The following is a 288,358-nucleotide window of genomic DNA, read 5'->3' as shown; positions in this document are numbered from 1 at the left end:
TGATTCAATTTTTTTCTGCATTATGAAATGATCCCCATGATAAATTTAGTTACTATTACCATACAAAGCTATTACAATATTAGAACTATATTTTTTATGGTCTAAATTGTATCCCATGAATTATTTATTTTGTAAGTGAAAGTTTGTACCTCTTAATCCCCTGCACCTATATCACCAGCCTTCCCAACCCCCTTCTCTTCTGGTAACCAACAGTATCTATGTTTGTGTATCTATGACTCTATTTCTGTTTTGATTTGTTTGTTCCTTAGTTTTTTAGATTCCACATATAAGTGAAGTCATATAGTATTTCTCTTTCTCTGATTTATTTCATTTAGCAAATACCTTCTAGGGCCATCCCTGGTACCACAAATGGCAAGATTTTCATTCTTTTTCATGGCTAATATTATATATGTATATCATATTTATCCATTTATCTATTAGTGGACACTTTTTCCATTTTTATTGGGTTATTTTCTTATTATTGAGTTTTGAGAGTTCCTTATATATTCTGGATATAAGTCCTCTACCAGATATGTGATTTGCAAATGTTACTACGAGACCATAGATTGTCTTTTCATTCTCTTAACAGTGCCCTTTGCAGGGCAGAGTTTTTAATTTTTATAAAATCCAATTTATCAACTTTTTAATTTTATGGATTATATTTTTGGTGTCCTATCCAAAAGATCTTTGCCAAATGCATAAAATTAATGGTTGGTTCTTTGAAAAGATCAATAAAATTGATAATCTTCTAACCAGATTTAAAGGAGATGAAAAGAGAAGATACAGTTACCAGTACAAAAGAATGAGAGGATATCATTACCAACCTTACTGAAAAGATAATAATATTACAAGAAATTTTATACTAATAAATTTGTCAACTTAAATATACAAATTTTTTTCAAAGATATGAACTATCAAAGCTACTTGAACAAGAAATAGAGAACACAATTAGTCATGTATCTATTAAAGAAATAATATTTGTACTTTAATACTTTCTCACAAAGAGAATTCAGGCCTACATGGTAAGTTTTACCAAATGTTTAAGAAATAATACAACTTCTACGCAATTCCAGAAACCGAAGAGAAGGGAACTCTTCCCAACTCAATTATATGAGACTAACATTACCGTGATCCTAAAACCAGACAAAAATATTGTAAGAAAATAAAACTACAGGCCAATATCCCTAACATAAATACAAAAATTCTTTTTAAAAATTTTTTTTTCTTACAAATAGTTTATTGTCAAGTTGGTTTCCATATAACACTCAGTGCTCATCCCCACAAGTGCCCTCCTCCATGCCCATCCCCCCCTCCCCCCCACATCTATCAGTCCTCAGTTTTTGTCAGCATTCAAGAGTCTCTCATGGTTTGCCTCTCTCCCTTTCCCCCACCATTTCTCCCCTTCTTCTCCCCCATGGTCCTCAGTTAAGTTCCTCCTAATCCTCCTATACGTGCAAACATATGATATTTGTCCTTCTCTGCCTGACTTATTTCGCTCAGCATAACACCCTCAAGGTCCATCCATGTTGCTACACATGGCCAGATTTCATTGTTTCTCATTGCCATGTAGTATTCCATGGTATAGATAAACCACATCTTCTTGATCCATTCATCTGTTGATGGACACTTAGGCTCTTTCCATGTTTTAGCTATTGTGGAGAGTGCTGCTATGAACATTGGGGTACATGTGCTCCTATGCCTCAGCATTTCTGTATCCCTTGGGTAAATTCCTAGCAGTGCTATTGCTGGGTCATAAGGGAGTTCTATTGTTAGTTTCCTGAGGAACCTCCACACTGTTTTCCAGAGGGGCTGTACCAGTTTACATTCCCACCAACAGTGTAGGAGGGTGCCCGTTTCTCCACATCCTCGCCAGCATCTAGAGTTCTCTGATTTGCTCATTTTAGCCACTCTGACTGGCGTGAGGTGGTATCTCAGTGTGGTTTTGATTTGTATTTCCCTGATGAGGAGGGATGCTGAGCATCGTTTCATGTGTCTGTTGGCCATCTGGATGTCCTCTTTGGAGAAGTGTCTGTTCATGTCTTCTGCCCATTTCTTCACTGGGTTGTTTGTTTTTCGGGCGTGTAGTTTGGTGAGTTCCTTATAGATTCTGGATATTAACCCTTTATCTGATATGTCATTTGCAACTATCTTTTCCCATTCCGTTGGTTGCCTATTAATTTTCTGGGTTGTTTCCTTGGCTGTGCAGAAGCTTTTAATCTTGATGAGGTCCCAACAGTTTATTTTTGCTCTTGATTCCCTTGCTTTTGGGGATGTGTCAAGTAAGAAGTTGCTGCGGTGGAGGTCAAGGAGGTTGTTTCCTGCTTTCTCCTCTAGGGTGTTGATAGTTTCCTGTCTCACGTTCAGGTCCTTTATCCATTTTGAGTTGATTTTTGTGCATGGTGTGAGAAAATGATCTAGTTTCATTCTTCTGCATGTTGCTGTCCAGTTCTCCCAACACCATCTGTTAAAAAGGCTGTCTTTTTTCCATTGGATATTCTTTCCTGCTTTGTCAAAGATCAGTTGGCTGTATACTTTTGGGTCCACTTCTGAGTTCTCAATTCTGTTCCATTGGTCTATGTGTCTGTTTTTGTGCCAATACCATACTGTCTTGAGGATGACAGCTTTGTAGTAGAGGCTGAAGTCTGGGATGGTGATACCTCCCGTTTTGGTTTTATTTTTCAGTATTACTTTGGCTATTCGGGGTCTTTTGTGGTTCCATACAAATTTTTGGATAGTTTGTTCTAGTTTTGAGAAGTATGCTGGTGCAATTTTGATTGGAATTGCATTGAATGTGTAGAGTGCTTTAGGTAGTAATGACATCTTAACTATATTTATTCTTCCTATCCATGAGCATGGAATGTTTTTCCATTTCTTTGTGTCTTCTTCAATTTCCTTCATAAGTTTTCTATAGTTTTCATCATACAGATCTCTTGTATCCTTGGTTAGGTTTATTCCGAGGTATTTTATGGTTTTTTGTGCAATTGTGAATGGGATCAGTTTCTTGATTTCTCTTTCTGTTGCTTCATTATTGGTGTATAAAAATGCAACCGATTTCTGTACGTTGATTTTGTACCCTGCAACTTGGCTGAATTCTTGGATCAGTTCTAGTAGGCTTCTGGTGGAGTCTGTCGGGTTTTCTATGTAGAGTATCATGTCATCTGCGAAGAGTGAAAGTTTGACTTCCTCTTTGCCAATTCTGATGCCTTTGATTTCCTTTTGTTGTCTGATGGCTGATGCTAGGACTTCCAGCACTATGTTAAACAACAGTGGTGAGAGTGGACATCCCTGCCGTGTTCCTGATCTCAGGGGGAAAGCTCTCAGTTTTTCCCCGTTGAGGATGATGTTAGCTGAAGGCTTCTCATAGGTGGCTTTGATGATGTTTAAGTAGGTTCCTTCTATCCCGACTTTCTCTAGAGTCTTTATTAAGAAGGGATGCTGTATTTTGTCAAATGCTTTTTCTGCATCTATTGACAGGATCCTATGGTTTTTATCTTTTCTTTTATTGATGTGATGTATCACATTGATTTGCGAATGTTGAACCAGCCCTGTAACCCAGGAATGAATCCCACTTGATCTTGGTGGATGATTCTTTTTATGTGCTGCTGGATTCGATCATAGATGCAAAAATTCTTAATGAAATTTTAACAAATTGCATCCAGCAATATATTAAAAATCACAACACACTCTGACCACTGGGGTTTATTCCAAGAATGCAAGGTTGGATCAATATTTAAAATCCAATCAGTGTAATTCACTATGTGGACGGAATGAAAAAGAAACGTGATTATCTCAGCAGAACAAGCTGACAGACTCTAACATCTATTCAATTTAGTAGTTCTATTTAATGTAACAAGGCTAGAAAAATAAAAAGCATGACAATTGGAAAGAGAAAAAAAAGTAAAACTGTCTATTCATAGGTGACATGTTTGTCCTAAACAATCTTTAATGAAAGAACTGATAGAACTAATTAGTGAGAACATCCAATTTGCAGGATACAAAAATCAACTTAAAAATGAGTCATATTTTACTGTATGGGCAGTGAATGGCAAGTAATTTACACTTATGAGATATTACCATATACATGACATCAAAAATATAAAATACTTATTTTTGACCTGTTAAAAATTTTTTGTTAAAAACTTTTTAGTGTTGAAAACTAAAAAACATTGCTGAGAGAAATTAAAGAAAATCTAAATAAATGGAAGTAATGAACCATAATATTGGATTAGGGTCAGTATCCTTAAGATGTCAGTTCTCCCCTAATCTACAGATTAAAGACAACTCCAGTTAAAATCTCTGTAAGCTTTTTTGTAGGAACTGACAAACTGATTTCTAAAATTTACAGATGTGAAGGGTCTGGTATGCAGAACAGCTGTGAAAAAGAGCAAAGTTGGGGGACTTATACTATCTAATTTCAGAACTTTTTATAAACCTACAGTAACAAGACAGTGTGGTATTGGTTTAAAGATATTATAGGGACAAATGGGACAGAATGGAGAGTCCAGAAAGAGACACACACATATACAGTTGATTTTCAACGAAGCCACCAAAGTGATTCGATAGAGAAAGGATAATTTTTCCAGCATACGTTCTGGAACATTGATTGTCCACATTTAAAAAGTGCTACTGGCTTGCTCAGTCAGTGGAACATGTGACTCTAGATCTTCGGGTCATGAGTTCAAGCCCCACATTGGGCATGGAACCTACTTAAAAAAAACAAAAATAAATAAATAAAAATAAATAAAAGGTGCGCCTACACCTTACTTCATACCCCCTATGAAGTTAACTCAAAATTAATTATACACTTAACTATAATAGATAAAACCATAAAACTTCTAGGGGAAAACTTCTTTTATATTTAATTTGTCAATTTTTCTTAAATATTAAAAATATAAACTATAAAATAACAAATTGGACTTCATCAAAATTAAGAAAGTTTTCTCTCCAAAATACAATGTTATAACAATGAAAAGGCAAGGCATAGGATAGGGGAAATATTTTCAAACATATGTCCAACAGATGACTTGTATCTAGAATATATGAGAACTCTCACAGCTCAACAATATCAAGACAAACTGATTTAAAAACTGGCAAAGAGGGGCGCCTGGGTGGCTTAGTCGGTTAAGCGTCCGACTTTCGCTTAGGTCATGATCTCGCGGTTCGTGGGTTCGAGCCCTGCGTCGGGCTCTGTGCTGACTGCCAGCTCAGAGCCTGGAGCCTGTTTCAGAGTCTGTGACTCCTCTCTCTGACCCTCTCCTGCTCACGCTGTCTCTCTCTCTCTCTCCTAGAAATAAATAAAACATTAAAAAAAATTTAAAAAAAAATTAAAAATGGGCAAAGATTTCAAATGTACTTTACCACAGAATATGTCAGTGGCAAATAAGCACATGGAAAGATGCTCAATATCATTAGTCGTTAATCTTTTTTTAATATTTATTTTTGTATCTTGAGAGAGAACACGCACACGGGTGAGGCAGAGAGAGAGAGGGAGAGAGATTATCCCAAGCAGGTTTTGTGCTGTCAGCACAGAGCCCATCATGGGGCTCTATCTGAAGAACTGCAAGATCATGACCTGAACAGAAATCAAGGGCACTTAACCAACTGGGCCACCCAGGTGCCCCCTTAGAGCAATCTTTGAAATAGGTACAAATTTGCCTCGATACCCCAGAGACGTTTGGCAATGTCTGAAGACATCTTTGATGATCACACCTGGGTTGGAGGGTATACGTTTCCTGTAATGCACAGTACAGGCCCCCACACAAAGAATTATTTGGTCTAAGATGGCAGTAGTAATAAGGTTGAGAAACTTTGCCTTAGAGACATACAAATAAAAAACTTGGTGATATACCAGTACGCATATAATAGAATAAGTAAACAAATGAATAAATGGTAAATTAGAAGACTGGACATACCAAGTATTGAATGTGGAGTAAGTGGAAGCTTATGCAGAGCTGGTTGGAATATAAAATACCACTTTGGAAACTAATTTGGCAGTTTCCTTGAAAGTTAATCATAAACCTATTCCAGCTATTCTATTCCTAGGTATTTCTCCAAAAGAAATGAAGGCATATGTTCACGTAACGACTTATCCATGAATGTACACAGCAGCTTTATTTGTAACAGCCAAGAATGGAAACAACCCAAATGTCCATCAATACATGAATGGATAAACAAATTGTGGTTTATTCATACAACGGAATACTATTCAGTAAAAAGAAGCAAGTACTGATCTATACATTAATAAATATATAAACATATATGGATGAATATCAGGAATAATTATCTTGAGTGAAAGAAGCCAGACACTCCCCTCCAAAAAAGGAAAGTCCAGTATAGTTCCATTTATAAAACTCTTTTTTTATAAATAACTGACCTACAGGAACAGAAAGCAGATCAGTGGTTGTCTGGGAATGAAGGTGAGAGGGGCAGGGAAGGGAAGAATTATAAAGGGGCATGAGGAGAAGTTGGAGGATGATGGATATGTTCATTACCTTAATTGCGGTGATGGTTTTAGTAGTGATTTATAAAAAATTTATCAAATCATACACTTTAAATATGTGCAGTTTAATGCATATCAATTATAACTCAGCAAAGCTGGGGCGGCAGGGAGGCTGTGACTCATGTTCTGTGTCTGTCAGTAAAATCACCCCTTTTGTCCTGGCCACTACGGACTGGACCACATCTTACTTTATAAGCCCAGTGCAGCTCTGCAATACGGGACTGAAAGGGAGTCGATGCCTCAGAGTATTTGTGACTTGAAACTCTGGCCAAGAGGAATGCCCCAGATTGGATGCTTCCAAAGGACCTGTGATATTATACAAGAAATTAGGAAACTTCCCTTCCTTGCTATATAAAGTTACCATTTATTTTTAGAATAAACTCTCATTACTAAGGCTAATCTGTGCATGTTAAGGAGCCAGAAAAGTACACCTACTCATATTCAGCCTCCATATGCTTGCTGAAGTGTTCTTCCAGAACTTCTAGACAATGCGGTAAGAAAATAAAAGATGAATTATACACATTGGAAAGGAAGAAATGAAATTGTATTATGTATACAGTTTGTATAGCTAGAAAATTCAGGGGAATCAAACTGAAGAATTATTAGAACTAAAAAAAATTGGTTTATGTGATATGGCAAGGTACAAAATTGATATACAGAATTCAGAATTTCCTAAATACCATTTAAAGAATAAACACCATATTACCGGGGAAAAATAACACCAATCAGAATGATAAGAAAATTCTCACTATCTTGGTCACTTCCCTCTGAACATTTTCTAGTTCTGTATTCTTCTCAAAGTGTTATCTTGGGAATCAACTGGAATTTATTTATGATCTTATAGCCTTTCTGGAGAAGCTATTGCTGTGATATCCAGAGTGTCATCATCTCCTCTTGATTCAGTACAATGCCTCTGTTTCTATTTCACTCAGCATATCAGTTGAAAACAATGTTTTGCATGCAATAGACATGCCACTGATCCTTCCTACCATTTGGTTGTCTAGGAGTTTACTAATGAGTTAATTTACATAAAATGATCTTTTTTCATACTAGGTAGTTTTCTGTATGATGATGGACTTATATAATTAAGGAGAGCTGTGTAGGTAAAACAGTATGTTTGTAATTATGGACTTAAAAAGACAACAACGAAGGTGCCTGTATGGCTCAATTGGTTAAGCATCCAACTTTGACTCAGGTCATGATCTCCTGGTTCGTGAGTTCGAGCCCCACATTGGCTTCTGTGCTGATAGTGAGGAGCCTGCATGGGATTCTCTCTCTCTCCCTCTCTCTCTGCCCCTCCCCTTGCCAAAGCAATAAATAAACTTAAAAAATATAAAAAGACAAAAACAAGGAAATATCTGTGTATTCACCAACTTGTATTAAAATAGTATTTAAAACTTTTGCTATATGGTATTTTAGAATGTATGTCAAAACAAAAGTATGAAATAATTGAACTATTCTAAATGATTTAAAGTCAAATAGTATTTTTATTTCTATTGCTTTTTGCTTTTATTTTTTAAGTTATAAAAAAATTCCAGCTAGTTAACATACAGTATAATAGTTTCAGATGTACAATATAGTGATTCAGTACTTCCATACAACACCCAGTGCTCATCACAAGTGTACTCCTTTTTTGTTTTTGAGGTTTATTCATTTTTGAGAGAGAGAGAGACACACACAGAATCTGAAGCAGGCTCCAGGCTCTGAGTTGTCAGCCCAGAGCCTGATGCAGGGCTTGAACTCATGAACTGTGAGATCCTTACCTGAGCTGAAGTCAGATGCTTAACCACTTAACTGACTGAACACACCCAGACACCCCACAAAAAGTATACTCCTTAATCCCTATAACCTATTTCACACATCTCCCCACTGACCTTCCCTCTGGTAACCATCAGTTTGTTCTCTATATTAAGAGTCTGTTTCTTGGTTTGCTTCTTTCTTTCTGTTTTCTCTTTGCTTGTTTGTTTTGTTTCTTAAATTCCATATATGAGTGAAATCATATGATATTTATTTTTTTGTCTTATTTTGCTTAGCATAATACTCTCTAGCTCCATCATAGTGGACACTTGAACCTGAGCTCTTTCCATACTTTGGCTGTTGAAGATAATGCTGCTATAAATATAGGGGTGCATGTATTCCTTTGAATGAGTATTTTTATATTCTTTGGGTAAATACTGAGTAGTGCAGTTGCTGGGTTGTAGGGTAGTTCTATTTTTAACTTTCTGAGGAATCTCCGTTCTGTTTTCCAAAGTGGCTCCACCTATTTGCATTCCCAATAACAGTACAAGAGAGTTCCTTTTTCTCCACATCCTTGCCAACACCTGTTGTTTCTTGTTTTGGGGTTTTGTTTTGTTTTTGGATATGATTCATGCCCAGTTAACAGCCCAACACAGGGCTTAAACTCACAACCCTGAGACTAAGACCTGAGCTGAGATCAAGAGTTGGACACTTAACTGACTAAGCCATCAGGCACCCCTCTTGTGTTTTTTATTTTAGCCATTCTGACAGGTATGAGGTGATATCTCACTGTAGTTTTGATTTGTGTTTCCCTGATGATCAGTGATATTGAGCATCTTTTAATGTGTCTGTTAGCCATCTGGATGTCTTCTTTGGAAAAATGTCTATTCATATCTCCTGCCCTTTTTTAAAAAAAATTTAATGTTTATTTAAAACTTTTGCTATATGGTATTTTAGAATGTACTTTTGAGAGACTGAGTGATCATGCAAGCGGGGAGGGGGATAGAGATAGGAGACACAGAGTCTGAAGCAGGCTCCAATCTCTGAGCTATCAGCACAGAGCCAGACACAGGGCTCGAACCCACGAACTGTGAGATTATGACCTGAGCCAAAGTCGGACGCTCAACCGACTGAACCACTCAAGTGCCCCTTCTCACATTTTTCATTTGGATTATTTGTTTTTTTGGCTGTTAAGTTTTATAAGTTCTTTGTATATTTTGGATACTAGCCCTTTATCAGGTATGTCATTTGCAAATATCTTCTCCCATTCCATAAGTTGTCTTTTAGTTCTGTTGTATTTATTATTAAAAACATCCCAACTATTCACTCTGGGACCCTGAGGCCTGAGGACACTGAATTCCCTCACTGTATGTAGATAAATAACTCAACCTCTATTGTTATGAGAGTCTCATATATAAAATGAATGAACTTGGAATTGGTCATCTTTAAGATCTCTTTATATAAACTTTGTTGTGATTCTGTAGTCTGTACATATCAAGTGTTTTCATCTCTGTTTTAAAAAGATATGCAGTAAACAGTGTTTCTCTTTAAAACAAAAAGGCCTGGAGGGTAAACATAAGTTTTGTGTTGCTATTGTTGAAAATGTTATTGTAATACCACTAGTCTTCTATGTATCCTATATTGAAAATATGACATGGGACATAGAGAATGTAAAAGGAACCATAATTCTGTCTATTGTCACTTAACTAGATTGGAATTTGACTCTCTACCAAATTTAATGTTGTTGGGGCGCCTGGGTGGCTCAGTTGGTTAAGCGTCCAACTTCGGCTCAGGTCATGATCTCACAGTTCGTGGGTTCGAGCCCCGTGTCTGGCTCTGTGCTGACAGCTCAGAGACTGGAGCCTGCTTCAGAGTCTGTGTCTCCCTCTCTCTCTGCCCCTCCCCCACTCCCTCTCTGTCTTTGTCTCTCAAAATAAAATAAAAGACATTAAAAAAATTTTTTTTAATTTTTAAAAAAATATTGCTAAGGCATACCTGGGTGGTTTGGTTGGTTAAGTGTGCAACTTTGGCTCAGGTCGTAATCTCACACTTTGTGGGTTTGAGCCCCGTATTGGGCTCAGTGCTAACAGCTGAGAACCTGGAGCCTGCTTCAGATTCTGCCTGTCTGTCTCTCAAAAATAAATAAAAATTTTAAAAAGAAATTAAAATTTTAAATTTAATATTGCTAAAATAAGAGGAATAAAGTTTATATACTTAAATACCAGGTCATCATCATACTGGCAATAAGTAATGAAATACCCAGTTATTAAAAGTTTTCTTTTTAAGTTTTTATTTTTATTTATTTGAGAGAGACAGAGACAGAGTACATGTGAGTGGAGAAGGGGAAGAGAGAGGGGAAGAAAGAGAATCCCAAGCAGTGTCTGCCCTGGCAGCATGGAGCCTCATGCAGGGCTCGATCTCACAAACCTTGAGATCATGACCTGAACCGAAATCAAGAGTCAGACACTTAACCAACCGAGCCACCCAGGCGCCCCTGAAATATCAATTACTGAACAATTATTCAGTTAAAATTTATTAGGTGCTCAAAGTTCTGGTACAGTCCTTATGGAAATGGAATAATCTACGGTGTGTGTACGCGCGCGCGCGCGCGCACACACACACACACACACACACACACACACACACACAGAAACAAAACAGGCCAAAACATTAAAAAAAGTTTTTTTAATGTTTATTTATTTTTGAGAGAGAGAGACAAAGACAGAGACAGACAGACAGCATGAGCAGGGCAGGGACAGAGAGAGAGGCAAATTGCAGGCTGCAGGCTCCGAGCTGTCAGCAGAGCCTGATATGGGGCTCAAACCCACAAACTGTGAGATCATGACTTCAGCTGAAGTCAGACGCTTAACTGACTGATCCACTTAAAATAATTTTCCATAATACCATGTGTATTACTCCTTTGGAGATTACTAGATATAAGAAGATAGCTCTGGTGTCTTAACATTCACATCAAATACTTCTGGACATACTCATTCATTTGACCAATATTTACTGAGTGCCCATTTTATGACTCATACTGTTCGAGGTGCTCCCAATCCAGCCACATATGTTTAAAAGTCCTTACTTTCATCAAGCTTACATTTCAGAGGGTATATATGACTTGTAGCCCAATTGTTACTTTTTTCTTAAAGAAATGTATCAACTTTATTTCACTGCATACCCTAGTTATAAAATATATAATTCTTGTATATTGGAAACAAACTACAATGATACAGAAAATGAAGATTCTTTTACAATCCTATCCACTGGTATAATTACTATGAATAGTTTGGTGTATTTATTTACAGGCTTCTAGAATAGTTTTTTTTTTTTTAATTTGCAAACTGAATCACTCTTTTATAAACTGTTTTCTCACTTGGCAACACCATATACCATTACCCTATATCATGAGTATGTTTGTGTAAAAAGGCATCTAGATGTAACTCTTTCTTTTTGTTGGTTGCATAATTCACAGTATACACAGACTGCAAGTTATTTTAGCCATTCTTTTATTAAGATCATTGAGGTTATTTCCAGTTTGCCCAATATGATTACTGTTTTGCTCAAGAAATCTTTGCCTATCCCAAGGTATTCTCAAATTCACCATGTGGCACCTAGAGTCAGAGAGAGGTCCGGCTTGTGTCTGGGTCACTAGACTAGGGAAACAGAAATTGGAGTTTAGGGATTGGGCAGCCAATATCGGAGGGCTTAAGAGCCCAGAGAGAAGAACAGAGAGCAGCCAGCCTGGTGCTTTGCATGCAATTTTCCTTCAAGGCTTTTGTTTGCAATTCCTAAGCCGTACATGCTGAGGGCAAAAGGATGAGAAACCCAGCAAAAAGCAGCTAGATGCTAAGAGTCTCAAAATCTAAGAAAAGGTTTTGAGAGTCTCTCCTATTTTTCTTTCTTCATTTCCTTTGTAGGGGTTGGAGAGAGGGGAAGCAGGAGGAAGAAGGCCTTGGAGCCAGGCTAAAGCCTAGGAGATAATAGAAAGTCACCAGAGGGTTTTGAGGGAAATGAGAGCCTGATTTGGAATCAGTTGCATAATACTGGCATCAAAAGGGCTCCTTCTGGGGGCGCCTGGGTGGCTCAGTCAGTTAAAGCATCCAACTTTGGCTGCAGGTCATGATCTCACAGTTCATGAGTTTGAGCTCCAGGTCCGGCTCTGTGCTGACAGCTCAGATGTCTGTGCCTGCTTCAGATTCTGTGTCTCCCTCTCTGTCTGACCCTCCCCCATTCACAGCCTGTCTGTCTGTCTCTCTCTCTCTCTCTCAAAAATAAAACATCAAAAAAATTTTAAAAGGGGGGGCCCCTTGTGACTGTCCGGTCAGTGAAGGGACTGCAGCACAGGGAGTTGTCCCACCCACAGTGACGTATCACCCGGAGCAGCACATTTAACTCTGACCCCCCAGTGCAGCTTTTCTTGAACTATGCAGGTTCCTCAAAGCCATGTTGCCGCCATGTGTGTAAGGGTGAGTCAAAGGCAAGGAGAGGTCTGGCCCAAAGTGGTGACATGGCGGGTTGAAGGATAAAAGGGTGTTGGAGGCCAGGAGATGGGGAGAGAGTGGGGAGAAAGAGCTCAAGGAAGAAAATGGAACCCCAGAATTTGTAAGGGTAGGATCTGGAAGAGAGAGGGCCTGGAACCAGGAAATTAGAATGCTAGAGGAGTCTAATGGGGGTGGGGGGCGGCTGGGAAAGAAGATCACTTTGGAAGCACTTGAGTTCCATGGACTGGCCAGTTGTAGGTGGAAATGACCAGCAGGCACTGAGAAATATAGGTCTGGGATTTGAAAGAGCACTTATGGTTTTTCCCTATTCCAATCTATGCCCTTTCTGTATTCCCTCCTCCTTTCCATCTCTCCTTTTATAAATTTGGGAATCAAAAACATGGTTGAAGTTGCAGAAATGAATGAGATCTTTAAGTGAAAACCTACATAAAGAAAAGATTTTTTTAAACCATGGTATAATAGAATTTTATAATTTAAAAAGCTCAATCTAGAGACATCTGGTTGGTTCAGTCAGAGGAGCATGTGACTGTTGATCTTGGGGTCATGAATTCGAGCCCCATGTTGGGTGGAGAGATTACTTAAATGAATAAAATTTTTAAAAATTTTATAAAGGAAAAGAATTAAAACTAAATTACTAAAAAACCCACAAACCATAAATCAAAACAACAACAAAAAACAACCAATATAGATAATCTGATTCATCATGAGAACTAGGGATCATGCCTCACATCCTAGGAAAAGGGTCATCTAGATTCTACTAGACCCTGCCCAAGGCCTTTAGGGTAAATGGTAGTTATAATGTAGTTCATTCACGGCACCTGAGTGGCTCAGTCGGTGGAGCAGGGAGACTTTGGCTCAGGTCATAATCTCACACTTTGTGGGGTTCTGATGGGTTTGAGCCCCACGTTGGGCTTTGCACTGACAACACAGATCCGGCTTTGTATCCTCGGTCTCCCTCTCTGTCTCTGCTCCTCTTGCTCCCTCCCTCTCTCTCAAAAATAAATAAAGATTTTTTAAAAATGCAGTCCATTCCATGGTTGGACATTGCAAATCCTGCAAAAAGCTTCTTATATTGAGTTCAAACTTGCTTCTCTATAAAATTTGTTTGCTAGTTCTTTAATATAAATACTCAAGCTTTCATCTACTTTGCAAAATAAAATGGTATAATTCAAAGAATACAGTAGGCCTCATTAATTGCCTACAATTGGCCAACTAATCATCAGCATGTAATTAGTTCTAAAGAAGAGCAATAGAATATTAAAACAACCTGATCACTTTTTTCACATACTAGATTAGAAAATTGAGGGGCACCTGGGTGGTTGAGTCCATTAAGTGTCCAACTTCGGCTCAGGTTATGATCTCACAGTTCGTGAGTTGGAGCCCTGCATCGGGCTTTGTGGTGACAGCTCAGAGCCTGGAGACTGCTTCGGATTCTGTGTCTCCCTCTCTCCCTCTGCCCCTCTCCCGCTCTCACACTCTGTCTCTTGCTGTCTCTCAAAAACAAACATTAAAAAATTAAAATAAATTAAAATAAATTTTAAAAAATTAATGCTATCTAGTGTTGGCAAGGGTGTTGGAAATGAACATTTGCATCCTCTGCTGATAAGGTATCACTTAGGATACCTTTTCTGGAGGACCCTTTTTCAGTAGGCACCCAAATTTAGAAATGTCCATTTTTGATCTAGCAAGTTCACTTCTAGGAATTTATCTTAATGGAACAATTAGAAAAATGTTCAAATATATACATTCTCCAAGTATAGGCATTGACTTTTTGTATTGCAAATGCTTTAATTGAGGTATAACATACATATAGTAAAATATACAAGATTTATACAGCTCCATGAATTTTTACAAAGCAAGCACTCCTGCGTATCTGCCATCAAGGTATATAACATTACTGGCACCCCACAAAGTCTCTCCCGTCCTTCTCCAGTCGCAGCCTCCCAAAGGTAACTACTACTCTCACTTAGATTCCCAGGGAGGTAGGCTCAGATATATTGTGAAGCTGGGACCAATAATTGTATGAGGGAAGAGAAGAGGAGGGGAGGGAAGGGAAGAGAGGGGAGAGGAAGGGAAGGGAAGAAACAGGACTGAGAAAGTTAGGTTAAATTGCAAGGTCAGCAAAGTCTTCCACTAACTCTACAGGAGCTCTGAAGCTCCGAGCCTCCAGGATTCGCAAAGTGATCTTCAATCAGCTGAGCCATTTCCTCCTGAGGAGGGATCCCAATGATGCTTTCCATTAGTTCTGCTTGGTTTTGAACATCCTATGAATGGTATCATGAATTGTATCATCCTATGAATAGTACATGCTTTTTTCTTTTGCTTCTTTCATTCAGCATAATGTATGTGAGATTAATCCGTATTGTTTCATTCTCTTTCAGTATACTGTGATATATTTATTTATTCTGTAGTTGAGCGTTGGCTTCATTTTCAGGGTTTGGCTACTTTGAATACTGTTGCTCTAGATATTCTTGTAAATGTCACTTGATGTATATTTACATGCATTTCTGTTGGGCATATACCTAGAAAAGGGTCATAGAACACACATGTTCAGCTTTATTAAATATTTTTCCAAAGTGGCTGTTCAAATATGTGTTAAATATTTTTCTAATGTAGTTGTACAAATTTATGCTCCCACGAGCAATGTAAGAGACTTGTTCCAAGTTGTCACTAATACATATTATTCTGATGGATGTAGTGGCATGTGTATGTGGTTTTTATTCTAAGTTTATTTTATGTACTTTATTTCTTTATTTTGAGAGAGAGAGAAAGAGGCAGAGAGCCAGGGATGGGCAGAGAAAGAGAGAGAGAGAGAGGGAGAATCTCAAGCACTGGGAGCCCCTCAGAGCTCAAACTTAGAAAACTGAATTTAGGAATCCTGAGACCAGACCCGTGACCTGAGCTGAAATCAAGAGTCAGAGGCTTAACTAACTGAGCAACCCGGGCGCCCAAGTCTTTGTGGTTTTAATGCATTTTCTTGGTGACTAGTGCTGTTGAGCACCCTTTCATATGCTTATTGGCCATGCTATAATTTGCCTTTGATATTACATGTAAATGCCTGCACAGATCTGCTGGAGACACCTGGTGGAGAGTGTCAGTAAGTTTTCAGCAAATGTACTTGAAACGTCACAGCATAAAAGGCCAGCTTACTTCCCAGATGAGAAATGAACACAACACATAGCTTGGTTTCCTTTATCATCTCAGTTTTGGGATAACTAAAAAGACTCTTCAACTCTCAGTTAGTGTTGACCTACCTCACCAGTGGGCTGGCTCCAGGAATGGCCAGGAAATATGACAAAAATTCAGATAGAGCAAAAGACAATGAGGTTAGAAGTGGAAATGAGACCAACTCAGGCCCGGCTACATAATTTGTGGCACCCGGTGCAAAATGAAAATGTGGGGCTTTTGTTCAAACAGCAGGAGAAAAGGCACTAAAACACACGACTAAAGTACTTAAGTACGTAAAGGTCCAAAATAAAAAGATTTTTCCTTTCTTCCAAGGCCTCTCTCTCAGCCCATCGTGATATTGTTTATCTGCTATTTAATGTCATTCTAGATAAAGAAAAATTTTAAACTTCACTTATTGGCATGAATTTTATTCATCTTTATATTATGTCATGCCAGTTTTAAATGCAGATAGAAGAGTATTTAACTCCTATGTGGAATCACCAAAATTGTATGATCCATATTCCATAGCTTGTATGTGAATACATATTTTATTCTTACCATAACAGTGGAAACAGTCTATGACACTAACTCAATTGTTTTTCTTTTCTTGGTACTCACATCTTCAGCTTACCGCAAGGAAGGACTAGAAAGAGAAGGAACTGCCTGTGGCCCTCTCTTTCCCTTTCCTTTCATGCCATGATTTTCAGCCTATGTGATTTGCTAATACAGGAAAAGAACACAGATAAGAAAGGTGATGATAAGTTTGTTGGGTTGTTCATTCAGGTTCCTCAGAACACCACTGCCTTCCTTTTTTATCAGAAGCAAGTCCTGGCTCACGGGGGCTGTCAGCGCCCCCCACTTATTCGCAAATGTAACAGGCTTGTACTCAATTTGAGCCTCATTGAGCTCCTGAACATCATGGGTCCATGGGAATTCTGTGCTCATTGGACACTTGTGAGCATTAGATGTGAATGGAATGGGGGCAGCAGGGAGAGAAGGACAGACACGCATTGTACGTTGTGTCCCTATTTATGGACCTGCTTCACTGTCCTTTGGCTTCAATTACAAGTTCAAAGGTAAATTTTTTTTGTAAGAAGAGGATTTCATTTTTTCCCTCCAGGTTTTTATTTAAATTCCAGTTAGTTAACATGCAGTGTAATATTGGTTTCTGGTGTAGAATTTAGTGATTCATCACTTACATATAATACCCGGTATGCATCACAAGTGCCCTCCTGAATCCCTACCACCTATTAAACCCATCTCCACACTGGCCGAGCCTCAGAGAAAAAGTTTTTAAGAATTTCAAGATGGCAGTAGCAGAACCAGGTACAGTGCCCTTCTGTGTGGAGCCTGCTACAGTTGCTAAGGTCATAAGGCCACGAAGCCAGCTCTGGAATGGTTCTGTCTTTTTTCTTTTTCTTTTGTTTTCTTTTCTTTTGTTTCCTTTCCTTTCCTTTCCTCCCCTCCCCTCCCCTCCCTCCTTTCCTCCCTTCCTCTCTTTCACTCTCTTTCTTTCTTTCTTTCTTTCTTTCTTTCTTTCTTTCTTTCTTTCTTTCTTTCTTTCTTTCTTTCTAATGGGTAAAGAAAGAAAACTCTTAATCCTGCACAGTCATGGCTCCTACAGGATCAGAAACATTGAAAATACAGCCTGGAAGAGAAAAATCATCATATTAAGAATTACAGGTGTTTTGTTATAGTGCCAGAATTTTGGCTAGGCTGATTATCAGACAGAAATAATAAACAAAACCTTTTGAGAAAGGACAGCGCTCAAAATAGCTACTTCCACTGGATCAGTTTCAAAGATTTACTTGTGTACATACCAGGCTTTAGTGGAGTTCCCTGCCACTCTAAGGGGACATTTGCTATTAGTTAGACTTGCTTTATGAATGTGTGTTTCAACCAATCTGTACCAAGCCAGACACAGTGACAGGTATTAACTCTGGATGTGAAGATTACAACTTAAATGTTTCTATTCTGTCTTTGCATTTCACACTTAGAGAAAAAATGAAAACAATGGAATACTACATGGCAATGAGAAACAATGAAATCTGGCCATGTGTAGCAACATGGATGGACCTTGAGGGTGTTATGCTGAGCGAAATAAGTCAGGCAGAGAAGGACAAATATCATACGTTTGCACATAAAGGAGGATTAGGAGGAACTTGACGGAGGAACAAGGGGGAGAAGAAGGGGGGAAATGGTGGGGGAAAGGGAGAGAGGCAAACCATGAGAGACTCTTGAATGCTGACAAAAACTGAGGACTGGTGGGGGGGGGGGGGGGGGGATGGGCATGGAGGAGGGCACTTGTGGGGATGAGCACTGAGTGTTATGTGGAAACTAATTTGACAAACTATTTGTAAAAAAAAAAAAAAAATGAAAACAAAACTGGGGAACGAGATGGAAACTATAACCTCTGCTTGCTTTTTACCCCTTGGGGGAAAGCAGCAAATGTGTGCATCTGCGGTTTGACTTTTTCTGCCATGGAATGGGCAGTGCTGATTTTGTGTGACAGCTGTGTAAGGCCAGCTGCAGCAACACACTCTGGGCTGTGGATGCAGAACAAGGAGTTACACCCAGCTTCTGTGGACTGGGCTAAGCAGACTCCTAAGAGGAATAGCTAAGCAGGGTATAGACTGGACACAAGCTTGTCTGCATATGCTGAGCGCTCAACAGAGGCAGGGGGTGTGGTTTGATAAGAGTAAAACTACCCACAGGGAAGTTGCTCAGAGATTTATCCCAGATCTTGGGAGATGAATAACTGCTTATGTTTGTCTTATATTTTCATCTGTGCTTTTACTGGCAGGAAGTTCACTTTATCATTTTCATAAATGCATATATTTATGGCACTTTTAATTCTTTGGGGGATGAAATAGATAAGTCCATCATAACTAGATAAGTGACTGTGGCTAAGGGTTGGAATAATTTGGCTACGAAGATCATGAGACATTAGTGATAAGAACAAGTGATGTGTGATCAGAGGTCAGACCACGACTGAAGCCTGGACAGCTCAGTTGGACTGACTGATAGAGATCGCTGGCTGCTCTCCAATGCCTGTTTCCTATCTTCTAGGATGATAAAATGCCTGGTTTTTGGCTGGGTACATGGCTTGGTGCATTCTCCAGCTTCTTATGTAAGTATAGTCATGGGACTAGGTTGTCCTCAATGAGCTGAAAACTCACCTACTCTTTCCTGTCTTTTCCTCTCTCTTGCTACCTAAATGCAGATCCTGTTGTCTTAGATTATGAGAAGGGCCATAGTCTAAGGATGGAAGGAGTCTGAGTCTCTGAGGACATTGGGGTACAGCTACCATTCAGCTTACCAAATCACTTCTATCTTATTTAAGCCATCGTTATTTTGTCTTTTTGCCACTCATAGTTAAGGCTAATGCCTTAACTTTTCTTGATATAAAGTATTCCTGCAGGCTTAGCTTGGCTGGACTTGTTCTGGTCAGAAGGGCCATCTTAAGGACTTTATACATAGGTGCAAAGGTCTGTTTTCATACTCATGTCATTATAACATAGCAGAAAGCCCATTACAGAATCTCTCTCTCTTGGTGTATTAAAAATCTCATGCAGGAAACTGGGGCAGATGATTGGTAAAGTGTATTAAAAGGCAATGGTCTTCAGGACCCTACTCATTGTGGGAGCCATTCCTTAAGAACAGCTGGGCTGAGTGAAGGCTGATGGTGGGAGCAAGGAAGTGGCTGCCATAGAGTAACAGGTGGGAGGCATCTGTAGAAAATGTTGTCAAAGGAAAATCTTGACAAATAATTAGTTGATTAATTTAGTTCTTTAAATGTAAACAAAATATCTAGTTAGGAAAAGACTGTTAGGCCATGGCATCTAGGGTCGCCCAGGTTTGCTTGTTATCTTAAATGAAAGAATGCAAGTAAATGTCTAACACAGCACTTGGAATCTAGTGATCAACGTGTTAACTGCTAATATAGTATTGTTACTGTGTTACAACAAAAGAGTTAAGCTGCCCAGAGACGGCTCTCACTACTGTGCAGTAAAGGAAGCCTTTTGTTATCACCATTCATCTAAGTGACCTGGCCCATTAGTCTCTATTCATTAACCAACTGAATTGCCAACTGAATAAAGTGAGGTCTCTCCTTTAACCTACCATTTAACTTTTAACTTTTGTCTTGTCTCCTGGTAATTTTTAGGTTGACTGCATTATATAGGAATGATAAAAGTATTAGTAGCTTGTCTTATTGAGCATCAATCAACTACGTTAGAGATGTATGTATGTTATTTCATTTCCTTTTCACAATATTCCTGAGAGATGGCACAATTCATTTTACCATAGGAAGAAACTGGGATTCAAAAAGGTTACATAGCTTAGTATTTAGCTTTAGATCACATTGTAAGTGGCAGTAAACCCAGCCCTGTTTAATTCTAAAACCCATGTTTTTTCCCTTGTACCAGTTTTTACTCTTTCTTTGGTAGCGAGATGTATGTCATGTTTCCTTTCTGGTTCACTTTGGCCTATTGAAACAAAATGGTGAACAAGAATTTCCCCTTAGTCATGTTATTTTTCTTCTATTAAAAAGTTTTTTAAGTTTATTTATTTAGGGGGGGCAGAGAAAGAGGGAAGAGAAAGAATCATAAGCTGGCTCTGCAACATCAGTGCAGAGCCCAGTGTGGGGCTCTAACCCACACACTGTGAGATCATGACCTGAGTTGAAACCAAGAGTTGGACGCTTAACTGACTAAGCCACCCAGGTGCCCCAGTCATGTTATTTTTAATAGAATTTAAATCAGTTAGTAAGATACAGTAACATATGATTTCACGAAAGAAAGAATAAGTTGGTAGTTACAACATAGGAAACGTGAGAACTAAAACCAAAAATGTGAATGAGTATCTTACAGATAGGCCCTAGAAAATAAAACCATTATTAAACACTTACTAATTGCTTTTAATAGTGAATTTAATGCCTTACTGAACTATTGCTTTGTTATAATATTCATTAAGTTGCAAGTTAGGTATTTTGGTCTAAAATTTAAAACTGTTGTCCTGGGGTGCCTGGGTAGCTCAGTCAGTTAAGTGTCTGACTCTTGATTTTAGCTCAGGTCATGACCTCACAGTCGTAGGATCGAGCTCTGCACTAGGCTTTGTGCTGGGTATGAAGCCTGCTTAAGATTCTCTCCTTCTTCCTTTCCCCTTTCTCTCTCTCTGGCAAAAATAAAAAAAAACAAAAAACATAAAATTGTTGTCCCTTTGCAAACAACTGTGTTATAATGAATTATGAATGTTTTACTTTCTTTCATAAAATCCAGTATGTATTTCCATTTATAGCATATCTCAATTCAGAGTAGACACATTTCAAGTGCTCAATGGCCACCTGAGGCTAATGGCTATCATTTGGGAAGTGAAAGTCTGGATTACCTATAGATTGGGTTATGATTCTCATAATAATCTGGATAATGAAATTATAATCCTTAGAATTTATTTTTAAAAGATAACATGTCACATGCTTCTGCTACATTGGTATGATAAATTGATAGAAATACCTGTCCTGGGGGAAAAATAATATCAAAGCTACCAATTTCCCACTATACTGGCACTCCATCCTATGTTCTAGGGATGAGAATACATGAACTCTCTCTGACTTTTCATTATTTTGCCCACTTCTATACTCGAAAGCCTTGATATATCAATTTACCTGTGTGATGAGTTTGCCCTGCAGCAAGCTGTGCTAATACACCATGGGCATAGTTGGGCTTGTTTGAAAGGGTTAACCCTCTCTTTCAAGGGAGGTTGGTTAACCCTCCAGGCATGGAACTCTGTGCTTTTAAAAATACTTGGCCTAAGGGAGAAGCACTTACATAGCATCCTATCTCAAGCTACTGATTTCCAAAACCATTTGAAAGGGCTTAGCTTTTACTGTAAGGAGAGGTGGCCAGTTTTCCTCAAATTCCAGCTACTGCAAACTCTCTTATTCCTTACCATCAAAAGGATATTAGAGAGAGAGGGAAAAAAATTACCATCAAAAGGATATTAGAGAGGGAAAAAAATTACCATCAAAAGGATATTGGGGGGTGGGGGGAAGACATTAGAGTGGAGGAAGTAACTTGGTTCCCAGAGACTGCTCTTCCTGCTATGCAGTGGAAGCTGTCTTTTTATCACCCTCCATCTAAGTGACTAGAATATTAGTCTCTCTCTCCAGTCTCCTGTTAAACACACTGGCCGATGCACTAGACACCTGACCTTCATGGCCAACGCACTACCTAGCATACTCCCTCTGTCACCACCCCCAATTCCCATTCCTGTCAGTTGAGTTCTGTGTTTGCCAAGAGTTGCTGACTACTTTCCAAATTGTATGTTCTTTTTTTTTTTAATTTTTAATGTTTACTTATTTTTTAGAGAGAAACAGAGTGCAAGTGGGAGAAGGTCAGAGAGAGAGGGAGACAAAGAATCTGAAGCAGTCTCCAGGCTCTGAGATGTCAGCACAGAGCCCGATATGGGGCTCGAACCCATAAACTGTGAGATCATGACCTGAGCCGAAGTCAGATGCTAAACTGACTGAACCAATCAGGTGCCCTCCCAAATTATATATTCTGATTGTACTTTTAATAGATTAAATATAAGTTAAAGTGATAGATCATGATTTGAAAATAAATAATTAAAGGCGTTAGAAAGGGTTGATAAAGGTGTCTTTTTTTTTTTTTTGAAGATATTATTTTTAAGTAATCTCCACACCCACTGTGGGGCTCAAACTCACAACCGCAATATCAAGAGTGACATCCTTCACCAATCAAGCCAGCCAAGTGCCCCAATAAAGGTGAGTCTTAAAAAAATTATAGAGTATGAAACTGTTGTAAAAATAGAGGGAAAAATTTTAAATCCAGAATATGTCCTCTGATCACTTTGTGAATATTTTTAAGGTTTTCTTCTAAGGAAATAAACACAAGAGGTGTAGTTTATGCAAGAAAAACTATAGACGTATCCGACAATTACATGCTTAATGAAGGGCCTTGGCTTTCCAGCAAATTGACAAGGAGTATGCAAAACAGAATAGATGTGATTTCCTGTCTTATCTAGCTTTTCTTCTCCAATAAATTAACAAACTGCTTGTTCAGATCACACTGAAGAGGACTGTTTTCACTGCATTTTGATAATTTACATATCCTAAAATGGTTCATGTGGACAATAAATGCTTTTCCTTTTTTTAAATTTATTTTTTATTTTTTTATTTTGAGAGGGAGAGAAAGAGGGAGTGATAGAGGGGCACAGATAGGAAGGCAGGGGATCCCAAGTGGGCTCTGTGCTGAACCATAAGATCATGACCTGAGCCAAAGTCAGATACTTAACTGACTGAGCCACCCAAGTGCCCCAATAAATGCTTTTTCTTGAACAATATTGTTTCTCCATTCAGGGAGAAGGACTAGTTCCTGGGTTTTCTTTGCTTTTTTCTTTTTAAGTTTATTTATTTTGAGAGAGACACAAAGAGAGAGAATCCCAAGCTGACTCTGCATTGTCAGTGCAGAGCCTGATTCAGGGCTCAAACTGACTAAGTGTGAGGTCATGACCTGAGCTGAAATCAAGAATTGCACACTCAACCAACTGAGCCACCAAGACACAACTCTGGGCTTTTATTTTTATTTATTTTATTTATTTTGATGTTTATTTATTTTTGAGAGACAGAGACAGACTACAAGTGGGAGAGGGGCAGAGAGAGAGAGGGAGAATCCTCTTCAATCAGAAGCAGGCTCCAGGCTCTGAGCTCTCAGCAGAGCCTGATATGGGGCTTGAACTCATGAGCCGTGAGATCATGACCTGAACCAAAGTCGGATGCTTAACTGACTAAGCCACCCAGCTGCCCCTCTGGGTTTTTATTTTTAATGTCGTTTATGAAGAATTGACTGTCTTTTAAAACAACACTGCAAGTGGTAAGAATATATAGCTTGACAGCCAATAGTCAATCACAAAGCACAAGGGTGGTTTTAAACAGTATAACAGTATAACTTGATTATCAGTAATTATTGAATCTGCTGTATGCAGCACAATACTATTAAAAAGAGTTTGACAGTTCTTTTCATTCATTTTGTAATTGTAAAGCTAAAATAGAAGATGCTGCAGAACTATCCTTTGGCCCCCAGAGGGCGCAAGGCAGAAAGAAGTCAGAGCTGAGAGCTGGGTTCCTCCAGGTGGGGGCCTTGGACCTTACCAATGCTGTTAAAGAGAATAGGAAGAGAGGTCCACATCCACCTCAGAGGACATTCAATATGGGATTCTAGTAGACACAAAGACTGTCTATATTTAACTGTAGCCCTCGTTTGAAGTGTTAAAAATTGCAAGAATTGCAGAAACCTCCTTTTCCCCTTCTGCCTTATAAATACAAATGGAGTATGTATGTGAGGATATTAGAGAATTAGAGAATATTCCAGAGTGTGCATGCACATGTGTGTGTGAGAGGGTGTGTGCACATGAGAAAGAGTGTGAGAAAGAGTAGGAGGGGGCACACCGTGTTCCAGGCTTTAATTCTCATAAGCAACATAAGAATACTGTTGAAAGTATGTGAATTTGGCTAAGTTATGCATAAAATTGACAGTTCTAAATGTTCTGTCAAAGGCTAGAGCTGCAGATTTTCCCTTCAAGACAGGAAACAAAACCCAAGCTCTCCCTACTATTTCAGTGACATTTTACTTATGCTTAGATGCTTGGAAGAGTGTTACTAATTGAGCGGGAACTCTTCCTCTTCAATATTTTATTGAAGTGTTTCAAGCAACGCTAGTAGCACAATATCCACTATTAAGAATTTTGCACATCGATGTAATGGCTACACGGATATCATTCATTTATTGAAATTATCATTATTATGAACACATAATGGAAAAATGCTCCTCAAAAGAGGAAGGAGAATGTTGACCATTAATAGGACAAAGCTGTCTTCAAAAGATTAAGAGATGTGGGAAATTGTTCACATTTGGGGTTTCAAGTACACGAGAATAGAGTTCATCTACGTGCGTGTATCCACAAGGTTTTGGATGAAGAGGCTCAGGAATGTCTCCAGTTGCTTCCTTGATCTGTAGGCAATCAGTCCTCCCTTGTTGGCCCATCGATCCACACCAGCAGCACCTTCATTTTCCATGTGGTACACCAGCTGTGGCAAATCAAGCCCCATCTCGGAATTTCTTTGCAGGCATTCTCTTAAGTCTACCATTCCCCCACCCATGGCCTTGAGTATGGCATGAGCAGCACAAGAGTCCCACTTGAACGTGGTATCCTCTGAAAAGATGTAAATGTCAACAAGGCCTTGAACAACACAAAGGCTCTTGTAACCAGCCCCAGCTGCCCGGAATATGCGCTCGCCACATACACGTGACAATGCGGCTTTGATAGTGTCCTTTTCACTTGTACTGATGACAGCTGAAAACTGGTGGGAGCACTCTGCCTCAGAGCTGGTTTTTTCAGTCATTTGGCTCCGTGCTTCACTGTTCTTTCCTTTAGAGTCAAGACGCTGAAGTGAATGGATGTTGGTACCCATGTAAGAAAGGCCCCAGTAGCACTGTCCTTTCCACCTGCGGAAGAGAACTTTCAGTTTGTGGCCATCAGCTGTCACATTTGTTTTATTACTTTTGTTGTTTTCCAACAGGGTGATATGAAAAAAGTAGATCAGGCAACAAATCCCAATGCCCTTAATGCTAGAAATAGGTATCAAGTAGCTAATTCGTGTGTAAAAGTAACTCCTTTGCCTGCACCTGCTCCTGTGGCTGTCAGTGTGGAATGTTGTCAGCATTATCACATCAAACTAGAACAATGCAAAACATCTGTGGGATTTCTGGCCTCCAGGACACGGCAGAATTTTATTGCCACTTTCAGTGTTTAAAGTAAAAGAAGGGAAAACACGAACAGATAAACCATCTCTCTGTTCAATTTGCAAATCTTTTCCCAGCCTTACAAGTCTGTCTTCATTTGGTGATTTCTTTTCATTTTCTTATTCACCAGCTCCACTTTGATATTAACACCAAGAAAGATGGACTCATTATTTTTGGCCACAACAACAGTAGTACCTGCTTCTCAATGTTTAACTTATGATATTATGTTGGGTAATTTACTCTATTTACAGAGGGGGGAACAGGGCCTTGGAGAATGTGGGTATAAGTGTGTTAGTCAGTGGTAGGATCCATGTGTAAACCCAGGAAGCCTCACTCTAGATTCGGCACCACAACTACTTTGTCAATCATTTCTAGGCCATGACTATGTCTGCATCTGGTCCCAATTCTTTTTAATTTCTTAATGACCCTTTAAAGAGAGAAGAAACACCTTTTTGGTTTGAAAGAAGGCGGGGTTAGGGGAAAAATGTCAAAACTGAAGAGGTGGTGTTTATGACCATTAAGGAACAAATAATTCTTAGTTGCGTGAAGCAACTCAAAGTTCAGTAAAAATATGTAGCCGTATACAAATGGGAAAATAGGGCCTATTTCAAGATGAAACTGAAACCACAGGAGAAAAGCTGCTTGCTTCTGTTTGGACACTGTCATGCCCTGGAGTCAGCCTAAGTACAGGCCGTATGCTGAGCCAACAGATGACGGCCTGGCCACTTCCATGCTCTGTGCAGAAGTCCATTGAAGGGGGAGTGGGGAACAGACCCACAGTCAGGGTCTAGTCCTGACCATACCTACCCATCTTGTCATTGTATAATTTTCATATTTGATTTGAATTTCTTCTAAAATTGCATAAATGTTTGACTTGGCTCTGTAGCAATAGCATCTATCTTGTTCCAAATGTAGTAGAAGACAGTGTTACCACTGTTCTATCAATCTGGTTTTGAATGGATTCTAGAAAATAGGAAACAGAGCGCCTGAGTGACTCAGTCAGTTGAGCGTCCGACTTCGGCTCAGGTCACGATCTCACAGTTCGTGGGTTCGAGCCCTGCATCAGGCTCTGTGCTGACAGCTAGCTCAGAGCCTGGCGCCTGTTTCAGATTCTGTGTCTTCCTCTCTCTCTGACCCTCCCTTGTTCATGCTGTCTCTCTCTCTCTCTCTCTCAGAAATAAATAAAACATAAAAAAAAATTTAGAAAACAGGAAACAAGATTGCTATATTCCAAGTGCAAAACTGTGATTTCTCCAAGATAGTATTCCTTTTAAAAGTTTCTATCAGCATCCACCGAACCCCCAATAAAATTATATTTAATCCAGGACTGAAAATAGGAGGAATTTTAATTCAAACCTGCAGACTTTAGTAGGAGCACCTTAGTGTATCAAGTCATGGTAATATCATGCGGAGTGGTAACCTTACCTGAGTGTGTTTAGATCTTGTGATACAAAAGGTTGGTTGATGACTCCCATTAGGGGCACCCCTGTCTGTAGGTCATAGACACCAATTAAAATGGTGACACACTGAAGTCCACTGGGGAAGATTCCTTGGTTGGATTTAATGTCTGCAGAACCTTTTATATACTGATAAGTTGAATCTGAAAAAAAATGAAGCAAATTTGTTTGGATTCAGATAATGATTATTTCAAAGATAATGATGGATATAACTATAAATTCTGTCCTGTATCATTTCTGTGTTCTACCAACTTGGTAGCTGCTATGGTCTGAATGTATTCTCCCCAAATTCTAACCCCATAAAGGCGATGGTAAGTTAGGCCATTGGGAAGCACATAAGTCATGAGGGTGAATCCCTCATTAATGCAATTAGTGCCTTATAGAAGAGGCTCCAGAGAGATCCTTAGTCCCTTGCACTCTATGAGGACAGGGTGAGAAGGTGCCAGCTATGAAGCAGGAAGAGGGCCCTCATCTCACTATGCTGGCATTTTTTTTTTAAATAGTTTATTGTCAAGTTGGTTTCCATACAACACTCAGTGCTCATCCCCATAAGTGCCCTCCTCCATGCCCATCTCCCCCCTCCCCCCCACATCCATCAGTCCTCAGTTTGTTCTCAGCATTCAAGAGTCTCTCATGGTTTGCCTCCCTCCCTCTCCCCCACTATTTCCCCCCTTCTTCTCCCCTACGATCCTCCGTTAAGTTCCTCCTAATCCTCCTATACGTGCAAACATATGGTAGCTGTCCTTCTCTGTCTGACTTATTTCGCTCAGCATAACACCCTCAGGTTCCATCCATGTTGCTACACGTGGCCAGATTTCGTTCTTTCTCATTGCCATGTAGTATTCCATCATAGAGCTAAACCATGTCCTCTTGATCCATTCGTCCACTGATGGACACTTAGGCTCTTTCCATGTTTTGGCTATTGTTGAGAGGGCTGCTATGAACATTGGGGTACAGGTGCCCCTGTGCATCAGCACTCCTGTATCCCTTGGGTAAATTCCTAGCAGTGCTGTTCATGCTGGTTTGATCTTGGACTTCGCAGCCTCCAGAACTTTGAGAAATAAGTTTCCATTGTTTATAAGCTACCTAGTCCATGGTATTTTGTTAGCGCAGCCTGACCAGACTAAGAGAGTAATCAGTCAAGTTTTGCTGTTGAGTGTCACTTGTTTCAAATTGTTATTTGACTTCTTGTGCTTCCATTTTTAAGCTGCTTGTGTTCCATTTTTCCCAACTCTGTGGGAACTCTTGAAGGGAGAGGACATGTCTATAGTTCATGTGGTATCTAGCATAGCACCTTGCAAATCATAAGCACTCAAATATTCATCATATATCAAAAGCATGTAAAAGCTAATGACTCAGGATAACTGTGGTGGGATTCCTTAGAGCTCTTACTAATCAGAGGACAAGTACAATGCGGATGGATGGGGAAATCTCCTTCCAGAAATCTCTCAGGGGTGGAATTACCTTTTCTTTCTTTCTTTTTTATTTCTTTGATCCCTCAGATTAGAAGAGGGAAAGAGACATAATGGTGGCACAAAGGAAAAAACTGATAGTCCTCCTGTGAGTGATGAGATGCCAGTAACCAGTAGTGTTTTCCTAGTAAGAACTTCCAACTCCACCCACCTTTCTTAATTAACATTAAACAGGCATTCTGTACCCTGTTAAATCCCACCATGTGCTGCTGAAGGGAAACAGAAGTGTTCAAATCATCCTGATTTCTACACTACAGGTTGTGTCTGGGTGCAGACCTAGAAGAGCCAGCACAAACTAGGTGGAGAGGACATACCCCTGACCTTCTAAATGTTCATGCGATTACAAAAGTAAGAAGTTTCCCCTTTGTTAATAAAAATTCATGTAAGGTCAGAGTAAGCACTGTTAGATTTAATTGCTTTCTTTAAAAAAAAAAAGAGGTTAATTACAAGTTAAAATGAAAGAAAAAGAAGACTTAATAATATTAAGCTTATGTGGAATAGAACGTTCCCTCACAGGCTGCTGTGGTTCATTCATTTGTAAGAGACAAGTCTCGATAAGTACTCCACAGCGACAGCCCTTTCTCACCCTGCCAGGAATGAATTTGGGGGGCTTCTAGAAGTTAGATTTCTGCTGGTAGAATGAGCCATCCCTAGCAAGATTTTAATCCAGTATGGAATTGTTTATAAAATGCTCTTATCTAATGTACTGTAGGTAGTGACCTTCTGTACATACTTCTATTTTGTGTGTCTATTCATTGTTGTGAATTCATGTATGTTAGTGAAACAAATTTTAAGCTTTCAAAAAAAAAAAAGCAAGATGGGAGTACGGCAGGGGGGTGGGGGGTGTTTGCCTGGGAAGTGGTACCAGTTGTGTTGGGTGGAATGTGCTAGGCAGGGGGGGACGAAGAAAAGGAGAGACTCTGCAAATTAATATCCTGGGCATTGTATTAATAGCATCAATGAAATAGACCTACACTGTTAGAACATAGAGCTATAAACTAGGGTTCCACTACAACCATGCCCCAAAATATAATAGGTTAAGATTTACACAGGGCTCACCACCTGGGAGTGAGTCACCTTCAGCTGTGTTTTGCTTGATCTGTTCAGTGGTTTTGACTGTTCTTTAATTGAGTTAGTAGTCAGTGGTTAAAAACTGGGAGATATCATTTAAAAACCTGGATTTTGGTTTCTCTTTAAAAACGTAAAGACCTAGACTGTACTCCTATATGGCAACAATCTGCTAGAGCTGAGTATTCTTTGAATGTCTTGTGTGCTCAATTAGTTATAGCTACTATCAGTTCATTATTCTCTCAGATTTACCAGTCTGGTCCCTGAAGTCTTTCAAAGATGAATTAATTCAGCTTTGTGTGTGTATGTGTAGATATAGATAATAGATAGACAGGTATCGATATGTTCAGCTTTGTATATATATGCACACACACATTGATGGCACACAAATACTTATACATATCCGTTGTAGAAATGTTACAAATATACATATAATAACACATCATCACACATATACCTCAACTCTTCATTATTCATTTTATAACTAAAATGTTAAAACCTTCTAGAAGAATTAAACTACACTCTCAATTTTCATTTTTCCAAGCCTCCGCCTACAAAAGGATTACTAATGAGAACAAATAAAAGCAAACATTCTCCTCTACTTACCTATGGGATCCACCCAGATTCCCAAAATGTCCCATGGAATGTCAATCTCTATCGAATCTAGAGTTGGGTCAGTAAAGGTGACATCCTGATGAACAACCTTGGCTAATGCTTCAGATACCAACTTGTTACCATTAAGGACTTTGCTAAGAAGCTCTACTGTTTCTTCCTCTGTGGGACATAGTCTCAAGATAATCTTTTCCCCTAGAATAAAGACAGATGAAAAGCCATTACATTTCAAGAGTTCGGGGGGGGGGGGCGGGGGGAGGCGAATGGGAGGGGGGTGGGGAACAACTGAGGGATGAGGAGGAGCCAAAGTTGTGCACTTAGATTAGGTGAGGGCAATATGTTCACAGTCGTAGTTCCTAACCTGGCCGACTGCCAGAATCACCCACTTCACAAGGTCACAGCTGCCCAGTAGTGGCCGAAATACCTAGTATGAAGTGAGGGGTAGAGTCCAGGTATCAAAGAAACTTCTTCCCAGGAAAATGTCCACAGGGAAACATGCGTACAATTTTGCATCTAGTTTAAGGGAGCTCATGAACCAGTTAAAAAGGCCCTGAACCTCGAGTCCTTGATAATATGTATGTGTTAATGCCTTTTGACTTCTAATATACACAGGTCACCTTGTTAGTGTTAGAATGTATTATTGAAAAAGGAGGTTTTTATCAGCACATGAAGTGCTTCTACTGCCCTCTATGACATTGCTTTTAACTAAAAGGTGTTTATGCTCAGTAAAGTACTATAAGTGGAAGTATAACGACTCTTTACGTGTGATAAACTATATGACTGTAAATGGCATACATAGAAATAGCCCTCCTCTGTAAAACCCGCTGGAAATCAGGATGTAAGCAAGGCTACTCATCCGAATGAAACCACAAATTACCAAATCCAGCTGCTTCACGATCACTTTAAACATATTTCTTAGACCTGTGGTTAATCTGCTTTCCAGCTCCCAACAAAAGTGAAGAAAGAGGCTGGCAAAAATAGGCAATTTAACAGCAACAAAATGGGGCAGCAATGGTGAATATAAACGTTTTAAAAGAAGACATGGCACTTTGGGGCTTTTTAGGTATATAGACAAGTACTCCTAGCGACCCTAGCCATTCCAAGGATGGCAGCAGCATCACCTGAGAGCCTGTTAGGAATTCAGAACTTCAGGCTGCATCCCACACCTGAGTTTTAAAGATCCCCAGGTGATTCATGTGATCATTAAAGCTTGGGAAGCACAGTATGAATCTATTACAATGATGACTCTGAATCAGCAAGAAACATTCAATTATATTTAGTTAAGTTAATTTCAAGTTAAATTAGACTACTGAAATTGGGGAATCATAATGCTAATCTCTGCCACTTAACCAAGCACCTATGACTGGGCTTAGTAAAAGTCATAGGATCAGGCCAAGAAGCAAATCATATCAATCATATCACTCTGGTGCTTAAAATTCTCCAGTGAGGGGCACCTGGGTGGTTCAGTCAGTTCTTGATTTCGGCTCAGAAGACAGGGCCTCTCTAGATTCTCAGCCAAGGTCTATGGACTCTCCAGGAGGTCCATGAATGGGTTTAAACCTTGGAACTAGGAGCATCTGGTCAGTCGATTGAGCGTCCGAATCTTGATTTCATTTCAGGTCATGATATCAGACTTAAGGCTCCATCGTGGGATGGAGCTGAGTCTGGAGCCTACTTAAGTCTGGCTCCAAGCTGTGCATGGAGCCTACTTAATATTGTTTCTCTCCCTCTGCCCCTTTCCCCCACTTGTGCTCTCACACACTCTCTCTCTCTCAATCTGTCTCTGTCTCTCAAAAAGCAAAACAAAACAAAAACTAAAACAAAAAACAAACATAAAATTTGAACCTAAAATTGTCTATCCAACTGTGTAAATGTGAATCTTTCTGAGAGTGTCTGTAACTTCCATTAGATTCTCAAAGGGCCATGTAAATTCCCCAAAGGTTGTCATATATTATTTAAATATTAAAGATTTATATATAAAATAATACATGCAGACTTGCTAAGTAATTACAAGGTACTACATCTCTCTAACTTGAATAGCATGGTATTCTGAGGTACTGAATAAAGCTTAACACTCGAGTATGTTATTTATATGAAAGGCTTCCAAACATTCCTTTATTTCTTGATGTCATTGAAAATTAGAATACCATATAATAATTAAGTTATAAAAATACATTAAGATTCTTATACTTACCCAAATCATTAGTAAACTCATTGGATTCTTCTCCCAAAATTTTTTTTCCCAAGCCTGGAAACTGAATGATTTAGAGTATGACAAAGAAACCAAAAAACAAAACAAAGGCAAAGCAAAAACCAAAAAGCCCCTAAATCCCACATACATGGTCAATTCTGAGCATATACTCATTCTATACTTCAAATTAAATAGTACAACTAGATCTGAAATTTAGAAATTTACAATTCCAGAAATCAATCTAGTATAAAAAGTAAAGTCAGGTTGATTCAGTACTTAGTTTTCTAATATTTTCCTGCTCCTTTGCTCCTCCAGGAAGTCCAAATCATGGTAGAAGTCTGGTTTCCTTATGTTGAGTCTGCAGAAGTACTTAGAAACTTCACCCCTTCCACTTAAGGACCATAGAACTAGAATATTTGCAAAGGAGACATTTTAACTGTTGCTCTTCAACAGCATCCTAGTGGCTTATGTGAGTGAATGGGACTGACCAAGTACCTAAGACTATGATTTGAGACTAGATAGTAGAATCAGAGGGTAACATTAGAGTTTGCTTTCATTTTCAGGTGTTTTCTGCACTTGTTGGAGGTATCATGAGACTTCAGGCAAGGAAGGGGATACAGAAAAAAAAAAGGGAAATATATTACTGACTGATAATGCATCAATATAGAATTTAAAAAAATAGAGCTAAGTAAGAATCTTCTCTCATCTCTGTATGACCAGGAAGCTTTCAGGGACACTTTGCTTCTGATCCTCTCTGTAGTAAAGATAATTTTCCTCAAAATATGTGCTGAATTATGATATGCATGATATTCTCAGGGAACAAAAGCAAGGAAATGCTTCAAATACTTGAACCCAGTCATTCACAGATGGCCAATAGCTTTAACAGTGCCTACAACCACTTGTTATTTTTTCCTCTTTTGAAGAACAGTCCAAGTCCACAGGAGCTGGAGTGAGCTCATTCATCCCTAGGCTACAGGATATGAGGGTCATGAAACAAAGAATCTTATATAGCCAGCAATGAATATCCTGTATTTGTTCATAAGTCCTGTCATATATTTATCAGTGAACAGTTACCTCAGCTTGTTATAATGCAACGGGGCAAATATTAGCCAATAAGAGTGCATGTTGATACATTTCTAATGCAGTTGCTCAACTTTCCCTTGCACCCAACTATCCTGATCAGTAACAAAAATAAACTGGCTTCACATATTGGAGCCAGCTATTATAGGGCATGAAAAAGTCTAATTGGCAGAGATTTCAAGGGGTCATTTATTCTCTCTTCCTGGCTGTGGTCAAGAATTCACTTAAATGGTTCCAAAAGATTCTGAATATTTTGAGAACTTCATAGAAACTATTCCAATATTTTGTAGTGCTTCCTGTAATAAAGTTCTATCCTCCCAAATCTTAAAAAATGTGTAATTATTAGATTATCATCTAAAGGCAACATAGTATTGTAAGGAGCGCAAACTCAAGCCAGTTGGCCTGTGTTCAAAAGCTTTCTGAACTATTTGCCTGCTGTGTAACTTTGGGCAATTTACTTAACTTCTCTGTACTTCCCTTTTCTCATCCATTACATTGGAATAATAGTTCTTACCTCATAAAATTATTATAATTTTAATATAAATATGATATATAGTATTTATAATTCATATAATTATATAATTATAACATTATAACAGTTGCATAAATTAATATACGTAAAGCCCTTAGAAGTGCCTGACACACAGTAAGGACTCATAATTGTCTGCTAGTGATATTGTTTGTTATAACTACTTACTAATAGTTTCTTTTCCCAGTCAGCTTAAGATACCTAGAATCACAATCATTGTTAGTTATTACAAACGTTTTTCTATTAGAATAAATGGGAATTTCCAGTATCCAGGACGTATAAGCCAATAACCGAGGCAACCATTAGATAAAAGATTACATCAAAAGGTGGGATATGATAGGTCAAGTTAAAAAAAGAACTCAATAAAACAGTATGTTCTCACTTCCACTGAGATCAGTTCTATGTGCCATGCAAATAACTACACATAGAAGGAAAATGTTCTTACAAGATTTGGTAAAACATACCACTCTAGTGGTAGGATTAAGGATTCTTATTTTTGCTTATTTTCCAGAGAAAATGTAGTATTTATTTAAAAAGAAACCCATTGATAAATAAAATGTTCCACGCCCAAATGTTTCTCTTTAGCTGTCAGAATTGTGACTTTTTTCCTTATTTGCTTTTCTGTATTTTAAATCTTTTTTGCAATGAACATTTCAGTAATTTTGTAGTCAAAACAAGGGGTCGGGGGAACCCAAGTTATTAGAATCCTAGGCGCTAGTATTCTGAGGTAGAAAGGAAAAGAAAAAGGAATGCTATTCCATCAGGGAAAAAACCACAGGGCAAATGTTTTGCAATTACTTTGGCTGTGACCTTTCTTACCTTGTTCTCCATATTCTGTTTTATAACTTCCTGTACCAGTACATCAGCCAGGGTCTTGAAATCAACTGCAAACTTCTTGTTCTTTTCTCCGTCTTTCTTTTCTTCTATCAGCAGCTGAAAGAGGGCTTCCTGCTGCCTGCACGCCCGGGCGATGTTGGCAGCTTTCTCAGACACCCGCAGCAGCTCCCGGAGGATATCTGCCATTCTGAATCTTGCTTTCCAGCTGCAGCTGCTGGTGGAACGGGCACCCACCCTCTGGGCCGTCAGCTGGAAAAGTACAAGAATGTGAGAGAGAGAAAGCAGTTCAGGGAATGATGTCAGGGTGCCCCTGGCGCTACTAAACAGCCCGTCTGGCAGTCAACCTGGTCAGCATGGCCAGACAGCTAGCATATGTCCTAGTCACATCCTCGGTGTGAAAGAGCAGACAGCATCTAAAATTTCAGTTATTTTCTTTAATGCTTCAAAATATACCTTCAGTCTCAAAAATCCATTATGCAAAGAATTGAATTCTCAGAGAAAGAAAGTCTTTGAGAATCCTCTACATTATATTTCCCTAGACAGACAGGCAGGTGGATACAGGCACAATGTTAAAAGGAAAGCAGAAGTCTTGGAATGACCTTAGAATGATCACACAGGCTTAGTGGCAATACTGACGTAGCACTTTCTTTCACCCTTTGGGAGAAGAAGACAGAAGTGGAAGAGGATTTATCCTTATCCGGTTTGCAGTAACTTTCTAAAGTACTAAGCACCACTCCAGAAGCATGGCCGTGTCCTACAAGGCTCTGAGGCCAGGTCCAGGCTAGCAGCTAAGCTATCTCCCAACTACCTTTTTTTTTTTTTTTTTTTTTTTTAATGGGGGAGGGAGGAAGTCCCACTATTTGTGCTGCTGTAAAAGTTTAAATAGAAAGTAAAACACACAGCTTGTTGGGACTTTAACAGTTCTGGCTTCTAAGAGGTATGCTGTCATACCTTGGGTCATAGGAAACAATGGGTCATCAGGAAACATTTCTCATTTTTCAGTAGTGGGTACGTTTCACAGAAAGCTTCAACAAGCTTAAAATGCGATGTCATTGTGAGAATTACCGTGAGGATTGTCAGTTTTGTTTTACAGTCAAGGAAACCAAAGCCTAGAAAGATTGGGTAACTTCTTCAGGGTTACAAAAGACTAAACGGCAGGGCTCTGAGTCAGTCTCACTCACAAGCCCAGACTCTTCATTATCATAATAAACACTCTTCTTTAAAAAAAAAAAAAAAAAGTCCTGAATGGGCAATCAGAGGCTGAGGATTAATATAACAAGGATGTCCTTGCAATGGAGTTAACTGTGGGTGGTCACAGTTGGTTTGTCTTAAGTTTGCCAAAAAAACAAAACAAAACAAAACAAAACCTATTTTCTTAAAATTATGAGTCAACCACCATGAGAAAATATGTCCAACCTCAACAGTAGTAGAAGTAAAGTGAATAAAAACAATTAGGCCTCTTCCTTTGCTATTAGGTAGACAAAGCTATTTCAAGTAAGCATTCATTCTTGCAGGTATGGTGAAACAGGTATAGATGCTCTGCTCATGGGCATGCAGACAAGCAGGTTTCCAGAGGGGTTTGAGAAAAATGTATCAAGATCCCTACAGATGTCACTATCTTTAGCCAATAATTCCATTTTGCCTTAATTTGTGTTAAAGTCCAAGTTGAGTTAAAATATTTTTGCAAAAGGATTAATATTATTTACAACAGCAAAAGTTTGAATATAATCTTAAATATTTGTAAAATGTCTACTATATGGTCCTTAAAATCACATTTTTAAAGAATATTTAATAATATGGAGATACATTAATGCTATAGTGTTAAATGGGAAAACCCTATAGCCATGGATATAGTATGATATGCTACCAATTCGTGTTTATATGCACACATAACACTCTCTAGGTACACACACACACACACACACACATATATACACACACACATAGAGAGAGAGAGAGAGAGAGAGGGATTGAAAGACCAGTAGGTGATGTTGTAATGGTAGTAAAACAGATATTTAATGGTAGTTATCATATGAGAATTATAAATGATTTTTTTCATTAGGCTTTTCTATAATTTTCAAATATTCTATAATAAGTATATACTATTTTTACAAGAAATGACATTTAAAAATATCTTGGAACAATTAAGCATGAAGGACAATAATTCCTCAATTTATGAAGACAGTTGTCCAAACAAAGTAGTACTATGGTAATAACACAAAAAGCTGTCAGGTGGTAGAGAAGATGGAGTTAAAAATTAAACAAAAACACCTGCCTACCTGAATGCACTATTTCCCCCAGCAGTGAATAATATTCAAAGATTCACCTTGGTTGACCTGAACCTAAACACTAAGAGCAACAGTTAACATTAATAAGCGGAGGCACTTAGACTTAGAAATAATTAATGGCACCTGTACACGATAAATTGTAAGTCACATAAAATGTATATACACACGGATACATACATCTCTTGGAATACACATGCCCCAAGGGTAAAAATTCAGTAACTTTGATAATATTACTTCATAAATGTTCTAAGTGATTGATTATAAGGGGAAAATAATCAGTGAACCAACAATATCCAAATAGCTTATCTTAAAAGCAGCATGAAGATTTTAAGGAGTCTAATTTGAAAGCTTTCTAAATAAACAGTATCAGTATTATCTATTTTCTTCAACTATGTTAAAACCAATTTTGCTTACAGAAACACTATACCACTGCATTGTTGTACAACTAAGAAACTTTCCCTATGACACCCTCAGAACACTCAGGTGAGCTACTCACAGAGGCTACACCACTACCCCTTCCCTCCCACAGAAAGCTTGCCAGCTAGCTCAGTGTTGATTAGGTTTCTGCATAGCTGCCCCAGGGATCTGGAGTTTCTCCACTTTGAACTTGACCTTTATTTCCTCAATAATGATCATTCTCCCATAACTTGAGCACAGCAGCTTGACCAGTAGGAAAGAAGTATCAACTATAAACTTCAGTCCTGCAATTAATATGTGTACAGATTTTATGAATTCATAACACAATAATCAGGTTTTTCAGTTCCAAAGTTATCCTAGAGTCCAATCTTAATCACTCCTTATTCTGACCCTGGGAAACACTATCATATTTTGTTAAGCTCCAAATTGAATGCCCAGTTTCAACTTCAGACTATGCTTTCTCCAGCCATTCTATAGAACCCAGCACTATTTACCTTTCTCCAGGATCCTAAAAAATATTGTTATCATTATCTACATGCAAAACTTTCTGATTAATTTGCACAACTAGCTTGCTACTTTCTGGCTGAATGAACCATTTCTACCTTACAACCTGAAACACCATTCTCTGTGCTTCTCTACAAACTACTTCCAAGTATCGCTCACCATCTACCCTCAACTCAGGTCACTTAGGCAATTAGCCTGAGGGGAGCACTGGACAATTCATCCTCACCTTGAGTGACTCAACTGGAATAACTCAAATTGTCTATGAAGAAACTGAAGTCTACACTAGTTGCTGAATTTCTTCAGGTTTATCAATAACTCTTGTTAACACTTGTGGTCATTCTCTTTCAGAGGATTTCTTAAATGTTTATTTTGAGAGAGAGAGCTTGGATGCAGGTTGGGAAGGGGCAGAGAGAGGGAGAGAGAAGAGAATTCAAAGCAGGCTCTGTGCTATCAGCACAGAACCCAACTTCGGCCTCAATCTCACAAGCTGTGAGACCATGACCTGAGCTGAAATCAAGAGTTGGCCGCCTAACCAAATGAGCTACCCAGGTGCCCCTCAGATGATTTTTAAAAACAAGTTTACATACTCATCTTTTACCTAAGTTAGTTTTATTTCAACATTTCAAATGCCTTAAATGAAAATTATTATAGACTCATGATTAGTAAGTTAAGACATTTACCATAATAGTCTCCAATAAAGAAGATGTTCTTTTTGATGAGTATCTCTTAATAGTTTTTCTGTGAACCACCTGTATCCGAATTCACCAAAGTGCCCGCTATAAAGACAGATTCCTGGGCTCCATCCCAACGTGGTGAATCAGAATCTCTGGGCAATCTGTATTTCTTTTTTTTTTTTTTTTTTTTTTTATTATTATTAATCACCATGGTCAATTTTATTTTTTTTTTAATTTATTTATTTCTAGGAGAGAGAGAGAGAGAGACAGCGTGGGCAGGGGAGGGTCAGAGAGAGAGGGAGTCACAGACTGAAACAGGCTCCAGGCTCTGAGCTGGCAGTCAGCACAGAGCCTGACGCGGGGCTCGAACCCACGAACCGCGAGATCATGACCCAAGCGAAAGTCGGACGCTTAACCGACTAAGCCACTCAGGCACCCCAAATCTGTATTTCTGTCAGCCTCCTAGATGATGTTAACCACTGAGATTTAATAGCTACTGTTCATCAGGACCAATTCTTCTTTAACACCATGCTGGCAAGGCCATGGGGGCCAGCTCCGGTGGCAGATATCTTGGTGGAACCATGTAGGTCCACTAATTCCTCTGTTGGTTATCCACATGCAGAGACTGGCCCAAGTTAAAATAATAGCTAACATGTACTGGGTGCTTACTCTAGGCCAGGTATCCTTCTAAGCACTTTATATATATTATTCACTTAATTTTCACACAACCTGATTAAGAAGGTGCTATTATCTGTATTTTACAGATAAAGAAACTGACCCAAAGGAGGTTAAGTAGTTCACCCCAAATCACACGGCTAGAAAGTGACTGTGACAAGATCCGAGTCCCAGGAAAATGGCAGAAACTATTAGCCAGAAACTATTAGCCTCACTATTAGCCAGCGCTGCAGCCAATAAAATTATTTCATAAATGTTTAGCTGTTTAGTCAAGGGAAAAGTAATTATTGAGTAAATAATCCTAAGTATATTATTATTATAAGGTATATTATATAGCAAAAAAAAAAATAGAGAAACACACCTACCTGATGGCTGTCACTAGTTTGACTATTAAAAGTCACTGACACTTGACTTCCTTTCTGCTCTTCGAAAAACCTTTTCCCACCTGATCCTGAATGTACACCACCTTTGCTGGATAGTAAAATCTCATCCATCATATTCTACTGATGTCTCTTTTAAATGGCTGTGTTGGCATCAGTGGAGAGGGCTTAGCTCATGCCAAATATCTAATCCCTCTTGCATTAGTTTGCTAGGGTTGCCATAACAAAATGCCATGGACTGTGCTACTTAAACAACAGAAATTTATTTTCTCAGAGTTCTGAAGTTCCAAGAACAAGGTGTCTACAGGTTTGGTTTCTCCTGAAGCCTCTCTCCTCGATGTGCAGATGGCCACTTCCTTGCTGTGTCCTCATACAGCCTTTCCTCTGTGCGTGAGCATCCCTGGTGTTTCTCCCTCTTTTTATAAAGACACCAGTTAGATTGGGTAAGGGCTCATCCTTATGATCTCATTAACCCTAATCATCTCTTCGAAGATCTTGTTTCCAAATACAGAGACATTATGAGATACTGGGGGTTGGGCTACGACATACACATTTGAAGGGAATACAACTTATCACCCAATACCTCTCCTGAAAGAGATACCTTAATAATCTAGCAAATGTCGACGAAATCTATTCCTTTGTCTTTTGTCTTCTGGCCAAATAGTAAAAATGGAGTAGGGTTCTTTGTCCCATCTATGTGGTCTATTAATTTAATTCTGTGAGTCACTCTTTCCTACTAGGAGGTACTCACTTTAACAGCCAAATTGTTAATGATACAGTGAACACTGAAATAACCTCCCCTAAGTCTTACTCTATGACAACTTACTTCAAGGAACATTTGAGCAGAAAAGCTTTAAAGAAGTTATATTCCTCACCATCTCAGATCAAATAAATGTATGTTAACATGAGAGTGTATCACAATGTCAGACAGAAATGGTTTCTTTAGCTTTGGGGGGATTTTTCATCTCCAGTTGGAGAAATATTGAATACACTGAAGTGGGTAAAAAAAAAAAAGTGTTCTTAAGATTTTCATGGAAGCCCAAACCTCTCTACACAGACAAAAACTCTGTTTTAATTCCTAACCATTCTGTCATTTCCTTAGCACACCAGTATCTTAAAAATCACATTTGAGGGGCGCCTGGGTGGCTCAGTCAGCTAAGTGTCTGACGTGGGCTCAGGTCATGATCTCACAGTCTTTGAGTTTAAGCCCCACATCAGGCTCTGTGCTGACAGCTCAGAGCCTAAAGCCTGCTTCAGATTCTGTGTCTCCCCCTCTCTCTGCCCCTCCCCAACTTGCTCACACGCTCTCTCTCGCTCTTGCTCTCTCTCCTTTTCTCTCTCAAAAATAAATAAACATTAAAAATTTTTTAAAAATTCACATTTGAATAACACACATTTTCAGATGTGATAAACAACACAGTGGGAAAGACACAGGCTTTGGAGACAAACCTGGGCTCAAAACCTGGCTTTGCCATTAACTAGCTGTGTGGCATCAGGTAATTTACTTACCCTGTCTGAACCTTTCTCCTCATCAGTAATATGAATATAATACTTAAAGTGCAGGGACCCTGTGGAGATCAAATGAGATATTTCTGGAAAAGTACCCAGCACAGAGCTTTGCATATAGCAGATAACAAAGCACAGCTATGACTATTAAATACAACTTCACAGAAATACAGTCACATGTCCTTCCTTGAGAAAATAAGAGGTGGGCAGCTTTATATGGGTCACCAAAATCTTTTCTGAAAATTTACTAGTCCATTAAATCCCAAAGGCTGGGAACTACTTGTGAGTCTCTGAATGACCCAGAATAAAGTTCCTTTATGCAGGCCAGATCTGATTGCTCCAGTTTCAGGGCGTCTGGGTGGAAACTTGGCTGCTAGAGGTCACATGACCACTCTGACATTTTGGTAGATCACCTACGGATGGTATCATTATGCTATCAGGGGAACATTCCGTGAGGATATTATTTTATGGGGATTCTAGGGCCCAGGGGTATTCCTTTTTGTGTGAAGAGCCTGGTTGTCCCAAGAAATGGCCATGCCCTTTAGCTGTTTACAGTGGCAGAAGTGTGACAACATAGCTAAGGGGCCTCAGCAAAACAGAACTGCTCCTGAGTAAGCAAGTCAGTCACAGCATTTCTGTTGACATTAATTTCTTCCTGCAGATAATACAAAACTTCTATGAAACCTATATTTTTGCTCAATATACAGGGACTCCACCCCACTGCCACCATTCATATCCTGAATTCAGTTTTTCACTCATCCTCTGGAGGGTGACAGTGAAGCTATCGTGTGGTGGCCCTGCCTGACAGCTATTGCTTTGGGGGGAAAACGCCCGACTTCCATGAAATACCTGGGTGTTTTACAGAAATGTGTTTGTGGTGACCTCTCTCAATGGGGTGCAAATGTCCAGGAGTTTCCCTAGGTAGCCACATGCAGAGGGGCTGGCCCAGGCTTCACGTGGGGCATAGTTCTAGGGGGAACACAGACCTGGTTCCCTATTTCTTTCTTAGGGCTGCTTTTGGGACTAGTTTAAAGAATGGTGGCATGGCGCCTGAGTGGCTCAGTCGGCTGAGCGTCCAACTTTGGCTCAGGTCATGATCTCACGGTTCGTGGGTTCAAGCCCCGTGTCAGGCTCTGTGCTGTATGCTTGCTCAGAGCCTGGAGCCTGTTTCGGATTCTGTGTCTCCTCTCTCTGCCCCTCCCCTGCACACGCTCTGTCTCATTCTGTCTCTCAAAAATAAATAAATGTAAAAAAAAAATGGTGGCTGCCAGGGCAGAAGAGATAGGGAACAGAAGTGGACCTACACAAAGCCTGGCAGAGTCTCAGCTGGCTCAGTTGGAGCAACCAGTGAGGGCTAAAGAGCAACCTGGTGAAAATAGCCTCTCCTGATACCACTATGAATCTTTCGTCTGACCAGCTGGTTACCTAGGTCACAGGGGAACTGTGTCATAAGCATTACTAGATATTTAAATACTACCTTTTAGCTAACTGGAAATTAAATTATCTTTCCAGTGGATAAGCTGTGATTGACTTTCAGGTATTTGACTGTCAAACATTCCTCAGAATCCATTAAGAAGTAGAGTATGGAACCACCTGTGTTTTTTTTTTTTTTTTTACTTTGAACTGTGTGATTTTACTTTGTACTCTGTCATATTGCTATCATCAATTCATAGGTTCTAAGTTTAGCATTTTCATAATTGATTTCTCACTATCTGTTCATTTATTCCTATGCTCTGGGCAGATTATTAATTTGTAAATGCTGTTCCCTCTGTTTGATGATGCCCTTCCACCTGCCTTCTATGCCTAATGTTTACTTACTTTCTCACAATCAGTTCATGGGGAAAAAAAAAACCTTGAACTGATACTTCATAAAAGAGGATATTTAAATGGTCAATAAACATATGGAAAGATATTCTATCTCATTAGTAATCAGGAAAATACAACTTAAAATCACAACAGGACAGCACTGCCTATCCAATGGAATAGCTCAAAAGAAAGACTAAAACTTGCCAGTTTTGGTGAGGATGTGGAGAAATGAGACTCTTACACACTGGGGTTAATGAAATTGGTAAAGCCAATGTTGGAAATTACTTGTAAGTTGTTAAATATGAGCATAGTCTATGATCCAGCCATTTCTTGTGTAGACATATACCCTACAAAAATTCACGCATGTATGAATATGAAAGACATGCATGAGAATATTTATGATAGTATAATTTGTGACAACTTAACACAAGAAATAACCCAAACAACCATCAATAATAAGATAGAATAAACTGTGGCATGTTCACATAAATACATACTACATAGCAGTAAGAATGAATGAATTATTGCTCTTTGCAACAATGTGGATGCATCTCACAGAAACACACTGTTGAAGTCAGCCACAAAATATATATACTGTGCAACTTAATTTATTTGAAGTTTGAAAATAGGCAAAACTAACTAATGGTATTAGAAGTCACAATGGTGGTTCCTCCTGGAGAAGAAGAGGTTACTGATGGGGGGATATGATGGGGACTTTTAGGCACTGGTACCAGTTCTGGATCTGAGTGACAGTTGCATGAGTAGGTTGACTTTGTGTAAATTCATCAAGCTGTGCACTTAGAACCTGCATACTTTTCTGCATGTGTTTCTAATTCAATAAAAAGTATTTTTTTAAAAGGGGAGGGCGAGGAGAGAGAGACAGAACAGTCAGTTCAGCAGTTGGCCTGTCTAGGAACCGTGCCCAACTCTCCTTCATCTTGTGCACTGGGAGCACAGAGGCAGGCCAAGTCTCTATGCCATCTCACCAACACTGGTACCTTGGTTTGCTTATCTAGGCTCTATCTGTCAGGAGATTTAAAGGTGTGTGGTTTCTGGGGTATTTGGCTGCCTCAGCCAGTAGAGCATGTAACTCTTGATCTTGGGGTCATGAGTTTGAGCCCCACGTTGAATGCACAGATTATATAAAAATAAATCTTTTAAAAAACCAAAACTCTGGGACACCTGGGTGGCTCAGTCAGTGGAACATCCAACTTCAGCTCAGGTCACAATCTCATGGTTCATTGGTTCCAGTCCTGTGAAACTGCTGCCAGCAAGGATCCTGCTTGGGATCCGCTCTCTCTCTCTCTCTCTCTCTCTCTCTCTGCACCTCCCCCACTCACGTGCGCACACTCTCTCTCTTAAAAATAAACATTTTTAAAAATCCAAAGTTAAAAAAAATTTTTTTTCAATACCAAAGTTTTAAAGGTATGTGGTTTCTTACAACTCTTAGCACATACCTCAGAGGCATTTAATAAAGTCATCTGATGAATTTTCTCTTAGCTTTGTAAATACAGAATTCATCCTTGTAATATTGTTTATTGTGCTTGGATTTTATCAGCATTACGTAGGCATGTGGTCTATATTTATAATCTGCATATATTCTCTATTCATTTACAAAAACAAACCAAAGCTGTAGCTGAATGACTAGCAACTGAACCACATTTGTGCCCCATCAGGATCTGGGGTTATGCTTTGTTATCTAGAGGTGACCTATCTTGACAAGATTAATTTAGTTGATTAAAAGACCAAAATGCTAAGTTTAATTGGTTATGTTAGAAATCACATTAAGCATGGGATATGTAAATCCATCTATTTAACCTTAACATTTCTCCCTCCCTCCTACATTACCTTCAGATAGTGTTTACATACATACTGCTTATGAGCTGGTCAGTCTACCTCACCCTAGCTGTTAAGGCTACTATTGGACCATACTAGTCCACATTTTTCTCACTGATGCTACTTACAGCAATAGACCACAAAAATGTCCTCCAATTCCAATGTTCTGGTAGCTTATAAATGGGATCTTGTGCTGAAGCAGTGCTTTCCAGATTAGTAAGATCAGACTAAATGGGATGCTTATTTAAAAATACAGACTTTTGGACTTTGCGCCTGGATATATTGATTCAGGAGATCTAGGTTGAGGACAGGGAATGCTGCTCAGTTGATTTTTATCAGACAATTTAAGGAAACCTGAAGTGCACCAGTCAACTCTGTGTCTTACTGTTTACTTAGAAGCAGAACGGGAAATCCTATAGCTACTGCAGCCAAGAATGATGGGCCTTGGTTGGCTAAAGGGTCAGTTTACATTGCCTTTTTTGTAATGGAATATTAAGTGCTGGGGGGAAAGATGCAACTTGATCTACCTAATAAGTATTTCATATTAGCATAATACTTGAATAAAATATGCATTCAAAGACTTCCCAGAATTCATTTGAAAACTATGAAAAAGTATTCCATTCAGAAATAATTTTAGGGGCGCCTGGGTGGCTCAGTCAGTTAAGCGTCCGACTTCGGCTCAGGTCATGATCTCACGGGTTCGTGGGTTCGAGCCCCGCGTTGGGCTCTGTGCTGACAGCTAGCTCAGAGCCTGGAGCCTGTTTCAGATTCTGTGTCTCCCTCTCTCTCTGCCCCTCCCCCACTTATGTTGTGTCTTTCTCTGTCTCAAAAATAAACACTAAAATTTTTTTTAAAAAAGAATTTTAAATTTGATAGTGATTTCTTTTTTTTTTTTTAGCCTCTTCACAATAGTTAGGAACATTTTCACTAAAAGAAACCCTATTCATTTGGATGGTTTTCTTCCTTCTAAGTTTCAACTGTATGTTTAAACTTTTATATGGTCACGGATGTGTTTAGAACAACCAAAGTGTCACAAATGAAACCTGAAATCCCACAGAATATGAAAAATAGAAACAGCAGATTCAGTGTAACTATCTTAACTGTAGGAAAGAATAAATATATTTTTAGTGTTTTCTTTATTTTGAGAGAGTGCACGAGAGTGGGGGAGGGGTACAGAGAGAGAGAGAGAGAGAGAGAGAGAGGATCACAAGCAGGCTGTGTGCTGTTAGCACAGAGTCCGACACAGAGCTCAACCTCACAAACCAAATCATGAGATCAGGACCCGAGCTGAAAACGAGTCAGACGCTTAACTGGCTGAGCCACCCAGGTGCCCCAAAAATAAATGTTTTTAAGAATACAAATGTAACGTATAATTCAAAGCAGAAAGAAAAGAGACAAGATGTATGAAAGAGTCTTTTCCAGTAGAATATTATTTAGAGTTATGATAAGTGTTACTCAGAATCCAGTCTTACTAATCTTCAAATCGATTCCAATATTTGCATTCAAAGTTAACATTTTTCAATTATTTTACCTTTCTTTCTGAATACCTGCAACACTCACTATTGGCACAACTCATTTATTTAAAAAAAATTTTTTTTAATGTTTTATTTATTTCTGAGAGAGAGAGAGAGAGACAGCATGAGCAGGGTCAGAGAGGGAGACACAGAATCTGAAGCAGGCATCAGGCTCTGAGCTAGTTGTCAGCACAGAACCTGACGCAGGGCTCGAACCCACGAACCATGAGATCATGACCTGAGCCAAAGTCAGACACTTAACTGACTGAGCCAACCAGTCGCCCCTGACACCAACTCATTTAACACTTACTTTTTATTTACCACTTGGGCTTCCTGGGCGTTTAAGAGAAAGAGCTTTTGTTTAGGCCACAGGAGAGCCGGTCCTTAGGCTCTACCTTGGCTTTAACCAACCAGGTGTGAAAACTGAGCCACGTGACTCAAGCTCAGGGACTTGTTTTCCTTATTTTTGTAAATATAAAAAAATGAAAGGAGGGACAGAGAGCTTAAAGGAGATGATTTATATGGTGTGTTCTAGTTCAAAACGTCCCTGTTTTTTGTATCTATTTTCCGGATCAAAATAGATTGGGGAATATTATCTAGCCTTACAAGTAATGAAATTCTGGTACATCCTACAACATGGATGAACCTTGCTAACGTTATGCTAAGTGAACTAAACCAGACTCAAAAGAACAAATACTGTATGATCCCACTAATATGAGGTACCCAGAGTAGTCAAATTCATAGAGACAGGAAGTGAAATGGTGGTTACAGAGGCTGGAGGGAGAGGAGAATGGGGAGTTCTTGTTCAGTGGATCCAGGGTTTCAGTTTGGGATGAGGAGAAAGTTCTGCAGGTGGATAGTGGTGATGGTTGGATAACAATGTGAACACGCTTAATGCCAGGGGGTTATACTCTCAAAAATGGTTATGATGGCAAATGTTATGTTATTACAACTTTTAAAGAGTAAAAAACAAAATTATAGATTCAAAAAATGCACATTTTAAAAGCTGTTGCTATTTATCATCTACCTAATGAGGGCATAATAAATATTTGTTGAATGAAAAAAAATGCAGTTGGGAGAGGGGCACGAAAATTAGGTTGAAAGAATGGGACTAGACTACTTGTCCTGATGTTGGTTTTTTACAGGAATCATACTGGTTTTTAATGCTTAGATTATATTTTTATATGCAATGGTCTGGATGTGGGTAGAGAGGCTAATGAATGTTAGGAGGAGGGCCTACGGCCCCTCCAAGCCAGCCTTTCGGGGGCTCCATTGTTCTGTCTCTAATGGGCTATAAATTCCTTGAGAGTAGGATACACATTTTTTTCCATCTCCTTTATAACACACAGGGGGAGTGTTGTAAGTTAATTGATTTTCATTCCACTGGAGATAAACATGTTTAAAAGGATTTTCTTCCACCAAAATTAATCTGTCAAGGATTATTCATTATGTACATTTTCAAATTATAACTCAGGAGAAATGTGATTCAAAGGAGTTCTTTACTGATCTTTTTAGAAAATGGCTATTATTTTTTATTTCTGTGATGATAAGTAACATGACCCAAATATATTCTCTGAATAGTACAGTAGGAAAGGAAGATCCTAGGTCACGTTATATATCATTTTTTTGCAGGCTGGGTTTAGCAGCATACCTGTTTGTCATTCTACTTTCACTTTATAGAGGCAAAAGTTGATTTTTAACAGATATTGACAGATGTTGAATAAATCAATACCAAATACTGAATGTAACATTTGCCTTTAAAGGAACACAAACTAGGGGCACCTGGGTGGCTCAGTCAGTTGGGTGTCCTGCATCGGCTCAGGTCAGGATCTCATGGTTTGTGGGTTCGAGCCCCGCATCAGGCTCTGTGCTGACAGCTCAGAGCCTGGAACCTGCTTCAGATTCTGTGTCTCCCTCTCTCTCTGACCCTCCCTCACCCACACTGTCTCCCCTTCAAAGACAAATTTAAAAAATAAATAAAAAATAAAGGCACACAAACTAATAAAAGAATATAGTCCTTGTACTTGAAAAGTTCAAAATAGTAAAAAGACATAAATGGTTCATTAAAGCCAATATTGTAAAAATTATCTTTTATGCTTGCTAATCCTACGACCATAGATAAATGTCTAAGCTGATTAATATTTATCTTCTTGATCTGATTCTTTATCTCCTCCATTCTTTGCTTTTAATGATGCTTACCATCAGCCAATTTTTTGAAACAGAGCTTTCTTATTCCCAGATCAAACTGGGATTGTATGTTATTATAGGTGATTCTTACAAATTCCCAGAAAAAAAAAAACTGAGACATATTCTAAAATTTGGAAGATCAGGTCCTATTTAAAAAGCAACTGATAATGATAAATTATGACATCACTATAACTTAGATTCTCCTTAAGCAATCAATATTAAAAGAACAGTTTCTGGGGCACCTAGGTGGCTCAGTCAGTTAAGTGTCTGATTCTTGATTTTGGCTCCGGTCATGATCTCATGGTTCTTGGGGATCAAGCCTCTCTCGGGGCTCTGCACTGTCAGCGTGGAGCCTCCTTGCAATTTTCTCCCCCACCCCCCTGCCTCTGCTCATGCACACACACTCTCTCTAAATAAATAAATAAACATTTTAAAAAAGAGAACAGTTTCCTTTGATCATCTGAATTCAACAACTTTGCTATTTTTTGGAAAAATTTTTAAATGTTTATTTTTGAGAGAGAGACAGACAGAATGTGAGTTGGGGAGGAGCAGAGAGATAGAGAGGGAGAATCCAAAACAGGCTGGGAAACAGGCTTCGAAACAGAATCTGAAACAGGCTCCAAGCTCTGAGCTGTCAGCACAGAGCCTAACGCAGGGCTGGAACTCTGACAGCGAGATCATGACATAGGCCAAAGCTGCATGCTCAACCGGCTGAGCCACCCAGGTGCCCCAAACTCCTTTGCTACTAATTCTGACTCTCATTAGCATTGCAGGAAGCTTACCATGATCACTCTGTAAAGAAAAGGGTAAGTTTAAGTATCTATTGATAAAGTTAGCAAATATTTACATTAATTTAAACATGGATAATAGATTTTAAATATTCAGTTGATTAAAAATAAAAATAAGCTAGCAAACAAATCTCCTCCTCCCCTCAAAAAACAAAACACAAGAGAAATAAAGAAAAGGAATTGAGAAGCAAAGGAAAGAATACTCTGACACTTTCCATGGAGGTAATTCATCTTAAAGAATTCGTTTATAGATTAATACTCTATGTTGTTAATTTGTTTTTATATACAATTGACCATGTTTTATGTCCAGGTAAAGTTTTGGTTTTTTTTTTTTTTTTTTTTTTTTGGATGAGGTTAGGTCATTTTAATAAAAGCTACAAGTTAGTTATTAAAATGTGTGTTTATCTTCCATATTTAGGAACACAAAAGGGGCAGCAAATATACCTGTTACATGAAAGAGAAATGACCTAGCACAAGAATTTGCTGTAGATTACTAGCTACAGTAATCTACATTTTTAAAAAAAATTTTTAACATTTATTCATTTTTGAGAGAGACCGAGCACATGGAGGAGGGGCAGAGAGAGAGAGAAGGAGACACAGAATACGAAGCAGGCTCCAGGCTCTGAGCTGTCAGAACAGAGCCTGACACAGGGCTTGAATTCACAAGCTGTGAGATCATGACCTGAGCTGAAGTTGGACGTTTAACCAACTGAGCCACCCAGGCGCCCCTACAGTAATCTATATTAAAAGACCATGAATAAAATGTTCCTATAACATTAAAGGTTTTTTTTAGTGTTTTACTTATTTCTGACAGAGAGAGAGAGAGAGTGAGCAGGGGAGGGTCAGAGAGAGAGGGAGACACAGAATCTGAAAAGAGGCTCCAGGCTGAGCTGGCTGTCAGCACAGAGCCCCGACACGGGGCTCGAACCCCCGAACCGTGAGATCATGACCTGACCTGAGCTTAAGTCGGATGCTTAACCAACTGAGCCACCCAGGTGCCCCTAAAATGTTTCTATAACATTAAAGGACTTGAATTAACATTGCATACCACAGAAAAGAGACTAAACATGCAAAAATGTTTGCTAGATTCAATCATCAGGCTTGACTACAAAAGGATATAAAAGCTTCAGATTTCCCAAGTGGGTGACATCATCACATTAATAAAACCATAGCTTCCATTTAAGAACATTTTATGTACAGGAATGAAGATAGGTTATGTCAGCTACTCATTCCAGCAACAGTTACTTTCCATGTGTGTTTCCCAACCTTGCCTTTTGTGTTTGTCTTTTTAAAATTTTGTCATTTTGACCTATATGAAGTATCTTCTTTCCCTGAAAGATTCTGATTCAAGCTGCAACGTGGGAATCTTTTTAAACCACTTTTGTTGCCCCCTCCCTTCTCTGCCTGAGGTAATTTTTTTTAATTAAGCAAATTTAGGAAACACTAATCATGAGATGCGACAAAAAATGCTGTCAACTCTGCTTTTATTTCTAAACTCTAAACCAAACAAAAACATCAGTGTACAGAGTTTTACCACCTTCATTACAAGATTCAAAGATTTTAATAAGGACATTACAGACACATCCAGAAAAAGTTCTCATATACACCATCCTCACCTTTAATAAATGTTTTTATTAATCACTTTATATAATGTAATTTCCTTAAAATTTTTTAGACATTTATTTATTTTAGAGACAGAGAGACACAGAGTGTGAGCAGGAGAGGTATAGAGAGACAGGGAGACACAGAATCAGAAGCAGGCTCCAGGCTCTGAGCTGTCAGCACAGAGTCCTACATAGGGCTCAAACCCACGAACCGTGAGATCATGACCTGAGCCAAAGTCAGACGCTTAACCGACGGAGCCACCCAGGTGCCCTAATGTAAATATCTTTTACACAATTCATCTACAAGATAAAATAGAATAAAACATTTTCTAATTGTTATCAGAGACAAATAAAAGGAGTAAAACATAGATAATAGCTTTATAACTTTTGTTTCACAATCCTTATATGCCCAATAAGACATATTTTCTTTCTTTCCTTTTTTTTCAGTAGTACAAGTACAGTCATAATTTAAATCTGTAATGAGATATTTCACATCAAAGGGCAAGTCCAGGCTGCAATTTCCAAACATGCAATTTCCAAGCATGGTTTAGTCCAAAAGCATGAAAAGAAATGGTAGCTTATTCCATGCAAAAAGTGTAACTTTATGCATCTTACATAATCCTCTTTATGACCAAGAACTAACTTAAAAGAGTAGTATAAAAATCCACAAAAGCTTAAAAATAAAGTTGGCTCTAAATAATTCAAAAAATATGTTTTGAAAACATGAACTTTTCCACTGCCTTTATTTTTTCTTTAGATTCTCTATTTTTAAAGTTAAAAATGAGGTCACTTCGCTAATTCATCACTCAATAGTAGTTCAGTGGATTATTTTCACCATTAGACTGTTATCGGGCTGAGCAAGGCCGATCCCTATCAACTTCTATGGTTTCAAAGTTAGGAATCACAGGAAAAGGGCCAAAAAATGTTTTATTTTCAATATGTGGGATTCACTTAAGTGGTCTGTCCATATAGCCTTAACCCACTGTTCTTTTGAAGTCAATGCCATTCAAACAGTGGGCAAATTTCTGCTTATTCAACCCCTTAAAATTAGTTTTACAACTGGAAGTCTCCAAAATACACATCCTAATTGTTTGTGTGTATTTTTTAATGGATGTAGTAAATTATCTAGGGATTTTTTTTCATGCTTTTTGTATCCAATAGCGTATAGGATTCCGCCAAACCCACGTTAAATTTTTCCCACCTACTATTGTGGCCACACCAACTATCTATGCGCATTTCACAAAACCGCCCTTCCAAATGCAGAGAATTAAATGCAAAGAAATAAAGACTTTTCTAAATATAGCCCCATCATGTTTATTTTACACTCATCTAGTAGGTCACCAGCGACGGCCAGCAGCAATGGACACTTAGAAGCATCTCCCAAAGCAAAACCAAGGGGCGCTTGACAGCTACGCCATCTACCTGTTGAACCTGGGCCACTGCTTTCCACAACTGTCAGGTCAGCTTCTTCCATCTAGAAAAGCTCAAGATGGATTTTTCTTTTTTTTTTAAACAAAGTTGTTTGCTAACCTTTCTTCCCACCCTGTTTCCCTCGGGTCAGTTCTGCGGAGGGCAGGGAGCCGCGGGGTCCGCGAGCCGCTCGGCCCGGCGGGCTGCAGCCGCGATGCGGGGCGGGCCGTGCCGGGTGGCAGCCCGGCCGCCGCGGACGGAGGGCGTCACAGGCCGGGCGGAGAAGCACGCAGCCTCCTGGCCCCGATTTACTCACCTACCGTCCGCAGGGGCGGTGGGGCGCGTGCCTTCCGCCCAGCCGGGGGGCCCAGATCCGAGGAGCGGGGAGGCGGCGAGGCGAGGGGCACGCAAGAAGGAAACCGTGTTACCTAAGCCGGGGATGCGGAGCGAAGGAGGCTGCAGCCTTTCCCTCCAGAAACGGAAGAGGCGGGGGAGGAGGAGGAGGAAAATGAGGCGGCGGCGGCGGCGGCGGCGGGCGGAGGGGCTGCAGGCGGCTGCCCGCAGGCTCAGCCGGAGGGCGCGGGGTCCGCGGCACCGCGGTGGGCGCCCGAGGGGAAGGCGAAGGGCGCCGTCGTGCTCGCCGCCCCGCTGGGCCCCGCTCGCAGACCCTCAGCATCCGCGGGGCCGCCGCCCCCCTCGGCCCCCGCGGGACCGCGGCGTGGAAACGCGGTGACGCCTGGAGGCTCCCGGGGCGGGCGAAGGCATCCCACGCCCGCCAGGGCCGAGCGTCCGCGACGTCACAAGTAGAGGGTGATGATTCAGGGAGCGGGGGTGCCGGGAAGGAAAGGGCTCCCGGGTCACCTAATCCGCTGTTCTTGTTCTGTCCCGTGGACGCTCACAGATTTCGTTTTTGAAATCTTCCTGCTCCGTTTTTCTGTGCCCTTTTGGAGATTCAGGGTTTGACAGACGGGTTGGCAACTCTGAAGATAGACTTTCTGCCAGTGCAATCGGGTCCCACTATTCTAATAGAAATGTCCACTGTGCTGGTTTTTTTTTTTTTAATATTTTTATTTATTTCTAGGAGAGAGAGAGAGAGAGAGAGAGAGAGACAGCGTGAGGAGGGGAGGGTCAGAGAGAGAGGGAGTCACGGACTCTGAAATAGGCTCCAGGCTCTGAGCTGGCAGTCAGCACAGAGCCCGACGCGGGGCCCGAACTCACGAACCGCGAGATCATGACCTAAGCGAAAGTCGGACGCTTAACCGACTAAGCCACCCAGGCGCCCCCTACTGTGCTGGTTTTTATTTAAACCACAGCGGTGTCTCCCAGGGCGCTCGCCTTACAAGGTGTGGGCCTGGGGCCACCTTGACAGGAAGCACATCATAAGGAGGGAAACCCTCTCTCTAAAAACTCCTTAAACTGTGGTTTTCAGTATGCCTTAACAATTGTGTTGAGGGGCGCCTGGGTGGCTCCGTCAGTTAAGCATCCTACTTCGGCTCAGGTCCTGATCTCAGGGTTGGTGGGTTCAAACCCCTCGTCCTAGCTCTGTGCTGACAGCTCAGAGCCTGGAACCTGCTTCAGATTCTGTGTCTCCCTCCCTCCCCCCCTCCGCCCCTCCCCTGCCCATTCTCTCTCTCTCTCTCAAAGATAAATAACATTAAAATTTTTTTTGTAATGGTTTTGAATTGGGGAAGAAGTCAGAATTTTTAAAAAGCAACATAAAATTTTGGGGCGCCTGGGTGGCTTAGTTGGTTAAGTGACCGACTTTCGCTTACGTCATGATCTCGCGGTTCGTGGGTTCGAGCCCCGTGTCGGGCTCTGTGCTGACTGCCACCTCGGAGCCTGGAGCCTGTTTCAGAGTCTGTGACTCCCTCTCTCTCTCTCTGACCCTCCCCTGCTCATGCTGTCTCTCTCTCTCCTAGAAATAAATAAAATATTTAAATAAAAAAAAAAAAGCAACATAAAATTTTGAGTAGAAGGTGGCCTGGCAGCTGGCCCAGCGGGCTGAATGTTGTCTGTGAGCGCATTGGGCCTTCTGCCCTTTCCTTGCACTTCTTGGCACACCTAGGAAATGATACAGCCCAAAATAGGGTGAACAAAAGAGGCTGCTTCTGCAGGCATACCTGGGCCCTTCCTCCTGGAGGACCAAGGAGACCAATATCTACATACCTGTAACTCACTCCATGGCTAGAAATTTAGAAGCTCTGTTTTAAAGTTCCAGCTGGCAGGTCTTCTTAACGATGTTTGCCAAAACCACCCAAGACTGCCTCCTGAGTTGTCGATGCCTGGCCCCAGGCAGTGAGGAACCATCAAGACAGGATGCCGCAGCAACAGTGGACTTGTCATAAAAATCCAGGAAATGGACCTTACAACTCTCCATCTCCAAGCTGAGCGCATCTTTCTGTTCCCAGCCTGCGTCTGTGGTCTCTAGCTTGAGACAACTCAAGTTCTTCTGGGGCTCCTGGGTGGCTCAGTCGGTTAAGCGTCCGACTTCGGCTCAGGTAATGATCTCATGGTTAATGGGTTCAAACCCAATTTAGGGCTCAGTGCTGACAGCTCAGAGCCTGGAGCCTGCTTCAGATTCTGTGTCTCCTCTCTCTGCCCCTTCCCTGCTCATGCTCTGTGTCTCAAAAATAAATAAGCGCTAAAAAAAATTTTTTTTTAAGTTCTTTTGTGGGGAGGATTCTCTAGCTGCTATGATAATAGCTAATGGCACTATGCTAAATGCTTTTTGTGTTGTATAGCTGTTCATTCTTACCTCAGTCCCGGGGTAGGTGTTACTGTTATCTCCACTTAATAAAGTGGAGAAATCTGTCCCTGAGAGGTTAGGTCATTTACTTAAACATGTAGTATGTAGTGAGGCCGACTTTGAACCCAGCAATGTGACTCACATTCTATTACCTATTCATGTTTTAAATACCTTCCTCAGACACTAAATTTGAGGAGGATTAAAAGATTAAAGTTTTTCAGAAGTCTTAAAAGTGTAAGGAGAAAATACAAGTGAATTGCTTTTAATCTGAATGTAAGCTTAGAGCAAAGGGCGAAATTACAAAGGAAAAGTGACAGACTTGATTATAGACTTTTTAATTTCTTTCATCAAAAAGAAAGAAATTTTTACACATAAAAGTAAAAGACAAGTAAAAATTATCAAAAAATGTGCAATATACAGGGCGCCAAGGTGGCTCAGTTGGTTAAGCATCTGACTCTTGGTTTCGGCTCAGGTCATGATCTCACTGTTAGTGAGTTCAAGCCCCTCATTGGGCTCTATGCTGACAGCATGGAGCCTGCTTCAGATTCTCTGTCTCCCTCTCTCTCTGCCCCTTCACCCCCATCTCTCTCACAAAAATAAATAAATAAATAAACTTTTTTAAAACTTTGCAATATACATAAAAAAGTAACATTTAAAAAAAATAGAGTCTTACAAAGAAAATACAAACTTCCTATTAAAAATGGACAAAAATGTAAATTTATTAAGTCATGAAAGAAAAATGTAAATGGCCAAACATATTTTTAAGGGAAGTGAAAACTTAAAAACAAGCTAGTGGTTTGGGCCAGGGCCCCTTGAGGCAAAATGGGAGGCCAATGACCAAATTCAGTACTGAGAAGTACATAAATTGCTTCAGTGTTTCTAGAGGGCAAGTTGGCTGAACGCAGTAAAAGCCTCAAAAATGTTCACACCCTTTGCCTTAAAAAGTGCATTTCTGGAAATTCATAATGCAGGAATTGACAGATATTTTCTCTAAGAGCCCAGGTAGTAAATACTTTAGGCTTTGCAAGCCACATGTGTTTCTGTTGCTTTTCTTCTTTGTGTGTGTGTGCTTTTGTTTTTTAAGCCCTTGAAAAATATGAGAGCTATTAGCTTGAGGGCTGTAGAAAAATGGGCTGTGGACTAAAATTGGCATGAAGGCAGTAATGTGTACAAAGAGTAGACTACAAGAAAGTTCATCCTAGTGCATTGGGTAATACAAAGAAGAAAGCACACTAAATGTCTGAGGAGAGAAATTAGTCACAGATATAAGGAAACAAGTATTTTATAAGTTTTAAATATTTTAAAAAGTTGCACAATGATATTTGTTGCATGAAATAGTATTTGTGATTTATTACATGAGTATGTAATAGGAATATGATAGGAAAACCATATCTTTGTTATCATCTCAAATACGACATAGTCATGTGTATGTACTCATAGAAATGATCTGGAAAGCTATAAACACACTGAGATATTGATAGTCGTCTTGAGGTAGAGGTGAGACTGTAGTATTTGGTTTTCTGTTATGTGTGTGCTTTCTGTAGTGAATATGTGTTGCTTTTGTAATATGCAAACATATAAGAAACTTTATTTAGGCAACAACAAAGCACTTTAGCTTAGATTTTTGAGAAAATCTGCCCTGAATTCACTCTCCCAGATGGAGTTGTTTGCTGTCTCTTCCGTGCTCCTTGAATTCATAATGGTCTTTTGAATACCATTATTTACTTAATTAGAGAATTAGTCCCAATATTTCACTATTTTCAGTATGCTGGTTACTTTCTACCAGCTCTCTGCCAAATCCACTTTCCACCCTTCTCTGCTAGACTCTGTGCCTCTGAAAAAAGCTTTCAGAAACTGTTTTCTCTGGGGTCTCTTGCCAGCTGGCTTCCAGGTAGGATTGGCCAATGGGTTATACCAACAATAGGTTGGAGGGTGGAAAAGGAGAGAAGTTGGGGTATTTATTCTCACCACTTTTCCTGGTTTGGACCTCTAAGGCAAGGCAGCTCCCCCTTCGCTCCTCTGCTAATTTGATCTCCTCCCCTTATCCCTTCAGTCCTAGCCATGGTCAACGGCTTCTGGCTTCTTATGTTGTCAGAGCCTGCGTACCTCCACATTTCTTACCATCTCTGTGTCATGTTATATCCTTTCGCCCTACCCTAAACCTAACCAAAACTTCTGTAAATAGTCCCTTCAATAAAATCTCGTCTGTTGAAACATCTGAATGGAAGTTGGTTGTTGTTAGGACAGACTGATATATTAAAGAACACTGGTGAATATCATGGAACTCCAATCTTTTATTTCTTAAGTGACAGGCCTGGATATTCTCAGACTTTATATCTGAGATTTTGGCTATTTACAAGGTAATTATAGAATGATTTACAAGTTTCCTAAAGCAGGAATTTAAAGTACCATGAGTCCAGTGTTTGGGAATGTAACATTCTGACTATTGTTCTCTACTTCTCCAATAGTTTTTGAGAAATAACACTCAATTGCATTTTATTGAAGAAATTAAAGAGTACAGTATAGTGGTGTTCAAACTGTTTTCAGTGGAATCTTTAAGAAAGTAAGTAATTTATAGGCATCTACCATATAAATAAAAGTTACATGCAGAGTTAAAGGAACCTTCTTCCTCATCTTTAAGACATACTCTGCCCCCCTCCTCACCACCACAGAACCCCAGAGCTCTTTGGAACACAGTCTGAAAACACAGATTTAATGAGTCCAAGTCTAGAAGATATATCCTTTTTTTTTTTTTTTTTTTTTTTTTTTACACTTTACATTACTTTTTATTTATTTTTTTTTTTTACAAACAGTTTATTGTCAAATTAGTTTTTACATAACACTCAGTGCTCATCCCCAAAGTGCCCTCCTTCATGCCCATCCCCCCCTCCCCCCCACATCCATCAGTCCTCAGTTTTTGTCAGCATTCAAGAGTCTCTCATGGTTTGCCTCTCTCCCTTTCCCCCACCATTTCCGCCCTTCTTCTCCCCCTTGGTCCTCCGTCAAGTTCCTCCTAATCCTCCTATACGTGCAAACATATGGTATTTGTCCTAGAAGATATATCCTTAATAAATATCCAGCGTATTATATTTCTTTATGTTAGATGCCTAGAATTACATAGTCTACAATATGACTACACTATGACAATTGCCCTTCAAAAACACTCCTCACTGTCAATGATGTTGCCTATCATTACTGTGTCTATTATCAAATACACACAAACAAATCTTTCCTAATTTCACATCACAGTTAATTGCATTTTTATCACTGAGAGAGTTTTTTTCATGTCTGTTTGCCATTTGTACTTCCTTTTCTCTTCTGCCTGCCCCTCTTTAGCCACCTTTGCATCCTTGACCATCTCTCTATTCATTCAGTATGGATTGATTAATTCCTCGTATCGTATCTGAGCATAATACTAATGGTATAAACGGTAACAATACAGTTATGCTTCTGCTCTCACAGAGCTCACAGGCCAGCAATATTGTAGTCTTAGTGTTTATCTTGCTTGATTCAATTGATAATATGTTAAGAACGGCAATCTTTTGTCACATTTGTTATGAATAATTTTCTTAGCTTACCTGTTAATTGTATTGAAGTTTTTATTATTTACAAAATTAAAATATTTTTATGTAGTCAAGCCTATGTATCTTTGTATGCCTAGAAATGCCTTTTTAAACCAAAGATTAGACCAATATTCACTTGTATTTCTCCTAATATTTTTTACTATTTGATTTTTAGGATTTACATTTTTCATAATCTGGAAATTATTTTGAGAGGCTCCAAGTTGATTTCCCTTCAAATATCTAGCCAACTTTCCTGACATTGTTAGTGAGCAAAGATCCCACTAATGTGTAATGACCAATGTATCACACATTAAGCTGTTTTATGCATAGGCCATATTTCTGAGCCCTCTATTTCCTTTCATCCATCCTCTTTTGGATCATACTGTGCCAATGGCATAGATTTTTAATTTTCATAAGGTAACTCTGTGCCAAAATTCACTTTTTCAAATATTGTCAATATTTTGAAAAATACGCTAAGTATTCTAAGTATGTGCTTTCAGATGATATTGTTGACTTTTTTCTTGTTATAAAATTAATACATCATGAAGAAAAGTTTGTGGAAACTCAAAAAATGTAAAAAAAATTATGAAGAAGGAAACAAAACCCATCCCTAATCCTGTAACCATTAACATTTTAGAGTATAAGTTTCCATCTTCTCTCTCTGTTTGTATTATTTTTACAAATGTTACTAAACATACTGTTTTGTGAGCTGTTGTCTAATCACATATGAGCATTTCACCATATCATTAAATGTGATTTATATATTTTTTTGAAATAGGACTTAAAATTTTTTTTAAAGTGTAATTATTTTTGAGGGGGGAAAGGGGCAGAGAGAGAGGAACACACAGAATCTGAAGCAGGCTCCAGGCTCTGAGCTGTCAGCACAGAGCCAGATGTGAGGATGGAACCCATGAACTGTGAGATCATGACCTAAGCTGAAGTTGTTTGCTCAGCCGACTGAGCCACCGAAAATATGACTTTTAATGACACATTAGCCAAGGGCTCTAGAATCAGGGTCACTGGTAGCAGTGGCAGCAGGCAGTCTTACAGCCTTTCTAGACTCAGTCATACCCTTTACTCTGTCATATTAAACTGGCTCAAAGTCACCAGTTGTTCTGACATAGATCAGCATTGCACACCTGCCACCGCCACACCTCATAACCGGAAATCAGCTGTTAGAGACATGAAGTTGGTTTTGACAGTAGTTGGCTGGATTTTAATGATTTTTGCAGCATTTTCCACCTATACATTTTCTGTTAGGTGTATGTAAAGGTGACTTAACCATAGGATATTAGGTAGTTAACAAATAAGGAAAATATAGGTTACCCACACAAGGACTAGATTTGAATTAATTTAGTTCTATGAGATTCCTAGCAGCATATTGCACAACCTTATGTATTCTTTTTAAATCATTAACTAGTGCAAATCATTTATACTTGTCTTAGAAAAGATAGAACAACCCCCATGAAAACAAAGCAGAGCTGTGATTTCTTTTAAAGATTTGAGGGAGAAATCATTAACATTTGTGATAGTATATTACAACATTTTGAGTTTTTCTTAAGTTACAGTGCAAATTTATTGAACTATAGAATCTAGGGGTAATTGGATATGGTATTGAGGGCTACAAGTAGCTAAGGTATCAAAAGCAAAGGATAGGTTTTTAGAACAAGTCATGCAGGTATATTTATAGGTGTTTTCCAATTCCTGGGCTTGTAGGCTTCTGTCTAACAAAGTTTTATTGGGTTTAGATATTTAACGTTGTTCTATCACACTACACACACGTGCACGTGCACACACACACATACGGTGTATATGTGTTGTTTCATTAAATGAGAATTATAGACTTTTTCACTTACTTTTCCATGTTCCTAGATGGAAAATATAGTAAATACCAAAGCCTTGAAGTATATAGATCCTTAGGATCTGAGCTCCCCTCTGTCTCAATTAATGCTGGATTAAATTAAATTAAACACTGAAGGGGGGAGGGGGGATGGGCATGGAGGAGGGCACTTTGGGGATGAGCACTGAGTGTTATGTAGAAACTAATTTGACAATAAACTATTTGTAAAAAAATAAAAATAAAAATAAACACTGAAATCTGAGAGCAAAAAGTTCAGGGAAGGGACACTGGATTGCCTTCCCCTGTGTTTCATTTGAACATTCCTTACTAAACTGCCCAGCCCAGCCCCTGCTGATTAGTGTAGAGTGTTCTTGTGGTTCAGTACAAAGGTTATCCGCTGGCGCCCGCATATTATCAATTGAGTCATTTCCTCCAATTCTTAAACTTTCCTGCATATTTTCTTGTTTACTTTAGCTATCCAGAAAGACCCTAAAATCAGCTTATTGTTGTATTCTCCCTGATACTCTTTAGTTTGTAAAATCATTTTATTGCGTACTTTGTAATCTCAGAATATTTACATCCTGATTGATTATTCCTTTGATGTGTTTTGCTTTGGAATAAGTTGGCCTACCTTTACAACAATTTTACAAATTGTTAACAATTTTGTAATCTTTCTTTTGGATATTGCATGACAAGTATGATTATGAAACTCATTTCATAGGGAATAGAACATCAAATATCTCTTAATTTCTTAGCTGTTCAGTAATAGAACTTTAACAGGCTTCTTTAAATATCTAACACACAAAATCAAGTTCTTTTCCTAAACCACACCCATATTATCTCCATTAGACATCATATCACCAAATCATCTGGTAAAAACTTAAGCCAACAAGAGACTGGAAAGGCAAGAAAAGACAAGTAGATCTCTCACATGCTGATTTTACTAGTTTTTCCAATTTGTTAAGTAACTTCTTTCTCTGGTATTTAAGTGCCTTTGGAGACATATATTTGTGCGCATGAGCTGTGCAATTACTCCTAATACCTTACAACTTAAAAATAATGCTAGATTTTAAAATGCCTTCACAAATATTAAATCTGACCCTAAATGATCATCACAAATATTTCTATAGAATGTACTGACACTGAAATATTTGCTTATTGTGACTAATCTCAGGTTTCCACAAAAGAAATGTTATAAATGGAAAGAAAACCTTTGAAAATTAGGCAGAACATACACTTGTTTCCTCTTTTGGTACTTATTTCAGTGTCTTTCGTCATATAGATTTTCCCCCTCCTTTTCCACAAGAAAAGTTAAATATATTGCCTGAAAAATACAGTTAAATTTTATCTTGGAAATAATAGTAAATGGAGTTCAACAGGTGCTTCTGTGAGGACCAGTGAGTTACATGAAACGTGCAGACCATTGCTTGATACATTGAGGAAAAGGCAGTGAATTTCCAGTCACCATCACTCTCCACACCATTTCTGGCCACCTGCTCTCCATCCTCTTACATAGTCTTGTGTTCTCAGCCAGTGTGGAGGTTCTGTCCTTAATAAACTCCAGAGTCTAGGAAGAGGTCAGCATACAGCAGCAGCTATCTACTGTTGAAGTCACAAGTTAAAACTTGTGTTACCATTTACCATAAATGTTTCATTAGCTGCAGGTTACTTCCTACTTTATCCACTATGAATCTTACAAACATACCAAACATTCTTGCCTTGAATGTTTTGGTATCTTTTGGCTCTAAGTTACTCTTTTGATCCTAAGTATAGGTAGAAATTACACAAATTTCAATTGTTTTTACTACTAATATCATGGGATGAGTTATTTTTGTTTTTAATTTAGAATTTGGAGGTAAGAGTCGAAGGAGGGTTTTTGAGCATTGTAGTTCAGGGAATACCAAGAATTACAATTTTATTTCCTTAGCTTGCAGGGAAAGTAAGTATAGTATTAAGAGCTTAGAAAGTCTCACCAATTGAGCACAACATAAAAGTGACTCTGAAAAGGACTCAAAAACTTTTCCCATATAGAATGCAAACTGGTACAGCCACTTGGAAAACAGTGTGGAGTTTCTTCAAAAAATTAAAAATAGAACTACCTTAAGACCCAGCAATAGCACTACTAGGAATTTATCCAAGGGATACAGGAGTGCTGATGCATGGGGGCACATGTACCCCAATGTTTATAGCAGCGCTTTTAACGATAGCCAAATTATGGAAAGAGGCTAAATGTCCACCAACTAATGAGTGGATAAAGAAGATGTGATTTATATATAGAATGGAATACTACTTGGCAATGAGAAAGAATGAAATCATGCCATTTGCAGCAACGTGGATGGAACTGGAAGGTATTATGCTGAGTGAAATAAGTCAGTCAGAGAAAGACAGATGTCATATGTTTTCACTCATATATGGAATTTGAGAAACTTAACAGAAGACCATTGCGGGGAAGGGAAGGGCAAAAATAGTTACAGAGAGGGAGGGAGGCAAACCATAAGAAACTCTTAAATATAGAGAACAAACTGAGGGTGGTTGGGGGGTGGGGTGGGGGAGAGGGGAAAATGGGTGATGGGCACTGAGGAGGGCACTTGTTGGGATGAGCACTGGGTGTTGTATATAAGTGATGAACCACAGAAATCTATCCCTAAAACCAAGAGCATACTTTACACACTGTACATTAGCCAATTTGACAATAAATTATATTCAAAAATTAAACTACATCAAAAAATTATTTTTTTTATTTTTATTTTTTAAAATGTTTTTTATTTATTTCTAGGAGAGAGAGAGAGAGACAGTGTGAGCAGGGGAGGGTCAGAGAGAGAGGGAGTCACAGACTCAGAAACAGGCTCCGGGCTCCGAGCTGGCAGTCAGCACAGAGCCCGACGCGGGGCTCAAACCCATGAACCGCGAGATCATGACCTAAGCAAAAGTCGGACACTTAACCGACTAAGCCACCCAGGCGCCCCTACTACATTAAAAAATTAAACATGCTCCCCCACACAAATAAATGTTTAAAAAAATCTCTTTCCCATATGAGTAGAAAAGCATATTATTTCAACATTCATTTGATTTTATTTCTCCTTCCTAAAAGAGATACCAATATTAAAGAATTTAATGTTCATCAGAGGAAGGTATATATACATGCATACTTTAAAACAAATGTTAATCTACTTACATTTTTGTATTTATTATTATTACTATGTATACATACATACAAACAGTTCTAGAGAAACCCAGAAGAGCTTAAAGGCCGTAATTATTGCAAAAGATCTTCCTGATTACACAGTTCCCTGTGGCACTTGCTAATGTCATAGAATTTGTAATCCAACTTACCGAACTTGGTAGGACAGATCAGTTTACTGATTTACTCATTCAGAATTGTTTAGTGGTTACTTTAAATATGCATTGCTAAACTAAGGTCCTCAAGACTGTGCCTATATAATATGTATATTTTTAAATAATGACATTTCATATTAGAAATATGCCAATTATTAGAAATATACAGACTCTGTGCTGTTACTATGTATAAGGGATTATGTTTTTTGAAGTCTTTACAATGTTAGTAATACATCTTATGTTGTGTATGTGTTATGCATGTATTTTTAATTATTAGATCTATAACCTGACATGCAATATATCAAAATCAAGAAATGCATTAAAGACTCTTTTTTTCTTCTTTTTTCTTAGTGAAGTGCAATAGTGATAAAGGGGAAGAGTAGAACAAGGAGTTCAACCTGTAACCAACTGTGAACAATCAATTTAGATAACTCACTACCTTTGGACCAGCCATATTAAGGCCTTTCTAAGAATGTTATCTGGAGAGACTATTTTCTGGGAAAAACATAAGCCTTTCAATCTTCTTTGATGTGGTACATTCACCACCTGGTGGCAACTCACTAGAATCCAGTGCTATAATAAAGAGAAAATTTGTCCAAAAAGTATTTTCAGAATTACTTATAAAGAAAATAGTATGGTAGATTTTGTGCAATATTTGTCATTGCCTTAAAACCACTTTTGTGTTTTTTTAATAAAACAACTATTCTCACGAGAAACAAGAAAAAAATATAAATAACTGTAGAGAAGTACTGAGTTAACCATACTTTTTGCCACCACCTATGTGCTGTTAAAATTTTGGGTAGATATTCTTCTAGAATGTTTCTGTGCACATTTTTTTCCCTAACAGAAACCATTTTTTTTTTAATTTTCTATTTTATTAATGCTCCTATTTTTATCAGTTGCTATTTGAATCATTACTCTGGGCATGGATACTGGTTGGTGACCTGGGAAATAAGTCGCCCTTCCCTGCAAAACCCACTAAATCTTGGAAGCCGTGGACATCTCCAGTATCCAAATAGATGGTGAAACCCCATGGCCTCTTGATCCAAGCTGTCACAGTCATAGCTCAGAAAAGTTAAGGGAGTCTAATCAGACTGCTTGGCTGAGTTCAGAAAATGAGAACCTGATTGGCTAGATGGCAAATATGATAAAAGCAAAAGGAATATGTAGATAAATAGCTATTTAAAAGCCAAATTGTGGGATGATGTCATGAAGTACAATTGGGATCAGACAAGCCAGGGCATATCAAAACTTCTTGCAAGTCAAGGAAGTATGAAAGTGCAGAGAAGATATGGTGATGAGTGTGGGGAGCCAGACATGTTCCTTCTGACCCACCCGCCTTACTTCAAAGTGATATGTATGAAACTAAAATCTGATTATGTCATATTTCTGCTTAAATACTCTTTAAGGTTGGCTTCATGGGCTCTTTGTGATCTGATGCCATCCTAGTGCCACCATCAGAATGCTGCAGTTGTAAGCTTTGTTCTATATGTGCTGAGTTCTCATATGTCTAAAACAGTCACTTCTGAGAAGCCTTCTCTGATCTCTGGTTTATGACAGGTGGCCTTACTATGTGCTTCGACAGCACCATGTAACCTCCAAGGCTGCAGGGCCCAACACCTCCCATAGTTCCTGGATTATAATGGGCCCTGGATGACTAGACAAAGCACCAGGAGAGAAGCAGACATCCCACAAGTTTGCATGAGATTGCATGCGGCCAAGAAAAAAGGGAGAGAGAGAAAAAATGGCACCCAGATGTGGTGCTACTTGAGATTTTTTGGATCCAGTTTTGGTGTGTGATCCTTTTGATAACTGCACTATTATGCATATCCTGTTCGTTGGTTTGCACACAGTGATTAGCATAAACATCCAAAAGGGCAAGGGTGATATTCAAAATATTGAACAGCTATGGTACACTGCAGTGTTGTGAGGGCAACTCTGGGGTTAGCCTGCAGCAGGCAGTCTCAAACAAGGGAGGAGCAGCCTGATAGGCACCAGGCACATGCCTTCAGGTACACAAGCACTATTGCCAGAAGTGTTATCTTCCCTAAAAGGGCTTGGCCTACATTGAGCACATGGCATTGTGGTCTAGTGTAAACAGCTGTGGCCTGCTGGCTGGCAGATACTAGGTTGGTTTCCTTACAGTGCCCACCTGAGGTCCTTGGAGCCAGATTGACCATATTAGCTGACATGGACAGTGGGTACTTATTAACTGGTTTGGAAGCATTTCAATATCTTAACAAGCATGTAGTCATACTGATGCTTATTTACTGAATATTAGCTTTTGCAGAAGGGCTTATTTAACTTCCATTGGGCACTGAACAAGAACAAAGGGAAGGGATCAGATTTCATTACTTAACCTTGGGCTTCTCCAGAACTCTGGTCCATAAAGTCACTCATCCATGACTGTAGTACAAAGAAAAAAATGGTAAATGCCTTGAAAGAAGAGCTTTTTGGTCACAGGTTCAACAGTATCCCATGCTGCTCACCTAAGAGAGAAAAAGATCCCTTTGGGAATGAATAAATTGAGATTAACATTATCATTGGATTAAGGTCTGTTTTCTGCACTGCTTGTTGGTAATAACTGAGCAATGTCTTACTTTTTGGCCTCCACTGTATGACCCAATTCCTTATGTTTGGGAAGACACCTGGGACTCTGTGCAGGTAGTCCTATGCTATATACATCCTGTGGTTGGTGCTGGCCAAAGGAATACACTGAGACCATTACACTTACAGCTTTGGGTTGGGACCAATGAGATTGTTCTAGGTCAGGCTTTTCCCCTGGGGTTTGGCATGAAACAAAACAAAACAACAACAACAAAACATTCACACATACGCTCACGCACAAACAAAAACATTGGCTCAAGACACTTCCCACAAAAGGCCACTTTGCAAAATTTTGGGAAATGCAGGTATGAAAAGAAGGTGAAATGAATGGGTTGCAGCACCCTTCCAAGAAGTCTGATCGAAGGGAATGGAGAAATGAGCCTTAAGACTTCCTAGCCAACTAACTCATGGGCAAGGGAGCAGGGTGGAACTGACCAGGTAGCACAGCCTCCGGCTGGTTAGAGTTGAGAAAAGGCACAATCGCAGAGGTTCTTCCAGAAATGGGTTATTGGGACAGAGTAAGCAGCTCACTTCTGGCACTGAAGAGATCCTTGTTTGGTGGTGGAGCTCAGGGATAATGGGTGGGGCTAGGTGTGCTAAACCCAACAGTTGTGATCTTTTGGCAAGCTTTTCAGAGCCTTTCGTTTATGTCCAATCATTGATTTCTAACAGAGAGGAGCAGTAGGGAGCCACTTTCCTGCCATCTAGTCCTGGTGTTGGCTTCTGGTTAATCTTTCACATGTTGTGTGTACTTAATTCAAGGAGCATCTGTGTTTTGACAAATAAATTCTACAACCTTATTTTTCCATACCAATGCCAGGTTTACAGTGATTAAGATTCACACAGTTATTTGTATGCAAAATCTCTTTCCTATTTAGTTAATTAGTATATCAGATACATATGCCTGTTTATCATGTTCCCAACACTAGGTTTTGGAAAAATTCAGACAACATATAAGTTACAGTTTCTATCCTCAAGGAATATGTAATTCAAGAGAGAAGATTATCATTCAACAAACAATTGAGAAAGAAATGGGTGATTAACTAGGATGCTGATGAGAAGTGTAATTCAAATGCAGGAAAAAGAGTCTAGTACAGGTTAGAATAAGAGACTATTGCAGGAAAATAAGACTCAAGATAGGCCCTCAGGATGGAAGACTTTTAGAAGAGGATAAAAGAACAGCTTTCCAGGGCGCCTGGGTGGCTTAGTCGGTTAAGCGTCCGGCTTTCGCTTAGGTCATGATCTCGCGGTTCGTGGGTTCAAGGCCCACGTCAGGCTCTGTGCTGACTGCCAGCTCGGAGCCTGGAGCCTGTTTCAGAGTCTGTGTCTCCCTCTCTCTCTGACCCTCCCCTGCTCACGCTGTCTCTCTCTCTCTCTCCCCCCTAGAAATAAATAAAAATATTTAAAAAAACAAACAAACAGCTTTCCTCATGTAAGAAATCACCTGAGCCAAGGACAGAGGCAGGACATGAACATTAGGTACTCAGGGACAACCAGGAGAGATGTGTGATGGAAATGAGGGAAGGCACATGGGAAATACATTTGGGTAGGTAAGGCAGAGCCCTGTTTCTGTCACCTCAAAAGTCAGTGAGTTTGAACTCAACATTACAGAGCAGTGCTATTCAATAATAATGCCACATGTGTAACTTAAAACTTTCTATGCCACACTAAAAAAAAATAAAAAGAAACAGGTGAAGTTCATTTTAGTAACAATATATTTTCCCTAATCCAATATGTCCAAAATACTACCATTTTAACATGTAATCAATATTAAAATATTTTTACACTGCTTCAGTTGTTAAAGAAAAATTCAGGTCCTCACTTTCACGAGCCACATGTCAAATGCTCAGTAGCCACACGTGTCTAGTATCAGGCAACATAACTATAGACAATTATGAGATTATTTAGCAGCTGAATAATGAGCCAAAGTTGAATAGTATCTTTGGAGGATTTGTTGTCAGTGAAATGTAGAGTTCATTGAAGGGTGTGATGATTGCGGTTGAAGAGAGAAGTTAGATTTGGAATGAATTACATGTAGGTACTGAAATGGTTGCCGTGGGCTGTTAAGAGGATAGGGCAAATTTGAGAGATGCTTCAAAGAAATAATCGGTGTGCCTTGATGAACTATGGGTAATGAGAAAAGGAAAACAAAATTCAAGAGTGGTAGCCAGCCTCCACACAGCCCTCATTGATCCTTGCCTCCAGCTATGTTATGTGTGACCAATAGAATAAGGCGGTAGCAATGGTATGTTATGTCCAAGATTAGGTTATAAAAGATATTCTGGCTTCTGTTTTGGTGGTTTTCTGTCTTGGCTCATTCACTCTGGAGAAATGGAGCCGCTGCACTGTGAGCAGCCCTGCGGAAAGGCCCAGGTAGCACGGAACTGAGGCTAGCCAAAGAGCCCATGAGTGAGTTTGAAAAGGTGTCCTTCTGCCCCAAATGAGCATTCGGATGACTGTAATCCTAGCCAACACTGTGACTGCAACCTCAGGAGAGACCCTGAGCCAGAACTACCTCTCATCCTCTCTCTGATTCCTAAGCCTCAGAATCTGACAGAGATGACAAATATTTGTTATTTTAAGATGTTAAATTTGGGGGCAAATTGTAACAGCAACACACCATGATTACATCAAGCAATAATAAAAAGATAACCTAGTTTAAAATGGGCAAGAGAATTGAACAGCCACTTTACAAAAGAAGATAAACAAAGGAAAAAAAGTGCTCAATTATCATGAGATGCCAGGGAAATGCAAATCGAAACCACAATGAGTTAACACTACCCACACATCAGCAGGCTAAAATTAAAGACTGTAAGCATAAAATGTTGATGATGATGTGAGCAACCAGAATTCTTTTATTTTAAAATTAAGATATAATTCACGTACCATACAGTTCACCCATTTAAAGTATACAATTCAATGGCTTTTAGTATAGTTCAACCATCACCACAATAAATTTTTGATATATGTTTATTACTCCAAAAGAAACCCAGTACTGAACCCTAGTCTACTTTTTGTCTTTGTACATTTGTTTATTCTGGACACTCATATTAATGAAATTACACAATATTCGGTCTTTCATGCTTGTTTTTTTCACTTGATGTAGTGTTTTCAAGGTTCATCTATGTTGTAGCATGTAGCAGTACTTCATTTTTTTCATTGTCAAATAATATTTCATTGTATCAATATATCACTTTTTTTTTTAACCCATCCAATTGATACACATTTGAGTTATTTCAAGCTTTCTGGTTATTATGAGTAGTTATAAATATTTGTGTGGACTATACTTTTATTTCTTTGGGGTATATACATAGGAGTGGAATTACTAGGTCTTATGGTGGTCTTTAGTTAACCAATTGAGGGATTCTCAATTGTTTTCAAAATGGCCATATAATTTTACATGCCTACCATCAGTATGTGAAGATTATTATTTATATATTCATCAACAATTATTTGTCTTTTTGATTATAACCATCTTAGTGGGTATGAAGTCATCTCTCATTGTGGTTTTGATTTGTACTTTCTTGATGGCTAATTATGTTGAATATCTTTTCATAAGATTATCCATCACTTGTAGATCTTCTTTGGAGAACTGTCTATTCAGATCCCTTGCTCATTTTTAAATAGAATGATGTGTGTGTGTGTGTGTGTGTGTGTGTGTATGTGTTTAAATTAAGTTGTAATAGTTCTTTACGTGTTCTAGGTACAAAATCTTTATCAAATATATCATTTGCAAAACTTTTTTCCTATTCTGTGGGTTGTCTGCAACCAGGATTCTTATTTTTTTAAGATTTATTTTTAGAGAGAGAGTACAAGTGGGGGAGAGGGGCAGAGAGAGAGAGAGGGAGAGAGAGAGAGAGAATCTTAAGCAGGCTCCATGCTCAGCACTGAGCCTGATGTGGGGCTTGATCCCATGACTCTGGGATCATGACCTGAGCCAAAATCATGCTCAACAGACAGAGCTACTGGGCGACCCTAGAATTCTTAATCCAAAATGATATGAATACTTTTGGAAAACATCTTGGATTACAGAATTTGCCCAGGGTTACTAAACTCTTAGCATGCTAGGGACAAGACAGGACTGACTACATAATTTGTAGGACCTGCCTGTATCAAAATGAAAATGTGGGGCACTTTGTTAAAAAATTGTTACAAGTAGAACTTTAAACCAAATGCAGGGCCTTTCTAAGCATGAGGCCTGGTGAGACACAGGTTGCATGCACATGAAGCTAAGGGAAAGGGAAAATTAGAATCTTGGGCTATTTAACAGGAAAGCCCATGCTCTTTCCAATAGCCACACTGGGTTAAGGGGATCATACTTTTGGTGCACACTGAATGAGACGTGAGGGCAATATCAGATGGTGGTATCAAATATTGATGTAAATCCTAATGGATAAGGTAAATCTTGACTTTATTTTGAGTAAGCTACTTTCTGAAAAGACTTAGGGTTTCGTTGATAACAGTAACTTTCAGTTTTGTTGGTGAAGATGTATCTAACACCTCTTAATAGGACAGATTTTTGTCTGCCATTGAGGAAGAGTGGGGGATCAATAACTTTTCCAAAAAACTTGAAATATACCAATCCTAATGTAAAAGAAGTTCTGCTGTGGTAAGGTTAGGATTAAACTACATCAGTGTCCTTTTATCAAGTTTATTTCATCTGATCCTCTAACAAGAGAATACTAAATTTATATTTTTATTTTAAAAAATCCTCAAATTCAAGCAAAGTCTTTCACGTCAATCCTTGCTAGTCAAATGACGCCGGTCAAGCCTAGCCGAAGAGAGCCTCTAAGTAACCACAGTCTTCCAGTTAGGGCGTCTTTCGGCGCCGGCTGCTCCTTCAGCCCTGCCCCACCTCGCCTTCCGCCTTCGCCTCGGCCCCGCCCCCAACCAAGCCCCGCCCCGTCTCCTGGCGCTCTCCACCCATTTCCTCCCGCAGCCGCTTTCGCCCTGCCCTCCACGCCCTCCCGTAGCGGAAGAGCCCGCTGTGGGCCCCTCTGGCCGCCTGGAGGACTTGTCATCTGTGTCCGGAGGCGTCTGGCGGCAGTGGGCGGGTCTAACGTAGGCGAAACAAGCTCTTCCTGTGCGCCTGCTCTGACTACTTTAGGTTTGTGGGAGCTTTTCGCAATGGGGCTGCCGGAGGTGTGGAGCCTCGTACACAGGTGAGAGAACAAGCGAGCTGCCTAACGCTGGCTCCTGGGCTGCTCTCGCCGAGGTGGCAGAGGTTTGCAGGTGGCGACTGCCTGACCTCGAAGTTTCTAGTCACCGTTGGAGGCTCAGTTCTTAGACCTGAGTCTGGGCCCTTTTCTGTAACTCACTCTGAGTGTGTTTAGGCGCCTTCTTCGCAGCATCACTTTCGTTTTCTGCCACCCTGGTTCTTATTCACCCTTGACCCTATGGTGTCTGAATGGGGTGTCTCCGCATTGGAGGCGGGCCCCCAAATGTGGGGCAACGATCAGGTGGAAGGGGCGGGAGGTGTAAGAATTCACCTGAGGCAGAACGAAGAAGATAGAAGTTTATTGAGTACATAGTGAGGGAGCAGCGAGCAGGACAGCACCGAAGAGACTGCATGGAAGCAGTGCACGGGTCCTGTATTTAACGGGAAAAGTTCAGGAGGTGTGGCCACGTATGGAATTCTTTTTTTGGCAACTGTACCTAGTGGTAAGTAGCCCATTGGTCAGTTAGGGCCACTAAATATCTTGAGGTGGGTCGCCTGATGGGCCGATATGTAATCTAAATTCCGTTGCTCAAGCCTGTTTGCCTAAAACCGGTTTCCACAGAGCCCACACGACTTTCTTTACTTTCTTCAAAGCTGAGTACAGTTTGGGGGACACGTGGGGTTTCAACTTGCAGGAATTTCGTGGCGTGTTTTGTGCAGCTAACCAGCGCGCATGCTTTGGCAGCTGTTACACCTGCGCTCGTGGTGACTTTCTCGTTCTGTTCTGTTGGCTGCTTCAGCATTAATACAGGTGTACTGAACATCCAGGTTAGTGTTGTGGACACACAATGTGGCCTGGTGGAGTATGTGTGCAACCATGGTGTTCAGCATTTGAAAGTGCTGCTGAATGCAGCTGGAGCTCAGCTAAGGAAATCTAGTCGTAATGAGTTTAGGAAAATAGGCTGCATTAGTCTTGAGCCTTACCCGCCTGCCTTTGTGCATTCAGGTAGCAGCTGTGACAGCTTGAAGGGAGAGCCGTTTTATTGACTCCCTAAGTTCAATTGCTGGGTTCTTTAGCTTTTGAGTTTGTTTTGGGGGAAAGGGATTGGAGCATTTCTTTGGTTTAAGAACAATAGTTACTGCTTTAGGGGAAGGTGTCTGGTTGTTCAACATTGTATCCACAGACCTGGACCTCAATAAAAGAAAAGTAGAAGAGTTGTTTCTTTTTGTTTTGTGTTTTTACTTAAGTCATCTGTACCTCCCATGTGGGGTTAGGCTCACAACCACGAGATCGAGTTGCATGCTTTTCTGGGGTACCTGGGTGGCTTAGTTAAGTGTCCCCCTTTGGCTCAGGTTTTGATCTCCCGGTTCTTGAGTTGGAGCCCCATTGGTGGCTCTGTGCTGACAGTTCAGAGCCTGAAGCCTGCTTTTGTTACTGTTTTTAATACCTTGAAATTAGTTGCCCCCGTGTCTCTGAACATGGCACATATTAAGAAAATCAGCACATCATTATTGCTGCTGCATTTCGTAGTTGTGAGCAAATACCCGATTATGTGAGAAACGAATAGGAAGACATATTGGTTAACAAAATTAACTGACTTGGGAAAGAATCTGACATCCCTAGAGTTCAAGTTAGTTTTATTCCACCCCTAATCTCAAGGTACAGACTGGTTAGGTGAGTCCTGGACCAGTTTGGAGGCTTTAATCAGAGAGGTCTTTTCCAGATCCTTGGAGTGGGTATTGCCCTAGTAAAGCAGAGACCGGAGGCCAGTGCCACCTAGTCTACAGTAATCTAACCCACAAATATATTAAGGAATAGGGTACCACAGAGTGCTTTGGTGGAGGAAGTAAGTCGTCACAGCTGTGGTAGACAGTGTTGGGCAGTTCCTCTTGAACTCTAGTTTCCCTTGGCTTTCCTGGCCCTGTCTTTCCCTCTAACCTCTTCACTACTTCTTTTCTTGTCCTAGTGCCATTATAGTCCTTGGGTGTTTTGGGGGGAAGGTTCCCTAGAAAAGTACTGATCTCTGAAGAAAACTCTCACATTTGTGTGTCTAATCTTAATTTATCCTAAGTGCTAGTGCTAGCTAGCCACACTCTTCTGAATGTCTCATTTGTACCTCAACTGTAATTTGCATGTAAGTGTTACCCTTACTCCTCATCTGCACTTTCAATTTCTTGGAACTGTTACTATTCTTCTAGGCTTTTAAAGTTATGTAAATTCTCCCACATTTCCAAATCCTTATCTCTTCCTGCTGATTCAAATTTAAACAGTCCTCTCAAATTTTTCACTTGTTCCTTTTGTAGAAACTTGTTGGTGGACTTCTTCCCAATTTGAATAGCTTCTGCATTGGACTGCCAGGTTAATCTTGATAAAGTTCACCTCAGTGTCTGCCATTCTTCTGCTAAGAAGTTCTTAAAGGTGTCCTCCTACCTATGGAATTAAATAAACATTTTCCAGCCCGATTTCAAAGATTTGGGCCCAATTTACTCATGAATTCTACCACGCTTACTGTTATATTCTAGCTTCTGGGAGTTCTAGGCACTTTTGTTACCCTGTAGCCAATCTGGACTACTTGATATTGTTCCTTATTAAGGCCTTTGAAGTCCCAAAGGAAAGCAGATAAGAAATAAGTGTTTAAATTTAAGTAGTAGTTACAAACTCTGGTAGTGTCTTAAAGGAAAAGTATAAGTATGAGAGAATGGGATTTAGAAAGGAAAGAGAGTCAGGGAGGCTCTTCAAACAGGCTGGTCTCTTAAGTTGTTAATATCCTCCGTGCCTTCTCCATCTGCTGTGTACTCCTTTGAACTACATTATTTTGGTCCTTCTTGAGCTGCCTCTTTTTTACTTAGTCATAGTTGTTTCTGAATACTCAATATTTGATTCTGTTATATTTTTTCTGTGTTAGGAGTCACAGACCCAAATGCAGAGGCTAGGAAGGAAGCATTGAGTGATGCTGGCTAGATGACAGCAGTGGGGACTAGTATAGGGAACTATTGAGCTGGAGAAAGTGTTCTGTCTCAAGGAGCCAGCTTCTCAGCCCCCGACATTGTTGCCATTGTAGAATGTAGGCCCACGGTTTCCATAACTACATATTTTTCTGGGAAACTGCATTTTTAGGTGGAAACTTTTGATTTTAAATGTAGTTTTAAAACACTGTTGACCAGATGAAACACATTTGTAGACCCAGCATTCAGGCCACTAATTTTCAACTGCAGATTTTTCATTTACTCCTCATAGAGAGCTGACAGGTTCTTATGCCTCAGTGATTATCTATGCATGTGACTTTGTGACCTGTCTTCAGTTCTAACTTTTCTTTCAAAATCTAGTCTACTTGCTCTTGAATGTTTGTACTTATGTCAGTACAGTCTCAAGAAACTGAAAATGGAATTCATATTTTGTTCTACAAACCTGTTAGATTCCTTGCAAACCTTTTCAGTGCCTATATTCTTGTAGCTATCCTAGCTTGAAATCTTGGAATTGTTACTGACAAAGTTCTTTCCTTTTCCATTGAATTTTAACTTCATAGTAGTTCCTAACAGATCATTCCTTTGTTTCTACAGCTGCTGTTTGTCAGTTTAGGCCTGAATTACCTGGTCTTGGGTTTGATTTTCTGTTTTATTCACCTTCTCCTTTGTCTACTTCTGCTGTAATCTTTATTAAGCACTATTTTCATTACCTTAAAAAGTTTCATGAAAAGTCGTTTAACTTTGTAAACCCCTGAGTGCTTTATTGGATAATTGCAAAACTCTCCTAACTGATAATGTTTTCATTCTTCTAAGTCCATTGTTTTTACCTTTAGCATTTATCAGAATCACTTGGGGGTTTGTTAAACACAGATTTCTGGGCTCACTCCACAGTTTCTAATTCAGTGGGTCTGAGGTGGGGCCAATAATTTGCATTTCAACATGTGTCCCAGGATGCTAATAGTGCTCATTCAGGAACTACATTTTGAGAACAGCTGCCCTAAGCAGGCTAGTTGACCATCACCTGAAGGAAGAAAGTCTGATTAAGTGATTTAGTAAATTAGCAGTAGCTAGAATCTGCATGTTCCCTTCCCTCCACCAGATGGCAGTTTGGGAGCCAATAGAAGGCAAGAAGATCATAAATTCAGATTCTATTTGGGGACTCTGAACACTCAAATACATTTTTGAGAGGTAAAAGATAATAGCAGATTTTAAATAATGGTTGAGTATAAATTGGAACAAATACAGTTAAGGACTATATGGAGTCTGGTAAGGAACTCTTTAGCTTTTTGTGCTTTGTAGCAATTGCTCCAGAGATTGTTGTGACCTTTAAAGGCTGTGCACAGTGCTTTGCACTTGCATTTGGTAGGTATGCATTAACACTCTTCGAGCTAAAATTGTGTCTCCTAGGTAAAACCAGGATTTGAAGCCAGGCCTGTGTTTCTCTATGCAGCCGGTAGTACTTAAACTATTACATGAGACTTGCCAGTCTGGCAGCATCATGTTTAACCTTGAACTGGCATTTGGGTACTGGTCTTATTAAGGAATTCAGGGTTATTCTGGATCTAAAGAAATTAGTGCTTAAATCTTCGATAATTCAACTTTATTTTTTTGGAATTTTTTAAGTTCAAAAAGTTTTAAAAATGATGCTTCAGGATAACTGTAGTTCAGATTTTAAAAGTCTGTATGAAATTCCCTATTTAGAAAATACCCCTAAACAAGCAATAAGCAACTGTCTGTCACTTCAGTTTAATTTTTACAAAGTTGATTTTAATGACAACTTGTCTGCACTTTGGAATCACTTGGAGGAGCTCCAAACAAAATACCTATGCCTGTGTCTGACCTCCAGAGTTTGGTTTCATTGTTCTTGGCTGTGAGCTGGGCTTTGGAACATTTACTGGGGTTTTCAGGTGATTCTAATGTGCAGACAAGTTGTGGAATTACTGAGCTAGAATGAATATTTTACTTGTGGTAAGACGTTCAAAACATGCTAGTCCAGGAATGTGAAGTGGTTCCCCCTTTTTTGTTTTTTTGTGGTATTATTCAATTTAAATGTAATGTAAAAGAAAAAATTCTGGAAAAGTTGGATTACAAATATTTTTATAAATTCAGTCAGCTGAATTTATAATTTAGGGGGCTCAAACTCATAAACCGTGCAATCATGACCTGAACTGAAGTCAGCCACTTAACCAGCTGAGCCACCCAGGTGCCCTGTGTTTTTCTTTTCTTTTTTTTTTTTTTTAATGTTTTATTTATTTCTAGGAGAAAGAGAGAGAGAGAGCGTGAGCAGGGGAGGGCCAGAGAGAGAGGGAGTCACAGACTGAAACAGGCTCCAGGCTCTGAGCTGGCGGTCAGCACAGAGCCCAACGCAGGGCTCGAACCCACTAACCGCGAGATCATGACCTAAGCGAAAGTCGAACACTTAACCGACTAAGCCACCCAGGCGCCCCATGTGGTTTTCTTTTTTTAAACAAGAAAATAGATACGCATTGATAAATGCTAACTGTCCATATTCACACAGAAACAGTGTATTCTCGAAGCTAAATATACAGAGAAAGGAGGAGGAAAACTAAAATTCTGTGTACTACACAGGGGTCCAGCAGCCTCCAGCTTCCAGCAGAGCTAAAGGCACAAAAGGTTGTTCTTTTTTCCTCCACGGAACACTGTGGTGTTGATTTCATGAAGGTTTTTTAAGACCAGAAAGGATGAAAATGAATTTGGAACAAAAAGGGGATAGAGATTCTTTACCCACTGTATTCTTCTCAAGATATTTCCTCCTAAAGGAAGTTGAGAACCATAGTACAAATGAGAAGGGACTTGGAACAAAAAAAATCAGAGTGAACACAATTGGTGGGGGAGATGTGAAAATTGCAAGTTGCACCTGGGACCTGGAGAAAATTTAAAAAGGTTAGAATCCATTAGTGTTCTACTAGTTATCTTCTCCATATCCTCCTCTCTTTGCTCCCACTCATCCTCATCATCCCCTTTCCCCCTTCATCATCATGTCAAGAACCGTGTAGTACTGTAATGGATTTGGCCAAATATCATATTTGATGATCTCCCCTAAACTCCTCTGCACCTGCATCAGAATCATCAGTAAGCCAGAGAAAGAGCTCCGTGGGCTCCTCATGCTCTCTCTTCCTGCCGGCTTTATTCTGCGTTTCACTTGAACATGCTGTCATTCTTTCTGGATTTCCATCTGATTTCAGTGTACTTTGAAGATGGATCATACTCTCATTTGAATGAAATTCTTTGAGGAGAACTTTATTTTCAATTTTTTTTTAATCACAATTCTGTAGCGTGACTTAATATCTTTAAATTCTGTCACTTCAACTCCCGTCCAGTAATGCAGTGCAGACACTTGTGGACAAGTGCAAATGTTAACCCAAAAATCTGGGATTTGGGCAATCAATTCCAACCTCTTCTGAGAAAAAGTGGTCAGAGGTGTTTGTTATAGGCTCGTTGCACTTTCAAAACCTCATTGGCTTACTCATTAATTCATTAAGTCTATTGCATTCCCTACTTCATTAATATATTCAACTGCTCCTTGCCGTTCTTTTTCTGAGGTCTCAAGAGCTCCATTGTGGTTGGCGTTGAGTTTCTCTTTACTGACCTGGGTGGGGATGGTGGAGGCAGCAACTTGGTCCAGCTGCCTCTAGTAATATTTTAACAACTGTCATCTATACAAAACCATTACCAATAAAAATATACTTAAAATATTTAAATAATGCTTATGACATAGAAAAATAGTCACAATAGAATTAAAGAATTGCTTTCTTTAAAGCAAGCTTTACAGTAAACATAAAAGGGGCACCTGGGTGGCTCATTCAGTTGAGCACATCTGACTTCAGCTCAGGTCATGATCTCATGGTTTGTGAGTTCAGGCCCCAAGTTGGGCTCTGTGCTGATAGCTCAGGTCCTGGAGCCTGTTTTGGATTCTGTGTTTCCGTCTCTCTCTGCTTCTCCTCCACTTGTTCTCTCCCCCTCTCCTGTTCTCCCACCCTCAAAAAAAAAAAAAAAAAATTAAGATAAACCTCAAAATGGGGTTAGAGAAGGTCAGCAAAGGGTGGTTTGAGATGTTTGGGTGAGTTAAGTGGGGATTTTGACAGCATGGCTGCTTCTTTGGCATGTTTGTGATGTTTAATAGACATCCTTACAGTTTAAGATGATACTTTTAAAATAAAATTGTCTCCTAATGATCACTTGAGCTCTGCCACTTGATAGGAAAATTAGAAGAACCTGTAGGATCTTATTTGGAATTGGCATTCTCTATTATAATTTTATTTTCAATTTTGTTTTACTGGAAAGGAAAGATGATGCTCAGTTTTATGTTTTTAATTTATTTCTATTATGTTTTTTAGAGAGTGAGAGCACAAGCAGGCGATGGGACAGGGAGAAAGGCAGAGAGAGAATGCCAAGCAGACTCTATACTCAGTGCAGAGCCCAATGCAGGGCTCAATCCCATGACTTGATCATGACTTGAGCCAAAGTAAAGTTGGATGCTCAACTGACTGAGCCACTCAGGTGCCCCAAGATGATGTTCACTTTTAAATATTGAAAGTGTTTAAGTTGCTTTGTTGTAGGAAAACTAAATACACACACACACACACACACAAAATTGTTTCCACTGTTTCCACTGTTTCCACTTATGTAAATAACCATGAATATCTTTATAAAATCAAATTTAGATCATATGTCTGTGATTTCCTAAATACAAATGCTTGTGAAATTACTAGGTGTAAGAGTATGATCATTTTAAAGGTTGTAGAACTATACTTCCAGATTGCCTGCTGGAAAGGTAGTACCAATTTATATATTTCACAGCAATTATCTGAGAATACTTGTTGCATCTTTACCAAACTCTTTTTTAGGTTTATTAAAATATTATTCAATAGGCTGAGTAGAAAATTGACAAATTTGTGACATGTCTCTACATTATAATCCTATAGACTAATTTCATTGCCTAAAACATTCCATGTACTCTACCTATTCTCCTTTCTCTCCCACCCCCAAACCCCTGGTAACCACTGATCTCTTTACTGTCTCCATAGTTTGTCCTTTGTCAGAATGTCCTATAGTTAGAATCATACCATATATAACCTTTTCAGATTGGCTTCTTTTGCTTAGCAGTGTGTATTTAAGATTTCTGTATGTCTTATTGTGGAAAGACTGATAATTTCTTTTTATTGCTAAGTAATATTCCATTGTATAGATATACCACAATTCATTCATCCATTCACCTATTGGAGGACCTCTTGATTATTTCTACATTTTGGCTATTCTGAGTAAAGCTACCATAAACATGCTTGTGCAGGGGTGTGTGTATGTGTGTGTGTGTGTATGCGTACATAAGTTTTCACTTCATTTGGGTAAATAGCAAGCAGTGTAGTTGCTGGATTCTGTGGTAAGGTATGTTTGGTTTTGTAAGAAACTGCCAAATTGTCTTTCAAAGTACCTGTACCATTTTGTGTTCTTACCAAGAAGAATGAGAGTTAACCTTAAAAAAAAAACAAAAACAAAAACATTTTTTTCTAATACTGTTTAGAAGAGGCTAAAACAAAAGGAAATATGGTATTTATACATTGAGACATGACTACTCACATTACTGTGTTCATTGTATTCTACATTTGTTTCAGGTTTAATTCATTCAAAAGGACTAATATCATACTGCAACATTTGGTAAGTTTGGATTTTGTTTTGTTGGCATTACTAGATTATGTGTAATATAAAACATCATTATTAGGGAAGTAGAAAATACTCGCAGATTTTGTTGACCTCTATGCCCCATGGTTCCCAATTTTTTAAGTATCAAGACTTGACATATACAACTTGTATGAGATGGTAGAAGGTTTTGAATAAGAGTGTAGATCTTCAAGTCAGAATAATTGGGTTTATTTTTATTTTTTAATGTTTATTTTTGAGAGAGAGAAAGAGAACATGAATGTAAGCCGAGGAGGAGCAGAGGTTGGGGGATTGGGGGAGGTAAGGATGGAAGGAAAGGGAGACACAGAATCCAAAGCAAGCTCCTGGCTCTGAGCTGTCAGCACAGAGCCTGACACGGGGCTCAAACTAACCAGATTCCACTTGGGATGTTTTTTATAGTATTAATATGTATTGTGTTACCTTTCCAAAATCTAGAAAATTTTCTGAATTTTGAAACACATGTGGACCCAAGGGTTTTTGGTTAAGGGATTACGGTCTTAACCCTATTTAATGGATCAGAAATTGAGGGGCAGAGAGGCTATGTAATATGGCTCAATATCAGTCAGCTGGCAAACAGGAGATGAAATTTTAATCCAGTCAGTCTGGCTCCATAGACACTCCTCTTGCACTTTACAGCCTGAGGCAGAGTGGGCATTAAATAATTATTACAAAATCTGTTTCAGTTAAGCCTAAGTGGAGATGGGCAAATTAAGACTGGAATGTTCCATCCTACCCGTAATTATTTTAGTCAGCATATATACATGGGAGCTGAGGAGTTTCCTAGAAAAAGAACTTAATGTTACAGATTCACATTTATACGCATGCACCCAGGTAGAATGGAAAGACATGATAGAATCCAGATCACCTGGACTATAGTGACCTGAGGCATAAATCACGTTGTGGGAAGGAAGTTAAACTGAACTTTCAGCAGGGCCTGAAGACTGAATCATTCTCATCCCACTGTTGGCTTTTATATGGGTCTCAGAGATCGGCTGTATCCCAAGCAGTCCTTCCGTGACCCTTCTAAGAAAGCCAATAGAGCAAGAGCCCTTTTTATTTCATAATGGAGTGATGAAAACATGACACTGATGGCAGTATTATTGGCAGAGTTATGAGAGGTGGACATGACTAATTTGTGGTAATAGTATGACATTCTTACCCTTCAAAGACTGTAAAGGAAGACCTGAACCTGGAAAGGAGGGCAAGGTTTATCAAGCTAATGCAAGCAAGTGGAACCTATTAATGATGTTTCATTTGTATCCATAGGCTGATGTGGACATATTTTTGCAAAACTATTCATGGAAAGATTTCTTTCTTTCTCCATAACATTCTATTAAAATTTTTTTTAAATGTTTTTTTTTTTAATATTTATTTCTAGAAGAGAGAGAGAGACAGCGTGAGGAGGGGAGGGTCAGAGAGAGAGGGAGACACAGACTCTGAAATAGGCTCCAGGCTCTGAGCTGGCAGTCAGCACAGAGCCCGACGCGGGGCTCAAACCCACGAACCGCGAGATCATGACCTAAGCGAAAGTCGGACGCTTAACGACTAAGCCACCCAGGCGCCCCGTAAATTTTTTAAATGTTTATTTATATTTGAGAGAGAGAGAGAGACAGAGTGTGAACAGGAGTGGGGCAGAGAGCAAAGGGGACAGAATCCAAAGCAGGCTCCAGGCTCTGAGCTGTCAGCACAGAGCCTGACCTGGGGGTTGAACCCACAAACTGTGAGATCATGACCTGAGCCAAAGTTGGATGCTTAACTGACTGAGACACCGAGGTGCCCCTCCATAATATTCTTTTTAAAACTTACACAGCAGTTAATGTGCAGAAGCTCATTTATTCCATATATTTCTATCTCAACACAGAGAAAACTGTAGTTTTATTTCTGAAAGTAATTCTTTTCCATGTGAAGGTACATTGGTTGGACTGCATGAAATGACACTGTACATACCATTTTCAGGACACCAGTCAAATTTTGTTCTGTATATCTAGATAATGATCTAGAATCTGTGTCAACCAATTTATAATCTATGGTTTTTGAACCGATATACATTTAGGTGCTTGCTTTGTATGCAATGAACTAACTACTTTGAGATTCTATTATTAAAGACAATTCCTGACCTCAAGAAATGAACAGTCTAATAAAAAGATAGAAATATGTACTAACATAAAAAGCTTCTGTACAACGAAAGAAACCACCAACAAAACTAAAAGGCAACCAATGGAATGGGAAAAAATGTTTGCAAATGACATATTGGATAAAGGGTTAGTATCCAAAGTCTACAAAGAACTTGCCAAACTCAACACCTGAAAAACATAATCCAGTGAAGAAATGGGCAGAAGACATGAATAGACACTTCTCTAAAGAAGACATCCAGATGGGCAACAAACACATGAAATGAAGCTCAACATCATTCATCATCAGGGAAATACAAATCAAAACTACAGTGAGACACCACCTCACACCTGTCAGAATGGCTAAAATTAACAACTCAGGAAACAACAGATGTTGGTGAGGATGCCAAGAAACGGGACCACTTTTGCACTGCTGGTGGGAATGCAAACTGGTGCAGCCATTCTGGAAAACAGTGTGGAGGTTCCTCAGAAAATTAAAAATAGAACTATGCTATGACCCAGCAATTGCAGCACAAGGTATGTATCCAAAGGATATGAAAGTGCTGATTCAAAGGGACACATACACCCCAATGTTTGTAGTAGCACTATCAACAATCGCCAAATTATGGAAAGAGACCAAATACCTATCAACTGATGAATGGATAATGAAGAGTGGTGTATATATACACAATAGGTTACTACTTAGTGATGAAAAGGAATGAAATTTTGCCATTTACAGCAATGTGGATGGAAGTAGAGTGTATTATGCTAAGCAAAATAAGTCAGAGAAAGACAGATGTCATATGATTTCACTCATATGTGGAATTTGAGAAATTCAACCGATTAACATAGGGGAAGGGAGGGAAAAATAAGATAAAAACAGAGAGGGAGGCAAACCATAAGAGACTCTTTTTTTTTTTTTTAATATTTTATTTATTTCTAGGAGAGAGAGAGAGACAGTGTGAGCAGGGGAGGGTCAGAGAGAGAGGGATTCACAGACTGAAACAGGCTCCAGGCTCTGAGCTGGCAGTCAGCACAGAGCCCGACGCGGGGCTCGAACCCACGAACCGCGAGATCATGACCTAAGCGAAAGTCGGACGCTTAACCGACTAAGCCACCCAGGCGCCCCGAGACTCTTAAATACAGAGAACAAACTGAGGGTTGTTGGAGGAGGGGTAGGTGGGAGGGATGGGTTAAACAGGTGCTGGGCATTAAGGAGGGCACTTTTTGGGATGAGAACTGGGTGTTGTATTAAGAGATGAATCACTGGTTCTACTCCTGAAGCCAAGAATCCACTCTATGTTAACTAACTTTAAATGAAAAAAAGGATATTTACTAACAAAGTGTGGTAAAGAGGCCAAATAAAATTAAAGGTGTGAACAAAGGTGGGATAGAGTGATGTCGACTTTGTAATCAATGAAAGCTTACTGGAGGAAAATCATTTGATCTGGGCCTTGATGAACAATTATGGTTTCAACATGTAAAGATGGGAATAAGTGGAAGTTCATATAGTAATCCTAAAGTGATTCTATTATCTCCGTTTTACAAATGCAGAAACTGAGGCCCTGAGAATAACTTCCCTGAGAGTGTACAGTAGTGAGTGGCTAAACTAAGTCTGAGTTTGCGTCTCTAAGACTCTAAAATCTGGTTTCTTTCTGTTACACAATATGCTTGTTCTTGGTGGTGAGAATGGTGTGATAGGAGAATAGAGGTTACATTTAGGGCTTTCTGAGAATCGGTTATAAGGAGTGCTACGCAGTGGTGGGCTTGGAGAATTTACCCAGGATCAGATGTAGAGAGACTTGAAGGTCATGTGAACTAACTTGGATGTTTTTGAAGGTAACAGGGAGTCATTGACCATTTTTGAATGGCAGGAACAAGATTAAGATTGTGTTCTAGCAAAATTTCCCTGGTGGCAGTGTGAAGTATAGAACATCAGCCAAAGCTTCTGGAAATCTGCCAGAAAGGAAAGTTATAACAATCCTGCATGGCTTACAACAATGGGAATAGAATAGAAGAGAGAGCTGTTTTAGAACTAGATTCTCTGGTACGTGGTTACTGCCTCAAATTGTTGGCAGAGACGAGAAAACAAGTTTGGTTGAAAAAATGGTGATGCCATAACCTGTTCTAGGGAACAGAGGAGGAGAGACAGATTTGTTGGGAAGAAATTTGTTGGTAAATTTGGTTACCCAGTTGAGTATGGGGCACCATGTATTTACTCCTGTAATTCTAGCAGGCATTTGGAAATAGGGGCCAGGGTCTCTGGAGAAGTAAAGAAATAGATGCAAGTTTGAGTCAGCTGCCTAAAGGTAATAATTGAAGATATAAAGTAGATTATCACAAAAAGTTGAGAGAATAGAACACAGCTAAAGACCATCTGAGAGACTCTGAAGTATTGTGGAGGAATTTACTGATCCAGTTTGAAGTCAGGAAGGATTGAGTCAAGGTTGAGTAATCAACATTTAATAAATGTTGTTAGATGCTAAGAACCTTACTTGTATTGTGCTTTGGTGTCCTATTTGGGTTATAGTAATTTAAATTTAACAGCATACAACAGTTGCTAGAAACTGGTGAAAATCTTAGGAGTGAGAAGGATATGTCATTGGATAGAGACGAAAGTCACATGTCACAAGAAATCATGTTCCAGTAGGCTGTTTTCCTGGGTGTGTTTGTGGTTTGCAACCCTATTCAGTGGCAGTAGATGTTACATATAATGGAAGGTGTATGCTTACGATTGGGATTTGGGTATCCACAGCGCGATGCTTGCCCTAGGCTTGTGTTACAGCATAACTGAGTCACTAGAATGATGGATTTAAACATTTTTGAGATACCTGTATACTAAGTACTGGAAAGAAAGGTTCGTTTCTCACAATGTTTATGAAGGCTCTAAAGTATTTTCCAAAATGTAGCCTGCAAAGTACAAGTCCAAAGAAGTAAATATTCCATGAAAAAAATTTTTAAGAAGAAAAACTTCTCATTGTTTTAAACATTTTATTTAATATTTGCATATTAAGGACTAAAACGTCTTACTGATATTTAAGTTTTTTTCCCCAAACTAATTTGCCCATGGGCCATTTTATCCTTCCACATAGTGGCACTGATCATCCTTTTGCACACTTTGGGAAATGTTGCTACTCTGGATTTTGCCAGAATAGTTCTATATTCTAGCAGAGTAGACATCCTAAAGTTTTGTGTGTCTTAGGGGTGTTATTTTGGCAGACTTCATGCATTTAGTTCAGCACAGAGCTGTGTGTTGATGGTGCTTATACATTTCATCAAGCTTCCTTCACATCTTCTTGGAATAGATGTAAATAATGGGTCACCCAGGCCTTATGGGAATAGAAAAAGTTCTGTGGAGTGAGTTAAAGTGGGTGAGATGATATCATTTGAAGAAGATGATTGGGACAGTCCATTTAGGGAATGGTTAGAGCAATAGTTCTAGAATGAGATAAACCTAGGTTTGAATCTTGGTCCTGTCCCAAAGCTGTATGACTCTATGCAAGTGATCTAATGTCTCTGGGCCTCAGTTTCCTTATCTGCGGAAAGGAGTTCCTGGTATATTACACATTTGATGCGTTTTGAGGATTAAGTGAAGAGTTTAGTCAAATGTTTTACCATAGTGTCCATGGAAAAGTCTTAAAATGGTAAGTTAAAAATAGGGAACAGCTTTTGCTGATGGCCTAAGAAAATATTTGAAAATAAAAGTAAATGTGAACCCATTGTCTTTCCTGGATGTATAATAAAGATTTAATAAACTTCTAATTTCCTTCCACCTTACATCTCTTTTCCTCCTTAATCATTGTTCTGACTAGAAGCATTTCTTCTTTCCCTTCTCTGTTGTCCTTTATCCTTTCTGCCCTTACCCCTTCCCTGCCCAACTTTGGATTGCATGAGAATTCCATTTCTGACTCTATAGTCTGTAATTTTTCGTAACATGGTAAATTTTTCTTTATAGAAAACTTTTCTAGGCTTTGTTAAAAATTTGTGATATTTTCAGAAAAGAGATTTGTTTATTTCTGCATAATTAACGTATACATAAATTATGCAAATACTGGAAACTTTATCTCTTTTTCTTCTACCCTTTGGCTTGAATGATTTTGGTTAATGAACTAATAGTTGTTTTTAAGTTTTGAAAAGGCCATGAATTTTTAAGGTAAGAAAAAATCCTATTTGTCCTTTCATTTACACCATTCTAATGGCATTAACAGGAGATTCTGTAATATTCTTTGCTCAAAATCTGTTCCTCTTTAAAGGTCCTGTCGAAATCCTTCGCCTAAGTGTGTGGAGATCCATGCTTAAAAGTATTCGTGCATCATTGAAATAATAAAAATTGAAAATTACTCAATGTTTATCAATAGGGAACTGATTAAATTGACATGTAAGAATGGACAGTTGTTAAAAATAAGTATGTAGCATGCATGTGAAATCAGCAAACCCTGGGAAATTTTACAGGGTAATTGGCCTGTTATTTTCAACAAATTGTAAGGAAAACAAAGGGATGAAAGGAGAACTTCTATAATAAAAGACTTGAAAAATATATCCACTTAAAAAAATGATATTTTTGGATTTACACTTTGTATTTACTACTATACAAATTAAGACAGTTATATTTTGATGTAGAAGTAGAGGGCTGTGATTGGGTGGGGGCAGGCAGAGGCCTGGCTGGACAACATTGGGCTTGGGATTTGATTTTTACTCCAGTTACAATCTAATAGTTAGCCTTTTCTTCATGGATGCTGCCAGAGGATATGACGCTCTTATTGGTGGCACTTTGAGCAGCCTTGAGCATCATGTTTGTATTGGTTTCCCTTGCTCCCCAAGTTCTATGGGGTGACATAGAAGGTCCAGATGAATGTCTGAATATGCAGTGGGTTGCATTCAGGACAGCAAAATTGAGTTTGAGGAACCTGCTGGTTTGTAGTAAGCTGTAAGCAAGCCTGCTCCCCTGTCCCAGAGAGAGACATTACCTTTTCTTTAAAGTTGCTCACAGCAAATACAACCCTGAAAATGACCAGGCAAAGAGAGAAGTCAGGCACTTGGGTTCGTGACATATATAGCATTAAAGTGCAAGAAAACCTCAGGGCCCATGGCAGATAGCTTCTTCTAATAGCCAAGTTGGAAATCGGGTCATTGCAGACATAAATAGTTAAGATGAGGTCATACAGGAGGAAAGATTACTGGAACAATCCAAAATGACTCTTGCCCTTATGTAAAGGGAAAATTTGGAGACAAGCATACTGGGAGAAGCCACGTGAAGATTGTAATTGGGCTGATTTAAGCCAAGAACTATCAGAAGCTGGGAGAGAGGCCTGGAACAGATCCTTCCCCTAGCCATCTTTAGGGGGAGTATGGTCTTCCCACTGACACCTCGATCTCTGGCTTCTAGCCTCCAGAGCTTTGAGACCGTAACTTTCTGTTGTTTAAGCCACTTAGTTTGTGATAATTTGAGTTGACAGCCCTAGCAAATGAATGCATTTCCCATGGTACATTTGTCAAAATTAAGAACATTAGGTATGTTACTATTAACTTTAAAATTTATTTGGATTTCATGGTTTCCCATTAGTTTTCTGTTCCAGGATCCAATCCAGGATACCATATTGCATTTCCTTGTCATGTCTCTTTAGTCTCTTCTGGTCTGTGACAGTTTCTGCATCTTAGTTTTTGTGACCTTGAAAGTTTGGAGAAGTATTGGCAAGGTAGCCTGTAATCTGGGCTTGGGTCGGGTGTTTTTGTTTTTAATAAGTAAACTGTAGTTAAAAGGTTTTTGGAGAGAATATCACAAGGAAAAGTGGCCTTCTCATCACATTGTAACAGAGTATCTGGGTTTTGATCTAGGCATCAGGGATACATGACATTCACACAACATAGCTGGTGATACTGACCTTTATTACTTGGTTAAAGTGGTGTGTGTTTGGTTTCTCCCCTCTAAAGTTACCATTTTCCCCTTTTCATATTCTGTTTTTGAGAAGTAAGTAAGTTCAGCCCCTACTCAGAAGGTGAGACGACTAAGTTCTGCCTACTGAATTTTTACATATGTTATTTAGAAATCTTCTGTAGGGAAGATCAGCTATTCTCTATTTCCTTATTCAGTTTTTGATATCTGTGTGGACTCACTGATACTTATTCTTTGGGTTATAATTTTCTATCACATTATTGTGTTACTCAATTTATTCTAGCTTTGGCTCTTAGGAATTCCTTCATTTTGGATTTTGTGTCCTTTTGATATGATCCCATTCTTTTAATATATATTTTTTAATGCCTCCTTACTTTTTCATACCAGAGGTGAACTCTGGGCTCCTCATGTTTTCCTTTTTGCAGCTCTGGAATCAGCCATTTCTCTAAGGAGTCCTAGTTGGAGCTCTTTATTGGAGATTGGCATTTAGAAATCAAGATCTGAGCTCTGTGAGTGCTCTTTGATACTGGGGAATGGGGAATGATGACTTTCTCCAGGGAGAGAGAGCTAGGGTCATCTATGTTTTATAGCAGAATACACACACACACTGTATACTAATCTGTGTGAATATACATGTCTGTAGTTGTATCTTTATCCTGTATATCCTTTATATGTATACATATAAGCTAAGCATGAGTTCATTCTGACGGCATCTCTGACTTTAATCCAGAACCACAGGGCAGCGTTCATTATAGCTTCCCTTCTTGCTTATATATAACTTTCCTCTGTTACTTGTTTCACCCTAGTATACATGCAAAGCAGTCTCAGAATTGTTAACCATGCCCCATGAAAAACAAATTTACCAACTAGAATGCAGTGTTGATATACAGTTCCTTTTGTATTTATCTTTACACTTTCCAATCAGATGACTGTTTTCTGAAGTTAGTTAGGTCAGCTCCCCTGAAGCCACCACCAGGATTACTTCAGCGATGATATGTCATACATGTGTAAATTTAATTAGATTTGTCACAGTCTGCATTCCATGTTAGAATCCTGTGACATCTTTGCTGTCTTTTTTTTTTTTAGCATAGTTTCTATATATTGAAGTTTACTTTTTGTGATGTACATTTCTATGCATTTTGACAAATGCATCACTTATACATCCACCACCCCATGACCACACCAGAGCAGTTCCATCATTTTAAAACTTCCCTTGTGCTTTCCCTTAGTAGTCAACCTCTCCCACCCTCAACCACTGACGTGTGTTATGCCCCCATAGTTGTGTCCTTTACAGAATGTCTTATGAATGGAATAATACAATCTATAGGCTTTGGGGTTTGGCTCCTTTCACTTGGTGAAATGCATCTAAGATTCATCTGTGTTGCATGAACTGATAACTTGGTCCTTTTATATCACTGAATGATATTCCATTTTTTAAAAATGTTTTATTTATTTCTGAGAGACAGAGAAAGAGAGACAGCATGAGCAGGGGAAGGTCAGAGAAAGATGGAGACACAGAATCTGAAACAGGCTCCAGGCTCTGAGCTGGCTGTCAGCACAGAGCCTCACGCGGGGCTCGAACCCATGAACCGTAAGATCATGACCTGAGCCGAAGTCGGACACTTAACTGACTGAGTCACCCAGGTGCCCCATGATATTCCATTTTGGATGTACCAGTTTGTCCATTTCCTTGTTGAAGAGCATTTTGGTTGCTTCCAGTTTTTATCAATTATAAGTAAAGCTGCTAACAAGTTTTTCTGTGAACATAAGTTTTTAATTCACTTCAATAAATACATAATGGTGCAACAGCTGTGTAGTATGGTAAATCTGTGTGTAACTTTATAAGAATTTGCCAAATTGTCTCCCAAAGTGGTCGCACCATTTTGCATTCTCACTAACAGAGTGAGAGTGCCTGTTGTACTGTACCTTTGGCAGCATGTTATTGTCTGGTTTTGGATTTCAGCCATTTTAATGTGTGTAGTGGTAGCTTGTTACATTTTTTTTTTTAAGTTTATTTATTTGAGAGAGTGCACGGGAGGGGTAGAGAGGGAGAGAGAGAATCCCAAGCAGGCTCCACACTGGCAGTGCCAAGCTTGATGTGGAGCTCGAACCTATAAAACGTGAGCCAAAACCAGCCAAAATTTCAGCCAAAACCAGCCGAAACTGAGTTGGTTGCCCAACCGACTAAGCCACCGCGGCACCCCCTGGGGTTACGGTTTTAATTTGCATTTTCCTAATGATCTTCAGATGATTTTGAGCATATTGTATGTTTGTTTGCCATCCCCATATCTTTGGTGAAGATCTTTAGGGGTTTTTTTGCCCATTTTAATGTTGGGTTTTTCTTACTGAGTTTTAAGAATTGATATATTCTGGATGCAAGTCATTTATCAAGATATATGATGTTGAGATATTTTCTTCCAGTTTTTGGCTTGTCTTTCATTGGCTTAATAGTATCTTGTGCAGAATGGGAAGTTTTTAATGGTGATGAAATGCAGTTTATCACTGTTTTCCTTTTATGGATCATGCTTTTGGTGTTGTATCTCGTTAAGCCTTAATGTTTGGAAGGCACTGTGAACCAGAGTTTCAGGGATGTGAAAGCGTTCCAGTCCCTCCTCCGTGGATAGGCTGCTTTTTTCTCCTTTTCCTTTGCCCTTCATTTCTTTTCCCCAGTTATGGTTGATAAACCCTGAAGTCTTTGGCAATGGTTTTGAGGTTCTTCTCCCAAGAGAGATTAAGGCTTTTATTTTGTAGGCCTCCCTTTCCTTCCCCCACTGTAGTGAGGTTCCACCAGAACCCAGGGCTACAGACTTTGAAGTCCTTCCTCCCTCCCCTGTGGAGTTAGCCTTTTGTTTTATATGGGAGATGAGGGAAAGGATTTTGCTGTACCTGTTGTTTCCCTGCTCAGCCAGCACCTCGCAGGGAGCTTTCTCCACTTTTCCCTGGGAGCTCCTGGTTGGGTTTCAGGAGGAAAAGCCAGCCAGGGTGGAAACCCCTGCATGACTGTGACCCCCCAGGAGCTTCATGCGATCGCATTTGCCCATATTTGGCCTCCAGCCGGTCGTCAAAAATCCTAATTAAACTTCCTGAAAGCTTTTGCCTGAAGTAAGCAAATATTTTGGTCCTGTGTCTCCTTGAAGGCACCTGTCGCTCTTCAGATTTTATTACAGCCATTTACCCTGTGACCTCTGTTCTCTGATTGAGCTTATGAGAAGCCGTTAATTTGCAGTCTATTCAGCTTTTTTTCTATAAGGTCAGGATGAGCATCTTTTCAGCTCTCAACATCTCTGAGCTGAAACCAAATAATAAGTTTTTAAGGATTCCTTCCATATTTGTGGTAATTTATATAAACTGTTCAAAAACCATGAGTTTTTTTTCTGACAAATTTGACTTGGGTTCAAACAAGTTTGGTTAGTATGGAGAGAGATGAAAGTTTATTAATACTTGTATTTAACATGTTTGTATGATAGGAAAACTTTTATCTGTATTTTAAGATCTAGAATAATGTGGGTATCTGAAAAAATATAGCTTTTTTAGTCTGTCATCTGTCTTTTCATATGAGTAAGGGTTTAATCAAGGAAGTAGAACCACTGTGGGTATTGAAATGGGGCAGAATATGCCATCCCTAAAACATGCCACTTTGGCATGTGAATTATTTTGAGCTGAAGTCAGTCAACATCCAGCAGATTTGGGAAAAGCTTTTTATCTCCCTCGCAACTGCCTGAAAGAAATTAGAAAGGAGGGTTGTGCTAGGAAGGGAGCTTTTTTATATTTGACAATATAAAAGGGACGACTTTTTATATTTGAGAGACTTATCTGCATGACAGGGCAAACGTTTACCAAACGTTTGCTCTTCTTACCTCCTGGTGAATTGCTTTCCTCTCCTTTGAAGCCTCAGACTCTATTTCTTTTCTTGGCTTGGGATGGCATATGAACATCAGTTGCCTTGCTACCTTTGAGTTTCACACCTTTGTGAGCCCCCTTTCTTAAGAAATAAAAATTTTCACCAGTTAATCTGTCTTTCTTACAATGGGGGAAGGGTTTAGCCAAGAACCTGGAAGGATAGGGGGAAATTATTTTTTCTCCCCTACAGTATTATGGAATAAAAGATTTATTATGGGAATAAGATCTTCCACAGTACTGACAGAAGCTATGAGAGGGTGAAGAGAAGGAGTCGGAGGGTCAGAAAACTTCCCATCCTTCCTACTCATCTAACACAAGTGAGTCAGTAGGAACCTGGAAGGAAATCAGAGAAGCTAGGTACTTTAGCTGCTAGAGTCGGCCTGCAAAGCAGGTGATAGACGAAATCTGGAGAAGGCTGTGTCTTCTGGGGGACTTGGTGTCCCTTTTGGTCTGGTTTCTTTTGTGATTTTTGTGTATAACTTGCTTTTACCACAAATGTTTTTAGTACCAGTAAGGTAAGAAATGAAAAATACAGTTTACTAAGTCATATGTTTACTTGGTTTTTTTTTTTTTTTTTAGGAGATGAAAAAATAGATTTATCGCTATTTCTAAAAGTCAGAACTAGAGGAAGATTAAACATAACAGATGTTATAAGAACATAAGTAGAAACAACTATTTTACAATAACATGTACTTGAAACACATTTTTTTTTTGTACTGGAAACTATGAAAAATAACTCTTCAAATGATTTTAACATTTGCTCTTCCTTATATACAGTTGAATTTCCAGTGGGATAACAAAGATTCCCACAGCTCTCTGGGCCTTGCTTTGTTAAAACCCTTCCTTAAAACCTTCTGGAATACTCCATGAATCCAGTGTATGGTTTAGCAGGAAATTGGCACTGCCGCCCGTGCACACATGTTTGCCTGTTGTCCTGTCTTCCCAGCTCCCCCACACATGTGGGATCATTACCAGAGTTCAGGGGACCTCATGGACAGTCAAACAAGAAAGCCCTCTGGGACAAAGCCTTTTAATGAAGTTCCCTTTTGGAGATTGCTTAGTACTTTTAAACTTAATCTATTACTCTTATTAAAAAAAATTTTTTTAAAAAAATACTGGTTTGAATAGGCAGTAAATACATATGCCACAAAATTCAAAAAGTTCAAAGGGGTCATATACTAAAAAGTCTACCCACCCCTCTCTGCTATGTCCAGTTTTCTTTCCTGGAGGCAACCATTTTAGCAATGTCTTCTGATCTGTCTAGAAATACCTTCTTGTGTCCATATACAGAGTGGGTGAGTAGCATTGTAAACACACTGTCTGGTTGTTCCACAACAGTGTATGGAGCATTAGCTGCCTTTCTTTTATTTTTTTAATGTTTATTTTTGAGAGAGGGTGAGTGGGAGAGAGGAAAAGAGAGTAAGAGAGAATCCCAAAAAGGCTCTGTGCCATTTGCACAGAGCCCGATGTGGAGCTCGAACTCATTAACCGTGAGATCATGACTCAAGCTGAAACCAAGAGTTGGACACTTAACCTACTGGGCCACATAGGTGCCCCTGCCTCATTCCTTTTAAAGCCTCTTAAGGTATGCATTTTTTTTAATGAATGGCTATAATTCATTTAACCAGACTCCCACTGGTAACATTTAGGTCATTTCAAATGTTTTGCCATTACAAATGACACTGCAGTGATTACTCTTGTGTATTCATTTTCCCCATATGTAAATATGTCTATAGGATAAATTTCTGGAACAAGAATCACTGTGTCAATGTGTATGCTTTAAAAAACATGTTGTCAGATTGTTTTTCCTAGGCTCTATAATAGTTTTTGCTCCTACAGTATGTCTGCTTCCTCACCCTCTAGATATCATAGGATACCAAACTTTTTGCCAAGTTTGTTAAAAAATATATTTTACTATAGTTAGGTTTTAAATTTAAATTTAATTTTTAAGAGATGCTTGGGGAAATTTTTATTAGCTGATATAAAGTCAGTATGAATAACAAACTCTTTCCCCATACACAAATAATAAATAAAAATTAGTTGATGCCTCTTAAAATGTTAAAAATAAATTGAAATAAAAACAGTTAATTGGAATAAATCCAGTGAAAGATGTGGAAAATCTCCACTCAGGGAAATATAAAATTTTGAAATTTTGAATTATATATAAAACACTTCATATTACAAAAGTGTCAGTCCCACTAAATAGGTCTTTAAATTCATGGCCATCTTAATCATACTCCCTGCAGAAGTTTGTTGTAGATACTGACAAGCTGACTTTAAAATCCATAAGAAAACACAAAAGATCAAGAAAACTTAGTGTTGAAGGAGAACAACATTGGAAGACTTTGGTATGCTATCTACAATGATTAAAATTGTAATAAAAACAATGTGGTAATGAGACACGTTAAGAAACCAATATAGGGACGCCTGGGTAGCTTAGTCGGTTAAGCGTCCAACTTTCGCTTAGGTCATGATCTCGCGGTTCGTGGGTTTGAGCCCCACGTCGGACTCTGTGCTGACTGCCAGCTCAGAGCCTGGAGCCTGTTTCAGAGTCTGTGACTCCCTCTCTCTCTGACCCTCCCCTGCCCACGCTCGCTCGTGCTCTCTCTCTCTCTGTCTCCCCCTCTCTCCCCCCCCAGAAAGAAATAAAGCATTAAAAAATTAAAAAAAAAAAAAAGAAACCAATATAATCATTGGTACAAAATAGACCCACTTAGATATGGAAATAAGAATTACAATAAAAATGTTATTTCAGAGCAGTGAAGAAAGGATGGTTTTATCACTAAATGGCACTAGGTCATCTGGATAGCCATATAGATGACTAGACATGGGAAAATCCCTTTAATCAGTCAGTGTGCAGCTCAAACAGGTCATAATTTGGATGACCTTCAAGAATGGACAGTTTGGGCCTGCCCTGGCCACACATGGCATCAGGTACCCGGAGTCCAATGGTATTCTCCTCTCTAATACTTATTTACTTATATATAATTTATTGTCAAGTTAGCTAACCTACAGAGTATACAGTGTGCTCTTGGCTTTGGGAGTAGATTCCCATGCTTCATCACTTACATACAACACCCAGAGCTCATTCCAACAAGCGCCCTCCTCAATGCCCATCACCCATTTTCTTCCCAACTCCCCTCACCCCCCATCAACCCTCACTTCTCTGTATTTAAGAATCTCTTATGGTTTGTAACTAGTTTTTTCCCTTCCCTTCCCCCATGGTCTTCTGTTAAGTTCCTCAAATTCCACATATGAGTGAAAACATATGATATCTGTCTTTCTCTGACTGACTTATTTCACTTAGCATAATACCCTTCGGTTCCATCCAGTTTGTTGCAAATTGCAGGATTTCATTCTTTCTCATTGCCAAGTAGTATTCCATTGTATATATAAACCACATCTTTATCCATTCATAAGTTGATGGACATTTGGGCTCTTTCCATAATTTGGCTATTATTGATACCTCTGCTATCAACATTGGGGTACATGTGTTCCTGTGTTTCAACACTCCTGTATCTTTGGATAAATTTCTAGTAGTGCTATTGCTGGGTTATAGGGTAATTCTATTTTTAATTTTTTGAGGAAACTCCACACTGTTTTCTAGAGAGGCTGACCCAGTTTGCATTCCCGCCAACAGTGCAAAAGTGTTCCCTTTTCTCTACATCCTCACCAACATCTGTTGTTTCCTGAGTTGTTAATTTAGCCACTCTGATCAGGTGAGGTGGTATCTCAGTGTGGTTTTGAGTTGTATTTCCCTGATGATGAGTGATGTTGAGCATCTTTCCATGTGTCTGTTGGCCATCTGGATGTCTTCTTTAGAAAAGTGTCTATTCATGTCTTCTGCCCATTTCTTCACTGGATTATTTTTTTGGGTGTTGAGTTTGGTAAGTTCTTTATAGACTTTGGATACTAACCTTTTATCTGATTTAGGTTTTAATTTTAATTGACATAATGCAGACTTTCTGTTTTTAATAGCCTTTTCTATAACCCTTTTAAGTGAATATAAATTATTTTTATCTGATAATTTTAATAAAAACTAACCTGATATTAAATGTGAAGCAGGATTTTATAAAAAACTTAAACATTGTGTAAAGATTTTGCTTAATGCTATTAAATATGGACTTCTGTGTTTTACTAGATTTCAGTTAATAACTGTGCCATTGCTTTTAATTAGCATTCTCTAGTTAAAGTTTTCCAATTTAAACTTTCAGTTTTATCTTGCATACTGTTCTTATGTGAAGCTTGAAGCATTGTTTTTAGTTAAAGGGATGTATGAAGTATAATTGTGTCATTAGTCTTAACAGCTGTGTATCGCAGCGTCCTGGGAGATTGCTATGTTGCTTACAGGTGTTATATTAATACTATATATTACATGAGCAATGAGATCTGATGATTAAGTTATGGTGTATGAGTTACTAAGTAAGCATATAGGCTAGTTCATCATAGCCATAAGCCAAGACAGACTTATAAGTCTGTCATTTTATGATCTGGCCTCACCTGCTTCTTCTGCTTACTTTCCTTTCCCTCATTTTCTCGTGTTTAACGTCTTAATATTTCTGGGGTGCCTGGGTGGCTCAGTTGGTTAGGTGCCCCACACTTGGTTTCACCCAGATCATTATCTTAAGGTTTGTGAGATAGAGCACTGCATTCGGCTCTACACTGATGGTGCACAGCCTGCTTGGGACTCGCTCTCCACCTTTCTCTTTGTCCCTGTCCCTCCCCTTCTCATGCTCTCTCAAGCAAAATAAGTAAACATTAAAAATATCTTTCCAAATATTCATGGTTTGTTTTAGCATGTGCTATTCTCTAGGATTCTTGCACTCCTTTTTCTTGGCATACATCAAGACCCAGCTCAAATACCTCCACCCCCCATTTTTTCCCCAAATTGTCAGTAGCTACTGTAGTCAGAGTTATTTGCTATCTCTATTCATCTTTTCTTTGCAAGCACCTAACATATTATTTGGTATATAGTAATAAATTAAAAGATTTGAGAGTATTTCATAGTCCAAGTAATTCTAGGACTAGGTTCTAAATCAGTTGACTCTCTTCATTCAGAAACAAAAAAAAATTTAATTACTATGTGTATACTTTGTATATACTATGTATATACTTTTGCTTTTGGTATGTATATTTTGCTTTTCTACAGAATTTAAATAATTTTAGAACCTTTGTCAGGGGCACCTGGGTGGCTCAGTTGGTTAAGCCTCTGACTGTTGATTTCAGCTCAGGTCATGATCTCCTGTGGAATCAACACCTGCGTTGAGCTCCATACTGTGTGTAGCCTGCTTGGGATTCTCTCCCTCCCTCTTTGCCCCTCCCCTCATCGTGTGCGTGTTCTCAAAATAAATAAGCACTTAAAAGAAACCTTTATTAGACATACCTAGTTGCCCATTTGATTAGTTACCATTAACACTATGAAAGATTTCCATTTGATGTCCAGGCATACCTTGTATCATTGTGGTTTGCAGATCCTGCTGTTTTGTTTTGTTTTGTACAAATTGAAGGTTTGTGGCAACCCTGCATCAAGCAGAGCAAATCTGTTGGTGGTATTTTTCCAACAGCATTTGCTCACTTTGTCTATGTGTCAAATTTTTGTAATTCTCACAATATTTCTAATTTTTTCACTATTGTTTTGGTGAACAGTGATCAGTGATCTTTGATGTTAGTGTAATTGTTTACACCAAAACTGTAATTGTTTTGGTGGCACCATGTAAGATGGTGAATTTAATAAATCTTGTGTTCCTTCTTACTGCTTCACCAATCTGCTGCTGTTTCATGTCCTTCTCCTTAGGCCTCCCTATTCCCTGAGACACAACGGCATAGAAATTAGGCCAGTTAATATCCCTGCAGTACCTCCAAGTGTACAAACGAAAGGAAGAGTCAGATGTCTCTCACTTTAAATCAAAAGCTAAAAATGATTAAGCTTAGTGAGGAGGGCATAGCAAACGCTCAGATAGGTCAAAAGCTAGGCCTTTTGGACCAGTTAGCCAAGTTGTGAATGCAACAGAAAAGTTCTTGAAGGAAGTGAAAAGTGCTACTTCAGTGAACAAATGAATAAGAATGTGAAACACCCTTATTGCTGATAATGAGAAAGTTTTAGTTGGGATAGATCAGACCAGCTACAACATTTCCTTAGGTCAGACCTAATCCAGAATAAGGCCTTAATTCTGTTCAGTTCTATGAAGGCTGAGAGAGGTGAGGAAGCTACAGAAGAAAAGTTTGAAGTTAGCAAAAGTTAGTAATGGGGTTTAAAGAATGCCATCTCTGTAATGTAAAGATGCAAGGTGAAGCAGAAATTGCAGATGGCAAAGATGCAGCCAGTTATCTAGAAGGTCTAGCTAAGATAATGAAGGTGAGTATAATAAACAAGGTCTTCAATATAGATGAAACAGCTTATTATTGGAAGAAGAGGTCATCTAGGACTTGCATAGTTAGAGAGAAGTCACTGGCTGGCTTCAGAGCTTCAAAGGATAGGCTGACTTTCTTGTTAGGGGCTAATGCAGCTGTTGACTTTAAGTTGAAGCTAATATTCATTGATCATTCTGAAAATCCTAGGGCCCTTAAGAATCCTGCTAAATCTATTCTTCTATGCTTTATAAATGGAAAAACAAACCCTGGATGACAGCACAGCTGTTTACGACATAGTTAACTGAATACACATACACATACATACACACACACATAAAATGTAATATATTTTAATGTTTGTTTTTGAGAGAGCACAAGCATGAGAGGGACAGAGAGAGGGGAACAGAGGATCTGAAGCAGGCTCTGCTCTGGCAGCAGTGAGCCTGATGTGAGGCTTGAACTCAAGAACCAAGATCATAACCTGAGCTGAAGTTGGACACTCAACCAACTGAGCCATCCAGGTGTCCCCTGAATATTTTAAGTCTACTGTTGAAACCCACTGCTCAGAAGAAAAGATGCCTTTCAAAATACTGCTCATTGACAATGCACCTGGTTGCCCAAGAGCTCTGATGGAGCTTGCTAACACAGCATCTATCCTGCAGCCTTGGGTCAAGGGGTAATTTCGAATGTTCAAGTCTTACTGTTTAAGAAATACATTTCAAATATAAGGCTATAGCTGCCATAGAGATGGATTCCTTTCATGGATCTGGGCAGAGTAAATTGAAAACCTTCTGGAAAGGATTCACCATTCTAGATGTCATTAAGAACATCGTGATTCTTAAGAGGCCAAAAACTATCAACATTCATAGGAGTGAGAAGTTTATTCTAACCCTCATGGATGACTTTGATGGGTTCAAGACATCCGTGGAGGAAGTAACTGCAGATGTGATGGAAACAGAAGGAGACCTAGAATTAAAAGTGGAGCCTGAAGATGTGACTGAATTGCTGCACTCTTGTGGTCAAACTATGAAGGAGTTGCTTCTTATGGATAAGCAAAGAAAGTGGTTTCTTGAGATGGACTCTATTCCTGGTGAAAATATTGTGAAGATCGTTAGAACCACAACAAAGGATCAAGACTATTACATAAACATAGTAGATAAAGTAGCACCTTGAAGTTTGAGAGGATTGACTCTAATTTTGGACGTTCTGCTTTGGGCCCACTGCTATCAAACAGCATTGCATGCTACAGAGAAATTGTGAAAGGAAGAGTCATTCAATACAGCAAACTTGACTGTTGTCTTATTTTAAGAAATTGCCACATCCTCCCCAACCTTCACAACTTCCACCCTGATCAGTCAGCAGCCATCAATGTTGAGACAAAACTCTCCACCAGCAAAGATTCTGACTCAAAGTACAGGTAATCATTAGTATTTATTAGCAAATTTTTTTTTCCCTTTGCACAGTGTCAGCTTTATTCAGTCATAAAGCAAGGTTAACCTAACTATCAAGCAGGTTCAGGCTTCCAAAAGTCAGAACTACGTGTTTAACTTGGCTTCTACAGTGTGGCCTCGTCTCTCTCTTTAGTTGTAGAGTTTGTTCTCTCAGCCTTCAGGTTGATTTCTGGGGTATATGGGATGAATTGATAATTTTCTAGTTGTGTTCATGGGACAAGATGAGCCTAGGGTCCTCCTATTCCACCACCATCTTTCTCTCAATAAATTACTTTTTAATTAAAGTGTGTACATTGTTTTTTCAGACATAATGCTATTCCACATGTAATAGACTACAGTATAGTATAAGTGTAACTGTTATATGCACCAAGACAAAAATCACTTGACTTTATTGCAGTAGTTGCTGTATTGTGGTGGTCTGGAGCTGAACTCACAGCATCTCTGAGGTATACCTGTCTATGGTTCGATATTGACTTGTGACAAAACCTTAATGAATTTCATCCTAAACTTAATCTTTTTTTTTACACAGAGAATGTCTAACCACACAGATGCAGCAGGAGAAGTACTATTGGAAAGAAGAGGGTGTGCAGGAGTGATAACACTAAACAGACCAAAGTCCCTAAATGCACTGAATCTTAATATGATTCGGCAGATTTATCCACAACTAAAGGTTTGTAATTTCCTTAAAAAAATTATATGGACCCTTTAAAAAATGTATCGTAGGGGTACCTTGGTGGCTCAGTCAGTTGCGTGGCTAACTTCGGCTTAGGTCATGATCTTGGGCCCCATGAGTTCAAGCCCCATGTCAGGTTCTGTGCTGACTGCTTGGCCAGCCGATTCTTTTTTTAAAATTTCTTTCATAGTTTATTGTCAAGTTGGTTTCCATATAACACCCAGTGCTCATCCCAACAAGTGTCCCCCTCCGTGCCCATCTCCCCCCTCCCCTGTCCCTCACCCCTACCAGCCTCAGTTTGTTCTCAGTATTCAAGAGTCTCTTCATGTTTTGCCTCCCTCTCCCCAGCTAGTTCCCCCCTTCTCCTCCCCCATAGTCCTCCGTCAACTTCCTCCTAATCCTCCTATAAGTGAAAACATACGGTATCTGTCCTTCTCTGCCTGACTTATTTCGCTCAGCATAACACCCTCAAGGTCCATCCATGGTGCTACACATGGCCAGATTTCACTGTTTCTCATTGCCATGTAGTATTCCATGGTATAGATAAACCACATCTTCTTGATCCAGTCATCAGTTGATGGACACTTAGGCTCTTTCCATTATTTGGCTATTGTTGAGAGTGCTGCTGTGAACATTGGGGTCCATGTGCCCCTATACTGGCCAGCCTATTCTTAGAGAAGACCATAAGCTTTTCTATTCTAAGTGAACTGCATGGTACAATGGAAAAGCATGACTTCTAGTTGGACTACTTTGTTTGAAACTTGGATTTCTGTTTATTAACTGTTTAGCTTGGGAGTGTTCATCTCTCCGTCCTCCATTTATCTCAGCTATGAAGTGGGGATTATAATATCTCACAGGATTATTATGAAGATGTAGTGAAATGATGTACCTAATATGGGCAGCCACAAAGACCAATTCTATCCTGGTTACTAGTTTCTTAATTTTTCATTTGATGAGTCTGTCTTCCATTTTCTTGTGTCCATTTGGGGCACCTTATAATATGTCTTTAAATGTAATAAAAAGAAATAAACTAAGTATTTCAGGTTGGAGTGGTCCAGAGTGGAAGAAAGTAGAAACTTCCATGTTAGGCTACCATATTTCTATTAATGTAGTCTAATATTGCACTAGGCTTTTGAACAACCCCATCCATCCAGCTACATCTCTTCCTTGTGTGTTTATATTGTTATTCTCAAATGTAGAATTTATAGAGCTCCTATTAATTTTTGTCTCTGGTTAACTAATGATTTAGTGTATTTAGTCTTTTGAATTTCCATTGGCTCTTGATTCTTTCATCCTGCTTATTACTTGCCCCTACCGACCTCAAATCACTTCAAGATTTGATTAGTATAAGTAGTTTTACTCTATTGCTTATAAATTTGTCAGTAGGTTGGAGCCCTATTGTGATATCACCACGATAGAAAAGTTCTTGTTTTTTTTTTATCAACAGTCTTTGGACTGATTTGTTCACCAGATTTATAAGCTTCTGGAGTGTATATTTAAGCCCATGTTTTTTCATCTTGGTCTCAAAGTTGTCATGGCAAAGATTTCCTCAGATAATATCGTACAATTTGGATCACAAAGTGTATTCATCTAGCAAGTTGGTTGGAATAGTCTTCAATTTCTGATTTATGTCAGAAAAGAAAATGAAATTGGGATCTATTCTTTTGGATATACTTTATAAAGCTTTTATTTTATATGTATTGACATCTATCTATCTATACACATATACCTATGTATGTATATGTGTATATATATGCATATAGATTTTTTAAATGAGTTTGCATTTATAATATACTTTTTCCATCTTCTTTTACATTTAAACAGAATTGGGAACAAGATCCTGAAACTTTCCTGATCATTATAAAAGGAGCTGGCGGAAAGGCTTTCTGTTCTGGGGGTGATATCAGAGGTAAAAATTTTTTCCTCCACTTAACCTAAATGCTTTTTGCCCCACATAGAACTGATAAAACAGGGGCGCCTGGGTGGCTTAGTCGGTTAAGCGTCCGACTTTCGCTTAGGTCATGATCTCGCGGTTCGTGGGTTCGGGCTCCGCGTCGGGCTCTGTGCTGACTGCCAGCTCAGAGCCTGGAGCCTGTTTCAGTCTGTGACTCCCTCTCTCTCTGACCCTCTCCTGCTCATGCTGTCTCTCTCTCTCTCCTAGAAATAAATAAAAACATTTAAAAAAAAAAAAAAGAACTGATAAAACAAAGGAAAATTTTGTATTACTTCATAATTTGCTTTACTTAGAATTTTTTTTTATAATGACTTAGCTTTTGTAGTTAATATTAGAAAAATGAGAATAGCATTTTTTAAACTATATATGTCCCCTTCATATCCAGTCTCTCCCTAAATCATCCTAAACAAAATGTACAGTTATGGTATGTGTTTCCACTTTTTATTTTAGATTAGCTAATATTCAGCAGTTCAATTTGTTCTATAACCTGACAATCTGGCCACGTTGAGTGAATTGTCATTATCCAAATATGACATTCTTTCACATATTTCCTTGACTATGCCTGTGCTTTTCCCCAGTTCATGGTCCCAAAGCAGGAATGTACTTAATTATAGAATTTATTCTATTGTCAATATATTTTTATAGATGTTTAAACATGTTGAGATGAGATAAAAAGATTAATTCTCCTTTCTAATTCCCTAGGTCAGTCTGTCTGTATACATTTAACTATTAAAGGCAAAAGAACGAAGAAATGTTTATTCTCAGGATCAAAGTCATGTACTTATTATCACTACTGGTTGTCAGTAATTCATATATACTGAAAACTGTTTTTACGTTTTGTAATGAAATTGGTAGAGTTCATGGATAGTATTTTTTTTTCCCTTGAGTTTTTATCTTGTGTGTGTGTGTGTGTGTGTTGTGTATTTTATTTATTTATTTATTTTTGTATTCTGTTAAGGCAGTACTGTTTGGGTTGACCTATTTACCAAAGTTACAAGTTGATGTAGACTATTATATTTGGAATAGGAAGAAACAAGCTTGATTTAGGACATAATTTTAGAAACCTATCAAATTTAAAGTAACTTGAATCTTAAAATTTCAGTTGCTTAGATAGATTTGTTAACTGAATTGTGTTTGAATTTATTGTTTTACCCACAACATGAATATATTTAAAATATTGTTTGTCAGCATGGAGCTAACCTTTATTCTGGAGTTGGGGCTATGATCTTGTTAGTTTACAGATGGGTAGAGCCTTATGTATTGTTTTTTGCTTCTTCTGACGGTGAGCTATTTTTACATACAGGTCAAACTTTATATTGATATTTGGAACTACAGTAACAAATTACAAATTTAGTTTATGTGTATAATGAAGTGGTCTTTAATTCAAGGAAATTTAGTTGCTTTAAAGATATTTATTTAGTCCAAGGTCGTAAGTGGGCACTCAGAAAAATAATTTTTTTTAATGCTATTCTTTAAGTTTAACTTCTGTGGAATTAATTGATTAGAATAAGATAAAGAGGAAATCAAAGATTTTTGATGTAAAAGAGCTTCATTCCACAGACAATATAATTTGTACTTTTGTCCTTTTAGAATTGCTAAATAATGGTAAGAACTGAAAAGAAACCATAGATGAGGGTTTAGGGGGCATGCATATATCAGTGAAACCCTATTAATAACAAAAATAGAGACCAATGCTTTCTTTTAAAAACGAGGAAAAGAAGTCAATATGTGAAACATTTTGAAAGAAAATATATCAGTTTTCGAGAATTAGTCTAAATGTCTGTAATCAACAATTTTTATGTAACTCTTTCCCATAGAGGAAATACGTTTATATTTTAATTTGTATTTTAATAGATAATTCTCATAAGGGGTACCTAGGTGGCTCACTCGTTTGAGCGTCTGACTTCATCTCAATGAGTGTTTCATGGTGAAATGAATGTGGCAGAAATATTTAACTAGACAGAATATATTGTACTGTGTGTGTGTGAGTACACACATGCACACATATGCTTATATTTCTCTGTGTGTATAGTGTACTTTGTGTTAAGATATATTACCATTGGAGATACATATCCAACAAATGTTTATTTGGGTGCTATAGAAAATAGAAGAAAATGGTAGCAATATATAAGCTCTAAATTAGGTATAGCACTTTGTAAGAAATTCTGAAGAATTTTTGCCTTGACTTTTGACTTTAGAATATGAATCTGGGGCTAACTGTCTGTGGCAAGGACACTTCCAAACTTTAACAAACCATTCTAGAGTTTCCCCTGGTACTTAATGTCACAATATTTTTTTAAAAATTATTTTTATTGTTTATTTTTGAGAGAGACAGAGTGTGAGCAGAAGAGGGGCAGAGGAAGAGAGGGAGACACAGAATCTGAAGCAGGCTCCAGGTTCTGAGCCGTCAGCATAGAGCCTGACTCGGGGTTCGAACTCACGAGCTGTGAGTTCATGACCCGAGCCGAAGTTGGATGCTTAACTGACTGAACCACCCAGGCACCCCAATATCACAATATTTTAAGTTTATTTTCTTTGACTACGTTAACTAGAAAGCACTTTTTAAAAAAAGTTGTAATCCTTTTTCCCTTCCTTCTTTCCTTTTTTGTTTTTTTTTTTGGTAGAGCTCTCAGAAGCCAGAAACGCAAACCAGAAGGTGACTCAAGATCTCTTTAGAGAAGAATATACCCTGAACTATGCCATTGGTATGTATACTCCTCTGAGAGCTTTATAAACAGAATCAACAAATGAGCTACAGTGTCACTTGTTAAAGATATAATCAGTAGACATTGTTATTGCTCTTTTATAGACTATATATCAGGCATAAATAAAGCTGATTAAACTATTCTGACTGCTCATTCCAGAATAATTCATACTTTAATATTAGTAAGCTATACTTAATTATTGAATGTCCTACAATCAATATGAAAACATGGATTCTGATTGTATGGCCGGCTTTCTTAGAAAACAAAAAACTTGGGCCTCGGTTTTCTCTGTAAAATTAAGTACCATTTCCTAATTCTTCAGGAACTCTGGGACGAAAATACCTTTATAAAGTTGATGTTCCAGGTTTCATTGTAAGTGAAGCAGTACTTTCATCACACATGGGTTTCAAATGTTAAGCTGCAGGGAATAATATAATAAATCGTTGTGTACCCACCAGCCAGAATGAACAGACATTAATATTTTATTTTTGCTTGATGTTTTAAGATTTATTTAAAAGAAATAAAATACTACGTGTTTTAAACTTCTGCTTTAGTTGGCTTTGTTGCTTTCCTCAGTGTCATTTTTTTCTCTCCCCAGAAGCAACCATTGTTTCTCCTCAATAAGCAACCATTGTCATTAATTTTTGGTGTATCCTACTAGACCATACTTAATATTTATACTCTATGAACAAAAGCAGTATTACTTTGTGGGTTTGAAATTTATACAAGTAACATCTTACTATGTATACCACTGTATCGGTTGTTTTTAATAACATGGATTGAAACGGTTCCATAGTGGTCTGTATTATGAAGGTATCCCGCATTGCTTTCCTGTTCTACATTAATTGATATTTTAGGTTATTCCAAATTTTTACTAATATAGATTGTTACATATGTCCCCTTAGTGTCTATATACAAAAGTTTCTATAGGAATAATAGAAGCACAATGGATGGATCATAGTTTATAGGTCTTCAGTTGTTTCCAGACTCTTCTCTACAGTACTTTATTTTTCTGCATGTCCTTTCCATCATTTTTTGTGTTAAACTTTGCATGTCTAATATCTTACTGTGGCTTTAATTTGTATTTCATTGCATATTGGTGAGATAGAAGGTGTTTTCTTATGCTAAGTAATCATTTAGATTTTCTTTTCAGTGTCATCCTTTGTTCATCTTTCTGTTAGATTGTCTTTTTCCTACTGATTGTGTAGGTCTTTATGTGTTCTGGATTCCTCATTTTTGTAGAGTATACGTACCACAAGAATACTTCTTTCTGTCGGCTACTTTAGGTCATTTTTTGGTATACCCAAGTTTTTATTTGGTTAGTTGAAATGTATCTATTCTTTTCCTATATGATTTATACTTTTTTTGCATAAAAATGTAATAACACTGAGGTTATTAAGATGTTCTCATATTTTCTTCTAATAGTTTCAATATTTCGTTTCTTTATACTGTAAGTCTTTAATGTACTTGGAATAGTTCTTTGCATGTTACATCATTTAACTTTTAATTTTCACCTAGAAAGCCAGATGTTGTAATGCCTTTTATTTGTAACGTCCATGCCTTTTTCACTGATGTTAAGATACCTCTGTCATGTATCAAGTTCTTATATGTGACCTGGTCTGTTTCTGGACTACTTTGTTCAGTGGCCTGTTTGTAAGTATGATGAAACTACAATGTCACGATTATCACAGCTGTAAGATATGTTTATATCTAGTAGTATAAATTGCCTTTGTTTTCTTTTAGAACTGTCCTGGCTACACTTAGTCTTTTGATCTTCCATATGAATTGTCGAATTTTATTTTGTCTGGCTCTGCAGAAGATTCCATTGAGGTTTTGATATTGGGATGACAATTATAGATTAGGGTGAATTGACATCTTTCGTGTTAAGTCTTCCCATCTATGCACATGGCATATCTCTCTATGCACACATAAAAACTTGTGGAGTTACAGTATATATACCATGAATCTCACCCATTTCAAAATAATTCAGTAACTTTTAGTGAACTTGCGTAACTATCACCTTAAACCAATTTGGAACTCTTCATCAGATTTGACTTTTTATATCCTTGAATAATGTTTTGTAACTTGATTCATAAAGATTTTCCTACCCTTTTTTCTTTAAGTTTTATTCTTAGGTAGCTTACCTTTTTGTTGCTACATTTAGTTGTAATTTTACTGTTAAATTTTGTAATATATTATCTTTGGCATATTGAAGTGATTTGGATTTTTAATTCGGTTCTTATATCCAGCAACCTTGCTGAAATTTGTTATTCTAATGATATTTCTATAGATTCTCTTGGCTTTTCTACATAGACAGTTATACCATCTGCACATAATTTTTTTTTTATCTCTGTCTTTACAGTTTTTATATTATGACTTCTCCTATATTTTGGGGTAGGACCTCTGTTATAATGTTGAATGATTGTATGTTGTCTTATTTCTGATGTCCATGGGAAGGCTTCTATAATTTTAATTTTCAGTATTATCTTTTTGTAGATAACTTTTTTACCAGGTTATAGATGTTACTTCTATTGCAAATTTGTTAGGGGTGTTTTGATTTTTTGTGCAGCTGTAGTGGTGGTACTTATTATCTGGTGTTTGAGCATCCTTTCTTTGGCTTTTTCTCTTCCTCTCCTGGAAGGAATTGACTTCTGGCATAGCAGATGGTTTTTCTAGTCATGTTTGGCAAATCTAATAGCTCTTCCTAGCATGAGCTTTTATGCGGGTAGTCCATTTCATAGGCCATTTGGCCTAGAGTTTATTTCTTTAATTTTTTTTTAATGTTTGTTTATTTTTGAGACACAGAGTATGAGTGGGGGAGGGGCAGAGAGAGAGGGAAACACAAAATCCACAGCAGGCTCTAGACTCTGAGCTGTCAGCACATATCCTGACATGGGACTCAAACCCACAAACTGTGAAATCATGACCTGAGCCAGAGTCGGACATTTAACTAAGCCACCCAAGCACCCTTTGAATTTCTTTCTGACTCAGAATAAATACATGTTCATTCACAATTATTAGCTGTAGCTTCTCCTCAGCTGTTGATTTTGAGTTTGTTCTGACACTGATGGATTTCCTTTGTTTGGCTACGAACTCAGATGTACATTAAAAAATGTTTTTCCTTGAATTTTCTGTATCTTTGAAGTAGGAGTGGGGAAAAGAGGCTATTTCTTGATTTAGCTCCATGAGCCAGATTTAATGGACATATCTCACTTCCTTAAGGCTAAAATTCTATATGTCATATTTACTTAGAATAGCTTACTCATTTTGAAAATTTATACCAATGATATCCAATAGGACTTTTCTGCAGTGATGAAAATATTCTGTGTCTGTGTTGTCCAGTGTGATTGCGACTAACCAACTGTGGCTAATGAGAACTTGAAATGGGACTAGTGTCAGCAAGAAACTGAATTTTAAATTTTACTTAACTGTAATTAAGTTTAATTTCAATAGCTACATTTGGCTAGTGGCTACTATATTAGAGCAGTTCTGTACTAAATAAAAGGAGATGGGAGAAAGCTTTGAAGAAATTTGGTAAAAAAAAAAAATATACAGGAAGAAAGCCTTCAAGTTTTAATTTCTATACATTATAGTGACCTATTTTAGTTAATAAGGAATTTGACAGATTTTGGCTTTATGCATTGCATCAATTAGCTTCTAATTTTTTGTATCTGAAATACATATATCTGTAGCTGAAATGGGAGAGATCATGTATCTCCATCTCAATAGAGACATTTCTTTCCATAGTTTCTAGGGAATTATAGTTTCCTAGGGAAGTACAGTTCAAGATTGAAGGGAATTTTAGCTTAAGACAAGGCTATGGAAGTCCTTGCAAATATAAAACTAGAATGTAACTGATTCTAGAATTGTGCTTTGGTGGTTCATTTCGCAGATTGGAAATATTTACAGAACTGCTAGATGTGTTAAAACTGTAGTTTTATCCTGCTACATTACATGGAATATTACTCAGCCATAAAAAAGAATGAGATCTTGCTATCTGTGACAATATGGATATGGTATTAGAAGGTATTTTGCTAGAAGAAAAAAGAGAAAGATATATCCATATGATTTCACTTCTGTGTGGAATCTAAAAAACAAATGAATAAACAAGCAGCAGAAACAGACCCATAAATACAGAGAACAAACTGATGGTTGCCAGAGGTAAAGAGGGTGGAGGCATGGGTAAAATGGGTGAAGTAGGGAGCGAGTGATAACAGCCTTCCAGTTATGGAATGAATAAGTCACAAGAATAAAAGGTACATAGGGAATATAGTCAATGATATTGTAGTGGCATTGCATGATGAGAAGTGGTAGCTACAATTGTGGTGACCATAGTATAATATATATAAACTTGTTGAATCACTATGTATTACACATGGAAATAATGTAATATTGTATGTTGACTATCCTTCCATCAAAAAGAAAAAAATAAAGTCCAAAACAGAAACCAAAATAACTGAAGTTTTTTTCATGGTAATATTGGCAACAAGCTGTATCAGAAGCTCAGTGATTTGCATTTTTGTTATTTTATAAGTAACTCCCCCTCTCAGAGGAAAAAGAAAAAAGGGAAAGGAATAGAGTAAAATTTTGCAGAATTTTTGAACTAAAAGGAACTTCTGAGGGCATGTATTCTCATTGTTTAATTTTTTTTTAACATTTTATTTCTGAGAGAGAGAGACAGCATGAGCAGGAGACAGTCAGAGAGAGAGAGGGAGAACAGAATCCGAAACAGGCTCCAGGCTCTGAGCTGTCAGCACAGAGTCTGACGCAGAGATCGAACCCACGAACTGTGAGATCATGACCTGAGCTGAAGTTGGACGCTTAACTGACTGAGCCACGCAAGCGCCTCACTCATTGTTTAATAGATGAGGAAACTTACCTGTGTATCACATACACATATATGATATGCACATATATATTAATTTGTGTGTTTGTGTATATATATGTGTATATATACCTAATGCTATATATATGTTGAATTGCCAAGATGTATGTATGACATCTAATGCCAGTATATATATTGAATATAGTTGAATATAGTTAATGACAAAGCTGAAACCTGAATCTGAGTCTTCTAACTCCCAGTCCTTGTTTTTTGACAGTATGCTGCACCTCTCTTTGTATCCAAATACTTTAGGTGTATTGAAAACAAATTATATTCCTTCAAATATGACTGTGTACATAAGCAGCCATGGTTTAGAAAGTAAATCTTAATTAAATTTTTCAGTGGCTGAGCTATAAAAGGCTTTCATTTTGTTTCAAATTGAAGTGTTGAGTTGCTAAATGACAATAGAGGATCAGGATTGTGTAGAAATTGACATTTTGAAAACATATTTTATAAGCCATATATTTAGCTCCTTTGGTATTTCTTGTAAAACTTTCCTAGGAAAATATTCAGAGTTAATGCAACCTGAGATTTTTGAAAAAGAGAATGTGTTTTATTTTTATTTATTTATTTATTCATTTTTTTAAATGTTTATTTATTTCTAGGAGACAGAGAGAGAGACAGTGTGAGCAGGGGAGGGTCAGAGAGAGAGGGAGTCACAGACTGAAACAGGCTCCAGGCTCTGAGCTGGCAGTCAGCACAGAGCCTGACGCGGGGCTCGAACCCACGAACCGTGAGATCATGACCTAAGCGAAAGTCGGACGCTTAACCAACTAAGCCACCCAGGCACCCCATATTTTTATTTATTTTTTAAAATAGTTTATTGTCAAGTTGGTTTCCATATAAAGTGAATGTGTTTTAAACATTGTAACTAATTATAGCTTCCTTTCTTTTAGGTTCTTGCCAGAAACCATATGTTGCACTTATTCATGGAATTACAATGGGTGGGGTGAGTAGATGATTTTACACTCATCATTGATCTGTGATTTTATTAAAAATAAGTTAATCATTAATAATCAGAAGTGAGATGCAGAATTCATTGAAACAAAATCATGTTTAGATTTTGGAGCTTTCTAGGTTTGGGATATAATATTTGCATATAACACTTTCAGAATTATCTGCACCCAAAAGAATATTTTCCTAATTATGTTATATACTGTTTTAGCTGCTTGAATTAGCAATATTTTTAAACTAACAGAACAGATTGAATTTTTTATGGTGGTTGTTACATACAGCATTTTTTCTACGTATAAATATTCCAATAGCTTAGAAAAGCAATGGAATGTTAAGGTTTTCTTAGACTGAGTTGTGGGGATGTTTGCCTAAATTGTATCAATTGCACAAAATCTCACCTCAAGAGTGAAAGTGTTTGGGTACTTTATGAAGGTTCTGAAACTGGGTTATCAGTTGCAAATATTTATTTTCTGTCTATGCAATTACATAGAAGTCTTAAATGTTTCTGGCCTTGAATAACTTGTAAAAACATGAAATAATTACAGAAAAAGTGGAAAATTGCATGGCACTAGCTATACCAAAGAGAAGCCTTTAAGAAAGTGAGAGGTCAGAATGAACCTTTAGGTCAGGATAAGATAGGATTTGAAGTAGGAGGCCAATGGGCAGAATTTCAAAGATTCCATATTCAGTGTTTCAGAGATTTAGTCTTTGGGAATAGAAGAAGTTCCCCTCTTTTTCTGGTAGAACCAAACTAAATAAAGCCTCTTGGGCACTGGGAATTAGATCTTGCACAACAGTTGGGGAAGGGAATCTACTAGCAGCTGTGATTAGAAGGTAGGATCAAGGGGCAACGTGTACTTCTTGGCTTGTTGGCAGTTCCTGAGCATCGGTTGATCCTGCTTTCTTTGTCAAAGTACTGAGGGAAAATCCCTGAAAAAATACTGCAGAATAAAGGGAAAGAAAATAATGGAAATGTTAAAGGAACTGTTGCTCTGTGAATGTGGAAGGAACCAGGAAAAAAATGAAAATGAAAATGAAAAAATATCGGGCGTACTTGCTAACATGTAAGAAGATCAAGCTCCCATAAAATAGGAAAGACAGCCCTGCAGGAGACGACAGGGTCAGAAGAAAGGGCCACGGGCAACATAAGGAAAAGTGATTGGACAAGCAGAACCAGCATTCACCTAGGACAATAGATTAGGAGTTGAATTTAATCGTACAGATAATGAAGCTGTACCTAGGAAGCACAAACTTGAAAACCTCTTACCAAGAAAGGACAAGGATGAAAATGATGAGAAGAAAAATTTTGAGGTAATGAATTGGAGAGAAGGATACTGGGAGCCCAGCAGAGGAATGATAGATATTTCACAGAAACTAAATCAAACACTTGGAACAAAATAATGGTCAGATGTAAAGATGACTTTGTTTTATTTAATTAAAAACAAAAACCTCTCAAACCTGCAATATGTATAATTAAGGGAAACAGTGTTTCAAATAAAACCAATGCAAAGAGATCCACATCTAGATACAAGCTCAGGTAATTTTTGTAAATTACAAGCTTTAAGGAAAACAAAACAAAACCCTACAGGTGTTCAGGCCAGGAGTGGGGGTGAAGGAGTAGTAAATACAGGATTCTCACTCTACCTTTCTCTTTGAGAGTATTTCCTAGTCCAAGTAATCCTAGGACTAGGTTCTGTTCTAAATCAGTTGACTGCATTCACTCAGAAACAAAAAAGATTTAAATTACCATGTGTATACCTTGTATATACTTTTGTTTTGGGAATGTATATTTTGCTTATTTACAGAATTTAAATAGTTTTAGAAACCTAGAGGGGGATAGTGGCCCTGGGTGGCTTTGTCAGTTAAGCCTCTGATTCTGGATTTCAGTTCAGGTCATGATGTCCTGTGGGATGGAGCTAAGAAACATAAATCGTTCTGGTTTCAGACTTTGTTATATAAGTGCCAGAAGTCAATGGATTAAGGAATTTGTGAAGTAAAGTCATAAAGACAGAGTTTTCTACCCAACCAAGTTGTCATTTGGTATAATTGTGAAACAAAAATATTTTCAGAAGTAAATGAAAGGGCTTGAAAATATATTGCTGACATGCCATTGCTGAAAAGTTTCAATAAATATTTGGTCTAGTTGACCAAGAGATCACTCAAATTTAGTAACATGAGACTAATTTTGGTATGAAAGGATTGGTAAACTGCTGTTTTGTACTACCAGTGGACAGAAATTCCATGTTTTCTTGGGAGCCTGAAAATTATTGCTGTAGCATACTACGTCTTAGTGAATCAACTGTGCCTTTGGCCTCCATGACATGTATTGGTTGGTACAGTGTTTGCATATGTTCCTGTGTATGGTACAGTCAAGAATACTTCATTTATTTCTAAAGAGAAGACTGTAGTAGTCTTCATAGCAAGTAGTAAAACATAGCAAGATAATGTTTTGAATAGAGGGAGTAAGAGTAATGCTGCTTCTTTCTTCACGTTTGTTTTCTGCATTTACTTTAATGAGTACGAATGACTTTCAAAATGAAAATATACTTTACATCGGCTTTAATGAGAATACCACTAGAGAATTAATGGTTTTCAAAGAGTTATTTCCATACCAGCTGTACCAGTAGCATTTAGGAATTTGTTAGAAATACACAATCTGGACCTTGGGTGGCTCAGTCCGCTGAGTGTCCAACTTCAGCTCAGGTCATGATCTCGTGGTTTGTGAGTTCAAGACCTGCGTTGGGCTCTGTGCTGACAACTTGGAGCCTGGAGCCTGCTTCAGATTCTGTGTCTCCCTCCCTCTCTGTCCCTCCCCTGCTTGCACTCTGTCTTTCAAAAATAAACAAATGTTAAAAAAAAAAAAAAAAAAAAAAAAAAGAAAACACATTCTGTGGTCCTACCCCACTTTAAGGATGGTGCCCAGCAGTCTGTTTCAACAAGTCCTCCAAGTGATTCTGGATCATATAAGGTATGAAAACCAGTGCTACAAGGCATCCATTGTATGTAATGAATTAGCATCTCTCTTATTTCTTTCCCGTGTTTCTAGAATGGGACCAGTTATGCACCGTCCTTGGGAAAACTGACAATAGTTAAGTCATGAGGAATCCCTCAATAAGCAAAGTCCTTTTTATATTATGTACTGTCAGCCCCCTCTCGTTGCTCCAAAAGAGTCCAACAACCCCTGTGTATCTTTTGTCCCATCATGTCTGTCTGCCTACCTGCCTCATCTATACTCCATATGTAATTCATTCTTCAATACTGAAGTTCAAACCTATTTTTTGACAGCCCTAAATACTGCTTTGATTAAATGTGATTTCTTCCTCCATTCCCTCTGTATTCAATCTGTACTCGAATTTGGTATTTATACTTAAATTATTATGAAATATGCCCAAACATATTAGATGGTCTGTAAGGGCAAAGGCTATATGCCCTCCTTTTTTTTTTTTTTTTTTAACCTTCTCAACAACTAGAAATGTATAGTATGTATTTAATTGTTTTAATTGTTTAATAAATTATAGTTTATTTTTATAAACTGTATTTTAATAAATATTTAACAAAATTGTTTAATAAACAACTTAGTTGTTTATTAAAACTCTAAATAATGAACATCTTGTATAGCCTTGGAAAATGTAAAAATTACAGATTGGAAGTGAACTAGTTCTTTTTTTTTTATAATGGTATTTTGAATATATGTTGGTTTTGAAGGCTAACTTTTCATGTCTAATTCTAACTGTGCTTAATCTAAGACTCTTAGTGAACTCTAGGTTTTGAAAATGTAATCCTCTAGATACTGGCTTTCAACCTTGGCTACATTTTTAGAATCACTTGGGAGTCTTAAGAATCCCAGTGCCCAGACTTTACTCACCTCAAAGAACAATTAAATCAGATACTGGAATGGGACCCAGGTATTTTTTGTAAGGTTTATTTTATTATTTATTTTAGGAGAGAGCACACATGTATGTGCGAATGGGGAGGAACAGGGAGCCAAGCAGGTTCTGTGCTATCATCACAGAGCCCCATGTGGGGCTTGATCTCACCAACCATGAGATCATGACCTGAGCCAAAATCAAGAGCCAGCCAGAAGCTCAACCAGCTGAGCTGCCTAAGTGCCCCATACACGTTTTATTTATTTATTTATGTTTTTGTTTTTTTAATGCTTATTTATTTTGAGAGAGAGAGAGAGAGAGAGATCCCAGGCAGGCCCTGCACAAGTCAGTGCAGAGACTGACACAAGGCTTGATCTTATGAACCATGAGATTATGACCTGAGCCAGGATTAAGAGTTTGCTGCTTAAGCGGCTGAGCCATCCAGGTGCCCCAGGACCCCAGGTAGTTTTAAAGCTCCTTGGTAATCCCAATGTGTAGTTAAGGTTATAAACTGCTAATCTACTAGTGCTTCTTTTTTAAATGTTTATTTTTGAGACAGACACAGTGAGAATAGGGAAGAGGCAGAGAGAGAGGGAGACGCAGAATCTGAAGCAGGCTCCAGGCCCTGATCTGTCAGCACAGAGCCCAATGCGGCACTCGAAATCACGAATGTTGAGATCATGACCTGAGCTAAAGTTGTCTGCTTAACCAACTGAGCCACCCAGGCCTACCTACTAGGGATTCTTAACTAGTGTGTGGTTCAGTGTTACCTGTGAACCTTTTGCAAAATCCCCAGGGACAGTGGTTCTCACAGGTTAGCTTCTATCAGAATCACTTGGAGAGCTTATTATAACACAGACTCCTGCTACCCTCATTCCAATTTAGTCAGTTTGAAGTGTGGCCCAAGAGTTAGCATTCTAACAAGTTCCCAGATAAGATTGCTTCTGATCGTGGGCGTGATCGGAACCACTGCCACAAGGTGTTGACAGCATGTAGTTTATTACTCAAATAGCTTTTATTTTCAGAATTGTTAGTACAATTTTAGTATTTTATATGATTGTTTAATATAAATATATTTTAAATCCTATTATAGAATAGTGTAGAGTAAGATAGAGCAAATATGGCTTAAGGTGTACAAATAGTAATTATTTGTTTTTATCTTGATACTGATCAATAAATTGTTTCTTATAAGACAAGAATTTTGTTAAGAACACTTGAATAATCCAAAAGATGGCACCATAGAGCGTGCTTTTGTTTTTGTTTATTTCTTCTTACTATAAAAACTGTTTTTTTTCCGTCAAGGAAGGTAACAGTTTTACTGTCTTATGTTCTCTATCATGAGGAGTAAGTAGCATGGCACTTTGTAGAAGGGCTGGCTATATTCCATTATGTTTTAAATTTCAGAAATTTGAAACTTTACTCTATATTTTAGTCTGTGGTAAAATAAAAAATGAATGCTTGCTAAGTGCTTTTTCACTCAGTGGCTCAAAATTGTTTATGATTATATCATTCCAGTGTTCTTGCAATGGATTAACAATTTTTTTTCTTACGAGCGATTTGAAAGAAAAGGATTCTGTTTCCCTGAAAGACATATTTTTAAAAAAAAATTTATGTTTTTATTTTATTTTTGAGAGACAGAGTGGGAGTGGGGAAGAGGCAGAGAGACAGAGGGAAACACAATCTGAAGCAGGCTTCAGGTTCTGAGCTGTTGGCGCAAAGCCTGAAATGGGGCTCAAACTCATGGACCTGAGCCAAAGTTGGACACTTAACCAACTGAGCCACCCAGGTGCCCCTCAGAAAGGCATATTTTTAATTCCTCTTTTCTTTAAACATCTAAATTCATTTTTTCACATTAATATATATAGAAAGGAAAATGCCTAAAAGTCATTTGATTAATTAATGCCTATTAATTTTAAGTAGATACAGAACAGAGAAAAATCTTTAAATTTTTCCCTGTATGTGTGGTTCCATCCCCATTTCCCTCTCAACTGAACTGGATTTAAAGAACTTTCAAATTTCTTCCTTCCTTCCTTTTTTCTCCTTTTCTCCATTCCTTCTTTTCTTTTCTCTTCCCACGATACATTTTATAATAGAAATAAAGTTCACCACCCCCCGCCCCCCCAACTCAAAATATGGCGCAGTATGGTATTGTTGTATCTCTCAGAGTGTCCTAAGATGCTGCTAGCAAAAGGCTTTATGATCAGTATTACTGGAGGCTGGATCCAGTAGGTCCAGGGGTCCCTGAAGGATGGACGGTGTCAGCAAGGAAGAGAATTAGAGAGCCCTGAGATTCTTTCTGATCACCAGGCAGCATCTCCATCCTGTCTGTTTTGGTGTCTTTATTTATAGGTCAAATGTTAACATGGCATCAGAAAATGGAATTTTTACAATGGATAGCTCTCTGTGATAAGATGTTTTTGGAAATGTACAGAAACAGGTTTTACAGAAGTCTTCTTGCAGAACTGCCCCAACTATAGTGAGGTTGAGTAACTAAGAAAATAACAGGATGTTCACATTTTAATAACACTAAGATTTAGTTATAGGTTTGTAGATACTCTTATCCATCCTCATCACAGCTGCCAGGGTAAGGGAAGGTGTTTGTGGAGTGTAGGCCTTCGGGAAGGGGCTGCTATACATCACCAGTCAGCAAAGGTATATGTAGTAACTTATCTTCTGCTTATCTGTTTCTTCTCTCTAAGTTAGGCTCTTTGTCTCTGGGCAAGACTTGATTTTCCAGTTATATTCTTTATGGCACTGGAGAGCCAACTGTACCTTTAAAGACTTTAGCTCATTTCCAATACATAGAATAGCCTCTTCAAGTGCATTTACCTTTGTGTGTAGTTTTATGATTTCTTGAATAGCTAGGGCATGAAAGACATTTTTGGTTAGCTGATTTCCATGTTGAGCTGTATGAACATCTTGGACTAATGCAACGGTAGAAACAGGATTGTACATGTAAAGGTCAATCTTATGAGTAAGGGTCATTAGCCTGTTCATAGCTCAAGGGAAAGTATGGAGAGAAACAGGACCTGCTGGAGACACAGTGTCTGTTCCCATAATCGAAACAATAAGTTCCCACAATAAGTTCCTTCACAAGGTGCAATCATCCTACCAGGGCCGGAATAAGGGGACAGGTCACTCCAGATATTGATCAACAAGGTACCCTAGGGTGCTCAAGCAGAAATAATTGTGTGGGGGTGGGTATCAGTCGTCATCTGATTGACAAGAGACTGTGCAAACTTGCTTTAACCTCACCAGGAGTTTTCTTGACTAGTGGGCTCAGAATGGCTCCCAACACAATATAATGGAAGATTTTTTTTTTTTTAAGATTTTTTAAATTTTTTTTTTTTTAATTTCTAGGAGAGAGAGAGAGAGAGACAGCGTGAGCAGGGGAGGGTCAGAGAGAGAGGGAGTCACAGACTAAAACAGGCTTCAGGCTCTGAGCTGGCAGTCAGCACAGAGCCCGACGTGGGGCTCGAACCCACGAACCGCGAGATCATGACCTAAGCGAAAGTCGGATGCTTAACTGACTAAGCCACCCAGGCGTCCCAATATAATGGCAGATTTAAAGTTTTAAGGCATAGAAAGGGGTATGAGACTGCAGGGGCTGTAAAAGGAAGAATTAGGAAATTTCCATTGGATTTCAGAGTGTGTAGAATATGTGCTTATATGCATTCATTTTTATCTGTGCTCATTGTTGAACTTTTATCCAGTGTGGGTGATTATCCTCTTTGTCTTGATAGAGAAGGGTAGGGTCTCCTCTCTCCCTGTGGTATTCTGTCTATGATTTCCTTATGCCTTTTCAGGGGAGAGTTAGGATGGCTTTTAGTTGCACAATTTTTTATAGTAAATTTTTAGGGTCATTTAGTTTTTCAGCCTTTTTCATTGGTAAGCATTGGGTTGTATTTTTGAAGTTGCAATGGATTATTCTCTAACAGAAGTTCCTATAGTTTTTAACTCTATTTTATCCCTTGTCTGTCCACTTTACTCTTTTCTCCCCGACTCAGGGATATCTAAGTGCAGAATTGGGAAGTGCTTGTATTTCCTTATCAGGACCTTGGCTTTGTTGTCTCCCGTATCTGCCATTTTAAGGCATTGCGTTCTGAGAAATAGAACTTTGACTTTCTAGGAGTATGAGTATTCTTGGCAACTTTTACAGACTTGCAGATTCTCAGATCTGCAGGGAGTTCTTTTCCTTTTTACTTGGCCCTTTCCTGTGGATATATTCATTAGGATTTTGGTTCATTTTGTTTTTAATTGTGAAATTCCTTTAGGTTCATGGTCTAGAGGCAGCCACCTCCTCCCTGAGCTGTCTTTACCCTGCCTCTGTTTCATCTACCATGCCATACATACACCCTGTTCGGTTAAATGATTTGTGGTCTAGAGGGCTCTGTTCCTTATTGAGGCATCAGATTATTGTGCTAAGAAGAAAGGGGGAGGCGAGCTCCTCTTGCCCCTAAAATGAGCTCATTCTCCTAACGATATACTGACTGAAGAGATTTAATATTAACTAGAGTTTCATTATGATTTTAGCCATTATTTGAATTATTCTCCACTGTTTCACCCATCCATCAAAAGTTACTGGATATGTGCTAAATACTGGTGAGGCTCTGGGGCTGAAATAGTGAACATGGCAAATGTGTTTTCTTTTCTCATAGAGCTTCCTGCTGAGAGAGGGAAAGACAGGTGTTCCGGAAATACATGAGTGCCAGCCTCAACTGTGTGAATATGTGTGAGTACTTTAGTGAAGGGGCTGGTGTAGGGGAAGTGATTTGGAGGAAGTTATATAAGCAGCCAGGAAAGAACAAGTTGGGAATAGTGGAGAAATGTGATATGGTTGCTGATAGTGTGGTAGGGGTTGATGCAGTATGGAAGGGCAGTGTGAAACGGAGAAGATAGAAACCTATGTGAAAGGAGGTGAGAGAGTGCATGTTTGGGTAAATGTTAGTGTGCCTGGATTTTGGAGAATGAAGGAGATAGTGGGTAAAGTCTGAGGCCAGAAAGGTAAGCAAGAAACCAGGTCAGTCCTTTTGTATAAGCTATGTTGAGTCATTTATCCTAAAATCAGTAGGGAGAGCCTTTCAAGTGCTTTTAGATGGGGAGATGGCTTGATGAGGTTTACATTTTAGGAAAGATAAGTCTCTTGTGGGAAGAGCAGATTGGAGGGGGTTAGGGTTGAAAGTGAAGAGATTTTGGATTAAGGTATATAATGAAGGACCTGAAAATTAGATTTATGGGCAATATTTAGGAGGAGACTTGGGATTTGATGAGGGATAGAACATGAGAGGATAAAGAGGAGAAGGAGGCAAGCGTGACTTTCAGGTCTAGCCTAGGCACTGGAATGAAGGGCGGACTGTTCACTGAGATTTTGGAGGAAGAATGGCTGGGGGTGTAGACTGGGGAGGGTGAACAGCCATGAGTTTAATTTCAGGCTTGTTAAATGTGAAATGCCTGTGGACTATCCACATGGGGGTGTTGTGTCTGAACAAAAGTGCTGGTTATGCAAGTCTGAAACTCAGTGTGTTGCCCTGGGCAAGAAGTTCAGTTTGGGACTCGTGTAGGCATAGTATGCTCTACAGTGTGTGCTTCTGGAACATGAATTAGCTCATAAGTGACTGGTAAGTGGTGAAATAATGTTAGCATAATGTAAAAGTCGTGTCAGTTCATACACGTTTTTGTTTTTGTTTTTGTTTTCCTAGACAAGGGGAGATAAAGTAGTGGCAATAAATCATCATCAACTATGCAGGAAAAAAAAGTGCTTCACTCTGTTGATGTACAGTGAATAGAAATTCTCTTGTCTATATTTTAAGAAAAGTAAACAAATCCTTGTTCATTGGACAGCTTCCACATAAAGTGAAACCAACCCCACCGCCCACACTGGCAGCCCCACTGGCTATTAGCTGCACTTCTACCTGTTTTGTTCTCCACACCTGCTGGGGCTTGCCCTGATTAAAGTATTGCCATTCTTTCCACTTTATTTTTCTACATTTTAAATATCTGCTCTGGCATTCTTTGTTCATAATGAGATGCTTGACTGGGTGATTTAGGTCAGGTCCCTGGGACCATTTATAGTTTTTATTAGCATTCAGAGTTGTGTAGGTTTTGAGCACACTGCCCAAACTCTATTTTTCCTATAAGCTCTGTGCAGTTTTGTAGAATCAGGGGATTTTTTCAGAAATTCATTTTGTTAGAGCTGCCTTGGATTGAAAACTTGTCAGTAGAAAAGGTTATGCAAGGAAATGTGACAGAAAGAGTGACAACCAAAATAAGTCCAGAATGGAATCCTAAAACAAACAAACAAAAAACACCCAATGTTTATCGGCCAGGGGCAGAACAAGGACCCTGTAAAAGGCACTGAATAAAAGGGGTCCAGAAGAGGCAAATTAGAAGAATGCCCTTGTTATGGGAAATTTCATGTTGGCTATTGTGCCCCAGGAGTCTTTGTCAGTTTCTTTGCTTTGTGATAAAGAACATATCCTAGGTTCCTCTTGTATGCTGTGTTCCCCAGATCTGGAAGTCAGCTGTTTCTCCAAGACAGCCCTGGTTACTTTTAGTAGAAAATGGTAGTTAGCAATAACAGTCTGGGCACTAGTTAAGTTGATCATTGTTTCTATTCTTTCAGTGAACAGAGCTAAGAACACAGATCTTGTTTTTAAGAGAAGATAGGTCCTAATTTTAACACATCGTATTCAAATTTAGATTTTTATTTCTTTGATATTGGTATCTTTTTTATGTTTAACGTCTTGGTTTTTTTAAATAATGTTAACACTGTTAGTAATTTGCTTTGTCCTGATGTATACAATGGTTTTAGAATAACACTGTTACTAAAGATAAAGCCACTTGAAATAATTACTCTTTCCCCTATACCAAAAATTTTTAGTGACTTTTTCATATTTTTTCTAGAGTATTCAACCTGCTTCTCATAGAACCAACTTATTTTTATACTTCTATCAGTTTACAATGAATTTTATTTAAAGTACATACTATAACAAGTACAACTGGCATAAACAGACTGAAAATACATATGACTAACATTTGGTAAACTCTAAACTCAACAGATCGTAGTATGAAATTGTATCAAAAAGTAGTCAGAGTAGCATCAAGGATGCTAGTTACTAAGGACATTAGTTAATAGACTTCACAGAATTAATGGAAATCTGTGGTAAATCAGAGGTCGAGTAAGAGTGCTCCTATTATAATAATCCTTTTTGTTTCAATATATGATAGAAAGCAGTGGTTTCTGAGAACTTCATTTTAAACTTCTGTTACGTATATAAATATAGTATGAGCTGGGGTGCCTGGTGGCTCAGTCAGTTGGGCATCCCATTCTCGATTTCAGCTAGGTCACTATCCCCAGAGTTGGGAGATCAAGTCCTGCATCAGGCTCTGCGATGAGGATGGAGCCTGCTTAAGATTCTCTCTCTCTCTCTCTCTCTCTCTCTCAAAAATAAACAAACAAAATATGCAATATGTTATGTTATGTTATGTTGGACACATACATATATAATTCATAAATATGCATATATTGGGGGATGTGCTCATTGAGGTAAAAAAAGAAAAGAGTATGAATCTAGGAGATGTGTATTTTTAAGTTATTTCAAATTTATGCTTTAATGTATGACATACCAAAATTCATTTATCTATTCCCTACATTGAAATATAATTGACTATAACATTGTATTAGTTTTGGGTGTACAGTGTAATTATTTGGAATGTGTGTATACTGCAAAATGACTACCACAATAAATTGATATCCATTACCACACATGATTAACAAAAATCTTTTTTTCTTGTGGAGAGCTTTTAAGATTTACTTTCTTAGCAACTTCCAAGTATCCTTCTGGCCTTTTTACTTAAAGTAGAACTAATGGTAGTTCTGTTAATATCTAAATGGTAGACTGTTAACATCTAAATAAATTTTTTTACCTCAGTTGTTTGGTTCCGCTGAATATAATTTTCAGAAATAATATGAATTATGCATCCAAAGCAGGAGGAAAATATTTAGTGCTGATCTCTGCAGTCTATTAAAATATATTAATATTATATAATCAGTATATTAGTATCATTAATGTGCAGTACTAGCCTATTAATATTAATGTGAGTAGCATAATAAAGTCTTTGTTCTCACTGTGGAGATGGCTGATCAGACTGCTGATCTAATGCATGTGGTCCCAGAGATATATTATGAAACTTTTTATATTTATGATATTAACTTTTATACTATAGTGAAGTAATGTACAATGAAAGACCTCCCTGTTTGAATTTCTAATAAAAACATGTACCTATTTGAAAGCACTGTTTCCAGTCCTGAGTGATGATGAGAGAGGACTCTCACATACTCTCTTTTACTGTGATGCAGTGTTCATTCTGGGCAGGAGCTTACTCGTGCTCCCTGATTAGAATTTAAATCCATGACTCTTTGTATAAGCATTAGTCACATCATCCCGTAGAGTGCCTTGTGTGCCCTTTTCAGTTAGTTGCTTTATTAATAGTGGTTGTTGGCTCTGTTTACTCTGTAACATTTCATTTTAGTTTTTATTTTTTTAATTAAAAAACATTTTTATTGTGAAACAACTTGAAGTTTACAGAAAAGATGCAATAACAGTACAGAGAACTATGTATTTTTCTTATTCCTTGTTTTTCCACGTTTGTTTTATCATTCTCTCTTCTACATATATCTATGAAGAATTTTTTTAAGCATCTGAGAGAAAGTTAGAGACGTGATAACTATTGCTAAATTGTTCAGCATGTATTGCCTAAGAATAAGGACACCAAAATCAAGAAATTTAACACTGATACGGTACTATTATCTGGAACATTTCTTTTTCAAGTACCACATTAAATTGTTCCACATGTGTCCTTGTTTGTTAGGAGAATAATTTTACCATTAATATAAATCATGGGGGCACCTGTGTGGCTCATTGGTTAAGTATCCGACTTTGGCTCAGGCCATGATCTCACAGTTCACAAGTTGGAGCCACGCATCAGGCTCTATGCTTACAGCTCAGATCCTGGAACCTGCTTCAGATTCTGTGTTTCTCTGTCTCTCTGCCCCTCTCCCACTCGCACACTGTCTCTCTCTCTCTCTCAAAAATAAATATAAAAAATAATTTAAAAAATATAAATCATAGAATTGACTGTATTTTAAGTGAACTTAAAATATAATTATCAGTTTTTAAAAATGATCCTTTTTGTCTCAAATAGTAATAATTTCTGGAAATATAGAAGGAGTGCTTATTTCTAGTTGCTAATTAACATATTTGCATTTTGAAGAACTTAACTGTGCTTTTTAAGTAATTATAATAAGATCTTTGTAAAAAGCCTTAAATAAAGCTATGTCAGCTTTTCCCCCCTATCAGTCTAAAAACTCATCAATGTCTCTTAAGTAAAAAAAAAACAAAAAACAAAAAACAAAAAAACCTTACATTGCCTAAATTTTGCCTTTAAAGATTATTAAATGTAAATAAGTAATTGTCATTCTTATAGCAGTATGAATTTGACTACACTCATATATGTGTTTAGGTGTTTTAGTTTATATTAGCATTTTTTAAAATTAAAAAAAAAATTTTTTTAATGTTTTATTTATTTCTCGGATAGAGAGAGAGAGACAGCGTGAGCAGGGGAGGGTCAGAAAGAGAGGGAGTCACAGACTGAAACAGGCTCCAGGCTCTGAGCTGGCAGCCAGCACAGAGCCCGACGCGGGGCTCGAACCCACGAGCCCCGAGATCATGACCTAAGCGAAAGTCGGACGCTTAACCGACTAAGCCACCCAGGCGCCCCTATATTAGCATTTTTATACTAGATTGTAAAAATGGATCATATCAGCACGATGTCAGCACAGTACTGCAACGATGATTGTTTACTATTAATAAAAGTAAAAAAGAATGTCAGAGTGCTTGGGACACCATAAATAAAAGGCACAGAAGGGTTAAATGTAAAATAGATAAAGATATCATACCACCACTAAACTAAAAGAAAGTTGACATATTTTAATAACAAAGAAAGTAAATTTTATGATAGAAACTTTTAGGGGCGCCTGGGTGGCTTAGTCGGTTAAGCGTCCAACTTTCGCTGAGGTCATGATCTCGCGGTTTTTGGGTTCGAGCCCTGCATCGGGCTCTGTGCTGACTGCTAACTCAGAGCCTGGAGCCTGTTTCAGTCTGTGACTCCCTCTCTCTCTGACCCTCCCCTGCTCACGCTGCCTCCCTCCCTCCCTCCCTCTCCCTCCCTCCCTCTCTCTCTCTCTCTCTCTCTCTCCTAGAAATAAATAAAAAAAAACATTAAAAAAAAACTTTTATGTGATATATGGAAGGACGTTTCGTAGTTCTAGAATGTTTAGCTATAACAAATCTAAATTTGTATGCCCTGTGAATCTGCTGTGTATTGTTTCTCTTTGGTGTTAGTCATGTGGTCTTTTCTTATATGTTGGATTATTTCTAATCAGGTACTAGTGATTTCTAATTGACTATTATTTGAGTCCTAGGATGACATTCTCTTCCTCCAAGGAAGATGTATCTTTGTTTCTAGTAGGTGTCTAGGTTGAGAGCACTAGTAATACCAATCATCTAGATCCAGTCAGGGATGGAAGGATGTGTAGCTGGGCTTCACTCCAAGTGAGGGCTGGTCTGAATTCAGGTCACCCTAACTCTTAGGGTGTCGCATTGAGGGACCCAATTTGGCAAGCCCTAAATTTCATTATTTGTTCCCTTAGCAGGTAGGGCTTAATTCAGTATGTTAAACTCTGTTCAGCTCTTTGCCCTCTTAACATCACTGAAGTCAGATTCTGAAAATTTTATTGACCTTAATCAACTGTAGAAAACTACTTTGTAACTATTTTTCTAAAACTCTCAGTTTATAACTGAATATAAAGCTGAACTGAATTACTTAATTCCATAACATACAATGTGACAGTAGTGCTAAAACTGAGAAACTGTGGGAACAAACCCCTGACTGTCTGAAATTACTAGTATTATATTGTCAGACATTTTAACGTGTTTGATTTATGCCAAAAAATGGAAAGTCCTAAGAGGGGAAATAGACAAAAACCACAATCCACGGAGAAGAGTGAACAAACATTTTTCAATAATGGGACAGAATACAATTCAGTATAAGTACGTACATATTTTTCATGCATGTAGTTTGAACATTGTCCAATAAACTTGATCCAATCAACATGTACTCTAACTGCAGATATGTTCATTTCATCTGTACATGGGATATTTACCAAAATTGGTCACAGAATTAGTCTCATAGAATTAATTTTAAAGGATTAATCTTATAGACTCTTCTCTGACCCCAATAGAATTAAGATAGTGCTCTAGATAGTAACTACAAAATTCTGAATATTTGAAACATATACTTATGGCTGTGTCTTAAGGGTAGGAAAGGATTTCTTAAGTAGTCCATAAATGCACCATAAACAAAAATAACATATTTCCAAACTAAGAACTTTGTGTATTCTGAGATATCAGTAACAGTGAAAAGGCAAACCACAAACTGGAAAATAGCTCTTGGAATGCATATATCTGACAGAAGAAACATATCCAGAATGTATGGAGAATTTCTACAACCAATACAAAAATCCAATGGAAAAATGAGCAATAAATGAGAATAGACCTATCACAAAGATATCCAGATAGCAAATAAATATAACAAAACATTCAACTGCATTAATCATCAAGGAAATGCAAATTGCAATCAAATGAAATATTACCATATACTTGTTAAAATGGCTGAAATTATGAAAGACAAATTCAAATATTGGTGAGGATGGGAAATAACAAATTCATATTGCTGGTGGAATACAAAGTTGGGACTAATGCTTTGGAAAATTTTTATTTAAAAATTTTAGTCTTGAGAGAGACAGAATGTGAGTTGGGGAGGAGCAGAGAGAAGGGGACACAGAGCCCCGTGCGGGGCTCAAACCCAAGGACCGTGAGATCATGACCTGAGCTGAAGCTGGACACTTAACCACTGAGCCACCCACATACCCTTAAAGTTGTTATTTTTTAAAAATTGACTGAATTAGTATCCTTTGACCTAGTAGTTTCACTCCTTGGTATATATACCGCATCAAATTGTATGCACTTATGCGCCAAAAGATATGCATAAGAATGGTCATTGAATCATTGCTTGCAATAATCCCAAACTAGAAAACCTAACTAGCTATTTATAGTAGAATAGATCAATAAATTATTTATTTTACAAAGGACTGCTGTACAATGAAAAAAAATTTCTGCCCACAACATGAATCTCACATAATGTTGACTGAAGGATAATTAATATGTACTCTATGATTCCATTTATACCAAGATAAAACCAGAAAATATAAATCTTATGTTGAAAGTAAGGATAGTAGTTGCATGAAGGATGGAGGGAATAATGAGTGACAGAGTGCACAAAATAATTTCTGATAAATTTTATCTGCTTTTTTGTTACATGGGTGTGTCCACTTTGGGATAATTCACTGGACCTGTATACTTATCATTTGTTACTATTTGTATTCTTTTGAGTGTATATTCTATGTCAAGAAAGTTAAAAAAACAAACAAAAAAAAACACACCAATGTGCCTGACCTGAATGAAAATGAGGGAGCTAGAAAGGGACCAAATCACATAGAGCCTTATTGGCCATGAGGAAGAATTTTGGTAATAACCTTATTGTGATGAGAAGTCACTGGAGAATTTTGGGCAGGAGACAACTTTAACCCATTTACATTTAATAAGCTTCCTCGGCCGCTGGATAGAGAATAGATTGTGGCAAGAACAGAAGCCTGGGTGTCTAGCCCAGGCAGAGATAGTAGTGACTTCAACTCGGGCTGTTACAGTGGATATATGAACAGTGGCTTGATCCAAAGTAGATGTTGAAATAAGAGCTGTCTAGACAGGTTTATAGATTAGAATGGGAAATCAGAAAGAAAGAGGATGCTGCTGAGGTTTTTGGCCTGACCAGATGGGTGGATGAATGGTGGTGCTATTTACTGAGGAAGCCACCCATTTAAGGAGACCTCAAGGGATTTACTTCTGATGTATGAACATTGAGAAAAATACTAGATGTTCAAGTGAAGATGTTAAATAGGTGGCTAGATGTGAAATTCTAGAGAAATCAGGATGGGAAAATGATTTAAGTCATTAGTGTTATGGTGCTTAAATTCCTTGGGCTCTTGGAAGAGATCACCTAGGAAGCAAATGTAGAAAGCACAGAGTGCAGATGAAGTGAAACAGAAGGAAGACACCTGATCATTGTGACCATATCTCAAAGTCAAGTGGGGACTAAGCAACCCTGCCAAATGCTTCAGTCATAATCCAGTTAGATGAAATGAGATTTGACTAGTGGGTTTGATAGGATGCAGGGGGACTATTCGAGGAGAGTCAGAAATAAGAATGATATCTTTCATTTGGGGAATGAATCTATACAGTGTAACAATTAACACAATGAAATTTGAAGATTTTGAAGCCTTTTTAAGTCCAGCAAAGGAGTACTGGCTAAAGTTAATGGTTAAAAAGTATTCAAGAGTAAATTTTTGAAGATTTGAGGAGGGACTTAATTGTAAAAATCTTATACTGGATTCTTTTATATAAGATGCAAAATTTAGATATGAATCTCCATGAAGTTGCTATATCCCTTTCAACACTGATCAGCATTTATATTTGTAGTATCTCCAAGTGAGGTGGCTTGCATTTTCCCAGCCTTCCTCTTAATTGAAAAGCTTTTAAAATTGGCTCTTAATGGTACCTAATGTCAAGGGTCTCTTAATATGAAAGCTTGTCATTAATAAATTCTTTGTAACATCTTGAAGTCTTTGATTTCATTCATTTTTTCAGCTATGGATGAGACAATGTATTATGTAATAAAAAGATAAAGCACTGAATCAGTGAGTATAGGATCTGTACTGTTTATATCAAAGAATATTGGGCTCATAAATTTCTTTCTATTGATTTCAGGAGGTAGATAAGTCCCTTTATAGAGAAGTTGAACTGTTAGGTGGTTCTCTGGCCAAGCAAGGAGGATTTCAGGAGATATAATGGGAATGACTAGTCAAGGATGAGCATAACAGGGCAGGAAAAAGTACACAGGGCAGCTAATACTGTGTTATGCTGAAGCTTGACAGGATGTAGATCTGGTTCTAATTGAAAATGTGGTCAGAGACATTTTTTAATTGAAAAGAACATGGACTTAGTGAAACATGCAAAAAAAAGAATAGAGCAGTTATTAGACAAGCGCAGGGATTAAATGGGAATCCATAGACAAAAATGTAGCGTAGCTTGCCTCCCTAAAAATTGAACTGTAAGTGTGGACTTGAGGCAAATTTAAGTAGTATGTCTGTCATTTTTTCTCCAACTATCTCCATTGCTTTTTGTATGTTTGCTTTGTTCTCTGTGCTGTACAGGCTACATGCAGCCTTCTCTGTTTATTTGTCATCACCCTATATAATTTCTGCTTTAACTAGGCTCTCATGTCTTTGGCTCAAATTTCAAATGACCTTTAAGCTTTGGCTGTCATCAACTCACAGCCACCCACCATGTTTTAGTTTAAATACCTGACAGTGGGAATCTTGTCTAATGCACTTTGCTTTTTCTCCATTTGCTCACTGCCCTTACAGTTCTGGTTAGCCTCAATTTGGGGTCAGCCATTCCTCAGGGAAGGGCAAACTCTCTGGGCAGAGAAGTTTTCCATAGAGAAAGGGCAGCAGTGGTGCAGGTAGTAGCTTTCTTTAGTATGTTTTCCTCACTTTAAAATTATATGATTCACTGAAATTGTAAAGGCTTGGAATTTTGGAGGAATGGCATGAAGGTCCTGTGGCTGATGGAGTCAGCACGGCAAGAGTGGTGGGAGATGAGGTCTGAGGTGAGCTGGGCCGTAATACGTATACCTTGCATGCCATGGAACAGAGTTTGAAGTGTGTATGTCTCATATAAATATCCATGTTTGCTCAAATATGTGTTAGAGATACACAGGGAAAAATATCTGAAGGGTTACATATCAAATTAATTTTCTCTGGAAAGAAAGAGGAGACTAGGATTGGGGTTACAGTCAGATTTTACCTTTATACGTAAATATTTGATAAAGCGGGATATAGTCATTGGTATTTGTGGAATTCAGGGTTAATTAAAAGAGGTAGGAGGCAATAACCAGAGGAGTATGGTTTGAAGTAGGGTCAGTCAGTGAGACCTGGAGATCTACCTACTGTGTAGCCCCAGAGGGAGGCAGTTTATGCAGCCCAAGGACTCAAAAGAACAAAGTCCATAAACTGGCAGTGCAGTCCAACTCTTAAGTTCTTAGCAAGACATTCCTGAACACTAATAACTTTAATTTGCAGTGTGATAAACCGAAGTAGGGAGTAGAATATGAAGTAAGAGCTTTTAAAATAGTATAATAAATTATTAATGAAACTAGGAATGCTCTCTTTTCATTTAGTTTGTAAGATCATGATCTTAGAATATATACAATTGAATTTGGGTCAGTATTGTCAGTTGACTATGTCATGATGGAATACCTATCACAGTGATATTTGCCTATAAAAAGAGTATCAGACATTGTGCATATAACTTATAAATGTTGACACCCAAAGATGTAGGTGGTAGTTGAAAAATTCTATTAACTTCCATGGTTTTCTAAAATTTAATCTTAGCATATAGAACACAAATTTATAAGAAATTGCATGTGTTTTGAGTGTTTTCTTTCTTAAAAATGAGTATGAAAACACTTGAAAGAGTTGAGGAAACTGTAATGTAAGATTAGAAGAACCAAATAGAGATGACGCCCTTTAGTTAATGCTTACAGAACTCTTAAGTGCCTGACATTGTTCCAAATACTTTATATGTTTTAACTCCTTGAGTACTGTGATGATGAACGATACACTGGTTAAAAAGAACCAATAATGAGAAGAACTAGAACAATTGAACAGAAATTCTGAATAATGTAAAAAGAACATAACATAGGAAATATGTGTTGTAGTGTGAGCACTGAAATGAACTGGATACTTTGTCATCACACGTATACTTCTTATTTCATTGGATTCAAATATGTTTTTTTTCCAAATATGTCTATTCAAAGATGACTATTAAAAGTTTGCCCTTTCCAGTGACATTCAACAAATCAGAGATACTTTTGGCCACATCTTATTTTCTAAAACTTGTGTTCAATAATCTGTTTTTAAGAGTTGTATAGTTGGCCCTGCTAAATGTTGTATCTGATAAAAATGTGGCGAATATTCTGAAATACACAATAAATGAAACAGTGAAATAGGTGACTAAATAGAATGTTTTAAAATTCTTTTTAAAGCTACAAATTAGCTAGAATAGCCTGGTCATGCTGCTCTGATGACTGCTCCTGCCAACAGCAACACCCGGTGGTTGTGGGAAGAGTCACTGTTGTATAATGCGGTATCTGGTTTGCAATGAGAGGGAATGTGGGAAGAGGACATGAAACATAGCACAAAACACTGATTGAAAACATCTTAGCTAAAACAAATCTATTCCAGATATCAGGGATACCCATATGTTTTTTGTCTAGTAAATTCTCCCAAAATTCTGTGTTTTAGGGTTTTCCTCTAGTGTATCTCCTAAAAGAAATTCTTGTGGAATATAAAGAAAATATACTTGGTTTAAAATGTTTGTGTGTATATGCCTTTGTTTTTTGCCAGCATTTAAAACAACTTTTTGCCTTCTTTTCCTAGGGAGTTGGTCTCTCAGTTCATGGGCAATTCCGAGTGGCTACTGAAAAGTCTCTCTTTGCGATGCCAGAAACAGCAATCGGTAAAATATTTCATAATCACTTTTAGAATTATCTTTTGATATATTTCAGATTATGCTGCTGCTAAAGGAATTGATGGAATTTTGCTGAGATACAGCAATGAAAGAACTCTTTAAGAAATTGGAATAAGAAGATACCTGGAAATTGTATTAGCTCAGTAATTGTATCTGAAAACACACAAACAAGAATATTTAACTGGCAACACTAACAAATTCTAGTTAATTTTAGGTGAAAGATTACTAGGGAAAATTGTCTTTATATTCATATCTATGATCCTTTTTGAAATTTGTATACATGCTATGAAATATGGATAAAAGGTATAGATCAAATTTTATTATTTTGCATATATAGTCATACACACTACATTTTGAAAAAGCTATTGTTTCTCCACTGATAGCTTTTGTATCTTTATATGTATTCTATTGGAATAGAGAACACTACACTGTCTCTCTCTCTCTCTTTTAATTAGCATATATGCATGTGAGCAGGGGAAAGGGAGAGAGTATCTTAAGCAGGCTCCATACTCAGCCCAGAGTCTGACTCTGGGCTTAATTCTACCACCCTAGGATCATGACCTGAGCCACAATCAAGAGTCAGCACTCAACCAACTGAACCACTCAGGTGCCCCTACACTGTCTTAATTATTGTTGCTTTATATAGAAATTAGGTAGTGATAACTGACTAAACCACCCAGTAACCCCAACTTCTGCTATTTTTAATTACAATGTCTTGGTCTGAGTCTCTTTAAGTTGACCTTGTTTGGGATTCTTTGACTCTTGGACCTGGATGTCTGTTTCTTTCCCAAGGTTAGGGAAGTTTTCAGCCATTAATTCCTCAAATAAATTTTCTACCCCTTTCTCTCTCTTCTCCTTCTATTCTTTTTTTCTTTTTGCTGTTCTGATTAGGTAATTTCTACTCTGTCTGCCAGATGTTGATCTGTTCTATATCATTTTCGTTATTCTTAGCTTTGGTTCCTATATTTTCTAACTCTGTGTTGAAGTTTGTTCATTCTTGAGTTCATTGAGCATCTTTATGACCATTACTTTGAACTCTTTATCAGGTAAATTACTTATCTTTGTTTCCTCCCCCACCCTAGGTTTTTATCTTCTTTTGTCTGGAACATACTCCTGTGTCTCCTCCTTTTGTTTGACTGTGTGTGTGTGTGTGTGTGTGTGTGTCTGTCTGTCCTGTGAATTAGAATAGCTACCTCCATCTCTTAGTCTTGAAAGAGTGGCCATGAGTTAGGAGCATCCTCTGTGTAGACTTGTATTCCTGGCAGCTTTGGCTATTTGGAGCTGGAGCAGGCATGGGCCAGGAGTGTGCTGCTCTGGGGTTACCTTGGCAGGACAGCTGGGAGTGCAGCGGGCACCTTTAGGGGACAGCTGGAATTGTTGTGGGCTAGGAACCTGGGACTTGCTAGCGCAGCCCTCCTAGGTTGACTAGAGCGCCTGGACCATGCTCCCATCTGGACTATAAAGCTGGAGGGGCCATGTAAAATATGGTGCTTGCTGGCACCCCTGACTCCAGAGAGTTCCAGCAGTTCCCTGCCTATTTGGTGGATGCCCTAGAGTTAATAAGCGGATGAATAGCTGTGTTTTTTTGTTTTGTTTTGCTGTGCCCAGTGTCAGGGACTCTATGCAGGGGCCCCTCAGTGATATCCCTTCTTTCTTCAAGTTATCACATTGGGAGTGGTGTTCCTGTGGTGACTGTGTCTCTCTCTCTCCTACTGTTATTTATGTGGTTCCCCCTATCATTTGTGTGTGTGTGTGTGTGTGTGCAGAAGCTGTTCATTCAGTTCTCAGTTCTTTTTCTGCAAGAACTGCTCTATTTTTGGATTTAGACCTGGTATGTCTGTGGAAGAGGGTAAATTCAGGTTCTTCCTAAGCCACCATCTTGGACTTCCATCTGAAATACAATTGATTCTGTATTGACTTTGTGTTCTGCAAACTTGCTAACCTCACTTATTATTTCTAGTAGATTTTTTTTGTAGGCTGTGTTAGATATTTTTGTATAAATAATTAGACCATTTACAAATAAAGTCAGTTTTACAGTTTCCTCTCCAGTCTGGATAGTATTTATTTGTTTGTTTTTTTGCCTTATTACACTGGACAGAACCTCCAATGCATTGTTGACTAGAAGTGTTGAGTGTGGGTATTCTTGCCTTGTTCTTAAAAGACATCTATGTTCATGAAAGACATTGATCTGTGGTTTTCTTGTAATGTCCTTGTTTAGTTTTGGTATGAAGGTAATGCTGGCCTCATTTTCTGGAGGAGTTTAAGTAGAATTAGTATAATTTTTTCTATGTTTGGTAGAATTCATCAGTGAAGCTCTCTAGGCCTAAAGTTTTCTTTGCGGGAAGATTTTAAACTACAATTTCAAAGTTTTTAATAGATGTATGGCTATTCAGATTATCAATTTCTTGCAAAAGCTTTAGAATTTAAGTAATTTGCCCAATTTATGAACATAAGGTTTTTCATAATATTTCCTTACCTTTTTAGTATTTTGTAGAATCTATAGTGGTACCTGTCTCACTGTTGATATTAGTAATTTGTGTCTTCTCATTTTTTTCCTGATCATTCTTTTTTTCTTTTTTTTTTTTAAATATTTTTTATTTATTTCTAGGAGAGAGAGAGAGAGACAGCGTGAGCAGGGGAGGGTCAGAGAGAGAGGGAGACATAGACTCCGAAAGAGGCTCCAGGTTCGGGGCTCGAACCCATGAACCGCGAGATCATGACCTAAGCGAAAGTCGGACGCTTAACCAACTAAGCCACCCAGGCGCCCCTTTTCCTGATCATTCTAATGAGAGGTTTATTTATTGATCTCATAAATCATGTTTTTTCATTTTCTATTTTATCGTTTTCTGCTCTTATTCTGTTTTCTTTCTTTTACTCATTTGGGTTTCATCTCTTCTTCTTTCTCTAATCCCCTAAGGTGAAAGCTGGGGCCAGTGATTTGACTCCTGGATATACAATTTTATTCTATTCTGATTTTTAAATTTCAGTACTTTAGAGATGTTGTTGCGCTGTTGTCTTGTTTATGTTTCCTATGAGAAATCTCTCTTCATCTTTGTTCCTCTGTAAGTGTGCTTTTAGTATCTCTGGCTGCTCTTAAGATTTTCTACTTATTATTTGTTTGGAGCTATGATTATAATGTGCCGTGGTATATTTTTCATCTTATGTTTCTGTTTCTTGAGCTTAGATTTACAATTTTTGTTGAATTTTCCAAATGCGATTTTATTTCTTCAAATATTTTTCTTTCCCCCACTCCCTTTACAGGAACTCCATTTAAACTTATATTAAACTCATTCATGCATTGTTCATTTTTAAAAGCTTTCATTTTTTCATTTAAATAGTTTTAAATTTTTTTTTTTTAATGTTTTATTTATTTCTAGGAGAGAGAGAGAGAGACAGCGTGAACAGGGGAAGGTCAGAGAGAGAGGGAGTCACAGACTGAAACAGGCTCCAGGCTCTGAGCTGGCAGTCAGCACAGAGCCCGACGCGGGGCTCGAACCCACGAACCGCGAGATCATGACCTAAGCGAAAGTCGGACGCTTAACCGACTAAGCCACCCAGGCACCTCTCATTTAAATAGTTTTTATTTCTGTGTCTTCAATTTCATTTATCTTTTACAAGGTATAATCTGTCTTAATCCCATTTAAGTATTTTTATTTATACATTCATCTTAGTTTTTATCTCTAGAAGTATCATTTAAGTCTTTTTTATATCTTCCATGCTTCTACTTAACTTTTTGAACATATAAGGTATACTTATTCTCTGTTAATGTTCTTGTTTGCTAATTCTTATGTTTATGTCAATTCTGCATCAATTTGGATTGCTTTATCACCCCACTATGGGTAGTAATTGCTGCTTTTTTAGATGCCTTGTAATTTTTTTTAAGTTTATTTATTTTGAGAGAGAGAGAGAGAGAGAGAGCACATGTACCTACAGGGGAGGGGCAGAGAGGGGGAGAGAGAGAATCCCAAGCGGAGCCCTGTTTGGGGCTCAAATTCATGAACTGTGAGATCATGACTTGAGACAAAAACAAGAGTCAGCTGCTTTACCAGTTGAGTTACCCAGTGCACTGTCCCTGCTTACACTCTGTCTCTCTCTCTCTCTCTCTCTCAAAAATAAATAAATATTAAAAAGTGTTTAAAAAGATCACTCTGGCTATTGTATGGAGAACTTTCTGGAGGAGGAATCAGTAGATCATAGTCACTAGTGGGCATTAAAATGGTGGTTACTAGAAGAAGGTGTCCAGGCTGGAAGGCTGTGCACTTTATTGAGGTGAGTGATACTGGAAGGGAGATGATGGGAGATGATGGTAGTTGGCGGAACTCATGAATTCAACTTTAGACCACTTTTATTTGAGATGCTAAGAGATAATTAGAGTATGATGGTAATTCTTTCAAGTCTAGAAACTTTTTGTCAAGTAGAATTAGGAAGAATTTGAATGCATGTGTTTTAATCTCAATTTGAGTTAATGAAGCAGTCTTAGAATAGATATGTGGATTATAAAACTAGAGGGCCACAATTATTTAAGGAGCTCTTAAATACCAAACAGTACTGGCAAGTATTTGCATATATACTATTTTCAGTTGTTGCCAATAGAGAGAATAAGGCAATTAAAAAAAAAAAAAGGCTAAGAAAAGAGTAAATGCAAGTGATTTTATTAGGTGTAAACTTATTCTTCACAGTACTAAAGGTTATGGCATCACTTTAAATATCTTGAATATTAGATCATTGACTAATGGAATAGACTGTGACTTAAATGATAATAATGAGTTTGAATGAATAATGAATGATATTTTCATAATATTGGATTATGCATATTTTTCCTTTGCTTATCATTTGGAAAGGAAGTATTCTTTCAGTTTTTACTATTTCAGAGATTATTAAGAATAGGAAATTTTAGGTAATATTTATTGAGTACTACTCCTATATAGAAACTTATGCTGTCAAATACTTTGACTTATATAGAAATGAGATGTGAAAATTTTGAAAAAAACTCAAGTTAGCACAATTTAATAGCAAATCTTTTGTGATTTTGATTGTATTGGATAGTACTTGTTTTAGTAATATTTTTAGTATAGATTCATATTCCAGAGAGAGATGGCCATCTGATCTCAAAGAGTTATATTCATCTTTTTCATTGGAGTCGACATCTCTTTCCATTATTACAGGACTATTTCCTGATGTGGGTGGAGGTTATTTCTTGCCACGACTTCAAGGAAAACTTGGTTACTTCCTTGCATTAACAGGATTCAGACTGAAAGGAAGAGATGTGTATAAGGCAGGAATTGCAACACATTTTGTGGATTCTGAAAAGGTAATTACTTGGATGATTGCATTTTGTGTTGGAATAATTCCTATTGAACAGGGAGACATTATGAGTGGTTGAGATCACAGGCATTTGGTTAGACATGGGTCTGAATCCAGGATCTGCTGCTTAAAGCTGTGAGACCTTTGAGAAAGTATTTAAGCTCTCCAATCATGTTTCCTCATGTGCAAATTGGAGGGAATTATATATGGATTTGGGGCTCATTTGCCTGGCACCATCAGTCCCTAATTTTTAATGAATAATTAATTACACTTTGGTTAAAAAAACCTTCTTTAAGAAAACCTAATATGTAAAGATTTAAATTTATATATAAAAAGATCGGCTTTATAAAAACATTTTTGTTTTGTTAAATTTTTTTTAATGCTTATTTATTTTTGAGAGAGAGAGACAGAGCACTGGGGGGAAGGGGCTGAGAGCGAGGGGTATACAGAATCTGAAGCAAGCTCCAGGCTCCGAGCTGTCAGCACAGAGCCCTATGCGGGGTTCAAACTCACAAACCATGAGATCATGACCTGAGCCCAAGTTGGACGCTCAACCAACTAAGCCACCCAGGCACCCCTATAAAAACATTTTTTTGAAAGGTCTTCTTAGTTGTGAGTTTCCTTACCAGTGCATTTGAGAGTTCCATTTATAAAAGAGTCTTAAAAACTTTTCTGAAAGTTATGTGTTGCAAGGGACACATGTTGGTTATCTTTGTCTTTTTTAATAGTGTGGCCAATTTTCTTAGCACAGGATAGCATAGTGGCAAAGAACTGCAGATAGTTTGGGTTTAAATCCTAGCTTGAATTTTGCCTCTTTATCACCCAGTTTTCTCATTTCCAAATGAGATGGCAGTTTCTACCATAGTAGTTGAATCTCTCTGTGGTAAATGTAAGAGAAAATCCAATTCAACGTGGTTTTGCCTCAGAATTTCCGGTAAGAGATTTGGAATTTATTCTGCTTCAACTGACTTAGCTCACTCTCATTGAACTGGTATAAACCAGTTCACCCTTGAACCTGAAAGTGGGTTAGCCTATATCAACTAGCCCACCTTGCTAATGTGCTCCATTAACATGTTTCATTTCTGGAAGTATGGGGTGAATTAAGCTTTCTAGTATGCACATAGGTCACCAAATGAAAATCTCATCTTGAGGGAGAGATGTTTGGGGATAGGAAAAGGAATGTTATAAAAAAGCATAAAGTACACAAAGTTGAAAATTGTTTCCTGTACACTATTAGGAGGGCCTTCTATCACATTTGCTTGAAGTTTCAAATCTTCCTCCATGTTTTGGACATCCACAGTCACATTAAGCAGGTGGTTGTCCCGTTCTTCTCCTGAGGTGTAACAGGAAGTCAACATGGGACTCCATTATCTACTCTGGAGGGACACCCTTGGTAGAGTGGAGTTTAGTTAAGGATGGGAGACAGTGCTGATCCACAACCTATTCCCTTCTCTGTCAGCTTCCCCAGTAATAATTTCTTCAGTGTGTAGCCAGCAATTCATGGGGACTGTACAGGATAACAGAAATGTGTAATGCACGTTGGGGATGAGACTAGAGGTGGATACAAAAGAAATAACTGTTTCACCTGATAGAGAAAAATATGAGTAATGTAAACAAAGAATACAGAGAAAATACTCAATGGATTGAAAGGAGGGAAAATTTACAAGAAGGGACTAGAAGTTTTCTCACAGGGGTTGCAGTTCAGCTAAGCCTTAAGATGTCAAAAAAAAGTATCCCGGAATGAGAAAACATGTAATGAGTAGGCTTATGGGCAGGAAAGCATTTGGTATGTTTTGGAAACAATAAAAAGTCCCATTTGCTGAGCTTAGAACAGGTATGTGAGGGACATAGATGGAGAGTTAAGTGTGACTGTGTGGTACAGCTGTGCATTGACCATAGTAGCCATTAGTCACATGCGGCAATTTTAGTTAAAATAAAATTTGTAATTTGGATCTTTGGTTGCAGTACTACCTTTCAAGTATCTAATAGCCAGAGAGAAACAAAGGTGAATGTCTCTCTTTATTTTCTTCCATCTTTGTCCAATTCCTTGCAAGGCATTTGCCATGTGGGAATGTGTGTGCATTCAACTTCAGAGAAAATTTCCTTCGCTGATTCAGCGTAAGGAGCACATCATAATTTTAAGACAAGTATTTTTAAAAACAATATAAAGTTTCTTTTAAAAGTCAGTTTCTATTGGGTTTCAAATATGTTTTCTTTTTGTTTCTCCTTTAGTTGGACATGTTAGAAGAAGATTTGTTAGCCCTAAAATCGCCTTCAAAAGAAAATGTTACAGATGTCTTAGAAGCTTACCACACAAAGGTAATCTTTCAGTACTCTAACCTCAGATTTTAATTCATGGGGAAGAGGGAGTGATTGAACAATTAGCAGTTGGTGAATATTAAATGGTGGATAAAAATATGCTGAGATTTATTTACTTTAAAGCTTGGTGGAAGGATCACTGCTTCACAGTTGTTAGGATAGCCATCCGAGAAGACGACTTCTTTGCCCCACAACTCTACAGCTTATCTTCTCATTGTTGGTGAATATCAGTGCATAACCTTGTGATTGGCCCTTGCAAGGGCTTTTTATGGTGCACTGTGACACGTCTGTAATGGCTTGTTTGGTGTTGACCCTGTTGAGCTGCTAAAGTGAAACCCTGGTGCAAATCTAAATAGAGTAATAAAATATATTGCAGTGTCACCTTTAATTCCTTACTTAGGTTGTTTAACTTAAATTTTCTTTTGAGAACCAAACTCTATAAAAATATGATATGACTTTTTATTAAACATGATGGATTGAATACATGCTCCCTTCTAAAACCCCACTTAATTCTAAGAAAGGAATAAAAAAGGCACAAATCCACAAAAATAAATAGAACAGAAAAGGAGAAAGTGGCAGGTGTGAGATGTCAATATTTTAAAAGTCTGAAAACAGAAGGATGAGAGTAGCTACCTTAGATTTTTAGAAAACTGAAATCTCATCTTTCAGTGGGAGAAGGCAGTCAGAAGCAAGCCAGTTCTTGCTGTATACGCTCTGTGAGGTACCAGAGTCCTCTGAAGACTGGGGTTTGGAGATGGAGAGAAAAAAACAAGAGGATCCCTGCAAATCTTTATAAAGAGCAGTTAGGCCTCCAGAAGTCTTCCTTCTGTAGCAGCAACTAATCTTTCATAGCCTGGCCGAAGAGTAGAAATTTCCTCCTTAGATCAGGTCAAACAGACGTTGCTTACTGAAGGGAGAGGAGCAGGTAAGGGGTTTACTAAAAAAAAGAGGCAGGACATACTGATTGGGAATACTCCTAGCCTCTTTTTCTAATTAGTTTCCAGACTATTAAATATCCTCTATCTTAGTTTGGGCAGCTACAATGAAAATACCATAGGCTGGATGGCTTAACCAGTAGAAACCTATATCTTACAGTTCTGGAGGCTGGGAATTCCAAAGACTTGGTGTCAGACAGTTAGATTCTTGGTGAGGACCCTCTTCCTGGTTTGCAGATGGACACCTTCTTGCTGTGTCCTCACACAGCAAAGTGAGCTCTCTCATGTCTCCTCTTATAAGGACGCTAATCCCCTCAGGAAGGCTCCACCCTCTTGACCAATTACCTCCTAAAGACAACACCTCCAAATACCATCACTTTGGGGATTAAAGTTTCAGCATGACTTTTGGGGTGACACAAACATTCAATCAATGGCACCATCGCACTTCCAAGCAGTACATTTGAAGAAAAAGAAAAAAACCTATAGATGGTGCCACTTGATGACTGCCCCCCACCACAAAACATCCAGGTCTTTGCCTAATATCTATAATGCATCAGACAATTGATAATCCTATAACTGCGATTGACTTTACACATAAAGCTACTTAATTTTAATACTTCACATTAAAATTTTTTATGGCAAGTATAAAAATAAAGAAGGTACTTGAAACAAGCAGATTGTACAGGGAGAAGAAAGAAAGAGAAAGAGGGAAGAAGGAAAGGAAGAAAGACTATAATTGTTATAACTATTAAGGTTCTGATAAGAGGAAAATATTTCATCTTTGAAATAAGAACAGCGGTTATAATGTAAAGTAGTCAGGGACGCTTGGGTGGCTCAGTTGGTTGAGCAGGTCATGATCTCGGGGTTTGTGAGTTAGAACCCCTCATCAGACTCTGTGCTGGCCACTCAGAGCCTGGAGCCTACTTCGGATTCTATCTCCCTCTCTGTGCCCCTCCCCCACTTATGCTTGCATTCACGTGCGTGCTCTCTCTCTCTCACTCTCTCTCAAAAATAAATATTAAAAAAATAAAAGAAATAAAGTAGTCAAAGAATAAAAAAGAAATGTGATTTTATTTATAAATGTGATTTATATAAAGGGAAAAACTCCCACAACAGATTAGATTAAAATTGAAGGTTGAGGAAAACTGTAAGAAGACAGGAAGGATAATAACAAGGAAAATGAAGGGAAAGGAAGATTAGAGGTATTATTCCAGGAGGTCTAATATCTAATTATTAGGAATTCATAACAGAGAAGTGAGAGGGGAGGAAACCTTTAGGAAAATAGTATAAAAATTTTATTCAGAACTCAAGAACATGAATATGGATCGACAGCCTCAGTGCGATGACTGTGAACAGAGAGCACATGAGGATTTCACCAGATTTTTGTCAAAGCATTTGACAGTCTCTCATGTTGGGTAAATATAGTCTAGATTATAGTGTGTGGGAGTTGAGGGGCCTTACCAAGCAGTTCTGTTAAATTTGAGGGTATTAGTCTATAAATAGAGTCATCTTGGCCTTTTTCAGTTGTTGTTTTTTTTTTTTCTCAGTGATTTGGATGAGAATGTTGACAGCATTTTGATCATTTTGATTTGAAACAGAAAAAAAATTAGGTAAAAGAAGATGGATTTTAAAAACCCTTCAAATTTAGAGTGAAAGGTAATAGATGTATGGGAAAGTCACTCCCTGTGTTTCCCTTTACTCTCCCACTACTACCACATTCATAACACTTTTGACACCAGATATGTGAGCCCTCATCAAGCAGTTCTCTACAACACCAGCTGGGTGTCCTATAATTAGTTTCAATCCTAACTCTGTGTACCTGGAGTCAGTATCAGATCCCATACCCTAAGATCTCAGTCCCACAAAACTGACCCCATTTCAGATGCCAGTCACTTCTGACTGACTGGCCATAAATTGGGGTTCTCATGATCCATTTTTTGGGTTTGATCATTTGCTAGAGTTTCTCACAGGACTTAGGGAAACACTTAATGTTTTTTGGTTTATTATAAAGGATACAATAAAAGATGAGTGAATAGTACAGTAAAGGGTACATAGAGGAAGGTCTAGAAGGGTCTCCAGCCGAGGAGCTTCTGTCCCAGTGAAGTTGGGGTGTGCCACTCTCTCCACTTGGGGATATGTCCATTAACCTGGAAGCTTTCCATACTATTGGATTTTTATGGAGGCTTTATTACGGTAGTCACCATTGGTGACTGAACTCAATCTGCAACCTCTTTTCCCTCACTGGAGATGGAGAGGAGTGGGGAGATGGTGGTAGTGTGGGGGAGGGACTTTCAGTCCCACCCAACCAATTAATTAATTGCAGGTTAGTTTCCCTGGAGGCCAGCCCTTTTCTTTTCCAAAAGTTACCTCATTAGCTTGAACCTTAGTGTGATTGAAAGGGCCTTGTTATGAATAACAATTTTTAGGAACCCAGGACAGAAGACTGAGTATAACAAAAAGAGACTCTACTTGGAGAAATTCCAAGGTTTTGGGGAGCTAAGAGCCAGCAACAAAGAAAAGTATATGGGCAAAGACTAAATATGTATTTTTAATATATTTTTAAGATTTTTTGTTTAATCTCTGCACCCAACATAGGGCTCGAACCCACAAATCCAAAATCATGAGTTGCATGCTCTACTGACTGAGCCAGCCAGTTGCCCTTGTATTTCTTATTTTGAATCTCAGGATCACAATAGAGCAAGTGAAAAATTTGAATTTCAGTCCAGAGTACCAAATTTATAAAGTATAGCCTGGGAGAAATGTAGCCTACAATGGCACTGGTTAAAAAAAAAAATAGCAGCATAATACAACTGCTAGAAAACTAACTGAGACTTAGTCCTATTAGTAAAAGTGTTTGTAACCAAAACGAACAAGGATATTTGGAGCTCTGCTATACTTTGCTATGATTCAGTCATACCTGTAGCTAATGTAGAAGGACTGTGATAAACTGTAACTTATGCATAAGAACCACCTGAATTGTGAAGAACACAAAACTTTTGTGTGAGAAGAGAGGTGGAAGGAGGATTAACTAGAACTATAAACAGAAGGGGACTAATTTGGTCCAGAATTAAAGAAAAAAAAAATTCCTCATTATAATTGTTCAATCACTTGTGAGTTCCTTCCTGAGGTACTGTTTTCTCTCCCTGGAGGTCAGTGCTACAGAGATTAACAGGGATGTTATAGGAATTTCCATACCAAATGGAAATTTGGGCAGGATAACTTCTCAGGTCCCTTTCAAGGCTTCATTCATTGACATATTTTAATGATGATGTAGCATATATAATGAATTCTACATAAAAATACAAGAACATATTTTGCTTCTTCATTCATTGATGTATTTTGATGATGTATGTAGCATATATAATGAATTCTACATAAAAATACAAGAACATATTTTGCCTTTCACACTTTTAAGGCCTAGTCCGGAAAAATACAGTCTGAATATTTATGAGTTTGTTGGATATAATTTGACTGAAAGTGATAATCTGTCTCAAAGGATATTATTAAATTTGATGGCATTTTAAAGGATTTTTAGAAGATTTGGGTTACTTCAAGTTAATCATGAGATTTTTTTTTTCAAACAGTCCAAGACTGATCAAGGCAAGTCTTTTATACTTGAGGAACACATGGACAAAATAAACAGGTACTTAAAGAGAGGTCTCAGTACATCTATTCTTTTGGAAAGACTATGTTAAGTTGAATTTGCAAACATTATAATTACATTGTGTTTGGAAATGCACTGAACTCTGAGATTAGATAGCATAGTGCTTTTATTTTAACTTTTTAAAAGTAGCTTCTTGCTTACTGTTTCAGGGGGATTAAATCCATTATACTTAAAGAAACTATCATGCTGATTCATTTTAGTGCAAAACATTTTTTTTAATGGGAAAGAGGCTGGAAAATAGCAATTGAATTATCTTTTATCTTTGTAAAGACCTTTTTACAAAGGTCTTATGAAGCTGATCAGCAAAAGATGTTTTGTGCAGTGATTTGAGAGATTTACAAACTGGCTTAAGGAATATTAGAGGAGAAAAACTATTGGAAAATAAGATATCTACCTCTAATTTTAGAAGCATCAGTTTTTCACAGTTAAGATATTTATTTATGTATAATAGATGCAAAAAAGAAAAATTAGGCTTTATGTTGCATTAATAAAAGTAGACTGCAAGCACTTACCCAGAGAAGCAATGTTTTATTTCATCATCCTGTAAAATACCTTGGAAATTTTTTCATTATTGAAATGCAGTTTGGAGAAAGCCTGTGTTTAGATTCATTGCTATTTTGGAAAGAAGAAATCGCTTGCAGATTGGTGAAATCAAGTGTTTCCTTTTTTGTAGTTGTTTCTCGGCCAATACTGTGGAAGAGATTATTGAAAATTTACAGCAAGATGGTTCATCTTTTGCCTTGGAACAGTTGAAGGTATTATATGGATCATTTCTGCCCTGAGTGTGGTGGATTTTTATGATACAGAAGCCTCCCTGAAGGGCATCAGAGCTCTGTGGTGGTGACATAGACCACTGCACAGTTTTTTTTTCTAACTCATTTGAGCCTCAGAAAGTAATTTCACAAAACCTTTATCTAAACCCGAGTGCCTTGTCTACCTGCTGGATGTTTATAGCAAAGCTGAGCTGTTTTTAGGTTCTGTAACTGTAACAGAAAGAGACTTCAGTAAGCATGCTTCACCTCCCTGTAGACCTCCTTGTCCTGGGGAGAAGCATTTAAGGACATTTTTATTAGAAGGGCTGGGTCATTGGAGAATAGTCTTATAATATATTGCAGTTTGTACCATTACTATTTAATATGCAACAGATCAATATATGCTCCTTCTAAGCAATAGTGATTAAAAAAATGATCCATTTTGAACTAGTAAGAGGCCCCATCTATAGCCATAGCTGAGTTTTAAACAGTGTTTCTAGGTGTTAGGAATACTTTGATCTTTCTACAATGTGGCTCAACAAATAATAGCAGAAGAAAGCTGTTTTTGTATAAAGGAGCACACATTGGATACTGACGTGCTTTGAACAACAATATAATTATGAAACTTGGAAAATTTCAGACCTTTACACAGAAGAAAGAAAAAAAGTTTTTCCTTATACTTTTTCTAATTTAAATTTTATTTAGTTAATATACAGTGTACTATTGGTTTCAAGAGTAGAATTCAGTGGGGCACTTGGGTGGCTCAGTTGGTTGGGTGTCTGATTTCGGCTCAGGTCATGATCTCTCAGTCTCTGGGTTCGAGCCCCGCATCGGGTTCTGTGCTGACAGCTCAGAGCCTGGAGCCTGTTTCAGATTCTGTGATTCCCTCTCTCTCTCTGCCCCTCCCCAGCTCATGCTCTGTCTCTCTCTGTCTAAAAAATAAATTAAACGTTAAAAAAAAAAGAATAGAATTCAGTGATTCATCATTTACATTTATCCACTCATCAGTTTGGACTTTCTCCATACTTTGGCTATTGTTGATAATGCTGCTATAAACATTGGGATGCATGTACCCCTTTCAGTCTGTATTTTTCTATCCTTTGGGCATATACCTAGTAGTGCACTTGCTGGATCATAGGGTAGTTCTATTTTTAACTTTTTGAGGAACCTCCATACTGTTCTCCAGAGTGGCTGCACCAGTTTGCATTCCCACCAACAGTGCAAGAGGATTCCCCTTTCTCTTTATCCTTGCTAACACCTGTTGTCTTTTGTGTTGTTAATTTTAGCCACTCTGAAAAGCACGAAGTGGTATCTCATTGTGGTTTTGATTTGTATTTCCCTTGATAATGAGGAATGTTCAGCATCTTTTCATGTATCTGTTGGCCATCTGGATATCTTCTTTGGAAAAGTGTCTATTCATGAATTCTGCTCATTTCTTAACTGGTTGTTTTTGGGGTGTTGAATTTAATAAGTTCTTTATAGATTTTGGATACTAACCCTTTATCATATATGTCATTTGCAAATATCTCCTCCCATTCTGTAGGCTGCTTTTGAGTTTTGTTAGTCGTTTCCTTCTCTGTGCAGAGAAGATCTTGATGAGGTCCCAGTACTTTATGTTTGCTTTTGTTTCCCTTGCCTTTGGCAACATGTGTACTAAGAAGTTGCTCAGCAGAGGTCAAAGAGGTTGCTGCCTGTGTTCTGGATGGTTTCCTGTCTCACATTTAACTTTTTCATCGATTTTGAATTTAGTTTTGTGTATGGTGTAATGAAGTGTTCCAGTTTTATTCTGCGTGTCGCCGTCCACTTTCCCCAACACCATTTGTTGAAGATTTTTCCCATTGGATACCTTCCTGCTTTGTCAAAGATTCATTGGCCATATAGTTTTGGGTCAATTTCTGGGTTTTCTATTGTGTTCCATTGATCTATATGTCTATTTTTGTGCCAGTACCATATGTCTTGATGACCCCAGCTTTGTAATATAGCTTGAAATTCAGATTGTGATGCCACCAGCTTTGTTTTTCTTTTTCAGGATTGCTTTGGCTATTTGGGATCTGCTGTGGTTCCATACAAATTTTAGGATTATTTATTCTAGCTCTGCAAAGAATGCCGGTGATAGTTTGATAGGGATTGCATTAAATGTGTAGATTGCCTTGGGTAGTATAGACATTCCAACAATGTTTGTTCTTCCAATCCATGAGCAAGGAATGTTTCTCCATTTCTTTGTGTCCTCTTAAACTTCTTTCATAAATCTTCTGTAGTTCCTAGTTATCTTGTTTTTGGTGCGATTACAAATGGAATCAATTCCTTAATTTCTTTTTCTGTTGCTTCATTATTGGTATATGGAAATGCAACAGATTTCAGAACATTGTTTTTATATCCTGCAACTTTGCTGAATTCAAGCATTAGTTGCAGCAATTTTTTGGTGGAGTCTTTTGGGTTTTCTACATAGAGTATCATGTCTTCTGCAAATACTGAAAGGCTGACTTCTTCCTTGCCAATTTGTATGCCCTTTATTTCTTTTTGTTGTCTCATTGCTAAGGTTAAGACTTCCAGTACTATGTTAAATAGTAATGGTGAGAGTGGGCATCCTTGTTTTGTTCCTAACTTTAAGGGAAAGGCTCTCAGTTTTTCCTCTATTGAGGATGATATTAACTATGAATCTTTGATATATGGTCTTGATGGTGATGAGGTATTTTCTCTCTGTCCCTACTTTGTTGAGGGTTTTTATCAAGAATGGATGCTGTATTTTTTTCAGATGCTTTTTCTGCATCTATTGACAGGATCATAGGGTTCTAATCTGTTCTTTTATTAATGTGGTGTATGACATTGATTGATTTGTGAATATGGAACAAGCCCTGCAGCCCAGTAATGAATCCTACTTGATCATGGTGAATAATTCTTTTAATGTACTGTTGAATTCACTTTGCTAGTATCTTGTTGAGAATTTTTGCATCCAGGTTGATCAGGGTTATTGGCCTATAATTCTCCTTGTTTTTAGTGGGGTCTTTAGTTTTGAAACCAAGGTAATGCTGGCTTCATAGCCAAAGTTTGGAAGCTTTCCTTTAATTTCTATTTTTTGGAACAGTTTGAGAAGAATAGACATTAACTCATCTTTAAATGTCTGGTAGAATTCCCCCGGGAAGCCATCTGGCCCAAGGACCGCTTGAATTTCTTTGCTGGTTATGGGTTTCTTCAGATATTCTGTTTCTTCCTGTTTGAGTTTTGGTAGTTTGTGAGTTTCTAGGATTTTGTCCATTTCTTCCAGATTGCCCAGTTTGTTGGCATATAATTTTTCATAGTATTCTTTTTAAATTTTTATTTCTGTAATGTTTGTTGTGATATCTCCTCTTTCATTTGTGATTTTATCTATTTGGGACCTTTCTCTTTTTGATAAATCTGGCTAAGGGTTTATCAGTTTTGTTTATTCTTTTAAAGAACCAAGCTCTTGTTTTGTTTTTTTTTTAATCTGTTCTACTGTTTTTGTTGTTGTTATTTCTATCTTGTTTATTTCTGCTGTAATCTTTATTATTCCCTTCTTCTTCTGGCTTTAGGCATTATATGCTTTTTTTTCTAGCTCCTTTAGGCGTAAGGTTATGTTGTGTATTTTTTTATTTTATTTTATTTATTTATTTTTTTTACAAATAGTTTATTGTCAAATTAGTTTCCACTATGTTGTGTATTTGAGACCTTTCTCGCTTCCTGAGATAGGCCTGAATTGAAATATACTTTCCTTTTAGGACTGCCTTAGCTGCATCCCAAAGAGTTTGGACTGTCATATTTTCATTTCCATTTGCTTCCATATATTTTTCTATTCTTTAATTTCTTGGTAACCCATTCATTCTGTAGTAGAACATCTTTTAACCTCTATGTATTTGAGGGCTTTCCAAGTTTTTCTTGTGGTTAACGTCAAGTTTCATTGTACTGTGATCTGATCTTGATCTTTTTATATTTGTTGAGGGCTGTTTTGTGACCCAGTATGTAATCTATTCTGGAGAATGTTCCATGTGCACTTGAGAAGAATATGTTTTCTGCTTTAGGATGAAATGTTCTGAATATGTTTATTAAGTCCATTGGTCTAATGTGTCATTCAAAGCCATTGTTTACAAGGGGCACCTGGGTGGCTCAGTCGGTTGGGCATCTCACTTTGGCTCAGGTTATGATCTTGCAGTTCATGAGTTCAAGCCCCACATTGGGCTCTGTGCTGACTGCTCAGAGCCTGGAGCCTGCTTCTGATTCTATGTCTGTCTCTCTCTTTCTCTCTCCCTCTCTCTCTCTCTCTCTGCCCCTTTCCTGCTTGCACTCTACCTATCTCTCTCTCAAAAATAAAAAGGCATTACAAATTTTTTTAATAAAAAGAAACAAAAAACAAAAACTTTGTTTACTTGATAGTCTTTCTTGCTATGATGATCTGTCCATTGCTGTAACTGGGGTGTTAAAGTCCCCTACTATTACTATATTATTATCAATGAGTTTCTTTATGTTTGTTATTGATTTATATATTTGAGTGTATCCAAATTGTGGGCATAAATATTTACAATTGTTGGCTGCTCTTGATGGATAGACCCCTTAATTATGATATAACGCCCTTCTTCATACATTGTTACAATCTTTGTTTTAGAATCTAGTTTGTCTGATAGAAGTATGGCTACTCTGGCTTTCCTTTGATGTCCATTTCATTTGAGTCCATCATCCCCTCACTTTCAATCTGTAGGTGTCTTTAGGTCTAAAATAAGTCTCTTGTAGGCAGCATATAGATGGATCTTGTCTTTTTTATTCATTCTGATACCTTAGGTCTTTTGATGGGGGCATTTAGTCCATTTACATTCAGAGTGATTATTGAAAGATATGAATTTAGTGCCATGGTGTTATCTGCAGAGTTGGTGTTTCTGGTGATTCTCTGGTCCTTTCTAGTCTTTGATGCTTTGGTGTTTTGGGGGGTTTGGGGTGGGGGGGGACGTTTCTGTCTGTACCCAGAGTGCTCCTCAAAACTTGCAGGGCTGGTTTAGTGGTTACAAACTCCTTTAGTTTTTGTTTGCCTGGGAAAGTCTCTGCTCCTATTCTCAATGACAGCCTTGCAGGATAATGCATTCCTGGCTGCATATTTTCCCCATTCAGAACATTGAATATTTCTTGCCACTCCCATTTGGCCTGCCAAGTTTCAGTCAACATGTCTGCTGCTAACCTTATGTGTCTACCCTTGTGGGTTAAGGACCTTTGTCCCTGACTTCTTTCAGAGTTCTCTCTTTATCTTTGTTATGATATGTTGTGGTGTTGACCTGTTTTTGTTGATTTTGAGGGGAACTCTATGTGCCTGTTGGACATGAATGCCTGTTTCCATCCCCAGATTAGGGAGATTCTCAGCTATTAACTTTTAGGAGTGTTTGAAATGTGGATAATCATTTTATATTTCAAGAATTATGGCTTTAAGCTGGTTCTCTTGTTTCCAAAGCAATATAGAGACTGGTATTCCTGGTTTTTTTTCTTTTTCCCAGCAGTAGGGCCCAATTAAGTATGCACTTGGCAATTTTATTTGAAAATAGTCATGCAGAGGGGCGCCTGGGTGGCTTAGTCGGTTAAGCGTCCGGCTTTCGCTTAGGTCATGATCTCGTGGTTCGTGGGTTCGAGCCCCGCGTCGGGCTCTGTGCTGACTGCCAGCTCAGAGCCTGGAGCCTGTTTCAGTCTGTGACTCCCTCTCTCTCTGACCCTCCCCTGCTCACGCTGTCTCTCTCTCTCTCTCCTAGAAATAAATAAAACATTAAAAAAAAAAAAAGAAAAAAAAAAAGAAAATAGTCATGCAGCACTTTACCTGTTAGCTAAATGATGTCACTTTAAAGCAGTACAGATATGTAACTAGACATATTATTTTAAAACCACCAGCCTAACCCAAAATGGTGAGATAGAACTCAAATATTCTTTCAGTTTTCCTTCTATCCCTCTGAGAATGTGGTAAGCACATTTTTATCTTTATTTATCATTTTTATTTTACTTATTTTATTTTATTTATTTATCATTTGTATTCAGTTGACCTATAGCTCTGGTGAATGCATGTGGCTCCACCATACTCATATCTGCTGGGAGTAACATGGAGTGAGGATCAAAAAATCCCCCACTGAGGCCTCCCTATTAGAGCTTAGAAACAGGGTTCCTTTTAATTATCTCAACCAGAAGCATACATCAAGAAACAACCCTGAAGATAGTTTTTAGTGCTTCTGTGAAAGGTTTGCAGATCAAATGTTTTAAAACATTCTAATAAAAACAAATTTTCCAGCAAATTTTTTAAAACATTCTAATACTTGTGTCAGTAAGCTTAATTGCCCCTGACTCCTGCGGGCTCTTCAGGGATTCCTGTCTTCCTTCTGTAGGTCCTTAGGATCTAGTCCAAGTTCGAAGTTGGAACCATCTACTCTGTGTATAAGGGTTCTTTTCCACGATTGCCCACGGGAAGAACAAAGTATTTTCAACATACTTGGCTAATCATAATCTTTTTTATCCTTTGTTTAGATTTTTAATGTTTTTACTGCTAATCACTATAGGATAACATGGGTTTTTTAAAAAAAAATATGAGTAACTTGTAAATTCTTTACAACTGAGACAGTTTTCATAGTATCTTATTTTATGGCTTTTCACTTACTTTCTTAGATTTCCCTTCAATGTTCCAAATGTTCCAATACATTTTTTTTTTTTTAATGCTTGTGGTTGGAATTCCTCCAGTCTCTTTTAATCCCCCTTTGGGTGTAGGTTGTTCAATGTGCCAAACAATCCATGTAAGCTATTTGAGCTATTTAAATGTTAGGGAAACCTTAACCAAAGTCTCCAATTGACATGGTGTGTGTGTGTGTGTGTGTGTGTGTGTGTGTGTGTGCGCGCGCGCGCCTTTCTGTCTATCTGTTTTAATTGTGCTAAAATACATACAACATAAAATTTACCATCTTGACCATTTTTAAATATATACTTCAGTTTTAAGTATATTCACATTGTTGTACAACCAATCTCTAGAACATTTTCCTTTTATAAAACTGAATGAAACTTTATACCCATTAAATAACAACTCCCCATTTCCTCCTCCCTCCAGTCCCTGGCAACCACTATTCTGCTGTCTGTTGCTATAAATTTAACTACACTGGATGTCTCACACAAACGGAAGCATATAGCAGTTGTCCTGTTGTGACTGGCTTCTTTCACTTAGCACAGTGTTTCAAGGTTCATACATGTTGTAGCATGTGCCAGAATTTCAATCCTTTTTAAGGCTAAATAATAATATTCCATTATATGTATATATCACATTTTCTTCATCCATCTGTTGATGGGCATTTAATTTGGGTTTCTTTTACCTTTTGGCTCTTGTGAACATGCTGCATTGAACATGGATATACAAATATCTCTTCAAGATCCTGCTTTTAATTCTTTCGGGTATACACTCAGAGTGAAGTTGCTGCATTATATGGTAATTCTGTTTCTAATTGTTTGAGGAACCTCCGTATTATTTTCCTTAGCAGCCGCACCATTTTATGTTACCATTAACCACTGTACATAAAGGTTCCGATTTTTCTACGCTTCGCCAACTCTGTCTTTCTGTCTTTTTGATGGTAGCCATCCTAATGGCTATGAAGTGATAGCTCATTGTGGTTTTGATTTACATTTCACTAATGGTTAGTGAAACTGAACCTCTTTTCATATGCTTCTTGGCCATTTGTATCTTCTTTGGAGAAATGTGTAGTTCAAGTCCTTTGCCTATTTTTTAGTTGGGTTTTGGGGTGGGTTTTTTTTTTTTTTTTTGTATGAACTATAGGAAATGTTATCCTGTTTCATCTCCCTTTTCCAGTAATAAGACTAGAATGCTTGCCAAAGTGAAGAAGGTTCTTCAGGGACAATGGGAGAAATATTTATTTTCTAGAATTGCAAGTGATATCAATAATCAAAGGAATATGAATAGAAGAGACTGAGACCCCACCCCATGACAGCCCAACTGTCAGCATGGACACTAAGCCAGGGAAAGGTAGTTTAGTAAGGTCACTAATCCTTAGGAGTGCTGGGGTATGAAGCCCATGGCTAGACAGAGAAATGAGAGCAAGGAGTAGTGGATCCAGTTAGTGTCCAGAAGGTGGTCCTGAGCAAATGGCCAGGGAAACTGGTGTTGCTTTTGACTTGTCTTTTTTCAGGCGTTTTCTTAGTTATCAATAGTATATAATATAATAGGGTAGCCTATTGTGTTAAAGGCTTAGAGGGTATATAAGTTCCTTTTTTAATACTAGAAAACTTCTAAAATTCTTTGGAATTTCTTCTTTCTAATCTGGGATGTATGAATTTGGTTTTGTATGCTTATTTTGTGAAGAATAAATGAAACTCAATTTTATACTTGAAGTTAATATATAAGAATATGACAGACTTCTATTAAAAATTCATGCACTTCAAAAATTAGGGAAAAAGGAAGACTAATAATAATAACTAGGCATAGATTTTAAAAGAGCAACAAAATATTAGAGAAATTAAATGTGAAAGATTACTAATATTTCTGTAAGCTTTGAGAAGTATTAGTCATGTGCTATACCATTTAAAAATTGACACATGTTCTTGAAGAACATGTTCTACAGGAGTTGTTCTTCTCTCGTAAACAACTAGAAAACTGGACAAAGTATATGAAACAAGTGTTCGTCAACATTGGACAATGCAGGCAGCATAGGACTGTGATTTCTGAGAGAAGGGAAGCAAGTGAGAAAGCCCAAAGATTGACTCAGCTTCCTTCTGCAGGAATTTTCAGAATATTGATCTGTACATGTTTTAAGTCCATTTCTACAAGACCATGAAAAGAACCACAGGAAAGTAGTGGTTTGAGCATTTAACAAGACCTGGGAAGAGTTCATGTTGCCATTAGCCAGAAGGTTTACACTTGAGTAGTGGGGGTAAATTAATACTAAATAAAGGCTGCCCTGAACTCCCAAGGTAATTAATTCAGTGGGGGAATAGATAGTCTTTTCAACAAATAGTTCTGGAATAATTAGATACTCATATGCAAAGAATAAGGTACTTGACTCTTCCCTTGCACCTGGTAGAGGAGGAGAACATTCTCCTCTCTCTTTCTAGGGTCTCTAGCCCAGCCTAGCAATTAAACTGACATAAGCCAGATTAATAAGAGAAAAGCATATAAATTATATTAAATTTTTGCATGTACATGGGAACCTGCACAAGAGAACGAAGACCTGAACAAATAACTAGAGCTTTTGTATCTTTCAAAAGACAAATTGTGAAGAATTGACCAGAGAAAGGAGTTTGGGCCAGGGAGGGTAATAAGTGGTGAAGAAGTAAGTAGGAAGATAAGGGTCAGTTTAATAAAATTTGTACAGTTGTCTTGGCCCCACATTCCCTGTCTCTGGTGATAACAGTGTCTTCCTCCTCCTACAGGAAGGGCATGGCAGTTTTAGTTCCTGGTTCCAGGAAAACAAGGAGGGTCATATTGTTTCTTACATCCCTTTAACTCAAAATAATCAGTGTGCCAAAACACTGTATCTTTAGGTTATGTGTATCTTTAGGTTATCTGCTCTGAACTCCTTCCCACCATATGCAATTCAAAGTGGATTATGCACCTAAATGTAAGAGCTAAAACTATCAACTTCTAAAAGAAAACATAGAAAATCTTTGTGACTTTTGGTTAGCCAAGATTTTTTTTTGAAGTTTATTTATTTTGAAAGAGAGAGAGAGCATGCACACATAAGCAGGGGAGGGGCAGAGAGAGAGGGAGAGAATCCCAAGCAGGTTCTGTGCTATTAGTGCAGAGCCCAATGTGGGGCTCGATCCCATGAACCATGAGATCATGACCTGAGTCAAAATCAAGAGTCAGACATTTAACCAACTGAGCCACCCAGGCATCCCAAGTCAAGATTTTTTTTAACGCAAAAAGCAAGAACTGCCAAGGAAAAAAATTGAATAATTAAATAGTTTTCTTTTTGAAAGACTTTGTGAAGAAAATCAAGAAGTCTAAGATTGGGAAGAAATATATTTGCAAAGTTTGTATCTGATAACAGGATTTTATTTATTTACTCATTTATTTATTTAGAGAGTGTGAATGGGGGAGGGGCAAAGCGAGAAGAAGAGAAAGAATCTTAAGCAGGCTCCACACCCAGAATGGAGCCCATCTCGGGACTCAATCTCATGATCTGAGATCATGACCTGAGCATAAATCAAGAGTTGGACATTTAACGGACTGAGCCACCAAGGTGACCCTGATAATCCTGGATTTTAATCCAGTGTATATAAATAGACTGCTTACAACTTAATGAGAATACAAACAGCACTCCCAGAAAATGGGAATTTAGACACTTCACCAAAGAACATGTATGAATGGCCACATGAAAAAATGCTCAAGATCCTTGATCATTAGGAAAATGCAAATTAAAACCACAGTGAGAAGTCACTGTGAATCTATTAGAGTGGCTAGAATTTAAAGGTTGTGCTCACTTCGGCAACACATATACTAAAAATAGAATTTAAGGTTGACGGCACCAATGCCAAATGTTGGGAAGGATATGGAACATCTACAACTTACACATTGCTGGCAGGAAAGCAGCTTGGCAGTGTCTTATAAAGTTAAGTGTATATTTACTGTGAGACCCAAAAATCCTACCCCTAGAGATTTGCCCAAGAAAAATGTAAACATATGTCCACACAGATGCTTGTACTCACATGTTCATAGTCACTTTACTTATAATACCCAAAAACTGGAATACTGCTCAACTAGAAGAAGGGATGAGTTACTGATACGTGAAATGACATGGATAAATCTCAGAAGCATCATGCCAGGTGAAAAAAAGCAAACACAAATGACTACTTACTGTATGATTTTATAAAATTCTGGAGAAGAGAAAACCATAGGGCTAGAAAACAGATCAGTTACCTGGGGGTATGGAGGAGAGCTCTACAGGGTGACGGAAATGTTCTGTATCTTGATTGTGGGGTAGTTGCACAACTGTAAACATTTATCATAACTTAGAGAACAGTGCACTTAATATGACTGAATTTTATATTTCAGTTCTACTTGAGTAAAGCTAAAAAAAAAAAAAAAAAAAGCAAATAAGGGGACACCTGGGTGGCTCAGTCAGTTAAGCATCTGAGTTCAGCTTGGTCAAGATCTCATGGTTCTTGAGTTCCAGCCCCACATCAGGCTTGCTGCTGTCATGCACAACCTGCTTCAGATCCTCTGTCTCCCTCTCTCTTATGCTCTCTCTTGAAAATAAACACTTAAAAGAATTTTTTAAAAATTAAAAAAGACCACATATTTTTACAAAAGCACTTTGACCTATAGGAGTGGGCATTATATTTGCTGAAGTTACCCATTATGCTATGCTGTGTATTGCTATCAATAAGAATAATCTAGTGGCAGTGTTGATGGATACATTGTGCCTTTGGGGAAGGAGTACAATAAACCTTAAGGGGAAAATGCATCAACTTATGTAAACAGGAAGAACAGTTTTCCAGTCCATTGATGGATTATCAGTGACCCTAAAATACTCTCATGAACATTTAGAGAATCATGAAATAGCAGTACTTGATTCTTTCTTTCTTTATTTTGTTGGTTTATTTTGAGAGAGAGAGAACACAGGCAGGGGAGGGGCAGAGAGAGAGAGGAAGAGAGAATCCCAAGTAGGTTCTGCTTCATCAGTGCAGAGCCTGACACAGGACTTGAATTCATGAACTGTGAGATCATGATCTAAGTGGAAACCAAGAGTTAGACGTTCAACCAACTGAGCCAGGTGCCCCAGTACTTGATTCAGACACTATCTTTTCATTTTTTTAAATTGTTAATACTTTAAAAAAATTATTTAAAAAGTCTTAAGGTCGCAGAAAGCACTCTTCTTGTACTGGCTCTAAGCCTTTGCTATAGATAAGAAAAAAGAAATACTAGTGCCCATTTCTTTTTTTTTTTTTTTTTACAAATAGTTTATTGTCAAATTAGTTTCCACATAACACTCAGTGCTCATCCCCACAAGTGTCCTCCTCCATGCCCATCCCCCCTCCCCCCCGCATCCATCAGTCCTCAGTTTTTGTCAGCATTCAAGAGTCTCTCATGGTTTGCCTCTCTCCCTTTCCCCCACCATTTCTGCCCTTCTTCTCCCCCTTGTTCCTCCGTCAAGTTCCTCCTAATCCTCCTATACGTGCAAACATATGATATTTGTCCTTCTCTGCCTGACTTATTTCGCTCAGCATAACACCCTCAAGGTCCATCCATGTTGCTACACATGGCCAGATTTCATTGTTTCTCATTGCCATGTAGTATTCCATGGTATAGATAAACCACATCTTCTTGATCCATTCATCTGTTGATGGACACTTAACTAGTGCCCATTTCTTTAAAGCGCTATTTTATCTTCATATAATAATATGACCCTTCAGAATAATAAAAAACATAGGTTTAAAAAATAAAAATATTTCTGTGAAACTGCAGCTTACTATGAATTAGACTGACTTGCTCTAGTGTAGGCATTTTATATTTCTCTTCGCTTATTGTCAATCTGAACATGTCTGGAAATGATTTATAGATAGAAGTACAAAATATGTAAAATGATTATTTAGAAAAATATTCACAATTCATAGCATAGTTGATATAAATGATCTAAATATACATGAATTCCTAATTGTTAAGGTTTTTTTCTTTTCGAGTTAAATCTGACAGAGCCTAGCTTATCTATATATAGCCCCTTCAGTCAGCCAGGAGGCCTACTTGGTAGAATTCTTCTAATTGTATCATTATAGGCTTGTTAAATAATGTTCTTTTAATTGTATCAATAGGCTTGTTGAATATTGGTTTTCTTTTTCATTTTTTTTAAATGTTTTTTATTCATTTTTGGGAGACAGAGCATGAGTAGGGGAAGGAGGGAGAGAGAGGGGGAGACACAATACGAAGCAGGCTCCAGGCTCTGAGCTGTCAGCACAGAGCTTGACTTAGGGCCGGAACCCATGAACTGTGAGATCATGATCTGAGCCAAAGTCAGACGCTTAACTTACTGAGCCACTCAGGTGCCCCAAATATTGGTTTTCTTTTGCTAATGCATGTCAGACTGTATATTACTGGGTATTCTGGTTAACCCTGAGGGGAGGGGCAGAGGCAGTATCCTGAGTTTTTCTTTTGTTGGAAATTTCCCAGGATTTGATAAAACTTAACACAGGAAGGCTTCCTAGGATTGTTACTTATAATCAGCAATGATTATAATGCTGATACCATTCTTAGAGCGCAAGGTCCATGTCCTGTTCCCTGTTGTCTCTTCTGAAATGTCTAATGCATAGTAAATGTTCAGTAATAGTAAATTGAGATGAGAATGTGAATTATTTCATAAAAAAGAGAAAGGGGCACCTGGGTGGCTCAGTCAGTTGAATGTCCAACTCCTCATTTTGGCTCAGGTCTTGCTTGACCTCATAGTTCCTGGGAACAAGTCCCATGTCAGGTTCTCCACTGGCAATGTGGAGCCTGCTTGGAATTCTTTCTCCCTCTCTCTCTGCCTCTCTCTCTCTCAAAATAAATAAAAAAAAAATTAAACTTTAAAACAACACAAAAAGGAAAGAAAGAAGTTGGCTGTTTGGTATACAGGAGACAGCTAATCTTTAAAGGGTCAGTTAATTTGGGGACAATATTAACCAATGTTTTACCAAGTAGAAATGTGTTTACTAGGTTGTGTGGGTACAGGATCATATATACACATTTCTGACATAGCTGAAGATTGAAGTCCTAATCATTCATTCCAGTTTTCTGGAATAGTCTCTGTGTTCCCTTCTTAATGAATGAGGCTATATTATATGAGCTCCCTTAACTCTCTTCTGTCATCCTTTTGATTCCTCTAACATGTCTCACCTCCCTGCCAAGGGAAGCGTCCCTATCTGTGCCCTCATTCTGTCCTTTCCTATCTCATTTAGGAGCTAATTGCATCAGCCCTCGTCCTCTTTCTGTTATCTTCAACATATTACCTTCTTGGGTTAGTGCACATTTTCTTTTGCCACTATTTTCCGAAGCTTCCCTACTTTTACAAAAAAGCTTTCTCTTGATCGTTTTTTCTGAAGCTACCGTACTGACTTTGTCTTTCCCTCCTTGCCGTCAAAATTGCACAAGCAAGTTTTTATTTACTTCTTTCTACCACTTGATGTAACATCCTCTCCATCTTTGCTCTTTTTGACTCTTCTTCAGCCTTTGATATTGACTACCTTTTATTTTTTTTTTTTTAATTTTTTTTTTTTTAATGTTTTATTTATTTCTAGGAGAGAGAGAGACAGCGTGAGCAGGGGAGGGTCAGAGAGAGAGGGAGTCACAGACTGAAACAGGCTCCAGGCTCTGAGCTGGCAGTCAGCACAGAGCCCGACGCGGGGCTCGAACCACGAGATTTTAAACCGCAAGATCATGACCTAAGCGAAAGTCGGACGCTTAACCGACTAAGCCACCCAGGCGCCCCTTGACTACCTTTTATTTTTTTTTTTTTAATTTTTTTTTTTTTAATGTTTTATTTATTTCTAGGAGAGAGAGAGACAGCGTGAGCAGGGGAGGGTCAGAGAGAGAGGGAGTCACAGATTGAAAGGCTCCAGGCTCTGAGCTGGCAGTCAGCACAGAGCCCGACGCGGGGCTCGAACCCACAAACCACGGGATCATGACCTAAGCGAAAGTCGGACGCTTAACCGACTAAGCCACCCAGGCGCCCCTTGACTACCTTTTATAGCCTTGCATGGTAGAAGAATGTAGGCTTTGGAATTAGAAGGCTTGGGTTTGGATTCCTCTCTGTGTGACATCTGGTTTCATTTGTATAATGTGCATACATGTGAATGTCCTTGCCTGAGAGCTGAGGAAAATGTACTCAGTACATGTTCCATCCCTTCCCTTCCCTGTTTAGCTTGGTTTCTGACACAATGCACATCCTATATTGCCATACCATTTATGAGGTAGGTAGTATTACTATTTCCATTTTACTAATGAAGAAATTAAGATCAATTATGTAGAATGTGGTGGAGCTGGGATTCTGCTGAGTTGTTGGACTCTTAGAGTTCAAACCCTGAGTCTCTATGCCAAATTGCCAGTATACTATTTCTTTAAATATGATGTCTCAGGAAATATATTTACTTTCTAATTCATGAAATGTCTGAACCAGTGGAGCTTTTCAAATAAAATATTCTTCCCTTTTTTCTCTATCATATATTTGTGTGTGTGTGCACAAGCACGGACAATGGAGGAGCCCTTACATGGCCTTTTTACCCCCTCTGTTTCATCCATTCTTCTACCTACTTCCTTCTGACAACCACTAGTTCTCTGTATTTAAGTCTGTTTTGTTTTTGTTTTTCTCTTTGTTCATTTGTTCTGTTTCTTAAATTCAACATATGAGTGAAATCATATGGTATTTGTCTTTCTCTGACTTGCTTAGCTTAGCATTATACACACTAGGTCCATCCATGTTGTCAAAGTCAAGATCTCCTTATTTTTTTTATGGCTGAGTCATACTTTATTGTACATACACACCATATCTTCTTTATTCATTCCTCTGTTGTTGGACACTTGGGTTGCTTCCATATCTTGGCTATTGTAAATAATGCTGCAGTAAACATAGGGGTGCTTGTATCTTTTCAAATTAGTGTTTTTGTTTTCTTTGGGTGAATATCTGGTAGTGGAATTACTGGATTATGTGGAAATCCTATTTTTGATTTTTTGAGGAACCTCCATAATGTTTTCTCCAGTGGCTGTACCAGTTTGCATTCCTACCAATAGTTCACAAGAATTCCTTTTTCTCCACATCCTCACCAACACTTGTTGTTTCTTGTCTTTTTGTTACTGGCTATTCTGACTAGTATACAGTGATATCTCATGGTGGTTTTGATTTACATTTCCCTGTTACTTAGTAATGTTGAACAACTTTTCATGTGTTTGTTGGCCATGATAGGTCTTTGGGAATATGTCTGTTCATGTCTTCTCCCTCTTTTTAATTAGATTGTTTTTGTGTTAAGTTGTATAAGATCTTTATATATTTTGGATATTAATCCCTTATTGAACATAACATTTGCAGGTATCTTTCCCCATTTAGTAGGTTCACCTGGTCATTTTGCTGATGGTTTCCTTCACTGCACAAAAGCTGTGTGTGTGTGTGTGTGTGTGTGTGTGTGTGTGTGTGTGTGTACTCCCAATAGTTTATTTTTTCTTTTGTTTCCCTTGCCTTAGACACACACACACACACACACACACACACACACACACACATTTTTTTTTTTTTTTTAGAAAATATTTCTACTGTCAGTGTCAATTAACTGCCTGTGTTTTCTTCTCAGAGTTTTATGGCTTCAGGTTTCACATTTAGGTCTTTATCCATTTTGAGCTTATTTTTGGTATGCTGTAAGAAAGTGGTCTAGTTTCTTTCTCTTGCATGTAGCTGTCCAGTTTTCCCAACACCATTTATTAAAGAGCCTATCTTTTCCCCATTGTATATTCTTGCCTCCTTTCTTGTAGATTAGTTGACCATATAAGTGTGGGTTTATTTCTGGGGTGTCTGTTCTGTTTCATTGGTCTATGTGTTTTTGTGCCAATGCCATTCTGCTTGGATTACTATAGCTTTGTCGTGGATCTTGAAATCTGGGATTGTAATACCTCTAGCCTTGTTTTTCTTTCTCAAGGTTGCTTTGGCTATTTCAGGTCTTTTGTGAGTCCATATGAATTTTAGTAGTATTCTAGTATGGAAAATGCTGTTGGTATTTTCATAGAGATTGCATTAAATATGTAGATTACTTTTGGTAATATAGCCATTTTAACAATATTTGGTTCTTCTAATCCATGAGCTTGGAATATCTTTCCATTTGGGTCATCTGCAGTTTCTTTCATCAATGTTTTATAGTTTTCAGAGTACAGGTTTTTTACCTCCTTGGTTAAGTTTATTCCTAGGTATCTTATTATTTTTGGTGCAATTATAAATGGGATTGTTTTCTTATTATGTGGCCTTTTTAACGAAATTAATTGGTAGCCAAATGAGGAAGTATAGCAAAGATAGAGTTTGTGTTTTGAGGATTCTAGATTGCATATAAAGTGCCAAACCAAGAAAGAGGACACAGACAATTAGACATCATGGTAGTTCTGAGGTACATAATTGTGGGCTTATATAATACAGCCCTGTTGGAAAGGCAGTTGTAACTTCATTGACTTTGCAGACTGGAAGAGATAGAAATTGGCTATGTCACTCCTTTAAGAACATCTTTCAGCATTGTGAATGATGTTCTTCCAGATGTTCACCTGTGATAATGTGGGCATGGCTCTGGCTAGAGAAAACCAGTGGTTTCATCAGCAGAATGGATCCCTTCCTTGTCTTCTTGCCTGTGGGAGGGAGGGGACTCCTAGCACAGTAGACAGACTGCTGTATGGGTGCCATCAACCTCATGGCCAGCAACCAGAAAGGCGCAAATGTGAGTGGTATTGCTACTGGGCATTAAATGAGATCATGTGTGTACAACACTGAGGGCAAAAGGGTGCGTTCCTGTGAAGATGAATCGGATGCATAAAAGCCTTAGTTGCTTTTTCTCCCTCTCTTTCCTCTTTTCTTCAGCATTGTGACTACAGGTAGGACACTGATCTTCACTGACCTTTTTCTGTAGAGTAGCCATCTAGGTTTTAGCAGCTGTTAGGTATTATATACTGCCCTTTCCATTCACTCTGTTCTCTGAATCTGTGCAAGACTTGGGATTGCTACAAGGAACCTGGAATCTTGATGTGGGGAATTTTTTGAATTAAAAAGTGAAATTTATACCTTTGAAATAACTACTCAACAACATGCCTGAAAACTGCACATTGCAATCATAAAGAAAAGGGCAAGTATCATATTTACACGGCATGTGATGGGACCTCTTGTAGCAGCTGTTGGTCACAGTCATGTGCATATGTCACAACGCGAATAATAGCATCTTTAAATGCAAAAAGAAGTAGCCAACCAGCTGGGCCTGTAATTCTTGTTTTATTAAACATTTAAATACTGTAGAAGACCATCTCATGGCATCTTGAATTGTTTTCTCTCCTTGCTTTTGAGGTAAGTGGATTTATTTATAGATAAAGATTATAGTTCAGCTAAAACACGTCTCTTTATTCACAAAAAGGGAAGGAAAGACTACTGTATTATGATTCCAGCTTCTTTATAAAGTTAAAATGTCCTCTGATATATATATTTGTTTGTCATATATGTATTAATTTTACTTAATCACTGTTTGCTTACCTAGTTGGGATCATAATTTACTTCAGGCAGCTACAAAATATAGGTATGTTTTATTAAGTAATAGGTACAGAATTTATTCCACTAGTGGAATGATCTTGTTATAATAGATTAGAAAACTGTTGGTGCTTTGGCAAGATTAGGCTAAAGCATAATCTTACTTTTATGAAACTGTCATCTGAAAGTACTCTTTAAGGAGCAAATTTTAATAAGATTTATGTCAAAACATTTATTATAGTAAAGGAACTATTGAGCTAAAACTAGCAAAAACATTTTTTTCTCTCATAGGTAATTAATAAAATGTCTCCAACATCCCTAAAGATAACACTAAGACAACTCATTGAAGGGTCTTCAAAGACCTTGCAAGAAGTATTAATTATGGAGTATCGGCTGAGTCAGGCTTGTATGGTAAGAATTTTTGAAATATATAGTTATTTTCTATTTATGAAAATAATAGATGTTCATTGTAGAGCATGTAAAATCTAGAAAGCTATAAACAAGAAACTTAAAACTGCCAGTAAATCTATTCTGTGGAAACGCAACAGGCCAGTTAGCTTAAGGTGTGTGGAACTATTCTCCCAAATTATTTTTAAGCCTTTATGAAATAGTAATTACATTTGCATGTACTATATATAAGAAAGCCTCTAATCTCAGGTGGAATTCAAAATAGAAATTAACCATTTTTCAGGCATAGTTTCTGACCATGTAGAGAAGCATAAACTCTCTACAGCTGAATTCCCTCATTGGTAAAACAAGGAGTATGTGTGTGTGTGTAAAAGATACATATATATATATATATATATATATATATATATATGAAATGTACAAATGGAAGTTACTAGTCTGTTACATGTTTTAGTTAATAGATTAGCACCAAAAGTTCCATTGTAAATACACATAGAATAGAAAATAATCACATAGAATATTAATTTTATGACATATTTTGGAGTCGTAGAGATTTCTTCTAGGTGGTAAACTCTTTGAAAGCAGAATCATTGCTTTTGTGTTGTGGGTATAGGGCCTTTAGGTTAATAAATTTATGGCTTCAAGAAAATATTCTGTTTAATAACCAGGAAGCAGATATCCCTAATGGACTTTCATGTCTTGCAATAGTTAAGAGGAGAACATGGGTGGCTCGGTCAGTTAAGTGTCATGAGTCTCGTCCAAGTCATGACCGGTTTTAGCTCAGGTCATGATCTCATGGTTCATGGGATTGAGCCCTGTGTTAGGCTCTGCGCTGGCAGCACAGGGCCTGCTTGGGATTGTCGCCCTCCTCTCACTCTGTCCCTCCCCTGCTCTTGCACTCTCTCTCAAAATAAATAAACATTAACAAAAGGAGAAATAGTTAAGGTATTCAAAGCAGTTCATCTAATTATAAATAAAATTCCGTTAGTCACTTTAATCTTAAAGTCCCTCCTAGTAGATGAAAGTGGCAGCTGAAGTCTGTTGTTGTTAAAAAAAAAAAAAAAAGATACTATGCCAAGCACCTCACATATATCCTGTCCATTAAATTTTACACTGTTTTTTAGAATGGTAGGTATTATTCTTGTCTCCATTTTACAGATGAGGAAAAGTAACCTGTCTAAGGTGGTATAGCTATTAAGTGACAGACACATGGTGTGTGAAACCAGGTGGGGGCCTTTAGGCTAATAAATTCACTCTGGGCCCTGTACCCACCACTACCCCCCAGTACACCTCACACAGTCGATGCTTCTCACTATACACTTACTGCACTGCCTGGATTGATTGATTGATACCTTCCTTCCTTCAGCGAATACATTAGATGTGTTGCCAGGTACTGTGCTAAGTGTTATGTTGTAGAAAGAGTGACCCAATCCTTCGTCTCATGAGATTTATAGTCTACTGAGCCTATGAAGAACAAGTAAACAAAATAAGTAAAATAGTTACAAATTATGGCAAGTGCTCCAAAGGAAACATATAGATTGATGACAGAATGATGCAGGGACAGGAGCTGGTGGGAGAGACGAAGGGAAATAAGTAGTCAGAGAAGATGTCTTTGAAATGCCTGCTCATCTGTGACCCGAAGGGTGAGAAAGGAGTATAGTTGAGAAGTCTCTTCAGTTTCAGCAGTGGATGATCTGGTTCTCTTTGCTTTAAGAAAGTAATTATTACTGCTGAATGGAGATGAGGTTAGAAGGGTTCAAGAGTGGATGCAGAGACCAGATTTGAGTTTTTACAGTAATCCAGCTTTCAAGTTGTAGTGGCTTAGACGGAGGTGGCGGCAATGGAGGGAAGTGAATGATTTTGAGACTGATGTAGGAGAGAATTGATAGGCCTTAATGATGGATGTGAGGGAAGGAAAGAATGCATTTAGGAATTGGAGCTTGGAGCTGTGGGTTAGAGATTTAAGTCTGAAACTTTGGAGATTTACTTACTAAATAAGAATGCTTACCAGGTGTTAGAGGCACCAAGAATGCATAGGTCCACAAAACAGACAAAATTCCTGTTCTCATGGATCTTGCTTTATAGTGGGGGATATAGATTGTAAACAGATGAAATTATAAAATATATAGTATATGATTATAAGTACTAAAGAGGAGAAGTAAAGTAGGAAGAAAGTATGGCATAAGGAATGGGGGACCGTTTGAACTTACAGATAGGATGACCAGTGAAGACCTGAGAAGATGTTCTCTGAGTGCAAACCTGAAGGAAGAGAAGGGTTGAGCAGTGTAAGTATCTGGGAAGATCATCCAGGCAGAGGCAGTACAAAGCTGAGGCAGGAGTGTGCCTGCCTGTTCTAGGAGCTGCAGGAAGCTTTGATGCATGGCGTGGGCAGATGAGGAGTGTCAGTGAGGGAGATGAAGTGAGAGTTTACAGGGTAGAGAAGGGCTGGGCAGAGCATATATAGCTTCCTCCAAGGTCTTTTATAAAACTTTGGCTTTTGTTCTGAGTAAAATGGGAAGGTACTGGATGTTTTTGAGCAGAAGAGTGACATGATCTTATATTTTAATACAAGTGATAACTCAGGTGCTCATGGGTATAGAATGGATAAGGTCATATAGAATGAAAATGAGAGAGCCCAGATCTGAGCCCCAAGATACCCAGCATTTTGAATAGGGTAGAGGAGAAAGAGCAGTGGAAGAGAAAAAGGATGGAGGTGGGAGAATCAGGAGAGTCATGAAAGCCAGAGATGAATGTGTCAAGGAGAAGGAAGCACTGCCAAAGTGTCCAGTAGGGGAGTCACACTCAACATATGGTGCCACAGAAGTTACAGGTGATTTTGGCAAGCCATTTCAGAGTGTGGGGGCAGAAGTTATAGTGTGGTGACTCAGAGAGGAAGTGAGTAGATGGGATGTGGAGAAGTGGAGGCTCTATGTACACAACTCCTTTCTAGAAATAGGATAGAAGCTGGGACTGTAGGTAGAATCAAGTGTTATTTTAGAAGGTAGAAGATACTAGAACATATTTATAAATGATTGGGAATGATCCAATAGAGAAAAAAGATGATGTTGATGATCCAATAACATGTACTGGATACTTACTGTGTGTCAGACACCGTGCTGGGATGTGGAGTAAGATAATCCTGTGATGGATGTATTGGTATTGCCAGTTTATGTAAGGAAGCTTGGCATTAGTGAAGTTAGTAGCTACAAGTCACATAGCCACTATGCAGTGGAGCCATGGGGTGAGCCCCGACATTTGAATTGCAGTCAGTCACTGAGTTATGCTGCCTACACTGATATTCTAGGAGAAGATTTGCTAAGGTTAGAGGTTGAGAAGGTAAAAGGCAGTTAAAATTATCATCTTGGGAAGTGGGGAAGAGAATAACTCCCCGTTGGGCAGTTTTCCATGCCTGTTTGAGATTTGTGGTCATGAATTTAATTTTTTTTAATTAAAACTTTGTTTTAAATATAATTTATTGTCAAATTGGCTAACATACATTGTGTAAAGTGTGCTCTTGGTTTCTCAGGTAGATTCCCGTGGTTCATCACTTACATACAACACCCTGTGCTCATCCCAACAAGTGCCCTCCTCAGTGCCCATCACACATTCCCCTCACCTCCAACAACCCTGTTTGTTCTCTGTATTCAAGAATCCCTTGTGGTTTGCCTCCCTCTCTCTCTGTTTGTAACTTTTTTCCCCTTCCCTCCCCCTACCCCATGGTCTTGTTAACTTTCCAAGATCCACATAAGAGTAAAAACATATGATATCTTTCTTTCCCTGACACTCAACATAATACCTTCCAGTTCCATCCACGTTGCTGCAAGTGGCATGATTTCCTTCTTTCTCATTGCCAAGTAGTATTCCATTGCATATGTAAACCACATCTTCTTTATCCGTTCATCAGTTGATGGACATTTAGGCTCTTTCCATGATTTGGCTGTTGTTGAAAGTGCTGCTGTGAACATTAGGGTCCATGTGCCCCTAGGCATCAGCACTCCTGTATCCCTTGGGTAAAATCGTAGCAGTGCTATTGCTGGGTCATAGGGGAGTTCTACTGTTAATTTTTTGAGGAACCTCCACACTGTTTTCCAAGTGGCTGTACCAGTTTGCATTCCCACCAACAGCGCAAGAGGGTTCCCGTTTCTCCACACCCTCGTTCAGCATCTGTTGTTTCCTGAGTTGTTAATTTTCGCCACTCTGTGTGGTCATGAATCTTAAATGAAACCAATCACAGTTGTATGATTTTTCTACAGCAAGATTTAGCTGCTCGAAAGAAGGCAGAGGTATATGGTAGGGCAGATGGGTTTTTGCCAGGAAAGAATACAGGGGAGAAAAAGGATTAAGGCAGATGAGGGCATTTTCTAGGCAAGATGACCCCGTTAATGGACTGGGGAAACTGGGCTGGATGAGGAGCCAAGTGAGTGGTGGAAAAGTTGTAGAATCAGTGGTGTTCGGTGGAGTCAGGGATTTGCAAGTGAAGGTACTTGGGTCGATAAGAATTGGAGACGGTGATCAGAGAGTGGGTCATAAAGTCAGTCCCAGTCTCTGAATGTGTATTTCAGGCTATGGCCGTGAGGGTAGGAGGCTGCAGTGGGGTGGAGGGGAGAGGTCATCACTGCAAATAAGGATGGCTGGAAATTCACCATTTAATCTCGATTTTTCTTTCAGGGAGGCCATGACTTTCATGAAGGTGTTATGGCAGGTAAGTGATGGATATTCTTCCCAGCTATTATGGAAATAGGATTTGTGAGCAAAGATGATAGTTGTTTTATTAGTGAAAATTATACTTTCATAAAGATTGCAAAGTTGTTGCTATTTTAATATTACCAACTGACATATAAGGGAAAATCAGTCTTTAAAACCAGTATTGTTTGAAAACTTCACATAACCTTGTGTCACTGCTCCCTAATTTCTATGTGAGAGGTAACCCTGCTTTCTACAGTCATTCAGACCGCCTCTGCTAAGTGCAGTTGCGTTTGAAAAGTTTTTCTGTTGCTGAAAGGTTTGAAAGGTGCATTTATTTCCTTGCAAGAAGCCCTGAAGTCCCGTACTGCTCTTCTCTCTCGTACCGGCCTGGCAAAATCCCAGCAGCAATGAACTCTCCCATTACCTCTTTGCCTATAACTGAGAAGTTCAAATTGACATTGAGAGAAAAAACTATATACAATAATTGGTAACATGTGCTAGTGTTCTTATGAATATCTGATTTATCTTTATCATCTCCAAAGTCAGCATATTTAGAAAAAGCAAGTGAAATGGGCTTTTTTGTTCTTAGCAAATTTGCAACAATTTTTTATGTATAAGCCCATATCCCCCATAAATAATAGCTGTGTATGTTGTATAAAATGAGTTCTTAACTTTTGCATGTGTTTTGCACATATAATTTTTTAATGTTTTTATTGATCGCTTTAATATAGTTCAGAGTCTGTATTTACTTTAAATAAAAGATTATGTTCTCTGAGCTGTAAGCTTTGATAAACACTGGTCACCATTGTAGAATTATCTTAATTTATGGCATGATAAAATATCATCAGAAATAAGTAGGGGTTTAAATCCTTTTAGAAGACACAGGGAATTGAGTCAGAGGAGAGGGGTATATGTTTTATAGAAACCAGGTAAAATGGGTACTTTTCCCACTAATTCCCTACAAATTCTTGCTGCATGTGGATCAGAGCCTACATCTCTGTTAGTAGAAGGACATGTGTGCTATTTGGGTTTTACTGTTAAAGTATTCATTATATGTTACAGCAGCCCTTCTTAAGCTTAAAAAATGAAGGTACTGCTTTCATATTTATTGTCCATTATTTTAAGGAAACAGTTAAAACCAAGCAGCATCAAAGTTTTGATTCATAAGTCAGGAGCTTATCAAGCTGCTTTCTAATGAAGAGAAAGCATACTGCCTCATCTTTAGCATAAACTCCTTATTTTGAAAGCAGTATCTATTCTGGGTAAAACTGTTTGGTGTTCTTGCATAATAACCAAATGTTTGCTACAGTTTGCTAATTATAAAATATGTTAGCAAATTAGATAAAATAAACTAGCAAATTAAGGGACTGGTTGTTAAAAATTCTTACTCTTAACATCTAGAATAAACTTCTTCCTGGTTATAGAAGAAAATAAAAATAGGTTATTTCAGCGAGCTAAAGAGTTACCAAATGGAATTTGAGTGGGTGCCTCATGAGACTTGAAAAACCCTGAGCTGTCTACATGGCAAGGACTTGTTATATCTGTGCTAAGTAAAAAACTTATGTCAGTTTGAAATAAAAGAACAGCCAGATTTGATTAATATTCTCTCTATTTTTGCCCTTCAGACTGTCAAGGAGGTAGATAGCATGATAGCATTGGCCAGAGGGCTTAAAAAGGAAGAGATTCTTGAAGAAATAATGTTCCAGGATTGTTTTTCTTTATGCTGTCTGGGGAATGGAAAACTGTCAAAGTGGCAGGGATCATAACATCAGTGTTCAGTGTTACCACCGATCTGATACTAGCTAGAATCCTGTAGCTAGGCAGCCCAGACTTAAAAAGCTCTAGTATCCACATTTAATAATGCACAAAGCCCCTTTCCCTCTTCCTCCTGCTTCTTGGTTCCCAGATTGCTTCTTTAATTATTTAGCCTTTTAATACTAAATTTGTTTTTTTTTAGGTTCAGAGTTTTTATGTTTAAATATTTTTATCAATCACAAGAATTATGCACATTTTAAATATGGTTGCAATTCCCTACCATTAACCATACCTAGTCTCCTTCTCAAAAAAATTTTTTGAGATAATTGTACATTAACACACAGTGTTAAGATAATATAGAGAGATCCTATGTGCCCTCCAAGTTTTCCCAAACAGTAACATTTGTGTAACTGTAGTATACAATCACAACCAGGAAGCAGACACTCCTACCTTTTTAAAGGAGAGGTTTGCCAATTGCTTTGTACTTAGGATCCTGTGGGGATGCTATGTGGCTACAATGAATGATGACTACTCCAAAATAAGAGAAGTCGAGTTTCTTATGATAACCTGCAGAGAAGTCTGGTATTTTAATGCAGAGCTGTGTGAACCAGAGGATTCAGCAAAACAGCAGTATCCACATTTAATTATGCATAAAGTCATCCCCTTCTCTACTTTAAGTAATTTTCCTTTCAACTCAATGTGGAGGAGGTTAGAAGGCAGATTTGGGCCCTCCACCCTCCCCTGCCTTCCCTTTAAACTACACCAACCCTGGTTTTAGCTGTTTTATAACAGGAAGATTTCATTTACGATTTTGTTTGAAGAAGGGAAAAGAGTTCTAAGCCTTAAGCCACATTAGTTCATAGGCTGTATTCAAGCTACGGGCATCAGACTTAGCAGGTTGGGAAATAACCACAGGGATCATCATCCAGCCAAATTCTGCTGAGGCTTAATTTGAAAGAAAAATGGAACCAATAACAAAAATTTAAACCCTGCAGGAAAAAATGTGCTATAGAAAATATGCCTCGTGTTAGGTAGTTTCTGTCAGTTCTGTAATTAGAATCTGGTAATGCCTGAAAGAAATGTACTAACATTTCTTATGTCTTCACTTGACAGTTTTAATAGATAAAGACCAGAGCCCAAAATGGAAACCGGCTAATCTAAAAGAAGTTACTGATGAAGATGTGAATAATTACTTTAAATCTCTGGGAAGTAACGATTTGAAATTATAAGGTGACTAGATTTTTAAGGAATTATTTTGGAGCAGATGTTGGCAAACTGTGTGGCACATGGGCCAAATCTGGCCTGCTGCCTGTTACTTATTTTTCTACCAGCTCCGAATGGCTTCTGCATTTTTAAATGGCTGGAGGAAGAAATCAAAGACTGATATTACATGACATGTAAAAACATGAAATTCTAATACCAGTGTCCACAAATAAAGCATTATTAGAACATAGCTATATACTTCTCTCTTTACATATTATCTGTGGGTGCTCTGAGTAGTTGCAACGGAGATTGTCAGGCTTGCAAAGCCTAAAAGATTTACTATGGGATCCTTTGAAGAAAGTTTGCCAACCCCTGCTTTATAGATGGGAAAATTTGAAATTCTTTAGAGATTATTGAGTTGAAATCTCTAATTGAAATGGGAACCTTGTGTTTTGGCTTTGGGCAGTAGTTTGTACACTGATTAAATAAACCTATGTGTAGATTAAGAAATGGCCCTGAAATTTTTTTGTCTATTGTGTTAATGCTTCACAGAATTTTCTGCATGTATAAATCTATTTTAAAATAATGATGTTACTGTAGAAGTGTTCCTTGTATAATATTAGAAATCTCAAGCAAAGCAAAAAGGTTTTTATGAGGTTGTCTCTCTAGTATTAACTCAGCTTTGGTCTTCCCTAAAATTAACCAGAATCCCTTCCTATGGTGAAAGTGAAAGCTTTATTTCTCGTTGTTTTTTAGGATTTGTTAATCTGACAGGATGAGGAATTAGGAAGTGTGAGAAATTACTTGCCATTGCATAGTTTAAATCAGGAGGGAAAAAAATCGAAAGCCAGGACCTTGTTCAAAATAGAAATACCTTCAGTAATTGGTACTGTTGACAAAATAAGTTTTTCTTAAGGGACACAAGGAACTGCAGGTGTTCTAGACTTGGCATGTTAAAGTCTAGGGAAGAATGACCTTTAAAGGTCAGTTTATCTTTTCTAACTTGTTATAGTTTTTTCTTCATCCAAAACCCCTCAGAAATGAAGAGAATTTCAGGTTTTTAAAAACAAAAGTGGCAGAACTGAGAAACACATCAAAACTTATATCTTGCACTCTTCTTTTAGATGAGGAAATTGCAGTGTAGGAGGAGCTGCTTTAAATTTTCTATTCTTAATATTTAACACGAAGCATTTTCCCACCAAAAAAGTGAGGAACGGGTTTAGACTAAAGATGGCATGATAATGGACATGTTTACATTGATATTCTTAAAGCTCTTAAATTGGACCTGAATAAGCCAAGAAATTATTTGTATTTTTATTCACTTTGTATTCATTAGACATGCAGAAAATGTTCTTTATGTCAAAAAATGACAGTAAACAATGTTGAAAGGCATTTGCTTGCTTTAATACGAACTCATAGTTAATTGCAACTAGACTGTTATTGTACAGTTAGAAAAAATGTTTTCTCAAAAATATTTGGAAAAAATATACAATTTCGTAGCTAAGTCTTACAGGAAGAGAATTAGCTAACAAAACGTGAGTTTTCCAAAGTAAGAGATAAGGGGTACATCTGAGCTTGTGCCCACTTGCCCCAAGGAAGATACATCCTGTTTGGCCACACAGATACAGGGTGAGGGCATTAACTGCTTAATAAGCAAACAACACATTTGTAGGAATTTTGTTTTTAAATTACTGTTCCTTGCATTTACTTTATCATGTGTCTCTAACTTTGATTTCTAAAAGTATATAATATAAAAGCATAGTTCCCTCATCTCATAAAATGCCAATGATATTAAGTAGGATACATGTGTCATGCTATCCTATTCAGCAGTATGTCTGTTTTTAGTACTAATAAGGCAGTTTAACACAAATTATTCCTTTGGAACTAGGATCATTTTTATCCCCTTCAAAGTTGTGCTTTGAGTGCTAATGACCATAGGTAGGTAGCAAAGGACAGATAAGGCAACTGAAAATGGAGCACTCTAGGATCAAAGGCTTGTAACTGAAAGGTAATAGCACACGAGAGACCTTTAACTAGGGAAGGGAGCAGGGAAGCACTTTCGCGGGATTGAGTCTCTGTAGGTGAGGAACTGGCACGCTTCCTCACTTCCTCGGAGAATCTGGGTTTGTTGCCATCTGCAGGTTCTTTGCCGCACTGGCGGCACTCATCTGCCCCTAGCCTGGATGTTCCCAAGGGAAAAGAGTCAGTAGTTGGGCACCTGTCAGGGTGGTAAAGAAGTTCCCTTCCCTCAGTCGAGAACACTGGAGATTTGTTTTGCAGTGTCTTTTGATGGAGCCTGACGTGGGTGCTGTTTCTTGCGCCATGGTTCCCTTATGATTTGGCCACTATTCTTATTTCATCTGTGTTTGTGATAGAAGTGGGAACAAACGTTTCCCTTTCTGTAGCTAATAATTCTTTCAGTCTTGTGTTTTATATGTTCCTTTCTTCTCAAATAGACCTTTTACTATTCATGAAAGTTCAAAGTAAAATAAATCTTGTATTTAAATATGAAGGTATGAGAGGAGGAACCCTACCAAAGATGTTCTTATCTGCCTTGTTGTCAAGGCAAAAGTGTATCTTGATAATTTCACCTGTGGTACACACTTGCTTATCCAGTTCTTTTTCCTGCCTGCCTCCAACTTGGATTATCTACTCACTCACTGATGATGCAAGCCTCGTAGTTCCTTGTCCATGCAAGGTAAGGCTACACTGCAAGATATTTTACTCTGTGAAAATGATTCAGGAGCGAGGGTTTGGTGCTTGGTGACAAAACCATACTGCCGCAGTGTCAGGGCGGCAACAGAGAGACACTTGGCGCTAGATGTGGATCTGACAGGCATGCCTGTTACCCCCTGGGAAATAGGGGACCAGGCACAGGAGGAACCTGAGGTTAAAATACTTAGCTGTACCAAAACTCGCCAGTCTACGTCCCAATGGGTGCTGAAAAATTTAGTGTGGCTATGGCTTTATTTTGTCACTGTAATATTGTATTATATACTTAACTACATCTTTTAAACAGTGAGTGACTTTGCAGCAAAAATGTCCTGATGTGAGACATAAAACGGATGAAAAACGGCAACATCGAGGCTTTTGTCTGAGTGATTAGTATACTCAAAACCCTAAATTTTTCTTTATGACCTGGAAATATATTTTGCACTTTCCAAAAATGTTTTCTTAGTTTTAGGCCTTCATATCCTTGTGTAAATGAGGATGGTGGGTTTTTTCTACCTTCTTTCTAGATTGTACAACAGAAGAGTTCAGATCTAGGTGAAATGAAAGTTGAATGACAGGTGTCTAAAAGCAATGGAAAAATGGTACATCACTCACTTCAGAGAACCTTCTTTGTCCATGCATCCGGGAGAATTCACTCCATTTGTGGGTTTCAAAGTATAACCGTTAAAATTAGAGGTAGCATTTCTGCCTGCTTATAAGGCCACGTACATATTTATCTCAAGTCGTCTTCTGCCGTCCTTTAGATATTGGTGACAATGATCTGTTGAATCTTAAGAATCTAATGCACACAGACTTAAATAATCCCCTTTCCAATTAAACTCAGTATGCAGCAAATCTTGGTGAAAAGACAATTCTAGTGGCTGCATCCCAATTTTTCTATAGGTGTGTCTTCTCAATATCTTCTTCCCCTCCCAAATTTTCTATTGCCATGGATCTCAAACAGTACTTGTTAAAAAAAATAAAAATAAAAGCTGCCCCAAAAAGATAGATTTAAGTCTATGGCTATAAATACCTTAACAGCATTGTTACCACACATACACAAATAAATGAATACTCTTTGGAGGAGTGTTTGATCTTTCGTTTTGTAACACAAGTATGTATACTCATGCATAGACTGGTCCCACTAGTCAATAATAAAATGGGAACGAGTGCCCATATACTGACCCTCTGCATCTTTGAGATAGTAAAACTTAACATGCATGCAGCACTGAGAACAGGTTCTGCTTTCTATCTTGACTAGAGCTTCTGTTATTTTAAAATTTACTGGATTGCTATTTGTAAAAATTCTTATTGTTATATCACTGGGCTGCTTAATTCAATGCCATAAACATTAATGTCATGACTTCTGTAAATTGTATCTTGTTCAGGTGCCTTATGTGTGATGTCTTGAGTCATCCAGTAACAGCTGAGGTTAGTTTGGGCCCTGAGGTTCAAGGTGGTAGTTAGACTTTTCAGCTACAAAAATAAATGTCTCAAGAACAGGTTTCAAGGTGGACTTCCTCTGCATGGGTTGCTTTCTACTCCTTGGTCATTTGTGTTAAGGAACAGGGATCCTTGACACAAATGGTTTTGACAAACAAGACCCACTGTTAATTACTGTGGCTTAAGTGCCATTTCCTTGCCAAAGCATTTTGGGAAAAAGCCTTCTCATATCTTATTTGTGTGTGTGTAAATTAACAAATAGTAATTTTAAAAGAAGTGTCTTTAACCATTTGATTTCTTTGGTGATTCTATTACTGCCTCAGGAAGAAAGTGCTGTGACATAATAGCTGATTACTGTGGTGCAGGACCTATGTTTCGCCCTTTAAATGACTAAAATCCTAGGCCAAGCAGATAGAAATCGGTGTTAACATAAAAAGTGCTTAACATATTTCATTTAAGTACTCTATACTCTTGATATTATCATAGACTTTTTTACATCCAGATGTAGTTATTTGTATTTATTCACACCAGTTTTTGCTATTGTTTCATGTAGCACCAACTTTATCCACAATTCAAGAAGTTATCATCCTACAGAGTCAAGGCCCCTCACTCTCAATATATGGGATGTCATAGTACTTGATGTTATTGCCTGCCCACTGCTGCAGGGCGTCACTCAGGATTTCCTGGGACAGGCGATGTGCAAATTCGAAGACCACAATTTCGGTTCCTGATGGTTTTCTCACTTCTTGCTCGACCTGAACTGAAGAAGGCATTCTAGGTGGAAATCTCTCTCCAGACATAAAGCTTTCTTCACTTGCATGCCGCTTCTCGCTCTCAAATGTGGTAGGAAATGGGAAAGTTTGCTTTGATTTCATGCAGCCCATGTTTTTATGAAGAGCTCTGAGTGAAGGCAAGCAGTAGCAAAGACTACTTCAATAGCATCTTTGGAAAACACTAAGCTTGTCCACGTGATACTGACCAGCACTTTTCCTCTCCAGGCCACCTCAGAAATCAGTGTTTCTTTTTACCAATCTTCACCTGTAGTGTTAATCTGTCAAAAGAAAAGTTTCATTTTGAAGTTTCATTTTGAAGTTACCACATGCAAAGTACTGTGTGATTAGGTAGCATGTAGAAACAGTTCTCTTTACCACTTTTGGTCACTTGGAGGAATTGCGAGGTAAAAACAGCTTTATCTCATCAATAGAAAAGATAACCATTCAGTAAAGCTGGCAATTTACAAACAAGGAAAACCTTTTTTCAAGATCTTGAACATTTTATAAAACTAAAAACACAGTTAAACTTCTGCTAATTTATGTACAGCAGGGTTCAGCAAACTCTAGGTCAAATCCTAGCCGCCTGTTTTTGTAAATTAAGTTTATTAGAACACAGCTGTGTTATTTGTTCTCTACGGCTCCTTTCATGCTACAGGGGCAGAGTTGAGTGGTTTTGACAGAAACTGTGTAGCCTGAAATGCCTAAAATATTTACTATCTGGCTCTTTGCAGAAAATGTTTGCCAATCCCTGGTCTGTACTGTTGAGGGAAACAAGCATATCAAACATTTGCTCCTGCCTTAAGCCTCATGAGCCTACACGTCTTGGACTGTTAGCAGAGCCAGGCCTTGTCCCCCGGCTAAATGTTTACAACTCAAAGGGAGCCTTTAGCCAACACAAGTTAGATGAGGCAAAGCCACCTGTTTTTTCTTCTGAATTAGATACTCCCTATGAAAACTCTGTGAAAAGCTCAGATTAATTTAAAATAAGGTTAAAAGTTTCTGCCCCCTAAATGTCTCACTCTTGTTTGACGTCTGGTCAGTAAGTAGGCTGCAGTGCTCACGATGTGCCTTCTAAGCTTTGCAATTGGGTGTGGTCACTGAATGAACTTATCTTAAGACAGGACTTAATGGTAGCAAAATACAAAGCAACTTCACTGGGGGGAGCCTAAGCATAAGAAAGCACAGGTGAAGTCTCTATAGGATTATGATCCTTGATTATATCTTAGTTTTTGGACCAGAAAGACATAGCTCTAGACAAATTCACAAAATCAAACTCAGTTGACTTATTTTGGAAACTACTGATCTTAAAAAAAAAACAACAACACAAAACTACAACTATCATGCATTTAAATTCATTTTTAAGTAGTTTATAATCAAAGTCCAAAAGAGGTGATCTTTGCCCTACATTGTTTAGATTTCTATAAAGCCTACCCAGTTTGTCATACTACTAGTCCCATTAAGGATATATGGTGGGAAAGGGGAGGAAATCTAGCCCTCTGCTTTTAATTACTTTTAGTTCTGTATGCCTTGCTAGAGATGTATTTCAAAATGGGGAAAAAGGGATATGTATAATGTTTGTCTGATTTACTAGACTGAACTCCCTGAAGACGCGAACGGTCCTGGTTGTACACGGCCAACATGTAATGACTTAACATAGTGTCTACTTTGTACTATACGGGAGGGTTCAGGGAATTCTACATAGTTAACCTGAAAATTATTATTCAATGAATGTCAAATGAAAGGCCATGAGTAGAATCATCACAATATTCTGTTTTCTAGGATCTCTCATTCTGCAAAAGCAGCTTTATCTTATGATAACAAAATAACTAGTGCCAGGGGGCACCTGGGTGGCTCAGTCGGTTAAGCGTCCGACTTTGGCTCAGGTCATAATCTTACGGTTCGTGGGTTCGAGCCCCATGTCAGGCTCTGTGCTGACAGCTAGCTCAGAGCCTGGAGCCTGTTTTGGATTCTGTGTCTCCCTCTCTCTCTGACACTCCCCTGCTCACGCTGCCTCTCTCTCAAAAATAAAAATAAACAACTAGTGCCAGATGTATCCTCACAAAAAACAACTTTAAACCTGGACAAAATAAGTGTATTATTTTCAGGCATTGAACAACCGCACAGGGCTGTGATCCTTGGGAGAAGGAAAACAGACTGTTAAGCCCCTCAATTAAGCATCCTGAGATTCTGCCTGGGCGCATCTTCCAGCATTTTCCCAGGAAAGTTGGCCCTAACCAGAATCGCAATGCTGCTCAGCTGAAGAGGCTGGATTACTGAAACAGAAATTTAAATAGACAAGGGAAATGTGGGGAGGGAGGCAGAAATGGGATCTCCCATCTGATGGGGTCTTATCAAGAGTACCTGTCTGAGGGGGCACCTGGGGGCTCAGTCGGTTAAGCGTCTGACTCTGGCTCAGGTCATGCTCTTGTGGTTCATGGGTTCGAGCCCCACATCGGGCTCTGTGCTGACAGCTAGCTCGGAGCCTGGAGCCTGCTTCAGATTCTGTATCTCCCTCTCTCTCTGACCCTCCCCTGCTCATGCTGTCTCTCTCTCTCTCTCGGAAATTAAAAAAAAAAAACAACACACATTAAAAAAAAAAAGGAGTACCTGTCTGAGGACTTAGGATGTGCATGTCTAGGAAAAGGATTTGCAAGACTTAGTGCCGCAGAATCCTTGGAGTAACCAGCCCATCCCAAATGGAGAGACCTCAGTGAAACGTGACACCTGAGGAGTGAGGTGTGAATCCTAGAACAGGGGTTGGCAAACTTTCTTAAAGGGCAAGAGAGCATAGAATTTAGGTTTGTGAGCCATATGGTCTGTGTCACAACTACATAGCCCTGCTGTTTTAGTGTAGAAATAGCCATAGACAATATGTAAAAAAGCAGGCAATAGCTTTGTTCCAATAAAACTTGACAAAAACAGTCCCATATGGCCTATGGGCTGGCTAGCCTAAGGTCAAACAGTCCCAAAGAATAAAATACCATTTAGAAGATGACATAATTCAGACTCCTTCAAGGGTATTATCCACAATATCCATCCTAGAATACAAATTATTTGCCATGCAAAAGAGGAAAATTTGCCCCATGTTCAAAAAACAGTTATTAGAAATAGACCCCCAAATGACCCAGTATTTGGCAATTAACACAACTTAGTAGAACTGTAAAGGTGATATTTAAATATGTTCAAGGATTTACAGGAGAAATGATCATGAAGAGTGAATAAGTAGAGACTCTCATCAGAGAAATATCAATTGTAAACTCAAGAACTAAAATGAACAACTTATATGAGCTATTGGATACTTCAAGGATTAATGAACATAAGTCTATAGATCTATCCAATCTGGGGGAAAAGTTTTAAAATCTGAACAGAGTAACCACTATGAACCTAAAGTATGGCTTAAAAACAATGAGGAATTAGACACATTTAACCCAGAGAATGGGAGAAAAGAATATAGGAAGAAAAAATGACATGGGACAATTAGAAAACAGCAAAGTGGCTGACTTAAACCCTTACATATCAAGAATTATGTGGAAGGGGAGAGACTAAACGTTTCAGTTAAAAGGCCACGTAGTTAAGATCCAATCTAAACAAACATAGTCTACAGATCTCTGACCAAGAGCAAAGATAGTCTTTTCAGCATGTCCTAGAACCATATAGCCACACAAAACAACAGAAAAGCCATACACCTTTCACAAAAATTAAGTCAAAATGGATCACAGACCTAAGTGTAAAACATGAAACTATAAGACTCCTAGCAGATCACATCCAGATGTTAAATCTAGATAAAATCTAGATGGCATTGGGTTTGGCAACCATCTTTTAGATGTAACAATAAGGCATGATCCATGAAATAAAGAATTGGTAATTTGGATTTCATCAAGTAAAAACTTCTCTAAGACACTATCAAGAAAATGAGAAGCAACAGACTGGGAGAAAATATTTGCAGCAGCATATCTGATAAAGGATTATCTATGATATACAAAGAACTCTTAAAACTCAATAAGAAAACAACCTGATTGAAAAATGGGCAAGAGATCTAGGGGTGCCTGGGTGGCTCAGTTGGTTAAGACTTGACTCTTCATTTTGGCTCTGGTCATGATCTCATTGTTCATGGGTTTGAGTCCCATGTCCAGCTCTTCCTGACAGTGCAGAGTCTGCTTGGGATTCTCTCTCTCTGTCCCTCTCCTGTAAACTCATGCTCTCTCTCGAACTTATTTTAAAAAGTGGGCAAGAGATCTGAACAGATACCTCATCAAAGAAGACATATGGATGGAAGTAAGCATATGAAAAGATGAACATCCTATCAGGTAACTGCAAATTAAAACATTGAGATATCATTATAGCTTATTAAAATGGTGAAAATTCCAACACTGATGACATCAAATGCTGGCAAGGATGGGGAACAGCAAGAACTCATTCATTGCTGGTGAGAATACAATAGTACAGCTCCTTTAGAAGACAGTTTGGTATTTTCTTACAAAACTAAACATAATCTTACCATATGAACCAGCAGTCATACTCCGTGGTATTTACCCAAAGGAGTTGCAAAATTATGTCCACACAAAAGCCTACATATGGATATTTACAGTAAGTTTTATTCATCATTGCCAAAGTTGGAAGCAACCAAAACGTCCTTCAGTAGGTGGACAGTTGTATATCCAGACAATGGAATGTGATTTACTGCTAAAAAGAAATCAGTTATCAAGCCATGAAAAGAAAAGGAGGAAACTTAAATGCATATGACTATGTTAAGCCAATCTTTCCAACTATATGGTATTCTGGAAAAGGTAACCCTATGGAAATAGTAAAAAGTCTGGTGGTTGTTGCCAAGGGTTAGAAAGGAGGGCAAGTTGAATAGATGGAACATAGAACATTTTTAGGGCCTTGAACTAGTCCGCATGATATCACAGTGGTGTATACATACCATTAAGCATTTGTCAAAAATCATAGAACATACAAGAAAGAGTGAACCCTAGTGTAAACTATGGACTTTGAGTAATGGAATTGTTCATGTAACAAATATACCACTCTGGAATGGGGATGTTGATAGTAGGTGAGGCTGTGTGTATGTGTTGGGGGTGGGAGAATGTAGGGGCTGTCTGTACTGCCTGCTCAATTTTGCTGTGACCCTAAAACTGCTCTAAAAAATAAAGTCTTTTAAAAAAATCCAACTATATACTATCTATAAGAGATGTACTTTAATTAAAAATAGATATAAAATTTGTAAGCAAGAGAGTTAGGATGGATATACCATGAAAATAGGAAGCATAAAAAAGTTTCTATAGCTAGATGAATATCAGACAAAGTAGACTTCAAGACCCAAGGGATTACCAGAAATAAAGAGGGACATTTTATGTGTCAGTGAGGGAGATGTGACAATCATAAGTAGATGTAACTAGCAACAGAGTTCCAAAATACATGAAGGAAAAACTGACAGTTGTAAGGGAGAAATTAACATTGCTCTTTTGGTAAATGATACAATATCCAAGGGGAAAAATAAGGAATTCAAATTGTGAACACTAGTATTCAACTTGAGTTAATTAACACTTATAAAAAAGACTATACCCAACAGCTGCAGGATATATATTCTTATCAAGTGCACATGGAACATTTACTAAGATAGACTACATGGTGGTCTCAAATGATTTCAAAAAGCTTGAGCTTTTAAAGTATATTTTCCAACCACCACAAAATTAAATTAGAAATAAGTGGTAATAAAATATCCAGAAAAGCCCTAAATTCTTGGAAACTATCACATTTCTGAATAACCCATGGGGTAAAGAAGAAATCATAAGAAAATTAAAATTTTTTCAACTAAATAGAAACCATATCAATTTTTAAAAAAGGTATCACTAAAGCTTAGAGGGAAACATGTATTTAAATGCTTCTAATAAAAATGAAGGTTTAGTTTAAATCAGTGATCTAAACTTTCACCATAAGAAGCTAGGAAATGAAAAGTAAACCCAAAATAAGTAAAAGGAAATAATATGGGTAAGAGAAAAAATCAATGAAGCAAAAAAGGCAAACAATAGAGAAAATTAATGGAACCAATGCTGTTTTTTTAAAAAGATTTAATAAATAGAGAAGTCTCTAGTCTGATCCAGAAAAACGACAGAACACATTACCAAGATGTGTGTAAGAAAACTGGTAGTACAGATAGTTGGTTAAACAAACCAGAGAATATTAGGTACAACTTTACACCAATACCAAGTTACCAAAACCAGCATAAGAGAAAATAGAAAGTTTGATAGCTCTTTATCAGTTTACAGAAATTAGATTCGTAACTTAAATCTTTCCAAAAAGAAACCTTCAGGTCTAAAAGACTAGCCAGTGCTCTGAATTCTTTTAAACACTCCAGGAAGAAATAATGCCAACCCAACTTAAACTCTTCTGAAACCACAGAAAGAGGAAACACTTCTAAATCTATTCTATATCAGGTCAGGATTACACTGTTTCCAGAAGCAGATTTGAAAAGAAAACTCTATAAGTCAATATCCCTCATGAACATAGACACAAATCACGTTTTTTAAAAGTGGCAAGTTCAGTTAATATATAAAATGATTAATACATCATAACCAAGTGGGATTTATACCAGGAATGCAAGAAATACAATAGAACCTCTGAAAGTCAAGAAATATAATTCACAAATTAAAAAAAAATTTTTTTAGGTTAGTTTTGGAAAGAAAAAATCCCAAGCAGGCTATACGTTGTCAGTGCAGAGCCCAATGCCGTGCCTGAACTCATGAACCGTGAGACCACCCAGGCAGCCCTATAATTCACATATTAACATAAAGATTACTAGGACACTTGGGTGGCTCAGTCAGTTAAGCATCTGACTCTTGATTTCTGCTCAGGTCATTATCCCAGGGTCATGGGATCAAGCCCTGCATCAGGCTCCACGCTGAGCATGAAAGATTCTCTTTCTCCCTTTGCCCCTCTCCCCCACTCATGTACTCGCTCTCCCTCTCAAAAACAAACAAAACAAAGATTACCAGACTGGATAATCCTCTCAATAAATTTGGAAAATGTATTTGATAAAACCAGCATTCATGATAAAAATTCTCAGCAAACTAGCAGTAGGGATTTCCTTAAAACTAATGTTAATGGTGAAAGAGTGAATACTTTTGCCATGATAGGAACAAGTCAACAATGTTCATTGTCATGATTGCTATTAATATTGTACTAGGGCTAGGGAAGAAATAGAAAAAGGAAATTGCCTTTATTTGCAGGTGATATGATTGTATATGTAGAAAATCTTTAGGATTATGTATATATACAAAAAAAATTTTAGCAAGGCCTCAAGATCTAAAATTGATACACAAAAATCAATTACTTATGGGGGCACCTGGGTGGCTCAGTCGGTTAAGCGTCCAGCTTCGACTCAGGTCATGATCTCATGGTTCATGGGTTCAAGCCCCGCATCGGTCTCTGTACTGACAGCTCAGAGCCTGGAGCCTGCTTTGGATTCTGTGTCTCCCTCTCTCTCTGACCCTCCTGCTCACACTCTCTCTTTCAGAAATAAATAAAAAACATTTTAAAAATTTAAAGTATTTGCTTGTAATTCTATTAAAAATCAATTACTTATGTTTAGTGAAAAACTGGAAGATGAAATTGCTACTTGCAATAGGGTGTAAAGTATGAATATTTAAGGATAAATATAACAAAATATCTGAAAGAACTACACTGTACGATATTGTGTATTTGTATATTTGTATGAATAGTATACATTGTTATTGAGAAAATCTAAGTAAAGCGTTTGTGATCTCAAAGACAATATTGTTAAGGTGTCACTTCTCCCCAAAATGATATATGTACATTTCTAGGCATTCACCTAAGACAAATGGAAATGTCTGAAAAATAATAACTTGAATGCTAATGTCCATAGAAGCTTTATTCACAGCAAAGCTGGAAACAACCTAAATGTCCATCAGTGGACTTAATGGAGAAGCAAATTGGGTATTTCCATGAAATAGAATACTAGTTGACAATAGAAAAGAATGAACTGTAGATAAATGCAACAACATGGGTGAAACTCAGAAATATGTTGAGCCAGATACAAAAAGCTGATCATATTTCTCTCATTTTTAGGAATGGACATTAATCCTATAAATGGAAATCATATATGGTTCTCTGGCTAAGTGCTGCTTGGAAGGGATCATGAAAGAATTTTCTGAGTGATGGAAATGTGTATCTTTATTAGAGTGTTGATTACATGGGTATATACATTTGTCAAAACTTTTAAATTATACCCTTAATATCTGTTATTTCACTGTAATTTTTACTTCAATAAAATATACATAATAGCTTTTCAGAACATTCTGGGAGATATAAGTCCAGGGAACTGATATATTTATACCTGAAAAAGGCTGCCTGCTTGAATCAGTCACACCAAGTTTTAAAATCAGTTTAAAATTCTAACTCTTAAAGTGATGCGGCAGCATCCAGCACACAAACCAGCTCATGGTGCTGTATGCTTCCTTGTGATAGGCATGTGATTTCCTTTGTTCTCACACTGTCCTAAATCAGCCCAAACTCTGGTCATCTTTAGCACCTACCGAAGAGCAAGAAGCCTCCATCTACCCACTGCTGCCAATTCAATGGCTTTATCTGTTTCTCATTTCCTTTGGGAACTTGGAGAGTACTTTGAGTTGGAATTATGTCAGTAAAAGAGAAATCAGTTTAGAAATTGGATATGAGGATCTTTTGTCCTCAACAGAATTGTTCCTGAACTTGTAGCTAAGGGGGGGGGTGAAGTGGGAAGATGGATATGTAACCTACCAAAACAGCTAGATTAGTAATACTCCATCCCTTCCAACACTCTTTATAGACATCTCTCGGTTGTCTATAGGACCTCAAAGTACCTAGAAAGTAAGATATTTATGCCATCAACTTTCAGCTAGTTTAGCCTTAGTGCTTCTATCAAGGATAGAATTCTATAATTGCTTATCACTTCAGTTCACTAATCATGTTTACCATCTCCTTCTGCCCAACTAATAGAGGAAATAGGCAGGCAGGTCTGGCTACTTGTCCTTGCAGAGGAAACTGCTCCAGAGAGGTTACAGGGCAAGTAATCATGGAATTCCCGTTCCTAATTCAAGGCTCTTCTTGTAATAATAGTTGCTCTAACAATACCTTATCCAATCCTAGCTTATGTTTTTAAAGTACTGAATATCCTCTTGAATTTATAGAATTTCTCCCCCACCACACCCCTGCCCCTCCAAGTTTTGAGGTTAATTCTTGGCAATAGAGACCAATGTGGCTCCTTTCAAGGGTGTCATTACTCTGGTCATGGCCCCAGTCTTTATCCTGTTTTCCCATCAGCAGGGACATTATGGCCCAGAGCTTCCCAGTCTCCCAAACAGACCACCATGCCAGGACTGTCACTCTGGCCTTCAGGTCCTTCTTGGGTAAAACGGCATTGATAGATTCATATTATTAGGTAATCAGCCAGTCCAGTAACTAATGGAATTACTCATCACATCCTCAGAGAAGATGCAGTTGTCCTGATAGATTGGGTTTGGTTAAGTGCCCTGCACTTTCCTTAATCAGATTTGAATTCTACAGTTTCTGTCCCACAGAAGCCTCTTGAGGTTTATCATGAATAAGTAAGTGTGATCCTTAACGGAAAGTCAGAGCCCAAACCATTAAGTTTGTGCCACTGTTTTCAGTAGCTATTCAAATACTTGATAGACACCTTGAAAGGCAATTATAATACCAGCCTGTATACCACTGAAGAATAAGCTTTGTATAATCTTCATCTCCCCTAGTAAGTTGGTTGATTCACAATGAAGAAATAAAGTTTCAACTGTTATTTAAAAAAATTGTTTTTAATGTTAAGGAGTGGGGGGGAGGGGCAAAAGGCGGGAGACAGGGGGAGGGAAGAAAAGGGGGGGGAAAGGGGGGGAGGGAGAGAGAGGGAGAGAGAGAGAGAGAGAGACTGAGACTGACTCAAGCAGGCTCCATGCTCAGCACAGAGCCCAACACAGGACTCTATCCCACAACACTGGGATCATGACCTGAGCCAAAATCGAGAGTTGGACTGACAACTGATTGAGCCACCCAGGCTCCCTCAACAGTGTTAGTTGTTAATGCAAATCAATAATTTAGCAAATTATACAATTAACCTTCTTAGGACAGCATGTGGGATCAGCTGTCCTAAGTTAATTTTCAGCCAATATTTATTCATCTCTCTGGCTGGGAAGTTAGCTATCAGTGGAAGGCATAATACAATAAATGCCAGAAACTAACCAAGAAGTGTCTTAGCTCTCGTCATTTTAAAAGGCTTGTTAAAGAAATCTCAAACATCTAGAAAATATAATTTTCAAAAGTAAGCCCAGAATAAACCCATACTGTATGGGCAGTTAATCTATGAGAAAGGAGGCAAGAATATACAATGGGGAAATGACAGTCTCTTTAATAAATGGTGCTGGGCAAATGACAGCTGCATGCAAAAGAATAAAAATGGACCACTTTCTCACACCATACACAGAAATAAACTCCAAAGAGATTAAAGACCTAACTGTGAGACCTGAAAACAAAATTCCAAGATGAAAACATAGGCAGCAATCTCTTTGACACTGGCCTTAGCAATATTTTTCTAGCCATGTCTTTTAAGGCAAGGGAAACAAAAGCAAATTATTGGGACTACATCAAAATAATAAGCTTTTGCACAGCAAAGGAAACAACAAAATGAAAAGGCAACCTACTGAATGGGAGAAAATATTTGAGAATGATATATCCAATAAGGGGTTAACATTCAAAATATATAAAGAACTTATACAACCCAACACAAAAGAAACAATCCGATTTTAAAATGTGCAGAAGATCTGAATAAACATCTTTCCAAAGAATACATACACATGGTCGACAGACATAAGATGCTCAACACCACTGATTATTAGGAAAATGCAAATCAAAACCACAATGAAATATCACCACATACCTGTCAGAATGGCTAGAATCAAAAAGAAAAACAAGTATTGGTAAGGATGTAGAGAAAGAGAAAACCCCTGTGCACGGCTGGTAGGAATGCAAACTGGTACAGCCACTGTGGAAAACAACACAGCAGTTCCTGAAATATTAAAAATAGAAATACCATATAATTCAATAATTCCACTACGGGGTATTTACCCAAAGAAAATGAAAACACTAATTCGAAGAGATATATGCCCCCCTATGTTACTGCAGCATTATTTACAATAGCCAAGATATCGAAGTGACCCAAAAGTCCATTAATAGATGAATGGATAAAGAAGATACTATTTATGAGTGTGTGTGTGTGTGTGTGCGCACACATCCATTACCAAGTCCAAGAAACAGACATTTCTCCTGGCCCTTCTGAGCTTTACTCTGCGTACATGTCTGGTTCCACCAGGCCAACCCTATTTATAACTAGGAATATTGAACCTCAGTCTGCAGTAATTCTTCCAGTACCAGCAATATAAATACCTGAAGGAAAATGCAAAGTAGCTGATGATCAATTAGTTGAAAAAAAAACTAGCTGAAGAAAAAAATTTGATCTAGATCACTGCTAAGAATTTAAAACATTTAGCATATACTTTTTTGAGAGAGAGAGAAAGGTTGTGCATAAGTAGGGGAGAGGGACACAGGGAGACAGGAGAGAGGAGAGAGAGGGGAGAGAGAGAGATGGGGGAGAGAGAGAGAGAGAGAGAGAGAAGGAGGGAGAGAGAGAATATCTTGAGGAGGCTCCATGCTCAGCCCCCTGACCAGGGGCTCAATGCCATGACCCTGGGATCCTGACCTGAGCCAAAATCAAGAGTCAAATGTTTAACTGAATGAGCCACCCAGGTACCCCAAGAATTTAAAACACTTAAACTTCATATTCTATATTCATTTCTTAGTCATGTCAGGCTATAGCTAAATGACAATGCTGTACTTGAGATGCATGAATTAAGCTCCATAAAATTCTGAAGCCAGTTCCTTAAGCAACTGCTGTTAAATGGAGGCTGTATGAAGAACTGGGTAACGTCATCATAATATTGACTTTGGTTTGTTATACCTGGACTGTTCTTTAGATCCTGTACTTGAAACTAGGAATTGGAGCTTCAATCAGAACATGAAACCAAAACTAGTGCAAAGATGAGTGTTCAGTCCTAAAACTCACTGCAAGCTGAAAATCATGATCCAATCAACTTTATATGCTAAGCCAATTATTCCATGGATTCCTACCTCACATTGTAAAATTCTTTATCTTTTAAAAGGGCTTTTTTAAAAAAAAAAAATCATTTCCCCCTTCTCTCTAGCATTACTACCACAGATTTCTTCTTTCTAAAAATTTACCTATTCTTAAGTGTGCATCTCAAGTACACTTCCTGTATAAAAGCCATCTCACTACCTAATATCACTCTATCACACTCTTGGGTTCCCAGATCATATTATCTTCATCACTGTACTTTCCCATTCTGCCTTGTTTACAAGTCTGTACCCATGGCAGATGGACTCTTGAAGGCAGGAACATGGTCACAGTACTTATATGCTTTCTAAAAGAAGACTGGTAATAAGTCATTGTTATTCATCCTTGCATCTCACTTCTATATGCATGCATAATGACGGGCTTCAGTAAATGTTAATTGATTTAAATAATTTAACTCTAGATGTTTGGAAGAAATCCCCATACAGGCATACATCAAAGAAAACTGTGGGTTCACTTCCAGACCACTGACTGTTAAATAGCACAATAAAGTGAAAAGAACACCTTGGTTTCCCCCTAAATAGAAAAGTTATGTTTACAGTAGTCTGTAATGTGTCACAGCATTATGTCTAAAAATACCAATGTGCAAAGATTAAAAATATTTTATCACTAAAAACTGCTAACGATCATTTGAGCTTTCAGTGAGTTGTAATCACTGATTACTGATCACAGATGACCATAACATATAATAAAAATTTGAAATATTGTGAGAATTACCAAAATTTGACACAGAGATGTGACGTGAGCAAATGCTGTTAGAAAACATGTTCAGACAGACTAGCTCAACACAGCATTGCCACAAATCTTCAATTTGTAAAAAATGCAGTATCTACAAAGTGCAATAAGACAAAGCACAATATAACAAGGTATGCCTGTACCCCAAAAAAGAGAGCAACGGAGTATGTATAACCATATGTTACAAATAATAACCAAGTGTCTGGAGCTTTTCAGAGTAAATTATCTATCTACCTCTGTAGATAGTAGGACTATAATACATCTTAATTTTAAAAAGCCATCAAGCTGAGTCAAATGAGAGGGTTAAACTAATGCAAAATTGGCTAGAACCAAGCAAAAGTTTGTGAGGAGACACTGTAGATGCCCTCCCTCCATGGCACTGGTTCCAAAAGATCAAGGTTTATAATTAGAATTTTAAAATGCTGAGCAACTCCTGTATCTCCCATAAATTCAGTATTTATCATCTGTGATTTACTCCTGAGTCTTACATTCTACACTACTTATATGAACTTTGGGGGCAGTGCTGTTCTATGTGCAGTGTAAAGTGTGCTTTTTATTAATCCTAAGACTATTAAGTACAGGAGGAAGGGAAAGTTGTTTGAGACTTTAGGGTTTGATAAATTATTTTTTGTGGTGCCAGTTCTCATTTCTTTGAATGTAGACTGGTAGTTCATCTAAGATCCTGACCAAGGTTTTTTTTAAAAAATGACATCTTGAGACTTCCAGAGATGACAGAGTAGGAGGATCCTAAGCTTATCTCATCCCCTAGACATACCTAGATAACACCCACATCAGCAAAAGTAACCTAGAAAATAACCTGAAGACTGGCCTAACAGATGCTCCACAGCTAAACATAGAGAAGAGGCCACACCAAAAATGGTTCAAAGGGTGGAGGTGTGGCCAGGAACCAAACTGACCCATGAGATTGTCCACAGGAAGGAGGGACACTATAGGCATGAAGAGGGAAGAGGAGAAGACCCCATGTCTGGGACCTGGGGCATGGGGGACCCACATTGGGAAGATGGATCCCTGTAACATTTGGCTTTGAAAAACCAGTGGAGCTTAACTTGGCAAGTTATTAGAATCAGTGCTACTTAACACCAGGAACTTTAAAACTCAGTTGGCTTGGCTCCGGGAGCCCCAGAGGGCTAGTGGAAATGGAGTCCTTACCCTTAAAGAGACAGCAGCCCTGACATATAGCACAGAAGCAGCAGTTTCAAAAATGCCTGGGGCACATAGGAAGGAGATTTATTACTAATTTCAGAGTATGCTGAGGGGGCAGGGATCTTTGGGAGACTTCTCTAGAAACAAAAGAGCTGGAGGGTGCCATTTTTCTCGTCTGCTCTTCAGATACACAGAAACCTGCAGGAATCTGGAGGAACACTCTCTACCTAGCTTGCTAATAGCATACCCTAATCCTGCATTCTTCTTCAGTCTGACTCCCTCCAACCTGTCCTCCACAGGAGTTCTTCAAAGGTCTCCTCCCACAGCAGACAAGTGCAAACCTTGCTAACACTACCCATAATATGTGGACCTGCCCCACCCAACCTGCACTGGGCAGGTGTCCATCCAAAGCAGAGCCCCAAGCATGGCACTGTGCAAGAGCCTCAACAGGGGCCGATGCCACTCCAAAGTGACTTTTTCTTTGGGAACAGAAGGTAACCACACACACAAGCTCAACTGGGGAACCAGAAGTGGGCTGGGGGCAGACACCTGGTCTGACTACAGGCCCCACCTACCAACAAAAGCTCTGTAGTTCAGTGCTACTGCAGCCCTGGCAAATGCCTGATCTGACCCGACTCAAGCCCAAGGTGGCCCCAGACTGCCCACTAGTAACAGAAGGACCAAACCCTGACCACAACAGGCAGACAGCCATTGCAGATGACCGAACTGAAGGCAAATGTGGTTCAGCCACAATAGTAGGTTACATGCAACACACACAGGAGAAACCCCTGAAGTGCCAGATTCTGGTGAACAGGAAATGCTGTGCTGCAGGGCACTATAGGACCTCTTCTTCATAAGGCCACTACTTTCAAGAACAGGAGACATAGCTGACTTTCGTAACAGAGAGAAACACACAGAGAGTTGGAAAAAAAATGAGATTGAGGAATATATACCAAATAAATAAACAAGACAAAATCACACCAAGACAACAAAATAAAACAGAAATAAGTAATATACCTGATAGAGAATTTAGAGTTATGATCATAAAGATACTCACTGGACTTTAGAAAAGAGAGGAGGATTTCAGTGAGATCTTCAAAAGAGAAAGAAAACATAAAAATAATAAATCAGAAATGAAGAACTCATTAACTGGAGTTAAAAGTACACTAGTAGGAATAAGTAGTAGACTAGAGGAAGCAGAAGAATGGATCAGTGACCTGGAGAACAGAGTAATGAAATGCACTCAAACTGAACAGGAGAGAGAAAGCAGAAGAAAAGTAAGAATAGATAAGGGAACTTAGTGACATCATCAAATGTAACAATATTTGCGTTATAGGGATTCTGAAGGAGAAGAGAAAGAAGAGGGGACAGAAAATTTGAAGAAATAATAGCTGAAAGCTTCCTGAATATGGGAAAGGAGACAGAAATCCACATTCAGGAGGCACCAGAGAGCCCCCAACAAAATCAGCGCAAGGAGGTCCACAAAGAGGTTTCCAGACAAAAGCTAAAGGAATTCATGACCACTAATCCAGCCTTACAAGAAATGTTAATGCGGACTCTGAATGGAACGGAAAGCACAAAAGCAATAAAGTTAATTATATCTATAAAAATCAGTCAATGATCTCACAAAACAAAAATTTGTAAATTATGACAACATATACCTAAAACATGGTGGGAGGGGGAAAGGATTAAAGAATGGATTCAGACTTAAGCAACCATCAACTTAGTATAGGCTGCTATAAGCATAAGATGTTATATATAAACTGAATGCTAACCACAAATCAAAAACCAGTCATAAGTATGCACAAAATTAAGAGAAATGAATCTAAGTATATCATTAAAGAACTAATCATGAACGAAGAGAGCAAAGGAAGAAAGTAACAGAGAAGAACTACATGCACAGCCATAAAACAAGTAACAAAATGGCAATAATTACTTTGATTTGTAGACTAAATGTTCCAATCAAAAGACATAAGGTGACTGAGTGGATAACAAAGACCCATTCTTTTGCTGTCTACAAGAAACCCATTTGAGACCTAAAGATATATGCAGATTGAAAGTGAAGGGATAGGTGTCACCTGGGTGGCTCAGTCAGTTAAGCATCTGACTTCGGCTCAGGTCATCATCTCATGGTTTCTTAGTTTGAGCCCCACATCAGGCTCTGCTATGACAGTACGGAGCCTGCCTGGGATTCCCTCTTTTTCCCTCTCCCTATCCCTCCTCTGCTCATGTTCTCTCTCTCTCTCTCTCTCTCTCTCTCACTCAAAATAAATAAATAAACTTAAAAAAAGAAAGTGAAGGGACAGAAAAGCATTTATCATGTAAATGAATGTGAAAAGAAAGCTGGGATAGCAATACTTACACAGGTCAAAACAGATTTTAAAACAAAGACTATAACGAGACAAAGAAGGATACTATATAATCATAAAGGGACCAATCCAACATGAAATATAACAATTGTAAATATCTATGCATCCAACAGCAGAGCACCCAAATACATTAAGCAGCTATTACCAAACATAAAAGAAGTAATCAACAGTAACACAGTACAAGTAGAATGTTCCATTCTAAAACAGAATCTACATTCTTTTCAAGTGCACATGGAACATTCTTCACAATAAGTAATATATTAGACCATAAAACAAGTCTCAACAAATTAAAAAAGATCAGAGTCATATCATGCATTTTTTCTGACCACAATGCTATGAAACTAGAAATCAAATCAACCAGAAGAAAAATATCTGGAAAGAGCACAAATATATGGAGGTTAAGAAACACGCTACCAAACAATGAATGTGATGACCAAGAAATCAAAGAGAAAATAAAAAATACATAGAGACAAATGAGAGTGAAAACTCGACAGTTCAAAATTCTTGGGATACAGCAAAAGCTGTTCTAAAAGGTAACTGTATAGCAATACAGGCCTATCTCAAGAAGAAAAATCCCAAATGAACAACCTAACTTTACACCTAAAGGACCTAGGAAAAGAAGAACAAACAAACCCCAAACCAGTAGAAGGAAGGAAATCATAAAGATTAGAGCAGAAATGGGGCACCTGGGTGGCTCAGTTGGTTGGGCATCCGACTTCAGCTCAGGTCATGATCTCACAGTTCGCAGTTCGTGGGTTCGGGCCCCGCACTGGGCTCTGTGCTGAAAGCTAGCTCAGAGCCTGGAGCCTGCTTCGGATTCTGTGTCTCCCTCTCTTTCTGACCCTCCCCTACTCACGCTGCCTCTCTCTCTCTCTCTCAGAAATAAACATTAAAAAAAAAGATTAGAGCAGAAATAAATGAAATAGAAACTTTAAAAAAGCCTCAGTAGAACAGATCAATGAAACCAGGGGCTGTTTCTTTGAAAAGATAAACAGAATTAGTAAGCCTTTAGCCAAACTCATAAAAGAGAGAGAGAGAGGAGAGAGAGTATGGGAAACAGGTCCAAGAATCCTTTATACTTACAAAAATGGGTTAGAAAAAAGTTTAGGGTGGAAAGCCACCACACTGGGGTGAAATCTTCCAAGGTTAGTTAGCGAGATATTATAATGGGATCATGAGTAATTTGTTACATCGCCTGCAGGAAATTACTTTTCATCTGGTGCCAATATACTATTGTGCTTTGATCACAAACTCCACTTGTCCCCCAGACCCTTTGCTTCTTACATACACAAGTTAATGATTACCATCTGATTGTTTTCTTCATGTTCACCACATATGTAATATCTTGAGAACTCAATAAATACAGAGACAAATTCCCTGTTCAGGGCTCTTGTATTCTCCCAGACATTAGGCTCTCTCATATTTGATTCTTCATCTGCTCTTCTCGGGGACAAGAGAGAATTTCAGACTGATAGTCTGTGACAAGAGAGGAGAGTGAGAATGAGAGAGGACTCAAACAAAATCAGAAATGAAAGAGGAGTTTCGAGAGTAGTGTAGTATTCGTAAATCAATCAACATGACACATCACATCAATAAAAGAGGATAAAAACCATATGATTATTTCAAGAGATGCAGAAAAATCATTTGACAAAGGATAACATTATTTCATGATAAAAACTCTCAACAAAATAGGTTTACAGACAATATACCTCAACATTATAAAGAATTTATATGAAAAATCCACAGCTAACATTATATACAGTGGTGAAAAACTGAGAACTTTCCCCAAGGTTAGGAACAAAATAAGAGTGCCCACTTTCACTACTGTTATTCAACATACTACTGGAAGTCCTAGCCACAGCAATCAGGGAAGAAAAAGGATTAAAGGCATCAAAATTGGCAAGAAAGAAGTAAAACATTCATTATTTGCAGATGGCATGATAGTATATACAGAAAACAGACTCCACTGAAAAACTACTAGAACTGATGAATGAATTCAGTAAGGTTGTAGGACACAAAACCAACATACAGAAATCCGCTGCATTTCTATACACTAATAACGAAGCAGCAGAAAGAGAAATTAAGAAAACAATCCCATTTACAATTGCACCAAAAATAATAAAATACCTAGGGATAAACTTAACCAAAGAGGTGAAAGACTTGTATTCTGAAAACCTGATGAAAGAAATTGAAGATGATTCAAACAAATGGAAAGACATTCCATGCTTATGGATTAGAAGAGCAAATATTGTTACAATGCCTATACTACCCAATGCAATCTATAGATTTAATGTAATCCCTATCAAAATAATATAGCATTTTTCATAGATCTATAACAAACAATCCTAGAATTTGTATGAAACCACAAAAGACCCTAAACAGCCACAGCAATATTGACAATGAAAAGCAAAACCAGAGGTATCACAATCCCAGATTTCATACTAAATAGCTCTAGAAATCAAACAGTATGGTACTGGCACAAAAATAGACATAAAGATCAATAGACCAGAGTAGCAAGCCTTTGAATAAACCCTTGATAATATGGTCAATTAATCTTTGGAAAAGTAGTCAAGAATATCCTATGGGAAAAAGACAGTCTCTTCAACAAATGGTGCTGGGAAAACTGGACAGTTACACGCAAAAGAATGAAACTGGGCCACTTTCCTACACTACACACACACAAAAATTCAAAATGGATAAATGTGAGACCTGAAACCATAAAAATCCTAGAAAAGAGCACAGGCAGTAATTATCTGACACTGTCCATAACAACATCTTTCTAAATATGTCTCCTGAAGCAAGGGAAACAAAATCAAAAATAAATTTTTGGGACTACATTAAAATAAAAAGCTTCTTGGGGTGCCTGGGTGGCTCAGTTGGTTAAGTGTCCAACTTCGGTTCAGGTCAGATCTCATGGTTCATGGGTTCAAGCCCCGCATCAGGCTCTGTGCTGACAGCTCAGAACCTGGAGCCTGTTTCAGATTCTGTGTCTTCCTCTCTCTCTGCCCCCCCCCCCCGCCCCACTCATGCTCCATCTCTGTCTCAAAGATAAATAAACTATAAAAAAAATAAATAAAAAGCTTCTTTACTGCAAAGGAAACAATCAACAAAACTCAAAGAGAACCTACTGAATGGGAAAAGATATTTGCAAATGATATATCCGATAAGGGGTTAGTATCCAAAATACATAAAGTGCTTATACAATCCAACACCAAAAAAAAAAAAAGGACAAAAACCCACAAACCGTAAAAAACGGGCAGAAGACATGAACAGACATTTCTCCTAAGAGAACATACAGATGGCCAACAGATGAAAAGATGCTCAATATCACCCTTCACCAGAGAGATACAAATTAAAACCACAAAGAAATACCACCTGTCAGAATGGCTAAAATTAAAAAACCACAAGAAACAACAAGTGTTGTGAGGATGTGAAGTAAAAGGAACCCTCATGAACTCTTGGTTGGAATGCAAACTGGTGCAGCCACCAGAAAACAGAATGGAAGTTCCTCAGAAAATAAAAAATAGAACTATTATATGATCCAGTAACTCCACTACTGGGTATTTACCCAAAGAATATGAAAACACTAATTTGTAAAGATATATGCATTCCTATGTTTATTGCAGCATTATTTACAATAGCTAAATAATGGAAGTAACCCAAGGGTCCATCAGTAAGTGAAGGGATAAAAGAGATGTGATGTATGAGTGTGTGTACACACACACACACACACACACACACACACACACACACACAGGAGTATTACTCAACCATAAAAAGGACTGAAATTTTGCCATTTGCAACAAAATAGATGGATGTGGAGGATATAACACTGAGATAAAACATTCAGAGAAAAGTGGCAGGTGAGGAATTTAAGAAACAAATTTTTAAAAAGGAAAAAATTAGACTCTTAATTATAGAGAATTAATAGCTATTGTAGTTGAGTGGGGTGGGGGAATGGGTGAAATGGGTAAGAATATTAAGAGCACAGACACCACAATGAGCACTGAGTAATGTATAAAATTGTTGAATCTCTATATTGTACACCAGGATCTACTATAACATGGTACATTAATTATAATTTTTTAATTTCTTTTTTAAAATAGTTTGTCAAGTTGGTTTCCATATAACACCCAGTGCTCATCCCAACAAGTGCCCTCCATGCCCACCACACCCTTTCCCTTCTCCCCCACCCCCATCAGCCCTCAGTTTGTTCTCATCATTCAAAAGTCTCTCATGGTTTGCCTCCCTCCCTCTCCCCCACCATTTTTCCCCCTTTTTCCCCCCATGGTCCTCTGTTAAGTTCCTCCTAATCCTCCTGTATGTGCAAACATATGGTATCTGTCCTTCTCTGCCTGACTTATTTCGCTCAGCATAACACCCTCAGGTTCCATCCATGTTGCTACACATGGCCAGATTTCATTCTTTTTCATTGCTATATAGTATTCCGTTGTATAGATAAACCACATCTTCTTTTTTTTTCCCAAACTATACTTTTTTTTCTCCTCAAATTTTTTTTTCTTACAAATAGTTTATTGTCAAATTAGTTTCCACATAACACTCAGTGCTCATCCCCACAAGTGTCCTCCTCCATGCCCATCCCCCCTCCCCCCCGCATCCATCAGTCCTCAGTTTTTGTCAGCATTCAAGAGTCTCTCATGGTTTGCCTCTCTCCCTTTCCCCCACCATTTCCCCCCTTCTTCTCCCCCTTGTTCCTCCGTCAAGTTCCTCCTAATCCTCCTATACGTGCAAACATATGATATTTGTCCTTCTCTGCCTGACTTATTTCGCTCAGCATAACACCCTCAAGGTCCATCCACGTTGCTACACATGGCCAGATTTCATTGTTTCTCATTGCCATGTAGTATTCCATGGTATAGATAAACCACATCTTCTTGATCCATTCATCAGTTGATGGACACTTAGGCTCTTTCCATGATTTGGCTATTGTTGAGAGTGCTGCTATGAACATTGGGGTCCATGTGCCCCTATGCATCAGCACTCCTGTATCCCTTGGGTAAATTCCTAGCAGTGCTATTGCTGGGTCATAGGGGAGTTTTACTGTTAATTTTTTGAGGAACCTCCACACTGTTTTCCAGAGGGGCTGCACCAGTTTACATTCCCACCAACAGTGGAGGAGGGTGCCCGTTTCTCCACGTCCTCACCAGCATCTATAGTCTCCTGATTTGTTCATTTATAATAGAATTTTTAAAGTAAGTTTAAAAAATGACTCTGTGATATCATAAAACACCAGACTTAAAAGGGCCCCACTGAACAAAATTCCTCTATACTCAAAATCAATGTGTTAAGTCTGTTTCTCAGTTTTCTTTCAACTTCACTGGGCCTATGGAGAGAAATATACATACAGCAAATCTGTATATTTTGAGCTCAAAAATGTTAGGGAAAAAAAAATCAAATTTTTCATAGCGAGGTCTTCAAATGGATTTTAACTGGATAGGGGTAGAGTAATTTAATTAGCAATGTGACCACAGACATTTTTCTTTGCTTCTCTGTATCCTCGTTTCTAAACTAAGGTTAATGATTCCAGCCCCAAATTCCTTTTTGAATTGCGGTAAGGAAAAACAGCACTATAAAGATGTAGCAGCTACTCTGCTACTATTATTATGAGATCATTACTGAATTGATAATGAGGTAAGAGGAAGGAAGAAAAAACCTGACAAGGCAAGAGAAGCTAGCATCTGAGCAGATTATTGTGGATAACTCACATTCTCTCATTCTGAACAGTTCTCCCAATTCCGTTCACAAAAGTACAACCCACAAGAAACACACAAGATTCTCCAATCTCAAAATCTTCCTCAAAGTTGGAAGCCCCACACTCCAAAAACAATCCTAAAAGTGTCAATTCTGGTATAATTCTATTACAACATGAATGCATCTCATTCCGCTGGGACAGATGGTATATTTGTCTGTCTTTCTCACATGTCTATGAATTCATGGAGGATAGAAACTTTGCCTTACTCAAGCATGAACTTTAATAAGTAGTTTCTAATCAAGGTTCATCCAAAATACCTAAATCTTAGTCATTTTAATAGATAAAATTATCTAAACTGACATTTTTCTGGGTCATTAAATTTTCTTTACCTCAAATACCATTAATGAATTTGAAGGAGATCAGTTTGCCATCCCAACATATGCCACAATGGTATAAGGGTTGCTTTGTGCCAAGGACAATTAGCTCTCTGCACACCCTGTTTTTGTCAAAAAGCAGTATACAAATTTCCCTTTGTAATGGTGTCTCCATCTCCTATATGAGAAGGAAAATTACCCCAGGGACAATTCTTATCACCTGAGACAACTCTTATTTATTTAACAAACCTTATGAAACAAATCCTTATTTATCATACACTTCCTAGTCACATTCCCATAACTTACCTCCACCCAGGGGTCCCAAACTCCTTTTCCTTTGTCTGCCCTCTTTCCCACGATTTATCACCCTCTCTTAAGATGGTACATAAGTCTTCAATTCTGTTTCTTTGAGGCACATTCCTTTGTGAACCCCCATGTGTACATAGGTAATGTTTTTTTTCCTCCCGTTAATCTATTATCAGTTCGATTTGCAGACACAGCCAATGAACCTAAAAGGGTAGAGAAAGAGTTGTTCTCTTTCTCTACAAATTCAAGATTAGTTTTTATGTTATGTAGTGAAATCAAATATTTTAGAACAATTAGAATAAATTAAATGGGTTAAGTGCTATGCACTGAATTAATATCAGACAGTAGTATATGTACTTCTGAATACTTAAAAGAACTATTATTCTTATGTGGAGACATGGAAAACAGTAACCAAATTCACTTGGACTCTATGTCAAAAGATCTAGAATTCAGAAAGTTTTGCTCTTTAAAGTTTGATCATTCTTTCCTGATACATATACCATATTCCTAAGGAGTCATTAGAGAGTTCCTATTTTTTGTAGCTGACAGTACAGTATTTTAGGGTGGAGGCGGGGGATTGGGATGAGGTGGGGGCAGAGGTACATCTAATTTAAACATTTTTTAAAGTCCTCTTTTTACCTATTAAATTTAATTAATCCAAAGAAGTTTCCTGTCCCATCAAGTTATTTTCCTTACCACACATACCCATGCTCATTTTCTCCTTGCAGCTTCCCTTATGTTGAAACACACCATCTCCACTTTATCTCCACCTAACACTCCTTCTCTCTTCCCTGCTTACACCAAATCCATACTATCTTCATGGCTAGGGAAGCCCATTTCCTTTGTGCAGACTTCCTGGAATTCCTCCAACCCTTATTCAGAATTCTATTCTTGAACTGATGTCCAGTCTAATGTTTAAGTGCTGTCTCCTCAAATGAAATTAAATATTCCTCAAAGGCAATAGTCATTTCTCCTTTTGTTATTTTGCATAGAACAGTTCTTACATCCACACGTTTAATGAATGCTAATTAGAGCTTGGCTATTTATCAAATATCTGTGCATTTCAAAGTGTGTTAGATGTTGAGAGTAAAACTGTAAGCTATACAGAGTTCTATTTCTTTCAGCACACTTGAAGCAAAGGCCACAAACTCATGGTAGTGTTGGGATGGTGTTTTGTTTGGCTAGTGCAATCTTTAAATTGTTCTAAATTAGAATAATTCTAAGCTGGGCATTCACTCCCCAGTTCACATGGCTCTCTCACTCCCTTATGCCCAACACCTATCCAGCTTCACTAATTTATATTACTTCCAGTCTCTTGTAAAAGACATCTGAAGGGGAGAACACAATGATTCCAGATTAGGCCACTTTGGCATGTGGATTATTTTGAGCTGAAGGCAATTGAGACCCAGCAAATTCAAGAAAAACTTTGACCTCTCCTTTAACTATTTAAAAGAATTTAGCTAGGGAGCCTGGTCTAGAAAAAGAGATATTACCAGAGATAACTTTTACCTGAATGACCTATCTAGATGACAGATCAAACATCTAATTGCCAAATATCTGCTCTCTTATCCTGTGAATTACCCTCCTCCCCCTTTAACTCTGAATTCCTATCCCATTCCCTAGTTCAGGATGGCATATAAACCTCAATTGCCCAACTTATTACTGAGTCTCATACTCTTATGGGGTTCCTATATGGATGTAATTAAATTTGTTTTTTCTCCTGTTAATCTCTCTTATATCGATTTATCAGCCAAAGAACCTAGAAGATTAGAGGAAAAAAATTTCCTCCCCAACACATCCTGGATTTTACAACTTTTAATTTCTAAGCAATAAATTAATTTTTAAAGTACAGGCTCTTCCTGTATCATATACTGACTAGAGTTATTTGTTACTTCCCAAACTTCCGACATTATAATGTCATGACTGGTTGTATTTCTCCACCACGGAGTTGCTGCATACTGTTTATAGTACACTCACTATGGAAGACAGGCTCCGGTTTAAAAAAAAAATCCCCAAATCCAAGGGCAGATGGTACATTAACTAGAGAAAGAAAACAGAACTGCTCAGCAACTATTCTGCTTTCTCAAAAGCAAATGATTTTTATGCAGGAAAGGACAGAAGAGACCTCACTAAGAGAGAACCTAGATACAAGCAGAAGAGGTCACAAATTCTGGTGAATTATATTCCAGGGAAAGCCTGCATATATAAGCACAGAAATATTACAACCTCTGAAAAATTAAGAAAGGGGGCACCTGGGTGGCTCAGTAAGTTAAACATCTGACTTTGGCTCAGGTCATGATCTTGCAAGTTCATGGGTTTGAGCCCTGAGTCGGGCTCTGTTCTGACAGCTAGCTCAGAGCCTGGAGCCTGCTTCAGTTTCTGTATCTCCCTCTCTCTCTGACCCTCCCCTGCTCACGCTCTCTCTCAGAAATAAATAAAAAACATTTAAAAAATTCAAACAAAAGGAAATTAAAATTCCTAGGTATTGCAGACAAGTTAAATACTAATTTGTGGCAAAATTAAAAATTTAATCAGTAAACTTAATATTCTGAGGATTTCTAGGAACTAGATATTCACTGAGTCAGTCATTTTTAAACTATTATCATTTACTTTGTGATAGATTAGGAATACTCAAGATATTTTTTAGCAAAGCATTTGATTTAACTTTTTCTCATGATGTCTTATAATGAAGACTGACCTACAGGCTAGAATAGTTTGATAAATAAGGAGGACAGTGCTAACTGAATTCAGCTGATCATTGATTTGTCTCAGCAATATCTCCCAAGGCTGACTACATTCCCAACCAGGTCTACATCTGGTACTCTCAGTATATGACTTTGAATTCTAATAAGCACCCTGAAAAGTAGATGTTACTAATATGATTTTGTTGATATGGAAAATAAGTTTCTCAAGGTCACAGAGCTAGTAAGTATCACGGTCAAGCTCTAAAACCAGCCTCCAAAAGTCCAGGACCACTTCTGCTGTGCCACACAGGCAGAATTCTAGGTGAGCCACCACGGCAAGAGGAACTGTTTCATGTATTATTAATGACTTGGATGTCTGGTGAACAAACTCACCAAATGTGCAGGTGACATAAAACTAGAAGGTAGAATTAGCATGACGAATGCCATGATCGAGACTAAAACATAGCTAGCAAACTGGAAATTGGAAACTTCAAGTAACACAAGAGAAAAAAAGTTCATATTCTAGACATTTTTAATTGTATACTCAAAAAATTAATAAAGCCTACTTTGATAGCAATGTGTTGGGGGTTGAGGAGAGGGAAGGAGAGGCTGCGGGTGGTGAGGTTTTCAGTAACTGTGGTGTATTTATTATAAAAGACAGATGATTTTGTTTGAAGATCGGAATTCATTGCACTCTGCGCTGTTCAGATTAGATTGAATTACTGAATTAGATTTGGGGCTAAGGATCTTCAGCACAGAGAAAAGGTCTTAAGTATGGAAAGAAACATAAAGATGATGAATTTTTAGTGAAGACAACTAACATTTATGGACTTCTAGGTAACTGTACCAAGTACTTTATGAACATTGTTTCACTTAATCCTCACAATAATTCTATAGGTAAATAGAGTATATTATCATTCCCATTTTACAGACAAGGAAACTGAGGCTCAGGGATCTGAAAGTCTATCAAGGAGAGAAAAGTCTTAACTCTACCACTTAAGACTTTTCATTTCTTAACTATTTTTTGGTCATAGACTCTTGTCAGATGGATGAATTTTTGATCCTCTCTGTTGAAATATTCTCCATATAATTTCACAAGTTGGAGGACTATTGGCAAAAGACTAATGAGAAACAGGTGCAAGGAAGCAGTGGGTGTGTTCAGTGTAAACAGAGACTTATTAACGTTAACAGAAAGAAGGGGTACCTCAAAAGTGGTGAGTTCCCTGTCACTGAAGTGTTCGATAAAAATGTGGCTTGTCTGTCAGAAGTGCTACAGAGGAGATACTAAAATGGATTAGAGGTTGGTCTATGATTTTAAAGTACCCTTTTTTACTCTAAGATTGTGAGCCTACTAGGTAATTTTGGCAATTTTTGTTTGATGGCAAAATAAAAGTTAAAAACGGAAAATATTGTTTTTCTAGATCATTTTGCTGAACATATCAAATAGAACACTTAAATAACATTATTTCCATCTATATATTGATATTAGCTATATCAAGTACTTGAAAATGACCTCATCCAAAGGAAAAAAGGTATATTCAACTGTTGATTTTGACGTGATTTATACTTTGTCATAATAAAAATAGATTCTTTATTCCTCTGAATCCTTAAGTACAGTTTTGCTTAAGGTAAATACCATATACTTCAGATCCCCAAAAGATCCTGAAAAGATGGAGCCTTTGATGGGAACGTTTACCAGTTTGTAATTTTATGTTAATTTATTTTCATAAAGGATGGGGAGAGGGCAGACAGGAAACAGAAGACAGACAACTCCTATTGTTCCGCTTTGCTTCTCGGATCCCTTAGCTAATGGCTGAAGGATCTTACAGATCTATTTCGATTTTTCGCCCCATTTGCAGCATAATTCGCCCCAAGATAGAGCCCCCCATAGCTCTAAAGAGCACAAGAGCTAATACTTTGCTTATCTCGTGTTATTCGGCGCACAAGCCTGGCAGTTTGGCATGCAAATTAAATGTTCATAGGCAAATCTTTTACCTGAAAATCTTCAGTCACTCTTCAGGTAGGAAGGAGGGAGATTGAAACTGCAGCTCAGAATGCAATACCTCGGACTTGGGCTCAGAACCAGCTGGAAGGGGCGGGGACTAACTTCTCAATTAGGAGACGGCGAGGTGAGTCTCTCTCCGAAGCAGCTGGCCGAGAGAGGTCTGCTGGAATTAAAGTGGCCTGTAACTCCCACGTTTCTGCCATTGAAAAATCCAAAGGGCAAAGCTGACGAGCCAAGACCGACGGACACACACCGGTCGCCCACCTCCCAGGTGTTCACTTACACAGCACATCGCCGGGGCGGCTCCGCGCCCAACGCCCCTCGGGACGGCCGCGGGGCTGGGGAGGCATCCGGCGTCGGCGGACTGCGTGCCCTGCTCGGCCCCCGAAGCTGCCCGAGGGGCGCCGGTTGGCGTCAGGGCGGCCGGGTGCGGAGCGAAGCGCAGTCCGGCTGCAAGGGCAGCGGCGCCTGCTTCTCGCGCGCCTCGCTCCGCCGGCAGCCTTTGGAGGACGGGGTGTCCTTTGGCTGTGCTCCGGGCCCTGGGCCCCTCCTCCCGCCGCCGCCGCCGCCGCCGCGCCCGCCGCGCGCTCCTCGCGGGTCCGCGCCCCGAGCCAGGCCAGCCGGGCCCCGCAGGTGGCAGCCCTAGGGTGCTCGGCTCCAGGACGCGCCCTCTGCGGGTCGCACTCAAGTACAGGGCTGGGAGGACCGCCACCGTCACGTCGGCTGGCGCCGGGTATAAGGCAGGGGCGGGGCACCACCGCCCTCACTCCCATCATCCGGAGTGCTGCCGCTTCCCCAGCAGGATTTAGATCCCCAAATTCCCAGCGAAACAGAAGCAGGCAACTCACTTCCCTTGCTGGCCCCCTTGCCGCTCATCTGAGCCACCTGAGCTGCTAGCTGTTCTGGGCTCTGCCCAGGTAAAAGGAGGGACTGGTCTCAGACCGCTGCACGGCGGGCGGAGATTGCCTTGGGGAGAACAGGTGCCCGGCCCGCCACACTAAGCAGGTGAGCTCGCCGCAGCCTCACCGCAGACTTCCCAGCTAAGCGACCTGGACCTCAGATACAGGCGCAGCAGCCAAACCCACTTTGACCTCAAACCCCACACTTGGCAGGGCCAGGCCAGGGACTCTGCCCACCTAACTAGCTTGCACTGTGAGAATGCAGAGCAAAAGTGCTTGGAGCACTTAATCATTTAAAAGTACACACCCATTTTGTACTTCTCCATCCCCAAATACTCCACAGAATATTTTCCAAGTTTGTTTCTCAAAAACAGAACACCTCTAACCAAACACCATTTTCTCAATCGTTAAACTATTGAAGTCACTCTCTCAACACACGACCATTATTCAGTTCTGTTTCCCTGTGCGTTCCACGTGGTGCCTGCATCTGCGCCGCATGACTCCTAGCAGCAGTAAAAGCCCCAAGAGGAATACAGAAGAACCATTATTTTAGTTGTGTTCTACAGCGGAGTGGCCATGCAAAATCCATGCTTGGAGAGACTTCAGGGCAGCTTCACCTGGCTCCTTCACTTTACGGACAAGGACACTGACTGTGAAAAAGAAACACCTGAGCCTACAAAGCTCACGATTTGTAGCCTCAAGTGAGACTGAGGTCTCTAAAGATATAACATAGTAAAAGAGTGCTGAGGAGTTGCCAGCATACATTATACAAAATCTAGCTCAGAATCTTTCTGATTTTAAGGCACTGAGCAGTCTTATTACTATGCTAAAATAACTAAGGCAACTTTATATACAAATACAGTAGCCCAGAAATGTCATTTTTCTTCATGATAACTTGATTAATGGAATTGGAGTGGGTACATTCTGACACAGAACGTAATACACTTATGTTGATTTGTCTGATATGTATCAATTTTTAATGTATACAAATTGATTATACTAATATAAGCAAATATTTAGTTTGACATATTTCAGACATATCATGCTACATAATTATGATCAAATGCAGGGCTCTACCTTTAGGCCTAATTCTTCACTTAACCTATTTCATCGCTTGCCCTCTTTCTCTCCCAGCATTAAGTCTTTACCAGCCTAGTGCTGGAATAATCCATGAGACTTCTGGCTTCCACACTGAGAGATCAGTGTCAGCCCTTGATGTGCTCAAGGCAAGAAAAGAGAAACTTAGAAATTTGTGTTTTACTTCCCAGTTACCAGAGCAGAAGTGTAGGAGGAAAGAGTCTCTGGCTTTGCCTGGAAGAGAAATCACTTCCGTAGGCACACATCCCTTTCTGTCACTCAGTTCAAAGATACAGTGGATCTGGGGCACCTGGGTGGCGAAGAACTCTTGACTTTGGCATGTTCACGATCTCAGATTCGTGATTTCAAGCCCCATATCAGGCTCTGTACTGCCCACGCGCTGCACTGACAGCACAGAGCCCACTTGGGATTCTGTCTTCCTCTCTCTCTGCCCCTCCCCTGCTTGTTCTCTGTCAAAATAAATAAAAATAAACTTAAAAAAGAAAAAGATGCAGGCGATCATCTTTATCAAGTGTTCGTTGTCCTCTGCCCCTTTGGTGTCAAGAATGGAATAGGAAGGGGAAGCTTTGTGCTAGGCCTCCCTGCTCTCTGTGGGTGGCACCTGTCACACAGGCTGTTGCTCTGGCCAGGCCCAAGCCAGGTTCTCCCTCCATCATCCTGGGTCTGGCCCAGACGCAGAAAAACCCGGAAGTAGCCCTTCCACCCTCTCTGCTCTGCCTCCCGGACTGGCTTCATACCCAGAGCCCCAAGTCTAAGGCGGTGCTGGTGGGCCAGGCCGCGGACAGGCAGGGCTTTCCTTTGGCTCCCAGGCCGCTGCTGGCTGACCCCTACTGCCAGCAGGACTTGATCCACTCAGGCCTAGGAAGGCTGCAGGCCCTGCACTCTCTGTGGCCGTAGGAGGAGCTGCTTTTCCAAGTGCTTTTGAGAAGCAACCTGCCTCCAGCCTTAGGATGTCAAAAGGTAAGCGGGGCCTTGGCCTCTCCTCAGGGCTGCAGGCCATATTTTGGTCAAGACGGTGCCCTTCTAAGAGCCAGAGGTAAGACGGCGTGGAGGAATGTGGCACCCCCCACTGCCGGGGCTCAGAAAGGCTGGCTTTTCCTCAAAGTCACCCCAGCCTGGAGCTAGGAGTCAGAGCCCAGTGTCTCTGTTAGCCTGTCATCCTCCTATTCGGGCTTGAACAAGATGGTTGAGACCAGAAGCTGGAGCTCCTCAAACTGGTGGTGACAGATGCCAACTGTAAGATTTTGAAAGTGTGCTGAATACGACAATTAAAAACTGGAGAACAAAGTGAGAGAGGAAACAAAGGACCCCAAAGACAGCCTAACTTGAATGCGGTTAGGGTAAGGGAGCCTGGGCTCTAACATGTATAACCCAGGGCCTGGGTTTTCTTTTTGAAGGGCATGGAAGGAAGCATAATAAAAACGATAAAATACTAGAATCTGAACACAGCAATCTGACCCCAGAACGCATGCTATTCACAGCAAAGAGGTATTAAGCTGGATTGGGCACTGTATGCCAGATAGTAACTTACCCTTGTGAAGAAATCCCATTTCCCACCCCAACCCCCTAAAACACTTCCACTCTAGACAGGTTAGAGAGAGGTAGAGAGCTGACTCCCTCCATTGGTTTCTCCACCTAAACACTGAGCACCTCCAACTTCCATTCCTGCTTCAGGTTGACCAGTCAGAGCTTACATCTCTGGGAGAAGCAAGGGAGGGTGTGCCAGCGAGGCAGAAGGAATCTTCTCTCTACTAGTGAAATGATGTGACCCTGTCAGGAGGGATCTGGGCACCAGGACTCACCTGCCACTGCGGTCCTTACTAGAACACCAAAGATCAAATGTCTTCATTTGCTTTCTGATAATGAAGTGATGAGGACAGGAAAAGTAGATGGAATAGTACATGAATGTTCATATAGAGACTAGAGCATGCATGTCCATTGGACAGTTATGAAAGTCACAGAAATGATTTATAAAGAATAAAAACTGAGGAGGCAGAAAAAAATGACCATTATGGGGTATAAACTCTGATAGACTAGCACACAAATAAGACCTATGAGAAAAGTCATTTTGACATTTTGATTTTCATAATAATAAAACTATGTTAAGATAAAAAAATAATGCTGTTATTTTATGCATAGACACATTAAAATTGTATCCCCTCATCTGTCATAAATAGTTTACTAGTCCAGGAAAAAAAAAAACTTCTTAGTGGTTACTGGAAACAAGGCTATTTCCCACATATACTTTTCACTGATTCAGGTTTTATGAACTGTTTATTTATGTTTAGGCTAAAGTGGTCTCTTCAAAATTTATCTTAAACATGCAAAGATATTTTAGATTTGGTGAGAGACCCAGATACCTCCTCTGAGTAGGCGACAGAGATATCTTCATGTCATGCCCTAGACTAGGGTATGAGGATGCAAAGCTATAAAAAAAATTCAGCAGCAGAAATGATACATTGATTCTTTAACTTTTTGTAGCCCAAGACACATAAACACATTTCTTGATGAAAAACTAGCTGTAGGTATGAAAATGGTGTCATCCTTCACTCCTGAAACCTTTTCTGCACCTCACGTAATACTCCTATTTTTTCCCATGCCATCACAGACTTCGAAATCTTGTTATAAACCTTAATCACACTGTTGTGAAATCAAAGAGTGAATTATCAGATTACCTGACCAGCCAAACAAGTGTCAATATAAACCTACAGGGTTTCCTGTTTTGATATTTTAATATATATCAGAATATTTTTAAAAGTTCTTATGCCCAAAGTAAATTCTCAGAGCTGTATTTTAGGTTATCCTAGTCTTATTCATCATGTCACTGAAATGGAAAGTGATTTACATTATCTTTCTCGTATGAAAGACAAGCATCCAATCACCCCTCAGAACTTCTCTTTTCCTGAGGAAAAAGTGTTTAACTTTTTCTCACAGGATTTCTTTTAATCATGTTTGTCAGGCTTCACTAGACCCATTTTTGTTCTCCAGATACAATTAAATGTCTGCCAATGCAAACTGGGGAAAAGTTCCAAATAAGAGTTTAACTAGAGCAGAGCATTGGATAGAGTATCGTGGAACAGTATTTCCCAACCAGGTATTATATAATCCAATTCTGTTCATTAACAACTAGACACATTGTCAACTGTGCCATAGGCCTGTTTCTTCTTCTCACTATTACATTTTTCCTTAAAGTTCTTCTACATTCTCAGTTTTGGTATTGTGAATAAAAGGAAACTTCATTTACAATGGAGTTGGGAGGCCAGCAGGGGGAGCTCTCATTCCTTACTACTGCTGTCAATTGCAGACTCCATAGGGAGAGACCTTGAGTACTATACCATCCTAGCAGCAGGATAAAAAAGGCTTTTCTCCTCCACCTGCAGTGGCCAAGCCAATGAAAGACTGTCACTACTCAGCAATGACAAGCCACTATGCTTGGAACTCCCACTTTTCTTGGACTTTTTGTTTATAACAGTTTCCCAACTCCCCTCTTTCTTCTATATAAGTTGCAGTCCTTTTGTTTGGTTCTCTGGACTTGCCTATGATTTTGCTGTAGCTTGCTTGTGCTTGATTCCAATTGTCTGCTATTCCTGAGTAAATCCATTTTTGCTGATTAAAATAACTGACAGTTTTATTTTTAAGGTTAACAGTCTTTAAGTTTATTAATGTATATTTGTCAGTCAATAAGTCGCCTTGTACCTATGTAAGATCTGTCTGAAGATCTTTACACTAAGTTAAATATATTTTGGAGTCTTTACTTTAAATCACCATCAGTGCTTTATTTCTCTTGTATAAGTAGACTTAATACTCCTCCCAAGAGGTAGAAATATCTGGAAATAAATTAGCATCTTATTATTTTAAATTATTTTGTTGTCTTTAATGGTGACCTGTTTGTCCTCTCCCTGTATTGTAAACATCTTGAGGACAGGAGCTGTGTACTTTATGTATTCTATGTGCTTATTTCTGGTGCCTGGCATATGGAAGGCATTAAATGTTTGCTGAATTGAACATTCTTAGCCTGCTGTGGTGCTTACTATGATTTTATCTCATTTTAAACAGAGAAAAACATTACTATTTAGATCCATGAGTTTGAGCTTCTTTACGTCTTTAACCGTGTTTATTTGGACAACCATTTCTGGCACTGAGATGGGGCCAACTTCGTTTGATTACAATGTGGGTATAAGACATTTGAAACTAGGTAAAGACTACAATTATTGCTCCAAAATTTATTATTTCAGACATCATATTGTATTATATGTTTTTTTACTTAGGGCATATGTGCCTTTCATTATGACTCGTTATCCATTGTCTGCATACCGTGGTTGTTGAAAAACAATGTTCCAGTTTGATCAAACTATTTCAGCTTCCCTCCTGGAAATCTGGAGATTCTAGATAAAAATTCTGGATAAAAAAATTTTATTGTTCCCATTTTCAAAGTATAGTTAGCAAATATTTAGCTTTAATGTAGAAATTATTAGACATTAAGATGTTTATTCAAGAATTTAAGAGTATTAGAATAGGTATCTGAGGGGGTATTCACAGCAGTAGCAAAATTTTATGTCCTGTAAGGATATTCCTCCAAAGCCTTAAGGAAGGCAAGCAAGTCTATTACCACATATATAAATTGGTATACAAGGAAGAATTCTAGCTGATTCAATATAACCGACAGCCTGTCCACACGGTAATATTTTATGGCTTGTGATATTTCACGTAACTGATAACGTTGCTTGAGGGAATAGGGAACTACTATAATTTAGAGGTAACAATGATAATTACTGCTTACTGAACACCCACTATGTACTGGGAGTCATAATGGCCTTCCACATGCTATCTCATTTAATCCTCACAATCATACTTTTTAGTACGTATAATTTCTGTTTAAATATGAGGAAATGGAAAAGATAAGGTAACTGCTAATATGTGGTAGAACTTGAATTTGAATCCATGCTTGAGTCCAAAGTTTCAGTTGTCTGCACAATGGCCTACAAAACCTGGCTGCTGCTGCAGGCAGCATTCCTCCTAATCCATCAACTCTGATGGGCAGTATCCATTGCCAGAAATATCTTCTTTAAAATGCCTCCTATAAATGCTCCCATGTTCCCAGCATCTTAAGGAAACTCCAAAGGAATCCTCTGATATGTCTATCAGAACTGAAGTTTGCTCTTTGTTTATTATTGATAAATCTTAAGCAAGGTTCTCGGATAGTCAGCTTGGTTATTTTCCTGGTAAGTGAACATGGGGATATTATTCTTCCAATTTTACTGATGAAGAAAACAAAAGGCATAAAGCCTTACGGCCTTACCTCAGTAGTCATAAATGTAGTAGTAGAGATTGTAGTAGAACTTGTTTCTCTCAGATGTTGCCTCTGTAGCTCTATTAGCAATTCTTTGGTCTCTTCCAAAGCTTCTTTTCATAGAGTTATAATGACAAGTTTCTCTTCCATGTAAACTTCCACATTTAGGGCTTATTTCCTTCCCAAGATATTCACTTCATTTTTGTCCCAGCTACTTCATTGCCTAGAGTGGTTGAGGAGAGTAATATTCTGCTTAAACAGAAAGTGATCATAAAACCAACACATGCATAATCAAAATTTTTAGAAGTTACTATATTAGAATAAAATTTATTCAGAGTTTCAAGGAAAATAATGTCTTTGTTTCCTACAATGTATCCTAGTTAATCTCCAACCCACCAGGTAACAGGTGTAGAAAAGGTGAGGGTGGGGTTTTGGGAGGTAAACATGTGTGTTCATTTAGGCATCTTGATCCACAGATATTCTTTAGATTTAAATCTCAAGTCTTCTGCACCAGAAGGGAGCATCCTAGGCAGCAATGAGTTTGAGGAAACTTGATGAATAGGGCCGTCAATCACAAACCAGGTAAGATGTCTACCAAAAATAAAGTCCTTGGTTTGGAATGGTTGAACTGATACCATCTTCTTTCTTTCTGGCTGTGATTAGACAGTAGAACTAATAGTCTTCTAAGGTTACCTGGTTCTGAATAATAAACTCATATCATCTGATTATAGGTCTTTTCTTTTTGGTAGCTGAACAACAACAACAACAACACAAAGTAACCTGTTTACCCAAGAGTAAATCCAGAACCCATTCCTATTCCAATGTACTGGCAAATATTTTCTTATGCAGCAAGATAATACTTCCACTGCTCAGCTCTGCTTGTGCATAACCATCTGTAAAGCCGTATGGGGATTGTTTGTACTGAACTGTTACATTTTATCTCATAACTGATTCCTGCCCCAGGAGTCAAGGGCTGATGATAGGTTTAAAAAAAAAAAAGCCAAAAAACTAATATTCTGACTTACAGTGAGTCTAACAGATCTCTCTATTAAAAGGACATGACAAAAGTAAAAAAAATGATTATGCCTGCAGAACACTTGCTACGTGTTTAGATTACAGGCCTGGGAAGCCCAGATGTGTTATGAAAAATAAATCTAGTATAATTTTAGATGGGATGACCGTTAGATTAGTAGGTATGTCCCTTGGCTATCGTAAAGAAATGCCTTTTAAAGACTGGTACAAACTGCATTCTCGGTTCAATCATATTGGGCCATCCACATGGGGCCGATAAAGGCAGGCAAGTACGATGACAAGTTAATAGGAAGTGTTACTGATCATTTCTGGAGGCAAGGATTTCTTTGTGTAAAGTCTTCCTTCAAGCACTGGGACTAGTACTGAAATTAGTGGAAGCTTCTTTTTTTTAAACTTAAAAAAAATGTTTTTATTTATTTCTGAGAGAGAGAGACACACACACAGTGTGAGCAGGGGAGGGTCAGAAAGAGAGGGAGACACAGAATCTGAAGCAGGCTCCAGGCTCTGAGCTGTCAGCACAGAGCCTGATGGGGGGCTCGAACCCATGAACTGTGAAATCATGACCTGAGCCAAAGTCAGACACTGAACTAATTAAGCCACCCTGGAAGCTTCTTTTCAAGAGCCGCTAAAATTGAGTTTCTTCTGTACAGCTGGCTCAGTCCTGCACATTTGAGAAGACTGACAGACGACTCTGGGTATGTAGCTGTTCCCTCTACAACTTAAGCCAGAATGAGAAAAGCAGGATATGCAGCCTATTTTAGAATTACCCCCAACTATAAAAAACAGCATCAGAAAATTATCCTTATAAAAACAGAAGATAGGTTGGGAACTCAGGAAACCATGGACAATTGATTAGTTTTCCCTCTCATATTTGCATTCACTTTTTTTTTTTTACCATGTATATTTTTGAGAAGATGTTTAATTTAATTACAAATCTAGTACTCAAGAGGTTTGAATTAAAGACCTCATTTTGTCCCTAAATAATTGGGAAGCTTCAAAAATTTTTCAGATGTCTTAGAAAACTATTTGCTTATCTATAAATCAAAACCAACTATCAAGTTACATTTTGCATTCCTCATATATGAGTATTTTATTAGGTTTCATTGAAGACTAACAGTAATTGGCCAGAGCTAAAGTAAGTCTAACCATTAGTTCTTTTAAGATTGAATAGATGTGCCTGCTTGGCTCCATCCATAGAGCATGGGATGCTTGACCTCAGGGTTGTGAGTTCAAGCCCCACACTGGTTGTAGAGCTTACTTAAAAAAGGGGGGTGGTATGCCTGGGTGGCTCAGTCAGTTAAGCATCTGACTTCGGCTCAGATCATGATCTCATGGTTTGTGAGTTTGAGCACAGGCCCTCTGTCTCCTTCTCTTTCTGCCCCTTCCCCACTCTCTCTTTCTCAGAAATAAATAAACATTAAAAAAATAAAAGATTAAACATAATAAAAAATCAGTATGTCATTCAAAGGTAAAACTTCTTACTGTATTTTAAAATATATCTTCTTTCAATATTTTATATATTTTACAGTAATTATATACTCATATTTTATGTAGTGGTTCTTATACATATATAGTTGAATCATATTACTTTGACTTCACATAACGTTAAATAGTATTGACTTTTTCTATAACTATTGACTATAAATTTACAGAATTTAACTAAATGAAACCATGGTTCCATTTAGGGAAACAATCTGGAATATAATACATTTCTTTCTGATTTGAAGCAAGTATGACTAGATTTTTACATAACTGCAAACAGATGTGTGGCATCATTGGAAGATTTTACTGTTTATTAAGAATTAAAAATTATTCATGGAATTTATACACCTTATCTATTGTGGAATCAGATATCCCTCATGCTAAACCTTTTGTGGTTATCAATTTCTTTAATTTTTCAAAACCCCAAATGTTTAAAAAACTCATTTAAAAAACCCCAAATGAAGAAAGAGAGCTAAAAATTACATAAAACATTTGCCTTATTGTCACTTTGCCTAGTCAGTATAGGTCAAACACAAAAGTCTAGTCATACTTGTATTAAATGAGAAAGAGGTATGTCCTAAAATTCTAATTTGTTTCCCATTCCATAAGTCAACATACAAGTTTTATTTAATCATATTTTGTAAACATCACTGGAGAAAACAAATTTCAAAGTATGTTCTTTCAGCATAAGCCATGCAATTTTCAAAGGAATTGTAAAGAAAAGACCAAGAAGCCAATACTTTAAGCTTGGCATTCTGAGGTGGGGAATCCTCCATTAGTAACATGGACTTATATGCCTATGGCACTGGCTTAAAAAAAAACCCTTCTTCTAGAACAAGTGCCATCAAGGCAAGTGGAAAAAGTTGGATAGAAATAGAGCATGGTGATAATGGAACAATTTCTAAAGGCAGTTCATAAAAGACCATTAGGTTAACCTACTCTGAGGCCTTGGGGTATGTAGGTATTTGCAAAGCAACTTAATTTAAGAAACAGAAACCAAAAAAGATCAAAGTAACCTGAGACTGAAAGTCGCATCACAACCAGATCCATGAAAAGATCAAATATTCTATAAGTGTCCTTAAAAAGTTCATAATTATCTTCAAAAATGAACAAACAAAACCCCAAAATGAGCTGCTAATGTAGCTCCCTGGATCTAAAGAAATGTGTCAAGTCTCAAATCTAAATTGGAACATGAAAAGAAAGTGTTTAATAAAGTTTTATTTGCAATGAAATTCGAAACTCATAAATGATTTTCAGTTTGGCATTGGCAAATTCTAGTTCATAGCAGCTTAATGTTTTCAGATAAAGGCAGCGGTTTCAGAAGTTAAAGAATAGAAGTTCAGAAAGGCCAACAATGGCTTTTCAGAATGGATTGCTACAACTTGAACCTTTTTGCATTTTTGTTCACTTACTTCCTTGACATTTTCTCCTTCCATATATGCCAAGAGTCTGGTTTTGTGAGTCACTGAATTCAGCTTTTTTTCTGAAAGTGATCTCTCAATCTGAGATAATTGAATGTTATTGGCAAGCTCTATTACTTTACTTCATGTTGGCTAGAGGAATGTGGTTACAAAGCATTCATCAGCCTAGGGCCTCAGGGAAAGAGAACTTGGAACACAACCCTTCACAAAACAAAGGGTCCTCAAAGAAATGAGTCCCACTCTCAGCCAAATATGACAGAACTGCACAACTCCAGCAGCTCTGCTTCCCCAATCAGAATAGGGCACGTCCTGAATTTGATGAAAAGAATAAAGACCTCCAGATATTGAACAAAGAGTGAATATTTTATACTCACAAAAATGCAATTGCTAATAGGGATTTGTATAGAAATGAGAATACCACAGCTCAGCACATCAGACTCATCTAGAGCTTGCGTGATTCCCTAGGAAGCCTTGCCCTTCAGTTCCACTTCTGTTACAGGCCCTCATACACAAGTCCCATGACATGTCAGACCATGTGGGACCCTTAGACAGTTACAGCACCAACATAATTTGTACCAAATTGGATGGAGGCCTACCATGTGCAGGGAGGAAGCCAAGTGCTTCAGCACAGCTCAGACCACCTCCCTCCTTTAGTTCCCTTACACCTTTGTTTCTCAGCTTTGGTGAAATCTCACCATTATGCTTTACCTCAGCCCCTTGCACTGCAGCCCATTTTCCCAAGCTACTATACCTGCATCTTGTCCTAGAAGCCTCTCCTCCAGGCCCTATGGGAAACCTTGACCTCCCGAGGATAACCCTTCTCCTACAAAATGAATAAAATTCTCCGGCCCACTCCTGTCTCCCAACATGAACATTTCCCTTCTTTGTAAGGCCTCTGCCTTGTGGTCATACTCTCTGCTATGCTTCATCGGCCTTTTATGTCAGCCTGTTATGTCACTTTCCCCTGTTCAGTGGGAACCTCAGGGCCTACGTCCACCCTTTCTACCTGGTGTCTGTTTAATGCTGGAGGTGATTTTATCCATGTGGTATAGAATAAAAAAGATACACTTCTTAGTGATAATATAAGACTGTGGATCACCTCAGGAATTTATAATTTTATCAATAATGTCAAAAGTAATGTGATTATAGTTTGTGTATAATAAAACACATCTAAAACATATAAATATTTATATAGAATTATAAAAACAAATTATTAATAGTTTCTGTTCAATAAGTGAAACACAGTTTAAGTTGCTTCAAATTAATTAGTGTAAAAAATAGTATGGCACCCAATTTTTAAAATGAAACTTCTTGTTTGAAGGGTTTGTTTACATTCTAAAATGCAGAGTAAATTTAACTTCTGCTAAAAAACTGTTCTTTCATGACCTGTTATTTAGAGTCTTACAAATTAAGTCTTGTATATTATCACTATATTTCTCTTGTTAACATTAGCTTTTTAACTTCTAGAGATGTGAGGAAATAATCTTGAGCTGGCTTTATAGATGTATTATTATTATACCCCCATTAAGTTAGATTTCCCCTCAGTGGATATATATTTCTCTTCCCTCGATCAAGCATTCTAATTTAAAGAAATATACAATTAAAAAATAAAAAATCAAGGGAAACGTAAAAATCATGTAGAATCCACTCTTATTCTCATAAAGTCATAAATAGCTCTATGGGATTATAGCCTACATATTTTTTTTACTAAGAACAGTAAATTTGCCTCTTCCATAAGAAATAATGTTAACAACCTCATGTGTAGCTGTTCTTATGCTTCTGGTATACAAACATATCCTAGACATATAGCATGCTGTGTGGTGTGTGTGCACACGTGTATATGTGTACAAAACTTAGGCCGTCATTTGTTTTTATAATAATAAGATCTTATTATATATACTTCTCTATATTAATAGTTTTGTACTATACAGTATTATGAAAGTTTCTCCAAGTCAATGAGCATAAGGAAAAAATATTGTAATTTTCAATACAGTTGTGTGAGGCCTTGGGTAACTTAAAAATTATGTTCTAGTTTTCTCACCTGTAAAATTACCACCATCTACCTCATAAGTTGTTGTGAGGATCAAATGAGTTCCTAGCTCAGGGCACATGCTTCTTAAGAACCTTATTTACTTCTTTTAATGGGTGCATAATATGACATGATGTAGGGGGGCTATCATTACTTAGTCACGCACCTACTGAGGGGCATTTACTTTCAGTCTTTGACTATTACAAACAGTGCTACAACACACATAATTGTATGTAGAGCTCATCCAGCAGTGATTTTATTTCCATGGGACAGATTCCTAAGAGTGCGAGAGGTAAATATATGATTAATTTCAATGGCTAATTCCTATTTCTTTTCAAAATGCTGAAACAGTTACCATTTCTGCATACAAGAGAGTACCCTTTTCCCGAATCTCTTCAGCAAGAGGAACTTCCACTTTTCACTTTTGCTACTGGCATAGCCATTAGATGATATATAGTCATCACAGTGATATATCGTTGTGATTTTATTTGCATTTCCCTAACTCCTAGCAAAGTTGACCAGGAGTTCATGTTTATTGGCCTCTTGGATTTGCTTTCTCCAAATCTCATTTGCTCATTTTTTTCTTTTTGGCTATTTATGTTTTTATCCATTTGTAAGTACTTTTTATACAACTTAGATCTCTACCATGTATTTCAGATCATTTTCCTAATAATTTTATTTTCTTTTTAATTTTATTATTATTATTTTTAAAACTGGTTTGCTTTTGCTGTCTTTCTTTTTTAATTAATTAATTAATTAATTTTAAAGAGAGAGTGCGCAAGAGGGGAAGAGGAGTAGAGGGAGATAGAAAATATTAAGAAGGCTTCACACTCAGCATGGAGCCCAACGTGAGGCTCTTGTGGCTGCATCCCACAGTCCTGGGATCATGACCTGAACCGACAAGAGTCAGATGCTCAACCAACTGACCTACCAAGGCACCCCCATTGTTTCTTTTTTTAAAGTTAAGTTTATGTTGAAGCACAACATTCACTTCCTTTTGATGTTTAATCCTTTGTAAATGGATTAAAATGTTAAAATATGTGTGTATATTCTTTCATAGCTTCTAAGTCCTGTCTAGGTTAATCAACAACTTGAGGAATATTTCTTGCATATGAAACCTATTATTTCTTCCTTCTTTTCTTTAATCAATCTGGAACTTCTTGAAATACTCTTTTCCAGATGAATAGACTGTTAGGTCAGCACCATTTTAAAAATAACCCACCTTATCTCTTTTAACTGAAATACCATTTTTGTTATATATCAAATATCCACATGTACTGGAATCTATTTCTGAGAGTTCTCTATTCTGTCCTCTAACTTGTCTCTTTCTAGGCCCAAACCAAAGCCAATATAGGGAGGCTATGGTACGCTTTAATCTTGTAAGGCAAATCATTCCACACGAGTCTTATTTACATGGATTATCTCATATAACCTTTAAGATCACTTTAGCCAATTCCTCCCAAATATTAGTCAAATTTAAATTTAAATTGTATTACATGTCCTTAATTTGGGGAGAATTCATGTTTTTTTTTTTAAGTATTATGTCTTTCTATCTAAAGACCTACTGTTTGATGTCTTTATATAACTTTTTTTTTTCAGATGGTCCATTGGTTTTTTTTTCTCTTTTATGACTGTTGCCAGCAGAGAAAAAAGATAATTTACTTTTGTTTATCTACCTTAGGTCAATTCTGACCTCAGTATTTTAATGAACATTATAAATCTTCCTCAGTGTTCAAGCTGTCCTCATTCTCATCAGACATCCTCACTTCCTACTTCATTAAGAAAATTGAGGTTATTGGCTTTTCAGACCCCTGTATGCATAATCACCTATATTCATACTCATTCTTAACAGCTTTTCCTCCATTCTTGGAGGGTTAAATTTGTTTCCTCCTATTCAAGTACAGGCTATATTAACGCCAGGCAACCCTTTCAATTTCCTTGAGGATCTTGCTTTATTAGTTATGCCACCTTCTCTCTTTCATCTTCCATCTCTGCTTTTTGTTTCTTTTCCCCAATCTCTTCTCTGTGCTCTGTTAATTCCTCTTTTCTGTTGTGGAGGGGCTTCTTCAATGATCTTGGCCTGATTCTACAGCCATTCAGTCATTCCCAGTTATCAGAAATACATAATTCAGATTGTTTAGTTTTTCTCCCATCCTTCCTTAAATTAGGTTTCAAACTATGATTCTATCAGTTTAGAACGAGAAGGACTGAGAAAGTTCTGGCTCCCAGATACCTCCTCATCCTCTTTTTAGCTCTTCTGTATTTGGAGAGGGAAGAGAAAAAAAAAATGTCTCTTTCCTGGACTGGGGCAAATTGCAGTGTTGTCTGTCCCTGCTCCTGTGACTAGCGCTGAGTGTCTATCAATGTACTGTGGGGAGAACATGTTCAAATGCTGGCTTTCTCTTCTAATACTTGTATGGATCCTTAAATAAGCCTTGGCAAAAGGGTCTCAGGTGGGAGATATGCCTGCAGGTATATATTTCTTTTCCATTCCTCATTAGCTCCCACATAGGTGATCTATCTTGTTGCCTGGAGTGGACTCAATCTCTGCTCAAATGACCACAGTATTTTACAACTTCTCTTGAGAGTGGAGCTTATTTCCCTACCCTTTAAATCCAGACTCAACTGTATAACATGCTTTGGCCAGTGGAACATAAGAAAATGTGGCTTTGGGAGTTTGTGTGCATGATGCAAATCCTACTGCAATTGTAAAGCAAAACTCAGCCCTAAACAAAAGATCTTCCTAAGGCAATGCAATTCAGTAAAGATAAAAATAAAAGTTTGAGGGGTACATGATGGTTCAGTTGGTTAAGGATCCAGCTCTTGATTTTGGCTCAGGTCATGATCTCACAATTCATGAGATCGAACACCACGTGCAGCTCTGCACTGATAGCATGGAGCCTGCTTGGGATTCTCTCTCTCCCTCTCTCTCTGCCCTCCCCAAAATAAACAAATAAAAACACTTTTTTGAAAGGATGAGAAAATATGAACAAAAAAAGTATGTACCGTGGTTTTGGTATCAATGAATATATAATTCAAACCAAAAAGCAATTTTAAAAGACTTCAATGCTAAAGGGAAAAATTAACAAGGAAGATATGATATGAATATCTATGTACCAAATAACTTAGCAATAACTCTCATGAAGTAAAAGCTATAGAATATACAAAGAGAAACACAAACACACTAAAATTAGAACACATTAATTTACTTTCCAGTACAAATAGATCAAATGGTAAAAAAAAAAAAAAAAAAAGAAGAAGAAGAAAATATATGAAAAGGTGGAAATAATCACAGAAACAAAGGGGATTAAAAAAGTTACTTTGTACAACTCTAGAAAATAAATAAACCTGGATAAGACGGAGAATTTTTCAGGAAAATGTAATCACCTAAACCCCAGAAGATTTGGAAATTCTACAGAGCTCAATTTTTATTGAAATAGATAAGTTACACTGTAGTAGTGTGAGTATAGTTAAGAATACTAAGGTTAAACACCAATACTAAAATTGTGTGTTAGAATGGAGGAAAATCCTTAAAAAGTGGTTGCAAACTAATTGTTGCTTTTTTATGTTGCAAATATGTATTTCGTCCCAAAAAAGTATCACTGTCTTATCTCACAAAGGAATTTTTAGAGATAGGTAATTCTAATGCTATTTAAACTGTCCCACAGGGTGCCTGGGTGGCTCAGTAGGTTAAGCGTCTGACTTCGGCTCAGGTCATGATCACACAGCTCCTGGGTTCGAGCCCCATGACGGGCTCTGTGCTGATGACTAGCTCAGAGCCTGGAGCCTGCTTCAGATTCGGTATCTCCCTCTCTCTCTGACCCTCCCCTGCTCATGCTGTTTCTCTCTCAGAAATAAATAAAACAATAAAAAAATAATAAAATAAAATAAACTTCCCAGATATTAGAAAAATGAAAACTTCCAGATTATTTTTAAATTATAACATTGATACTAAAACCTGATGAATTGCAAAAAAGATGACCAATTTTACTGTTGAATATCAATTGAAAAAGATAATAAAATATTAACAAACTATATTAAAAGAATAATGAATCATAATCAAATGGGTTTCCTCCACCACCACTTGCACAAGAATGGCTCAATAGTACAAAATATATTAATGTATTTTAACATATTAAAATATCCACAGAGAAAAATTGTGTTCATGTACATAGCTGTTGGAAAGACATTTGATAAAAATCAAATCTACTCTAGATTTTTAAAAAAGAACTCAAAATAAGAGTCCTTTATGTGTTCATACAGATTTTATATCAGCCCTAAGGCTAGCACATTTCCTAATGGAGAAACACTGGAGATATTCCTCATAAAGTCAGGAAATAGACAAAGATGTCCACAATCCCCACTACAGCTTCATATTGTCTAATTGATTGCCCAGTAACTCTAATATCACAGATAATGAAAGGAATAACAGTTGGAAAAATAAAAACCATATATTTGTAGATAGTATAATTGTACACCTGGAAAATCCAAAAGATAGCAAATGAAAATGATGACAAAGAACTCAGCAAGGTAACAATGAGACAAGGAAAATGAAGGACTCCATAAAAATATGCTTATTGCTCTTTTTTCCTGCTTCTATTCTTGCTGGGACCTGCACCTCCACCCCACTTTACACATGTCTTGTAAAGAGCATATATCCTTCTTGTAAGGGACAAGGAGTTAATGGTTCTCTAGGATAAATAACATCTAAAGAAGGACCCGTGAGAATGACTGGAGGCAGCTATCAAATGCACATTCCAGACTACCAATGCTAGACAGCTCAATGCCAAGACTCCCCTGGCTCCAAGGAATGGCACCTGGGCTCTTGTCTTCATTCTAACTGGTTCCTGGATGCCTATACATGTACAATACATAAGAACTCCATCCTAAAAAAGAAAAAAATCCAGATCCCTCCCTCCTTTCCTTTCTGAATCTCTCAGACACTCACTCTGGCTAGTATCTACTCTCTCTATATCTTCAGTAAACTCTACTTTCATGTCCTGCTGGCTGACATTTGATTTCCATCCTGTGTGACCCTCTTGGATGGTCCTCAGACCTATTTTGCTGGCATCAAGCAGAATATAAATTTATTAATAAAGAGAAATTGAGTAACATACAAAATTAATATAAATGTATACACATTTGACTTAAAAATAATAGACAAGGGGATGAAACTCAAGGGTATTATGCTAAGTGAAATAAGTCAGGCAGAGAAAGACAGACACCATATATTTTCGCTCATATGTGGAACAGAAGAAACTTAACAGAAAACCATAGGGGAAGGGAAGGGGAAAATTAGTTAAGGAGACAGAGGGAGACAAACCACAAGCGACTCTTAAATACTGAGAACAAACTGAGGGTTGATGGGGGATGGGGGAGAGGGGAAAATGGGTGATAGGCATGGAGGAGGGCATTTGTTGGGATGAGCACTGGGTGTTATATGGAAACCAACTTGACAATAAACTATATTTTAAAAAATAGACAACTAAATCCCATTTCAATAACAACAAAATCCAAAATAATCAAGACTTACTAAGAAATATGCAGAACCTAAAGGAGAAATGTTCTAGTACTCACAAAGGATGTAAAAGTTAATTTGAACAAATGTAAAGACATACTATGTTCTTTGATAGGAAGATTCAACATCACAAAGCAGTATGTTACATTTATAAATTACCAAGGAACAATTATAATAAAAATATAGACGATTTTCTGAAACTAGGTAAACTAATTTTAAAATTCTCATTAAAAATATGTGAATAAAGAAAAATAGCCCAGAAAATTCTGATAAAGAGCAATAATGGTACTACTGTTACCAGATATTAAAACATACTAAAGTAATTTAAATTATTATGCATCTGTAATTATAAATGTAGACTTCTGGGGAAGATCATAGACTAGGAGGACCCTAAGTTTGCCTTGTCCCATGGATACAACTAGATAACATTCACATTAGTGTAAATAACTCAGAAAACACCATGAAGACTGGCAGAACAAACTCTCCACAGCTAAATACAGGGAAGAGGACACATTGAAGAGGATAGGAAGGGCAGAGATGTGATCCAGAGCTAAACAGACCCACACAAGTACCTGTAAGAGGGATGGAGCCAATGGCACAGAGAGGGGGAGAGAAACAGATTCTCACACTGGGGTACCCACATGGGAACACCAGAGGGGCCAGATTTCATGAGTTCTTATAATCAGTAAGACTTTTTAAAACTTAGAACTTTAAAAATCAATGGCTTGGCTCTGGGAGAGCCAGGAAGGTCAGAAAAAACTCAGTTCCCTCCCTTAGAGAGACAGCACAACAAACAGCCCCTCAGAGATGCAGCATAGAAGCAGTAGTTTGAAAAATGCTTAGGGTATATAGGAGGGAGATTTGTTTACTAATCTCAGAGTGGTCATGAAGATACTCCCAGATCTGAGAAAAGAGTGAAGAACCTCAGTGAGACCCTTAACAAAGAGACTGAAAACATAAAAAAGAACCACTCAGAGATGAAAAACTTAATAAATTAAATAAAAAATACAATAGATAGAAAGCAGAAGAATGGATCAGCAAACTGAAGGACAGACTAATGGAAAATAATCAAGCTGAACAAGTGAGAGTGAAAAAATGAAAATAGACTTGGGGAACTAGGTGACACCATCAGGCATAATAACAGTCACATGATAGGGATTCCAAAAGGAGAAGAGAGAAAAAAGGGGGCAGAAAATTTATTTGAAGAAATAATAGCTGGAAAGTTCCTGAATATGGGGAAGGAGACAGAAATCCAGATCCAGAAGGAACAGAGAGGCCCCAACAAAATCAACCCAAAGAGGTCCACCTGAAGACACATGGTAATTAAAATGGCAAAAAGTAGTGATTAAAAGAGAATTTAAAAAAACAAGAAAAAGGAAATAGTTATATACAAGAGAAATCTCATAAGGCTACCAGTGGGTTTTTCAGCAGAAACTTTGCAAGTCAGAAGGGAGTGGCATGATACATTCAAAGTGTTAAAAGGTAAAAACCCTGCAGCCAAGAATACTCTATCCAGCAAGGCCTTCATTCAGAATAAAAGGAGAGATAGAGTTTCCCAGACAAACAAAAGTTAAAGGAATTCATGATCACTAAACCAGCCCTACAGGAAATATCAAAGGGGACTTGATGAGTAGAAACAAAAGACCATAAGTAGGAGTAAAAAAGGTAGTAAACAAGTAGTAAAAATAAGTATATCTATAAAAATTAATCAAGGTAATCACAAAATAAAGTTTGTGAAGTAGGACACTAGATACCTAAAACATGGAGAGTAGAGGAGTAAAGAAGAGGTTCAAACTTAAAGTGATCATCAACTTAATGTAGACTTCTATATGCATAAGATGTTATAAACAAATCAAATGGCAACCACAAATCAAAAAACAGTCAGGTATATGCAAAAAGTAAAGAGAACGGAATCCAAGTATATCACTACAGAAAGCCAACTAACTGTGAGACAAGAGAGCAAGAGAAGAAAGAAAAAGAGAAAAACTACAAAAACAGCAGAATAAGTAACAAAATGGCAGTAAGCACACACCTGTCAATAATTACTTTGAATGTAAATAGACTAAATGCTCCAATCAAAAAATAGAGGGGCACAGAAGGATAAAAAGATGAGACCTATCCATATGCTGCCTACAAGAAACTCATTTCAGACCTAAAGATACAAAGTAATTGAAAGCCAAGGGGTGGAGAAGGATTTTTCATACAAATCGATATGAAAATAAAGCTGAGGTAGCAATACTTATATTGGAAAAATAGACTTTAAAACAAAGATCATAACAAGAGACAAAGAAGGTCATTACATACTTATAAAGGGAACAATCCAACAAGAATATATCACAGGACACCTGGGTGGCTCTATTCATTAAGTGTCTGACTCTTGGTTTTGGCTCAGTTTATGATCTCACAGTTCATGAAATCAAGCCCCACATTGGACTCTACACTCATGATGTAGAGACTGCTTGGGATTCTCTCTCCCTATCTCTCTACCCCTCCCTAAAATAAGTGAGCTTAAAAAACAAAAAAACTTAAAAAAAACAACATAGGGGTGCCTGGGTGGCTCAGCTGGTTAAGCGTCTGACTTCAGCTCAGGTCATGATCTCACAGTCCATGGGTTTGAGCTCCATGTCGGGCTCTATGGTGACAGCTTGGAACCTGGAGCATGTTTCAAATTCTGTCTCCTCCTATCTCTTCCCCCCCTGGACTCACACTCTGTTTCTCTCTCTCTCTCTCTCTCTCTCTCTCAAAAATAAATAAACATTTTTAAAAAGACGACACAATTGTAAATATTTATGCACTCAACATGAAAGCACCCAAAAGCATAAAGTAATCAACAGTAACACAAGTATGGATCTTTAACACTCCACTTACATCAATGGATAGATCATCCAAACAGAAAATCAACAAGGAAACAGAGGTTTTGAATGTCACATTGGACCAGAGGGATCTAACAGACATTCAGAACATTCCATCCTAAAACAGAATATACATTCTTTTCAAGTGCATATATAACATTCTCCACAATAGATCACATATGAGGCCAAAATTAAGTCTCAATAAATTAAAAAAGATGAAAGTCATACCATGCATCTTTTCTGACCACAATGCTATGAATCTAGAAATCAACCAAAAAAAAAATTCTGGAGACAGCACAAATACATGGAGTTTATATAATATGCTACTAAACAATGAATGGGTCAAACAAGGAATCAAAGAGAAATAAAAATATACATGGAGGCAAATGAAAATGAAAACACAAAAATCCAAAATCTTTGGGATGCAGCAAAATTTGTTCCAAAGTGGAAGTTTATAGCAACACAGGCCTATCTGAAGAAGCAAGAAAGATCTCAAATGAACAACTTAACTTTACACAAGAACAAACAAAACCCCAAACCAGTAGAAGGAAGGAAATCATAAAGATTAGAACAAAAAGAAATGACATAGAATCTAAAAAAAAAAAAAAAAATGCAAGAGATCAATAAAACCAGGAGCTGGTTTGTATAGGTCAATAACTTGATAAACCTTTAATCAGATGAATTAAAAAAATAGAAAGGGAGAGAGGGAGAAAACTCAAATAAAGAAAATTAGAGATGAAGGAGGAAAAAGAACAATGGATACCACAGAACTATGAAGGATTATAAGAGAATATTATGAAAAATTATATGCCAACAAATTGGACAACTGAGAAGAAATAGATAAATTCCTAGAAACGTATAACCTCCCAAAACTGAATCAGGAAGAGGTAGAAAATTTGAACAGACTGATTACCAGCAATGAAATTGAATCAGTAATCATAAAACTTTCAACAAACAGAAGTCCAGTACCAGACAGCTTCACAGGTGAATACACCCAAATATTTAAAGAAGAGTTAGGAGTGCACCTAGCTGGCTCAGTTGGAATGGCATGATTTCAGCGTTGTCAGTTCAAGCCCCATGTTGGGTGTGGAGCTTACTCAAAAACATTAAAAAAATAAATAAGGAAGAGTTAATATAATTTTCTTAAACTATTCAAAAAAATAGAAGAGGAAAGAAAGCTTCCAAATTCATTATATAAGGTCAGCATTACCCTGTCACCAAAACCAAATAAAGACACTACAAAAAAAAGAATTACAGACCAATATTTCTGATGAACATAGATGCAAAATTCCTCAACAAAATATTGGCAAACTGAATCCAACAATACATTAATGAAGTCTTTCACCACGATCAAGTGGGATTTATTTCTGGGAGTTCAATATTCACAAATCAGTGTGATATAGCACATCAACAAGAGAGGGAATAAAAATCATATGATTATTTCAATAGATGGAGGAAAAAAGCATTTGACAATGGACAACAGCCATTTATGATAAAAAACACTCAACAAATTCACTTTAGGGGGAACATACCTCAACATCTTAAAGGCCATATAAGAAAAACCCACAGATAGCATCATACTCAACGGTGAAAAACTGAAAACTTTCTCCCTAAGGTCAGAATGTTCACTCTTACCACTTTTATTCAACTTAGTACTGAGAATCCTAGCCACATCAATCAGAAAAGAGAAAGAAATAAAAGGCATCTAAATTGGTACCAAAAAAGTAAAACTTTTACTATATGAAGGTGACATGATACTATATGTGGAAAACCCTAAATACCCCACTGAAAAACTACTAGAACAGATTGTTGAATTCAGTAAAGTTGCAGGACACACAACTGATATATAGAAATCCACTGCATTTCTATACTTTTATAATGAAGCAGCAACAAGAGAAATTAAGCAAACAATCCCATCTATACACTAATAATGAAGTAGCATCAAGAGAAATTAAGCAAAGAATCCCATTTACATTTGCACCAAAAATAATAAAATACCTAAGAATAAGCTTAACTAAAGAGATGAAAGACCTGTACTCTGCTATAAACACTGATGAAAGAGAATGGAGATGACACAAACAAATGGCAAGACATTTCATGATCATGGATTGGAAGAACAAATGTTGTTAAAATATCCATACTACCCAAAGCAATCTACAGATTTAATATAATCCCTATCAAAATCTAGTTTTTCACAGAACTAGAACAAACAATTCTATAATGTGTATGGAACCACAAAAGAGCCCCAATAACTAAAGCAATCTTGAAAAAGAAAAAAAAAAAACTGGAAGGATCACAATCCCAGATTTTAAGTTATACTACAACGCTGTGGTAATCAAAACAGCATGGTACCAGCACAAAAACAGACACAAAGATCAATAGGACAGAAGAGAGAGCCCAGAGATGAACCTATAATTATATGGTCAATTAATCTTTGATTAAGGAGGCAAGAATATACAATAGGTAAAAGATAGTCCCTTCAGTAAATGGTGCTGGGAAAACTAAACAGCTATATACAAAAGAATGAAACTGGACCACTTTCTTACACTATATACAAAAATAAACTTAAAGTGGATTAAAGACCTAAATGTGAGACCTGAAACCATAAATATCCTAGAAGAGAGCACAGGCAGAAATTTCTCTGACATTGGCAACAGAAACATTTTTTCTAGATAGGTCTCCAGATGCAAGGGAAACCAAAGCAAACATAAACTATTAGGACTACATCAAAATAAAAATCTTCTTGACAGCGAAGGAAACAATCAACAAAACTAAAAGACAACCCACTACATGGGAGAAGGTAGTTTCAAATGACATATCTGATAAATGGTTAGTATCCAAAATGTAAAAAGAACTTATAGAACTTACACATACACACATACACATAATCCAATTAAAGATGGGCAGAAGACAGGAACAGACATTTCTCTAAAGAAGACATAAGGTTGGCCAACACATGAAAAGATGCTCAACATCACTAATCATCAGGGGAATGCAAATCAAAACCACAGTAAGATATCACCTCATACCTGTTAGAATGGCTAAACCTGAAGAAAAAAAAAATGTTGGCGAGGATGTGGAGAAAAGGGAACACTCTGTGAAGGGTATGCAAACTGGTAAATTAGGGCAGCCCCTGTGGGGAACATTATAGAGGTTCCTCAAATGTTAAAAATAGAGCTACCATATGATCCAGTAATTCCACTGCTGGGTATTTACCCAAAGAATACAAAAACACTAACTTGGAAAGATATACACACCCTTCTGTTTATGGCAGCATTATTTACAAGAGCCAAAATATGAAGCAATCCAAATGTCCATCGAAAGGTGAATAGATAAAGAAGTGGTCTATACATGCAATGAAATATTATTCAGCCATAAAAAAGAATTAAATCTTGCCATTTGCAACAATGTGGATGGAGCTGGGAATATAATGCTAAGTGAAGTGAGTTAGTCAGAGAAAGACAAATACATGATTTCACTCCTGTGTGGAATTTAGGAAACAAAACAACAAACAATAAAGAGAGACAACCCAAAAACAAACTCTTAAGTATTGTCTCATGAGACTACAAGCTTCATGAAGTCAGGGACTGTTTTTCTCAGTACTTTGAAAAATGCCTGGCACGTCTTAATCAGTAAAGATTTGTGAGAAGAAAGAATAAATTAACCTCCATAAACTTGCAAAATGATACTCTTATCCTCTTTTTCCAGATATGGAAATAGAGGATCAGGAAGGTCGGGTGATCTATCCATCATTCCCAAACACTGTGCACATCTAAATTCTGTGTTCTTGAATGCTACTGTCTCCCAAATGCAGAGGGGCTTCTTATGAAAATAAATAAGAAAGTCCTGGAAGCAGCATAGGCAGCTGAAGAGGAGGGCAGTCTGGTTCTTGTTAATAAGGTTATGGTTACAGAAAAGGAGCAGGCTCAATTTGAGGGTGCTGGAGATGAAGTAAGCTCCTTAGGGTTTCAACCTCACATCATAATAATGATGTGATGAGGGAAGTGGGTTTGCAAAAGGATACCACTCTCAGAGGGTCCTGTGGAACGGAAAGAAGAGACTGGACGGCAGGAGGACAATGAGACAGGAAAGGGCGTGAGGCTTTCCAGCAGCCGTGGGGATAAAAGCATGAGTCTGTGGTTGACTGAAAGCAAGTGTCTACTTTGGGAAGTATTTGTAGACTGGGAACAAGCAGCTTGGACAGAATCAGGGGGGCTGAACTGCTCAGGTATATCAGGAAGTACTCAACCAGGACGAGCCTACGGTATTTACTATCTTCCTCTAAGTTCTCTGAGCACTCTTTTGCCTGGAGAGACTTCTACTTACTAGGATAGCCTGCATGCCCCTCATCAAGTTCTGGCATAACCCCCAGTTCCTCTTGAAACTCCTGCTTCACTGCTATGAACTGAGCTACATCCTGCTCCAAAGGCCAGGGGCAAGAACATAAATCACACTCAGCAGCAGAAGGAGAGGAGTGTCTGCACAAGAAGGCCAGGGATGGATTTTCCAGGAGGAGAATAAAATGTTTAAAGTTTCTGGGGTATGTATAATACCACATTTTATGCTCTCAGAAGTGGGTGTAAATCTGAGTATAGTCTTAGACCACTTAAAAAACTGGCAGGCTTCAAAGGAATGGACACCATCAGCTTTCAAAATGCAGAAGCTCCTGACTTCAGACATATTCCATTATGGTTAAAAATCTGTGCAGTTATATTTAGAGAGGGACAAAAAGGAGTAATATTAGGTTTATTGTGTCAATCACTAGAAAGGAAAATAGTTAGTATTGAGAGTTGCTGAGAAAAACTATACCTTAAAACCGAAATCCAAATAATCCCGAACAGGTATCTTGTGAAGTGTGTAGAAACAGTCTAGTGGCTCCTGGAAGTCAACCACAGCTGGTTCCCAGGCTCCCTTTGCCTGGAAACAGTTGCTAGGCAGTACTAGATTTCCTCACAAATGCACTTTTCACCCAGTGATGGGTATTATGATAACACACATGGCACCTCCCAATCAATTTTTCTGCTCCTGTTTCATTAAAGGCAAGAGACTCTGGTCAACATGATTGATGACGGTGCTGAATTGTGCCAGTCTATTTCCTGAACAAAAAGATTAAGATCTTTGTCTTCTAGGTCTAGGAGTATTTAGAAAAGTCTGAGAGCTACATATTTCTTTTGTTCTTAATTCCTTTGAAGCTAGTGGAAATGCTGTCCAGGGACCAGAATAATGGAATAGTGGATGTGAGACTCATCGACCTTCAAGTTCTCTGATCGATTCACAAAAGAACAATACTGCAATTCATTTAACTTAAGCTTACTTTAAAAATATTTAGTAGACAGATTCTGAGAATTTGAAAGGTATAAAGAAAACAAAGATATTGTTCTAGAATTCTAAGGTTTTACCTTTATATTGATGGTACGGATGTGCACAGTAATACAAAATGAAGCCCAATGTGGGGCGAGATCTCACAAACCATGAGATCATGACCTGAGCCGAAATTAAGAGTTGGACGCCTAACAGACTGAGCCACCCAGGTTCTCCCTTTCCTCTCTTTTTCCTACCACTCCCGCCCTCTCCAAATTTGTGATTTTGTGGGCCAAATTCTGTGTGCTTTGTCTTCCCTTACCTAAAGTCATAGTTCTGTAATCTACTCTATTTTGCCCTTAAACAAGTATGTACCCAGGAGCTTTTATTGTGGACTTTAAGTAAATATTAACCACAACTAAAGATATCTTTTTGTTGTTAGAGAAGGAGGTAAAATGAAACAGTATTCCTTTCATTTCTCTTAGATGTTTTACAATGCCAGATAAAATAGTTGTTTGAGATCTGAAAAATAAATTTTGTGGGTTTCTCTCATATATGAGAATCAGGAATTATTCAAGGATTAAACTTTTTTTAAAAAGACACCGTAAAGACGCTTTTGGTTTACTATAGTATTTTTTATACATATTTATACAACATCATTTTCTGTTAATAAAATTTTAATTATGTAATCATACATTCCAGTATGCAATGTACTCTCATTTTCAATATATTACTTCTGGAGTAATTAATAAATCTGAATTATTAAAGATATTATTGTTTTTAAGAAGATTTTGAGGGCCTTCAAAAATATCTCCTCATATATTTTTCATAGCTAGTTATAGAAGTAATTTGTTGAAAATCTATAGCTCTGAGACCTTTCATGCTGTTTCATTAATTTGTCTCCTCTTTCCAAAATATAATTAAGTGTATGGAGGAGGAGGGATTTATTTTGGTTCCCTTAGTATTACGCTCATTAATTTATAGAAAAGCATCTTGCCCCACAAACTCTTATTTTAGTAGAAATTGTCTTTAGGGTGCCATGTCAGCCACCATGATCTTTGTGTCACAGATTTCCCAGGATGCATCTCAAATGAGTGCTAGGAAAAGAGAAAGCTCTCTCAGATAATTTACTATTACAGCATTGATTTCTGTATCGATTACAGAGTGGCTGATTTCATAGCTTTCTTGGTTCACAGCATTTACATCAAGTCCAAATTTGTACTTTGTAGAAAGTTGTTTTAAAGAACTCATGGAAATCCAAAACGGTTTCATTAGGGTGACACAGGGGACAAAAAATCCTCTAAATTTTTTAGAGGCCATCATTTCGCTGATAGAGATGGGCTTCCTATAGTCAACTTAACTGCAGTGAGTCTTGTAATCATGGGTTATCTGGATTTGGCAAGGCTATGGATTCCCACACTCCAACATTTAGGAGCATATAAACTTGGAAGAATGAAGAAATTTTCTGAATGTTCCTGAATTAAATGTAAAAGACCTGAGGTGGAGGAAGAATTTAAAAGCTAATCATTCTATGTATTGATACACTTCATGAAGGCACAAGACTGATTTTTATTACCTACCTACAGAATAACTAGACTTCATACCCCAATACCAAGCAGCTTTGCAAAAAAAAAAAAAAAAAAAATTTAGGAGGAGCAAACAAAGAAAAAAAAATCACAGGTAAAGTTTCGCAGGTAAAATAAAAACTACATAAAAAGAAAGATAGTATAAGTGAACTAAAAATTAGACTACTAAGGAACAAGGATAATTTGACAGTGAAAATCAGAAAACAAATTAATTTTTAAGTGTATGCTTAAAAAGACTGATGAGAAATGAGGAAAATTAAGATAAAAGTAGACTTTAAAAGTGAGATCAAGAAACACAATAATTAAACGACTCTCTTACACCGAGACATTTCTCGGATATTCCATATTTTGTATAAAGAGAAGTGATCCTCTTAACAGGAACAAACCCTCAGTGGTGCTTTGTTAATCAATTTTTACATGTTAATACAATAGAATATGAAATAGTCATCAATACAATGAGTAAGAAGTGTTTCTAAGAAATAAAAGCTACATCAGAGTGTAAAAAAACATTGTTGAGTCAAAGAATGAGAATGATACTTAGAATCATGTTACATTACTTACTTGCCTTCAAGAACAGTAGGGTTTGAATCACTTCAATCACAGAAACAAAAACAAGTCAAAATCTACCTTAGAATGGAATGGATTAAATCAGTAAACAGAAGAAATGAGTCCAACTAATGTGAGAAGATCAAATAGGGTCGGCCAGGCAAGGTTGTATTTTAAAGAGACCAATAGGGAAGTGAGCAGAAGCTTAGACAAGATAGAAAATGCTACCTACACAGGGGTCTGATTCCAGTCATCCTCTCTCCATTTCTAACCCCTTGACAACACTCTTCGGAGACCAATCTTTCCATGAAGGGCATGAGCATACTTCTCTTTGGTAGTTATTTTCACTTTGAATTCAAATGCAGCCTTTATCAATGGCCTACAATGAATGCAGCCACTTTTTTCCTAATAACAAACTCACCACTAGGTTGCAGTCTTAGCTCAACTGCTTCTTTAAGAACATCTGCAGGCAGTCAACCACTTTAACTGTTGAGCACGTACTACTTTTCCCTGGTGACAAGAGTTGATACAAGCCACACTCACTTTATCAACCAGTGCAGCAGCTCACCTACATTTTGTAGCAGATACAGTGTTTTGCAAGAGCATCAAAACTCACAAATTGCTCCCTACTACCTTCCCCTCCCCCACCCAAAATACCCTCACAATCTGCCCATCAGAAAAAATGCTCACTCATCAGCAGGCAACCTCTTAAGAGTTTTCCTCCACTAGAAAGCACATGGACGTGTAACCTACAAAAATCACTTCTGGAGTATTTTAAGCTGCTATTTTCAATACAGGATCAACACTTAAATAACAGGTACATCATTACTTCCTCTTCATTTCCAGGGCTTTTCTTGGGTTCAAAGACCCCATATATAAGACCTCATCAGCCTTGTGCTGATTCCTTTGAGAAGTACCCCTTTCTGTAATCATTGTAGGCATTTCCACGAGTAATTTCCCAAATGAGCCTCAGGTAATATTCATTCTTTTATCTCTAAAAGCATACTAAATTTTTTTTAATGTTTATTTATTTTTGAGGGAGAGAGAGAGACAGAGCACCAGCGGGGGAGGGGCAGAGAAAGAGGGAGACACAGAATCTGAAACAGGTTCCTGGCTCTGAGCTGTTAGCATAGAGCCCGACATGGGGCTCAAACTCACAAATCGTTAGATCATGACCCGAGCTGAAGTTGGACACTTAACCAACTGAGCCACCCAGTAGTCCCTCTAAAAGCATATTTCTTTTTTATTAAAAAATTTTTTAGTGTGCATTTCTGAGAGAAACAGAGTGTGAGTATGGGAGGGGCAGAGAGAGAGAGAGGGAAAGAGAGAGAAGGGGACACAGAATCCAAATCAGGCTCCAGGTTCTGAACTGTCAGCACAGAGTCTGGAGTGGGGTTCGAACTCACGAACTGTGAGATCATGACCTGAGCTGAAGTGGGACGCTCAACTGACTGAACCACCCATGGTCAGCTATTTCTTCTTTCCCTCCATTTATGTTTGATCTCAATTTCATGTCTAGTGTCAACACTTTTCATATCTTTGCTGCATTTTATCTTTTTTGGCTCATTTCTTCTTTTGGTTAGCCTCTAAAAGGATATTTTTAAAGAAACTTGACACTTTTATTTTATTTTATTTTATTTTGATAGAGAGAGTGTACAAATGGGGGAGGGGCAGAAAGAGAGGGAGAGAGAGAATCCCAAGCAGGCTCCACACTGTTAGTCCACAGCCCAACGGGGAGTTTGAACTTATGAGCCACGAGATCATGACCATAGCCTAAATCAAGAGTCAGATGCTTAACCAACTGAGCCACCAAGGTGGCTTTTATTTTTAAAGGGAAAACCCAGGGATGGACAAAAATAAAATAAGGAAATGAAATAGTAATGTCTTATTCATAATGTATTTGAATCCTTTTGATTCCTTTTCTAGTAGAAGTGCTCCTAAATATTATGTTTTCCTCCCTTGAATGACTCATAAGTTTTGTGGATCTTTTTGGGTGGGGAGGCAGAGAACGGCCATCACAAATTTGTCTGGAGGAAATGCATAGATATTTCATTTGGAATATATTTTTAAAAGTATTTCCAATGATACTAAATCATCTAATAATAATTTAAAATTAAGTCATACATAATTATAATTCCCCCAAATTCCTACAAGATAAAGCAACTGGGAATAGTCGCATAAAACAGACAATATTTATTTAGAGCCTAATGCAGGCCAGACCACATAGTCAGTGCTTGCATGCACTGTTTCATTTGATCTGCCCCCAAACCCTGTAAAGTAAATTCTTTTATTATCCAGGCAGTTCTCCCTTTGCGTGGTAGATAATACAAGACTATAAAAATGACTATGCAGGCTGAATATATGCAGAGATTCTAGGAATCAATGGGAAAAATTACAATCGTTCATGACTTTAAAAATGTTTTGTCAATTCTCCTATTGTTAGTTAGAATCTAAATCTATGAAGAAATCTAAAAATTTATAAAATTAGTAAATTAGCATACTATAGTTTAAAACATCAAAAACATATAGAACTGAAGTATTTTATTCCTTGAGACTTACTTATAAACCCAAGTTATAAACTTATATAGAGTAGTCTGAACAGCTCCAGTTTCCTTCCTCCTGTCATGTATCTTACAATATGGACCCAGCGACTTTTTTAGTCTTTGGCAAAGTGGCATACTCCGTTCTCACTTTGGATCAGCTTACCCTTTATCAATGTCATGACATATTGTTGAGACTTCATTTAGTGGGGAGTTTCTTTTTTTAAATTTGTTTTCTTTTTTTAACATTTATTTTTGAGAGAGAGAGGAAGAGAGAGAGCACAGGTTGGAGAGGGGCAGAGAGAGAGGGAGACACAGAATCTGAAGCAGGCTCCAGGCTCTGAGCTAGCTGTCAGCACAGAGCTGGATGTGGGGCTCAACCTCAAGAGTCAGGAGATCATGACCTGAGCGGAAGTCTGATGGTTAACCAACTGAGCTACCAGGCTCCCCTAGTGGGAAGTTTCTTATCATCGTCTCCCTCTGGGACATTTTTCTTTTTTTTCTTCATATTACTTCCTTCGTGTTGCTAAGGTGGCCTTCACTGTTTCTCTGGTGGCAGCAATGACAGCATTCCCATGGTCAGCTATTTCTTCTTTCCCTCCATTTATGTTTGATCTCAATTTCATGTCTAGTGTCAACACTTTTCATATCTTTGCTGCATTTTATCTTTTTTGGCTCATTTCTTCTTTTGGTTAGCGATTATTGTAAAATGTCACATGTGTTTATCACTGGGCACCAAGGAGGCAACACAATACAGGCTTTGTGGTCTGTGCATGAAGTGAATAACAGGTGCACAGTGCCAATCATGGACAGACTTTGAAAAAGGTGATGTGATAGGTTATTGACTGTGATGCGTGTCTAATTATTTTACATGGCAATTTGAAACTGAAATGCTAGTAACAAAGTTTGTATTTTATGCAATTACTCATAGTTACTCTATGTGGTAACTGCAGTTTGAACTGTGTTGTTGGAAAATGGTGTAATTTAACTAAATGATGGTTACTGAAATGTGTACATGTTGAAACTGTGCAAAGCAAGGACTGCATATATTCATTTTAAGTGTAAGAAGGACAAGAAAGGTTAAGTAATTTTCCTGGTGTCATATAGCAAGTAAGGAGCCAAACTAAGTTTCAACCCTAATATTTTATAGCTGTAAGACTCAGGTCTTCATATCTTTTAACCTCTTCATTCCCTTTACCTATTAACTCCCCCCAATCCCCCTGCCCCTGACCACTCTCCCTCTGGAAACCACCAGTTTGTTCTTTGTATTTAAGTACTGGTTGTTTGCTCATTTGTTTTGTTCTTCAGATTCTACATATAAGTGACACTGCATGGTATTTGTCTTTCTCTGACATATCTCATTTAGCGTAATACCTTTCAGATCCATCCATGTTGTTGCAATTGGCAAAAGTTCATTCTTTTTATAGCTGAGTAATATTCCATTGTGCATACATACACATCTTATTTATCCATTCATCTATCAATACATACCTAGGTTGCTTTCATATCTTGGCTATTGTAAATAATGCTGCAATAAACATTGGGGTGCATATGTCTTTTCAAATTAGTGTTTTCATATTCTTTGGTTAAATGTCCAAAAGTGGAATTACTGGATAATATGTTATTTCTTTTTAAAAATTTTTCAGGGACCTCTGTACTGTTCTTTTCAGTGGCTGCAGCAGTCTTCATTCCCACCACAGTGCACAAGAGTTCCTTTTCCTCTACATCCTCCCAACGCTTGTTATTTGTTGTGTTTTATCCAGCCATTTTGACAGGCATGAGATGGTATCTCCTTGTAGTTGAGGTCTTAACAATTTTGAATTGCTTTGACGACAGTGCCTTGAATTCTGCTTAATAATGTGTCTTTTACTTTTCAGTTTAACAAAGTGACAGTATCTCATGTTTTGAGGACTATTTAACTACTCCCTAGTCTGTGTTTCCTAAACTGTGTTCCAAGATACTGTTAATAGGCATGGTAGAGACCCTAGAACAGTGTCCCTGGGGCCAAGTGGACATTAAGGAGGCAAGGGTGAGTGGAGGAGTCAACAGGAGAAGAGCCAGACCTGTGAAATGAGGAGAGGAATGAAGAGGCCTTGTAGAATCTGATAGGCCTGCATCAGGATTTGGGCTTTTATTCTTAGATGGAAAACTACTGAAGGATTGTGAGCAGAAGATTGTGCTGTAAGAGAAATGAGTGAGCATCCTTCTCTTTTCTCAGGCCTGGTAATTAATGGGAAGGAGGTGCAGGGGAGAGAGGTAGACAGAGAGAAAAGCAGATATGAGAACCACTGTGCTCTCTTGGCTTTGACCTGGTGATGGGGAAGAAGGCTCAGCATTTGAGGGAAATACTGAAGGTAAAGGAGCAGTGCTTGCCCCACTCTAGAAGAAAGTTCTCTCAGGTTGTCCCCACCCAAACCCAACATAGAGCAGTTATATGTTGACATAGTATGATCAGATAGAGAGAGGCCAAGAGGTTATTTCTGGGCTGAGAATCTTTCCAATTTAGTGGCCATGCAGGGAAGGTGGCCAGAAGGTGGCTACAGGGTAGACTTCTTACCTCTTACAGGTAGGGCTCTATTGCAGTCACAGATTTCAAAGGGGAGCCTTGCTAACTCAAAGCATGCTCCCCAGATGGGCTGTGTCAGCACCATCACCACCTAGGAGCTTTTTGAAAAATTTAAATTCTCAGGCTCTACCTAAAACCTTCTTAATCAGAATCTATGCAGATGAAGTCCAAGCATTTGTACTTTTAACAAGCTATTCTGGTGTTTCTTATTCCTGTTAAAGTTTGAGAAGCATTTGTCCCTAGCATCATCAGAAGCTGAAAGTGAAGCTGACTGAGTCCATCAGTGAGTCCCACAGGGATCTTTGCCTAAACTAGAAGGAAGAGCAGCCTCCTTCAGCCACCAGACAGATAGGCTGCCCAGCATGCAAAGGAAGTAGTCAAGATAAAGCACTGGGAATGTCAGAAACCTATCTTAACTCCATGCCTTCCAGCCACACAAGCCATATACCTCTCTTAATAATAATAGTATACCTTATTTTAGACATCTGACCTTCTTGGAAGAAGGAAAAGGATAGATAAGACACTGGGCATTTTATGCAAGTGAACTCAAGTACTTCCTAAAAGAACTACAGTTGACCCTTGAACAACACAGGGGTGAGGGACACCAAACCCCTACACAGCTGAAATTCCATGTGTAACTTTTGACTCCCCTAAAACGGCTACTATTAGGCTACTGTTGACCAGATGGCTTACCGACAACACAGTCAGTTAACATATATTTTGTATGTTATCTGTTGTATTCTATACTGTATTCTTACAATAAAGCTACATAAAAGAAATTGCTGCTAAGAAAATCAGAAGGATTTTCTGTACTGTACTGTACTGTAAAAAAAAATCTGCATATAAGTGAATCTGCAGTTCAAGCCTATGTTGGTCAATGGTCAACTATATTTAAAATATTGTATGGAAATGTAAACTAGACTGTACTTTCCATTTTTGTTTTGTTTTATTTTTCAAAGCAGCTGATGGGGAGCATGGGAAGCATGGGAAGAAGACCAGATTTGCTACAAAGTGACAAAGCCTCCAAGCTATCTGCACATTTGGATTGTTGTATTACAATTACCCATGTTAACATGCATTGTCAATCCCCAAGAGTGAAAGACTGTGTAGTATTTCCACACTTATTTCAACACAGAAGCCTGTGTTTTTCTCCAAGAGTAATAAAAGCTAACCCTGCTTGTGCGCTTACTATCTTCCAGGGACTATATAAAGTAAAACTATGCCCCAATAACACTATGGAATAACCCAGAAGTAGTTTCTGTACCATTCCCACTGCAGCAGAGGAAATTTTCAGGGAAGCTAATGAAGCTCAGGGGTGCTTCTCACTTGCATAGGCCTCTTCCAAGGCCCTGTCTCTAATTTTGTACTTACAGTTTTGTATGTTTTTCTTTAAAAGAGCCACAATATTTCAGCTGCACTATCTCTTGCCACCTGACTGACACCTGCTGAAACGCAAGGTCCATAACAGAGCTCACCTGGTAAAGAAAAGTGACAGGAGAAAAGATCTGCATTAGCCGTTTGCATCTTAGAGATTAGGAAGCTGAGATATACAGATAGTAAGTTATTCAATCACACCATTAGTGTTCCTCAGGAGCTGGGGTTTGCATCCTAGTCATCTGACCCCACACCTCACACCCTTAATCACTAGGCCATACTGCCTCTCTCTAACTTGTGATGTTATTTCCATTATAAACTAGTTTTGCAATATGTTTATAGTAGACCAGGTCAGGCATCTTGGGGGAAAAGAATCAATCCACCTACATACACTCATACAGAGTTAAATAGCCACATGAGAGTTTAAGGATAAAGCAAACCCAGTTCTGCCAGATGGGAAACCAAGTTCAGGCTGCTGGCTCCAACCTTACCTCCAACTGTGGGCCAGAAAGGACCAGAAGAGGCCAGAAGAGGGAGGAAGAAATATATGAAACTGAGAGCCATGACCAGCAATGGAAACCAACCTTATGGGTGTTCCTTATGAACAAGAAGGTAGTGTAAGCCCGATGTAGAGTGAAAACAGTGGTGAGGGAAGAGGGACGGGCCAGAGGGCCACAACTGAGATATGGATAGAGATTGAAAGTGCTGATGGCAAGTTCTTCTTTTCCTCTCACTCTCCTGTGGGAACCTAAAACTGGGAGTGGCAACCATAGTCTGTCAGCTAAACTGGGGCCAGAACTAGAATATACCTCTTCATTTTAATGTTGGAAGTTTGACCAACATTAAAGGCTTGCAGATTTGTAGAGAAATCAGAACTCTGCAAAATAGGACATTTGCTGTCCATTCACACACACACACACACACACACACAAACACACACACACACATGTTGAATGAGCATGAACCTCCCAGACCTAGAACATTGCCCATTACATTGATCTCATGGAGACAGAAAGCAAGAGTATCAGCTGGGGACAACCACATGAAAATAGGAATAGTGCCTGGATCTAGCTGGAGTGCAAGTCAGAGGAGGTAGTGTGTAACCATGCATTTCCTATATTCCTCACTCCCTGACCAAGAAAGGAAATAAATAAAATATGAAGGCGTTTGCTCTGAGACATGGTTGGTGCCTCTAGTGGAGGTACTGAGAACAGCTCCAAGGGAGGAGTGGACCACTGAAAGGGAAAATAGAACAATGGAACTCTGAGGTACACATGCATTTCTCCTCTCCTCCCATCTTCTCATTCCCTCTCCACTTGTTTTTTTTTCTCTTCTCTCTGTCTCATGAACACATGCACATGCATACACACACGCACACACACACACACACACACACACACATACATACATACACACACCTATGAGAAACAGATGCCAAGCTTTAGGCTTTTGTTCAAGGTAAATGTTACTAACCAAGGCAATCCACTGTGCCAAAAAATAAAGATGAGCTTAAAGGGAAAATTAATTAGATTTCTAAGGAATGTGAAATAAAGATAACAAACTCAAAGGACAACAAAAGTTAACAATTTCAAAGATAGAGGCACCTGGGTGGCTCAGTTGGTTGAATGTCAGACTCTTGGTTTCTGCTCAGGTCATGATCCCAGGCTTGTGGGATCAATCCCCGCATCAGGCTTCACACTGAGCATGGAGCCTGCTTGGGATTCTCTCTCCCTCTGCCCCTCTTCCTTACTTTCATACATGTTCTCTCTTTAAAATAAAATTTTAAAAAATTAAAAAAACAAACAATTTCAAAGACAAAGAAAATTCTAAAGGTTTCTAGAGGCAAAAAGAAAATATAAAAATGAAAAAAGGAAGTAAAAGTAATCGCCTTCAAACTCAGGAATTAGAGAGGGATTAGACTTTTCAACTGCAGTACTGGTTAGAAAACATTGAAGCTGTATCTTCAGAGTTTGGAAGGAAGATACATTTAAACCTAGAATCTTGCTTGTAGCCAAATTATAGTCTAAATGTGAGAAAAAATATACATTATAGAAAGTTTACCATACATCTTCTTTGAAATAACTATTATAGGCCAAACTCCAGGGGAAAAAAGACACAAATTCAGGAGCAGGCAGTGAGATATGTGTGAAGGAGTAAAGAATTGTGTACTTTAATTGTTTAAATGAACCATTACTACAAATAAGCCCACTTGACCAATATGAATCTGGAATAAAATGCTAAATCATACAAACAGGAGGCTGAGGTGCACAGATGTAGGTTAAAGTGTGTTAAGAACCATTTAAGATTTCTGTTTGGGGAAAAGATAGATATTGATAAGCTTTAGATAGTTCCTCTACTTGAGAAACTTCGAAGTAACCGCCAGGAGAATAAAAGTAGAATGAGTGAATTTCTTCTTCTTCTTTTTTTTTGTAAAGTAAGCTTTTTAATGTAGGGCTTGTACCCAAGATTCATGACTCCAAGATCAAGACCTTTCCTGAGATCAAGAGTTGGATGCTTAACCAACTGAGCCATCCACGTGCTCCTAGAATGAGTAACTTTCAGAACAGCAGAAGCAAATTTGATTACACAACAAATGAAAGGAAAGGAGAAAAGGAAACAAAAGTCAGGAAGAAAGCATGGTGCTTTTTCATAGCTTCCCTCATGGTTTTGTATGTAGGCAGTTACTCTGGAAAGAATCCCAAAGACCAGGAGTAGGGGACTGGCAAGAGTGACACTGAGAAGGAGGGAAAAACAATTTAACAGGGTCCATTTAAGACTGCTTTATCAAGTCAATCAGAATGGTGGGCAAGTGAGGCTCAATCCACTAGGGTCTTCTAAGAACCCATACAGAATACACTTTACAATTATCTACACAAAGGATAGAAGAGAGGAATATTTATCTTCCAGCTCCTATGCTTCATTGATCAAGGGTTGCCCATGGTTGTTTATTTGTTTGCACTTCTTGGCTCACCCATCTGGCACAATAGTGAAAGGTTCTTGCAGGTGTCCCAGGCAGTGGTGGTGAAGCCTTGGAATAAAAAGCGAGAGATCCACAGTGCAGCTGAGACAATGTACTGTCAGGTTACACCTGTACACAGGTGGTAGCTTCAACAAAGGCTGGAGTAAAATGATAAGCCAAAAGATGACAGCAGTAATTGTAATGATAAGCCTTATGAAGGGCTTCAACTCATCAGGTTAAGGAAATGCAGTGTTATGTTACTTATACTTTAAGGGGTACATATGAAAATATGAATATACTGGCCCTCCAAAACCTGGCAATCTATATTCCCTGACTTTAATGAAATAAAATTAGAACCTAAAAACAAGTTTCTTGGGGTAAACTCCTGTTTTTATTATGTCTTCTTCTTCTACTTTTTCCCCTTTTGGGGGGGGGGTATAGTAAATTTGGTTATCTGAATGAATCCTGTTGAAAACAACTAAATACATTGGATAAATTTTTTAAGTTTTTAATTTATTTTGAGAGAGAGAGCGTGCATGTGCAAGCAAGAGAGGAGCAGAGAGAGAAAGAGGGAGAGAGAGAATCCTAAGCAGGCCCCACACTGTCAGCTCAGAGCCCAAAGTGGGGCTCAGTCTCACAGACCATGAGATCATGACCTGACCCCAAACCAAGAGTCAGATGCTTAACCGACTGAGCCACCCAGGTACCCCCTGGAGAATTTTTAAAAATCTTCTTAAAAATAACAAAAAGCCAACACGATTTTAAGAAGTTATTAGGTAAAGCATGAAAAGGACAAAGGAACCTAAAGAGGTAAAGCCAATATAGAGTCCTCTTTTGGCCTGAAAGTGTTTGCCAATCCCGGTAAATTTAAACTTCCATTTTGATAACTTCATTTGAGAAAAAAGCCCAGGGTTGCACAAGGTGAGGAATCTAACACTAGAAACTTTCCTCAATAATCTGGGCTCTCAAAAAGTTACACTCTGAGATGAAGGGTTAACTAGAAATGAACCAGTACTTATGGGGTATTACAGTAGACATTCCCATCATTGACATAGACCCAGGGACCTTAAATCTTAAACATGGATTAAGGTGGCCCTTATATGCTAATATTATTAATGTCTCTAGGTATCAGGCAGAAACCAAATTGAAACTTCTCTGAAAAAAAGTTACTTTATGCAAGATCTCAGAATATCCTCCTAATATTTTCAAAAAGTACAATAGCTACAAGGCAGCCAAAAATATTTAACAAAACACTATAACTGAGAACTGGGAAAAGCAACAGACAAAAGAAACAGATCTGCAAATGTTCAGATGCTAGAATTATCAGCTAAAGACTGTAAACCAATTATCTTTATCTTTAAATAAATAAAGACAAATTTGGAGGAAAAAGTTTGCAAGGAAAAAGAACCTAGAAAGACTGATAGAGCATAGTTAAAAGGAGGCAAATTAAGCCTCTAAAACAGAAAAATACACTGTCCCAAATTTTTTTTTTAAATATTTTTATTTATTTCGAGGAGAGAGAGAGACAGTGTGAGCAGGGGAGGGTCAGAGAGAGGGAAACACAGACTCTGAAACAGGCTCCAGGCTCTGAGCTGGCAGCCAGCACAGAGCCCGACGCGGGGCTCGAACCCATGAACCGCGAGATCATGACCCAAGCGAAAATCGGACGCTCAACCGACTAAGCCACCCAGGCGCCCCTACACTGTCCCAAATTAAGAACTCAGTGGATAGGTTAAGCAGTAGCTTACATTCAGCTAGGAAGATAGGTAAAGAGAAAATATCCACAATGCAGCATTGGGAGATAATAAAATAGATTATATGAAACAGGGTTATATTTTTAAAGGATAAAATAAGAAGGATTGACATAGCAAATTGATGTCTCAGAAAGAAAAAGAGTGGTCAATACTTTAAAAGATAATAGCTGAGAATTATACAAAGTTTATAAAAGACATACATAAATTCAAGAAACTCAAATAGCCAATAGGCAAATATAGCTGATTTCTATACAGCAATAATGCAAGCTAAAAGTAAGTAGAATGGCATCTTTATTGTGCTGAAAAATAACAGTCAAACTAGATTCAGTAGCAATATTTTTCAAGAATAAAGAGATTCTGTGGGGGGTGGGCAACATTTACTACCAATATATTCAGAGCAAAAATTCTAAAGCATCTATGGAAGAAATGAAAAATGAAGAAAATGACAAATATATAGTTAACCTATATAAACAATGGGTGATGTAAAACAATAGAAATAATGTCGTCCAAAGTTTTAAAAAGTATAGTTTCTGTAATGGTGAACCTGGTAATTCCAATCAATGCACCTGCTGAGAACTAGGAAAGCTATATTACAAAGCCTAAGAAGAATTACAGGGCAAGTCTCAGGAAAAAGAAAAAAAACACACATGGGACACCTGATATCTGGGACATCTATCAATTCTGGAAGAATCAGCTGATACGCTAAAAGATGAAGTGAGCTTTTCACAGATTCATAGGGTTAGCAGCACAAAACCTGGACTGCATGGCTAATTAAGCAGTAATCTGGGGCTCGTAACACTTCCAGCTTCAGGTGGCATCCCCAAATACTGCATCCCAGGAGTAAATGTGAACTAAAAAAGAACAGCCAGCTTCAAATCACCTCAATAAACTGGATTAAACTAAAATAGTCTGGATTAAAATAAAATGCACCTAGACACAGACAAGAGTAAATGCTCTCTGGAGGAAAAACAGCATCATGCTGATCCTCAAAATACAGTTTTTCATATTCAGTTATAGTATCAAACTAAAGAAAATGTTTCCAGGCATACTAGGAAACATATCAAAATAGTAAGAGAAATAATAGGTAATAGAAAGAGATATGCAAGGATACAAATATTATCAGATAGTGGTACTTAAAAATAATGCCTAATATCTTCAAGGAACTAAAAGCAAGGTTTAGAATTTTGGAACTAAAACCTACACAAAAGAGCTGAAAATAAAATCCAGAACTAAAAAGTGCAATAACTGAAATTAATAATACAATGGATTGCTTTCAAGGCAGATTACACACAGCTCAAGAGAGAATTAATGAACCAGAAAACTGATCACAAGAAAGTATCCAAACCGAAGGACAAAGATAAGAAAGTTTAGAAAATAGAGGAAACAGTGTAAAAGAAGAGAATAGAGAATGAACAATAAGATAAGTGTATGGATAAATAAATTATAAATAAAATTGACTGCATAAAACATAATGCCTTTTGAATAAACGTGTGAATATACAAACATATGCATATGTATGTATGTATGTATACATTCATGGATGTTTATATATACATGCATATACCTACATACATATATACCATATACATATGCATGTGTATATATGTTGAGTGTCTTCTGTAAGACTCTTACCCATTCTATTGGATTGTCTCTGAACAAATTAAGGAAAACATCATGAAGAAAATTTCAAAAATGTTTAGAACGGAATGAAAAGGCTTACTAAAAGAAAAAAGAAGGAAAATGTAAATAAATAATATACTGAACAAAAAAGGGAAACTAACCAAAAGAATAACAAATTTTTAAAAAATTAATGAAAGCATACCATAAACTACTACAAGTTAGTAAATTCAAAAACTTGATGAAATTAAAACAAATATTGACGAAAGAGAAAATTTTGAAATTTCCCAAGGTGAAAGAAAACTCGAATAGAACAATAGGTACTAAGGAGATCTAATCAATTAATTAAAAATTTGTTTTAATTGGCCATGTCTGGGCTGCTTTACAGATAAGGTCTACAAGAAGCACATACCCTCCAATTAGTGGGAAAGCTACCCAATTAATGTTATATTGCTAGCATAGACTTCATACCAAGTTTGAAAAGGAGAAAAGGAAATTATGGGTCAATTTTATATATAAACAAGGATGCAAATATACTAAGCAAAAAGTAATTAAATCCAACATGCTATAAAAGTAACAACAGTAATAACAAAACATCATGATTAACTAAGGTTTATACCAGGGAGGTAAAGTCTAAAGGAGATAAGGCATATAATCAACTCAATAAACGTAAAAAAAGAATTTGATAAAATCCAACAACTATCTACGATAAAAAGCTCTTAAGAAAAGTAGGAATGGAAGGGAATTCTCTTACTTTGTTTTTTTTTTAATGTTTTTATTTTATTTTTATTTCTGAGAGAGAGAAAGAGAGACAGAGAGAGCATGAAGAGGGGAGGGTCAGAGAGAGAAGGAGACACAGAATCTGAAGCAGGCTCCAGGCTCTGAGTTGTCAGCACAGAGCCCAATGCAGAACTCAAACCCACCAACCGTGAGATCATGACCTGAGCCAAAGTCGGATGCTTAACTGACTGAGCCACCCAGGTGCCCTGGAATTCTCTTACTATGAAAAGGGAAATCTATAGCAAGAACCATATTAATGGAGAAACTTTAGAAGAGTTCCCTTTACATTTAGAAATAAGATAAAGATCTTCATTATTGTTGACATAGAACACTGTAGGTCCTGGCCAATAGAAGATAAGCTCCAAACTAAATATTTCAAATAAATTTAAAAAATGAGTAAAATATAAGATTTACATACAAAAATTTGTTCCTCTTTCTAACAATTAGAGAAAAATATTGCAACAGTAATAAAAACATTAATAAGTCTCCCTACATAAATCAACAAATGAATGGAAAAGAAAAATCTATTCTTTCAGATTCTTTAAAGGTCACAAACAAGGTTACAAAATTCTGTTAAAAGTTACAAATAATGGAGGGATATACCATGTTTATGATTGGAATGACTCATGCTGAAGTGGGAAAGAAATAAGTTATTCTTACAAGAACATGGAATCAAAAAACATGAGTAAAAAATAAACATATAAATTTATACAATGTATGTAAAATTTATAAACAGAAACTATACTATGTATTTTTAATGATATATGTATGTGTGCATACATACATACAATCCTAGTATGAATTCTATTTCTTAGTCATAATGTGTTTTTATATATATCCATATATTCTATTTTAAGGACAAACACTAAAGACCTAGGGAAGCTTATTATTGCTTTCACAAGTGCCTTAAAAGGTAACTTAGGCTGGTCCTGAAAGACTTAATCTCTCTAAATACTTAGCTTAGTTTACTCAGGGTTAGAAGAGATGATGCTGGCATACTCACTAAGAGTGATAATAAAAATCTTCCAAATGCATTTACAGTGTAATATCATACCTCTGCTTGGGTTTATTAATGCAATATCCCTTGATGGCTAATGGACACTGGGCACTCTGAGACTCAGTCTTCTATTTGAGATGATATACTACTCAGTAATTCAATTACCAGTAATGGGACTCAGCCATGAGAAGGAATCTGATTTCATATCTGAGGTAGAAAGAAGCAAGCAACGGACAGATTCCAACACAGGTTGTGCTTTGTTTTGTTTTCAAAGTAAATATTTTGATGAGGTATCTGGGTCACCTGGCAGCTCCTACTCATGACTCAATTTCGAATCTCCTTGCTGTGCCCATGTGCAGCGCAAATCATACCATTCCATGTGCCTTGAGAGGTCCTCTGCTCTGCTAGAGACCTCAATCACCTACCCCTCGCACAGAATTAGAATCATTGCTTTCCAGTACTTGACCAATGGATCCTTAGAAAGATTAGGAGTCCTGAAGAAATTTTTCTGATCTTAAACTGTCTTTGAGTTTCTAAATGCTCTGAGAGTTGGCCCCTGGGACACAATGGAGGCCCTCTCCCCAGTCTCTATGCCCCACATTCTTAATCATCTCCTTAAGGGTGTATATCAGACTTTTCCTAAGAGTTCCATGTGTGTAACAGGGTAAGGATGGCTCTCAGAGATGGTAAAAGCAGCAGACGTCTTGGCATCCATCAGCAACTATAAAACATGGTCAGAGCATTTCATTCCCCAACTTTATGTTCGTAAACATCACTGATTACAACTTCTAGATCATTTTTGAGACTAGGTGAATCTATGATAATAAATAGTGATGTTACTTAAGTTACTCATCCTATATATAAAAAGAAAGAAATGTTATGATTTTTTAAATTATTTTTTACACTGTCCACTATATTTGTTCACCTTATGTGATGTCATAGTTGTTAATTAGTGTTATTGTAACTTTGATTTCAACTTACATCTGAGCAGAGTCTGGGCTAACTCTGGATTTAAGGGAATTAAAAGACCTTTAAAAATAGTTAATTTATTTCCTGATGTCCAAGAGGAAATGGTAGTGTTACAGCAGGCCATAAAGACCACTGATTTATATAGGTCTGGAAAACAGTGCTCTTTGTTCTCTGCGAGAATTTAAATACAGTCATATCATGGAGGTGCTTGGCAGTTTTCTAGATGATCTATCATCTCACAATGTGATATTTTGTCCAAGTGTTGTCAATTTTAAAGATAAGGGTAATTTTCTTCTTATTAAAAATAGCTTAACATTCTTTGGTCAAATATACCTTCACTAAGTGATACTTATGGAAATAGCATGTATTCCACATTCTGATGTTGGACTACTCCATTCTGTCGTGATTTTCTCTAGATCTCATCATACACTAGGCCAGTGGTTTTCAAAGTGTGGTTCCATGGGCCAGCAGCATTGGTATCACATGAGAACTTTAAAAATGCAAATTCTCAGGCCCTACACCAAAACTATTGGATCAGAAGCTCTCGGGTTGGGGGCCCAGCACTCTCCAGTTTGTAAGAGAAACTCCAGGTGATCCGATGCATGCTAGTTTGAAACCCTTTGCCCTAGGTCAATTATACCCTCAACATGTAGCACCATGGATGTCTAAATTAACCCAATTTTCTAATGCTGGGATGTTGCATTTTGTTGTAATATTCCCTGTGGATTTGTAGGGCAAGGTCACACCTTGAAGTTATAATTTCTTCAGAAGAAAATGGACAGTTTTATTCCATGAACTGTAGAAAGAGGCAGATCCTGGGATAGGCAATGGGGATTTAGGAAGACCCCTTAGCTTGCAGGTCAGTGGAGATTCTTCTCCTGGCCTGGGGAGTGGAGGCTGGAGGGGAAGGTCTGTTCCCCTTAGGACAGAGTGGCCAAGTAGAGAAGAGCGTCCTTTCCAGCAGCTGGGTTATGTTGGAGCAACATCCCAGTGAAGGATCTGCTAGAGTTGTGGAAATGAAACCATCTTCCCCATGCAGAAGGTAGAGACCATTGTGAGACCATTGTCAGCAGAAGTGGTGGCATAGAGGCCCAAGGAGAAAGGAGCCTGTGTGACAGTTCTTGGGACACTGTCAGAACAAACCTGAGAAAAGAGTGTAGAGGCCTACGACAGGCTGGGTGCTGCAGGCACTGCATGGCTGGCAGTACAATGAATGTTATACCTACAGGCTGGTGAAACCCAGGTATGCATTCACACCTGCTGGACTGCCTAATTATCACAACTTCCTTCACCCCTACTTTGCTGACCTATAATTCTAGCTCACTGCCTGTTCCCCTCTATGTCACACTATACTGATTTGTTCCCTTAGCCCTCACATTATAATATATAAAAATCAATGAGATTTGAAAATCAGGAAATACGGTTTCACAGTTAAGTCAAGAATACTGCAAAAACACATCTTACTAATACTCATTCTTATTCCATGTTTCTTGTGATACTATAAACCAGCACTTATGAAGTAATCAGAAACTGAAGAAAGCAGAAACCCCACCTAAGAATTTTGAGAGGGATAGCAAGGACTTATCCTTCACTGGTAGAATTTAGGAAAGTGGGGCAAATTTCAGTTAGAGATCCAGTAAACCTTATGTGGCCTCTTTGACATTTCTTTGAAAGTTATACGTTTATGTTTTAGGGTTTTTAATGCTTATTTTTTCTTGAGAGAGATAGAGAGAGAGGGAGATAGAAAATCTGAAGCAGGCTCCATGCTGACAGCAGTGAGCCAGATGCAGGGCTTGAACCCACAAACCGCAAGATCACGACCTGAGCAGAAGTCGGACACTCAACCGAGTCACTCAGCTGACCCTATGTTTTAGGTTTTTAAAAAGAGAACAATTTTTTCTTTTTATCTTGAAATGAGGCCTTTATGAAATGTTATTAACAATCCTAAGGAGTTCAGAAACAAAACCAAATAAAACAACAAGAAAAATATAGATGAACAACATAGCCTCAAATACATGTTCCATCACTAGCTTTTTATTCTTTTAAATCTCCCATTCTCTTTTGATCCCAATAGACTACTCTTAGACATTTCTTATGGGTTTCATATCCAGGCTGCCAAGATGAACATCTTATTTGAAACTTTCTTTGATTCAAATGCCAATTCAGTCATTTCAATCATTTCAGCTTTCCCTCAGGGAATATCCAGAGTGGAGCTGCCATTTAGGCACCAAGAGTGACTGGCAGCTAAATCACGGGGGAATAGCTTGTGGCCCTTCCAAACATTTTCACAGACCATCTTTTATTATCACAAATGTAACTTTCTTTGTATAATTGGAAGTGATTACGCTGGTTAATATATCTTTTTGAGTTGTCCTTATGTAAAATTTGGACATGCTCTTAAGTTTCTACATGAAGCAGGAACTATATGTCACCAGAAGAGTTCAGAGGCAAATATACTGGATTATCAGTAAAGACAGCTGGTCTTGTTAACTGGGGAAAGTTACTTAATTTTTCCAAGCCCCTACTTCTTCATCCATAAAATAAAGGAATTGAACTCTGATCTTAAATAATATTTAGTAGTCTTTAAAGTCTAGTCCAGACATAAATATTGTTGATGCTGTAAAATTCAATTTGATCTGTTCTTTTGCATTGCCTCACATTGTCTAGTTGAGTTACTTTCTACAGAGTAGTAATAAATGTTACTGGATGACTCTTAGACCATGTTTCCAAAACTGTGTCCTGGCATTGCTTTCTTGAGACACCCACGCCTGACTTTGTATGACTCCACTCTTTCAGCAACGGACTTCTGGAACAAGAAGTACTCAGCTGGTGAAGGATGAGGCTGGACATCATCCTGAAATCAAATAGACTCATCTAAATAGCCCACGTCTATTGGCAAACCAGCCCAATTCCATAGTTCTCAAACTAAAATAAAACTCCACTTCACTTCCTTCTCTGGCTTGAAATCCTGAGGCCAAGTACATGGGGATGAATAAGGCAAAATCAGAAAACAACAACTTTAATGAAAACTTATTTTAAATAATTGCTTATTTTATGCCAGATGTTCTGTCGTATACTTTAAATATCTTTTTATTATCTTAACAACTTAGTGAAGGAAGTATTAGCATTCCCATTTTACAGGTGAAGACATTGTCTCAGAGCAATTTGGTGACTTGTCAAAGATCACGCCCCTAGTAAATGATAGAATCAATTAGAACCCAGGTCAGTTTGGATGCTCTTTCACTATATCACCCTGCTTCTCGCATTTTAGATATTGACTAAGAAACATGTGATATTAGAATACAGAAGCATAATAGCATAGATATTTGAGTAAAAAGAACATTATTCCATATAAATATGGCCTTTTCCTTCAGTACACCTAGATGTGGCCCACACTGTTGCCAAAGATTACTTAGCAGTCTCTAATTTCAACCCTTCCCTCTTCAGCTTATGTTTCTTGCTGGCAGAATAGTAGTATCTAGGAATAGAATCTCCTCAGTTGGGTGAATTTAAGCTCTTCCTCAGTGATGGTCACCACTTAACATTACGACAACAAAAAACACACCTCTTGAGTTGCTAGACAATTGTTTACCCTAAATGCTAATGAGAAAAGATATTTTGGTGAACTATCAATCCTGGTTGTTGTTTTCTTGGGGGGAGGGGACAGAGGTAAAGAACGTAGTCACTTAAAAGTATTTTGTTGAACCAGTTCCATTTCTTGGACATGTAGAATGATGATACCGGTTGCTATGTGGTACCTCAGTTGGCCTGTAAATATGATTTGTTCAGACAAGAATTAATCTAGACCCAAGAGGTAAAGGCATTATGGCTGCCAAATTCAGAGTCATCCAGGAGTGTAGAAGATAAGTGATAAGGAGAAAGGACAGAAGTTTTAAAGATACCAGTGTCCAAGGGCACAAATTAAGACAAAAATTAAGAACAGAGAAGTCAGCAGAAGTAGGACAGGGCAAACAGAGGTCCGACAATCAGATTTAGGATTTAGGATGAATATTTCCAGATAATGGCACAGATGGTTAGAAATATAGGAAGGGGGTGCCTGGGTGACTCAGTTGGCTAAGTGTCTGACTTTGGCTTCAGGTCATGATCTTGTGGTTCTTGAGTTCAAGCCTTGTGTCGGGTTCTGTTTGGACAGCTTAGAGCCTGGAGCTTGCTTCAGATTCTCTGTCTTCCCCTCTCATTGGCCCTGCCCTACTCATGGTGTCTCCCTCTCTCAAAAATAAAAATAAACAGGGGTGCCTGGGTGGCTCAGTCAAGTAGGCGTCCGATTTCAGCTCAGGTCATGATCTTGCATTTTGTGGGTTCAAGCCCTGCATCGGACTCTGTGCAGACAGCTCAGAGCTTGGAACCTGCTTCGGATTCTGTGTCTCCCTCTCTCTCTGCCCCTCCCCTGCCTGTACTCTGTCTCTCTCTGTCTCTCAGAAATAAACATTAAAAATTTTTTTTAAATAAAAAATAAAATAAAAATAAACATTAAAAAATTCTAAAGAACATTTAAAAAAGAAATGTAGGAAGGAGTTTTTCTAGGGTAGGAACTACAGGAACTCAGTAAAACTGAACATATTTTATAAGGCTGAGAATATATATTGGAATATAGTAACTGGCAAACTCCAGTGACAAGATTTTCAGACACCCTTGGATCTCATTGACATTTGGGCTGCTCAGAACAGATATCATAGAGGCATTAAGGCCAGTTAAATTAAGCATAGTACAATTAATTCCTAGCATGATGTATCTATAGTTTTAATTATCTCATATTACTATCATATTATCTCGTATTAATATCTCATATTACATACCTCACAAACAAGAAACAATGCATACTTGCTTCTTTTGCCATAATTTAAAAAGTTTATAAGTCAGATGGTAATATTGTCACATAACATGAATATTACCATTATGTTCCATGTTCTTACTAATACTTCTTGCATCAGTTCTTTGTCATTCATTCCAGTCCTCATTCATTCATCAAGCACTCATATCCAGAACTTACTCTGTGCCAGGAAATCTGCAAGATGCTAGAGGAAGAGAGAGGAGTATGAGAAAGACCCCATCACCAAGGAATTCTGTTCAGTGGGATAAACAGACTCTCAAACCCCAAAACCCCAGTACAGTGTGACAGTGGTGGGGCAGAGACACATGTGAAGTCTTCCAGGACTTCAGGGAACATTAGGAGGAAGCCCTGAGGGCCCAACTGAGTTGGAAACAATTAATTTGTGCCAGTATCAACCCAACCTGCTGCTAGAAAAAAAATCACAGAATATATCAATCCAGGTAAAGAAGCAAAGTTTCAGTCTAAACTACTTAGGCAGGAAAGGGAGCTAACAGTGGTTGGGAGAGTCTGTAGATTAGAAGAAAAGAAGGATCAAAGAAACCAGAGATCTCAATGAGATTTTTCAGAGCAGGAAGAGTGAATTAGGCATTTTGGCTCAATATACCAATCAGCCAATAATTAGGGTATACATATAACTTATTACTCAAACTGGGAGAATGGGAGCACAGGAGATGATTAACAATTACTGCAGGCAGCAGGTTTATACTGGGATGACCCCAGGAGGAGCAGCTGCCCTGTCAATAATCCACGTGCTTGACACTGTGCGAGGCACTGGGGATACAGTGGAAAACAAGTCAGAAATGGGACCTGTCTTCATGGAGTTTACAACCTACAGGAATGACAAACAATGAACTAGAAACTATAACTGTGCCTAGTGTTGCTAAAAAGACAGGTGAAAGTGCCACAAGGTTTATTAGAGAAGAAACGACACCCTCTCAGAGGCTGGCAAAGGGTTCCCTCTGGGGAGGACATCTAAGCTGAGACTGCACAGGTGAGTAGGAGTTTGATGGTGAAGATATGAACGTGAGTGTCCAGGTAGAGGGAAGAACATTTACTAAGGCCTTAGGATAGGAAGAAATTACATTTGATTTCTAAATTCTAATAAAATCTAAAGAAATTTTCAAATCCTTATGATCATTTTTCTCATTGTTTTCTTCCCTTATGGTTTATATTCCATCCTTCATCCCTTTGAATATTTTAAACATACTCTGTAAGTTTTTCATCCAGTTAATTCTACTCCTTCAAGCCATGGTTCCTATTTCTTTCACCTGCTGACCTTCATGCATTGATTGTTTTATAGCATGGTTTATAAATTTTGACCATGAGCAGGTTATTAGACGAGAGTTCTCTATGGGGAAGTGGTTTACAGGCTGCTTTTGTTTTGTTCAACTTGAGCAAAAGAATTGGATCCCTTTTTAGGTTGATTTCTCAGCTTCAGGTTCCTCCACTTAGGCCATGTGATTTCAAATTCTCCATCAGTGAATGGCACAGACATCAGGGTTTGATTTCTTGCAGGTGATGTCCTCTCCTCTGTGATCCTGGGATACTATAAACCTTCTTGTTTATCTGGGCTGATGGGCAGAGTTCCCTTAGTCTTCATTTCAAAGTCAGTACAATCTTTTGTGACTCTCAGGTTTGTCTAAATAGCTCAAACTTTCCTCTTAGGTCCCAGAACATGGAACCTTCTTCCAGGGGAGTTCCTAGAACCAATTCCAGCTATTAAGGTCCATATCCGGTTGCAACAATTCTATGAGCTATGTGGGGCATAGGGTTCTGCTTAGGACTCTGACTTGGAGTTCCCTCTTTAATTCTGATTTAATTCTGAGGACTCTTTCTTGGCTTCAAGCTCAGCAATATAAAGAAGTTTTAAGTGATATCTTATTCCATATTTAGAGCAGAAGAGTGAAGAATTTTTTCATATCAGCTCATGTTATAACATGATAAATTTGGGAAATTTTTAAAACCATTCATTCATTCAAAAATATTTATGGAACATCTGTGATGTTCTAAGTATTATAGGACTGAAGGGTAGAGGGTAAAAGTAGAGAGGCATGAGATAAGACTGAAGAGTAAGATGGAGTATGAAAGTCATGTTAAGAATCTTGATTTTTTTCAAAGCAAATGGGCAGCTATTGAAAAATTTTAAGATAGTTTTGCATTTTATTTTTATTTTTTTTGCCTTTCTTTTATTTATTATTATTATTTTTTTTTACAAATAGTTTATTGTCAAATTAGTTTCCACATAACACTCAGTGCTCATCCCCACAAATGTCCTCCTCCATGCCCATCCCCCCCTCCCCCTCACATCCATCAGTCCTCAGTTTTTGTCAGCATTCAAGAGTCTCTCATGGTTTGCCTCTCTCCCTTTCCCCCACCATTTCCGCCCTTCTTCTCCCCCTTGTTCCTCCGTCAAGTTCCTCCTAATCCTCCTATACGTGCAAACATATGATATTTGTCCTTCTCTGCCTGACTTATTTCGCTCAGCATAACACCCTCAAGGTCCATCCATGTTGCTACACATGGCCAGATTTCATTGTTTCTCATTGCCATGTAGTATTCCATGGTATAGATAAACCACATCTTCTTGATCCATTCATCTGTTGATGGACACTTAGGCTCTTTCCATGTTTTAGCTATTGTGGAGAGTGCTGCTATGAACATTGGGGTACATGTGCTCCTATGCCTCAGCATTTCTGTATCCCTTGGGTAAATTCCTAGCAGTGCTATTGCTGGGTCATAGGGGAGTTCTATTGTTAGTTTCCTGAGGAACCTCCACACTGTTTTCCAGAGGGGCTGTACCAGTTTACATTCCCACCAACAGTGTAGGAGGGTGCCCGTTTCTCCACATCCTCGCCAGCATCTAGAGTTCTCTGATTTGCTCATTTTAGCCACTCTGACTGGTGTGAGGTGGTATCTCAGTGTGGTTTTGATTTGTATTTCCCTGATGAGGAGGGATGCTGAGCATCATTTCATGTGTCTGTTGGCCATCTGGATGTCCTCTTTGGAGAAGTGTCTGTTCATATCTTCTGCCCATTTCTTCACTGGGTTGTTTGTTTTTTGGGCGTGTAGTTTGGTGAGTTCCTTATAGATTCTGGATATTAACCCTTTATCTGATATGTCATTTGCAACTATCTTTTCCCATTCCGTTGGTTGCCTATTAGTTTTGTGGGTTGTTTCCTTTGCCATGCAGAAGCTTTTAATCTTGATGAGGTCCCAATCATTTATTTTTGCTCTTGATTCCCTTGCTTTTGGGAATGTGTCAAGTAAGAAATTGCTGTGGTGGAGGTCAAGGAGGTTGTTTCCTGCTTTCTCCTCTAGGGTGTTGATAGTTTCCTGTGTCAGATAGTTTTGCATTTTAAAAATGCAGAATAGAGAATGGATTACAACCCAAAAATAGTAGGTGTGGGGGGAAGTGTACAGTAGTCCAGCAGGTGATGACAGTGACTTGAACCAGTTAGGGAGGACAGATAAAAGTGAATGAACTTAGTAGATTTTCAGGTAGTGAATTTAGTTAATAGTTGCATCCAGACTTAACTGGGGAAGGGATAGGGATGAGTCAAAGATTGCTCCCAGGTGCTTGGCTTGAGCATCTGAATGGTTGTTAATACCATTTAATGAACTAACGCAAGAAGGAACAAACTTGTCGGGAAATATCCCAAGTTCGGTGTTGGGCATGTTGAGTTTAAGGCAGCAGACAGCCTGGTGGAGATACCAAGTAAGCTGTAGGATATCTGGGTTGGTGCTCAGAACATAAATCCGAGCTGGAAATAAAAAGAAACGAATTGGGGGTGCCTTGGTGGCTCAGTCGGTTAAGTGTCCAACTCTTGATTTTGGCTTAGGTCATGATCTTACAGCTCATTAGTTCAAGCCCTGCATCAGGCTCTACGCTGATGGTGCGGAGCCTGCTTGGGATTCTTTCTCTCCCCTCTCACCCTGATTGCTCTCTCTCTCTCTCTCAAAAATAAATAAATAAACTTTAAAAAATAATTTTAAAAAACAGAATTGTTTGGAGTAGATGAAATTTTCTGAAGAGAGAGGGTAGAGTAGAGGAAAAAGAGGGTTTGTGATCTACCTTGAGGGATTTCCTCACTTGATGTTGGGTAGAGGTAAAGAGGAGACAAGAAAAGAACAGCTGGAGGGAAGCATTATATGAAGGACAACTTTTTTCCCTTAAGAAGGGACAGACTTGAGAATATTTATTTGCTGATGGGAAGGACCTCAAAGAGAAATACTGAAGTTATTACAGAGAGGAAAGAAATTTGCCAACATAAAATTTCTGAGAAGTTGGGAGAGGGTGGAGGCTAAGAGCAGAGGTAAAGGGTTGGCCTTTGACGGGGGGACAACACTGTAACAAGAGCTAAAGGGGCAGGACAGACAGAGATGCAGATAGGTTTGTGAAGTTAATTTCTGAAAGGTTTGGTAGTTCTCTGTGTTACTTTCTCTGTATAGTAGAAGGTGAGTTCATTTGCTCAGTATAATAGGGTTGCTAGAAGGACAGAGGCTTGAGGAGACAGAGTTTAAGATAGAATGTACCATAAAGACACAGTGGGATTTCCAGGCAACCTTGACAGTTCAGAAGTCTGCCAGTTCATATGAGTTTTCTCTAATACTGACTTCAGCCTGAGCACAAACAGAGGTGGGTACCTGGCTTTGCCAGGCTTGGGACTTTGGCAGACACGTGCTAGAAAAGGACAGTGAGTCATGCTAAGTTAGAATATTGAGATGAAAGTGGCTAGTTAAGATGATGCATTATGGAATATAGACTGGACAAGGGGGAAACAATATAGGAGGGAGAAGATGAGAAGACAGTAAAAGAGTGCTATGGTCTGAGTGTTTGTATAACCCCAAACTTCATAGGTTAAAATCCTAACCCCCAAAGATGATGATATTAGGAGGTTGGACCATAGCAGTTACCCTTGTCATGAGGGTGGAATCCTCATAAATGGAATTAGTGCCCTTATAAAAGAGGCTCCAGAGAGATTCCCGAGGGCCCTTCTGCCATGTGAGGACACAGATAGAAGGTGCCAGCTATGAACCTAGAAGACTACTCTCATCCAACTTTGCTGGCACTCTGATCTCAGACTTTTAGCTTTCAGAAATGTGAGAAATAGTTTTCTGTTGTTTATGATCTACCCAGTCTATATCCTGTTATAGCAGCCCAAATGGACTAAAACAATGGTCAGTGGACTGAAAGTTTCAAGTGGTGATAAATCTAAGCAAGTCAGCCAAAATGATCAGACTATAAACTAAGAATGTGAAGTTTGTAGAAGCGGTTTCAAAGGTAGAAGACTTTCCAGTGATGGGTTCCAGAGTCTGACTCTGGGAATGGTAGGTATATTGGTCAAGATATGTCAAATACAAATATAAAATAAAACAAAGCTTTATTTTTCACTCATACTGCTTTTTTAAAAAATGCTTTCAGGTTTCTACGACAGGAGATAAGACTACCCAAGTTCTTAAATGCCTTGGTGTAGAAGCAAAGCATGTGACTTCAACTCACAGTCCTTTGCCCAGAAGTCGTCATATGGCTTCATCTATTTGCAAAGGGGCTGGGAAACTTGAAGGATCACATGGACATCCAGTGAGAAATTAATGTCGCTCCATGGCTTCTGAGATGGAGGGAGGTGAAGGCGATTACAAATAAAGTGATTGTGGAAGGGTATCCTTGATGATTGCCAGAGTTGTAGAAGAAAGGAAGATTGAATGAGGTGTTGTAGCATTTAGTGAAGGAAAGGGCCATGGTAAATAAGAGAAACGAAAAGGAAGAGTTGGATAGTGAATCTAAACTTCTTAAAGAAGAAAGATGAGAAGGACTTTTTGCCCTGGGTGGAGAAGCAAGTGTCCAGGAAAATGCCTTTGGGAACAATAAAGAAATCTATCACTCCAGCAATAGGAATCCAGCCATTCCAGTAAACTGCAAGGGAATCAGGACTATTGCCCAGTAAAATCTTGTGGAGAGATAAGAATAGCCATATAGCTGGTCCTCATAAACACATATGGTTGTTTTTGTGGTAGGAAATTACTTATGGGTATTAATTGATATTTTTCCTGGTATTTCTTTGTCTTTTGTGTTTACCCCTAACTAGTTAGCTAGTTTTTGCTCATTGCCTCAGTGTGAGGATTGTGGCAAAGTGGAAAGCCAAGGGCCTGAAACACTACTCCTAAATTATAGTCTACAAATAGCTCAGGCCATGAAAATAATGGAAAGGTGTGATGGGCAGAACAACGACCCCCACAATGTCTAAATCCTAACCCCTACAACTTGTAAATAGGTTATATAGAAAGGGGGAATTAAGATTACAGATAGAATTAAGGAGATTTAAATGTAACCACTGTGTCTTTAAATGTGGAAGAGAGAAGCAGAGGAGTCAGTGTCAGAGCTACAACACAAAAAGACTTGACTGGCCATTGTTGGCTTTGAAGATAAAAGAAAGCTAATGAATCAAGAAAGGCCGGTCATCCTTAGAAGATGGAAAAGGCCAAAGAAATGCATTCTCTCTGATAGGAAGTACAGCCCTACTAACACCCTGATTTTAGCCCAGTGAGGCCCATTTAAGACTTTTGAACTCTAGAACTGTAAGATAAATTTGTATTGTTTTAAGCCACTAAATTTGTGGTGATATGTTACAATGGCAATAGGAAACTAATACAAAATCAAAGAAAAAGTTTTGAGAATTGGAAATTTAAGAAGGGAATTATCTGGGGAAAGGGAAGGGAGAACAACATCAGAGCAGAAGCAATGATAATATGGATGTTATCAAGGAGAAAACATCCTTGTAACCTGCTCTTTGGGCCAACATACAGGCAGGCAATGAACTCCCTGAAATGGGGTTATATATATGATCTACGCTTTATAACTGATGAAAGTGCAGGGAGACAGCAAGACCACTAAGCAGAATGGCTGTGTGCCATATTAGTCTGAAGATGTCTTAATTGGCCTCATTAAGAGCTCATTTTATGGGGCGCCTGGGTGGCTCAGTTGGTTAAATGTCCAACTTCAGCTCAAGTCATGATCTCACAGCTCATGGGTTCAAGCCCCGCACTGGGCTCTGTGCTGACAACTCAGAGCCTGGAGCCTCCTTTCGATTCTGTGTCTCCCTCTCTCTCTCTTTGCTCTTCTCCCACTCGTGATTTCTCTCTCTCAAAAAATAAATAAAACAAACAAACAAACAAAAAAACCAGTTCATTTTATTTTGGCCAATAGTACTTTGCCCTCTTTTTTTCAGTGCTATATCCTAATATTCTTTTTTAGTGTGGTAATTTTGCCAACCTGTCTAGACTGAACTAAATTTCTTGAGTTTTCCTTTCTTGTAGGTTAGGGTGGGCCACAAGAGCAATTCTTGTGGGAAATTGCTTGTGGGAAGGAGGAAGGGAAGTGGCAGCCATGCTGTAGCTCAACCGTACTGTCACTTCTCTACTGGCTGGCTCTCCTTATTGGTGAGTCAGTACCATGGCTGAAACCAAGTCACCTTCACCTAGATCCTCCTCAGCCTCCGTGAATCCTGAGGTGGGTGTTTAACTCTATGAAGAAAGATGTGGCTTCTGCAGGCTACCCACACCACCGAGGTCAAAAGCAACAAGAACAAAGGTTTCAGACCACTCTGTGGGCTCCATCTCAAGCCGTAGATTCTAGTTTGTTCTTGCTTTCTCCTACATCATATTCATCTTTTGTTCACAACTGCCTGCCTGTTGGACTTCAAGCCCAAACATCAGATAGGAAGACAATGGTTTACAGAAACTGCTTAACAAGCTCCCAAATTCCTTAAGGTCAAATTCCTGTAATAAATCCCTTTGCATATGAGATAATGTACATGTACATATACACCCTGTTCCTCTGAACCCTTGAGTTTTGATCTTATTTGTTTCTGATGTTACCAAAAATTCTTTTCAATTTCTTTAATTTGTAGGAATTATGTTTAGTGCCTCTCATGGATTATTGTCCTGGTCATTTCCCCTTTTGACTTATTCCTTACTTTCTTGAATACTATTTTTCTTGGACCAGCAGAATCTAAATGATTCGTTTTCAGATAAGTAATTATTTGTTTCTTACTTAAAGCTATCTATAAAATGCCTCTCCCTACTTCTCCTTCAATATCCTCCCCAAAGCCTTAAAAGGATCATTCAAAATACATAACTCAGATATAATGCTAACAAGGAACCAGTCAGTGATTCATGAATAAATTATGAATAGTGACAGAAGGCAAGGCAATGTTTGTAATTCAGCTCAACAGACTTTTCTGGCAAGAAAACATCCTGTAATCAATCCTTTGATTTCTGGAAAACATAGTTCAAAATTAAAAAATGAAATAATCCTGCAAATACAGCCAGAAAGCATAAAACGAACACTTGCAAACCTAGAATTCCACTCCTCTTGACCCCTTTAAAAAATACTTAAGCTACATGGAAAGAGTGGGGGATTTGAGAATCAGACAGGCCTGGGCTTCAGTTATGGTCTTGGCATTCCATAGCTCTGTGGCTTTGAGCCAACAATTTAACTTTTAAGCAGCTCAGTTTTCTTATCTACAGTAATCGTATCAGCCTCATAGGATTGCTAAAAAAATTAGAAATAATACGTAAAACTTCCGGCACATAAAAGGCACTAGGGGCAGGGGTGCTACCTCTTATTATTAAGCAGCTCAAACGGCACCTGCATCCCCTTTGTTAACACAGGGGTGGCTCCATCAGTTAAGTGTCTGACTCTTGATCTCAGCTCAGGTCATGATTTCATGGTTCGTGAGTTCTAGCACCACACAGGTCTCTGTGCTAACAGCATGGAGCCTGTTGGGGCTTCTCTCTCTCTCCTCTGTCTGCCTCTAACCCACTCACACACTCTCTCTTTTTCCAAATAAATAAATAAACTTAAAATTTTTTTTTAGTTTATAAAAAAATTTATCTCTGAAATTGTCCTGGAAGATCCCTACAGATGCATGCAATATACTTTCCAATTGCTTTGGAAAACTCCTCTTACCTTCCAGCCCCAAGATCCATACCCACCAAACCTTTACCTAAAGAGTCTGAGGTCATGCTAAAAGATGTAGGAGCTCAACCTCTTCATAGCCCGGGGAGGATGGAAGCCCTAGTGGGAGCACTGGAGAAGAGCATCAGAGAAAGCAACGCCCTCATCCTTCAACAGACAGCTGCTGCTTCAGTAGCTGCACCAGGGGCTCCGTTACACAACAGGCAAGGACAAAAAGAGGTCAGTCCCTTCCTGGCTCAATTTGGAAGTGAGTGGGTGAGTAGATTGCTTTCCTCTCTGGCTGCCTCCAACCATTTTCCCACCTTCTTCTGTAGGTTCCCACGGTCAGACTACCAAGTCCAGGAATTCCCAAAATGAAGATACACGACAGCTGTGTTTGGAATCTACCTAACAGCATTTTAACAATTACACAGGGTCAAATCTGACCTTTAAATTACAGGAAACCTATCCCCAAAAGACTGAATGAAAAGGAAGAGATCACATAAATAAAAAATGTCCCTCAAATGAAATGAAATTATGGATGAAGGAGAACATGCAAGTAATACATTATCTTATTACAGGCAAGTTTAAAAAATTCTGGGGCCAAGAATACAATTCTTTATTCTATAACCTTAAACAGAATTCTCTTGTCCCCCTACTTACACTATAAGTCATCCAAGAATATTTATTTTCTGATTCTTGCCACATGTATTATTACTATTTTAGCTTAGTAGCGACTTTTTTTTTTAACAGTAAACATTCATCTATTGCCCTGATAAGCCCATCTGTACTGTCTAAATACTTTTTACTTGTGGTTTAAAGTTTCTGTAGATGTGTGGCTCAGGAGAACACCACCTTTATGAATATGATGAATTATTATAGTCCTAAGAATGAAATATTGGTAACACAGCATTTCTAATACTTTTGCTTCTAGCAAAAAGCCAAATATAAGTGAAATTTTATTCACAGAAGTTAGAATTAGACAATAGAACTCTGATTTTAATAGCCAGTCTTCTCCTCTGATGAGGTACAAAACTATGCCTAGGTCCAGTGAACAGTGTTCTTAAAAGGTTACTACTCTAGGTTGGGAAGGATTTGGGGTAAACAGTCACTTTTGAATATCCCTGCTACACATCCAAATCAATATATCTTTCTAAAGAAAGATGGAGAAATGATTCAAATTCTTAAAGATATTTATTGAAAATGTGTTTCTTTTTTCTTTAATTATTTTTTAAATGTTTTAATTTCTTTTCAGAGAGAAAGATACAGAGTATGAGTAGGGGAGGGACAGAGAAAGAGGGAGACACAGAATCTGAAGTAGGCTCCAGGCTCTGAGCTGTCAGCTCAGAGTCTGACACGGGGCTTGAACTTGTGAATTGCAGGATCATGACCTGAGCCAAAGTCAGACACTCAACTGACTGAGCCACCCCGGTGCCCGAAAATGTGTCTCTTTTAAACAAAAACACATATGTATTTACAAAAAAGACATCAAGGATATGTCTGCAATATTATTATGACAGATTTTTGAAAGAACCTAAATGTCCTACAATAGACTATTAACCAAATTGTCAAATATTAATATGACATGATGCTATATAATCATTAACAATAACATATAAAAATATTTAGTAATGGGAAATATTCACATTGTAGTCAGTTAGTTTGTTATTTACTGAGTATATAAGCCAAAATGTTAACTGTATTATTCATGAACGAAAAGATTATAAGTGATTTCAGGTTTTAACCCTGTGCTGTCTATATTTTATAAATTTTCCATGATGAATATGCATTACACTGCATTCAAATTCTGTAAGGTATTAAAAACCATTCTAGAAACCCAGAATTTTAGCATATTTATATTTGTGTTTATGAAATTTATTTCATAGCTTATGCAAATTACAAAAACAAATTTATGGAATTTATATTTATGTTTGTATTTATTATTGGAATCATGAAATTTTTATATTTGAAAGGGATCACAGGAATATTCTGGTACAAATTCTAGAGCCAAAGCTTGGCATCTAGAAATTTAAAAGACATAATTTACATCCTTGAATAGGCTTTTAAAATCACTAATATAAATTATGACCTCCTTAGTCTTTAAAATGGTTCCACTTGGGCTACCTGTGATTTTGTTTTTAAATAAAAGATGATAATCTCTACTAGTTTGACAAAATAAACTTTTACTTTAAGAAACAGAGGAAATAGCCTTTTTTAACCTTTAAAAGCAGGCCATCTGTAACATATTTCAATACAGTTTCCTTAAAATTTCTTTGAATTACTATCTAAACATCATGGTGGTGAGATATTCCTGTGAGATAAGAGACTTTCTAAAATAAATTCATATATCAGATATTAAACTGGAAATTCTGGTAATATTTTTCTTTAGTCTTTCAGAATTAAACTGCAAATGAATTTCTGTTTCTGTCCCCAAATGCAAACACGTACCACTGATTGTCTGATTTACATCGCATCAAAAAAGGTCTTTTTAAATGCAATACATAGTAGAACTTTCATGGTTATTGCCCATTCTTGGGTTTACTGAGCAAAAATTCATTTCTCAAATTGTGTAGGTGGTTCTTCTATTAATGTGGTAGCAATTAAGCAGTAAAGATACCAAAATCTTTTTATAAAGGACACACTGTCAACTTTTGTTTAAAGCTACCTACTAAGTGCCAGGTATTGTACTTGGTGTGGAAGATAGATACATCTGTAATAGGCCAGGGTTCCCGCTCTTGAGGAGCCTACAGAATAAAATGAATACCCGAAAATAAGCAGGCAATTAGATTACAGATTGCTAAGTACTATTCTAAAAGAAGTACTCATGCTAGGGGAGAAATAGGATAGGATGCTGGCAGAAACCACTTGTAGGACCTGTTCAGCTCACACACCTTTCCCTGGAAGTTGCCTTCTATCTTTGCCCCACAGCCCTGTCTGTACTATGTACCTCCCACTCCAGCCACAGATGAGGTAATTCCTGGACCGAGGGGTACATACCTGACCCAGGCTGGAACTCATCCCCAGAGAAATCTGATCAGTTAGCTGTGGCAATTGAATAAGTACAGTTATGTAAAATCAGAGGTTGTTGAAGGTGATTGTTGGAGGCTACATACAAGTAGAGAAAAGAAGGCTACTCTGTTGGAGTTGAAAGAGGAAATGGGACTCAATCCACTTGGGAAGAGTCCTCTTCTGAGGTGCTCACCACCTTGGTTTTTGTTAGGAGGCCTCAGTTTCTCTCCACAGGACTAGCTGAGGAATGACAGCTCATTCCCTCAACAGCAAGCAATCCAAGAGGTCAAGGCAGGAGATGTAACACTTTTCATAACCTTGTCTCTTAAGCCACATACCAGTGCTTTCACTGTTATTTGTGACCAGCCATCCTGCTTAACTGGACTAGGACTTTAAAATGTTAGTATTGGAAATGACAGTAGCAGCTAGTGCTGCCATTGAGAAGGGCAATATCAGTCTTTCTCAAAGAGATAGGCAGGTATGTATAAGAAGGAAAGGAAAGAAGGAGACTAAATGGGCTGCCATATACCTGTTAAGAACTACTTTGTGCTAAGTAGTGTCATGATAGTGATGCCACATGCATTGGGCCAAAGGACCAGAGACACTGCTCTTAATGGTATACTCTTAGGTTTAGTTCCTGATATACTCTTAGGTTTTGTATAAACATGTGGAGTTTGGGGAGAGGTTTTAAGGCCGACTAAACCCCTTTAGAGCAGTCCTAAATAGAATCATAGTTCTAAAAAGTCCTAAATTTCAGTGTTTAAGACTAAGGACTTAATCCTAAAACTTAGGATTCTAAGGAATCCTATGATTTTCTGGGAGTAACATTAATTTTTTTGGATGGCTGTCTTCTAGCATCATAGACACAGTGATCTCCATCTCCTCATATGTACCATCTCTATGTTTTCAGGACAAATACATAGGATATAATTTGATAATGGACAGGGTATTTGAAATTAGGACTGTCATTGAAATCCCTACCATTCTCTTGGATATATAAACCAGATCTTTTATGGTTTCATGTATATAGGAAAATAATTATGGAGGAGTATAAGCAATTGATAGAATTTCAGGGTCCTCAGAGATGCATGGCTTCTAAAGAAGCTAACTACATTTTTTAGGTGTTCATAGATCAAAAAAACCTCCCCAAACAAAAATAACCCTTCAGGACAGGGTTGAACTTTGTGTGTTTTGTTTTAATATCACATATTCAAAGAAATATACAATATTTTACTTTCATTGTAATTCTCAGAGGTGAAAAATCTAATGTAGTTAATTAAATAAAATAAATTCTCCCTAAGACCTCAGAGTCAACAGAGGTAAATGATCTCCAAGGACAGGAAAAATAAAGAAAGAAAATAAAGCAAAAGATACAGAACAAAAGAACATTGCAGTGGGTTTTCTAAGTACATTTGGAAATCAATTCAGATAACATCTGAGTACAAGAGAGGCTCTATGTAGTCTCAAACAGAAAATCAAAACAAAGGGCAGATGTAAACTTGTAAACTAGAACATAAAAGAGAATACGATTTAGGGCACAATGTGACTATAGTGACCCCTGCTGGAGCTTTTTTTTTTTTTTCTTAACTGAAGAAACCAAATCAGGGCTGTGTAAGTATAAAAAGTTTTCATAGAATAATTGCATTTAAAAGCTAGGAGAGGCTTAAAGAATATGTAGCATTATCTCTTTACTTCATAGTTGATGAAATAGCCTTTGGTCCAGAGAGGTTGAATGACATGCTGTAGGTCACAGAATTGGGATTACCAGGAAATAAAGACATCTCCCCAGTCCATGGGCCTGTTTGCAGGAGGAGTTCTATGTCACAACAAATAAAAGTGTCTATAACCCACAAAATGAGGAGGACAAGCAAACGTCAGGAACGTACATTAATTTTAAAATAAAATATACATTTGATTTGGTAATTGATGACTCAATTTTGAAAAGAAACATTTCTAATTGATATTAACATGACAGTTTTTTTTTTCTTTCCTTTTTGGCCTTTCAGTTTATATAACTTCATATCAGACTCAGGTTTATTTCTGGAGTGTTAAGTTGTTCTGTCCTCTATTAAGTCACGTGTGTTCCTCATCTTTGCTATTTTAATCTTTTTGAAATATTTCTTTGGGTTTGAGTATGCTTTTTATGTTCTTCCCCATTCTTTACCTCTAAAAAACTCTTGAAAATGTACTAAGAAAAAGGACAAAAGAAAATAGCACAGTGGCAGTGGATTTTGCACCAGGATTTTCTGGAAAGCCTCACTCTGATTCTTACCCTCTACTCAGTGCACGGGGGTCACTCATTCCTGCATGCCCTTTGCTGCTTTAACTTTCTTCCATCAGTCAACAGCTCTTTCTCCACTCCATAAATCAGTAGTTCACCCAGGATATCATGACAATGGTGTTTATGCATTCATTCTCCTGTCACTATACTAGAAGGTAAAATCCTGGTCCCTGATTATACTCTTGGGCAGTTAAGGAAACTTTGGCAAAGCCACTTTACTCCCTCTACATTTCAATTGTGTCATCTTTAAAATGTGTATAATAGTATCAGCTATACTTACTTCACAGTATTTCAGTGAGGAATAAATAAAATATTTGAATGAGCTTTGAAAAATATAAAGAATTATGTACAGGATATATTTGAGATATTATTTTTATTATTTCTTTGTAATTTATTTCCTCTCCAACTATTCAAGCAGGTAGCCAGATTATTTTCTATTTCTTTGCTTCTGGAATTTTTTTGCATGGGAAAATCTTAAGCTGTCTGAGGTTTAAAATAATTCTTCTTTTATGGAAAAGATTATATTAGGAGTTCTGGAGAAGGAAAGAAGGGGAGGGCTTCAATTAAAGAGAACATGATAGAAGTTTGAAGACAAAACAAGATAGAAGTTTGTCCCAATCTGACCAGACAGATTATAGAGGTTTATTGGTTTCACGACCAATGGGGACACTGTAGAGCATACCCTGCACCTCTGGAAGACAGCAAGGCCACGGGGTAGAAAGCTTCATGATACATGTGTTAAAATCTAACTGTCCACATTACCTGGCAGAGAGATAGATAGAAGTAGAGATCTACACTGATTCATGGCAAATGGCTGTTTGGACAAGTAAGCTTGAAAACACAAGTCAGAAGCTTGAAGAAAACAGGCCTGCCAGACTGATTAAAAGGAGATCTGAGGAAAAGTTATATGGATGGGCCTCTCAGAACAGGTAGAGTGAGAGTATTGTGTCCTATATAAATGTTTAATAAAAGACAACCATTAAAAAAAGATTTTCAATAATTAAGTAAACAATATGACAAATCCTGTGGTTGTCAGTTAGCTGTGTTTCCCAGCCACCCTGGTGCTTGTACAATGGGCTCAGGAACATAATGGTCCTGGCAACAGTGTGGGCTTAAGAACATAGGCTTCCTTTCACCAAGCCTGAGCTGGCTACTATCACTGATGAGTGCCTATCTCACCAACATCAGAGACTAAGTTCCTAAAATGACACCAGTCCCATGACCTGCTAGCACCTGATGGCAGATGAATTACACTGAACCTATATCATCAGAGAGGGAAGACACTTAACTTGGATACAGATTTGCCTTCTTTGCCTATAATGTTTCTGACAGCACCGCTATCCATGGATTTAGGGACTGTCTTGTTCACAGTCCTAGAATTACATAATATATTGCCTTTGACTATGAAATTCCATTTAAAGAATTGGAGTTGAAGACATAGGTTATGTCCATATGAAGAAGCTGGTTTGATAAAATTGTGGGATGTACTATTGACAATTCACTACATTGCCACATGTGGGACTGGGAGCTATCACACAAGTTTTACTATATTTCCTAAGCCGGCAACCAATATATAATGCTATAACTTCCATAGCCATCATATTTAGCTCTAAGAACCAAAATGTAAAAAGAGTGGTGGCTCCTTTATTGTAATTCCTATTGTCCTAACTTGACCTAACTCATGCAACTTTTGTTCCCATCCCCACAATGTTGTGTTCTTAGTTTCCAAGGGAAGAATACTGTCTCTAAGAAATGCCAGAATGGCTCCATTGAATAGGATTTGAGATGGCCACATTAGCCACTTTGGGTTTTTCATGCCACTGAACTAACAAGCAAAGGAGGGGGTTATTGTATTGGCTGGTGCAACTGATCCTAATTATAAAGTAAAAAAAGGTTGGTATTACAAAGAGGGAGGACTGCGTCTGGAGGACCAAGGATTCTCTGGGCAACTCTTACTACTCCCATGTCCATGGTGAAAGCTACTAGAAGATTAGAACAACCCAAGCCAAGCAAGAACCACAAATAGTTCAAATGTTTCAGGAATGAAAGTTTAGATCACTGTAACTGATAAATAATCACAACCAGCTAAAGTGTTAGTTGAGAGTAGGAACACGGTAAGGGTAATGAAAGAAGGGAGATGCAAATATCAACTACAGCTCATCGATTATGTAGAAATGATGACTGTAATCATGCACGTTTTTCAGTTTTTCTCTTTTTCTCTTCTTCCCTGAGGAACTCCAGGACTTGAATCTAATTATGAAATAGGCCTGGGTCTGGATGCAAGGAGATTCACCACCCTCTGACAAATCGACTAGCTCAGGTAATATTATAGCAGTTTATCAAGCAAAAAGAAAGATTGTATCACAGAAAGAAAGACTACTTCTACTGACAACTAAGACCTACCCAGTATTTCTATTTTGGGGATCCCATGCTCCCAAATGGTGCTTAGAAAGTCTACATTGTAATGCATAAAGCTGTAAAATCAAATGTAGGTTTGACTTTTGGTACTTTAGATCCCCTGATACAAGAAATAAGGCTTTTTCTTTTTTTTTTTTTTTAGGTAGTCAGGGAAGCTTTCTGATTCTCTGACAGCAACTTGAGCTAGTAATATAAATCCCTGAGTTTATCATTTTCTTTATGTAAGCTTCCAGTGTAATCAGAACAACTCCCAGGCCCTTAAACTCATAATTTCCACCATAGTATTTTATTCTAACAGTCACTTGCTTTCCCAAAGTTTTGTCATTAAAAGGCACCTGATTCTAGGAAATGATAGGTTATGTTTTAAGGAACATTTTGTCACTGCATGCATGGTATAGACTCCCAGTGTCCGGCTTTTCCACTGACAGTGAGGTCACTCCTGAGTTCATATCTAATCTTTGTATATGTTAAAGTCCACTATATGCTCATTCTATATGATAGGTTGCTTGGGAGAAAGAGAGACACAAATGAAGGAAAGAAGTGGCCCTCAACCTCAAATATGTTGTGACTTAACAATCAATAGCTCAAAGAGTTCTGCTAAACTCCAGATAGCACACAGCATTCTTTGAGCTGCCTCATTTTCTTCTCATTAGATGACCATTGGGCACTACATCTGTTAGGCTGATTCAGAGAGGAAAGAAGGTATTTCTTACAGCCCCAAGTAGTGACACCATATTTCTCATACAAACAGTGTTATAAATGGGGTGCCTGGCTGGCTTAGTCGGTTAAACGTCCAACTTTCGCTTAGGTCATGATCTCGCGGTTCGTGGGTTTGAGCCCCGCGTCAGGCTCTGTGCTGACTGCCAGCTCAGAGCCTGGAGCCTGTTTCAGAGTCTGTGATCCCTCTCTCTCTGACCCTCCCCTGCTCACGCTGTCTCTCTCTCTCTCTCTCCTAGAAATAAATAAAACATTAAAAAAAAAATGATGGTTATGCTTCCATACTAATTCCTTCAAGCTTACTTGACACAAAAGGTCACTGAAATACAGTCCTATTTGAACATAAAATACAGTACATTTCTTGAAAAATTATGGGTAGGCTTTATTTCTATAACCAAGAAGCCTAATAATCATCCAGACATTGTTTCTATTACAAAATATATTTTTAGTCTAACCTGAGACATTATAAATATCCTTCCCTTTAGGTTTAAAAGGAACACACCTCAACATAATAAAGGTCATATGGAAAAATACCCACAGCTAATATACTCAATGGTGAAAAGTTGAGAGCTTTTCCCCTAAGATCAGTAACAAGACAAGGATGTACACTCTCATCGTTTTTATTCAACATAGTACTTCAAGTCCTAGCCACAGCAATCAGACAAGAAAAAGAAATAAAAGGCATCTAAATTGGTACAGAAGAAGTAAAGCTTTCACTATTTGCAGATGCCATGGTGTATAGAAAACCCTAAAGACTCTACCAAAAACTACTAGAACTGTTAAGTGAATTCAGTAAAGTTGCAGGATAAAAAAAATCAGCACACAGATATTGACTGCATTTTTATACACTAATAATGGAGTAGCAGAAAGAAAAATTACAAAAGGTGGTAAAAGACCTATACTCTTAAAACTATAAAATGCTGATGAAAGAAATTGAAGATGACACAAATAAATGGAAAGATATTCCATGCTCATGGACTGGGAGAACAAATATTGTTAAAATGTCCATACTACCCAAAGCAGTCTATAGTCAATGCAATCCTCATCAAAACATCAACATTTTTTTACAGAACTAGAATAATCCTAAAATGTGTATGAAACCACAAAGACTCCAAGTTGCTAAAGCAATCTTGAAAAAGTAGAACAAAACTGGAGATATCACCATCTCAGATTTCAAGATATACCAGAAAGCTGTAGTAATCAAAACAGTATGGTAGTTGCACAGAAATAGACCTAAGGATCAATGGGACAGAATAGAGCCTGGAAATAAACCCACATTTATGAGGTCAGTTAATCTATGACAAAGGAGATGAGAATAACCAATGAGAAAGAGACAGTCTTTAACAAAAGGCATTAGGAAAACTGGACAGCTACATGCAAAGAATGAAAATGGATCACTTTCTTATATATACAAAAATAAACTCAAAATGGATTAAAGATCTGAACATGAGACCTGAAACCAAAAAACTCTAAAAGAGTACAGGCAGTAATTTCTCTGACATTGGCAATAGCAACATTTTTCTAGATATGTCTCTCAAGGCAAGGGAAACAAAAGCAAAAATAAATTTGGATTACATCACAATATAAAGCTTCTGCACAGCCAAGGAAATAATCAATACAACTAAAAGACAATCTGCTGAATGAAAGAAGATATTTGCAAATGACATATCCAATAAAGGGTTTGTACCCAAAATGTATAAATAATTTATACAACTCAACACCAAAAACATAAATAATCCAATTAAAAATTGGCAGAAGACACGAACAGACATTTCTGCAAAAAAGACATACAAATGGCCAACAGACCCTTGAAAAGATGCTCATTCTTCATCAGAGAAATGCAAATCAAAACCACAGTGAGGTATCACCTCACACCTGTCGGAATAGCTAAACTCAACAACATAAGAAACAAGTGTTGGTGAGAAGGTGGAGAAAAAGGAGTCCTCATATAACAATTTGGATGAATCTAAAGGGTACAATACTAAGTGAGATGAATCAGTCAGAGGAAGACAAACACCATATGATTTCACTGATATGTGGAATTTAAGAAACAAAACAAATGAAAAAAGAAAAAGAAAGAAACAACCAAAAAGCCCCAACCAGATTCTTAAATATGGAGAAGAAACTGATGGTTACCAGAGGGGAGGTGGGTGTGGTGTGGGGGATGGGTGAACCAGGTGATGGGGATTAAGAGTACAGGTGTCCTGGGGCACCTGGGTGGCTTAGTCGGTTAAGCGTCCGACTTTCGCTTAGGTCATGATCTCGCGGTTCGTGGGTTCGAGCCCCGCGTCGGGCTCTGTGCTGACTGCCAGCTCAGAGCCTGGAGCCTGTTTCAGTCTGTGACTCCCTCTCTCTCTGACCCTCCCCTGCTCATGCTGTCTCTGTCTCTCTCTCTCTCCTAGAAATAAATAAAACATTAAAAAAAAAAAAAGAGTACAGGTGTCCTGATAAGCACTGTGTAATATATAGACTTGTTGGATACTGCATTGTATACCTGAAACTAACATAACACTGTATGTTAATTATACTAGAATTTTAAAAATAAACTCATTTGAAAAATTAATTTAACCATAAAAAATAAATATCCTTCCCCTTCCCCTCTCACCTAGCATGCATATCCCACGTTGGCAATCCAGCTAAGAGGGAATCATCTTCTCCTGGTCACCTCCCAGCAATGCCAAGTGGTCTGGCAGGAAACCAATCAGTCCTGAGTAGTTGTATGAAGAGTTCTGGTGGTTTGGAGAATGCTTGGCAGTGGGAGGCAGAAGGTGGGCTCTCTGAGAATGGCTGAGGGACACATGCGGTGCCAACACTGGGCAGTCCTGGTATGGCTTCAGGTACTCTCAAGAGTGGTGCTGCTTCTTGTGATGCTCTCTCCGGAGCTGGCAGTCCTCAGCCCCAGCTTTGAGCCTTCAGAGTCTGCAGCCCAGTGGGGACTCCTCCCTGGCCCTCTATAAAACAAGAGACTGCTATTGCTGTACTCACCTCTGACGTACTCTGAAGTCTTTCGAGAGAACTCTCCCCTTACCATTTTAGTTTTTTTTGAGTTTCTCACTCCTGCATGCACTTCCCTTCTCTGTCCCCTGCCAGTTGCATGTTAACAGCTATCAGCTTTTCTGAGTGAATTTCTGGCCCTTTCCCTCACCCCACTCTCATTTGGTCTGTTTTATTGCAATTTGGCTCCTTTTATGAACAGAATGGTCACTGTTGTAAGATTTCTAAAATCAAAAAGTCAGTGGGAAGGAAGGAAGGAAGGAAGGAAGGAAGGAAGGAAGGAAGGAAGGAAGGAAGGAAGGAAGGAAGGAAGGAAGAAAGAAAGAAAGAAAGAAAGAAAGAAAGAAAGAAAGAAAGAAAGAAAGAAAGAAAGAAAGAAAGAAAGAAAGAAAGAGAGAAGGAAAGAGAGAAAGAAAGAAAAGAGGTTGACTAGAAAAACCAAGGAGTTTTCCCAGGGCTCTTTCAATTCATTTTGTGCATAATGAGCTTCAGGAGGACGGCATCAAGGGCAGCATTCATTCCATTTATTCAAAGTCGAGAATCCTCTCCTCAAGGACACCTTTTACATCTTTCACAATAAGTATTTTGCAGAATGCTAAGTAACTTGCCAAGGGCCACTCAGCAAGACAGGGTCAAAGTGAAAGTTCAAAGTCAGGTCATTCTTACTCCAAAGCCCGTGTTGCTTCCTCTATATTCTTCAGAACTTTCTACAAAAAATATAATCACTTCAAAAATAATCTATAAGTGGCATTTTCCATCAATTTACCATGATAAATGAAGCTGTGCCTTATCTCAGGCTTCCTATTCACTTTAACTTTTGAGAGCTGTGGTCTCAAGGCAGACAGCACGTTATAATCACCTAGAAGCTTTGAATCACCTGGGTTCTACTCCAGACCATTAAATTAGACTCTCTGGAGGTGGGACTTCCCCCTCCCCCAAAGTTCCCCATTTGATTTCAAGGTACTCGGGGGTAGAGAACCACTGTGTAGTATTATAGAAAGAAAGCAGGCTTCCAAGTCTCAGACCCAGGCTTAAAGTTGAGATCTGTAACTTGCTGGTTGTGACTGCTTAGCAAGGTATTCAATTGCTTTAAATGTTGCATGAAAGGAAAATCATGAGTGCTAGAGAGAATGTATTTGAGCGTCTCACACTGCGTCTGACCTATGGTGGAACCATACTAAATGGTAGGATTAAGACTGGACACTGTTATAGTGGAGAGAAAGCAGGGTGGGATTTCGATAGACCTGGTTTCAAATGCTAGCACTGCCATTTTTAGCTTTAGGTATGTTTAATGTTCTGTGCCTTAGTTTTCTAATTTGTATAATAATTAAAATACCTACTATGTTATAGAATTGCTGTGAGAATTAAATAAATTGTGAAACACCTGGCACATTCCTTCTGCTATTTGTAACCGGCCTATGCTAGTAAAACTCCTACTAGAAAACAATCATAGAATGTTCCTAACATTTAGAAATGTTCTATTTTAGACACAGAAATGTGTAGGTTCTGTGTTTAGCGTAATACATTGGGGTAACAGTATAGATTCTATTTTTTTTAAGTTTATTTACTTATTTTGAGAGACAGACAGAGAGACAGAACAGGGGAGGGACAGAGAGAGAGAGGGAGAATCCCAAGCAGGCTCCACACTCAGTGCAGAGCCTAATGAGGGGCTCAATCTCAATGACCTGAGCCAAAATCAAGTCAGTTGCTTAAATGACTGAGTCACCCAGGTGCCCCAAGATTCTACTTATTCTATACTATTTCCTACTCTACTATAGAATAAACATCATGATTTGGTGGTCAGTTATCATAAAGGGGCTTACTGAAGACAGGGCAAGTTGAGTTTACTGGGTTATTGAGCTATAACAGAAAAGCTGGCATATGGATTCTTCCATCCTTGCTATGAGGATGAGCTGTAGCCTGGACCTGACCCAAGTGCAGACCAAAGTGGCCTCGAACACAGGGAGAAGTGGGGCTAGAATGTCACCAGTGCCTTCACGAAACTGAGTCTAGAACAGTAATTAGCTTCTCAGTACTGTTAATACTGTTGTAGGAGGGGGTTGCAAACAAGATGAAATGTGTCTGCAGTGTTAAAACAAACATCTTTGCTCCATCTTGAGAGCAAAGTCTATAAATAGTAGATCTGAACATGGCTCACACCAGACCCTTGTGTAATTATCTGTCTTCACAGGATGTGCCTGGCACATAGAACTAAAGAACCTGGAGCAGTGCCTGACATATACAAGGTACTCAATAAGTGTTCTGACCTGTGTCCTCTGACTGGAACACTTCCCCAACTGGAACTAGATGTTAACATTTATTGGGTCTTACCAAGTGCCTGGCCCTGTACTAGGCACTTTATATAGAGATCATCTCATTCACCTGGCAAACTCTTGCCCATCCTTCAAGATCTAGCTCAAATGTCACCTATTCTGTTAAACCTTCTTGACTCCCTTAGGCAGAGTCCTCTGTGCTTTTGCACTGACAGCTCTTTGCTCAATCCTCAGAAGAACACTTACCACCTTCTACTTTAACATATCTGTTTACAAGTCTTTCTCCCCCACTGGAATGTAAGGTCATCAGGGGCCTCATGTTTTTATTAATTTTTTTTGTTATTGGAACTTGGCACAGCACCTGACAAAATTAATTTTCAAACCCCTCTGTGACTCTGCTGACTAATAAGTCATGCTGAATGCATTTGTTTAAAAAAAACGACATCCTTATAAACATAAAGACAGCTAATATTTTTATACAACTGAGAAAGCAGCACAATTTTTATATAACCTAGGAAGAATGGATTCTACATCATAGAATTTGAACTAGTGAAGGAGTGAGAATATCAGGACCTATCTGTTCATACCAGCTATGAGAATCAACACCTCACAACAAGTGCCTTATATGCTTCCACTAGAATCTACTTTAGTACTAAACTGGTGTTCTTAGGACATCTTATATTATCTGGTAACTGTATTCTGGCAGGAACTATATGCTGCAACAGAGAAAGAGTACACAAAAGGATTTATCCATAAACACAAACACATACACAAGGCTCATTTTCACTAAAGCATTATCACCTGAAATCCTAAATTATTAAAAATGTTTAAGTAACCTTTGTCTTATAGAGTTTTGTGAGGACTAAATGAGATAATGTATATGAAGTTCATGATATAGTGACTAATTTATTGCTAGTTGAAAAAATGGTAGCTATTTCATTATCCCACAACCAGGAAATACTCTCTTATAACTTCCAGCTTACTTACTCCTTTATTCCTACTGAATGGTGTGGAGTGGGGAGCTTAGCATGAAAAATTCTTCGACTCCCATGTGTTTGACATGAACAAGTGGTTGAATGGTGGTGCCATTTACTGAGATGGGGAAGGCTGTGGGGGGGGAAAGAATTGATAAATCAGGATTTCTGCTTTGGCCATGTTGAATTGGAAATTCCTAACTATCTAACACAGATGTAAAGTAGACTGTTGAATATAATTAGTGTGGAGCAAACACTAGCAAATATTTGATATTAAAAGTCATGGGATTGGATAAAATATCTACGAAGAAAGCATATGTGTATTGAGCATAACTTTTCTTTTTTTCATAGTTATAAAATCTATTCTATTCTAAAATTTGCTTTCTCCACTTAGTATATTATAGTCATCTTTTCATGTCAGTATATACATATAGATCTGCTTAGAGATATTGTAATTTATTTATTTTAAATTATTAGACATGTACATTATTTGCAACTTTTCAACATTATAAAGTCTACAAATATTTTTTAGTTTGTGTAAGTTGATCTGGGGGCAAATCCTAGAAAGTAGATTTGCTGGGTCAAAGGGAAATAATGTATTTAAAAATTTGAAAGAGAGTGCCAAATTGTCCTGCAGTGTGGATAAAAATTAAAACTTACACTCTCACCAAGAGGGAAAGTTCGAGCTATTTTCCTGTGTTCATTCTAATACTTGAATGAGAAATGGTATTTTACTGATAGTTTAATTATATTTTTACTTAGGAGTGAAGTTGAATACTTTTTATAGGTTTAAGAGATATTAGTATTTATGTTTTGCCATTTTTCTACTGGCTTAACTTTTTTTATTCTTAAGGGTTCTGATTGAAGGTCAGAAGATTTAGCCTTTTTCCTCTCATCGTTGTTTCATTTTTCCCTTTGTTATATTTGTCTTCTAAGGGGACTACTATCTCAGGCCACATTTGATGATCTGTTACTGTACTTGGCTTCTTGCTGTAACAATCAGGCACATTTTAGATCACAATGCAGAGAAGGGGAAGAGAGTACAATAATCTTGTTAAGTTGAGGAAACAGGAATTGGGGAGGCTGAGGATACTGTGGGGCAGAGTGCCAGAGAGAAGGGAGCTATGCAAAGAAAGCCTCCATAAGTCTGCACAAGGGTTCCCTTGAATCTAAAATAGGCTATAAGTTAATAGAGTGAAGCTTCAAGGGCCAAGGGAACCATAAGTTGAACGTTCTTCAGGATCACAAAGAGCTCTAAGTTCTGACTAGCCAGAGCAGAAAGACTTGTTGAATATTCAGGGCATTAAATGACCTTAGAAAAATCATACTTTAGTAACTGGATTAAACTAGGCCTAGAATAAAGGCTATTGTAGACCCACATCAGCAAGGCTTGAAAGTTAGCCTCAAAAACATCAAGCTATCTCCAAGTAACTTGATGGCTTTTTAAAACCAACTTCAACACTCTAAAGAAAGAAAACAAAATAAAAAATTTTGCAACATAACATTTACAACTCCCTAAACCCAATTAAAACTGACCAGATATACAAATGAGAAAAAATTGTGACTCATAACCAGGAGAAAAAAAACAAAACAGTCAATAGACACAAAACACACACAAAAAGATATAGGTAATGGAATCTGCAGACAAGAATTTAAAAAGTCATTAAAATATGCTAAAAATGATAAATATATGTATAAGTATAAAAACTTTTTCTATAAAAGTGACTGTTAAAGGCAAAAATAATAATGATGTATTAGGAGATTAATAATGTAGGTGTATAGCAACCACACAAAGGATGGGAGAGGAGAAATGGAAGTACATTGTTTGAGGTTCTTACATTATACATGAAGCAATAAAATATTATTTAAAAATAAGCTGTGATAAGTTAAAGATGCACATTATAAACTCTAGAGAAACCACTACATACATAGAGCAATCAGGCATTGTGAATAAATCAATAATGGAGATAAAATTAATCACTAAAAAGTACTCAGTCTGAAAGAAGATATAAAGAGAAAACAAACAAAAAAAACAGGTGGGACAAATAGAAAACAAAAGCAACATGCTAGACTTAAACCAAGGCATACCAATAACTGCATTAAGTGTAAATAGTCTAAATACTCTAATTAGAAGGCAAAGGTTGCAAGACTGAATGTTACAAAATGAAAACTCAATGATATGCAGTCTACAAGAAACACACTTTAAAAATAAAGACACAAAATTACTGTATGATTACACAATTCCACTACTCAGTTATTTACCCAAAGAATAGAAAAACACTAATTTGAAAAGATATATTCATCCCTATGTTTATTGTAGCATTATTTATAATAGTCAAATTATGGAAGCAACCCAAATGTCCATCAATAATAGATGAATGGATAAAGGATATGTGGTGTATATGTATGTAGGTATATACATATATATATACATATATACACAATGGAATATTATTCAGCCATATAAACAAATGACATCTTGCCATTTGCAACAACATGGAAAGAACTAGAGAGTATAATGCTATGTGAAATAAGTCAGAGAAAAACAAATAGCATATGATTTCACTCACAGGTGTAATTTAAGAAACAAGACAAAGAAAAAGACAAACCAAAAAATAGACTCTTAACTATAGAGAACAAAGAGATGATTACCAGAGGAGAGGTGGATAAGGGGATAGATGAAGGGGATTAAGAGTACACTTATCATGATGAACACTGAGCAATGTATAAAATTGTTGAATCACTATATTGTACACCTGAAACTAATATAACACTGTATGTTAACTATACTGGAATTTAAAAAGTTTTAAAGAAATAAAAATAAACATAAAGACCCAGATAGGTTTAAAGTAATTGTCTGGAAAAAGATGTACAGTGCAAACACTAATCCTAAGAAAGTTGGAGTAGCTATATTAATATCAGACAAAGCAGATTCCAAGACAACGAATATTACCAGAGATAAAGGGGAACACTGCATAGTGATAGGAGAGTCAAATTCATCAAGAAAGCATTATAACTGTAAATATGAATGCACCAATTATGTAGTTTCAAAATACAGGGCGCAAAAACTGACAGAAATGAACAGAGAAATGGTCAAATATATCATTTTAGAACTAGAAGCTTCAATACTCCTCTCTTAGTAACTGATACAAGTAGATAGAAATAAGTAAGGATAGAGGCTCCTGGGTGGCTCAGTCAGTTAGGTGACTGACTCTTGATTTTGGCTCAAGTCATGATCTCACAGTTGTGAGATCGACCTCCGTGTCTCCCCCCTCCCTCCCCGCCCCCCACCACATTGGGCTCCACACTGGGCATGGAACCTGCTTGGGATTCTCTCTCTCTGTCTCTCTCTCTCCTTCTGTTCCTCCCCCACTCATGGGTGTGTTCTTCTCACTCTCTCCCTCTCTCAAAAATACAAAAAAAAAAAAAAAGAAAGAAAAGAAAAAGAAGGATATATAAAGCTTAATCGTACTTTACCGAATAGACATTTTTTGAATCCTATGGGCAACAATAAAAGGACACATATTCTTTTCAAGTGCTCATGAAATACTCACCAAGAGAGACTATCTATTGGGTCATAATACCAGCTTCAGTACATGCAAAAGGACTGAAATCACAGAGTATGTTCTTTGATCAGAACAGAATTAAACTAGAAATTAGTAACAAAAATATATCTAGAAAATCTCTAAATATCTGGAAATATCTAAACAACATATTTGTAAATAACCAATAGGTGAAAGAACTAACCACAAGAAAAATTAGAAAATATTTTGTATTGGGGCACCTGGGTGGCTTAGTTGGTTAAGGGTCCTACTCTTGATTTTGGCTCAGGTCATGATCTCTTAGCTCGTGGGTATGAGGCCTACAAAGGTCTGTGTGGACAGTGGGGAGGCTAGTTGGGATTAGCTCTTACTCCCTCTCTCTCTGCCACTCCCTCTCTTGCGCACTCTCTCTCAAAATAAATAAATGAATAAATAATAAACTTTTAAAAAAAGGAAAATATTTTGTATTGTGCTTGACTTTTTTAAGAGGTTTTCTTTGCCATGCTGAAATGAAAACCTTTTACTGAAGCACATTTATCAAGTTACAATAGAAAAAATTGGTAAATGTGACTAATTTTAAATTTCCACCATGGCAAAGAAAACCTTAAACAAATTCATGTGCATATATATGCTTAGACTGTAAGACTCCCACTCCAAAATTTACATAATGGTATAAAAAAAACACATTTTTCTTTTCGTACTTTTCTGGTTTCATTTTTGAGATGAAAATTTTTGACTTATATGAAATTGTCCCTGCTTTTATGGAGTTTACAGTCTAGTGGCCAGAGGTCCAGGTGACTCTTGGTCTGTCTCGATACTAATACATAATGCAGCTTTTTGTGGCCTAACTTAAAAATAACACTTACTGGGTTCTATTTTTCACTCCTTTTTTTTTCAGTCTCACTTCTCTACCTTTTCATTTTCTGTCAATAACATGCTATTTTAAATGACCAGTTATTAAAATGGTTTCATATCCATGAATGTTAGTTCCCTCTCATTTCTCTGCCTTTGCAAAATTTACCTAGCTATTCGGAAATACTTCTCACATTTAAAAATTGACTGCTATTTTAAGTGGAAATTATACTGCACTTACAGATTAAAGAGAATGGCATTTTTACAACACCGAATCTTCGTATCCATGAAAAGGATGTGTTTTTGATCATTTATTATGAGTTTTAATATTTTCTTCATACAGAGCAGCAGTTTTTTCTCCATATTTTACAATTACTTGGATGGAAACATACAGATGTTTAGGCCCTACCATGAAAGGCTTAATTGACTTGGTGTGGAACACAGGCGTTGTATATTTATTAAGAGATTAACCCCAGTCAGGGTTAAAAACTACTAACATAGAGCCCACACACCTCTAGCTGAGTTCTCCATGGGTGTTTTTTATCTGGTTTGGTTTAGTTGTGGCTGTTATTTTGAATGACATCTTTTTTTGTTCATTATATTTTCTCATTGATTACTTTTGGCATACAGAAAATCTGTGATTTCAGAGCACATTTATTTTGTAACATGCCATCTTACTAAGTACATATTTTTTTCAGTTGATTCTTTAGATTTTTTTACAGGTAAATTATACCATCTGTAAAAATGACAATATTGCCTTTTATCATCCTATCTCTATGGGTTTTTCCCCTCTATATTTGCACCTCTTATCCTACTATCTTGTCTACTTGTCTTGGATAATGATTCCATTAAAATAGCAAATAACAGTTATAATTGAGGGTTTCTTTAATATATTTCTGATTTTAATGAGAATATGCATAGTGTTTTATCATTAAACTTAATGCTGATTTATCACTTTAACAAGCTCTCCATCTACTCATAGTTTACCGAAAGTTTTTAAATAAAGAATGATCCTAATTAAAGGACTTCTATTTAAATTCTGTCATGTGCCTTAAAGGAATCTATTAAGATAATTATGTTTTTCCGCCTCCTTTTACCTATTAATATGTTGAAAGGTATTAATAGATTTCAGATATTGAACCATGTCTGCACTGCTGGGATGACTGGGCTTGGCTACAGTATGCTGCTCTTTCAATGTGCTGCAGAATTCTACTTCCTAATATTTAATCTAAAATTTTGTATCAATATTTTTATTTTCATTGCCAGGTATTAGTATCAGTACTATGGAAGCTTAAAAATTTTTGTAAGCTTTCTGTGTCCATTTTCTTTTATTCTTTAACTTATTAAAATTCTAGAACAGTTGGCCTTCAGAGTGTTTTGCTTGTGATTCACAATAAGAAATGGAGCTTTGAAAGGAAACCTGGTATAAATATACATTGAACCAAAAGTTTCACCTAATAATACTTGCCTGTACTATAAGAATACACTTCATATTGTTATTTCAGTAAGCAAATGCTCACCTCAAAACACTATTTTGAAAAATACTATCTGTCCTTTGAAGATTTGCAAGAATCATCTATAAACTGGCGTTTTTCAGAGACTAGTTCTCTGGTAATTATTCCACGTTCTTCATGTTTTCTCTAGAAAATCTTTATCATCTTAATTTCACACAGATCTTTAAATTTATTTGCATAATACTTCTACAGTATACTCTTTTAATTCTTTAATTCTCTCACAGTGTCTGTAAATCTTTCCTTTTTAAATTTAGAATATTTGGGTCTTATTTATTTTGATTAGCTTAGCTAGTGTATTATGCTTTTTTTTTTTTTCTCCTTAAGAAAACAAGTCATAGTGGGGCGCCTGGGTGGCTTAGTCGGTTAAGCAACCGACTTTCACTTAGGTCATGATCTCGCGGTTCGTGGGTTCGAGCCCCGCATCGGGCTCTGTGCTGACTGCCGGCTCAGAGCCTGGAGCCTGTTTCAGTCTGTGACTCCCTCTCTCTCTGACCCTCCCTTGCTCACGGTGTCTCTCTCTATCTCTCTCCTAGAAATAAATAAAAAATATTAAAAAAAAAAGAAAACAAGTCATAGTATTAATTCTACTGCTTTGATGTTTCACACTCAATTCTTGATCTTATCATTCAATTTTTCTGCCTTTAAAGGCTTAATTTATAGTTTATTTTTTAATTTTAGGGTTTTTTTAGTTTGTTTTTGCTTTTTTAATTAAGTAGTCTCTACACCCAGTGCAGAGTCCAACACAGGGTTTGAACTCATGACCCTGAGATCATGACCTGAGCTGAGATCAAGAGTCAGACCTTAACTGACTGAGGCATCCAGGTGCCCTTGTAGTTCATTTTATAATTATTTGAGTTAAATAGTTTGCTAGCCTCATGTTTTCTAGTTTAGCAACACGTGTTTAAAGCTATGAATCTGCTAAACACATTAGATAGTTGTATCCTAAAGGTCTTGGTATATAAAGTTTTAATTATTATTTTGCACATAGTGTTATTATTATTATTTTGTACACATTCTGCAATATCAGTTATACTTCCAATTTGTACCAAAAATTATTTTAAACTTGTATTTACAAGTAGTGGAGACATTGAATTTTACTTTGGCTATTCATTTTTGTTTAATTACACTGTTATCAGAGAATGTGTTCTGGATTATTTTTAATTTGGGGAATTTATTGAGAGGTTTTTTTCGGGTAGGAGCCAATATATTTAGTCAATTTGGTAAATGTTTCTTGGGTTTTTTAAAATAAGATTATCGGTTAACAGGATATCTATTTCATCTATTCTGTTAACCACATTTATTTCATCAACCTTATTGACTTTGTTGCCCAGGTATATTCTTACTAACTTTTGACAGCTTGATCCACGAAGTCAATTAAAGTAGCCTACTACTATTTTATGTCTGATCATTTTCCTTGTATTTCTGCAGTTTTTCTTTATGTATTTTTGTTATTATATTTTTCAGTGATTGAAGGTATATGAAAGGTATATCCTTTCTGTAAATCCTTTACCATCATAAAATTTCCCTATTTGTCCTGTCTTATATTTTCTGTCTTAAATTTAGTTTGTCTGTGATTAACATCATGACTCCAGCTGCCTTTTGGTTAGCATTTACCTGGCATGTGTTTTTCCCCACATTTTTCTTTCGAGTATTTTAGTCATTTTGCTTTAGATATCCCCTTTGTGTACCTCATATACAGCTGACCCTTGAACAACACAGGTTTAGATGTGAGGGTTCACTTATACACAGATTTTTTTCAGTAAATACAGTACAGTACTGTAAATGTATTTTCTCTTATGAGCTTCTTAACATTTTCTTTTTTCTAGCTTACTTTACGATAAGAATATAGTATATAATACATTATTTTTATTTAATAACATACAGATATGTATTAATTAACATGTATGTTATTGACAAGGCTTCCGGTCAACAGTAAGCTACTAGCAGTTAAGTTTTGGAGGAGTGAAAAGTTATATGCAGATTTTCGACTGCAGAGGGGTTGATGCCCCTAACACCTGTATTTTTCAAGAGTCAACAGTATACCCACTCTTGATTTACAAAATTTGAAATGATAAATTTTCAACTTTGCAAAGATTTCTAAAACAAATTAACATTAATGATATACATATTGTTAGGAACAACTGATATTATTATTACACGTTGACAGTAGTTTTAACATTTAATATTTACTGAGTACTTAACTTGGCACCAGGCACTGTTCTTGGCACTTTATCTCATTTAGGCCTCACAATGTGACCTATATTTCCATTTTGCAGATAAGGAAATGAAGGTCATTTAATTTGGTCAAAGTCAGAGGCCTCATAGAGATTGTTTGGGGAAGAGTATTTATTTATTCACAGGTTTTGGAAAGGGGAGGTTTTATAATCTTGTTTCCAGTCTCTCATTTGTCCACCATCCTCCAGCCTGCCTCCCGTGTACATAAATTGTTCCGGCTACACCCAAGAAACTGTTGGTTTATCCTACAGTCCATACTCCATCCCATGATTTCACACTTGCTGAGGTGCTGTTTTATAACTATTACCCACTGAAATGGGGCAATGTTTTATATAAATATACTCAGTGTCTACCCACAACCAAACACTAGGTGTTCTATAAATATTTGATGAGTTGAAATTCTAAGTAAAGCCTTTCCCACACTTTTTCAAGTATTTAAATTTCACCTGTTCTCTCATCAGATTTCTCATCTGAGTTTGAATGCAGATAAAAAATATTAGATTTCTTCATACTGAAAACTAAGGTACCAAATTTGAATTATGGTGGATTTAAATTCAATGTGTCATGTAATAATGTCTAATATTTGACACAGATCTTGAGTCTCAAAAATCTGTAAGATTTACTTACAGATTTTATTTAATACATTTCTGTATGTTACAAAAAAAGAGAGTATATATATATAACTGAATTCAAGGTTTAAGTCCTTAGACCTTAGAAAACTTGGTAGTATAAGTGATGTAGTTCTTAAGAGTTCCCAGCAGGGGCCAGAATGTTCATGTTAAATCTAATTAAATGAAAAAGTTTTTCCTATAATTAAAGGCAGTATCTATTTTTTTTTAAACCAATTCAAAAAAGGTCAGAGCTCTCTATGGGGAAAATTAACAGAAACTACTGATTTATTAATTAGAAATTTCAAGAATGCAAGTATATAATTCAAAATATTGAAAATGAGTTTAACAGAAGTGGTGACATTCTATAACAAAAAGCTGACTCCCAATATCTAATTAAATGGGTATCAAAGTATCTTTAGTCAGTAGATACTAAAACTCCTATACTAATTGCCAAATGCAGGTCATTGGGTCTTTCAGTTGCCAAGCCAGACTATGGACTGGTTCCAAGAACAAAGGGCACCACTGTGGCATTGACCCAGGAAATTGAGCACTGACCTTATTTGTTAATTTTAGAACATTAAAAAAAATTCTTAACTGAATATAAAAGAAATACTTGGCGCTTCAAAAGTACTTCAATGCAAATTGCCTTTGTAAATCAAATAAGCTTTTTAAAACTTAATTATAGCTGAAGTCAGGCAACCTTTCTCTGAGCCTCAGTTTCTCCATCTGCTCATAAGTAGATTAGACATAACAATCTTAAAGTTCTTTTATTTCTGAAATTCAGGTTTTTTTTTTCCCTTAGGCAAAAAGCATCATTTCCCCCCCTTGTTTCCATGTCCTGGCATAGTACGTCTCATAAACCAGGTGCTAATAAGTGTTTAATGAACAAATAAATGAAAACATGACCAAATGAATACACTTTTTGAAAAGTTCTTTCTAGGAATTTACAAAAGAATTTGGAAACAGAATGCTTCTAGAAGCCAATACTTTATGGATTATAAAAATTAATGCTGAAGGCAATTCCAAAAAAGAAGAAAACATTTTCTGAATACTCTTAGAAGGAACTGAACTCTTCTAAGGTTATCACTACTGCCAAGTCATTGAGTACAAAGGGAGTTAAAATTTTTAAAAAGCATTTTAAAACTTTACATTTTAAAACCCAAACCTAAAAAAGTTAAAATATTTCTTTTTATTTCCAGAAACACACTCTTGATTGAGTCTCCTGTGGTTTCCAAAGGTCCCCAAAACAAAATCCTGAAAATTGCAAGAATTTTCTCTTGGGAAGTGGTTCTTTACTAGAAAGCTTAACTCAATAACAAGGGTAAATATTTTAAAGCTAAAAATATGTCTTTGCCAGTTCAATATATATTGTCATCTGCTCTGGAAACCATGTGCTTGTTCTAAAGTAAATCAAAATATTATGAGAGAAATCGGTCATCAAAAATAATGAATAACTTCTTATCATATTTATTATATTTCTCATTTGTAAATTTTAAAAATTTGACTTCATTACATTTTGGAAAGAAAATGTATAGTTGCAGGCACAAGTTTGTGCCTTCTTAATCCAGGATAACAGGCAGTGTGTGGAAGTATAGGCTGAAAGTGAGGGTGTGGCTGTAGCAAATTAGAGAACCCAACTTAAGACTGGTATAACTTACATTAGGCTATCTGAAACATTCCAACATGCTGTCTCACTGCATGTACATTCAACATAAACAAAAGAGAAAATTTAGCTCCAGTAAAAAGAGATAAATTAGTGAATTATAGACTTTTTCCAAACTAATCCACTGTCTTCGGGCAAAGAACTAAAGTAGCTATGCTTATTTACTATTGATAAAATAAGGAAATTATTTGAGCCAGGTTCTCAAGCTTGAATAATGTAAAGATACCATTCAAAGAAAAAAAAAAAATTAAGAGCTCCCATGAATAAAAGAAGCCAACTTGATTATAGGAAAGAAAAAGAAAGAAAGAAAGAAAGAAAGAAAGAAAGAAAGAAAGAAAGAAAGAAAGAAAGAAAGAAAGAAAGAAAGAAAGAAAGAAAGAAGGAAGGAAGGAAGGAAGGAAGGAAGGAAGGAAGGAAGGAAGGAAGGAAGGAAGGAAGGAAAGAAAAGAAAGAAAGAAAGAAAGAAAGAAAGAAAGAAAGAAAGAAAGAAAGAAAGAAAGAAAGAAAGAGAAAGAAAGAAAGAAAGAGACTCTCAACTGTAAACACTGTGTTTGCAGACACTGTAGAAAATGAAGACATTGAAGTAGGACTCAAATGTAAGGTGTTTTTCTGGATGATCTAGATATGCACAAAGACTTAAGTTTTATGAATTACTTATGAAACTCACAGACACCCCTGGGAGCTAAGGAACTGCATTTAAGAGAGAATTCTGGGAAAGAGGTTGACTTCTGGCCCACCTTGGCTGGCTACTCAAAGAGCTATACTTCTTGGGTAAACTGAGGTGATAAATTCTATCCTAGTTTTGGAGGAAAGCTCCTCCTCACTCCTCTGAGAAGAAAGCAGGGAGAGAAGGATAACTGAGAAACTTAGTGCTTTACAGAAAAGAATATGAAGAGAAGGTGAAGACTATAACACATATAATCAGTTCACAGTTCTCTGTATTGGGTTAAGGCAAAAGAGATTGTTCTACCTTTGCGTTGCTCAAACACACACATATACACACAAAAACACGTGCGCGTGCGCGCACACACACACACACACACACACACACATACACACTGCTCTTTTAAGATTTCTTTTCTCTTCTCTGGCTACCTATGATACTCCTGAAAATCAGTTTGACCTAAATATGACCTGTGTTGGGTAGGAGC

The 288,358-nt window shown here is 38.0% G+C and overlaps 3 protein-coding genes and 1 pseudogene across 10 annotated transcripts; 1 reads left to right on the top strand and 3 right to left on the bottom strand.

Moving 5' to 3' along the window:
- Positions 1–24,692: 24,692 nt before the first annotated feature.
- Positions 24,693–53,066, bottom strand: INPP1 (inositol polyphosphate-1-phosphatase). 4 transcript variants are annotated; one of them, XM_039234731.1, is made up of 6 exons: positions 52,994–53,066; positions 34,959–35,225; positions 32,534–32,594; positions 30,334–30,534; positions 27,156–27,330; positions 24,693–25,433 (listed from the first exon to the last, which is right to left on the bottom strand). In XM_039234731.1, the coding sequence occupies exons 2-6, from the start codon at positions 35,160–35,162 to the stop codon at positions 24,872–24,874; spliced, it is 1,203 nt and encodes a 400-aa protein (XP_039090662.1). In that variant the 5' UTR covers positions 35,163–35,225; positions 52,994–53,066; the 3' UTR covers positions 24,693–24,871. The 4 variants fall into 4 exon arrangements, with proteins under 4 accessions (XP_039090662.1, XP_039090661.1, XP_039090663.1 ...); XM_039234730.1 differs by having other exon boundaries at positions 52,882–53,058; XM_039234732.1 differs by lacking the exon at positions 52,994–53,066 and adding an exon at positions 52,686–52,705.
- An 18,577-nt stretch (positions 53,067–71,643) lies between these two features.
- On the top strand, positions 71,644–171,723 carry HIBCH (3-hydroxyisobutyryl-CoA hydrolase). 2 transcript variants are annotated; one of them, XM_039234728.1, is made up of 14 exons: positions 71,644–71,819; positions 80,416–80,458; positions 100,718–100,858; positions 102,686–102,770; positions 105,440–105,520; positions 111,302–111,354; positions 131,904–131,982; positions 137,160–137,305; positions 139,531–139,617; positions 144,137–144,195; positions 144,890–144,971; positions 163,457–163,576; positions 168,242–168,275; positions 171,128–171,723. In XM_039234728.1, the coding sequence occupies exons 1-14, from the start codon at positions 71,785–71,787 to the stop codon at positions 171,241–171,243; spliced, it is 1,161 nt and encodes a 386-aa protein (XP_039090659.1). In that variant the 5' UTR covers positions 71,644–71,784; the 3' UTR covers positions 171,244–171,723. The 2 variants fall into 2 exon arrangements, with proteins under 2 accessions (XP_039090659.1, XP_039090660.1); XM_039234729.1 differs by lacking the exons at positions 144,137–144,195; positions 144,890–144,971.
- On the bottom strand, positions 72,052–80,243 carry LOC120233456 (annotated as a pseudogene).
- An 895-nt stretch (positions 171,724–172,618) lies between the features above and the next one.
- On the bottom strand, positions 172,619–230,244 carry CUNH2orf88 (chromosome unknown C2orf88 homolog). 4 transcript variants are annotated; one of them, XM_039234724.1, is made up of 4 exons: positions 230,137–230,244; positions 211,003–211,216; positions 203,697–203,851; positions 172,619–176,423 (listed from the first exon to the last, which is right to left on the bottom strand). In XM_039234724.1, exon 4 carries the CDS (start codon positions 176,254–176,256, stop codon positions 175,969–175,971), a length of 288 nt encoding a protein of 95 aa, XP_039090655.1. In that variant the 5' UTR covers positions 176,257–176,423; positions 203,697–203,851; positions 211,003–211,216; positions 230,137–230,244; the 3' UTR covers positions 172,619–175,968. The 4 variants fall into 4 exon arrangements, with proteins under 4 accessions (XP_039090655.1, XP_039090654.1, XP_039090656.1 ...); XM_039234723.1 differs by lacking the exon at positions 203,697–203,851; XM_039234725.1 differs by lacking the exons at positions 203,697–203,851; positions 230,137–230,244 and adding an exon at positions 224,780–224,797.
- Between the last annotated feature and the right edge of the window lie 58,114 nt (positions 230,245–288,358).

Source organism: Hyaena hyaena, unplaced genomic scaffold (assembly GCF_003009895.1).
Source record: "Hyaena hyaena isolate Hyena2069 unplaced genomic scaffold, ASM300989v1 scaffold_92, whole genome shotgun sequence".
In the NCBI taxonomy this organism is placed as follows: Eukaryota; Metazoa; Chordata; class Mammalia; order Carnivora; family Hyaenidae; genus Hyaena; species Hyaena hyaena.
This window is presented reverse-complemented; position numbering and strand designations above follow the sequence as displayed.

Excerpts from the sequence above, each read along its gene's own strand:
- INPP1 (XM_039234731.1), bottom strand. The coding sequence starts at position 35,162 with ATGGCAGATATCCTCCGGGAGCTGCTGCGGGTGTCTGAGAAAGCTGCC. Across the intron at positions 32,595-34,958 it reads AACAGAATATGGAGAACAAG|TTTCCAGGCTTGGGAAAAAA; the intron begins GTAAGAAAGGTC and ends TAAATCATTCAG. Across the intron at positions 27,331-30,333 it reads AATCTGGGTGGATCCCATAG|ATTCAACTTATCAGTATATA; the intron begins GTAAGTAGAGGA and ends ATTTTTTTTCAG.
- HIBCH (XM_039234728.1), top strand. The coding sequence starts at position 71,785 with ATGGGGCTGCCGGAGGTGTGGAGCCTCGTACACAG. Across the intron at positions 80,459-100,717 it reads ATATCATACTGCAACATTTG|AGAATGTCTAACCACACAGA; the intron begins GTAAGTTTGGAT and ends TTTTTTACACAG. Across the intron at positions 137,306-139,530 it reads ATTTTGTGGATTCTGAAAAG|TTGGACATGTTAGAAGAAGA; the intron begins GTAATTACTTGG and ends TTTCTCCTTTAG.
- CUNH2orf88 (XM_039234724.1), bottom strand. The coding sequence starts at position 176,256 with ATGGGCTGCATGAAATCAAAGCAAACTTTCCCATTTCCTACCACATTT.